Below are 274,144 nucleotides of genomic sequence, written 5' to 3' on the forward strand. Positions count from 1 at the left end.
TGAGTTGACTTGTTGTTTAACTCATTTCTCCTGATAAAACCTGCTAATTGTGGGCTACATATAATGATGGCATATTTATAGTCTGTGTGCATGCCAGATATACAATTAGTTGCTAGAACCATATTTCATTTTTATTTAAATTTACCATCTTTGTAGTCCTAATAGTTAGCAAAGGAAACTAAATTGTTTTATTTGTGAGCCACTGACTGACTCATACTCTATTATTCTAGTTTTAAGTACACCTGTTTGTTAACTTAAAATGAGTATGCCCTGTAGCAAGTAACCCTGTTTATTAATTATCTCAAATTTGATCTATTTCATAAGATTTTTCATTCTTTATATGTAAGGTATTTTCTTAATTTAAGTAATATATTGTGCATAATTACATATAGCATTTTTAGATAGCAGTTTGAATACTTATTTAGATATACAACAGTATACAATGTTGACAGTCTATTTAAATCAATTCAGTCATTTGACAAATGAATGCTACACTGGTTGATTTATGTAGTTAGAGGAAATATTCTGTTTTGTTTACTGATCATCTCAAATTTGATTTGTTTCATAATATTCTATTTTAGGAACTTATATTCAGTTGTTTTGTTAGTATAAGGAAGATAATATAAATCTTGTGCATAAATAACAAAATGTTAAGTTTCATGTTTTGATTTTTTTATGTAGCAGTTTGATAATTTTAATTATACAATATATTATAAAACTTTTAATTTAAATTCACTTGAAAAATAATGTATTTATATTACTTTCATTTAATCATTTGACATAAATGGATCCTAATAACATTTTAACAGAGGTAAATATTTTTTTTTATTAAAATAGTTATTTTCTGACATCTTATTTAGCTAAAAGTAGTGATTTATTTATATTGCTTTCCAGTGACCTCCAATCTTGAATACTTGGTAACAACCTCTTTTTCTATCACTGTAATATCTGCTATTTCATATTCACTTTCAGACTGAATGCACTCCGACCTAGAAGTTGTTGCACCCTTTTGTGTGATGACTGCATTTCCATTGAAGTCACTGATTCATGTGGCTCCTCTCTATATGACTCAACAGAGAATGAGGCATCTTGGCAACCCAAACTGTCTGGAGACACGTAATAACTCCTCAATAGACCTTACACAATGTATCACTTCTCCTGAGCCCATCTCTGTGGTCACTAGTGTCTCTCAAACCATTCTGTTGTAGGGTGGAGTAGATATTTTCCCTCTGATGTAGACTGGTGAGACAGTGATGGTAGAAACAAACAGCAAGTTATATTAAACTGGCTAAGAATCACATTCTTGCCCTAACCATAGTATAACCGTTGAGAGACTTGTGAAGTATTTTATTGTCCCCTTGTGTTCATTCTGAATACTCACAAATCCAAAGCTTCTTTGACATGCTTAGAACAATCACATAACAGAAAGGCATATTATTTACTGACAGAATTCCCAGATCTTAAAAATTATTTTATTTCCTTATAGTTTTATTGGTCTTTCTTGCACTGGTTTATATTGGTTTAGCTTTTCAGTAGTTTTCAACCTTCTCAGTACCAGGATCTCATAGACCTTCAGTGTAAAAAAAAAAGCTAGATTTCCTCAGAAAAACTTAAAAAATTTTTTTATTAAAAACATTAAAGGAATTGTTAACCCAAAGTTGTACATTGAGAATTCAGCATTGCATCACTTTCTCGCCTATGGATCCTCTGCTGTGAATGGGTGCCATCAGAGTCCAGACAGTTGATGAAAACACTAGTATAATCCACAAGTAATCCACACTCATTGAGGCATTTTTTAACTTCAAATTATTTCTTCTGGCTAAATTGTAGCATGATATTGCCTTTTCCAGTAAAAAAATTAATAAAATAAAAAATCATATCTGAAACAGGAGAGAAATATGCACAGATCATGTGTAAGTTAACACAGATAAAAACAATTGTAAACAAATATTTTGATGTGAGAGGACAAGAGGGGATGGAATTTTTTTTATTACTGGAGGAAGCTATAATAAATTATGGACCGATATGTTGCAATTAAAATGTCCGAATGATGGATTTATGTCTTACAAACATGCATCTTTTTGCGTCACATAATGTTAGTTGATGGACTGGAGTCATGTGAATCACTTGTGGATTATTGTGATTTTTTTATCAGCTGATTGCACTCTCATTCTGGCGGCACCCATTCACTGCAGAGGATCCATTGGTGAGCAAGTGACGTTATGGTACATTTCTCCAAATTGGTTCAGATGAAGAAACAAAATCATCTAAATCTTTGATAGCCTGTGGGTGAGTAAATTTTCAGAAAATGTACAATTTTGGGTGAACTAATCCTTTAACGAAATTGGACGATATAAATTAGAAATGTATTTAAAATGTAGGTTTATTATGTGTTTTTAATTTAAACATCTACTGCACCCCATGGAGTACTTTCAGAGATCCCTGGTTGACAGCTCTTGGTTTAGTTGTTTAAGTTTTACATGATGAGCCTCAGTTCTTTCATGCCAAACCAAGTGTGTTTCAATAAAGCTGAATAATGGCAAGCATACTAAAGTTGTACAAAACCACTGACAACTAAGAGCCACTGCTACCTTTCACATGAGAAAAAGCCAACACATTCATCTTAGCTGTTTGTTTCCTGCTCAGAAAGCCACACTATACATATTAAACTAAATAAATGTCACAAACGGTCAGACTTGGACTAGTGGAAAAAGTTACTATAACTGTGTACTTTCTAAGAATGATGCTGCCAACTGTAGAAAGGCATTACACAGTTACAGTTTAAATATTTAGGAAATAATTACTTTTAAATCAGTCAAACAAGTCTCAAAATGGTTATACATGATATACTGAATCCTTCCTAAAACTATTGTTACATAACAGTACACAGAAAAGTAATTTTTTTTTTTTTTGTATCTTTTGGCACCAGCTCTATTGTATTTATACCATTGCAGTTTGGTTTCCTTTCCTACCAGCAGCAACAAACAAGTGCTTGATTCTGAGGGACTCACCTGCTACGTTTCCTCACCAAAGCTCCAAACATCTCTACACAGGCTCCTCATTCTTTTCAGGAACTGGAATTGAGAACAGGAATGTGAGCATGAGTAGCGTGTCATAAGGAAAAGGAAATTTACTGTGAGCTAATCCTACCGTCACAAAACACTCTGACACATTCACTCTCTCTGTGCACTGAGTCATTCTTACAGCAGGCTGGGTAAACTTTCTCCAGCACAGATGCTGTTTATTTCATATGGAAGCCACAAGTGAGGCCATGCTGTGAAATGAAGGACTTGTGTACTGGTGAATGGATATTTCACTTTGTTGCCACAGCATAGTGTAAAACAGGCTGATATTTTATTTTCAGACTTAAGAGTTTTAGTCTGGACTGAAGTATTTGCTCGTGTAGTTTTTTAATATATATGCACTCATTGTCTTTACAAAAGATTGCTGTTAAGAGCTCAGCTTAAACTCAGATTTGGTGGGCAACATATCATTTTGCATTCATGTGGAATATATGGGCTTCATTGTTTCCCTTTATCCTAATAAGCTACAGTGCAGTCTAGGCCTCGTTTTTACAGGCTGATTATTTGCTTAATATTACTAGTAGGTTTTGACATTCAAAGCAGCTTTGGAAGGTGAATGGAGGTGATGCAAAAAAAGGAGAATTTGTTTTATTTCATTTTGTTAAGATTAGTCTAAATCATTGTTCTTATGATTGTCTTTATGAATGAACTCTTGAGCTACAGAACAATAATGCACTGTGATGGCTTAAAACTGAATAAATAATGGAAAGACAGCCCTTTCCTGCCACCTTGTGTTTAGAGTTGCATGGCACAACTGCAGGAAGCCTTCAAATAGATTCTTAAATGTCCTGAGAAATAATATGAAAGAAGCACAGAGAGTAAATGGGTTTTTAGGTAAAAGATTTGCCATGTTAAAAATCATATAACGTAGAAATATTTAATTAAATCACAATAATGTAATAATTCATGTTTTTTTTTTTTAGTTTAATAGATTTTATGAAACTATTATAATTTATTATGAAAAAACGAATATTTTATCATAAATAATATTTTCAGAAAATAAATATGTACAGCGACTTATTAGAATATTGTTTGTGTAAAACCTGGTTATCGTGTTATGCAGCATGATTTGAGATTGATCTAAAATGCATCTTGTGCTTTAATTGAAATGAGAACATTTATTTTCTGTCATAAGATTTCTTTAGTATTACCTTGTTCAAAATCATAAAACTTTCTGTTCATTTCCAAGTTTGCATTCGGTTTTAAATCACTTTTCCCTTTCGTGAACATTTGAACACAAATGTCTTTGTTTTTATACACATTTGCTGATCAGATTTCTGCTTGAGCATTTTTCTGGAATAGTTTACAGCATTTGGCATATGTGATTTCTAACTAACTGCTCTTATTTGTCAGTCATCCTTTATGATCAGATGAAAGGCTGTGTGGTTCTGAAGGTTATACGGCTCGTTTTACACTTCTGGCTGAGAGAGAGAGTCCTGAATTAAATTACCCAGCACTCAGCTGTCTCTCAGTGAAATTCACATTTTTCCTGTGCAGTGTTAGCACAATATGCTGAAGATGCTGATTACTGTCGGTGAGCATGCAGACACTGCTGTGAGCGGGCAGCTTACATCTTCTCTTTTTCGCTAACCTTTTAAAACCTGTAATTTCAAGCTAATCAATACACAATCCCACCGGGCAACCTGCAAATCACTCCCCTCTATAGCAGAGCATGTGTGGCTGACAGCGGGTTTGACAGCCCATAGTAAACTATCAACCCCAGACCCGGAGCAGATAGCTCATAGTAAAAAAGCTTTTGTCTTTCACATTGTGGAGTTCCAGATGCTTTTCGTGATGTGCTAGGAGTGTTTGAATGCATAACATGATGAAACCCAGTTTTAATTTTATTTTTCAATCCTTACTATTGCTTGTTTTCTAGTCAAATACACTATGTACTTGAGAAGCACATTTATCTAGAATTAAAGAAATAACCATTTCTCTTGCTCTTAGCATAAACCTCACTAAATTTAGTTAGATTTTATTAAAAAGAATTCAAACATTAAATTAAAATGCTTACCTAATTTAAAACATAAGTCAAATGATCTTGATGATACATTTTTTGAGAATGTATCTGAAATTAAAATATAAACTTTTATTTTAGCTTTGTTTTTCTTGTTTCAAGCATAAGCCTTAAATAGATTTATGCTTATTTAAATTTTATTACATTTAAATTTATTTACAAACATCACTCATAATGTTGATCAATCTCAAGTCATCTTGATAACACATTTTCACATTTTCTTGTTTTAAACAAATCCCACAAAATGTTGTATTGTATTACATTTAGAATTACATTTAAAAAGATATCACATTTTCACTCAGTTTAAATGATTAAATTAATTACCTAATTTTAAAGACAAGAAAGTACACTATTTATTTTTTATGCTTTATTCCTGTTAAAAGACCTGTATATCGTTCAGCAAAGACAAAGTACTTCCATAATATTCAGAGTCTGTGCTCAGTGCTTCATTGTAAAGATAATTACAAGTGATGGAAGTGCTCACCCAGAGCAGATACCTCAGCCTTAGGCTAAAGCCAGAACATCAGTGCAGCATTGCAGCTGAGAGAGAGCGTGTGAGCGTGCATGCGTAGGGCTAACGGTATATGTTGGATGTAAATCATAGCAGGTTTCGGGCACGTGTGCAGGATGTGTGCTGCAGTAGAGGCATCCCCCTCAGCGTAGATCGTAGCTCATTTGTCAAATTGCCTGCAGGACTTGAATGCTGCATTGCTGCTGAGAAAGAGAGATGCGATCAGCTTTTCTCCATGGTTGGGGGTGGAGGAGCACAGGAAGGCCCAGGGCAGCATGCTTGAGCAGTCTCCTTGCTTTACAATGTGCGGTGGACACAGAATTGGTGGCACTTGTGTGAAGGTCACTGCCAAGCACATAATACTTTGATGCAATTCCATCAATCATTCCTGTTCATTAGTTGTATATTTGGATCTCTTCTACATGTTTCTTCCTTTCTTTTTTGCGTCCGTCTTTTTTGTTTCTTTCTTCCATTCTTTTTTCTATTTTTTTTGCTATTTTTCATCTTTCCCCATGATAACTCCCTATGCCTAATTTGCTCTCTTTTCATCTTTTATCTTTTTATCTTCATATCAGCAGATAGAAGGCTCATATTAAGTGTGTCTTTAGTGCCGTTGCCAGTTAGGATTAGTTTAAGAGCAGCTCTGTGGATACAGTCCAGGTGCAAGTGTGCTGATCAATTCAGCTTTGGTGTTTTCACTTTACAGCAGCTGGAGCAGGTGCCAACTGTGCGGTACATGCACAGTCCTGTTACAAAAAACCACCTCTGCAATGTATGACGATGAACAATAAATAGGTTTTTGTCCTCTGTTAAAAACTAAAAATAGCAATTTTTTTAATCTTCATAAGGTGTGTTGGGGGTACTTTTGCAATTCAAAAGCATTTTTGTTTTTCCATTTAGGCATGAAATGGTTACAAAATTTTAGCAAAATGCATATTCATAACACTGAAATATCTGTGACCTTCACTGTTGCAATAATTCTCCTGGTAAAAAATGACCTCGAAAGGTTCAAAGTGCATGATTAAATGCACTATGAATCTTAATTTTGATTAAAGCCTCTGGTTTTCATACACTAAAAGAGAAACAGACAAAAGACTTCATGAGTTTAGATGAGAATGGTCTATTTATTTAAGGGAATTAAATAATTGAAAGTTGTTTAAGTGAATAAAGAAAAAGAAATCAAAATTGAGACATTTTAGGTCTATTTTTAGCTCTGAATGATTCAAAACGAACTATTTATTTACTGAATACTATTTGATTTTAAAATATGCTCAGAACAGTTTGGATATTCTATAATTTTTCACTTCTGTTTTTCCTCTGTTCAGACTCTTTTGGAGTGTCGTAGCCATCAGAATCGAAATGTGTTGATATTTACAGAATATAATTAAGTTAATCTGTGAAAACAATAGAAACCTTTTCTTTGAAATTGTCTAAGTTAAATAAATGATAAAGATGGAAAAAAGAGATTGCATCTCTGGATACTATTGTTAGTCTTTTAACATTCCTACTGTAAAACTGTAAATGTGTGTGAAATATTAAATGTTTGTTTAGCTACATCTTACCGCTTTGCTGGAATTTGTGCTTGACTCTCATAAACAGTAACATCTGTCTTCTTTGATTTGTCAGTCTAAACCATTTAGACACTGATGAGCACTGTTAGACTGCTAAGGCAGACCAGTCTAAAAATGTAACTTTTTAAACTTTTTGTCATCCTAACAACAATCAGAGTGCTGAGTAATGTGCAACAGAGCAAAGTCAGAAATATAAAAAAAATTGGGAGGGAAATTTGGTCATTTCTATGTACTGCGGGGGCTTGTCACATTGAATGTCTAAAACAGTTATGAGGAAGAAGAAACTGTCAAGAATATATTACTATTTAGCAGTCTTAAGACTCAATGTGACAACAATGCTACTACTATTAATAAATATGAATAATTCTTTATTTTTAAAGGAATAATCAAATTTTTGTTGTCTTTTTAATTTTAACCGTAAACCTCTGTTGTGCAGCACTTTGTTTGCCAAGAAATAAAAGGGTTTTTAATTTGATTAGGATAAATTAAATTGTTTTATGCCTCCATCTGATTACCAGAAAAATTTAAAAGAACATTTTATATGGCCCTAATATTGTTTAAAAAAGGACCCTATACAACAACAACAAAAATACAGGCCTGTGGCTCTTAATTACTTTTTATAAATTCACCATTTGTAAACTGAAATTTGTAGAAATTTTTAAAGCATTTGTGTAAAAACTACATTCACAGAATGTAATAAAAAAACTAAATATATAAAAAAATTGAATCGAGAGCTTGTAAATCAAATCGAAACGGGACATCTGAATTGATACCCAGCCCTCGGCAGCTCCCTATTCTCCTTTAATGAGCTACCTAACTGTGGCACATTTATGCAAATACATTCTGTGCAGGTCATTCCAGGCAATACTGTACTGTCCCTTTAAGCATTGTACTGCAAAATGTTCTCTCTTGATGGTCCGCAAAGCAGCAGAACTGTCCTGAGCTTCCTCGCTGGGGAAAGACAGAATTTGTAAAGGAGCAATTCTTTCCTGCGTGCCCTTGAAATCTATTGACTCTCTCATTTTATGAACATATATTCTCATGGCATAACGGCCTTTAATGTGGATCATGCATTATTATAATGGCATTATGTTTGCATGTGACCTGCTATGTGATTGTGACATGTTTCATCTGTGCAAAGCTGCATCAGCTTAGACCCCTGGAGCACCGGCCCCTTTAAGAGAGGTTAAAAGGGCCCCATCAAAATGCTCTTACCATCTCACGCAGCTCTCCAAGATTAATGATGCCAATCACATTTACAACATTCTTTTAACCTACACAGAAAGAATGTGACTTGCAAGATGATTTTTACTCCCCTTAAGTTATTATAGTTAACTTTATTTTAATTTTGTTTCATTTTATTCTCATTTTAAAAGATGTAATGTTTTTTTTATTATTATTAAATATTAAATTTAATGTTTTTAGTTTAATTTCACGGGAATCAATCTTTTTATTTTTATTTTTATTTATTTTATTTTGTCTAATTTCACTTGTAATCTACTTTTTTATTTTAAATGTATTTATTTATTTGTTAGTTAGTTAATTATTTATTAATTTCACTGTTCATATGATTTTAATTAAATAATTTCATCATATCATTTGTACTCATCCCCAACAGTAGGTCAGTATTGTGCTTATGGGTCAGTTTTCGGATGACCGTTTTTATGGTCATCCTTGAACATATTGTACCTATTGAATCTCTTTGAACTGTAACTCCACTGCTGTCCTGGAGAGGGAGTGATAATGTTGTGTGACTGTTGAACACCATGGCGTGTGATGCAGTTCTCTTTAGCTCAGCAAGTATGCAGTAATCACAGACATTCATGCATCTTATTGAATAACTGGCATAAAGATATATATATTGCATAAATGCGTGCATCAATAAGCTGCATTGTAGACATGTTTTACACTCCCTCCCCATATATATATATGTATACTGCATTAATATATATGTTTACTGAATCTATACTGATTGTACAGAAATGCAATTAAGTGAGAAAAGCTGCTGCTGAGGCTGAATTAGCTAATGACTCCGTGCAAGCATTGACTCCATGAAAAACAGCGACGTGTTTGTCTTCATTTAGCCCCCTTGTGTTTAATACAGCTCATGTGTCAGGCTAATTCGGGCATGTAATATCAACTTTAAAAATCAATGTACTGCCAGATATCATGAGAGGTTTTAAATGACCCATGACTGCTTGTATCATCGAGAGCGCTGTGTTTAATACTCCAAAAACACAAGAAACAAGGGAATGCGGAATATTTTGCTGTCAAAAAATGACCCCGTAACTCGAAAGTTATTCGCTCCGAACATTTCGAAATTGTGATTTGTTCAAATCAGGGATGTAAATGACTCAAGCTTTGACAGCTCATGGGATCAAATGTAATTTTGTGGCAAAAAGAAGCCATATACTTAAGTTAAGCCAGTGCTGGGAGGCTGATTCTTCACCACACACATGACTCTGACAACACAACAATCCAATTAACAATGCAAATGAACATGCTGCATTTATCTTTTCTCTAGGTCAGCGTCTCTCTAGACTTTGAGATAGGGCATGTGTTTCAGACATCTTTGCCGCACACCTTCAGGCGATCACTGACCGGCATTAGTCTGTTTTGTTAATGAACATGGCTTTTTGACTAAACTTGTTCTTCTATGGCATCACTTCCATTTGGAACCTTTATTTTTAGGAGTTTCTAAGATTAATTATTTTTACTTTAGCTCTAATATGCCCACTATATTTCTCAAACTTGCTCATGTAAGCTATGTGAGGGGGTTGAGCGGTTAGCATGCTAGTTTTGCTGCAGTCATAGTCGTAGATCTAGCCTCCTTCAAAAAACAAGGTCAGCTGAGAGGTGGACGCTCATTGAATTCCTGCTCTCTGTCAGTTAGTTAATCCATTCAGCTGGTAGTGAGAGGTAGGGATGGGATGAATGAGAGAGGGAGAGGTGAAGGGGCGCTCTGATGGGGCTGCAGCTAAACTCTTCTGGAGGACAGCTGGCTCTGTCAGGCCAGAGCGCAGAGCGGGAGCTGCAATTGTACACAGATGGGTTTTCAGTTTGAGATCTGAAGATCAATCTCAGTGACCTGGTAGAGAATAGATGTGTTTTGTCTATTTATGTCTCTGTTAGTATTGCTGTTAAGCATTCCAAGCTGAATTTGCATTAGTAACAGTCAAACGACTGCCAAAAACTCCACAGAGCACAAATTATATGTGTTTCTTCAGCTGTAGGCACTTTTGGCTCTGTGCACATTTAGGAAATGAAATTAAAAACATGCTTTTCACACTCTGAGTAGTTTATGAAATTTGTCTATTAACAACATCAACAAGATTCTGAAATGGAACTGACAGTGGCGGAATAAACATTAAGGATAAAATGGCTGTAACTTTTGTGCTGATATGGCTAGGAATTTTATAGCTAGTATTTTACACTACTGGACCAGGCCTGTAAGAATTTTTTTTAATAAGTTAATACTTTTATTTATTAAAGGTTGCATTCAACTGATCAACGGTGACAGTAAATACTTTTACATTGTTAAAACATTGTTCTATTTCAAATAAGTGCTGTATTTTTTTTTTTACTTTCGACAGATTCCACACAAAAAAAAAATGAAGCAACAAAACATTTTCAACATTAATAATATTAAGAAATATTAGTTTATTAGAATGATTTCTGAAGGATTATTTGACAAAATAGGGCTTGACTGGTGATACATGGTACATGATGAAATTAAGTGTTTTACCATTACTGTTTTCTTCACACATCATGTCTTATCACGTTTCATCTCAAGCATACACTTACAGACAGTGTTGTCTCCTTGGTAATCAGGTACACTAATTATTGAGTAAACTTTATTATGGCAGAATTGTTCATTGTGCAGGACATGATGATTTGATGGCTGTAATTTTCACATATTAAAATCAATTGTTTATGTCACAGTGTTTAAATCATCCTGAAGTATCAGTGCATCCAGTGTACTCCTGGCTGTGAACAGTTATTGTATGCTGGTGATGAAGCTGCTCCCGTGGGTTCACAGCCAGCTCTAATCCCAGAGCCGTGCGCAGGCGGAAGGGGACACTCTGACAGCTGACTCAGAGAGCGTCAGGTGAGGGGAAATGTGATCACCAATGTAAAAGGGCCCTTCACTCATGTTTTATTTATCAATGGAGATGCCATTACTGCACCCAGATGAAGGAGATGCTGGTGAAGGCATTTCTATCTGTGTCAAAGTCAGCACAGGATGCTCAGCCGAGAGACGCAGAGCACCAGCAGGACTCAAATGCTGACAGGTGCATGTGTACAAAATAGTTGTGGCCCAATATGAGTAATTTTTATTATTTTTGAATGGACAATGTTAATAGCAGTATGACTGAGTCTGGATATAATGATGATATATTAAACAATTAATACTATATGTGACCATAAAGCCAGTCGTAAGTCGCTGGGGTATATTTTTAGCAATATCCAAAAAAAAAAAACATTGTTTTGGTTCAAAATTATCGATTTTTTTTTAATGCCAAAAATTTTCTACCGTAACTATAACAAATCTTAATTTTTGCTAAGAGCTTCGTTTGGACAACTTTAAAGGTGATTTTCTTATTATTTTTATTTTTTTATATTGTCCCAAATATTGTGCCAAATATTGTCCCATAACAAACCATACATCAATGGAAAGCTTATTTATTCAGCTTTCAGATGATGTATAAATCTCAATTTCAAGAAATGTACGCTTATGATTGGTTTTGTGGTCCAGGGTCACATATATATACATTTAAATAAAATATTTCTTGGTGTTTTTTTTTTAATCAATAAGACATGTTTAAATAATATATAAACATATGTAAATACATTACTATGGCAAGTGTATATACTATTTTTTTTTTTACACAAAATGTACTAATACTTTATCAATAAATATTTGAAATACAAATGTCTAAATTGCCAAATATCACATGTGTAAGCCATACCCATGAGATCTAATTAAACGGAGAAAATTTGTAGTATTACATTTCATATAATTAATATGCCAATTTTTATTGTTTAAACACGTATTTAATGCAATATACATTTTCTCAATAAATATTTAAATAAAACACAAATGTCAAAATGGCGAAATATCAACTTAATTCGATTTTTAAATTAAATGAAATTTTAAATAATAAATAAATAAATATTCTTTGTTTGCTATTTCTCACTTGCATGGCTACTCAAGGCTATTCACTATTCACGTTACTGTTTTCCTAGGATGAATTGCTGACAATGGATTCTCATTGGTAAGTCGGTTTGGATAAATGCATCTGTAAAGAGAAATGTAAATATAAAATATGAATGTGTATCACTTGTCCACAAAAGCATCAGGAGGTGTATTCATCCAGGTTTTGTGTCCATGATGAGCATCTTTATTTGATGTCACAGTTGAGAGAGAGGAAAATAAACACCATAAATCATTGAAACGGCTCAGTGAGGATGTGAACGTTTTAGGATGTTTCATTAATACTTCCCCAACCCCCCCAAAGTATGATTTGAGATTTTTTTTTTTTTTTGGAGGGGGTGGGGGTGGATTTGGAACGGTTGGTCTGAACGATTTGGAAAGCAAACTGGAAAGTGCGCTCACAGCCATGCAGATGTGCGAGATCAGCACAGAGTTTGTGCTCGAAAGCTTTCTGTTCCACTGGGCAAACTCACAGGTCACCAATCAATACAGTTATGATGACATCTGCCATTTGTACCAATCCTCCTCAATGGCTCCCAGTATGCGGCAGCCATTTATATATTCTCCAGAGGTCATGGTCTTGTGAACTCAGCGGACCTGACTCACATTTCACTGCTATATATAATTTTGTATGTGACGAATAAAAATAAGAATCTTGAATCTTCTTGACACCAGTGCACTCAGGGTCATGTATTTCCCATATTTCATAGAACGGGGTAAATGTAACTGTTCAGTGGGCTTTCTGCAGTAGTTTCTGAGGCACTTGTAGTAAAACGCTTTCGGACTCAAACATCAAGCTTTACAGAAAGAGAGCAGGAAAAATCTACTGCAGGGTTGCAGCTCCAGCTTTGCTGATGCAAAGAATTGCAATTGATTTACTGTACATGGTGCAGGTCAACCCTCTTAAGACCCCCGCCTCTGCTAGAAGTTACTGTAATGTCAGATCTCTCAACATGTAAGTCAGGATTTAGAACATATGGCAAATGGAACATGAAGCCTCAATCATCCTGATTGTCAAAATGCTTCGTGGTCTGTCCAATATATTGTTGCACACTGCTGGTAATGTATCTCTCTAACTCCCAGACAGTTGACCTCCTGGTTGCAATGGAAGCAACGATACACCTCAAACACCCCCTGATCTGGTTTCCCAAGATCCTGGTTTTGTATTTCAGTTGTTTGTTTCATCACCATCGGTACAAATATTTTCTCACAGCCAGTCTTTCATTCAACATCCATCATTTTTAAATTCACCTGATGAAATCACCCATGTAGCCTTATTGGGCAGATCTGGGCCACTGTCAGTGGCTAAGATGGATGGTGTCCGCACTACAAGCATAGCACGCTTTAGTTTTAAAAAGGGTCACCCGTTTAATCTGATGGAATTGAGGTAGTTTCTAGCCCCCAACCTCTTAATATTCTCCCCACCCTTTTTTAGGGAATGTCTTGACCAGCTGCTGTGGGGTAAAGTGGGGGCGTTGGGGGGGGGGGGGTGTATGGGGTGGATGATGAGGCGCACACTGACCCTGGAGGTTGCATTCCCCTTTAAAAGTCACGGCACACTCTGATACGCAAGGCTCATGCAGGAGCTGCTGCGGCAGTGGGAGAACACTGCTGAGCTGTGCATTTTGTACTGCCAGTGAGCGCGCAGAGAGGAGGAGGGGGAGCAAGAGATAGAAAAAGAGAGAGAGAGCAGGAGAATGAGGCAGGGAGAGAGAGCGAACAATGTCATTTCATTCAGCAGGCAATGCTGCAGTCAACTTTACTCCACCGGAGGAGAAGACACGGCCGCTTGTGCATCATCCCTGCAAGACCCGGAGGTGAGTGGAGCCTGAGTGCGTATGTGGAAGTTTGTCTTTTTCTACAAGGATAGAGGACGCATGTTGAACTTTTCAACTCTACACGGGGGGTTCAGCTGCATGGGATGTTTCTGTCCGATTGCAGAATTATTAACTCACCTGCTCTTAGGTCTTAAAGGACCAGTTTGCATTGACCTATATGATTAGTGATCTTCTGCAGTCAGGCTACTGATACTTTAGTTGTCATCTCCTTAACCAATACCGGCCGGTTGTATTTATCAACTTAGTACACGCAGGTGCATGCAGAATACCAGCCAGCAAGAGCACTTAGCAAAGGAAGAATAGATGCACTAGATGGAATTAGGATTAATATCAGTACAGAACTGATGCCTGCAGACATAAATAAAAGATGTAGGCCAGACCTTTTCAGCTTCTGGGTGCTTTACTTTTTGTTGTATTGTTTAGCTTAAAGTACTGAAGATGCAGTTGATCTTGCAGCCAGAATGCCAGGAAGCGAAAGAGTTAAAGAGCTTGCAGCAGATGGGAAAGTGGAAGTAATATTTTCGGACGGCCTAGGGAGGACAGAGTGCGGTGTGTGAGTGTGTCAGCTAGCAACTGTCACCGCCATTGACTCTTAGAGCTCTCGGACAGAAGCTTTTGACAGGATGGTTTAGTCAGGTGCATAAGGGTCTCGGCTTCAAGTGTGTTTATGAACGTGTGTTTCACACTCACGGATGGATGTTGCAGCACTCTTATTTCAAGCGTCCCATCTGAGAATGAGAGAGAGTGACTGAAATAAAGTGGTGGGGGGACTCATAACTCTTTCACTGCAGGTCTTTTTCAGCTTCAGCTCACTCTCTACTCAACTATATATTACTAACATGCTTGAACATGGGAAATGCGGCATATTTTTGAGACTGTTGGAATTCTTGTTGGTTACAGTTTGACCACCTACATGCATGAGCATCTAAAGTGTACTGGAACTGGAGCGCAACATTTATGTTTATTCCACCTAGCACTTTGAAATGTAATTGGGTTATGTCATAACACCTTAGTGATTTTTGTAGGTTGCAAGTTGAACGTACCATTCATTACCGGCACATGAACTCAGGTTATGTGCATAGCCCATCCATCCCCATTGAATGTTACAGAACAGCCGCGGTTGCCTATATTGCAAGCTATATGGCAGGATTAGATCTGTATACAGCAGGAATGCAAGGAGTGATATATCACTGTCAGATCTGCTGCCTGACATCATTAGCAGAAACTGCAGTTTCTCATGGCGCTCACCAAAGGGGGGTGGGGGGGGAGGTCGCTGCTGCTCAGCCAAAAAGCGTATTGCCGCACTCACCTGATGTTCTTAACACCCATCCTCCCATCTCCTCTTACTCTTTCTCCTCCATTCTCTCCAGAGATCAGCTTCGAGGTACAGAATGATGTGAACGCACCAACCTTACTGTTTTTTTTCCCCCTCAAAAACGACTACTTTTTCTTCATCACCATTTCCTCATGAAAAGTTACAGATGGAGAGGAACGAGAGGGAGAGCGCATACCCTGCAGTGTCCTGCAGCACAGTTCCTGCAGTACTGCCAAGACGTGGCAGCAGCTGCAGCAGCAAGAAAGACAGGCAGCTACACTGTCACGTGGATGATGAGATAAAGAAACAGAGAAAGCAAGGTAACGGAGAGATGATCTGAGAGGCTATTGCTCTTGTCTAGAGTTTGGCAGCCTGGAGTGTGGATATGCGCTCCTGACAGGATGAGAGAGAGAGAAAAGATAGAACAGCTAGTTTAGCCTGCTTACTCCACCACCTCCCCCCACCGAACCTAACCCCCACCCCCCAACCCAGTGGTGCATTGTCCCGTACTAGTGCTCTAGTTCCGATGATGTAATCAATGCAGCAAGCTTTGATCTTGCTGGAGTAAGGATTCCACGCTTGCAGTCCAACCTCTCGTAGTATTGCAAGTGTACTTGCACATGATGTTCAGGGATTTCCTTTATTTCAATGGCACAGAATTAAGTGCCATCCGCTAAGCTACTTCTCATACTTCAACATTTCAGGTTCATGAAAGGATTTTTCTGATGACTCAAATGAAACGAGGCTCCAATGCAGCAGAGAGTAGGCCAGTGAGCGCCCTCTAACAGCCACTGCAGCATCTGTGTCTAATAGGCATCAGTCAGCTCTGACACACTCACATGCTCTTGTAAAACCAATAGGTACTATACATGTCAAGCATTCAGACAAGGATGGAAAGAACAAAATGGGGCGAAAAAATCAGAAGAGGGATAAATGATAAGGATGAAGGTGAGCCACGGGACTGCGTCAGCTGATAGAAATGGAAACGCTGACATTTATGACTGTTTTTTTTCTTGGTAAGGTCATCAGTCTTGGACTGCTGCAATCCAGTGAAGTGCAGTCCTAGTACTGTAACAGTGGACCAGACTGCAGAGAGAGAAAGGGAGAGAGAGAGAGAGAGAAAGAGAGAGAGAGGCCACAGTGTTACATTTGCTGTGGTGCTGAGCTGTGCTGCTGCACTGCAACTCTGCCTGGTGATGAAGTTTCTCTAGAGCGCTGTGCTGTCTGCGTTACTGCTCTGGTGCCTTACTTTAATTAAGGGATTGTGTTTAATTGCTACATAAATCAGTGATGGCTAATGTCTGAGAAATTATTTTGGGGGATGCGTATTCCACTAAGGATTCGGGTAAGTGTAAATATTTCTGTAAAGGTTCTTTGTGAACATTTGATTCGATTTGATCGAACTAGATTAGCCAAAATATTGCAAATGTAAAAATATTTGAAATGCTATTTTTTTCAATCTTTTTTTATGTTGTCAAACTGGAGGGAAAAAAAGTAATTCATTGAAATTATCATTTTTATTATATACTAAATATTTTAAATACTTCTTTTATATTTATTTTATAATTATGAAAAATAAATAGGTAAAAGCGCATTACCAATTTAAATGTATTATTACAGATAGTATTTTTTTATATTTCTATTTTAATTTATAACTTCTGTTTTTGTTTGGTTAAAAAATAGCTTGAACCTCAATTATTAGTAGAATAGTACAGGCCTTCAGTTTGAACTTTGGTGCAGTAAGAATTGGCCACCAGGGGGAGAAGTGCAGGGCCCTTTAAAATCTCCCTCAGGGAACAAACTGAACTTGCTGCATGTCATTGACAAAAACAGATCCCCTTCACTGTACACGATTAAAAGTTACTGCATTAAGTGAAGACACTCACTGATCTCATGCTGTTTTAAATGAAAACCTAGAGAGTTTTCATAGACGTATTAATCGTACTACAATTATCTTATTTTATCTCTTGAACTAGTTTCCGCTGAAATATATTAATTAAAAAAATGAAACTATTAAAACAGCATAGTGAAATATATATTTTTCCTTTCCTGCTTTATTAAACTTATTTTGAAAATATACGAAACAAGGTGAGCATAGTGAAATATTACCATTCAATTTTTAATGTGGCAAATATTATTCACGTGTAAGCTTATGTTATACTTTGAACTTTAATCCCACTTGTGTGAATGAGTTGAAATGATTGTGTACACAAATAATTGTACTTATGATTGAAATATAGTAGGTTTAACACTGTTTATATAAAGCCATCATGTTACTGGCATAATTGTTTTTTTTCAGTGTGTCTGTATGTAATATATAGTGTCTGAGTCACTTATTCATGTATTGTTGTATTGTGCAGTGAGTGTCTGTACATGCTCCTGCCTGTAAAGACAGTAGGCCTACAGTGACCTCTGAGAGAGAAGTAGGTATCTCAGATTTGTCCTGTCACCTCTGATGAAGTCTTCTCTTCTGTGTTTGCTCCTCCTCCAGTTTTTGCTACTGAAGCAGTAGAGCAGAGGGCGCTGTGCAGAGCAACAAGAACATGTCTTGACTTGTACCAGCTTGTCAAAAGGGAGTTAAGGCTTGTGGTCAGCACCAGTAACTGTATTTGCAATTTCATCCAAATGACCTGCGAGAGACGACAGCAGCATACCATCCACTGTAGAATATATGGATACTAGGACAAACTGAACTGAAGGGTAAGTGTGTCACTTCTCATGTGTAGCTGGTGTAATAATAGTAGTGCTTTTAGTCCAAACGCAGTTTTGCTATAATTACACAGCATACACTTATTTTCTTAATTCTAAAGTATTTAGATTTTTTGTTGTTGATGATTAAATAAAAACACATTAAATAGGAGAAACAAAACTGCATGAGAAAAAAAATGTACTGTGTTTATAGAATATGTCAGAATATATCTTGAATTAAGTTGATTTTTCTTACGCCATTGGCATTTTTTATTGTTTTAAGCATGAATCTAACAAAATGTAAAGTTTATGCTTAAAATGAGTGGATATATATATATATATATATATATATTAAATATGTTTAGATATTTTAACGAAAAGCTGAATATATATAGGTATGTATGTAGAAAATATTTAATCAATATTTTAAATAAAAATACAAAGATTCAGAAATATTTTTGCAGTGTAACTGGCTACAAAATCAGTATATCTGTACAAAATGCATTGAAGTTTTAAAAAACAATTCGCCTGTGAGGTCGATTAAATGTATATTGTTGACTTGTTTAAAAGTACTCATATTTCTACTGGAAAACCAGACAAAATATGGATACAAATATTATAGAGAGAGAGAAAAAGATTGATAAGAATATTTTAATTAAAAATATTTAGCAGTGTAATTGGCAACAAAATAGATTTATTTTGATTCATGAGCTGCAGTGAAGTTGCTATAAAAGTAAGCTTCTCCATCAAACTTTGTCAATGTCAAAGGTCAAACTTTGCCAGTAATTGTTTTCTTTAAGAATCACATTCCTTCCACCTCTGTGTCTAAATGTAAGCTGATTTTCACAGATATTATTGATAAATTGTTCAGTGACCCTGCACTCATCACCAGTGGTGCTCCAACCTCCATCCGTGAACAAATACTGCTGATTGCTTAAAAATACAGAAAATCGAACTAAAGTAATATGTTATTCAAACACATATATGAACTGACTGTATAAAGAGGGTTGTTTTGTCTTTAATTGAACAGTCTCAGCGCTGGATTTCCCTTCTCTGGAAGATCCCTGACTTCACCACGGCTCATTGGTCTACTGATGACATGACCCTGAGAAAAAAGGTGAGAGGTTTTGCCTATTTAGTCTTATGGACTGTCTGGCGTCTGTACATTTATTTGGTGGCAACCAGAGTGATTACTTCCGTGAACCAGTGGTTAACTCACAAGCACCTCTGCTGTTGCCAGAAGCATCAGTGTGCTGATAGTAATGTATTTCACTGGCTGAAAGGTGGGCTGTGTGAATTATTAATGCTTTCTAGCTCTACAAATAGAGCTTGCATTGATCAACAGTCCCTTGAGTAAAGTGATATTGTTCAGGAGTGCAATGTTTGCACTTTGTCTCCCCATATAGCCTTGCAAAGACTTGAGGTTCTAGCTTTTTTTTTCACCTGTCAGCCCCTATGACTTTTTCCAGTTTTCTTCTTTAATTTAAAAATTTTTGCTTTCAGTACTGTTGATAGTGAAATGTGGTGGTCCTCACATGTCTATAAAAATGTTGGCCAATTTTTTGTAATTCTTCTTCTGAAAAAAAAAAAAAAAAAGCTACCAAACCAGTATCAGAACTAAATAAGTTCCAGTGACTTAACCTACCCTTGTTTATTGTAAAAATATTCTATTTTTATAAAACCAAAGTACCAACTACTTACCTAAAATCACAGAGGGGAACTTGATGGCACATAAATAGTTTAATTAGCCAAATAAAGGAATTTTTGAAGTTTTGCTCAGTGACATTCAGCAGTACTTTCCCTTTAAGATGATTAAGTCAGAGGAATGAAATGACTGCAGTTCTATAGACAGAGTGACACAACCGTGGGAGAAAGAGGGCAAGAAAACAACAGCGCAGATGGTGGTATAAAAGTGCTTCTGTTACAGAAACGTATCCAGATGTCCTGGAGAAGATGAGAGACCCTGTGTCAGCAGTGAGGTGAGTGTCTGATGCTAGTTATTCAATATGTTTAACTGTCCTTGTTGATATACATTAATCTTTCTCAGATTAGTTTCAGTTCTAACTTTAGCTGCATTCTGATTCTGACAGTCTGACATTATGAGATTTATCTATTACATATGTTGCCTAAAATATGGAATATGGGGGGGGGGGTGCATATTTAAAGATATAGTTCACCCAAAAATGAAAATTCAAAAAAGTGTGTGACTTTCTTTGGAAGATATTTTGAGAAATGTCTCTGTGTTTTTAGTCTATACACTAAACAGTTTGATTACCAACATTCATTCTTTTTGTGAACGTTTTTAATCCAAACTAGTAAATTATGACATACTGTAATTCTTATTTTGGGGTAAACTATCCCTTTAAGAGATGCTATATACATTAAATGCATAGATATGTGCTCCTCCACTACTGGTTTCACTCCATTTAATAATTTTTTTTTTTTTACATTTTTTAGACATTCAGATCTTTCTGGTTCACTTAAACATGTTACATAGTTGTGCCCTCTCTGTATAAATTCAGGCAAACTTTGTGACCTGTAAGCACATGAATTCGATCTGTTAGTTAATGCAGCACCCTGTGTATTTTGCTTCTGAATTGTGTCAGAGGTGTACAGGCACATGCCAGTGCCAGTTGGCAGAAGTGTGTGTATGCGTGTGTGTTTTTCCCCTGCTTCCTGTAAGCCTGTATTAGAGATTACATCAGGCCCAAAGCAGCCAGGAATTCCTGCCATCATGTGGTCTCAGCAAGCCGTCGGCCTCACGAGACAGACACAGGGACACAACACTGCAATTTAGCAACAGCAGCAGAAACCAGATCACGAGGCGTGTGTTTGTGTATGAGTGTGTGTGTGTGGGCATGTGCTTTTACAAGGCCCTGCATGTGATATAATGATTTTCTTCATCTGTGCTGATTCGGGTGGCACACATTCCGCTTTGCTCTGATTCTAAAGATCATCAGACAGCTGTGTGTTCATCCACGGGTGTGTGTGTTTACGTTTGTCTGTCCAAAGAGGCGATCAGATTTCCTCAAAGCAGCCTTCAGATGTGGTCTAATGATACTTTTGTCTGACAGAATTCAAAGCCTTTAATCTGATAATAAGTACCAGTGTTGGAGATGTCATTTAGCGTGCATTCTGTCATGTTATATCACGCAAAACACCATACGCTATGACGTGATAGACACATCCATAGACACATCCATAGTATCTGAAAATCCAGTCAAGCAGGAATGACAGAATGTCAAGTCAATCAGTTAATCAGTATTTTTGTTTTATGTTTAAATGTTAAATCTTTCAAATAAATTCCTCAAAATAACATTTACTTGAGAAACAAGCCTTTGCATAAGGACCCCCAACCCCCCCCCCCCACCCCCCACCACCACCACCATCACCACTATCACACATATCACTATTCATTTTATGGTTTGTTTCAATTTGGGTGAAATGTCAAAGAAAGGGAAGCTGCTTGAAGTTTCTTCTAGGAAAGTCTCACCCTGTTTCTGTCCCCCTCCCCCTTCAGTATTCATGTGAGGTACTGTAGCAGTCAGCGCAGGGATGTTACTGAAATAGTCTCATAATTACAGGTGTGTTTGCTCAGACTCCGATAACGCCGAGGACAAAACGGAATACTGTATCAGCAGTTGCTGTAAAAAGGCTTCACTGGTGCCTCTCGCTCAGACTGAAGAGCAGGGAACGAAGATAATATCACATTCACTACTTAGCCCTTTCCTGACCTCAACCTGTTTTCGTAGGCAAATGCTTATTTCAAGAGCTAACAAGCATGTGTGCGGATGGCCGGCGCTCCATCATGTGGACTTTTATTACATGCCATAACTTGTCACCAAACAGCACTGCAGTAAAAAAAAAAATAGCTGGGTCACAGTATCCCTTATTGCTTCAGTATGGGATTTCGAGCGTCTGATGACAGTGACTCAGCCTGGTGTGGTGCGCAGCTAATGCTACAAACGCCTCTAGCGCATTTGAAAACCCTGATCTGAATTTACTGTCCCCGGCAGCCACACAACTGTTTTTTCAGCAATCTCTTTCACTTTTTATTTATTTTTAATTGTGCCTCCACTTTTTCTTCCTCACTCTTCCGCTCTCCCCCGCACACGTTAACTCTCCCACTCTCTTCTAAGCCTTCTTGCTAAGCGAGCAGAGGCCCTTCTTCTCTGGCAGAGCCCTTAGGAGAGAAGCTGCCTGCCCAAAATAGCTGCACTGTGGGGAATACCAACAGATAGGGCCTTCACACTGCTTGTGTAGGGAAACAACAAATCAGGGACCGGGCTGACCAACCCCCACCACCACCACCCCCCATCATCTCACTCTGTACAACATATGACAAACACATGCTAACGCCTGTGCTCTTTCACACACATCCATTCTCACAGTTTCTTACAGGCACATATAGGCTGAACCCTTTGAACCTAGATTCCGCGTTTATTTGAGAATAAGTGAGTCACGGCTCTATTTGCGGTGTAGAGGGTGAGCATAGTTCATTTAGTAATAAAGGAAGGTGTGCTTTCCCCTCCCTGAGGTGTGGCAGCCTCTCAAACTCTCTCTCTCTTTCTCTTTTTATTTTTTGTAAGAGTTGAGTCTTTCTTGTTCAGATGTAAGCTTTAGAGGCTTGTTTACATTGGAGGGACAGCATTAGCAAGCTAGCGTTACTGTCGTATACTGTAGTGTAGAGAGAGCTCTACGTCAGTGTATCCTCAGGGTTTGTTTTTATCTTGTGATTATTGAAGGTAAGTGTTGTGGGTTCTGTCATAGGTTACTGCTGAATGCTTACCTGGAAGTCGATGCCTTTGTGTGTCACGCAGTTATGATGAAATTACATCATATGGGACCTGTGGATTTTTGGTACTTTCTATCCTCAGTTATACAGTCATCATTGTCCCTTTGTACTTTGGTTTTCATTTACGGTTTCATTTATCAGTTACACTGCTAAAAATACTTTTGTTTTCTATCTTATTTCTCTATAAATATATATGTGTGTATATGTACGGTATATGTGCATGTGTGTGTACTACCTTTTCCAAGTTTGGGTTCAGTACGTTTTTTTCTGAATAAAAATAATACTTTTATTCATGAAGGACATATTCAATTGATTAAATTTAACAGTAAAGTAATTTTTTATGCTTTATTGTTTTACTTTCTCTCTCTCTCTCTCTCTCTCTCTCTCTCTCTCTCTATATATATATATATATATATATATACATATATAATATTTGTTTTATTTATTATTATAGTAAACAAATATATATTTTATATATTGTAAATTGTATATTTTGACCTAAAAAATGAAAAGAAACAAACACATACTGAAGGAGAATTTTTTCTGAGGCGTGAATGCTGTCATTCCCTGTGTTACGTCACACAGTTCTCTTTTCACTTGCAGCGGTGGTGAGGTGTAATAAACTGGAAGTATGAGATGTTTTCTGTGTTTTCAGGAGACCTCTCACCTACCCTCATCTCTTGGAAAGCAAAAGCAGAACAAAGACTTGTTCTTTAAGGGGAAATCTACCGCTGTCCCCGGCTGTCATACAAGTACTGTGTGTGGACATTCCATGAGCAGAGTATTAAAGTGTCCAGAGCTCACCCGGCCGCAGGAGACAGGAGAGTTATACGAGGAGCCTTTACAGTCACCGACAGCTGATAGTGAGAGATACTGAAGTGATGGAAGAGAAGAGAGCAAGTGAGGGATGAGGGCCGCTGCTGTGAGTGGTTCTTTGGCAGTGTCTTAGCTGGTTGTTGTGTGGAGTGAGAACGAAGCAATCAGCAAGTATACTGCCGCAGAAACTCGTCACCTTGGGAGGCCCATCCAAATGACCCCACTCACGCACTCAGCTGCCCACCCGCGCTCAGAGGCTGGTGAGAGAGACGACTAAAGAGAATTAATTTCTGAACTTCTCTTCCCATTCATTCTTCTTTTAATTGTGAGTGTCAGCTTTTGTTTATTGGCAACGCTGCTTGAGCACTCACAGCGACTTGAGAATTTCACGTGAAAGACTGATTCATGCTTATGGTATGTTGGATCTTATTTTCCGTGACATTGTAGTCATAGTTTAGATCAGTCCATTTGTTTTCTTTCTTTCATTTCCATGAGATCTGGAGTGATTCAGTCAAGTGTTATTGTGAAAATCAGCTGACTAGATTTCGCAGTTTCAGTATTGCCATGACATGGTGTGGCCTGTTTATATTTGGCCTACGTAGCTTGCAGTCCTGTGACATATTCATATTGTGTTATGGTGTGTTTATTTTGAAATTTGCTAATGGACCAAAACATTAATCCTAATTATTAACCAAAAATACTTTTCATTCTGGTTTGGAAAAAAAAATGTAGAAAAAAGTATTGGGAAATGGAATATATAAATATATGTGCGTGTGTGTGTGTGTTTAATAACAATATAAAATGTTTTGTTATATTTGTATAAATTAATGTTTATTTGAAACTTTTTTTTGTAGACTGTATTTTAATAGTAATTAAATATGAATGCATTTTTTTCCAAATAACAGTAAAAACAAAATAAGAGTTTTTCAAATGTTGTCGTTATTGTCATGTTTTATTTCTCTATTTCTAATGCATGTTTAGTCTTTAAAGTGGTTTTAAGTTGAGTTTCATTTTCAGGGAATTTCATTAGTGTTGGGGTTTCAGTTATTAATCATCAAAAGGGCAGTTTGTTCAGGTGAATGAAATGCCTGTAACTCACTTGAGGTTTCGATTTAATAACATCAGTGTGGCAATAAGTTTGAACTTGTCTGTACTCTGAAAAGCTGGAAATCAATTTAGTAAGTTCTTTTACAATGTATTAAAGCACTTTGTTTTAAATAATATCCTAAAAGTGTGATTATAATGCCATGCAGGGTGTAGCCTTCACAAACTTAATGCAAAGGTATGTTGAACACCTTACACACGTATATATTTTAAATGAGCAATTATAGCAAATTAATCCAAATTAACTGTATGAATAATCTCAGATATTTGTCAGTTTAGTCACTTGCCTAGATTGGATCTCAACTGACAATGTCAATTCGTTTTTTTTATGCACAGAATGCATGATAAATGCCTGGGGCAAACTCCCAACAAACATCTCTAGTTGTTTCAGTTGTATGATTTACGCAGACAGTATTTTGCATTTTATTCTAGTTTATCTCTGGAGTCTGGATTGTATTATGTCAGTGGCTCCGGAGTTTAATTTTCATGTATTATCTATGATAACGGATCCAAACTGAACTTAAAATTATCAGTATATAAAATAGATGCTTTTACTTACAGTAGTCCTCCATAAATGTATTATACCTTTAATTACACAACATATAATACAATAAAATGTGTTACACAACATAATAATAAACAATACATTTCAAATATAATGATTCCCTCTGCTGAATGCCTCTTCATTTATGCTCCCTTTGAACAGCCTTTAGGCTGCATCTTCACACTCACTGGCAGAATTTGGGAATTCATTTAATTAATTATGTATGGATGCATGGCAGAAGAATACAGAGTGCTTATGTCAAATTTATGCTGGTGAAGTCTGTCAAACCTAAAGCTATTTTTGAGGGCAAAAAAAGACACCATTGCACTTTTTGTAATCATAACAAACACATTGAGTAATGAAAATAAAAGACACTGAAATTCCTCTAAATATCTAAATACTACTCTGAACGCACAGCTCAAAGTGAGGGGAAGAAAACTTAAAATTAGCTTTTAATGGAGGATCAAGCAAAGCATTTATTTTTCTTTTATCCACTTTCTTCTCTGCCTGAAATAAAACAATGCACTGCATTGGGAAAGAATACTGCAGTTCTACGGGAAACAGTATTCTTAGAAAGCATTATTGCTCTTCTGGTGACATTGTGATAAAAGGAGATGCATTTACCTAAAATTAATCCTGTCCTAAATAATAGACTCACATCACACTGGATGCTGAAATATAGGTTACTTGTGTGTGTGTGTGTGTGTGTGTGTGTGTGTGTGTGTGTGTGTGTGTGTGTGTGTGTGTGTGTGTGTGTGAGAGAGAGACAGAAACACCATCCCTTTCCAAAAACTTTCAGTAAGATATATCATAAGATGAGTGAAATAAAGAGGTTAGAGAAAACAGACCAAGATCTTGAAGCTTTATAAAAGTTCACATTGCGCCATCTAAAGGCGTATTATAGTGATTGCATGTATTTACCTGTCAATAATTGCAGGCACATTTACAATGCCGCATTGCATGCACACATAATTTTGCACAACTCTCAACACAGTTCCATTGGGAATGTTGGAATGCAATAACATATAATAATATTTCCGTCTGAATCAAAGTTATTGACAAGGATTAACGATCTGAAGAAAGAATGTTGTATGCTAATTTTGTATCGTTCGTGAACGGATCGTTGTTTCAGAATCAAATTTTAAAGTTAATCAAATGTTTTGTGATTTAAAAATAAAACAGTTGATCTGATTTACTGTCTTTTGCGAAGTAAAATGTTAAACGTTCCCTCTGGAGTCGATGTCACCATCCGTCTGCGTGACGTTGAAACCAACAGAAACAAAACAGTAACTGCATGAATGATACTGTTGAATCAGTTAACGATTCTGTATGAATCTTTTAGTGATTAATTCAAATGAATCGAATCACTTGATGAATCAGTCCCCAAAACTAGCGAAGTAACCTTCGGAGTTCGTCAGCTTAGATTTCAAGGCTGTGATACGTTTAGTCTTGTTTTATAAAGTCAGTCAGGTATAATGACAAAAATGGTTACAAAATTCAACGTGTTTTGATTTGTTGTGACATTGTTTCACTGCCTCAGCAGTTGAGAAGAAGCTGTTGGCTCGTGTGAAGCTTCTCACACCGCTGGATCTTAAAACCCGTCGAGTTTTTCATGCTTCTTCAAGAGAAAAGGGGGCTGGAAATCTCTTCGGGTTAATGTTACAAGTGGATTCGATACTTCAAATAAGACTTTACCAAACATTGATCAAAGAAGCAATCGAGGCGCAGGTACATTTTAAAGTCTTACAAGGGGAATGGCTGAGACTAACCGGACCGAGGTTCATGTTTACGAACAGGTTGTTATCCTGTCATCATGTGTACTTTCGTTTTTTGGGTCACTTTTAATTATGTGCACATTTGCAAGATGGCCTGATCTGAGGACCACACCAAGAAAACTGCTCGTGTATCTGTCTGTCACTGACCTTCTGTCTGCACTCTCTTACTTTTACGGAGTTTTAAAGAGTTTTAAATCTGATTCTGGGGATTGTATTGCGCAAGGAGCAATTTCCACATTCGCCAACACCAGCTCATTCTTCTGGACTGTGTCTATTGCCATCTACTTATACGTTTTTATTGTTAAGTCCAGCCAGAGACAGGCCAACAACTTGGTGCTTTACTTTCATCTTATCAGGTAAACTCGCTACATTTCTTCACAGCCAGGAAATCCTTAAAGAAACACTTCACCCCAGAAATATTCGCTCGAAACTCTTTAAAAATGTACTGACCACTGTGATCTACCAAACCTGTAATGTACTCTTTTTTTTTTTCTTCTGTGGAAAACAAAAGCAGTCGTTTTAAGAATGACTGAGTCACTGTTCACTTGAATTCGCGGGGAAAAGGCGAAATATCCATTTATAACTTTCAGTGGTTATTGAAAGTGCCAATTAAACTATTTTCTCAACATTCAATTCAACATTCAACAGTCAATTTAATTATAAAATATTTATTAATGTATAGTATTTATTAAATTAGTTTACGTGTAGTTAAAGCAGTTTCTCCTACATAAAATAAAATTCACAAATTTACACAATTCTTTTACATAAGGCCTTCCATTAGGATATGGAATAGGCTATTTTGTACTTTTAAAAATGGAATTAGTCATATTTATATGTATGTAAATTATATAGTCTAAAGTCTTAATGTTGAAGGGTTAAAATCTTGTGCATCTCATGCTTATCTTTTATTTTAATTTACAGGTAGACTGGAGATTATTTCTTATATTACAGAACTTGATGAAAGGAACGGAGATTATTTGTATTCCTTTTATGGTATTTTGCCTTTTGAATCATGTTCTTTCTGTTACACAAAGATAAAGGGTTTAAGAAAGTCCATATTCAATAATTTAATAAATATTTCCTGTGTAATAAGGGAAAGGTTTGGTTTTCATGAACTGGCTTGTGCAGCCTTGTGGATGCCTGTTTGCAGTCTGATCTTGTGATTTGTGGTTTGTGTCAGCTGGGGCGTTCCTTTCGCCATCACTGTGGCAGCCCTGTCCCTGCACAAGATCGGCTATGACGCCTCTGAGGTGTCTGTAGGCTGGTGCTGGGTGAACATCCAGGCCGAAGACCGTGTGCTGTGGATGCTGCTCACTGCGAAGATCTGGGAATTCATTGCCTATGTCACACTGCCAGTCCTGTACATGCTTATTAAAATACACATTCACAGAGCAGTAAGTCCACTGCGGCTCATCACAGACAGTTTAACAGTACAGCTTAGCAGAGGGTTGCATGACATTTTCATAAACTCATAATGTGTGCAACGGCCAAATAATTTCTGGAATAATGTCCAGAGCTAATGTATAAGGGAAATATAATACTATCATTAGATAGTGCTTTCTAGGCCTGGAAATGTCATGAATATTACTAAAATCTTAAAGGTCATGGAAGTTTGGGTCATCAGTAGATTTTACTAGTTATGCTGACCTATAAAATATCAAAATATAAATAAAAAAAAGGCATTTAAAAATCAATTGGATAAATTATGGAAATTCACTTGTAAAAAGTGACGGGAAGTGCATTGCTGAGAAAATTAAATATTATGCAAATAAGACTGGCCCACATTCTTGTCATAGTAACAATTGTATTCTGGAAACCACATGCTGTAGTGATGGGGGTGTGTGACAATGCTGTTTCCTCGCAAACATTTAAAAACAAGTTTTATGCCCCCCAAAGCTTAATTTACAGTAAGAACTGTAATATCATTCAATATTATTAACATTTAAAATAACTGGTTTCTAATTGAGTATATTATCAATAGTAATTTATTCCTATGATGCCATTACTCCAGTTTTCAGTGTTATTCTGATATGCTGATTTGATGCTCTAGAAAAATTTCTCATTATTAATGTTGAAAAGAGCCATTTGCAGTTCTTTGCCTGATAGAAAGCTAAAAAAAAAACTATTACATTTTAAATTTTTTATCTTTAATTTTGTATTAATTCTTGCTCAATAAAAGCATTAATTTTATTCATTGAAAAAATCTCATAGACCACACAGCTTTTTTTAGGTGAGCTTTTTCTATAAGACTAAAGAATGCTGATCTCTATTTTATGCCATTTTTCTCTGCAACGTATTTAAGCATACAGCCCTGTCTGAGTACCGTCCCATCCTGACCAGCAGCCCTGTCTCTCAGTCGCCATCTTCCATGGCAGACATGAAGCTCACCATCATCCCCATCATCTTCATCGTGCTCCGCATGTGGAGCACCATCCGCTTCCTGCTCCTGCTGACTGACTCCCCTGCAGGACACAACCCAGTGCTGGTCACCTTGCATGTGAGTCACCCGCTTCCACTTAGCCAGAAATGATCTAAATTTACTTCCACCTGAAGTCCCATTCATGCAGTTTAATTGTATACTTCATCAAAGTCATTTATCTGTAATGCCCTTTATTGTATTGGGCAACCCAATAATTCTAAATTCATTTTTTTAATAGGGTATTGGAAACACCTTTCAAGGAGCTGCGAACTGCATCATGTTTGTGCTGTTGACTCCCTCAATTCGCTCACGTCTGGTGGCTCAGCTGTGCTGCAGAGGTCAGGACAAACACTGGCGTTCACCATCAGTGTCCCAGAACAGGGCAAGTGCAAATACGCCTTCACACAGGGAGGAAAACACCAGCCCCCAAACCTGGGAGAACAATGAGGCGTAAAAGCTGCTATGATCCTGTATCTGAACGCATTTTGAATGCACAAGGCTGGAGTGAAAGCTCTGACTTTACGGCTCTCTGTTGTGGTTGTTGGAGTAACATCAGAGCCTTACACTCAGCCTTCTTGTTTGACCAAGCGCCTTCATGGATTACAGGGGACTGCGGTCACATGCACAAAGCCCGCAGAGCACGGAACACAAACGCACTTTCTGTAACCGGTTTAGCTCAGCACTTTAGGCGAGTAAAACAGTGCCTTCTGTTTTCATTCTGCTGCCGCAAATATCTCATATTCATTTAAATAGAAATGAGATCGGTAGCTCAGGGGAAGCAAGGATACAGCAGTTTATTATCTAGTGACCAAAATGGCAAATGTACTGTGAAGTGTTTTTACAAGGGATCTTTCTCCTCTTACTCCCAACAAAGCACATGCATTCTTAATGCAATGTGATTACTTTACATTACAATTAATATGCATTTTTAAAGCATGATTTATGTGTATTATATGCTGTATTTATATGTTCAATGTATTGGATTTTTTTTGTGTGTATGAATGTATTATGTCATAATCAGATTCTTCTTTCGTTCACTTTTCTCTGTGTAGAGTCACATATACCTAACAAGGACACAAGCAGCAACATGCACATTTATTGTTATTTCACACAGTGCCTTAAAAATACCTTTTAAAACAATGGGGAAGTGGCTTTTAGTCTTTGTATACGTAGTTATGGATTTGTATTATAGTTATATTTTATCAACTGATTTCAATAAAGTTATTGAACCTGTCAGATTCAGTATTATTTGTATATACTATTATTTGGTTTCATAAATATCTAGCTTTTGTTTTTATATTTTCTGTTTTCATTTTTATTTTTATCAAATTTTTAGTAATTTTGTTGTGTTTTGTCATTTTTATTATGATTTGATTATTGTTTCCAGTGAGGTTTACATTAGTTTTAGTTTTTATATATTTCCAGTAACTGGAAATAACTGTTTCAATTTATTTAAGTTTTTTTATTTTCATATAGTTGAGTTTTTTTCATCTAATATATATAAATGATTGGAGAAGCCCTGCGTTCATCAACAGGAAAAAGTCAGTGGCATTTTGATGAAACATAACAAGGTCAAATATTAGTAGACTGAATTTTCATTTCATGCTGACTTTAAGATAATAAATTCATGAATTTTTGTTTTTATTTTAAAGTATTGCATTTGTGTTAGTGGCTTTATATCTCCAAACATTCAGAGGTCTCTACCATCACTGAACACTCTTTCTTGGCCATAATATGGGTAAGGTTATGGAGAATCTGCTTGGTAATTATCTGTAAATTATTAAATGATTGTGCCGGCACATTCCCTCAATCCTTGACGTTCCGTTGAGTCTCCTTTGACTTTGGCTAATATGTCTTTAGAGTGGAGCTGAGCTGAATCTGAGCTTCTCCAAATATTTGATCATGCATGCTGTATAAGAGAATCAGTCTATGCCAGTTTCACCAAGGTCAGAAGACAGAGCGACTTCTCCATTATCTCAGCTTGATACCAGATCTACTTTTAATGAGACAAGAAGAGGAACTAGTCTGAGGAAAGCCGGGAAAAGGGCACGAGCTGAATACAATGGCAAATGCTGTGCTGATTGGTTATGTGAGCTGAGGGAAGAGGATGTTGGATATACACCAACTCTTGTGGTATTGCTAACCCTGAGGCAGTGTAAGCTGACAAGCCAGTCCTGCGGCTCATAACAACAGTTTATTGACAAAGTGGAAACTGGAATATGGATCAACAGTCATTTTTGAAGCATGTAATATTAATTTTGGCATGAACACAAGTGTAGTGTAATGTTTTACTGGCAAGCTAGGACAAAAAACAAAACAATCACTTAATTTTGGTTATTCGTTTTATGGGCTTGGCACTTCATTAACAAAAGTGTCATTTTAGAAAATAGATTTACCACACTTGGGTTCACACTTCCTTGGGATTTAAGCACTTTATGGAAGTACATAGTTCTGTAATCTATGTATTATTTGACTCTGCTCTAGAGTTTAAAAAGGTGTGTGTGCGTGTGTGTGTGTGAGCTTGTTTATGTGGTTAATGAGGACACAAATTTGTATAATGACATGGGTATGACACAGGTATTACAATGAGGAGGTGGTTTATGAGGACATTTTTAGAAACGCTTATAAATCATACAGAATTAGTTATTTTGAAAATCCAAAAATGCACAAAGTTTCCTGTGAGGGTTAGGTTTAGGTGTAGGGTTGGGGTAGGGCAATAGAAAATACAGTTTGTATAGAATAAAACCCATTACGCCTATGGAGAGTCCCCATAAACCACATTGTGTGTGTGTGTGTGTGTGTGTGTGAATGTAGTTGTTTGTCATTTGAGAATTTTGATTACCAAGTTTTAAGAGTTCATACTTATATATAACCTAATATATTTTTTAGAATTACTTTAGTTTTTTTATTTAATACATAACAGAATGACATTGTTTGGGTAGACCCTTTTAAATTTTTAAAGATACTTTTTTGTATTTTCATATTAAAATATATTTTCTGACTTAAGGCTGTTTTTTGGTAAGTCATTACCAAAAGAATTACCATTTCTTGAACCTTTGTTCACTTCAGAGTCCATTGCTTTTGTGGGTATCTGCAATGACTGCATATCACTGCAGAGGACAACAACCTAAAGAGAGAGCTTTTTTAATCCCGCACAGACCCGAGTGTGAGGACACACACCTCATCACAATCTCTAGTGGGGTGTTCAGCCCTCGACCTGCTGAAATAAACAGCTGAGGATCTCGGTTTAAGTTGATGAGGTCCGATCAGTTTGATTAATGAGTTGCTGTAGCAGGAATGGGAATGAGAGAATCTGCAGTGCTGCACTGCAGGAGGAAGCAGATGCTGGTCAGAGAGAGACCCCTGCTGTCCGTGCCACGCTGGTCAAAGTGTTTGGGGTTGCTGCTTTTTCTCAAAAGTGGCTCTTATAAAATACATTTCATGGAATAGACCTGATCTCTTTGAATCTTTTGAGAATTAATATAATAATTGAGTTATTTGTAGGGTGTTTTTAAAATGTAGAGTTCCATGATATGAAAAAGTCACATCAATAAGTTGCAATTGTTATTAAACAGAAATTAAAATAAAATAAAAATTGCATAATGTGATCTACGTTTTGCAGAATTACGTTTTAACGCCTGCAATGGGTGTCAACAGTCAATAATTAATTTGACATCTAATTTCCAAGTTTTTTTATATTTATATTATTATTATTTTATAGCTGTTCTGTTATCAAGCTGGCAGCATAAGAGGAAATACCCTGGATCATGCCTCTTGCTCGTGTCTCTGAGTTATGTCCCTGGATCATGTCCCTTGACTGTGTGTCTGTGGATGACTGGCCTGAGTGCCAGATATTACTGGCAGCAATGCAAACTTCATTAATTAGCTTCACAGTAGTAAGATGCCTATTTTTTTGCAGTGAAATGGTAAACTAAATGATCCGAATCTGTTCGAGGCTCGGTTCTGAATCATTCAGCTTGTTTTGTGTTTACTAAGGCAATGAGGCGTTTGGAAGGGTACGATACTTCTTAAGGTAGAGAACAAAATTAATGCTGGATGAAGTGGGTTATGATGTCATTTACAAGAGATGAAGATTTTTCAGGGCAACACTAAACAACTCTGTAAAAAGGAGGGAAAGACGTTACAATGAAGCACATAAGCATAGCAAATTTAGGCATGTACTCTTTGGACAACGTGTTTTTCAGCATTTTCAAACCACTGCAATGTAAATACTATGGATATTAATATGGTTATCAAAGATAATTAGATAATTATTGGAAATAAAAGATGGTATGTTGTTGTTGTTGCTGTCATCTATTGATCATCTATTGAAGACTAACAGTCTGTCTCAGAGGTCCACATTCAGATCCTGGACTGGTTCCCTTTTCACACCAAGGCAATACTATCTTCATAGTATTTCGTTTCATGTGGTTATAGTCTATTTAATCTATTTGGCCCACTGTGTTTACGATTTATTATTTCATATACTGCCACCAACATAGACATTTACAATAAATATTCCTGAATTGTACATTATTTAATTGCATAGCTATGCAAGATATTGTCTCCTGAAATAGTTTAAGTTATGATTGTCTGGACCTTTGCTGGGAAGGAAATTTAGACTTTAATTGACCCTGGTTATGCTGACAAAGGGGAAAATATCACATCTGTTTAGCACATAGAATTCAGCATTTTTTTTCTTCTACTTATTTCTTTAACTCAGCAGGAGTGGGGCTGAAAAAATTATAAAAGAATATTCCTTTTCAGAGTGTTAGTGAATTCCTTTTATTTCTGACTACGATGTTTTTCCTTTAGAACATGACATTGAGTAATTATTCAATTACAAACTGCAGAAGTTATTCTGATAAGTCAAGGGATTTATTCTTTTCATAATTTAGGTGTAAACCAGCTATCTTAATTATAAATAGGATCTTAATTAAAATATGCTAATTTGCAGGTTGTGTGTGAAGTATGTAGGCCTGTTAGAGGACAACCATCATTTTTTATTTTATTTTATTTTTTTCAGAGAACTGAAAACACCAATAATTCATTTAAAATGTAAATTTATTTATTTGTATTTTATTTTACTTTTTACATGGGAATAGTTTGAGTTAGGCTACATATTTTAGATGAGACAAAAACTGCTTGTCCTGTACACTTGCATAAACAATTTTCACCTATAAGGGGCGCAAATGTTCTCCAAAGAAGTATGTTATTATTATTTTTTTTTTTTTTGTCTTTTTATTATTAATAAATTAATAAAAAATATTTTGGTCTGCTGGCCTTGAAAATAAATTTAAATAACACTACATGCAAGACAAACTAAATACATTGTTTGCCATAGTCTTTATTCATGCCAGCATTACCTTTTAATTATTGCCCTGAAGGAACCCATAATACACATGAGGAACAGAAAGTCTATTTGTGACATGCATTAGTCTGTACATTCTCCTCTGCTCAATGTTTGCAACAGGATATCCTCTTACCATTTTTTAGCACAACAATCATAGTGTGCATGCAGATATAAACCAAGATATAGACCTCAGAACATCAAAAAACACAAGGGTTAGTCAAGATGAGATCAAAAAATCGACAGGAAATGGCACAGAAACCGGATGTTGACTGTAGTTAGCATAAGTTGGCACAAGAAAGCATGCTTTAAAATATCTTGCTTTTTCAAAAGTAAATGCATATGGTGACATCACTAAAGCAAGATCTTTCTAACTTTCTTTTGTCACTAAATTATATATACACACACACACATATATATGTATAGTGGATTAAAAAAAAATAGAGAGGAGTTTATTGTTTATTTAATGTTTATTTCAAGTTTAAACTCTCAAATTCTGTTTTACCTTTTTTCTTTGCTTGAATAACACAAAGGTAGGAATTTAGTCAAAGAAAAGAAAACACTTGGAAGTACCAGAAGCCCAATGATTAATGGCATGTGTTTTTTTTGTGCTAGGTGTAGATAAGTAGGTAGCTTTCTTTTATCTGCTTATATGAGTGGCTTTAATAGCAAACAACTTTAACCTTGGTTTTAGGGTCGGCTCCAATGTCCAAAGTACCATATAAAGATAGAGCTGTCATTTCTTTTCGCTGGTGTTCTGTCTGACCGTGTTGTAGATTTAAAGCATGAAGGAAAAGATGGACATGGAGAAAAGTGAGAGGAAGGGGGTAAGAACTTTTGACAAAAAGTATATTTCTGCCTCAAAATTGCTTTACACTTATTTTGGTTTGGTAACAGACAGACAACAATCCACACAACAATATTTGTTTGTCTTTTCAAATATACTAAAGCTGCTCTCATATGACTAAAAATGTATTTTTAATATAGAATTTTATTGGCATTTACATATTTCTAAAATGAATGCAATTGAACAGAGAGTGACGCTGATCCTGGCTGCAGCTTCTCTGATCACCGGATTTGGTTCGTCTTTTCAATATGGATACAATGTGGCTGTGATCAACTCACCTGCCCAGGTACCGACTTTATATTATATTATTATATTGTGTTATATTAATTATATTCTTGCAGTTTTAAACATTCATCTCTGATCAACTTAACTCTGATATTCTGATAAAAGGAAATGAAGCTGTTCTACACCCGAATATATGAGGATCGTTACGGTCCAATGACAGACAATCTCCTGACCCTCCTGTGGTCCGTAACTGTGTCCATGTACCCACTGGGAGGGTTTTTTGGATCTCTCATGGTAGCCCCATTGGTGAACAAATTCGGGAGGTAATTTCCTTTGAACTGTATTGGGTTGTAAAAAAAATATCAGTTGTTTTTGTCAAAACATTGCATTGAATCCCAATTATCATTTTTTTTATTGTCTTTTTCTTATAGAAAAGGCACACTCCTGTTCAACAACATCTTCTCTATTGTTCCTGCTATAATGATGGGTGTGAGTGAGATGGCAGGGTCATTTGAAATCATCATTGCTGCACGCTTTATAGTGGGCATCTGTGCAGGTCAGTAGAATATATGTAGGAGTCAGTATGGATCAGCTATTATGTTTAAGCATGGCATTATGTGACTGTGTTTTCCAGGCCTGTCCTCCAATGTGGTGCCCATGTATTTAGGAGAAATCGCACCCAAGAATTACAGGGGGGCCATCGGAATAGTGCCGCAGCTTTTCATCACCGTTGGCATCCTTGTTGCCCAAGTGTTCGGTATTCGTAATATCCTGGGAAATAAGGAAGGTAGTGTACAGTCCGCTGGATAGGGTCACATATGTGACCCAGGACCACAAAACCAGTCATAAGGGTTAAATTGTTTTAAATTGAGATTTATACATCACATGAAAGCTGAATAAATAAGCTTTTAATTGATGTATGTTGTTTTTTAAAGGATATTATATTTGGCTGAGATACAACTATTTGAAAATCTGGAATCTGAGGGTGCAAAAAAATCTAAATACTGACAAAATCTCCTTTCAAATTGTTTATTTGAAGCAAAGCTTTAATATTTTTACAGTAGGAAATTTATCTTCATGGAACATGATCTTTACTATCCTTATGATTTTTGGCATAAAATAAAAATCTATAATTTTGACCCATACAAAGTATTTTTGCCTACTGCTCCAGTTGGAGAAACATGCCCCTGCTGCTCGTGGTGATGTGTGATGTTCTCTCTCTTCAGGCTGGCCCATCATGTTGAGTTTCACAGGGATTCCAGCCGCCATTGAGCTGCTGCTTCTGCCTTACTTCCCTGAGAGCCCACGCTACATGCTCATACAGAAGGGGGATGAAAAAACTGCCAGGAAAGGTACAGAAGGAGTTATTTTAGTCTTCCATGTCACAGCACACAAAGAAAATGTGCGGTTTACAGTTGGATGTTCACCAACGATGAACTCAGCAAGATGGCAGGAGTTTTATGGTGGAGTAGAGCTGGCTTTATCAATTGGACTTATGTAAATCATCTACAACACATTGGACACTTTTCGTCATTTTTTATTTAAGAGAGGACCTTGTTGGATTCTTGTAAGCACCTCAAGTTCTTGTGTACAATGCAAAAAAAAAAAAATTTATCATTCTTAATCAGTGTTTTTATCTTTTTTTCTGAGTAATGTTAATGACGTACATGGGACAGCTTTTAATCATTTTACAATTGCTTTGCATTATGAAGAGATTTAATTTAGGGTTTTAATGTCAGTTTACGAAGCAACCAAAATGTCATGTACTCAACATTAACATCTTGCTCATTGAACTTTTGTATTAAGTGCTGTATCACGCTCGTAATCGGGCTGCTGATCTGAATATCACCATGGGAGATGTTGCTTAAATGAAGACTCTGATGTGTTGTGTTGATTAGGACTGCAGCGGCTGCGTGGCTGGGAGGATGTAGATGAGGAGCTGTGCGAGATGCGTGTGGAGGAACAGTCAGAGCGAGCAGAAGGTCGACTCTCTGTGCTTAACCTCTTCACCTTCCGCTCGCTGCGCTGGCAGCTGCTGTCTGTAATCTTCATGAACATGGGCCAACAACTGTCAGGAGTCAATGCCGTAAGCACCACTTTAAAACATCACACAGATGATTCATTTCACTACTGATTATTTCTGAAAGTGTAAGCATGAGGTTATAAGTTTTAAATGTTTTGCTCAACTGAATCCAAATTTTAACCCAATCTTTAGATTTATTATTATGCTGACAGCATCTATAGCTCAGCAGGAGTGGCTGACGATCACGTTCAGTATGTGACGGCGGGAACAGGAGCAGTTAATGTCTTTATGACAATAGCAGCCGTAAGCCACTTATTGTCTCGTTTTGTTTTTTTGACTTATTAATTCTCTTAATGGGTTGATACACCTTATGAGGAGCTCATTTACTTCACAAAGAATATGACTTTCGGTTTGTGTAGGTGTTCATAGTGGAGAAATCTGGTAGAAGGTTGTTGCTACTGATCGGCTTTGGTGTCTGCTGTGGAGCCTGTGTTCTCCTGACCATAGCACTCTACTTCCAGGTATAACAACACTGTTTTCATTTAAATACAAACTACAGATGATCAAATAAAAGATGGGAATATTACTAGTTTAGAATGATTACGGTAGATATTAGTTTTATAATTAGATATACGTGTATACTGACTGATATTGTACATTCTATTGTGCGTGCTTATTTGCCCTGATTTTACATTATCTTTGCCATCACCTTGATTTCAATTGATGTTAATCGTTAAAAACATTAATGATATAATAATAGTTAACTATAATCTTAAACTAATTTCGAAGTGAATTTCCATATTCATGCTGTACATTTAGACAGAATATTTAACAATTAAAATTTATTTATCCTTTATTTAGCCAGGAAAAAAATCCCATTGAGATATAATAATCTCTTCTTCCAGGGAGACCTGGTCAAAAACGGCAGCACACATATAGTTTCAGACACATAAATAATTAAAACACACAAACAATCCAACAAATCAAAAATAGATCGAAGTTCAAGAAAAACATTTACAAGACTCTTTAAATGTAGAATACAGAATAAATTTACAAATGCTCAAAGATGGCAAAGACTCTAATTTCAATACATTTTGTAGGTCGTTCCAAACCCTAGGGGCATAAAAAGAAAAAGCATGCTTTCCAAATTCAGTGAATACTCTTGGGACTTTTAAACAAAGATGCAGCTGCGATCTGGTACCATAACCATTAGTATAAAAAGTTAAAAATTTTGTAATGTATGATGGTAATTTACCAAGGAGTGCCTTTGCAATAAATACATACATGTGTAAATATCTCCTATGATACAAAGAGGACCATGATAAAGATTCATACAAAATACAATGATGCGTACGGTATTCTGCACCACATACAAAACGTAACGCTGCATGATAGACAGAGTCCAAATTTCTTAGTACAGAGGAAGCTGCATGCATGTAAACAAGATCAAGATAGTCAATTATTGTTAAAAAAGTACTCTCAACCAGTTTCTTTCGGGCCTCATAGGGAAAACAATTTTTAAAACGATAGAAAAACCCTAGTTTTGATTTAAGCTTCTTCAGCAATTGATCAATGTGTACATTAAATGCTAATTTTTCATCTAGCCATATACCTAAATATTTATAGGAACCGACTCTTTCAATTTCTGAACCACATAAAGTTGATATTGTTATGTCTGTATCCTTACGGTGAGTGCGGTTAAAAATCATATATTTTGTCTTCTTTGAATTTAAAACTAATTTTAATTTATCCAACGTACATTTTATAGTATTAAATGCTTTTTGTAAATTCATCAGAGCTTGTTTTATAGATGCTGCTGCTGTATAAATAATTGAGTCATCAGCATATAGATGCACATTAGCAGAATCTACTCCTGAATCCAAATCATTTATAAAAATAGAAAATAGGATAGGAGATAAAATAGATCCTTGTCGAACTCCTTTTTTAACTTGAAGAAAAGGAGAATTATAATTTTCTATATTCACACATTGAGTTCGTTCTGATAGATAATTATCAAACCATTTCATAGCAGCTTCACTAATACCTATAGATCTAAGTTTCTGTAATAATAAATTATGATCAACAGATTCGAAGGCTTTTGAAAGGTCGACAAATAATGCGGCACAGGACTTTTTACAATCTAAAGAGTTTATAAGGTCATTTGTAACTAATAAAGCTGCAGTTAGGGTACTATGACCTGCTCTAAAGCCTGACTGGTAATCGTTAAGAACATTATTATCTGTTAAAAATTGTTTTAATTGATCGTTTAGCAATGATTCAAATAATTTAGCTAAGACTGGTAATCTAGAAATAGGACGGTAGTTGTTAGGATCTGAAGGATCTCCACTTTTAAATAAGGGAATAACTGTTGCCGACTTCCACGCTCTCGCAATAATATTTGAAATTAAACTTAAATTAAAAATAGAAGCAATTGGCTCTGCTAAAATACCAGCAGCTATTTTAAAAAAATAAGGCTCAATTTTAACCACCCCTGCAGATTTTTTGACATTGAGTTTCGCTAAAGCATTATAAACCTGGGATGTTGTAATAGGAGAGAAATTAAACACCTGTCTGGGACAATGTTTATCAGAGACAACTAATTCTGTAGAGACACCTAAATCAGACTCATAACTTGAGCCTGCAGTAAAAAAATTATTAAAAGATTCAGCAATATTCGCTCTACCTCTAACAATATTTTGATTAACAATTAAGTGATCTGGAGTTTTAATTGATAAACTCGTTCCTGAAGTAGATTTTACTAGCTTCCAGAATTTAGTAGGATTATTTAAATTTTCATTTACCATAGAGAGATAATAATCACGTTTTGCACATTTTATTGAATTAGTACATGAATTTCTTAATGCTCTATAAGAACTCCAATCTAATAGATCATTTGATTTTTTTGCCTTCGCCCAAGCAGCATTTCTCTGTCTGATAAGTGTAGAGAGAGTATCAAAATATTATTGTTTTAATGATGTCATAGTCAATAGGTCATTTATTGGTTATTGACATAACATAATGATTAATTGTTTATATGTATTGTAACATAAGTGCAAAAAAATTCTAATATTTGTGTTTTATTTTTTATATATTTAAACAAACTGATAGTATATCTACACAAAGTATTATTTTATATTTAAATTGAAATATTTTTGTCCAAGTAATGTCATGGTAATATTTCAATGTAAGTAATTTATTGGTTATCGGCAAAACATACTAACTAATAGTTATTAAACATATCAATCATACTAACAGTCAAAAAATTAATAATAATTTTTTGATTTCTTGAACCCTATTCAGATTAGAGATGATTATTCTGACTAATCCGATTCACTATAAAGGGGTTTCCCTGTGTGGCCCTTTGTGCTTGAAGTAAATTCTTGTTTACAGACAGACAGGTGTTATAAGCATTGTAAAATATCAAACCCAGCAGAGATTTTCATTGTAGAGCTGTGAATGTGCAGGCCTGATGAATTTGCCTCTTGGGTCTATGTGAAATGCAATGCTATAAATGGTAGAATAAATGCAGCACTTTCCCCCCACAGACTACACTGGACTGGATGCCCTATGTCAGCATCGTCTGTGTCATTATTTATGTCATCGGACATGCTATCGGCCCAAGTGAGTTCACACCAATCCCGTAGGGGCATATTCCAGATGCATGAATTCACTCCCTCCCTTTCATTTGTTGTATTCCTTGGTGGGGAATGACAATAGATTTATGCTGCAGTTTCTGCAATTTTACATTAAAACCTTGGAGTGAATGTGGGAGAAGTGCTTTAAAGTGGCAGTAAAACAGATTGCAAAAGCAGCACAGTGTTTCAAGCAATCTCTTTTCTTACTGCCTATTACAAATCTAATGTGTTGGATGATTTGCTTTCTCCGCATCCCTCCATACAGGTCCTATTCCTAATGTAATCACCACAGAGATGTTCCGGCAGTCTTCTAGACCACCAGCATTTATGGTGGCTGGCACAGTTCACTGGCTCTCAAACTTCACAGTCGGCCTGGTCTTCCCCTTTCTAGAGGTCAGAGGTCAAATACAACTCTTACAAAGAGTCACCGAATTGCACTAATAGATACTTTTGTAAAGTTATCAAAGGAATAGTTCACCCAAAAATTATAATAAAAATTAGCTGGAAATGTGGAAATGAGTTTGTTTCTCCATCCGAAAAACATTTTGAGACATTTAGCATTGCATCACTTGCTAAATGGATCTTCTGCTGTAAATGGGTTCCGTCAGAAAAATTTAAAACAACTGATAAATATCAATAATCAATCATCAAAATATCAGTGACCCCACACGACTTGTGGATTATTGTGAGGTTTTCAACAGCTGTTTGCACTTTCATTCTGTGGCACTCATTCACTGCAGAGCATCTTAGTGATGTAATGCTACATTTCTCCAAATCTGTTATGATGAAGAAACAAGCTAAGTCAATAATTAATTATTTATTCAATGTTTCAATGGAATCAGTGCAAATCCTTTAATTTACAGTTATGAAACTCACTGAATCATCAAAGCAAACATTTAAAGAGGACTTCAGTTAAAAAGAAAAAAATATCCTATTTCTCTCATTTGTGTCCACAGACAGGCCTGGGTGCTTTCAGTTTCATCATTTTTGCCTGCATCTGTCTTGCCACACTTATCTACATCTGGGTGGTCATGCCAGAGACCAAAAACAAGACCTTTCTGGAGACCAGCAAGCTTTTTGCTCATAGAAACAAGGTGGATATTGTGGCAGAGGCTGGGGACTCTGTGATCAAAGAGACCAGCGTGGAAAGAGGCAAAGAGGAAATTAAAAACACATTACTCTGAATGGATAAGGGGTCGTTTACACAGGACATGTTCTTGTGTATGTCTACAATGCTTCGAACTGTTTTAATGCAGTTTATTTTTCAGTGTATGCCAGGGTTTTGAGAGCAAGACCAGGTCATGTATTTTAACATCAAAATATTGTGCCATCTCATTGTCATCTGTATTTAGGGTATTCACATATAAGATTATTCAAGAAAAGAAAAACATGTTTTAAAAATCAGGTTTAAAATGCATGTCCCAAGTTCTTGCATTCATAGTATTTTCATATGATTTTTGAAAACTTTTATACAAAGTTCAACAAAAGATTTAATTTAATGACAACTGATGTAATCATCACGTGTTAAGTAATATATTTTATATATATATTTTTATGATATGAAGTATTGTGTACAAATTTTATTTAGCATGAATAATTCTTTATAATAACTGTCATTGCATATTTTATAATAATGCCATGTCATAAAGGTCAAATGATCTTTTAAGAGACTTTTTGACCTCAAGGGTCTGCAGGTGTCCTTTATTGAATATAATTTTTTGTTTAATGTTTTTTGCATTTTTCTATATGTTTGTTGCATCATATGACTTTGATTTGGACAAAAAAATTTCAGATATTTATCTTTTTTAATGAAGGTGCCTCACAGCTAAATTCCTTTTCTAAGAAGTAATAATTAAAGATTTTATTATTTAAAAATGTTTTTCTTTGTCATAGTGATTTATTTCCCCCCTGTATTTTGTATAAATGAATAGATTTGGACTGTGAAGGTTAAGAATGCAAATATTTTTTATTGAAATTCTTCAGATATGACATTATTCAATTGGGCAAAAATACATTGAAATGCTTTTATTTAAAATACAGATTGAACAGAATATACCTTTTTAACTGCAGTTATTCCCCTGGGTGAGTATACAATTCAGGTTAGCAGAGCCAATATTGCTGATATTGTCATTCGTTTAAAAAAGCTCTTAGCCTGTAGCAGCCTCTTTCTCTCTCAGTAGCAAACCTGCTCAGCCTGCAGCTGAACTCCTCCAAACAGACTGAGCGGAGTGATTCCCCAGCTCAGGACGTTCCCTTTCACCTTGCCTTTATCACACAACATTTGCTCGTTAATCTCTGCCATAGTCAGCACATAATCCCACACATTTACATCGGTCATGTGCCCTTCAAAAGCATCATTGGCTGAGATCCCTAACAGGCCATCCTGGTCCTTCCCCAGAATGAGGGTTCCTCCGGCTGAAATGGTGTATCCTGTCTGGATGTAGCGCTTTTCCCCAACCAGTCCGTTCACCCACAGTTCAGCCCCTCCTGAGTGTGATGCCCAGGTAAAGCAGTAGTTTGTCCATTCCAGGGATTGACGTTCAAATGGTAAATTCACAAACTGATCTCCGATCCAGAGACCCACTTCAGAGCCCAAAGTGACCCTGAGCTCGTTGTCATGTGATGTGGAGTAAGAAAGCACAGTGAGGTCTTGCAAGGCCGGTATACGGACGTTCATGCAGGCTGTGAAGGACTTGAGGTTCATGGGCTGGGATAAGATCACCATTGCATAACTTTCCAAATTCTTTTTTGGGAAGTAGAGGATGAGTGGCGATATATGTTGCAGGCCTTGAGAAGGAAAGATGACATAGGTCGATAAATAATTTTTTTTTCATGAAACAAGTTGAATTCACGTCTGAGCTGCTTTTTCAAAGAATGAAAGTGCATGGTGAACTGGATTTTCCAAAGCTTTTGAACAATGTTGTTTTTGTAAACTAAAACTAAAATGAAAAAATATTTTTAAAAATGTCATTAATTGAAATAAAATAAAATTGCCTTTGCAACTAATTGAAATAAATACAAAAATGACTGAAATTAAAATAAATAAGAAAAAATGAATAGAAAAAAATAAACAGAGAAATAAAACATTTAAAAAAAAAAAGCAAAATTACTACAATTTTAAAATGGTTCTGCAGCCATACGGCAGTTTGTATGAGGAACAGTCACTATTGAAAATTTAGCTCGACAGCTTTTGGGCACCATTCCCTTTCATTGTATGTAAAAAGCAGCGTGTACATTCTTTTACAAATTACTCATTTTCTGTTTCGCAGAAAAAAATTCATACAGGTTTTTTAAAGACAAGAAGAATTTAAATTTTGGGGTGTACTATCCCTTTGAGATTTCCCTGTAATCTTGACATTTCTCATCAAAAGTTATACCTGGAACCATTTTTTTGTCTAGTGACACAATAAGGCTCTCAATCTTTTTCAGCTTAGCTTCAATCTCTTCCTGACGGCAAATTCCTGCAAGAAACCACAGAGAAGAGAATATGTTCAGGCACCGCAGGCCTAACAAAGAGCTTTTTTCATAACTGCTGGAAAGGATGAAGCCCTCCCCTCACCTCCTTTGCTCAGACGTGGGAGGAAAGAGGACTCCACCACTCTTTCATTCAGAGGCTGGGCTATCCGGTAGTCGTTCCACAGGGTCTTATTTTCATAGTCCATTAATGTGCTCTCCAATTTCCTGATCTGAAGGTCACCACATTAAAAGTTAAAAGAAAAGCAAAAAAGATTTACAACTTTTTCATGAGAGCTTTGGGAGGCACCTGATTGTGAGAGAGGGTGATGGGCGAATCAAATACTGTCCACAGAATGCTCTCATGGCACGGCGGCGTGGTGAGAGAGCCCTGGTATCTGAAAAAGTGATTGAGGTTCTCTGGAAGCATGGAGCGTACGTTCAGGTTAGTGATATTCATGGCCTGGCCTGCAAAGAGAGAAAAATAAAGAAAATGAAGTATTCATACGAGGCTGCACAGAATGAAACATCTTTGCAATGGTCATCCAAACTATACTGGATTACCTGCATACTTGATGTTTGCCAGGTTTGCAATGAAATCACTGTAGTACGTGTTCTCAAAATGCCCATCCTAAATACAGAGTATCCATATATTAAATACTAAGGCAAACATTATATTTTACTATAAACATTATATTTTTACTATTACATAAAAGATACATATCATAAAATGTATTAAAAAGTCTGAAAAAAATGATAAATATGACTATACTTTTTTAAAAATATTTACAAAATTACAAATCGTATTCTTTTTTAATAGTGAGTTGAAACTAAAGGAGGTAGTGGCATGATGTTGCTAGTGAACACACTATTAGCCAAGCAATTACAAAGACATTTGCAACTGTACTACATATTGCAGCAGATTAGAATGCCTATGGGTGTGTTACTTAAACAATGACCTCCCCCATACAATGCCATTGGGAGCCTGTGAACTGCACACATGCTTGTGGGAACAGAATATCAGGCAATAGGCCACCACACATTGGTCTGATCAATTAACCCATATAGTTCAGGGAATACAGATGTCTATCTTTACTCGTGCTATGTGCTTCTGGCAATGTGCGGTCATCTGGTGCAGCCCAGCTTTTTTCAAGAGGATTCACATAGACAATAATTAGAGTTTTTCATTTTCATCATTTTTCTTTGAAGATAATTTGCATTGCCTTGTACCCATTAGATGGCAGCACTGCACCACAATGAAAACATAAAAAATTAAATTAACATTCTAATTTCAAACAGGACGAAAAAGATGGTTACAGACAGTCTTACCTCATAAAAAAAGGCTAAAACTGCAAGACCGTCTGGTTTATCTTTGGCCTCGTCGAAGCTGCTGTACTTATCAGAGTTGTAATGAACCACATGCAGCTGTGACGAAAGAAATCGAACAGGAAGGTGCTAGAAATTACACTTCAAATTGAGTAATGTGAACTTCAAGTTCTTCCGAATTGCTAAATTAAAGTTTCTCAGTTTCTCAAAACTCTTGAGCAAACTAAATTCAGGAATGCTATTTACAAAACAATACAATTTATAAAAGAAGAAGAATAACTAAATATTTGTCTGAAATAGAACCTGACATAATGTAGTAAGATTTCAGGCACATGTCCAGCATCACTTGGATGGACAAGTCCTCACACCTACAGTCACTTAACAGCTTTGCTTTATTTACATCTAGGATGTCTCTAAATGTCTTTATGCATTCATGTGTTGGGCTAAAATGAATTATGTAGATACTTCTGCCATGTAGCGGATGCCGTCCAGTGTGTGCTCTGATCCACTGGCCTCCAAGTCCCAGCCTCCCCAGTGCAGATGCATCTGGACAGCAGTGTAGTTGTCTGGAAACCCCTCTGCAATCTTCATAGTCTGTGGCAGATGAATTTCCACTGTCAAAAACAAAACAAAACAAAAATTGTGGGCTACATTCATGGAAAGCTAATGTAAAGATTACACAGACAGAAGTAGTAAAATGGGAAACATGTATTAAATAAAGACAGATGCTATAAAGATACCGTTAGTACAAAATAGATTTTGGCCGCTTTTTAACAAAAGGGGGTTGACATTATAGGCATTATAGAAAACAGCCACATAACAATAGCAGGCAATCTATATTAATAAAAAAAATATGATAATAATAAAGAATTGTCCATTTATTCTGAAATGGTTCTAATATAAGTATCCAAACCAGAATGTCCATTGTTTTTCATGAGAAAGCTGCCGCGCATGTCGTCATATCCCGTCAGCTCGAGCTGGAGCAGCTGCGGATTGTAGCGCACTTTGCGCCGCTGTATGTCAATGGGAGACTGCTGGTTACCGCCGCACTCGGGAAACTTTTCTGCCCAATGCTTCTGATCCATTTCTCCTTCTGTATGAAAAAACGAAAGGCATTTAAGCAGAGCGCCCCAAATTTCAAAGTTAAACTTTGCCGATTATAATATTTGGAGTTGGGGAGGGGGGGGGGGGGGGTTGTGGGGGTACATACACACGTTTTAAAATGCCCAACTTTACAGCAGAAAAAAAAAAACATTTACAGCCTGGTTCAAAACATTTTTGGCCCTATATAGCTAATTTTGACCTTCATGACAACTGGGGGGGGGGGGGGGCGTTTTTATATATATAACTTATCCATTTAAATGATATTAAGCCTTTATCTTCTGCATAATTAATGGCGTGTCACTTGAGTGTCATATGGATTGCTGCTGCTGTCACCAGCTCCCGCCTTTTCGCTAATTTTTTGATAATCCTGGAGAGATGCGCTGCCAAGATTTTTAACTGAATGAAACGTGAGAAATTAAGAGAATCTTAAGGCTTCAAATCCATATTTTGTAAAAAAAAAAAAAAAAAAATCTGAGTTATAACCTAAACATATATATTGTATATTCATACAATTTCATAAATATTATATATATATTTTATTTTTTTTTAATTTTTTTTTTTATATAAAAATGATATAAACTCATTGTTCTCCCTCACATCACTCAAATCTAACTGTGTTAAGTCAAAACATTTTTTTTTATTACGTTAAAAAAATTGTCATATCCCAGCAGAAACATGAAAAATATTATAATGTGTTCTATGAGAGTGTGTGCCACCATGTTTGTGTGAGTGAGTGAATGAGTGTGTGTGTGTAAGTTTTTTTGCACTGGGGATATTCTGTAGTCTCAGCCCTTAATCTGGGCATAAATGTTTTCTGGATCATCTCAGATTTTGTATATCAAAAAATAATAATATTAAAAAATAAAACAAATTAAATGTAATGAAAAATGAAGTTTTCTCCTAAATACCATTAATTACTATGCGGGTCAAAATGACCCGGGAGGGACACATTTATTACTTTTTTATTTCACCCATTTAAACTCCCGAATCTACTAAATTTTATGTGTGTGTGTTTGTGTGTGTGTATTCCCGGTGCAAGTGTGACAAAAGTAAGAAAATTTTTGACCAGTCAATCAACACATGATTTTTATAATAATAATAAAAATAATTTAAAAATCCTAATTTTCAGGTCACAATGACTCGAGGGATGGATGAGGGTTATACAGGATTTAAAGGAAATAGCAGCGAGAATTTTCGTTAACGAAAATGTGCCATCGTGTGAAGAGGTAAGCATAGCAACAGCGGCTTACGTCACATGCATTAATTCCACTGAAAATCATTAAATTCATAATTTTTTACTTAGCCAGATTTTTATTAACCAGGTTAGATCATTATCTTATCTTACATTATTATCTTTCATTGCACGCCAGCCTTATATCTTTTCTATCCTCAATTTTCTTATTTATTTTGATATCCTTTTTCTGATAACTACTCTTTGAACAACTCTGTTCACTGTCATTTGACAAAAAAACTTTGTACAGCTGCTATGGTCTATTAGGATTAATGGTGAATATTTATTTAGAAAAGGATGCACTTGCCTGAATATGTCCATTTATTTCCATCTATTCCAGCTGATGCGAAATTCAGCAATCCGGTGAATAACAGGACTACAAACAGCTGCATTCTCAGTGTGCACAGACTCTCTGAGTGTGATGTATGCTCTAACAGTCTCTTCACTGACAGGATTGTGCAGAGGTGCAGAGAGTGACATTGATTGCAACGGTTGACACCCAGAATTCTAAGGGCGTGTAGTAACATGGTCATTTAGAGAAGTTTTGTCTATTGGCAAATAACTCTTTGAAGCAGCTGTAGTTCTCAGGAATCACTAACAGGCCCGTCTGGTTTTGTTCACTTTTTTTTCTTTCTTTTTTTATGCTCTTTAGGTTGCACTTTTTTAAATAATATTTTGATTGGAATATATAGAGACTTTACTTATCTATAAAGGTGTAATGTTAACATGTCAAACTGTTTAAAATGATGACATGAGATGAAGATTAATGAAAGCTGATTTATTTTAAGTCATAAAACAATTACAATGCTAGTAGCAGGTATTTCAAGGAAATCATTTTCTGCAAATCAATATAACATAACGTGACTATTTCATTTTTTCAAACTATATATATATAGATATATTGTTTATACTGGCTAAATCTAGATCGTATGCTAAATGAAGTGTATAGATGCACTCATGAGTAAAGATGTTTAACAGTTTTAGACATTAACAGTTATGATGGCTGTCACAACATGTTTTTACAAGTTGTTCTATAGAGGAACGGAAATTTGAAGAAGAAACTGGGAGACAAGATAAAGGAGACTGCAGTGACAAACAATACAAAGTCTGTTTATTTTATATGTATTTATATTATTCGTATAGATACTCCTAAAAGTCCAAATGGATTAGCCTATATGCCTTTTGGTATTCTACACATGAAGATGAAGTAAAACAATGCACAAATTAGGAAAAGGGTACAAAAATATCAAAGTGTTTTGATTTCTCAACACTGTTATTTTAATTATTGGATGTGAAATCAACATCAAACAGGCCAGTCACTGATTAAATGAGGTTCTTAGAGTGATGGAGTCTGAAGAAAGAGATCACAAAGGTCAAAGGTTACTTTGAAGACTCCAGAGTCGCTGATAAAGGAGTAAAGGTGCTCCATTTGGTAATTTCAAGAGCTTTGCATAACACTGTCCAGAGCTCTGTGGAAACATGTTTGTAGTTTGCAAAAAAGATAATAGCAGCACAGTTGTAATGAGGAAAAAGATCAAGATGTACCTTTCACATAAATTCAGAGTGATATGAGAACAAATCTACCGGCCCTGCTTTGGGAATGTTTTTAGTCAAGATCAAAAACTTAAAAACTCTCTTAATCTGACATAGTTACTTTTTATGGATTTCAACATCAATGCTATAACTAAATCTAACTGACAGTAGGCTATGTAGTGTATTTTGTGTATATTTGTGGAGTATTTTTTAGATTAAAGCACCAGGGGAACATCAGCCACACTAGGGATATTATACATTATGCATGACATCAAAACTGAAAGTTCCTAAATTAAAATTACAAAACACATTCATCCAAATCTATAAATCTAGCAAGGGCACAGAGAACAGGAAAATAAGGGTACATAGACAGATAAAGATACCTAGATAAAAAAATACTGGAGAACCTAGCGTGCTACCAGTCAAAGACATAAAATAAGAAACTGATACATTTAGAGGTTACTGCCCTTGTACAAGTGATTATGGTCTGACCAATGTGTTTTTTGATGGTTGATTGGTGCAAGTAGAAGGATTTTCTGTATTTTGCAGCACTAATAAGACAACAGGTGTTTTTGTTCTAATTGCCTTAAGCCTTGTCAATCTTCAGTGGTTTGAAATAAAAATCTAATTTCTGTGTAACTAACTGTAATTAGTCACATGCCAAGTCAAGCTATAAAGTCACAGAGTGGAACTCCACAAGATAATGACAAGCATCCAATAGACATACCATTCAAAATGTTATTCATTTTTTTACTCAGCAATGATGCATTCAACTGATCAAAAATTACAGTAAATACATTTTAATGTTACAAAATATTTACATTTCAAATAAAAGTTGTTCTTTTGAACGTTTAAAGAATCCTAAAAATTGCATAATGGTTTTTGACAAAAATATAAGGCATTAACTGTTAACATTGCGCAACACTGATAATAATAAGAAATGTTCCTTAAGCATCAAATCAGCATAATATAATAATTTGTGAAGGATCTTGTGACGCTGAAGGCTGGATGCTGAAATTTCTGCTTTGCCATCGCAGAAATAAATAGCTTTTTAAATTATATAAAATATATATCAGTTATTTTGTCTTGCAATAATATTTCACTATATTACTGTTGTGAGAAATCTCCAGTGGCCTATATTCTGAAAAAAAGACAAATTCAAACAAAACATTTTTTATACATATAAAATGATAACGCTGTAGTTTATAGTCACCAAACTCATAGAACCATAGAAATTATGTTCTGCATGCCTGAGGACTTGAGCCACCAGTATCCTGCTTGTCCTTTCATCATGGCAGGACTTGACGTACCTTACAGCCAGGTTAGAGCTTGTTGAGGTTTCTCCCAGAATGTATGGCATTTTGTCCTTTTGTTGTGTCTTTGTGCTGGATTGTGAATTGGGGGAAGAATGTTTCCCTATTTGTGTATAATTAGGGCATGTTGTTAAAAAGTGCAGTTCTTTTTCCACTTCATGTTGTTTGCAGTGTGGACACAATCTGTCTTCTTTTGTAGACGGGTCTGTCTGTGTCTGTCTGTCTGTCTCTATAGTGGGATTATGGTCACTGAGTCTGTACATGGTCAGGACTTTCCTTAGTTCAGGGTCTGCCACTGTGTTCAGGCATTCTGCCAATTTATACTCTCTGTTTAGAGACCGATAGGATTTTGATTTACTTTGCTGAGCTGTAGCTTCTCTCCAGTGTTTCAGATATTTCTCTTTCTGTGTTTTAATGATTTGATTTAGTCTAGCTGGGGTTTTGGATTGTAAAGTCAGTTCTGAGACCAGTTGGCTGAGGGGGCTTTTCTCTGGGTTCAGTTCTTGATAGTTTAAGGCTTTATGGTGGAGGGTCTCAGTATGACTGCTTTTTAGGTGCGCATGGAGTTTAATGGCTTTTTTTGGGATTTTAATTGTTAGTGGGTACAGCCCTAATTCTGATCTGCAGGCATTGTCTGGAGTTTTCCGTTGTACACGAAGAATATTTTTACTGAATTCTGCCTGCAAAGTCTCTGTTGGTTGTTGGTCCCATTTGGTGAAGTCTTGGTTTGTGAGTGGACCCCAGACCTCACATCCATAGCGTGCGATTGGTTCTATAACTGTTTGGATTATTTTTAGCCAGATTTCAATTGGGATGTCAAATTTGATATTTTTCTTGATTGCATAAAAAGCTCTTTGTGCCCTGTCTCTCAGGTCGTTCACAGGCTTGTTAAAGTTTCCTGTGTTACTGATGTTTATTCTGATGTAATTTTGTGTGTGTTCTAAGGGCATGTTGTTTCATTTAAAACTGTGATGTTGGTTTTCGTAGCTGGCCCTTTTTTGGAATATCATAATTTTAGTCTTTTTAAGGTTGACTGACAAGGCCCATGTCCTGCTGTAGATCCTATTTTGTGGGTGACAGCAGCACTAGATCATCCGCAAACAGAAGATATTTAACTTCATTGTCTAGTAGGGTAAGACTCTGTGCTGGGAACTGTTAAAGGGATCTTGCTGTAGATATTGAATGGTGTAGGGCTTAAAGGGTTAGTTCACCCAGATAGCAAAATTATGTAATTAATAACTTACCTTCATGTTGTTTCAAACCCGTAAAACCTCAGTTTATCTTTGGAACACAGTTTAAGATATTTTAGATTTAGTCCGAGAGCTCTCAGTCCCTCCATTGAAGCTGTGTGTATTGTATACTGTCCATGTCCAGAAAGGTAAGAAAAACATCATCAAAGTAGTCCATGTGACATCAGAGGGTCGGTTAGAATTTGTTGAAGCATCGAAAATACATTTTGGTCCAAAAATAGCAAAAACTACGACTTTATTCAGCATTGTCTTCTCTTCCGTGTCTGTTGTGAGAGAGAGTTCAAAACAAAGCAGTCTGGATATCCGGTTCGCGAACGAATCATTCAGTTCACCAAATCGAACTGAATCATTTTAAACGGTTCGCATCTCTAATAAGCATTAATCAACAAATGACTTAAGCTGTTAACATTTTTAATATGGCTGACACTCCCTCTGAGTTCAAACAAACCAATATCCAAGAGTAATTTATGTACTCAAACAGTACACTGACTGAACTACTGTGTAGAGAGAACTGAATATGAACACCGAGCCGAGCCAGATAACGAACAATAGACTGACTCGTTCACGAGTCAAGAACTGGTTGCATCGGTGTTCGGATTCAATAAACCGGTTGAAGAAAACGGTTCACCGGTTCTTTTGCGCTCGACGTAATGGCGTCATTTGCGATGATTGCCCTTGATTCAAGCCTTCGCATTACCCACGCTCAAAACACTAGCACAGAATCAGTTCAGAATCAATAACCAAAAGAATCAGTTCAGGCGCTCTGTGTGTCAGTTTGCTTCACGCTGAATCACACATGCGCAGTTTCATCAGCTCCTCGATTCTTCTTATCTGGCTCGGCTCAGTGTTCATCTCTCTCTTCACAGCTGTTCAGTCAGTGTACTGTTTGAGTAAATGAATTACTCCGGGATATTGGTTTGTTTGAACTCAGAGGGAGTGTCAGCCACATTAAAAAAGATAACAGCTTAAGTCATTAATACGATTAATACGTATTAGAGATGCGAACCGTTTAAAATGATTCAGTTCGATTTGGTGAACTGAATGATTCGTTCGCGAACCGGATGTCCAGACTGCTTTGTTTTGAACTCTCTCTCACAACAGACATGGAAGAGAAGACAATGCTGAATAAAGTCATCGTTTTTGCTATTTTTGGACCAAAATGTATTTTCGATTCTTCAACAAATTCTTACCGACCCTCTGATGTCACATCGACTACTTTGATGATGTTTTTCTTACCTTTCTGGACATGGACAGTATACCGTACACACAGCTTCAATGGAGGGACTGAGAGCTCTCGGACTAAATCGAAAATATCTTAAAGGGGGGGTGAAATGCTCGTTTTCACTCAATATCCTGTTAATCTTGAGTACATATAGAGTAGTACTGCATCCTTCATAAATCCAAAAAGTCTTTAGTTTTATTATATTCATAAAAGAAAGATAGTCTGTACCGATTTTTGCCGGAAAAACACGACCGACTGGAGGCGTGACGTGTGGGCGGAGCTAAAGAATGACGAGCGCAAATAGGCTTTTGCGTTGAGAGCATGTGGAAGCTGTGACATTACCGTGAGGGAAAACCCATCATCCAAAACAAACCATGGCTTACAGTCAGATTCAGCCGTTTATTTATGATCCAGAATCAGATCCAGAGGCTGAAACTGAACGAAAGCAGCAGCAGCAGCGACTCGCTCCGAGCGGGGCTCGAACCCTGGTCTCCGGCATGGGAGGGGACGCACTAACAAGGAGGCAGAGATATTTGAAGCAGTTTTACTCACCGCCTGCGGTTCCAACACACGATCGTGACCCTTTTTCCTTGGGATTGCATCATCATTAAGAAATAAACGATACGCAAATCCGTCGTCAAACTGGGCCTTGTGAACAAGCATCTTCGAAATGCAGGGAACAAACAAAAACACTTGCACAACTCGGTTGATGCTCTGTAAAAATAAACTCCATCCACTGGTCCCTTAATGCTGTTTTTTTTTTTTTTTTGGTAATCTGTGCAGGGTTGTCTTGCCCTGGCAACCAAAAACACACTTCTTTTATGACTTTTCGCGACGCTCTCGCTCTGATCAGTGAATCGCTCTGATCAGTGAAATGTCTGTGCTGCTCAGCCTCGCTATACGGGAGCGCGTGCTCTTCCGGCAGAAGTGCCTCAGGACCCATATAAGGAAATTCCGCTCCATCTAACGTCACACAGAGCCATACTCTAAAAAAACTTTCCGAAACTTGTGACAAACCGGAAGGAGTATTTTGGGAACAGAAATACTCCTTCAAATGTACAACTTAATTTTTTAAACTTTGTCCATGTTTAGCATGGGAATCCAACTCTTTAACAGTGTAAAAAACTCAGTATGCATGAAATAGCATTTCACCCCCCCTTTAAACTGTGTTCTGAAGATAAACGGAGGTCTTATGGGTTTTGAAACAACATGAGGGTAAGTTATTAATTACATAATTTTGCTATCTGGGTGACCCTTTAAGCTACAGCCCTGTCTCTCGCCACGACTCTGGGGGAGGAAATTTGACTGTTTTTTGCCAATTTTACCTGCAAATGTGTTATTAGTGTACATGGATTTAATGATGTCGTATGGTTTTCTTCCGATGCCGCATTGCATTCATTGAAGTAAAAGTGTTTGTCTAAATTGCCGTTTACACACATTCCACAATAGTTAGGGTCGAATTTGTCTCCACTTTTATGAATTGGGGTGATGAGGCCTTAGTTACAAGTGCTGGGAAATACTCCTGCACTAAGGATGATATTAATTAGTTTAAGAATGGCCAGTTTTTATTTTTGGTCTGTGCATTTAATCATTTCATTCAGAATTCCATCAATACCAGATGCTCTTTGGGATTTAAGTGTTTGTATGTAATCGCACAGTTCTGCTGGTGTAACAGGATAATCTAGGCTGTTCTGGTACTCTTTAATGGTTTAATGGTGTTGTATAGTGAGTTTTGTATGGGTTGAATGGTTAAATGCAGAGCACACATTCCGAGTACGCACCATACTTGGCCACACGTCACGTCACTTTCAGTAAAAACGTTTGAAGTGGCAGTCCTGTGATCAGCCATGAGATGGCGCACCTGTAATCTTGCTCAAGGTCATTCACTGAGTGAGGCTGCCATGGTCGATGCTAGAATGTGCACAGCATCACTTGGTCCATCGTGTGCGTTTGAGAGATGACATTGAGAATACATTTTTAAATGTAAATGATAATGCTTTCATACTGTGAATATTATTCTGATAATGCTTTCTTACTGTAAAACTTGCATATATTATGATATGCTATTGAATACAGAAAAAAAACATCTAAATAGACTTGAAAAAACTTGATTTTCTATTTCATTATGATGAATGCATTGACTAAAAACAAACAAACAAAAAGTTCTCAGCTCTTAAATTGATTAAAGTATCATTTGAAAAACACCAGTTTAATATATTCAAACAATATCACTATAAGAGTTCGAGTAACCTACATATTTCTTATAACAATATACCCTTTGAAACTAGTGTGCAATCGAATGTTCATAATTTTCTAGAGCACTGTGAGCTTAAAATATCAAAATCTGTCCACTCATGTGCACAGTCACTGTGAGTGTCGCATCTTTGGTAGTAGGTGATGCTTTGCACGTACTCCACTATGCACCACTTTCCTGCAGAAAACACGGAATTATAATGTTGGAAGCTTTAAACGAAAGATACTCTATTAATATTTCAGCTAACGTCAATGTCATGCCATAAACAGCCTTCAATTAATATAAATAATATTTTAGTCAATTAATTAAAAGTTCCGCATCCTTGTCGAAGGCGGAGTTTCGATAGTTGAAAACGTGCCTTTTGCCATGCAATCTTATTAGCGTGCCGCGTGAGGCGCGTCTGACCAATCAGAGCACGAGAAACGCGCTGGCGCTTCCTCATGCCCTACACTTACAAGGGCGCGAGAGCAGCAGCCTCCTGCCTTCTCTGCTTTCTGCACCACGGTCAGCTCTCGACTGTCCTTGCGCTGGCTAGGCCAGATACGGTAAGGGGAATATAGGGCGTATGTTGTAGCTTTGATATTTTAGCAGTTAATAATATATGTCATTAAAAATAAGATGTGCTAAATCAGTGGTCGTGATGTTCGACTGAGTTATGCAATACTGATGAAGGTGATGCTGTCGTGACGTACTCAAGAATCTGAGTGTACGGCTACTGTTATCTAATAATTTTAACATTGCAACAGAGAAATGCAGATGTTCTCGTGAGCGAAGTACGTTTATTCAAAAATGAAAAAAAAAAAAAAAAAAAAATAAACGTTAAGTGTACAAAGTAATTGGTCTTAAGTTACAGCTGCTGTAACGTTACATGGCATTTTGTCAGCAAATTTTGTCAGGTATGACACCTGATATTGGAAAGAGCTGTAACCGGAGACTTTGCTGTTATTTATTTTGTAGCTTTTAAATGTTGCAAATAGATTTAGTCTAGACTAAATTAACTATATTTGATTGTCAATGTGACACATTTAATGTGGCCATCACAGATGTAAAATGTAAATATTTTAGTTGAAGCTAATTCTCATGTAATTCTCAATAGAAGTCTGTTAAAATTGAGAGCAACACATTCTCTGTCCACTGCAGACATAAGGCCAGTCACTTGTTCCTGTCTGTCTGAGTTAACCCAACCCACTGTTGTGGCCAGTGGGAAGTTTCCACAGACATTTAAGGCTACAGGATTTTCCATTGGTCCAGATGAAGTGTGTGTGATTTATAATTTTTATTATTTATTTATTTATTTATATATATGTTAGCACACAATGTTGACGGCAGGAAATGGTGATGATGAGGAAATGGGTCTTGTGATATTCATGGGAAAGTTTTTTTTTTGGGGGGGGGGGGGGGGGGTTGATGGTTTCCTATATGAGCAAATAAAATAAATAAATTATAATAGTCCTTTGTTTTATTACACAAAAGCTTCAAAAAACAAATTATACTTAAGAATAAGAAAGTAATACATTCATATGACTGATGAATAAGATAATAATAATATTTATTAATATTCATTATTATTATTAATATTATTATGAATTCTACTAATAAGAACAATATAAAAAATACTGAGGATTAATGAGTTGCTGGGTTCATGAATATTAATCAGGTTGTGTGCGTTCGCTTGAAATGATTTGCTGAAATCAAAACAGGGATGATGGTAGGTGAGCGCCAGCCAATGAAATTGCACATTAGCTCCGCCCACTATGGGAGAAAGCGGGAGTTCTTAAAAGCTGAAGAATTCCAAAGGAACTGTGTTAATTTGATTGAATCAATTGTAAATGACCTTGAACAATTAAATATACAATATCGGTTGATTCAGATAAAATAAAATCAGCTCCTCATGTTTTTGTTCTTTTTTTTTTTTTACGTTTTTTTTTTTCTGTTCAGAAACTGCAACATGTCCATCCTGAAGATCCATGCTCGTGAAATCTTTGACTCCCGTGGAAACCCCACTGTGGAGGTTGATCTCTACACCAAGAAAGGTATGTAATGCTAAAAAAATTTACTTTTAAAATATAATTGTTTTTCTTTGTAATATTAACTTCAAATGTTGTTATACAGAAAATAATCACATTACATGTATACTGATTTGATTATTCTTTCAGAAAGTTTAATCCATTTTGTAATGAGCTAGCAAATAAAAAAAATGGGACCATTTCAGAGATAAAAAGCATCATTCATCACCACTGTCTCTTCAACCGCAGAACAGTCCATTACAAGTTCAACATCAATACAAAGCGACAATAATTGTCATTGTATGTGGTGTTATTGGTGTGTACAGTCCTGAATGCTGTGCCAGTTTCACACGGGTGAGCTTCTGAGCTGCTCTCTGCCTATTCAGGCCCTCATGTCGGTGTCCAATAGCTCAGAGTCGACGTATCAGGTGGTAGGTGATTATAAATAGCCGAAGTAGCACATACTGTACCAGTTGGACTGCATTGCTACAGTTTGGTAGTTTGCACATTAACACAGGCAAGAGAACTGCACTCCGTTCGCCTATTCAGTGGGTTTGGATACTCTACTATTGCTTGGAAGAAATTATTAGTTAGGTACAGACGCACTGTGTAACAGTTGATGAATTTCTGGTTAAGCTTTTAATCCATTTTCATCTGCACACTCTGCAACTCGACTCATTCAGCCGAGCTGATTGAATATGCATGTGCAGATTTGCCACACTCTGAGCTGAAATGTGCCATCATGTAGTCCACGTGTGCCAGTCTCTACCAGGGGGTGTCCCTCTCAGTTGGTTACATCACAAGAGGAAACCCCCTTAATGTCACTTCCTTCATTAAGTTAAGGTGATAAAAAATGCCTTGAGGTACCATGCTTATCAATTTTAATTTTAATTAAATAAATTATTTAAGATACTATATACTATATATTGACGTAGTGTGATGCTGGTCTGCAGAGATTGTATACATTGTGTAATCTCTTCTGCAGTGAGGAGGTGTGTCCTATAATTCCTTATATGGTAGCCCAGCTGTGATTGGGTCTAGCAGGAAATTCTGGAAACAGATTTCTGTAAAATTAGCAGGGTTGTTATTTATACATATTTATAACCATTCACAGGTTTCCTTGTATGAATTGTTCCACAGGTCTCTTCAGAGCTGCAGTGCCCAGTGGCGCTTCTACTGGCATCTATGAAGCCCTTGAACTCCGTGACAATGACAAGACACGTTATCTGGGCAAAGGTTTGTATTTCAGATATTAAGTTTGTCAAATTAATATATAAAAGCATCACTATTCTTTTTGAGATATTAAAGTTTCAAATTATTTAAGAGTTTTATATATTTTTGCCTGACAAATCTAATCAAGTGAAATGTATTGTTTTAGATAAAAATATACACTACTAATCAAATTTTGGTGTTTTGTAAGAATTATTATTATTCTTTTATTTTTATTTTTTTAATTATTTTTAGACGAAAAAAGACATTAAATGGTTTAAAAAGTGACAGGAAAGACATTATATATGTAAGTATTTTTTTAAAACTTAATTTTAATCAAAGGATCATGAAGAAATGTTTTGTGAGCATATGAACATTAGAATAATTTCTGAAGGATCATGTGACACTGAAGACTGGAGTAATGATGCTGAAAATTACATTTTATCTCCCTTCCTTCCTTACATTTTATATTCCTTTTGAATCATGCTTGTTATGTTTTAAAATATACATAACTGCAAATGTATATTTCATATATCATAATAACTTTATTTTTAAACATTAATTGCTTTATTTTTGTCATATCCATAATTTCGTCATTATTTTTCCCCCTATGGTATCCATTTGAACTGAGTTTTTCTTTTCTCCTGTCATCCTCTCTTTCTTCTGCCATCTTTTCTCGTCTGTCAGGGGTGAAAAGAGCTGTTAAATATGTAAATGAATTCTTGGCCCCTGCTTTGTGTAATCAGGTAAATTAGCGTGTGTATTAACTGAAGTGAGGAACTTAACCCCTTTTGAAATAGCACAGAAGCAGCATGAGTCTTTGGGTTTGCTTAGACGACTAACCATAGCAGGTATTAGTAGATGATCACAGATGTTCTCATTGACAATGAAGCGCTCATCTGCTCTGTGATCATCTAGTCATGTCTGCTCTGCATGTTCGCCCACTGCTTGGCCTGGATCAGTGATGGTCTGCTTGTGTCCCTGCAGGTGTCTCAAAAGCTGTTGAGCATATCAATAAATCAATTGCACCTGCTCTGGTTAGCCAGGTAGGAATATTTGTTCTTTGACTAACATGATAATGTATACTGTTGTTGAGTTGTGGTTATTCATAATATACAAGAAAGGTACTGAAAGATTATTTGAGAGAATTAGATAAGTTTGGGACCATTATTTGAAGTGGTAAGTGTCTTGTTGTGAATATTAACTAACATTTGAATTAATATGAGCATTTTGTCATTTCTAAAGACAGTTATAAAGATTAGAAAACTCCCCCCTAATCTCACAACGCTGTGAATGCTATAACGTTGCATTTGTTCTATGCAAAATGAGGTTTTGTGAATATCATTCTCCTTGAAAAATGATTGATATCGTCAGTAATCAGTCTTTTGTGCTTAAACAGAACGTGTCAGTCTTGGAGCAGGAGAAGATCGATAAGCTGATGCTTGATATGGATGGCACTGAAAACAAGTGTAAGCATATTAATATGATGAAGTGTTTTGTTATAGTTACAATTCCTTGAGTTGCCATAACAGAATTTATTAACTGTATGAAGGCATAATTGATCACAGCTCTTCATACAGGTTTGTAAAGACTGAAATATGCATTCATTATGTTAATGAATGTGCTCACTTGAATCCACAGCAAAGTTCGGTGCTAATGCCATCCTTGGTGTTTCCCTGGCCGTGTGCAAGGCTGGTGCTGCAGAGAAGGGCGTCCCCCTCTACCGCCACATCGCAGACCTCGCTGGCAACCCAGAAGTCATTCTCCCCGTCCCTGTACGTGCTCACAATAATAAACCGAATAATCATCAGTCTTTACTGCTGTGTATTAAAGCGTTTGCACTGGTTTCCATCCACCTATTTAATGCAAATTTTGGGATATCACATAAAAATTTACTCAATCAATTCTTCAATGTATATCTTAAAAGTCATGTGACTTAGCCCTGAACAAGTCACGTGACAGAATTCATCGGAGCATTTTATCTGCCCAGTTTTATTTGGTAGTAAGTTATTATTAAATTTAACATGGAAGAAAGTTAATTTTTTTTTTAATTACATTCTAAATATCATAAATACCAGCTAATATGGTGCATACTTACATTTGGTCTGGAATAAATGCCCCATGACATAAACCATAAACATTACTGAAGGATGCAAGCTATGGCACACTATGAATAGACTGTCTGTTTTCCAAGGCCTTCAATGTTATCAACGGCGGCTCCCACGCCGGCAACAAGCTGGCCATGCAGGAGTTCATGATCCTGCCTGTCGGTGCCAGCAACTTCAAAGAGGCCATGCGCATTGGTGCTGAAGTTTATCACAACCTGAAGAATGTCATTAAGCAGAAGTACGGCCAAGATGCCACCAATGTGGGCGATGAAGGTGGCTTCGCACCCAACATCCTTGAGAACAAAGAAGGTGAGAGTCTGGAGTTTCATGAAAACAGGTCTAGATCTAGATCTGCCTCCGTTTTATGGAGCAGATTTTGAAGAATGTAATTACTACAGAATTAGTCACTGTGAATATAAATTATATTCATGGGGAAAACATACTTTGGGAATTAAATGAAAACAATCCGTTTGATTTTAGAAATGATATACATTTAGAACCAAATACATTTTTTTTGCCAAAGCAAACAAGTATAGATAAGCACTGAACAGTACAATATGTCATAAGATATACAGATTGGAGATAGTGTAGACGCTTGGGGTAACTCGAGAAGTCAGATTACGGTTATCTTGATTAGAGATAAGTGAGTTTACAAACATGACCTTTGCACAACAAAATGTTTGAGTTACTATGAATTATTACCTAAACTTCAAAACTCATTTCCATCGAACAACAAATGGTTTTCATTTTAACATCTGGTGAATTGGTGTAATTGAATTGAGCCTAGTGAAGATCTGCAGCTGTGGCTCACTCTCTAGGGAATTCTGGGAATGCGCATGACCTCTGTGCTGCCTGCGAAGCACAGTCATAACATCTGCCCATTTCAGAGGAAATAATGTTGAGTTCTTCACGTCTAACTGGATTAAGTGCTCTCTGAATGTCTGAATATTAATTATCTTCTTTACCCATATTATTTGTTATATTTACATTAGTTAAAATGTCAATAAAAACTATTTAGTTGTCTTAATTAGACTAAAACATTAGAAAGGAATCCAGAAGTTGCTGTAGGTGAAATACTTATGTGGAATAAGCATAGCACCATGAGATATATTCTCTCGATGCACTATTGTTTAAACAAAGTACAAATCAGTGCTTATTATTTAGCTGTAGCCAATAAAAACTGCAGAAATAGTAATAGTTTGTTTTGAGTGCTTACAGATGTATTGAACATTTGGCTTGAAATGCTTTTGGGAAGTTAACATTCAACAGACTACACTGAATGTTTGTACATTTAAAACTGCATGTGAGGATAAGATTTACAGTAGTGTAAAAAAAATCATGTGAAGCCTAAAACATATACTTTACCTTATACTTTAATATACATTTTAACCTAAAATCTTTGTTGATTTAAAAAAAATAAGTTATGCATCAACTTAACTTTTTCAGCTCTGGAGCTGCTGAAGAATGCCATTGGCAAAGCCGGCTACACCGACAAGATTGTGATCGGCATGGATGTGGCTGCCTCGGAGTTCTACAAGGGGGGCAAGTACGACCTGGACTTCAAATCACCTGATGACCCCAGCCGTTATATCAGCCCTGACCAGCTGGCTGACCTCTACAGGAGCTTCGTCAAGGATTATCCTGGTCAGTGTCCCTGATCTTTAGTGTTACTGTGTGTGAGTATGTGATACTCTACTGTGATCCTCAGATGGCTAGTCACAACTACTTAGTGCTAAGGCAGACAAGTTATGTGTAAAATAAACATAAAAAACAAATTCAGTTCATAATAATAGCTATTTGCTAACAAAGGATCATAGTGCATTAACTTACGTTGAACCTTGTTGTAAAGTGTTACCAAAAACACCTTTCCCTTATCTAAGTGTGTTTACCCAAACACAAATTCTTCCCTCATGTGTTGGGTATCTTTAGATCACCTAAAAAAAGACCTGCAGTGAATGAAACCTTGCTGTGGGGGTGAGAGTCTTAACAGGGGGGATTTAACCCCACTGAGCGGTTCACTAGATATCTATAGAATACATTATATATAAATAAACCCTAGTGCCTTAACTGTGGTGTATTTATCAATCTCTTAATAAAAAAGAAACATTTCTAGGGTACACTGTTGTTCAAAATTTTGAGGCCAGTAATTATTTTTCAGCAGCAACATTTATATTTTTACAAAATATTGCTGTTCTTTTGGAAAATCTGTTCATCAGAGAGTCCTTGAAAAATGTCTCACAGTTTCATAAACACTGAAAATAATAAGAAATGTTTCTTGAGCAGCAAAACATAAAAGCATATTCGAATGATTTCTGAAGGATCATGTGACACCCAAGACTGGAGTAATGGCCACCACAGAATATATTCAAATAGATAACAGTTATTTTAAATTGTAATAATTTTTCACAGTATTACTGTTTTTACTGTATGTTTGATTAAAATAAATGCGTGATGATTTTTCAAAATCATTCCAAACTTTTGAGCAGTAGTTTACTCCAACAGTTTAATAATGTCAGCTGTTACATTAGATCTGACCCTGACCCTAATTCCAGTATCAGTAAAATTTCACAGTGCAAGACAACATAAACTAATCTGCAATTATATAAATATTATCAAATTAAAAAACAGTGACGTTAAATTATTTATCATATGCTATCAGAACCATGCTCAGTGAAATGAACATTTCACAGATCTGTTCAGCAGCATTTAAATGAAAACCTAAACAATTATATGTGCATTAATACTTCACCAGATGGATACTTAAAGTTGCTGTATGTAAGTTTTTGACTCTACTAAAGCATAAAAAAAGCATAAAATGTTTGCAGATGTTTAAGAAGTTAACATACTTGTTTATCTGAAAAACAATGCTTCAGTCAGAAATTTTCTTTTGAAAATGTGCGTTCAGGGCAGGAATGTCGATCTTTGTTTTGGTTTGCGAAACCCACCCACTGCCAGTTTACCCAATTGTATTTCGGCACCCTGGGTTGCCAGTTGGCAGAAAACACAGCGTATTTCATTTCATTCTTCTTGAAGTACGCTCGTTCCTGTTTATGTCATCAATATGGCAACCTGCATGTGCCTCCAGTCTGAGGAGGAGGAGCCGGGTGAAAAAAAAACCCTCTGCAGTATTTTGAATTTGGACTGCAATACCTAGTTCAATCCTACATACAGCACCTTTAAACTCCAGCTCAAATCGATAAAGTTTTATCTTTTGCTTCTCAGTGGTCTCCATTGAGGATCCATTTGACCAGGATGACTGGGAAGCCTGGACCAACTTCACTGCCAGCACTGACATCCAGGTGGTGGGTGATGACCTCACAGTGACCAACCCCAAGCGCATCGCTAAAGCCGTGTCTGACAAGGCCTGCAACTGCCTGCTGCTCAAAGTCAACCAGATCGGATCCGTCACCGAGTCCCTTCAGGCGTATGTATTGCTCACACTATGGGCATGATGTGTGCATTTTTCTACAGGAACTAACTAAAATTCAGGTTCGTGTGGTTTTATATGTAATGTGTTTTTGTCCGTTTTTCTTTTTTAGCTGTAAGATGGCCCAGTCTAATGGATGGGGTGTGATGGTCAGTCACCGTTCTGGAGAGACAGAGGACACCTTTATCGCTGACCTTGTGGTCGGACTCTGCACTGGCCAGGTTCAAAGCTTACCAAGCACCATCTTATCTAAGGTTGACCAATGCTGTGTAGGGAATTACAAAGTATATTGTCTTTTTGTCCCTCTCAGATCAAGACTGGTGCTCCCTGCCGGTCTGAGCGCCTGGCCAAGTACAATCAGCTGCTGAGGTGAGCGCTTGCATTTCTACATCATTACATTCTTAAACAAGCTCTCTGTCTGGAATACTTGATTCTGATTGGTCAGTTGTTGGATCATGCAATCAAATTTTGCACAATTTTGCATAAATAAAAAACAACTGTACACTATATTCATTACTATCTCTAGCAACCAAATGCTCACTCATTGCCCTCAACTCTCATTCTTTTTACATAAAATACACTACAGTTTAAAAGGTTGGGGTCTGAATTTTTTTTTATAATAAATCAATATTCAACAAGGATACGTTAAATAGATCAAAAGTGGCATTTAGTGTATAATGTTACAAAAGATTTCTATATCAAATTAATTCAGTTCTTTTAAACATTATTCACTCTTTCCACAAAAATATTACTTGGTTGGCACACTGTTTTCAATAAGAAGAAGAAATGTTAATTGAGCACCAGATCATCATATTAGAATGATTTCTGAAGGATCATGTGACAATCCTACATTTTTGATTTATCAAATATTTTGTGAACATTAGAGACTTTAAAAAAAAAAAACTACTTAACTTACATTTTTACATGGTATTGTAAGTTCGGCTCATTAGTGTTTCGTGCTCATTTATTTCCTGAAGCTCCATTCAAGATGCAACATTTTTTTTTTTCCTGCATAGTTTCGTCTTACTAATCATCAACACTCTGCAACATCTCATTAAGTGCCAGTCTGCACATCTTAAGTTGTTGAAAGTGAGTGAAAGTCCAAGACTGATTTTGGCATTGTTTGACGTCTGTAGGATTGAGGAGGAGCTTGGTGACAAGGCCCGTTTTGCTGGCAAGAACTTCAGGAAGCCCATCTGAAGCGGCAACCCATCATCAGTCTCAGTGTGTTCATTGTGCTTACTCTCCCACACATAACGCCGCGCAACGCCAGCTCCTGTAGAATGGAGACTAGATGGAAACAGTGGATTCAAAGGTCCAGATCTACAGTCAGTGGCACAGAACACTGCTCTCCGTGACAGCCCCTGTCCCCATCCCCATCTATGCTTTAGTATCCAAATAGCATCAGTCTTTTAATTGTGTCTATTGTGTTGTGTGAGAGATCTTTGTTAAGATGCTTGTGAGTTGTAGTGATTCTGGTGCTCCACTGAGTATTTTAGCATAGAGCTTAAGCTGTTCACACTGTGCTGCCATGTGCAGCATGAGGATGTGCATTGTGTTGCTTTTGAGAAGTGTTAGTTCTATATGCGTGGCATAATAAATAAATAAATTATCCCTATCAAAATGGAAGAGTGTGGGTGAAGTTTATATATATATATATATATTAATCTAAGTATTTATTATTATTGATGACATCAATATTATATAATATAATTAAATACCAAAAAATATGAAAATATATAAACATTCCACATATACATTATATATATATATATATATTTAGATTTTTTAATTATATATATACACACACCATAAAAAAATTGTCAAATAAATTGTTGACTAGATTTTTGTTTTTATGCACGTACGTTATTAGTTCATACAGTAAACATAAATTATCAATTTATTCAGATAAAGAAAGTGAACTAAAAAGCCCTTTTAAATATATTAGTAGAGGGTGGAGGTAATCTAATGGTTATGGAGTTGGGCTGGGTAAGGCTACAGTCAGATGTCAGAAATCATTCTCTGGTTTCAGGGAGACCATTTTTGCAATTTAGTGTCCGCTGGGTCCTCCTGCACAGAAAGCATTTCTGACAATCAATCGGGTAACTCTTGAGCTCCTCTATTAAAGGTAAAATCCCTGTTGATTTGGGTTTGACGGAACAGTAAACTGAAGTGGTACTCAAACAAGAGTATGAGTTCCACGAGTCCTGGTTACTGCTCAGTCATGGAAAAGCTAGAAAAGTCAAGGAATTGAATCAAATAAATAAAAGAAGAAGAAGAAAAAAAGAATAGGACAACAGTTGCCCTTTGTGTAAACTCTCAAAACCAAATCTGTTGGTCACAAACAGCTTGAATAATAATGGAAATTACTATAATCTGAAAATGTTATGGAAAAAAGCCATGGAAATGAATCGAAAGATCTTACATGAACCTTAATCTTAATCAAAAATAAAATAAAAATGTTAAAGTATTATGTGGAAATTTTGTCTATGCCAGAAAAAAATCCCTGTTTATTCCAAAATTCATAACAGAAGCCTGAGAAAGACTTGTACATGTAAATCGATCTTTAACAACGACATTAAACTGGTTTTAATTCTATACCCATAATTAGCAAACAGGATATGACTGTAATATGAGACAAACCCTGGAGCAGCAGAGACAGAAGCGCCACCCAGTGGTTAAATCAGTCATTGTTCAGTGTAATCAGTATGATGCAGTCTACAGTCTGACAGACATGGATTTTAGTACTTTAGTTCTCAGATTTACCATCTCCTGTTTTCACGAGTAATTCATTTTGTCCTCAAGCGATTCTGTTTTCTCGTTATATATGTATACTTACATGTTTTGAGAACGAATATCGTGATTTATTCCACACTGCCCTCTGTCGTTGTTTTAGTGTAATGCACAATCTTGGCTAGTATGTCACCTCTTTTCTTGGATGCATGTACCACGTGCCAAAAACAGTTTTTTTTTTTTACTGACTTGTTAAAGCAAACATTTTACTGATTAAGTAACTGCTTCAGTACAGTTGTCATCATTTCATGGTCATAGTATTTTTTCCATACCGTGGAAGTCAATGGATTTAGTAACCAACATTTTTCAAAATATCTTCTTTTGTGTTCAGCAGAAGAAGGAAACTCGTACAGATTTGGATCTAATAATAAATTAATAATAATATTTTGATGTAATATTTCAGTGCATAAAAATATACAAATTTACCAGCAACAAGGTCGCTTAGCTAATTCATATTCAGTTTTGATACACTACATATTTGCAAAAAAGGAAAGTTTTTTATTATTATTTTTTTTAAAATCTGGAATGATGAAAGAACATCATGGCTTTGAATTTAAATGCATCATGATCATAAGGGCTTATTGTATGCGTTTATGATGTATTAATTGAATAATTCTCATCTGCATAGTATGTGCACTTGCATACTTATTTCCTTCAGGTTTTTCGTTGCCATCAGTATTCCTTTGGGAGCATGAATCCACTCACGATTTAATAACAATTCAAATCTCACTGTGCTTTATTGTCTCCTGTAATCCTCATTATATTTCACTCCTCAAAGCTCCAACAACACAAAAACCCATGCCTTCATTCAGTGTCATCAGTCCTTAAAAAAAAAAAAAAAAATATATATATATATATATATATATACATATATATATATATATATATATATATATATATATATATATATATATATATATATATATATATATATATATATATGTGTGTGTGTGTATGGAATTTGTCAGATTAAAGGTGCCATAAAACCTGTGATGTACATTATACCTTGACACACAGTATGTAAGGGATTACTAATAGCAGAGTTTCAGATGAGCTGCCAAGACAAGGTAGCACTGCAGTGGAAATGAGATTCAGGCCATCTGTCTTATGCTGGCATGAATGATCGAGGTATGGTATTCTGTATCAAGAGCTTGCATATTTCAAATGACAAAGGGAAGGGGAGGTGTGTTGTTTCTTTTTCTTGCACAGAACCTGTCTCGTAACCGCACTTGTACGTTTGGCTTTGTCTCTCTGATTACAGACACCTCCTGAATCCACTTTCCTTCCTCGCCATCTCCCGCTGAAATCAATCACGGCGCGCTCCTTCTCCTCCAATCAAGACCCTCGGACAAAAATTCTCTCTCTTCCCCCATTTTTATTGTTCGTTCAGCCTGTCATGTCACAATAGAATAACAAGCCATCCGTTTCCCACACAATATCTTGGCGTGAGCCTCTTGATACCTTTATCATAATGAGAGGAGAAAACAGCCAGCTGTGATCATTACACCGTAACACAAAACAGTTAGACTTCAGTCTGTTTTTTTTTTCTTTTCTCCAACACTATGATGCCACAGTGTGTCCATTTATCATTTTTCCTAGCTTCCTTTTCTTTGTTAGACAATGCTGCACTTGTAATATACTTGTGCTTGGCTCCAGAAATCTAATCTACAAATCAAAAATGATTTTCAGTAAATGGCTTTATATAGGATATAATTGTAAATTAAGTATATTTTTTATGTGTTGACTAAATTATATATTTTTTCTTTGTATATACTTTAATTATTTTAGTTTAATTATAATACTAGATTCTTAAAAAAAGGTCTGTTGACTAAAAAAAAAAGGTATTTATATATAAAGCTAAAAAAATAAATAACTATAATTGTTAAAGCATAATTATTATTGATTAAATCACTTGATGATACGATGTATCTGCAGATTGCCGAAGGAATCACTAAATGAATCAAAATGTATTTTATACTCCGCTCAAGTTATTCTAAATAGTGAAATCTAAATCCTCACCATTATCGTTTATATATCTTTCTTTTCTTTGCATTTCAGTTTAGTTTGAATGCTAATAGAGAATTAGATAAGATCTGGATCCAGTTTATTTCCCTTGAATGTGTGTACTGTAAAAAATGCAAAACAGCAACACATTTTCACCAAACGTCTATAAAAATGCAAAACAGGATTGTGTCAGTTAATCCAAAGCACCATTAATATGTTGTTAAATGCACCAAGTGACTGTACATACTAAAAATACACATGGCTACTGATAAAAATGTTAAATGTAAACCGATATGATATTGTTTTGTGTGATTACATCCATGACAGAACAGCAGAAGGTTAAGTAGAGCATTCAGGGCTCAGCGGTCATGTTCAATGACCCACTGCTGAATGAATCCTCTGGGACTGACTGAACCAGGAGAGGGAGAAACACAAAGTGTGGAAGACTACTGTATAAACCAATCATGTCCACAGCAGGGAGCCGCACACTGCATGTGCTTATAAACCACACTAGAGAGGTATATTATGGAAGAGCATTGCAAGAAAAATTTGGTCCCTCCTTGGCTAGGTGTTTAAAGCTTGAGAATCCTGCAAATACAAGGTCATGATGCTCATAGATAGAAGTGAACAGATTTATGCTTTTGAAATGTGATTTACACTATTCCAATTTTATGCATCTGAAAACATAGCTATGTACGTGAAGATGAATATAGCGTACTAACAACTGGGGGTTTTAGGGCTGAAACGATTAGTCGATATTATTGACAACGTAGACAATAAAAAAATGGTCAACAAATAATTTTGTTGTTGAGTACTCGTTTGATCTCGTTTGACCTAATGTTTGCAATAATGCAGTTTGACCAGTGTGGCGCTGTAGTGCAAGACCATGGTTGCCAGGGTAGCGGTTTTCCCGCACAATTGGGCTATTTTAGAAAAGGAGTTGCGGGAAAAAATACGGAGTTGCGGGTTGCGGTTTTTTGGGCTACATTTATAATGTACCGCGGCCGCAAAAAAATAAATAAAAATAAAATAAAATAATTGTGGACAAAGATAAAAGTGGACCTTTTATTAGTGGGTGTTGATCCCCGGGAATGAATACTTGGCAACAAACGCTGCTTCTCGCGAGATGCGAGTAGGCGCGCGCGCTACATGTGCTTTGACATCACAAATCAAGCATCATCATCACGTCACTCACATTATGAGAGCGTTGTAGTCAGAAGCGTCGGTTTGGTTGTCTGTGGATGAATAAGCAGCATTCTAAAATGTCAGGTAAATGGGGAAAGTATGGAAAGAAGTATCGCAAAGAATGGGAGACAGAGAAAGGATTAAAGGAGTGGATTCGAAGTGTTCCAAATGATGATAGAAAAGCGTTTTGCAAATATTGCAAATGTGAAGTAAGAGCTCACCACGGTGATCTGGTAGCTCATGCTGCAACTGAAAAACATAAAAAAAATGCGGCTCCTTTCTCAAATGCCAGAACATTATTTGACACAGGCAGTTCCTTTCTAAGAAATAATGCACCTGTGAAAGAGGCAGAGTTGAAGCTGGCTGCCCATGTTGCTTGTCACTCAAGCACTTCAACTGTTGACCACTTAGGAATTGTTGTGGAAGAAATTTCGAAAAAAGGCATTAGTTTACATCGAACAAAATGCACAGCACTAATTAATTCAGTGATAGGACCAGTAGTACATGAAGACCTTTTGGAGGATGTAGGAAGTGGACCATACTCTCTAATTGTTGATGAGAGCACTGATGTCACGACCAAAAAACAACTGTGTATAGTCATCAGATATTACAGCAAAAAGCTCTCACGAATCATTAGCACTTTTGCAGGAATGATCAATATAGTAGCTGGTGATTCACTTACCATAGCAAATGCATTATTCAAATTTCTGGATGAAAACAAATTGTCCATACTGAATTGCATCGGTCTTGCAACTGATGGCTGTAACACAATGTGTGGGCAACATAATTCAGTGCTACAGAAATTCCGTGACCGCAATCCTCATATTGTCTACATAAAGTGTGTGTGCCATTCTCTTCAGCTCTGTGCATCAAAAGCCGTCAGTGTCCTCCCCAGAAATGTTGAGTACATGGTTTCTCAGACCTACAGTTGGTTTTCAAATGCCACCCAGCGTCTCCAAAAATATTCTGAACTGTACAAAACCATAAATGTTGGTGAAAGCCCACTGAAGATTCTGCAACTGTCTGACACTAGGTGGCTCGCTATTAGTGAGTGCATCAACCGGATCCTTGCACAGTATGTGGAGCTTAAGTTGCATTTTCAGTTGACAAAAGACAGTGAGAGGAGCTATGCTGCGGAACTGCTGTACCAAATGTATAGTGACAATATTAACCTGATATACCTGAAATTCCTCCAACCAATTGTGTCAGAGTTAAACAGACTTAATAAAATCTTTCAACTTGACAAACCTGATCCTGCAAAACTTCTTACGGAACTTATAACATTTTACCGGTCCCTGCTTGAGCGCATAGGTTTGCCGAAGACATTCCAGAGCTGGCAAGACATCATGGAGTTTAACCTTTCTGATGAGAATCTTTTGCCACTTGATGCCGTAGACTTTGGGGTGCAGTTCCGTCTTGCTTTGTTTGAAGCGAATGGAATAAGTGACCTAGCTGAACAGGACATGAAACGCAGGTGCAGGGACTACATGCTAGAGTTATCTAAGGAAATTAGGAAGAGACTTCCAGATAACATTAAACAGTTAGAGGCTCTCAAATTCCTGTCACCGAGTCATACTCTGTCGTCAAGTAAGCCAAGGATTGATGATCTTCCCTTTTTCCACCTCTTCAAGGGAGATGTAGGAAAAGCAGAGCAACAGTGGAGAGTAATTCACACTCTGGAATGGAACAATGCAGAAGATGGCAAAACAGAGGACTTCTGGGTAGAAGTTTCTGCATACACAGATACTGCAGGTGATAGAAATTTTGAAGATCTTGGGAATTTTGCATTGAGTCTTCTTGCTCTACCATTCAGCAATGCAGCAGTTGAGCGTTCATTTTCCCAAATGTCATTGATAAAGAACAAGCTACGAAACAGGCTAGAGCAGAATTCTTTGCTAAATATAATGAGGATTCGGGCTTACATGCAAAGAAGAAACATATGCTGCCATGAATTTAAACCATCACCACGGATGCTTTCTCTCTTTACTGCTGAAATCTATTCAGCACCACCGGAGAAGGGTGGGGAAGAGAGCACCAATGTCTAAAATAAAACAGCCCTGAGATTGTATATAGTTCTGTTCAAATCTGTAATCAAAATGAGGCTGCGCAGTTAGACCATCTAAGAAGAAAATGTTGTGAAAAGTTCTGATAAAAAAAAAGAAGACAAACAACAACAAAAACAAAGGGACAAGTGTTCAAGTGTTCAAGTTCACCCAGTAAGCATATTTGTAATAATATTGATAAAAGCCAGAGTATTTTAATTTAGTTTAATATTGTTTTCATTTTAATATTGATGCTTGTGTGTAAACAGAACAGCCGCAGATCTGGAGAGAAAAGCATCAGAGAGAAGTGCTGAGAAGAGAAAAAGTAAGTACAAGTTAGTACTTCTGACTAGGGTCAGAAAATATCAGAGAGGATATGTTCTTATTTGACCTTTATTGTATAAGATTGTGTATTAAAAAAAACACAGTGTGTGATATTAAGAATTTGGGTAAGACAAAAGGCGAATACTTTAAACTTAAACTTAAATACATTTATTTTAAGGCCCTCTGTGGGAATCCAGCCGTTGTCTAATCTGATTGGACACTGAAAAATTGGGCTAGTTTTCATTCCATTCGGGCGGGTTTTGAGTTGTCATTGGGCTGGAAATATTTCTGGGACCTGGCAACCCTGTGCAAGACTATAATTCAGCTTTCCTGATGCAATTCAAGAAAAGAAAACACAGCGCTTGAGATCAGAGTTAACGCAGCTGAACCTGAAGCTGCTAAGCAGTGTTTGGATGAATATGTAAATATATGCTGCACGCTTTCCTCCCAATAATGATATAAACACAGCAAAAACTGACAGTGGTGAGAAAGCAGCAGTTAAGAAAGCATCTGATTACAGCAATGTGGATGTTTGCATGAGCTCTGCAGTTCAGTACTCCAGTAAAGTCCAGTAACGTCCCATTTGTTTTATATACTATTTATTTAATAGATAGCCTTAATTCAAGCAGCTTTAGAGTATTATTATACAACAACAAAAAAAATATACATAACAAAGAAATAGAGTTATTGTCACTTTCAGTTAATAACTGCATATATAAGCATTACAACTTTATTTTCTGTTATAAAGCAGCTATCCAGTGTTGAGCTAGCTAATAATAAAATATTAATATTGGGGGGGAAATATTTAATTAAAATTTTATTTTGGTTTGCAGAGATCAAAGCTTGATAAAAGTACATCAGTGGAGGGGAAAATATAATGTGATGGACAGCTATTTGCATGTTTGAACAATAATCCTCAAAGCTATAGACATTAAATAAATAATTCAATTCAAATAATCTGTAGCACATTAACCTGGCTCACTCAATTTAAACTAATCTAAACTAAAAAAACAATAACGACAGCAAAAACAAAAACAGTTCAAGCCCAAATGGCTGCTCATGCATGGGGCGCTGAAAAAGCACCAATAAAAGATTTCCTTTTGGTGCATGTTTAGATTTGATTAAAATTAGAGAAAAATTCAATTAAACGAATAAAAAATGAGAATCTCTTATGTGAATTAAAATTCCCCTCACTACCATCGTACTGGCACTGTTTAGACTGTCCTACACACACAAAACTACTCACACACATACACGCGCGTTTTTAAATCACAAAATAACCAACCCGATTGGTCAGCTTCTTACGCTCTGCTCGCGTTCAACCAATCGCAGCACACGACACTGGAAAGTGGGCAGAGCGTATTCACGCGCATGTTATTCTTCTCGCAGGAAGAGCGGCTTTCAAGCGAGGGGGAGTTTCTTTCTTACAGAAGAGAGAGAGAGAAAGATAACACTGTGTCCCAACACTGACCCGTTACTAACACTTCTCACCACCATAAATATTGATAAGTGACAGCCATATCATTAATATCGGTGTGCCAGTGGTGTAAAACGACCCTAAAACACTTGAGGCGGCACATGACTCTTCTCCGCTAACTGCTGCTCAGTTACTACAACATCTCAAAACACAAAATCTCTGATGTTGTAAAGAAAGATTTCAGGTAAGTTCCGCCTTTAACCGTTTTTTCGGCTGTACGGAAGATGATCGGATTATTTTCTGGCTCGAGTAATTAGCTCCGTTTGTTAATTAACGTTACAGCCGCTGTGAACTGTCGTTGAGGAGGTGTTATGCTTTATTAAAACAAGAGACATTAGCTAGCGGGCTAGCATCATCATCCTCATCTTCAGAGTGTGTGTGAGTGTGCCAACGATCACAGAGATCATCTCTCTTTTATTCATGAGCTGATATAATCATAACACCGCTACATTAAGTCATTCGAAGGCCAGTAACTTAAACCCGGTCATATGGGTTATAAGAGAGTTGGGATAGGTTTGAACTTGATAGTTTGACTCGTGTTTTATTATGTCTTGCACCCGAGTCACGAGCGCTTTGTTGCCAATGCGCGCTTCTTCGCTGTTCAGTTTTTAATTTCTCTTAGCCTTTAATGTTGATCTGCTGAGATAGTGTCACTGCAATATTTATGAGGTCACCCAGAAGCATCAGTCTCGCCTGTCTTGTGATTTCTAAATCAAGCCTGGTTTCTTGACCACATAGTTTTATTGTCAAATGTGTCCTGAGAGGTCATGTGACCGTGTTTACACACCATGTTTGTTTAGTGTCTGGCTTGTCAGACGTGTGCTTTGAAAGATCAATCTCCTGTTTTTATAGTGCTTGTCATGGAGGTTCAGATGGGCATTTGTATGTGTAGCTTGTTGCTAAAACTGGTTATCTAAACAGTTTTCAAAATGATACTAATTTGTTCTTTGACTGATTTAAAAGAGATGAATAGATGAAAACACAAATGAAGTAGACTGACAGTGAAGATTGAAGATGTAAACAGGTGGTTGGCACTGATTGCATTTCTATTATTTGTTGTGACTGTTACTTTGAATGTTTGCAGAAACACAGTGGAGATTATTTAATTGGTACATACTAAAGGGAATAATCCAAAAATGAAAATTTGCTCATCCTTGGGTCACACATTGGAACAGACTTGGAGAAATGTAGCATTACATCACTTGCTCACCAGCGGATCCTCTGCAGTGAATGGGTGCCGTCAGAATGAGAGTTCAAACAGCTGAAAAAAACATCACAATAATCCACAATTAGCCTAATTCACATGACTCCAGTCCATCAATTAATGTCTTGTGAAGTGGAAAGCTCTTCATTTGTAAGATTCAAATCCATTATTAAGATGTTTTTATGAATGGTACAGATTTTTTTTTCCCCACAGGAAGTAGTATTATTATGCGTTATGGAATGATATTTTAGGTGGAAGCTACGTTTGAAAAATAAAACACTGTAATGATGGATTTATTACAAACATGATGGGGTGGAATTGTGTTGATTACTTGTGGATTACTGTGATGTTTCTATTTCAACTGTTTGAACTCTCATTCTAATGGCACCCATTCACTACAGAGGAGCCACTGGTGAGCAAGTGATGTGATGTTAAATATCTCCAAATCTCCAAACAATATGCATATATATATATATATATATATATATATATATATATATATATATATATATATATATACACACACACCATATGCATCACAATATATCTATAATGGTGTATAAAAACAAGCTTTTTGCTTCAGCAGTTGTGGTCCTAGGAAACAAGAATCTAAGTAACTGTAATAATGTTTATTTGTATTACTATTTAATGTAAGATGTGTGATACTGGTTTGTGAGCTGTGTAGTGTGATTATGCTGATGGTGTTTTAACATAAAATTCTTTAGCTTACACATGGGGAATCAATAAACCAGCTAATTAATCAAATGTGAAGCCCAAGTTTTGATCTGCGTTATGCTTTCTTGCCCTTGGAAAACAACAAATGGTTTTCATAGATGCAACTGGTTTTTATTAAGCCAGTTTCCAGTTTGATTTAGGTGAAGTGTGGCAGAGTTATAAAGATTTGTCGCTGCATTTAGAACTAGAGCCGGCTAGTCACACTTAATTGGAAATATACTGAATTAGATCATAATCGTGCACTGTTTTCTTGTCCATTCAGCATGCTGTAAACACAGGTTGAATTGTACAACCACCTGCCACTGTGTTGCACTAAGACCAAATGGCACTCTCAACAGCTTGTGATTGGAATTGGCAGAAGGGTGTTTTTTGTGGTCATTTTTATCCAATGTGATTGATAGTCTCCCATAAAGTGCTCAGCCAAGCTGTTTTGTTTTGCTAAATAGATTTAATGTGTAAAACTGTTATTTCATGCTTCTTGACTGGTTAGTATACATGGCTTTTTGTGCTTGTCAGGGCTCAATAAGGAATGGCCCACTGGACCAAGGCCAGTGCAAGCAGGTTTCAGGCCGGTTTACAGAACGCCTCTTGCCCTTTTGGACCAGTGTTTTGTTCCAAATGAATTTACACCTACTGAGGTTTTACAACCATGTTTATGCTTTGCAAACTGATTTTCTGTGTTGTACAAGTTCTTCTATATTGTCACTGAGATAGTGTTGTCTAGAGATGGTTGAGAAAGTTTTGCTGAAGTTGCAAAAATGACCTGTGATAATCTTAAAAGCATCAAAGTAGTGCTGTAAAACATGACAGTTTTCATTTTAAATAATTTTTTTCTAGCAAAAATATTTCAGTGAATCGATTTACTATTTACTGTAGTTTCTTATTTAAAATCTATTAAAAACAATTATAATGCTGATATTTTATGTAATAATTATATAACTGTTTTTTCTACCTAATACAAAAAATACGAATGCAAGTCGAATACAAATGTTCTCTTGTAAAGTCATAATTTTTTAAAAATGCATATTAAAATATATAAAATATTTTGTAATATTATGTTGTATAGAATTATATTATAATGTATTTTTTCTAGTAAATACAACAATTCTTGGATATAAATGAAAATTGGAGATTCATTTGTGGTGTGGTCTTGCTCTACAGATGCAATTGAGATGTAATTGCCAATTTAATTATTTTGCAGGCTTGCGAAAATAAATGACATTCTCCTCACAAATAGACTTCTCTTTTAATCACAGTGGCTTAGCTTTATGTTTGCTCCATTCAGCACTCCATTTCTTGCAGGCTGAAAGAAAGTAAAATACAATCAAACAGGCTGGGATTATCACATGAGCATTTGGTCGTACACAGTCCTTAACTGATGTCACCCATTTAACAAAACATGATGCCTTTTAATGAAGAATTTATAACACTGACATTACCACAGGTTCTTGTTTGTAGCTAATGTATTTGTCCACATAGCTGTCAGAAACATAGAAGCTGCTAGATTAACTGTCAATTTGCTATTCTCTGATGATCTTGTTATTTCAGCGTCATGCTACAAAAAGAGTGTGTGGGAGTCTTAACCGTGTAGGAGAAAGCTATTAGTAATCATTCTCTGCTGGCCAAAGGGCACGAGAGTACTCTCAAGGGTATCACAGAGCAGCTATGTAAACTGTTGAACAAAATCAGTGTCACACTGACTCACAGCTGTGCTCATTTTTCACCCCAGAAGGAGACAGCCTATTGTATTTGCCATACATATAGGCCTGGCTCAGCTTTTGAAAACAGGTTAAAGCGCAGCACATCCTTCTCGTCGCAAAAGAAGCACTCAATTCAGCCGCATCCTGCCTTTTGAATCTTGATTCCCAAACACAGTGCATGCATTTCCATATTTGAAATGGATGCCTTTAGAAGCCTTTAGTCCAAACAGCTGATAAAAGTATCACAGTACAATCCATGTGACTCCAGTCCTCCAATTATTGCTTTGTGAAGTAAAAAACTGCAAGTCCATCATTAAGAGATTTCCTCTTAGAATCTTCATCTAAGTCCATAATATTGTTTTCTCCAGTGAGAAAGTTCTCTCGTCTGAATCAGGAGAGAAATATGCACAGATCAAACACTGTTTACAAAAGAAAACAGTTCCAAACATATATGTTTTTGGAGTTTGATGTGAGAGGACAACAAGTGATGGACTTTTTCATCAGAGGAAGCATTATAATGGATTATTTTGGCTTACTTTAGATTATTGTAATGTATTTATTGGCTATTTGAACTCTCATCCTGACGGCACCCATTCACTGCAGTGGATCCATTGGTGAGCAAGTGATGTAATGATACATTTCTCTAAATCTGTTCAAGTGAAGAAACAATTTCATCTTGGACAGCCTGAAGGCGAGTTCATTTTCAGCCAATGTTCATCTTTGTCAACATTTGTCATTCAAATGTTCATAGTCTTTTGAAGAACTCAAGATTTTATAGCAGCAGTTAACATAACTGCAGCACATACTTATAAGAAACAGAAAGATAAGGGTCGTTGATGTGGATGGAAGGCAATATAGTAATTATTATAGTTATTATTCTGTGTGAACGGGCCTCAGTTATCCTGTATTAGTACAGTTTAAAGCTGAACATCACTGGTGAAGTGAGACGTAGCCTGCTGCATACACTTGCGTCTCGCTGTATTATCCACATCAGTCAAGCTGTCTTGTGTGGTCCTAGATTCTCGTGCTCTTGTAGGATAGGGGCAGCAATCGGGGGAATTGGTGACAACAGAAGTAGTCTGGTTAGTGTATTTGGCATGGCGTGAATCCATCTTTTTTTTTAGCAAGAGTGTGCTCAGAATTCACCCAAGAGGACAATTTGGGGCAGCTGCTGCCAGGGCCAGTGTGAAGCAATCATAGGGAGAGCAGTAAATAATGGGTTGTAAATGTAAGACATTTCCTATGAAGTGTCAGTCAGGCGACTGGAGGGGAGATCCCATGTGGATGCTGGTGTGCTCTCGCTGCCTCGCTTCTCCGAGCTGATTTGTCAATATTTAGGCAGGGAGAGGCAGCATTTACATAATGATCCATCATACTGACATACTGATCCTTTTGATCCGAGCCTTAATTCATGTCATAGTTGACCAACTCTGTGTGCGGCTTAGCACAGACTTGGATATGTGTCACAATGTCGCGACATACGGTGCTTTGAGAAACGGAGGCAAATATAAAGTGGTAGACGACAAAACTGCAGCATGTGCTTAATAAACAGATTGATTTCATGCGTTTTGTGGATGCTAATATAGTTATTGTTGTAGTTATCTTTCTTGATGTAAATGGACCTTTACAATGGAAGTTAATTGGCCCGTGAAAGGAGTATGGATGTTAATGATTTTAGTATGGAAAATTGCTTGCTGTGTTTTTTTGTGTAAAGTTATATAATTTAAACAGCTTTACAGCTTAAATACAAAAGCTTTAACAGAAAATTTTATGCAAGTGCTTATGTAAATGTATAAGCTTCAGATGTCTGCTTTTAAATTGACCCCTTTCCCTTCCATTATATCTCCATTTTGTTTTTGATGAACATGAGGAACCATTTGAAATTATTTATTGAGGTAATCATCATTATGCCATAAATGCTTTTGACTGGCATTAACTGAAACTGGATCATCACTTTAATGAATTGAGGTAAAAGTTAATTTCTAGATTATCTCATCACTGGTCTAAAGAGGTGTCATTTTATTAATTTGCCTCTTGCCTTTTCCTCATAGTGTGTAAAGTGTGTATAGTCAAGTAGGTCATTTTTATGCGGCTGTTGTTCAACTGTGAGGTCTGCTTTGATTTGCAAAGACAGCGTGACTGCAAATCACCCTTGTTTGTTGGAAATCCATGATTCCTCCTTGAAAGATCTGATGCCCTGGACAATGCTGTCATGCTCCTTCCGAAGAGCTCTTGATGGGCCATTCATATTCTGTGTACTCATTAAATTGAACAGTCTGACAGCACGCATAACAGTCCTGCTCTTTCATTCTTTCTTCTGTGTGTGTATGTGTGAAGCACAAATGCAAAAAGCGGGTATAATTGGTTGCAGCAGTGCTTTCTGCATCTGTTGTTTTAAGATATTAGGCTTAGGCCTGTCACGTTTACAACTTTTTGTTGTGCAATATATCGCCTCAGAAATCATTGCGATAAGCGATATTATTGTTATTTTAAAGACCATTTTATGTCACTGAATATATAATTTACATTTAGTCATTTTGCAAACACTTTTATCCAAAGTGACTTACAACTGGGGGATGCATAAAGCAGTTCTTCTTAAATAGGCAAACAGACACAGGAAGTGCTTGTAATACCAAGTTTTAGGGATTGTTCAAATAAGTACAAGCTAGAAAGAGAAGGAATAAACAAAGAGAAGGACAAAAAAAATTGTCTAATGTAATATATTGTAACAATATATTAATGCAAGAAGGCCTACACACTTCCAAATGACAAAAAACGTTACATTTTTAAGAATATTTAGAACATGGAAATTGAGTATCAAAATATAAGATATCTTAAAAAAACCTGAATAAATAGCAAAAAAATATTTTCTTACAAAAATTGTGAAGCAACTAGTACAAAAAAGAAAAATGCACGAAGAATTGTATGGTGATTTTTCCATCTACAGATTTTTCCTGATCTTCTATTCTCTGTAAATTAAGGGTGCACACACTATTTTTGTGAAAAACACAATCACTACTCAGCAGTCGGATGTCCGTATGCACAAAGGCACAGATCCCTAAACAAGACCATATCTGCAGATGAAACTTTTTTGTAGATGCATTTTTAAAATTTGAACTAGCACTGTATGACTACACCGATGCAACTGGAATGTACAGAACATATAGACATTATTTTTTAAGTAAATATAATGGCCGATATATTGTGTCACAAAAAATGAGGAGGTCATGTACATATAGTCGATATATTTATTATTGCGGCAGGCCTAAATTAGGCTGACACTCAAGGCAGCCTGGAAGAAATGAGACAAGCCTTCTTTCTTCCTCTCTGACGCTCTTCTTGAGCAGATCTGATTTCCTTGTGTTTCTTGACAGTTTTCGAGTCATGCAAATGTATTGTGTGTCCTTTTTCTTGTAGCGTCTAAGAGGAGAGAAAAAAGCAGTAAATTATGCTTAGGTTGTGCTGCAAACTGTGTAGCTTAAAGATACTTTTTTTTGTAGCCTAATCACTTCTGCAAATGTAATAGATATTTGATCATTGCACAGTCAGTGAGTGGAGATGTTATGTATCTTCATTACATGGCTCTCTAGAATACTTAGGAATACAATGAAAACGGATTGGAAGAACTATTAGGAATTGCAAAGACAGCTGGATGACAGACAGTTTAACAAACAAAAAGGAGAAAGTGATGCTAATTTAGTAATTCAATTTAAATAAATATTTAATTGTTCCATTTGTCTATTACCTCTAAATGTCCATAAATACCTTGGGGGAAAAAAGACATTCCAGCCATACCTTTTATGTGATTTGATTTTATTAAACTTTTAATTAATTATAGTAAATATATTGGGATTTTTGTTTTCCTTGGTTTTAAGGACGTTTTAAGATAATATACAAGTGGGATAATAATGAATTAATAATTAAAGATGTGTATTATATTTGAGTTGGAATTTATTTGATATCCCCTTTTTTTTTTTTTTTTTTTTAAATATCAATCAAATTGAGATAATATGAAATCAGATGGTTGTTATTGCATAATAAACCCCTTCATGGTAAAATACAAAATCTCTATGCTTCACATTAGGGTCATGATCAGGGATTTTTTTATTAAAATTTTTGTAATTTTTTTATTGTGATAGCGACTAGCTGTCTTTTGGTTATCCCTTAAATTTATTGATGGATAACAGGCCAGTTCCTTTTAGTATTCACACAGTTATGAAAAGCATATAGTTTAAGTCAGCAGTTTATAATGGCATAAAAAGGGTCAAGAATCAAAAGCAGTCAAGCAGTGACATTTGCCTTTGTAATGTAGTGTGTTTTACCATGGCTGTGTTTTACCATGTAACTGTGACCAGACTCTTATCAGGGCTGCTGATGGAACTTCCTGCCAGTGAACAGCTTAAAGTAGCATGCTCAAGAATAATGGGACCCTTCTCCAGATTGCTCCAAGATGTCCTCCCAGATCAGACAGAAGTGTGCTATGGGAGTCATCATGTAGAACTGGGGAGGGGGGGAGAGACATTCACGATTTTAAAAACCAAGCCAAAAAAGATGTTGGGAATTGAAAGTACCAAAGGCTTACTATAGGAATCCAGGACGTATCCTGAGAGCAGGAGCTTTTAACAAACTGGTGTTTTTATTTTAATGGTGAACCACTTTGGCTGCCTGTCTACTGTTAGTAGAGACGGTGGAAAATAGGATGGCATCTTGTAAGAGAACGGAGTCATATAGCTTGGTCCCTGCTGACTAAACAGTCACACTGCTGATTAGGTAGAAGATTGGCTGCTGTAATAATGTGACATGGAGTGAACACTGCACAAATTGAACATGGTCTCTGCATACCAGTGCTTTTATTGCCTCACTCCTACAGCTGCCTTGAGTAGTACATGAAGTATTGTACAGTCTTTTGCTAATGCTTGTTTTTAGCAAACAGTCATGGGGAGCATATATAACCCCCCCCCCCATACGCATGGATGTAGACAGTCACTGCTTTCCTTGACACTCTGAGTCTGTTTCTAGTCTGGTTTGTCCATTTGTAAGTGCATTAGTGTGAGGAATGAGAGAAGCGGAGAGGAGAGGATGTATTAGCAAAGCCATACAATTTTCTGCGATGCATTAGCACGGTCCAGGTGAAGAGAGCCTGGGCTTCTGCACTGTGTGTTTGACATGTGCCTTTCGGTTACATTCCATATAAACCTGCAGGCCCTTTAAACCAGTGCCTTTAAATATTGATCCAGCTTGTTTAGCAAGTCAGAAGCGTCTGAATCATCTTAACCTTAGCTAAACCCTAGCTATCGATTCTTTATAAAACTACTACTTTTAGTTTGTGTTTATTGGTTTCAGATTTCTGAAATGTGAAATTAAAAATATGATTTAATCTGAAGAATATGGAAGACAATTGGATGTTCTACAGCTACCTATAACAGCAAAATAAAACACCTTTTTTATATAGCTGTAGTGTAACACTATGATGATTGTAAGTTCACAAACACACATTTTTGCTGGAAAATGAATAAATACAGTGACTTTGTACAGTGTTTTGGTGGGGGGGGGGTTGGTTACTGCATGATGATTACTGCATGAGAGTTTGCTAGTGCTGTCATAAAATTCACAACGGTTGTAATGTGATTATATAATAGGCTGTAGTGTGACACGCTTTTTGCATTTGGAAATGCACCATTCGTCATTAGAAATGTTTGTACATTTGTTGTTGTTTACAAAGGAGTTTCAGTGTCACAAACTCCTCCAGAAATAATTATAATATGCTGATTTGCTGCTCAAGAAACATTTCTCATTATTATCAATGTTAAAATCAGTTTTGCTGCTTAATATTTTTGTGGAAACAATGATACCCCTCAAACTTTTGTATAATATTTAAAAAAGATAGAGAAATCAATATTTTTATTCATCATTCATGAAAGTGACAAAAAGTAAGTGAAGACATTTAAAATTATTTCTACTTAATAAATGCATTAACAAATTATAATGATTATATTTTATAAATGCAAATAAACGCTGGGGCGTGGTCAGATTTTCCTTCTTTTTTTTGTCTCTGATTTTTCATAGTTTATATTTTTCAACCCATTGTAACTGATGCCTCAAAGACGATCACAAATCATTCTAGCAGTTTTGACAGCCTTGTTTGTCTATATAATAATAATAATAATAATAATTGTTAACAGTTGATTGCTCCCATAGGCAGTAATGGATGAAAACAATAAATGTGAGGCTGCATGTCCAGGTCATATCAGTCCAACATCATAGGCCCCAGTGTTTCTTCCTTTCTATTTGCCTTAATGCTTTTTTCAGTCTTTCTGGTCTTCGGTTAATTTTCAGATCAGCAGAGGCCACCGTCAGACGCTGATATAAAAACTTGGCATTGTTAATGACTCGGTCATAAAGCAGGTCGTATAGTCATTTATACTGGCACACCAGTGCTGGATTTTTACTGCAGAGTCCTGTTTGATGTTTTAATGGGGAATATGTGAGGATCTGAAGGTGTGAATTATGTGCTTGAGAAAGGGAGGGGGTGGTCTGCTGTCTTTGTGCTCTCTAATCAGTCCTGACTCATCAGAGAGCGCCTCTAAGGCTCTCCACTCCTCCGCCCTTCATTTGCCCTTGCACCACGACCACTTCCTCTTCACAGCACAACCGCTTACAGCATATTGGTGTCTGTTAGACAGCACCTCTTTTTTTTCCTTTCTCTCCAAACCTCTTCTTCGCTCTGGTTTGGTGTAGAGTGGTGCATGACGATGAGTTCTCACCTGTAGTTTTCCTCCTTATTACATGCTGCTATTGTGGCAAAGACAAGCAGGGGAAAAAGGAACGGCGTAAACAATAAACCGCGGCAGCACTATCTAATGGATCAATTTGTAATAAATCTGTTGCCTCGAGCTGTTGAAAGATTCAGCCCTGCAAAGGTGACTGCATTTCTCCATCCCGAGCACAGCAGCTTGGATAAGGTTGACAGGTATATCAATGCATTTAATGAACCCGCTGGTTCGGGAATGCAGGAAAATGTAGTGAAGGCCAGTAACTCACTTATCAAAACAAGATTTCCTCTCTTTTATCATTGAAGCGTTACCCTGGAGCTCTTGCTCTCTCGTTCTGTGCCAGCCCGTATGTTCTTTTCTTCTCTGTTTGCAGCATTTGCATTGAGGGGCTTTGATTGGACTGAGCAGATGAGGCTCTCTTGAAATGGCAAGTAAATACACACATTGCAAATGGATTGATTTTAAAACCATCCACCACTTTGAGCACCTGTAATGATTTCAGACGTCGTCCTGTGTTTCCACAATGAGCTGGCACTTCTATTGGTTTCTATTATGCTGAAAAGCTATCAAATTGATGGTGTCTACTCAAAATTTAGTGCTTGAGATAGTCGCCCTAATATTTCTTCATATAATGGAAGAGTGTAAGTGGCGACAGTGGTTGTTTTGAGTGCGGTGACGGGCTAATTCAACACCCACCTTTTTATTGGATGCTCCAGGGATTTCACACGGCACAGACGTGTCACAGAGCACTGCCTCATGAAAAAAACATCAACGGGAGAAATTAGACAAGAAATGTTTTAAAGTCGAAGTCGACAGAAGTATTGATTTTATTCAAATGGCAGCATTAGCCTCAGTAATAAGTGGAAACGAGTCAGGGGTTAGTTCAGCCAGCACTCATACATCTTTAGGGTGTGAAAGAGCTTGTAGTGTCATTTTTTTGTTGGTTAGAAAAAAATATTTATCCCTATTTTAATAGTGTTAGGTTTTTGTTAAATGTTTAAAAAAATGTTATTAAACAGATCTGTGGATGTGGTAGGGAATTGGTGCCGAGTTACTGTGTAGGAAAATTAGTTTTCTGTATATCAGTGACCATTTGGGACCTGTAGGACACACTCTTCATATCAGCTTTCCTTCTGTTAAGCTGTGGATTATTATTGCATGAACACCTTGATTGGCTTTTGATTTCATCATTGTTTCTTTTCTGCTTTTTTGGCTTTACATGGATGTTTCTTTTCCTTGCATATGTGGCAATGTGAAGCAAAGCTATTAAGCCAAGTATTTTGTCTTCTTTGATTTCTAGGGCGTGTAATTTGAGGTTCTGCCAAATCGAACTGTTAAGCGAGTAATTCTCCGTTCAGACAGATGCACACTTTGCTCAGAGGTGTAACGTTCACACATTGCGCTGACAGTGTGCATTTTTAGCTTTATTTTTCACAACAAACTCTTAAGGGCCCTCTTATCATGTTTACGCACCTCCTTTTTGCTTATTGCAGTTATTACAGTATTCCTCTTTACTTGGAGAGCAGCTCTCCTCCATTCATCCTCCAATTTGAAGAACGACGTGTGTGTTTCTGTGGGCTTTTTAAATGCTCCCGTCACATGCTGTCATCCAGGGGAACGTCACCGTACAAACGGCTGCGGGTGAACGCAGATGAGCGATGGCTCGTGCTCTCACTTGCACTTTCTTGTAATTATTGGAATTGATGCTTTTGCCGAGACACTTCACATCTGCAATAAAGAAGGAGCGAGCGCTGAAGCTGCTAGACGAATAATAAAAGGCAATCAACCTTCCACTTCCCGCCTCTCTCACGCAAAACGAAGCAGCAAAAATCCTAATTAACCGATCGGCCGAAAGCACACGGCGTGTTTTCAGCTGCTACTTCTTGCTCTCTAATGAAGACACACACCCAGCACAGACTGCTACTGCACATTCTCTACCATCTGCCTTCTAATTGTTTCCCAACTCTGATTACCACTATATACTTGTGCATATTTAAATAAGTGGCCGGAACATGACCATGATGCTATTTGGTCAGCAGTCCAGCCAAACGTGATAGTGTGAAGCAAAACACTTTTTCCATCTAGCTACGGTTTAAGTAACTACAACGAACCAGTAGGATAATATTCTGTTGCTTTTTACAATATCAGGAGCTATATATTTAGTGCCTTTAAGTTGCCTTTAAAAGCCTTTAAGGTCTTTAAGTCAAGCTTCCCTTAATAGAGAGGTTGAGGATATTTAGTATAAAACTGAGGTTGTATTGTAAGCCTGGTCTACAAAAACATGTGTATAGTATCACTTTAAGGTTTTTACTTATTTCATGATTTACATTGGAAAAGTACTAAAAATTGAAAATTGTTACATAGTGATGTCATAGTATGATAATATGATAGTATGATGAAATAACATGCATTCTGACCTGATCGCATTGTAAAATATCAAATGCATATCCAGTCAGTTTATTTCCACAGATAACAGCAACCCAAATTTGTATTGACCATCAGATTTAGTGCGTTTTTATATAGTTCAAACTCAAAGACCCGTGTCACGTGATCACACAAAATTTCATGCACACATATGTGGCTGCATTGTGAGCAGCACCTTTGATTAATAGTTGACCGATATGGATTTTTGGATGGCTGATGCCGGTTAATATAAAGTCTAGATCATGTCACATTACTCGAAAATGGTAGAAAACACGCTACAATGAAATTTATGTTTACATAATATATATAATAGATGAATTAGTGTGGAAAAAAAGCCCATTTATAAGTCCATTACCCATTTGTTTTATTATATCTTTATGAACTTTTTGATTATTTTAAACAAATTCAACAAATAATGCTTGGAACAAAAAATTTTTTTGGGTGAACTATCCTTTTAAGGTGAGACCAGAGTAGGGTATTTACTAGTCAACTATAGCCCCTTCACACTGAGATCCTGGATAATACATGGGGAATGCGATCCGGCAATTGTTCAAGGATCGTTACATTTTGGTTCAATCACACTGCCCGTGATTTCCCAGAACACAACCCATAAAGGTCCCGTAATGACACGTGACATCAGGATGTGGCGTGTAATGTACGAGTCGACAACTCTAGGCACGTTAACTTTCACTTAAGCTGGCGAACGATCTCAGCTTTAGCGTGGATAGTGAGGAGCTAACTGAGCTCTGCTTCATTACAGTTTGCACATTTTTTTGTTGTGAATGCTGACCTGCCTTCAAAACAGCTGGTAAAAGAGTCGCACGATCACGTGCTTCATCAGTACACGGCATTATGGCTTTATGGCATTGGTTCTGGCTTTTGTTCACACAGAGCTCGTTCTGGGACTGAAGCCGGCAATGTTACTAGGTCCCCGACCTGGGATCAATCCCGGAATCAATCCCGGGATGTGTTTGTGTTCACACAGATGGCAATTCGGCAATGTTCCAGCAATTTTCCGGGACCAGCGTGCAGTGCGAAAGTTCTTAGGTGGTGTGCAAACCTAGTAAACACTACACATTGTGCCTAACAAGCAACACATTTGTTGACTTTATTCATCATCACATAGCTAAACCTCTCAAACCTTACAGCTTAAATAGAGTATATGTGATGTTTTTCCCCCTGACTGTGTGTCTTTGAAAATGTGTTTGAGAAGGTTACAGTTGTAGGGGAATTTACAGTTAAAACCCAAGGACCAGATATGTCGCAATGAAGACCAGGACTCAGAGATGAGTTCAATTAATAATAATAATTTTACTTGAAGAAAATAGTTTGCAATTTCATCAGCAGAAGTCAGCTTCAACACTCTCAAAGGAGTTCGCAGGCCGCCCCCAGTACAATACAAAATCAACCACAGTTATACCCTGACAGAGGATACTAATTGCGTCAATACATGAGTCAACAAAATTCTGATTGGTTCCAAAACCTAGATAAAACTCTCCAAAGACGTAGATCTGATACGCTGGACACTGGCAGTTGATCGTTTGTCCTGGGACTGTCTGAGCTTCTCCCTGTACAGACAGATACTAAAACACATACACAGAGAACTTATCTAAAATTCAAGGCTTTCTAGCACTGGCAAGTGTCTTATCATTACGGTTGGATACACACACATAATATGTGGACATTAATCTTGAGGAAAAGAAATACAGCACACATAAGGTTACACATTTCACTCTTGCTATAACTTGATTAATAGTCAAACAAGAAATCATGTAATAATATAATATAATATCAGTATGAAGCAGACATGGGGACTTGGTCCCATCTCTGGTATGAAGGATATGGCAACTCGGCATCCACTCCTTCAGTCCCCCGTTTTAGATCAATGTGGGGTCTAATACCCCACATCTGGTCTAATAAATGAGGTCAGGTGTCGTTGTGATGCATGCTAAGAATGCAGACTGTTGGTCAACTTAAACATGTGCATACTTAAAATCTCTGGTACTGGCTGACATTTCTAGTAATAAACACATTATTTTGTACAAAATACTTCCCATATACATTCTTATTTCCCATATACATTAATCTACTTACTTAATCCCACAATATCGGCACTTGCACTAGTCTTTCTTCACATAATGTCTTTTCCAGTGAATCATTCTGTGTGTCCCTCTACCTGGAAAAGTGTCCTCACTTTCATCAACATATCTTTGTAAATACCTCTCTTCCTACTACAGCTACTTCACACTTACCCTCTAAAACCAAACATTTATCCAACAGCCTTAAGACTAAATTTGCATATTCATTAACCAGATTTAACAAATCATTAAAGAAAAACGCATACACTATAACCAATTCAAAAAAAATTTAACCCTTAAGAAGGATATTTGTCTTATTTGTTTTCTTTTAATATGTCTTATACAACTATGATGAATTTTAGTTAATTTGGTCATATAGTAAAATAAACTCATTACAATAAACGTATATATATATATATTATTCTCTGGAAGCCGGGCTAAATGAATAACCACTGTTATTGCATTCCTGACATATGTCAGACCCTCAGTCACCTCACAGATACCAAATACAGACATTGCTTATAACCTAAATCCCAGTAAAGATACCCTTATTTTATGAAAATCTATAATTTTCCCGATCAATGGTACAATTATAGAGATTGAATATCCATTTTACCCTTTCATTCCAAACTTGTCATTGTTAACAACATTTGATCAAAATTACATTTTAAGTATCGAAGTGTCTAACTTCAAAAATACAACTAACCTATCCACTTATTGTCATGCATGTATTTTATACCAGGACATTACTGTTAACCATACTCATTGCCTTATTATTACCCTTTTTTTTTTAAATGTAAGTCTTGTCAATTATCATACCATATTACTGTACTCAGACTATATTAATGACACATTCAGAAGCAAATCCTCAATACCTCGTATTAAGTCAATTTAGTTCTCACTGTTTTGTCAGTTAGAAATGCTTACACATCAGCTACGTGATCAATGTCTTTAAAACCCTCATTCATGTTTGTCATTTGGTTGTGATATTTATTTACTCATAAATTATTATAAACTAAAAAAGAGCACACATATTTCCGAATACTATTACTAAATGAACAATACTATTACTTAGTTCTAAACGCCCAAATATTTATTAAAGAGACATCCTCAGTTTCTGTAAATCTGTATTGAAACAATATACATTATCAAAAAGCCCTGTCAGTGTTCACAATATTAATTTGATTTGACCTGACAGGTGTTCATAAGCAGCTCCATAGAGCATATTACAATTGTTTTGTTCAAACAAAATTTATTATTATTTTTTTTTTTTTTTGCTGTGCTATTTCAATTAATTCAAACCTCTTGTTATGGATTTGCTCCATTAAGGGGCTATCCACACGTTTTTGTTCAACTTATCTCTGTTCTACATAAAGCTTTTGCACTATATTACACAAGCAGGATTCACTCCTTTGTTTTCCCACCAGGCTTCTTTATGTGAGGGTGCTCTCTGGATAATTTGGTTAGTGACGTAGCCAATCTGTCACTGTTTTTCTGCCATCAAGTCTAAAATATTTACCTTCACCATTCAAACAACAAAGTGTTAACTTGTTAAAATTTAGACCCTCATTTAAATTTAGGCATGGATTTTAAACCCATTTTGGACGGCAAACTTAAATTTCACAAATCCAATCATATAAACATTCTTTAACATATTAATCCAGAGAGTGATTTAAATCAGTATTATAAAAGACAAAACAAGTCATTATTACCAGTAGCAGACGGAGCTGGATAACCAATCCTCTTAAAGCTCGTCCCATGTTTGGCATTGTCTTTTCATTAGTTTTACTCAGAATTATCGACTTCTGTAAAGTAATTTCACTTAACACATCTGTAATGATAAAACACTCATTCCAGAGGTTAGTGACTCAATTGAAACAAAACAGGAACAGAATTGTCCCCCAATAATATATATATAGCCATCCTCATGCATGCACATACTTAACACATTTATATTTTAACAGCTCATATTTAAGGTTTTCCTTTTGGTATTAAATCGGAAGGATTTAAACTCAAACATTGTCTGTGCATTTTACCAAGTTTGTACCTAATATCTTATCTAATCTCAAAGTTTGCCTGTTCATTAATGATTTTTATTTTGAGAAAAATCAGCTGGGTTGTTTTGGTCTTAAAATTATTGCTCTGTTTTGGTTACTCTTTCTTAGCAGGCCAATAATAGAAGAAGAGCACTATCCCTGCCTCCACTCAAGCACTCTCTCTCCCTCTCTCTTACTGTGCAAAATATTATTTATTTATTTATTTTGACAATTTTTGCCAAACTTTAACTTAGACTATAATATAAAATTCATTACAACATATAACCCTAAATTATTCAAATAAGTTAAAAATGTCAAAGTTTCTAGATCTAAAATCTCAGTTTAAACTGTTTAAAATACATAATGCTAGGAACATTTCTTTAAAATTATTTTTACCTTACATGCTTAATTCCCTTAACCTTTGTTATCTAAACCATCTCTTGATTAAGCAGAAGCAGTCTTCATTTTTAGCCACCACCATATCTTGTTATCATCTTGTGTCATGCCTAATGACCTGCATGAGTAAAGACTATGATATAGACATATTAGTTCAATATCATTTTAGCCTCATAAGAAATTTTTGTCTCAAAATAATGGCTGTCATCACATGGTCTCAGATGGTTCTTGAAAGCCCATTGCCATTAACTTTTTATAAATAAGCTCCTTGTCCTCAGGGTGTGATCCACTGGCATAGTTGCATCAAGTTGTGGACGCTTGTCACAACAATCAGTCAAGGAATGCGGTTGCTGGTGATCAGGTCTGGAGGAGCTCACATTTTGAGGCAGATTGCTGTAATTCATACAGTTCCCCTCTTAATGATGCTCTAGGCCTATCAAGCATCCGCTCAACTCCACTACCATCTCACATATAACACCACCCTTCAGGGCAGGTGCCCAGTGGCGGTGACCCCCTGCCTTAGGTTGTCCCCTATTGGCCAGAAGAGGATCTTACCCGTCATTGAGAAATCACCTCATGCACACTGGTAACCACTCTTTCCCGTTGCAACATCCTCGACAGTCTTCTTCCAGAATCCAGTATTTCCTGCAGCTTAGGAAAGGTGCACTCAAGAACCATGAGAGCCATTGACAGCACCTACTAGTGTTAAAACATTGAAAAAGGTTAATCAAACTAATATTTAATCGCTAAACTCAATTGGATACCTCCAAACTATCATGCTGAGATTACTCAGTGAATTTATTTTTCACACCCGTCCATTCATTGTAATTTTCTGTTGCTTCTGTAGCTGCAGCCATCAGGCCCTGTATGATGGTGGAGACTAAAAATAAGACAGATAAGTTACTGGTCATAGAACAAATAGCAATACAACTGTTTAACTATTCAAAATTATTACATCTATAGCTCAGGGTCTGTATTATGATTTTAAAGACCTCATGTCTCTTCAACAATTGCTCCTAAATTGTTATTCATTATTTTTATAATCTCTTATTTCTTACATGCATTGGGCAGTTGAACATTTAACTACCAATTGCCCTCTTAATGCATTAAATCTGAACTCTTTTTAGCATGTCCTTTAGCATCTCTGCCTATGATTTGACTGAAACACTGTGCTGTACTATAAATATCTTATCACTTAAACATAAGCTCAGATAACGGCATTTTAGCTTACTTTGAATGAGAGAGAGAGAACTCTGAGGGATTCAGGACTCGTAACAATGCATTTTCATTCATTTTTAACATAATTTCATCGTACTATCATTTTACTCTAGCCCAGTTTAAAATTTGTCAGAAATTATATGCATTTTAAAAATAAACATCTTTATATTTGTATTTTTACTTTATTTTCGCAACTCAAATGTTTCTCAAAGTTCTTTGCAGTCATTGTCATTACTTTTACATCAACTTGTATTTATCCATTCACTTAATTCTGGCCATGGCTTCTGAATTTCAACATTGGTTTTAAATCTGTCAGAGGTTATCTGACCCAGGTATATTACTTTGGGTCTTGCTAGCATGCTGTCTTCAAAGTTACTTTGAAACCCCCGTTTATGTTACTTGTTTACAACTTTATCATCTCATAAACAAAAAATAATTTTCTTTTCTCTTCTTTTTTCTTTTTTTATGATGCTGCGTGACTACAATTTTGCAATCCAACAATAAAATTACTCTTTTGGCCAAACATTAGTAAATATAGGAATTACATTTTTTTTTTTTTTACTCAGAACATGTCTCTGGTACTTTCAAAGCTTAAGCCAGAGTCATGGTGGGGGCCAGCATGAGATAAAACAACGGCTTCATTGTAGTCAAAGTAATTTTATCTTTTTTAACAAAACATAAGCTTCTAAGTTTTTCCAAAATGCCACTGCCAATTTGTGTGCCTACAGTTTTTTTTTTTTTTTTTTCACTAACCCAGAATTCTGTTCAGTATTCCTTGTCAGGACTTTCAACAATTATATAGGAACTGGAACAGGTCTTATGATATCATTCTTTGTCATTTAAACCTTCTATGTACAGAGAATCAGATTAAATCATCACTCAGTTACTTCTGGGATTATTTTTAACAAATCGGCACATACATTTATAAATGTTTATTTCTCAGGTTCTTTCTAAGTTTAAAGCCAATCAAGTTTTTGTTTTAACATTACAATCAGAATTAAAGCTCAGACTGATCATTCTTTAAATGAATTCAGAGAATATATATATTTTTTTAAAGTCAGAGCTTCAGAGCCAAACTGTTTACAACATTTGCTCTCTTCTGTTTCATTATTTCTATCAGGGCTGACCAGGTTACCTAATTTGTCAGTCATATTTCTATCATAAACCAAAAACATATTGAGGCGGCGATCTTACCAACAGCACTTGACTTCTGCGTGATGAAATTGCAAAGTATATTCCAGAATTTCCATATACTGGTCCAATCCAATCAGGGTCATGAAAACTACATTTTAGCTCTTTTGGGGTTGTTCCTGAGGCATCCCAGATCAATCAATACTTTCCCTTTGCATATATCCCTATATTTTTATAGGTGCACATATGAATTATCACTATTTATTTTTAAACACTAATTTTGGATACTCTTTTCCCTAACCACTGACCTGGCCTATTTCTAAGCTCGGGGCGCCCCTGTCTGTAATGGTGGGTGATCGAGAGTTGGAAGAGCGAGATACGACTAGAACCCCCGTCTAGCGTCTTACATTCTTCTCGGGATTTCCCATACCCCTACTTTGGCTTACCCGGCCGTAAATGCACTGCCCTTTATGGCCTCTCGTGCTTTTTGGCTCTCTGTGCTTGACCCAGCACTGCCTATTTACGGCCCTATGTGTCCCTTGTCCCTCGGTGCTTGACCCAGCACTGCCCTTTATGGGTTCACATGCCTGTTAAGAATGCGTTTTTGTCCCCCCCTGGACTGTGCACACCTAGAAACAAATTTTTACGTCTCTCTCTAAGACCTATAAGTGTGCACCTGTTCCCTCTTTAACTGTACACATCTCTAAATATCTTATATCAAGACCTACCGATGTGTACTTGTACCCCTTATACTCACAAGGTTACTTATTTACAGGTATATTGTGACACCAATTTACCTACTCCACCCTGGAGCTGGTGTCTACCCCCTCACGTCTGAGTGAGTCTATCGTTCCTCCTTCTCTCGACCCCCTCCACTTACAGACAGTTCCTAACCAATAATATTAAATCTAAAATCTTTCCTACCTTGGTTTGATGATTGATCAGGGATGTCAACAAAGAACTATTGCCCGCATTCTCCACCATTAACTGTAGGGGAATTTACAGTTAAAACCCAAGGACCAGATATGTCGCAATGAAGACCAGGACTCAGAGATGAGTTCAATTAATAATAATAATTTTACTTGAAGAAAATAGTTTGCAATTTCATCAGCAGAAGTCAGCTTCAACACTCTCAAAGGAGTTCGCAGGCCGCCCCCAGTACAATACAAAATCAACCACAGTTATACCCTGACAGAGGATACTAATTGCGTCAATACATGAGTCAACAAAATTCTGATTGGTTCCAAAACCTAGATAAAACTCTCCAAAGACGTAGATCTGATACGCTGGACACTGGCAGTTGATCGTTTGTCCTGGGACTGTCTGAGCTTCTCCCTGTACAGACAGATACTAAAACACATACACAGAGAACTTATCTAAAATTCAAGGCTTTCTAGCACTGGCAAGTGTCTTATCATTACGGTTGGATACACACACATAATATGTGGACATTAATCTTGAGGAAAAGAAATACAGCACACATAAGGTTACACATTTCACTCTTGCTATAACTTGATTAATAGTCAAACAAGAAATCATGTAATAATATAATATAATATCAGTATGAAGCAGACATGGGGACTTGGTCCCATCTCTGGTATGAAGGATATGGCAACTCGGCATCCACTCCTTCACAGTGATAGCAAAAGAGAGCTGCTCTGCCACCTGAAGGTGTCTCGGGGGGTCCGTGGCAGTAAATCAGCGAGCTGAAGCCTGCCTCCCTGATGGTTATCAGTGCTTATGTAAAGTGCTCCGTTCCCCCGCTGTTCTAGAGAGGGAGGCTGGCGCGCGATTGATCTCACCATTGATTTCCCACATCACTGCCTATTTCTGATGACACTGGAGTTGTCTCTCCTTTTTGTCATCGCAAGTGCTCTTTGAATCCAATCTTGTCTGTTAGCAGAGGTGGAATCGTCTCGTAATTGAAGCAGCTCCGTAACCTTTTTTTCCCTTCTCGGAGGCGAGATTAATTATTGTGTAGTCACATGCAATCATTTTTCACTTCTAAAGCAAATTACACCGGGGTCGTACGTTTGCGCTCCGCAACTGAGTGGCATACATTTCCGAGGGGCTGTGGTTCCTGGCTTTTGGAGAAGGGCTTTAAGACCGTGTGTTTCCAGGCTGCCTCTTCTCTGGGTATTTACCTGTAATCCTGTTTTTATCTGCCTGCGGAGGAAGAGATGAGCCCAGCACCTCCCCGCTACCAGCATTGCTCTTTGTTTTGTGAAAGACTGAAGTAGCTCTAGGGGACAGACAGACTGGAGAGCAGAAGAGGGGCTCTGCCACTTACTTTCCCTTGAGAGCCTTCGCTGCTGTCAACCCAGCGGCTGCTGCCGAACCGCCCACTGTCACCTGACCTGGGTGTAACCTAGAGAGAGACACATGCTCTTCTGAGCAGAATGCTAATTAGCGCGGAATTAAATTTCTCTCAGTCTCATTCATGCTCACTGAGCAGCAGGAGGCCTTTGTATTCTCCTGCACAATCAGTTTATTGTTTGAAAAAAAAGAAATCCTCCTGGAAATGCGTTATATATTTTTTTGTGTGTGTGTGTGTCTTATATCCTTGTTGAATCAGTGTTTAACACTGTTGTAGGCAGGTCAATGACAAATAAGAGTGTCCATGATAAAGACAAGGTTTTTTTTTTTTTTTTGAGAAATTTTATATAAAAATAAATGCTGCTGAAACATCAGGATTTCATTTTCATGCATTTGTAAACACATACAGATATAGTGGACAAAAAAAAACACTTTTATGTTATAGCATTATACGTTGGTTCTAAACTGGGCACTGTTATATTATTAGATGCCCATCTGTTTAAAGGATCTCTCAGTTCTGTGTCGACTGTCAGTACACAAAGCGGGCTTTCTGTCAGTAATTATCATGTACGAGCTCATTGTAAGCATGAATTAATAAAAGGGAGGTGAGGCGCTGTTGCCTCGTTTGCCTCACGTAGAGACGGGCTTGTCTCGGGCAACCGGAGCAGCACGTTGTAATAAAGCCAAATAATGCTCCTGACAGCAGCAGTTTAAATTTCACTCCTCATCCAGGCAGCTTTTTTTCACATTGTAGCCATCAGTCACTCCACAGTGTGCCCTAGAGTAAAAGAGGAAGAGAGGGAGAGAGATAGTTGTGGAACAGCTTTATTCCTTCCTTCAGTGCCTCACCAAGGCTCAGTGTCACAGTCTGCTCTGCTAATCAACGCCATGCGCTGTGAATTACAGAGTAAACAATACACAATGCTTCCTCTCACTTGCACATACAATCTCTCTCTTTTTCTTTTCCTCCTCCCAAGAGCTTTTTGTCTTGCCTCTGCAGCCGTGGAGAGAGAGAGAGAGAAAGAAAAGGGTAATAAATGGCAGTTTTCTTTCATTGTCCCTTCTAACCTATGAGCTTGTGCCAGAGGAGAGCTTGTCTGCCTTGTAAATGGCAGTGTGGTGATAAGAATGATGAAAGGGGGCAGTGAGTGTGACCTTTCCTCTGATAGAAAGATGGTCAGGAACGAGAAATGGAGAGGAGGAGAGAGAAAGAATATGGACGTGTTTTTAAAATCATACAGGCATACTCCACTTATTATATCCACTTTATGATACTATATTGTGCAGAGTATGCATGTCTAGCTATCTATCTGTCTGTCTGTCTGTCTGCCTATCTATACAGAGAGAAAGATGCATGCTTATATTAGCTTAGATGGATTTAGCTGATGGTATGTAGTAATTATTTTAATTATTTATTTATGTCTTTATTCTTGATATCTTATACCTGCAACGTTTACTAGGATTGTACACCAACTAGTTGACTAGTAAAAACACTCCGGTCTCGCCTTAAAGGGATAGTTCATACAAAAACTTAAATTCTGTCATCAGTTATTCTCACCGTCATGTTGTTCCAAACTTTATCTGTTATATTTGCCAGTTTGGCAATGGTGGATTTTACAGTTAATAACTAAATCACTCTGCTAAATTGCAACCCTCAAAATAACCATTTTTAATTCCAATATGAAGGGCTCCACTTGACAAATTAAACAGGCATCGTGATGAAGTCACATGACAACAATGTAGCGTCTGTCTGAAATGCTTATCATGGGAAAAATGGCTACAGCTTCTTACTATTTTTAGGACATAGCAGCCAGTTTATTTTATGTACCACATAGTATTCAGTTAGTAAATGAGAAGATTCCAAACATAGTGTCAGCGAAAAGAGAGAAAAGGTTGTTGTGTGTGAAAACGACCGGCATGCCTTTAATTGTATTGGACTCTTGAAATGAGAAACAATAATAGGGCAGGCTAACAGTTGGCCTGTGAGATTATAATCTCAGGCTGCAGAGAAATGAGAGCGACGGAGGGGGCGAGCCGTGAGAGCAGGGTGTTTTATATTCTCTCCCGGGCTGTGATGGTGATGCTCGCTGTGCTGGCTGTTTTGTGTTGGTGTGAGGCGAGCTCTGCAGCACCACCTGATTTGACTTGGTAATGCGGCATTGATGAGTCTGGAGGGAAATCGGCCAGAGGAGCATAAATGCACTGCAAAACTGCAATGTTAAATATGCTGTCAGTTCTCTCTTAGCCACTGATAAAAAAGAGAGAATGGAGTGAGAGAAAGAAGAGGAGAGCGATATAGCTGTCAAGTGCAAATGCCCGCTGCCGCCCGTCTCACCTGACGCACGTGAAGGTGGCTAAAAGGTGTTGATTGGCACTGTGTCAGCGCTAAACTCATAATGTGTTTCTGAGATGCTACACCTCTGCTGAGGAATGTCATATCAGTAGAAAGGAAACACTTTCACTGTTTAAAATATCGTGGTGGGAGAAAATTGAACATGTTTGGCAGTGATGAAAGCTGAGAGTGTAAATAAGGCCAAGCTATTAATTCCTCTGATGGAGCACAGTTTTATTGGTGCTATGGCCTTTCTTTGCACTCAATGCAACTCACATGCACAGTGGTTTCCTGAGGATGCTGGACGGTGAGACTGTTAGCCTTGATTGAATGTAATTAACTTAAATATTAGGTATATTCAATTCCCAACACTTAGTATATGGGTCAATGACAAATAAGAGTGACCACCATAAAAAAAGGAAGTATCTTTTTAAAATCTTCTTATAAACATGTCAAGTCTTTTTTGTACTCGAAATATAGACTTCATGCGTTTACTTTGGCTTTAACACAAAAGAGAAATTAAATATTTTATTCCACAAGGACACATTAAATTGATTAAAAGCGACAGTCAAGACATTTATAATATTACAATAGGTTTCTGTTTCAGAAATAAGTGTTTTTCTTTTGAATGGTTTCCGCAAAGAATTTAAGCAGCACAGGCATTTTCAGCATTTTATAAGACAAGAAGAAATATTTCTTTTAATTGCACCAAACCAGCATATTAGAATGATTTCTGAATATTCAACTGAAATGATATTCAAATAGAATACGGTTGTTTTAAAATTGTAACAACTTTTCACAACATCACTGTTTTGACCAGCTATATAAATACAAACACACACATTTATTTAAACATCATGAATTAGTAATTCATAAATGGTTAGCCCTAAACGAACCTGAGCTAACCTTGCCTTGTCATAAAAAGGTCAAATAATCTGATATTTTAAAAGCCCTTGACATGAGTCTTGAGTGTCCGAAGGGGATCTCTCTATGGCATCATTTCCTGTTTGTTTCTACATCTTGACTTCATGAACAACATCATGTCATTGACCCTTATAACGGATGCACAACCTAACCTCTTCCTCGCTGCTGTGTTAATACCAGATTCCCTCTGTGCTTCCACAGTGGATGTGGCCACCGTTTACATTAATGCAGTCTGAACCGAAGAATGCCAGCAAAGCTTTATTCCTGCGACTATGTAGAAGCGGCACAATAAAGCCTTGTCTGGATAAGGATCGATACAGGATATGACAGTCTCTAATGCGATGTCTGAGCCTGAGAGCAGGATAAAGATGGAGGAACCACAGTAGCAGCAGCGGCAGTTGTGACGTTACCATCCAACATCTGCATTACTGTTTATTTAGTTGTTTGATAATGATGCTTGACCTTTCCATTCAAGTCTGCCTCCGAGCATTCACACACACCTCTGCAGCAAATCCGAATCTGTGCCTGCAGTCAAAGGCCAAAAAAAGCAGTTTGTTTGTGTTTGTGTCATCAACATCCCTGGCTGTAAGTGTTGATGATCGTCTCGCATCTCTCAGGCCGGTCCCTTCATGCTTTGCCAATCACAGGAGTGGATTGTTTCAAATTAGTATGCATTAGGTGGTTAGTGTGGAGCGTTTCATTATGCAAGATTGCTCTAAACTGTCTATGTTATGATTAGCCAGTTTCCCCTAAATCAAAGTCAGGCACATGCTAGAGACCTTAATCTCTTCCTTTTCTCACAGGGAGCCGCGCTGCGGAGAGAATGAACGATCGAGGGAGGGAGGGACCGAATGAGTGGATGGAAGAAATCAGGGGAAAAAATGGTGTCTGAAGGAGAGCTAGTAAATCATCTGGCATTAGATGAGCTTGGGTAGTCTGTGCGTTTAGTGTTTCACACAGAGATCTGGGGTGTCCTGGCGTTTAATAAAAGAAAACAGGAAGAGGGAAGAAATATGTGACGTTTTGTTCCATTAAGTGAGGCAAATGTTGCACCTGTGTGTCTCTGTGTTTGCACCGAGCCACTTTCCTCCATGAGACGGTTTATTTTTTACCACTTTGGCCAGTGCTGCAGTGCATCCTCACCTGGAGAAGTCCATTATATCAAACCATGAATCATTTACACCAGCCGTGCTCACACGTGCTGCCTGCATTTTAAATGAGAGATTATTGCATTTCATAAACAGAGCTTTAAAAAGTTCTAATCGTATTGATCCGGGTTGAGAAGCGCCCAAGCTCGATTGCATCTTTGGCCATTCACCCATCCCACTCCCTGCTGTTTCTCTCTGGGGTTTGATTGACTCTTCATTTTTTCCGCTTTCTGTCTTCTTCTCATTTAATCAATTAATTCGGTCTACCACGGCTTCATTTTGTGTTTCGGTTGCAGTGTGTTGGCAGGCTCCATCATCAGCCACCCACGTGTAATGGGGGGACATTTTAACAATTAGCGCAGGTGAGAGACGGGGCTCTGTTTAAAATGGTGGCGGCAGCAGCGACATGCCTCTCATGCGGAGGTGTTGTGTTTCTGCGAGGTGTTTGGACAGGCACCGGGGTTAATGTGCTGGAAAAGAGTGATTTAGGTCAATGGTGGTGTCTACATCTGTCACTGAGAGAGAGAATAAGGAGGGAGGAAGGGGAAAAGAAAAGCTAGTGTGAAAGAAAATGATAAGCTGACGCTCACGGCAAGCTGTGACGGTAACAAATAAGCAGTTTCACCTCTTTAGAAGCGAGCAGACTGCTAAAACCTGAGCAAAGACCGAATGTACATCTCTCTCCTGTCTGGTCTCAGGAGTACGTTTCAGGTTCTGTCTAAATATCACACTCGCTGATGAGGAAAAATCACTTGGCTCTGCACAAGGGGATTAGAGCAGCTATTTTATCATTTATTAATGCATGTCTGTGTCTGCCACTGACTCGTACTGTCATGCCACCCTGTTAAAGGAGCTGTGGTATGATGTTATTGTGAGTAATTGGTCTACATGCATTTTGTATCAAATTATTTTTTGTGCTTATTTGTGCACCTAACATCATTAATCGTATTTAAAGGGGTGGTTCACCAAAAAAAGAAGATTCTGTCTGCATTTACTCACCCATGTGTTGTTTCAAAACCATATTATTTTCTTTCTTTTGTGGAGCACAACATTTTTTTTAAAAAATGTTGGAAACCAAAGGATTTGGTTATCATTGACTTCCTCTGTATGCACATAGAAAATATATATATATATATATATATATATATATATATATATATATATATATATATATATATATATATATATATATATATAAGAATATTCAGTATAAGTTAAGCTTAACTGATGATTGAAAAAAAAATATTTTAATTCTCCTTTAAAAAGAGCATAAATATACACCAATATAAGACACATAAAATAGAATAGAAAAAAAAAATCAAATTCTGAAATATTATGTGTGACAATATGTGTGGTAGCATGATTTTAGTTAACATTACACTTTCGTGTAGAAGAATTTAAATACTTTTGAACCCTGAAAATGTTGGGGGTCTAAATGTATGAGAATGCATAAAAAGCAGTTTTATGAATCGCGTGGGCCAGTCATTTAACATGACCCCTCATTTGAAACAATTTACTGCAGCTTGGCATTTAAACAATTACTTGCATGTATAATAAATGCATTTTGGCTTGTTTTACATGGGAAAAAATGAAGCATGCAACAAACACGCTTCCCACTCAACCAAATGATTGCGTATGATAATTATCCTGTGTGATCTGGAGTTCATAAACTGTTGTTGCAATGCTAATAGAAGGCTTTTTGCTGTTTGCTTTTGTTTTGCCTTTTCCACAAAAGTGTCAGCAGCCTTAACTGCAACCTCTTCCGCGCTGATGTTTCGCAGGCTGTCCCTTCAGAGCGGCCAGTTTCTGACCGTGCCAGCAGTGATTAATGGGGGCACAGGCTACGCAGTATAAAACTGGATTTACATGGAAGCTTATGGCACACAAGTGGATTAGCTGGCTTTAGAGGTGAACGGACTTAATTGATTCTGATGTGTTTTTTTGCTAAACAGAGCAGTGGAAAAAACTGAGTTTGACCAGGTGCAGTGACCTCTTCTGCCTTTTTATTTTCAATGTGGCTGCCCACGTCATGTGGTCATGAATGCAGCACATCCCTGAGGGGCAGTGGTTGTCCTGTCTAACCTCTGCATTTGAATTACATTTGTGTGTGTGTGTTTGTTCAGGGTGGGTGGTGAGATGGTTGCATACACGGCTGAATGTGACCGATCCGGACTATGTTAGTGACAGCTGTGTGGGCTCTGAACAAAAAGCTGCCTTCTTTTCTGAGCGTGTGCCCTGCCCCCTTCCTTTACACGCAGTGTCACATCTGTAGCACTGGGGTGGCGAGGCCTTTCAGCTGTCACAACGCCGTTCAGCAGAGACCATCCTCTTGGGGCTCGGAGATTGATGCATTTATTTATCTCTTTATCTTAATCAGAGATATTAAGAAGGGAAGGTAATTAATTGTCTTTGACTCTATTGGACAGGACGTGGTGAGGTGTCTATAGGCGCCCTGGTGACGCGGCATCCTGGGCGGGACAAACCACACTATGTGTGTAAGTAATGGGGGCAGTGATTTTGTTTCCTACATAATCTTGGGATTGTGCTGAATTTAGCGATTCTGGTTCTGATTCCATCAATGATTCTTTTAGTGAAAAAAAAAATAGAAAAAAAATATGAGATGATTTCAAATTTTGACATATAACAAAATCCTTATTTTAAAAAAGGAAAAAAATTATATTACAGTATAAAATTACATAATTTATATATATATATATATATATATATATATATATATATATATATATATACATGTATGTGTGTGTGTGTGTGCGCGCGCATATGATGCATTGTAAAATAAAATAAAATTATCTAAAAATAAAAGTGACAACAGCTTTTGATCCTCAAAAAGGCATAAAGCACAGTAACAATTCTCAATTCTTGAGTAAGACATTACAAAAGTGTGATACAGTGATTCAGTAAGTGAGTTTGATTATTGCAGCAACCACTCTGACTGATTCACGTGTTTTGATTCACTGAGAAGAACCTGACTCTGAGTCATTTTGTTCAGGAATCAGATTGCATTAGATTTTTTGCATTAGATTCAGTAGTGATGCAGGTGTTGAAGATGCTGTTGTAGTGTGAACAAATGCACTTATGAGAGCTATAAATGGAACTGAAAATCATTATCTCTTTTCCATTTTAGTCAATATAAAGCCTCTGTGATTTAAGATAAAAAAACTAATTCTAGCTTCACTCATTTTTTTTATTTTATCAACACATTAATGTTGGCAAGTTTAAGTTAACAAGTTCAAGCAAAAACATCTTGATCCAAAAGCTGAAAAAACTGCATTTTTGTCGAAGACCGAGTCCGGATCAGATACATTACCATGATCAAAACATGAAATGTTTTCTCTCCATTCTTCTCCCTGTCAGTTTATTTCAGCCACGTAGTTGCCTTTGCTGTTTGTTTGATTCCTACAGCAGGCAGGACTGTCGTCACTAATGAAACGCTCTCCTCTAGTTTGCTGCTCAGCATCTGTGTTTACTCGTCTGTCATCCTGTGCACTGCTAGGGAAGAGAGAGCGACAAGAGTTTGAGCAGAGGGCAGGACATCTCCATCTCTCCTGGATTCTCATTAACACAGACGTGGATGACTCAGATGTAGTGCTAGTATATGTATGTAAATGTTACTTTTAATTGCATCACTAGCCACTGAAACATTTATTTACATCACAGCCTTTTGCACGGTTTCTATTTGTTTTCCATTTAATCGTGCAGCACTAGTAGAAGTCAATTTCATATTTATTTCCACTGTTACATTACCTTTTGAAATTTTTTAAAACGCTAATAAAACTGTTAAATTAAATCTTTAGCCAATCTGAAAATTAATATAAATTTTTAATACTGTGCATGATAAGACTGAATTAATTTGTAGTGAATGGTTTTAGCCATTACGGTTTTATTTTTACATTATTTAGACAAATTAGACAAGAATTTTAGCATCAGCCATGTATTATTATCAGCCAAAATATTAAAATAATTATTGGTTTATCTTACCGACAATAATTGAAATATTTTTTGCATCTCTACCAAATAAATAGGGCTTTGCATACAGTTTCACACATCTCTGACTAGTGCAAGCCGAGGAAAACAACCGCAGTTGCAGTGAGGGAGGGGAAGAAAGGTTAAACACTTGCAGTACTTTATTTGTCCGTTGAGACAAACTAATAAGTGTTCTGAAATAGTGCTACAGATGAACCTGTAATTTCAGCAGGTTGTAGGAGAATTCAGATAATGCATTTGGCTTAGCCCTCAAGCTTAATGGAGAAAAATCACTCTCCGCCATTTTTAAGCACAGCAGTTGGTAGAAGTGTAATTTTACACCTGCAGTTTTGAAAAGGAAAGAAAAAAGCCCCTTACATCCAACATGCATTGGACCAGTCTGCCAAAAGGGTGACGGGAGGGTGTAATGTATTCACAACCTCCCCAGAATGAGCATTACTTTACCTGGGCTTAATTGAGGGTAAACTCCCCTGACACGGCCTCTTGTGCACTGAATCCTGACAGAAATGAAGCTCCTAAAGGCCACAGAGGGCACTGGAAAGGAGATGATTAAGTTGGGCATTACACCGTCCGGCTCCTTACATGTTATCTTGATTATCTTTACCTGAGCCTGTTTGGAAACCCAGCCCTGGAGCCGTGCTGAAATAGATGTGTTAGTGCAGCAGTTATCACAGAGAAAGACAGCCAACATCTGAAATGAGAAAGAGAGGGAGGCGTTTGAGGAAATCAGCGGACAGAAGGTTTTGACACCTATTGTTTAGGTGGAAAACAGACCGTGCAGTCCAGGGCAGGAAGGGGCAGAGATCTCATTGGTCCATGGGGTGATGCCGTTCTCTGTGTTTGTCTCCAGCTGTCTGAATTCTGCCTGAAAAAACGGACTGTGAAATATTGATGATCTCTGCTGTGGTATTGATCCTGAATCATGTAGAAAATAAAGACATATCATTTTTTTCTAATGCTAATTACATTTGCTGTAATCACTAGTGTTGTGCAATATTTAGTAGCTATGGGTGATGATGGGAGGCGTCAAGACAGGTGCTATATTCTTCATCCCAACCCCAACTGCTGTGTTTAATCAAGTGGGTCCTGCGGGTTTCTGCCTCAGGCCGCGACTATTCCAGCATCCCACCGGAGAGTAGCAGATTAGATGTCAGCTGCAGGGATATCGAGGTGCTGATGAGAGAGCATAGGGCTTCATGGGATTGATGTGCTCATTTGGCTAACCCCCAAGGAAAGGGTAAATACACACAATAGTTTTTATTCTGTTGTATTGCTCCCTGTATGTGCAGACAAGGAAGTTTTGGCTTCGATAAGCTGATAATTAAGCAGTGAATTATTTCTTCCTGATTATTAAAAGCTGTCATTAGATTGAAATTTCTGTTTTTACTTCACACATGAAGAAAAGTGACAAAAGTAATTTATTTTCTTTATTAATTGGCAATTTAAGGGAAAATGGGAGACAGATTGTTTATTGTTGACAAAAGCAGATTTGTTCTTTATGCTGATTCAGATTTCCCAGTTCAGTCCAGTTCCATTCATTTAATTTAGGATTAATTTTTCAGCTTTGCTTGCATATTGAAACAAAAAAAAATCTAATGTTGTTATTTACAGTGTTTTAGATTTGATAAAATTGATAACTTATCCTTTTAAGCCATTAAAAGAGTCAAGTCAATTGTCATTTGTGTCTGGAATTGGGCTGTACTGGTTGCGCTGTATGTTTTTGATTCTCTTAAAAGAACTTGGTCTTAAGATGACACAGTTGTTTTTGGAACTGGTCTACAATGGTTGCCCTGTTTGTTTTTGGTTCAGTAAAAAGAACAGGTTCAGAAGAATTTATTTGTTCAAAAATGCACTGCATTGATTGCAATGTATGTTTTGATTTACTTAAAATAATCCAGCTGTTAAGAGTAATTTGTTTCGGAATTTGATTTCAAATGATTCAAATCAGTAACCACTGAATGTATAGCTTTTTTGAAATATACATAAGAAGAACATCTTCATAAGATTCATTCATTTTTCTCTAAATTCACTGAACATAACTGGCTCACAAGAGTAGACTAATTTGTTTGTGAATAAGGCTACACTAGTCGCTTTGTATATTTTGGCTTCAGCTTCTGAACACAACTCAATAAAGTGATGTTTCTTTTCCATTATTTTAAGGTGCACAGCTTTTTTATTACATCACATTTAATATAGACTGTTACCCCACTTTCACAAGTCAAGTAAAATATGATTTATTTTTCAGAGGATCTGAATAGTCACTGCTTTTCAGCAGCAGTTCTCCATCACTGCTGAATCTGTGCTGCTAGATCTGAAAATCTTTACAGTAAACACATACAGGGAACCCTCTAATTTGGTACATTACAATATTATTAACTTAAAAAACAAAAACAACAGGGCCTAAACCATGTACTTTCTCAGCGCTGTGGTTTGGATGATTAGTATAATAAGTGGAGACATACGGTACAGGATGTTGTGTTGATTTTAAGTGGGTGATTTATGAAGGAATGTACTTTAGAGGAAAAAGCCAGAGGGTTGAGGTCACAGTGAGGAATTCCTCTCGGCTTTTAGAGCCATTTCATTCATAATCTCTCTCTTTAGCTCTCATCCTCATGCTGGATTATGCAGAACAGGCTTATGGCACACAAAGCATGTTGGAGCCTGTGTTCAGAAAGAATTCCACAGAGCTGACAGGTCCAGTGTTTTGGATATTTAATTGAAGTTTCTGATTGCTTTAATTAGCCAGCTGCAAAATGTTCTCCATCTGTAGTGCTTCACCCTAAGAGATCACGGATGGGGGAGGGAGGAAGGCTAGAGAGAATAAGAGGAGGGAGGTACAAGGGCCAAAGCTGGAAAGTGAAAAGAGAGTGATAGATAGTGACAAAGAAAGAAAGACCCGGCAAAGAAGAGGTGACAAAATGGGAGGAGGTGTAAGATTGAACCATTGTGCCTTCATGCACAACCGTGAACTACAGTCAGATCCGCTTGGAAATGGTCTGTGGTACAGTAAATGTGAACTCGGATAATTTTCTCAATTGGTAATGCATAAATTACCACTGGTAAATGGTGATGTCCCAAGCCGGTGTCAAGGATTGGGATCGGAGCCTATTAAGATTTTTCTTTTTGTGATCGGTATAAGCGCACCTAAGCCCAATCTTTATTTTACATCAGCTGTCATGCTAGTGTCCAGTAGGTGGCGGTATGCATGCACTTTCCAATACGTTTACCAGCCACTATTAAAGTCACCATGAAATCAAGATTGACTTTATTTACTGTACTAGCTCACATTGCTAGTCTTGATGTAAACAATTAATCCGTGCAAGTTAATCCGCAGAAAAAAACACCCCTTCAACAGTTAGGTTATAACACGACTATTCAAAGCTATTCAGTATTCCATTTCAGCTAGAAATACATCACTGAAATAAAGTCGGCAGCAACTTTCACTTCATGCAGACTTTAAAAGGAAAATAATGAAGGAGGTCTGTTTTAGGACCTCACATACTCATTTGAGCTTCCATATTTGATACACACTTTAGTAAAGAATCACTCGAAAGTAATTTATTTACCATTTACTTGTCATAACGCAACTTGGCATTCTGACACTGTGAGCTTTCTAACTTGATCTCCACTTTTTAATTATGCTGCTTATTGTACATATAAAATACAAGAAGTTTATATAAGCAAGGACTATACAGTCTGTTTACAGTGTGTGTGTGTGTGTGTATTTCTGATACATTTGAAGCCCTGTCCTTGAGAAATTCTGTGCATTTCCCTGTAGCTTCTTAATATTCAACGACTGGGATTGGATTATATTATATATTAAATTATGATAATGTGATGCCTAAACTGAAGCGTTGAAGCATTTGATTTTAGTTTTCAGTTTTTTATTTTTAATTTAATTAGACTAAATAGTATTGATTTTTAGTATCATTTATCACCTATTGTCCATAACATAGTATGTATTATTATCTTATCAGTATATCTTGTATTCTGCATTACTGCTTATGTCTGAATAAACGGCCTGCAAAGAGCTCCATATTCTTTGAATCTCACATCGCATCTCGCAAATGTGAAACCAACCTAAATCCCAGTTACTTCTCTTCATCATGCATAAAGATTTATTTTCGTCGTCCTCCGATTTCTTTGTTGCAGATTAACAACCTGCATTATGGGCATCAGAGTTTTTGCTTTATCTGGCTTTCGCTCTGGTCATTAACAGCGTTGGACTGCATTAAGAAACGCTGGCTTTGGTATGAGTAACCAGCGTTGTGTTAAGTAAGCGTTATGTAGCTGAAATGTTATTTCCCAGGGCACTTTGAGTGTTAACCTACCGTGAAGTACTGTGATGACTCCAGAGCTTTACCCACACACATCCAAACACACACCAACTGCTCAGCCAAGCAACCAGCGTGCACACTGCTCCGCATTAATGTGTTTGCTTGTGACATACAAGCAGACTATGGTCCCTCATTGAGTCACTTTAGGTAAAAATCTGCTCAATCCTGTAGCTTTTTAATGTTTAGTTCAAATTCAGACGTGCTGTGGTAGTTTGATCAGATTCAGGTCTATGTGACCTATAGTCTGTTTAGCCCAGTGTTCATTTGCATGCTAACCCTATTTACTTTCATGTAGCGGAGTCAGTAGCTTGAATAAAAGTGCCTGGAGTGGTCTGCGGTCTGTACCATCTCCGTGCAGATGATTTTGTTAGTGTGACTCTTCAGGCCTCGCACGGTGATTGTGATAGAAAATAGCACAGTGAGGAAATGGAGCTGACCTTGGATCAGTCTCCTCTGTAGCCGGGGTGATGTATAGGCTCAGCGTGCAGGCTGGGAGTAAGTGAAAGCTGTGTTTTTATTTTCCTGTAGAGGGCACCGTGTCGAGGTGCATAAGTGGGTTCATTTCTTCCCCCTCCGTCTCTGCTGCCAAGGAATGTTAAATGTCAGCCATTGGGCCCGGGTGCTAGAGCACTGCTATTAGCCTGGACTGAATAAGCATGGGGCAGAGGGATAATTTGTATTTATTTGCAGCGTGAGGCGCTGGTGTAGGAGAGGGTCAGGCTCTGTGGGCTGTGGGCAGGTGTTTGATTGACTTGGAACAATTCTTGTCCGTCTTGTCTTTTGTCTGTTTATTTTAAGGCCAGTTGGTAATTGTCAAATGGAAAATTGGCCGCTATCTGTTGTCGTGATATTAAATGAAATAATTAAGACTGTACATAAGTGCACTCTGTTCTGCTCCACATCTAATAGGAAGAGAATGATTTGAATTTGATGACATATTTGGCCTTCATCTAAGTGTCATTTCGCATAATAAAAGGTCATCCTTTATAGCCAATCAAATTTGTTTATTAGTGGTACTTGCTAAGGCAAGCATCACAGTTGCTATTGCTCATACTTGAACAAACCCCTAACTCCAAGTATTTCATTTGGATCGTAATACATCCCTCACAGTTTGTACTTTGAAGATTAGTGATTCCTTGAATGTGTTCCAGAGTTTATATACACACTACTTGACCTTGAAATATTAAATTGTGAGTGAAGTTCTTGCTGAGGTCACCATTGGCGACTAGGACAATGTATTTACGTGTTATAACCTAAATATTTGCATGTAATGCCTTTTTTCCTGATTCTTTTACGATCACATCTTTTGTTATGTTCGTGTATTAAACTGAGATGATGCCCATCAAATTTTTAGTGGACAAAAGGGTTTCAAACAGTCCTCATGTCTGCCGCGCAGCAGCGCTGACAAACACCTGCTAAACGATGCTCAGCTGTTCAGCACGTTTAGCGCAAATCTCTTCCCCCGCACACAAATTTGTATTATTAAGTTTAAAACATTATTTACATTCACAGCGTGGATTTTTTTATCATATTTTTAGGGGGGACCCAGGGTTCTTCAATAACATCGTGAAGCACCTTTGTTTTTAAGAGTGTATGACAACATTTACAGGATGCATTGAGGAGGATCCCGAACTACACTCAGTGACCAAGTGATGCTTATGGTCCACGATATTGCTACAGGTTCTGTGTAAAGAACATATAAAGAATTCTTTATATGTACGTGTAAGTGTATCTACAAGTTAGATTAAAATGCTGATAAAGTCAAGAAAATATGAGACATAAACACATGACAGTATGGTTGAAATGTTAAAATGTAAAAAAATAAATAAAAGAATAATGATAAAATAAATAAAACACATTTATTCTGTGGCACCTAAAACAATCATTTGTTTTTTTTCTTTTAGGAGCCAGTGGCTCCTTACTCATTTTTGTTGCTGTTAAGAGCCCAGTACAATGTATTTTGGCTATTGCTACAAATATACCCCAGCGACTTTGAGGGTTAGTTTATCCAAAAATGAAAATTATGTCATTAATGACTCCAAAACCTATAAGACCTCTCTTTATCTTTGGAACACAGTTTAAGATATTTTAGATTTAGTCCGAGAGCTCTCAGTCCCTCCATTGAAGCTGTGTGTACGGTATACTGTCCATGTCCAGAAAGGTAAGAAAAACATCTTCAAAGTAGTCCATGTGACATCAGAGGGTCAGTTAGAATTTGTTGAAGTATCGAAAATACATTTTGGTCCAAAAATAACAAAAATGACGACTTGTCTTTTCTTCAGTGTCTGTTGTGAGTGTGACTGCTGTGATTGTTCACGTACGGCACTGCTGACGTGTTTTCTGGTGCGCCCAAATAACAAAGATAACACGTCAACATTGTCTTACATCAGCAGCGTCGTGTACGCGCTCACAACAGACCCGGAAGAGAAGACAATTTTTGTTATTTTTGGACCAAAATTTATTTTCGATGCTTCAACAAATTCAAACTGACTCTCTGATGTCACATGGACTACTTTGATGATGTTTTTCTTTCCTTTTTGGACATGGACAGTATAGCCTACCGTACATATATTTTCAGTGGAGGGACAGAAAGCTCTCGGACTAAAAAATCTTAAACTGTGTTCCGAAGATGAACGGGGGTCTTACGGGCTCGGAACATCTTGAGGGTGAATTATTAATGAAATAATTTTTGGGTGAACTAACCATTTAAGACTTGTTTTGTGGTCCAAGGTCACATATAAATATATTATTATTATTATTATTTTTGTTATACACTGTTATTTGTAGGGGCTGTTTTGAAGTTGGAACACTATGCAAATGGCCAGAACTTCCTAGAATTATTCTAAAAACACTCCAGAAACCTTGCTAACCATAATGCCCTGGAAACCCCCGCACCCACCATAACATCAACATCATGCTGTTGAGTTTTACACTACTGCATTTTAATGTGTCTCTTATCAATTCTGAGTGAGTATTTTCGCTTTGTGAGAAGCTAGCATCTCAAACCTTTTAAAGACCTTTCATTATTTGCATACGTTTTGTTTTTGAAGGATCATTGAGTATTGGCGTGCACAGTTTTGTCTGTCATCAGTGCTTATTTGTGTTTTCAAGTATTGTATTACCGCCTCGTAGCCACCAGCACTCACAATTTTGAATAATCTCCTGTCACCATCTAAAACAGATGAACTGAGTGAACACGACACCTCTTTCTCAGAGAAAAAGAAGAAGAGGGAGGCTGGTGGATGGCAGGACTGTGTGTCATTGTGTGCTGATGGATGTGCAAGGCTCACTGCTCCGAGCACTTTCTTAATAGGGAGCGGGAGGCTTGTTGTGGCACTTTTCTCTCTCAGCTGGCAGTCCATTTCACAAAGGTTAGAGCTGCCCCATAATACAGGCTAATCAGAAGTTTATCTGTGTTCTTTCCGTTAGATTCTCCCAGGTCAAATCCGATGACCGAAGCGCATGCCTCAGAGTGAAATATTGGGAATTCTTATTTTCCAATATAAGTGTTGTTGGGTTAAGTCGTTTTTTTGAATAATGTGTTTTCCTCAAGCATTGAAACTCTATTTTTTTGATCTGACAATCCACCCGAGATGCTTTGCGACCTGTGGCCAAACGGAGACCACTGGCTGTGGTTTAAAAAAGCCGCTAGCAGCTTTTGTCCGAGAGCATTAGCATTAAATCACACTGATCTAGTTAAAGCAGGAGCATTTAAACCTATAATATCACTTTCCTCCTGCTTTTTTTTTTTAAGTACAATCTAGATTTCATGTTTGAATAATGTCGGTTTTCTGACGGCTGCTGAGTTGAAATAAGAGGTAGCATAGACCGTACTGCAGCACTGCTAAGTGCTTGAAAATGTCACTAAAGCAGTGTTACTGGAGTGAATGGATGGCTGATATAATGGTGTTTGACATGAGAGCCTTAGTCATGAGAGCTGTCAGTAGAGTTTGAAATCAGCCAGAGAAGCAGGCGGGGAGGTGAACAATTTCTAAAGCTGATTCTGAAGAGGAAGTAAAAGAGACAGTTTAGAGAGAAAAAGATAGATGAGTTGCATAATGAGATTGAAGCTGCTTTAAAAAGAGGTCAGTTGTTTTCAGCCATTCAGTCATTCACAGATTTGCTGCACTTAGTGAACTGAGCGGCTCAGGTTTAATTCATCAGCGTGTTTTCAGGCATTTATACTCAACCCTTGATGTGTCTCTTAAAGATAACTTCAAATTCAAATTGACAATCGTAGTTCAACCAGAAATGAAACTTCTGTCATCATTTTCACACTGTCATGTAGCTCCAAACCTGTATGACTTTCATTCTGAGCAAAATTTTAAAGACTGCAATTTTAACAAACAAGAGACTGCTGCTTTAAAGCTTCAGAAGCACTGTGAACGTGGTCCATATGACTTGTACTCTTTCTTCAGTCTTTTGAAGTGAAATGATAGCTTTGTGTGAGAAACAGACCAGTTGTTATTCGACATCAGTCACACCTCTTTTTGGCGTGTCGATGGCACAGTGTCTGATTCATAAATGAATAATACTCTGAGTCAGATGTTTCCAGTGAACTAATTCACAAACTCATCTGAAGTTAAAGAGTGAAACATGATCAGTTTAGAAATAAGTTTCAGTTATTTCCTTAAACAAAGCTGTTGGATGGCTCCAGAAAACTTTAATTATATTGCAAAATTCATAATGATTTATGAAACATATGTACTTTTTTGCAGCTGATATGCTTCAGTCTCTATTGTAATTACATAATGAAATAGCAGCACAACCTTTTAAATGTTTTTGTGGCCAAAGGAAGTTAAAGTGAGTGTAAACTATTCCTTTAATAAATCTCTTTGAGCCAGATGATGAAACGCAAGCCAATGAATTTGTGTAAATCAATTGTAACACCATTTTTGCATAAAGTGTCACATTTCATTCAGTGCATCACTGCACGTGAGAATGGTTTTACACTGATTCACTGTATTCAAATATGTCACATCTCAGAGGGTAAATGCATTGCAAATGCTGTTTCATATTTTCTTTGTGTCAAGATCATTATTTTTTTCTGCTCTATCCATGACAAATCGGTGACTGTGGCTGACAAAAACAAACCAGCTCATCAGTAATAAATATACTCTAAAAATGAGACCTACTCAAATCAAGGCTGAAGCGTCCTTTCTATCTGAGCCTGTCTCTAGGTTATTTTTCATCTTTGTGCTCGACAGCCATGCGTCTGTGGATCAATATCAAGTGATGACTGGAGGAAGACAGAGGCTGTGTGCAGAATGGAATACTAGCTTTCTAGTACTAGTTTTTATTGAATAAAAAACACATTTTTAAATATTTTTTTTTTTTTTTTTTTTTTTTTTTTTTTTTTTTTTTAGTTAACAATAACAACTTTACTATCATGCTTCAGAACATGAACAGAAAATGAAAATTGTCATCATTTACTCACCCTCATATCTTCAAAACCTGTATGACTGACTTTCATCCGCGGAAAGAAGATATTTTAAAGAGCAAGTATTATTTAACCAGACAGTTTGGGACCCCATTGACTTCTGTTGTATGAACAAAAACACACATTCTGTGACATTTCTCATACTGTCTTCTTTTGTGATACACAGAGGAAAGTCAGTCAGTTATACCAGTTTTGAAAGACATAAGGGAGAATAAAAAATAACAATATAAATTGTTGGATGAACTATCTAGCATAATGTGTTGTTAAGTTTACATTTACTCCTGCACTGAGAGAGATAAACAGATATTGACAGACATGAACATACAGCTGTTTAGGAGGAAAAAGCCCAGTGTTTTTAATACAGTGATCTAATCCTGGGCGTTAATAACCTTAATCTGTAGTAATGGCAGTGGGTTAAATGCTTTAATTCTGTGGAGCAGATGTCCCAGAGGCTCAGAGGTGGTTCACCAGACCAACGGCCATGTCACAGGGGTGTGTTGGGCAAACGGAGCTGTATTATTATTTTTTGGTTATAAAACTGTACACACACAACAAATCCGAAGCGGAAACAACCAGTAAATGTAGTTTTCCTCCCACTTTTGGTCAAGGGCTTGCTAAATATTACCTTAGCACAATATACACACACTCAGATAAAGGGAACACTGTCTCTCCCGTGTGAAATGTTTGGGATTAGCCCCCCCCCCCACCCCATTGTTTATGACAGCAGTAAATAAATCCTCAGCGTTAATTCCAGGTGATGCATTCATCTTTGGTTTGTTTCCTCGTGTGCATAAAGCTGCGATGGCTAGATGCTGTTTCTTCATTTAATGCTTGCTTTTATTCACTTGCTCGCTCATGCATTCATGATTTATTTCCTTCCTTTCTTTTCTTTTGTCTGTTTTTCTGCTTCTCCCAGATTGTGTACTGTGAATGCCTGTAAAGAGGGCTTCGGGTCCTCGGAGACGCAGTCAAGGTTAGTCACCATTACAGCTGTAAATCCAGCTGTTTCTTTTCTAACATCTCCTTGTTTTATGCCTCTGATGCTTCCCTGAACTCCCTTCTGTTTGACTCAATTAACACACTATTTGTTCACATCCTCTTTTAAAAGCAGTGATTCTCAACAGTTTTTGAAAATTGTATCATAAAAAAATATAAAATTGAATTGAAAAATAAATGTATATGCACTACTGTAATGTGTATGTGTGTGTGTGTGTGTGTGTGTGTGTGTATATATATATATATATAGAGAGAGAGAGAGAGCGAGAGAGAGCGAGAGAGAGCGAGAGCGAGAGAGAGAATCTTTTTTTGCTGATCTTTTTTTTTTTTTTTTTTTTTTTTTTTTTTTTTTATCTCCCTTGATCCTGTTTAGTACCACTGTAGTCCTGGTTGGGAATCACTGCTTTAAACCTCATCATGCTAACAGTCCCTTGTGTGTGTCCTTGTAATAATGTTCGATTGACCCCACCCTGTTTAGCATGACAAACACGACCGTACCGCTTCTGTCCGTTCTCAATGCCCGCCCACACCGCATGCCGACCCAGTATGTGTGATGCATGTGATTGTTTTGATGTGACCCCTCCAGTTAGCTAGTTGAAAAAGTGACAGGCTGCATCAGTGGATGCAAACGATTGTAATAAATCCAGCAATGATATAGAGGCAGTGCATCTTAAAGCACCAGAGCGGTTTTCTTAATGAGTTTGATAATTGGCTTTCTGCTGGCTATGTCTCCCTTTTTTTCGTTACACCTCCCTCTCTTTCTCTCGGTTTCTCCTTCTTCTTAGCTTTTACTGTCCTTCACTGTAGGAATGAGCAACTGAAATTTACCCAAAAATGTATAACTGATTTTTTTTTTTCTGTGAAACACAAAAGAAGATATTTTGAGAAATGTCTCGGTTGTTATTTTTCCATATAATGAAACTCAGTCGAGTCCAGTGTTGTTTTTGACTTAAATCTTATAAACAAAACCTTCTTTAAGATATTTTCTTCAGTTATTATATTAGAAATAAAGTCAGGTTTTCAACAACATTATAAATGGCAGAATTGTCATTTTTGATTGAACTATTATTCCTATAACCGTCTTGTTTTTAAATTCAAGACCGCTTTTGTGTCTTATCTCATACGTCTCTGACGTCACTAAACATGGCCCCATCATACTTTCTTAACGATAGCATGCAGATAGATAAGTGAGAAATCCATTGCGACATGAGGACAGGCTACGGAGACAACTGTCATGATGTCTTTGCTCCAGATTCACGAGTCCACACACATACATGACTGCCCTAAATGCATGCTGACTTCAGCTTTGAGAGCAGTGCTGGAAAGATGTCAGCGTTCAGGATGATTCAGCGCCCCAGCGGAGCGACAGTGACACCGTTTCACTCAGCTAGGCTCGTGTAGCTGGTATTGTGGGATTTGTTTTGCACCATCTGGAGGAATGTACCTGCAGTAAAGGGTGAACAATGCTCCCTCTGTATTTCCTGTGAGCGTTTAAGGGCACTACATCTAAGACGGACCCGTTTTGTTATCATTCTTCTTCACTCTCCTGTGACTGGTGTTACGTGGGTGCACGGAGGGTGAAAACCTGACAGTGAGATCTTAGGACAAGGCGAGGGAAGTATGATAATCACACCTTGCCAAAACTACTATCTCATCTGCATGTGAATGCTTTTCCAGCTGGTAAGCTCAGCCTAGGGCACGACGACTGCTGAAACAACAGTGTGAGATACTGCTGAGAGCATTAACTGTGTGACAACAGCCTTAATGCTTTGCTTTAAGCTTTTCAGCTTTAAGATGGTAATATACCCGATAAATACTTTTCCCCCTTTTTTTCTCCTTTTTGATTTCCAAGCAAATATTTACAATCTAACAGCGAGTGTGCGTTGCTAATTGCTTCGCAGTTTATTGAATTTTTTTGTTCGCTGTATAGTGTGGCAGCGTACAGTATGTAAGTTATAAGTGGTTTGTTAGTCACCCAAAACATCTTGTTCTGTTTTGGGTAGGGCTGATGGTAGCAACTTGGCATTGGCGCCTGAAGTGAGAAGTAAACAATGAATCACCAACAGCAGTTTCAGAATTTCCCACTGCTGTAAAAGTCATCAAACTCCACATTCCAGCACGACATGAATGCACATTACTACTTTTATAACCTCCAGGAGAATTTTTGTGTGTCTCCCATGTTTTTATGAGACAGGATCTGTGGTGCGGTTCCTCATACTGTCCAGTGGGTGGCAGAATGAAAGACTCCAGTCGTGTGGACGTGCCTTCTCACATGGCAGACACTAGCGGCTTGAGCTAATGGATCTGGACAGAGGAGCTGAAAGCACAACCTCAATTCACTTCCTTTTGTTTTACCCTTTAAAATCGGAGAGAGGTGGAGGCATGAATTTGTGAAGGGTTTATTTATTTTTTTGTGTGTCTTAATTTTATACATATTCAAATGGATAAATTCAGGTCTTTTATTTGTGTTAATTTTTAACCTGTTTATTTATTTTCAGTTGGATAATAAAAATAGATTTGTTATTTTTTGCCTTTTATATGTGTATATATATATATATATATATATATATATATATATAATTTTTATATATCTAATATAAGATAATTTTGCTTTTAACTCTTATTTATTTATTCAGCTTTTGCTTATATATTTATTTTAATTATTTAGAATCAGTTGTTTAAACAAGTATTTTACTTTTAATAACTTTTGTTAACTTAGACAAATGCACGTCCTCAGACAGCCTTAGTGAGTGCTCTTAATATATGTACAGTCAGGGAGTGAGTGAAGTAGCACCTGGGGAGGCTTGTGTGTGTGTGTGTGTGTGTGTGTGTGTTGAGCAAGGAGTTAGAGAGAGCAGAAAGGGAGGGCTTTCTGCCCTGATGGACTATTTACCACCGGCAAACAAAGAGAAAATTCAAGGCGTCCACACGGGAGCTTCATATATACTTAAAAATCTGCAAGCGCTCGTGTATGAATCTGGCCAAACGTCTTGTTTTCAGAAGTAACCACTCATTTAGATCTGAGTACGAGTCTACGCATGAAGCTGAAAAGTAGTCAGGTTTGCCACTCGTCTCTCAGCGAGCTCAGCACTGTGTAATTTCGTGAGAAGACAGACACGTAGACCTCCCCTTCACGTTCCCTGATCTAATTTGTTTGCCGGGTGACAGCAACACATGCTTGTTGCTTTTTCCTAATGTGATGGTTTTGAATCTAACTGTCCCTTGAAAGATGGATTTTTATGAGTTTGTGTACCTTGGCAATACGCTAAATAACCTCGGCGGAGTGTCGCAGGGTTTGAGGTTTCACAAGCCTGCCAAATATGGATGAATAGAAAAGTAAACAGCTATGCAGGGCTTGCCACAGGGCAATCTCTCAATGAAATGAAGCGTTCCTGCCTCACATCAGAAGGCTTTTACTTTCTTCTTCTGCTGTTTATAATGTTAAATAATGGTTTGGAAGGCAGTTATCTCTTTAACTACTATTTAACAGAGGATGCTTGTAATGTTTTACTGTGTCAAACAGCACAGATTACTCGGGAATCCCTTGATGAGATGTTATATGAAAATGTTTATTGGCGTGCTACAAACTGATCCAAACCTCTCTAACAATATGTGTAACTCCATTGTGGCTGAAACCCATTACATTTCCTTTGTGAGTCATTGTTGAATTGGTTGAAAGCGTGAAATACATTTAAATTCAGTCGTTTTTATAGTCAAAGAGGGTTTGGTTACAGTCGTTCTGTGATTTCTGCTTGTTTTCACCCCTCATGTCTCAAAACTTGTAAAATAGTGTCATCCGAAAGTAGCAGAGTGCTAAAATGGCATGCAGCAAATTGATGTCAAGGTTTTTTCGTCTGCTAGCAGAGCGAGGCTGTCAGCTGATGGAGTGTGTGTGTGTGTGTCTGAAGGAAAAGTAAATGGGGGTGGAAGTGGCTGGTGTCTGTTGAAGGGAAGCACGAGTGTTTGTTCCCGATGGCAGGCATCAGAGTGTGAATATGACCTCTGGTGGAAAATAAAAAGTGGGTGAGAAAAAGAAAAGGCAATGGCTGCGGAGATCAACCTCCACTTTTAGGCACTCCGAGCTACTGTTATTTTGTATCACTTTGAAATGGCAGTATGGTTTCCTCGAAGACACAGAGAAGAACACATTTTATTATAACTAGTGGAATAAATCCTGTCTATCCCTGAAATGGCGTGAAAGATTATGTTTAATTTCTTCATGCTGTTTTTACTGCTCGATAACTCGCCGAACCTTATACCAGAGAACATTTGCTTTTGAATGTTTCTCTTTTTTTTTCTGTCTCTCTTCTGCTTGTCTGCTGATCCCTGCTGAATGCATTAAATGAAGTTACTAGATATGAGTGCTTAAGGGGCCAGGGCCTCCCAGGCTTGCCAAGGCGCTCAGAAGCTTGGCTCATTCAACCATGTCATCTTTTCTTTCTTGTCGTTTTTTTGTTATTTCAGCTACTGGCTGACTTATTAGTATGGCAGGGCACTTTAAGTCTTCAATAACTAGACTAAAAAACAATCAGGCAGGAGGAGGCATAATAAATCAGATATGTACATCTAATTATTTTGTTCAAATTCATCAAATCTGTAACGAGGAGGGATTTTATTGGGTACAATAAAGCACTTATACCCTTTCCCACCTTTTAATTATCAAATCTGAAATGTTTAGCATCTTATCAAATTATAAAGGCCTGTTCACACTAAGGACAATGATAACAAAAAAATTGTTTTAAATATTGTTCTTAATAAAATAAAAAAATATATAATAATAGCAGTCCACACCACAACTGTAACGATAATGAGACAGAAAGGAGCAATATCACCGTAATCACTTAAAAATGATTTTGCCCAGCTGATGAACGATAAAAACATTGATAGCCAATCAGAATCCATCCTGCTTTGAGGACCTCAAACATTTAAAGTGGCAGAGGACAAAACTTCAGTGTGTGCTTAAAAATGTTATCCTGCTTTGGTGTGGATGCTAATAGAGGTGTCATTATACTTCTCTTTATCGTTATCGTTCTTAGTATGAATGGTCCATAGTTCTTGAAGGAATAATCTGGGTTTTTCAAGTTGGGTTCAACTGTCAGCATTTAATGTTGATTTCCACAGAAAATAATTACAACTCATCCATTGTTTTCAAAATGGGGTCCATTTTTAGAGGATTTAAAAGCAGAAACGTGAATCTTATAATTTCATAAAAAAATTAAAAACATAATTCTTTGTTTTTTTCCACACTAAAATCTTAACCCAAATACTGTTTACATCTTGGGGCAATTCTATTGAACATCCCTATGGATTGACTTCCATTGTAAGTGCCTCACTGTATGTGTTTTTTTTTAAGAAAGTGAAATTTCATTTTTGTGGTCATCAACATCATGCCACAAATGCTTTCGATTGAGCCCGCCTCGTATTATACCTGGCATATTTCTTTAGAGGCACAATATGTACGATTTATTTATTAAATATCCAAAAACCTGTAGAACAGTGTTATATTTTGCTGACCTGTGTATTTACATTATCCCAAATGTTTCAAAGAATGTTTAAATCAAGAGAAATAAGCAATTTGAACTAGTGACACAGGCCGTGTCCATAGTTTCATTGTGTCGCCTGCCAGTGATGTCATAACCCCTCGATTTCTGTTTTTTTGACTAGCAGCGAAATTGTACCTTTAATTCTTGTCATCTCAAGCTAAATCCTTCATTAATACACTGGTGCGAAGGGGTCAGGGTACAGTAGCTGAGGCATTGTGATGGGTATTGAATGCAGAGCAGAACTGAATAGACACAGTCAGCTTCCCAGATACATGCTTAGGCCTGTAGAATGCAGAATGCTTTGCTTGTAAGTTGTAACTGTACCGGTTGTCTTCTTTCATTATTTGTTAATGGTGCCCAACTTGACAGGGCCATGTGATAAACAGAGGAGCTGTGAAATCCTGGAGGTGGAGTTCTCATCTGCCTGTTAATGGGATCTCATCTGCTGTTGCGAATGCCTGCTGAACAGCCATCTGAGTGCATGAAATGCAAAGCATTCACAAATTTGCTGCTCTTTTTCGGTGTACAATTCCTCCTAATGCTCAGCTTGTGTTTTGTATGCCTCTGTCTGAACCCTAAGCAGTTTAGAGTGTGCATTATTTGAGAATTTATTAAAGCCATCAGAGTAGTTTTTATTGTTACTGAGTGCATTTTGTGAAAATGTTTACTTTGCATATAACATTACGATGATTTAATATTCCTCAAACAAATCTATATTCTACAATCTATACATTGTTCATGCATTTTCCGTCGCGATTCCTTTCTGAGCACTAATTAAACCCCATGCCAAATGCATTGTTGTGTATTTTTCTCATGAGCCAGAGTAGCTAATCTCCCATTGGCTGATAGCAATGATTGGTATCTCTTTGAAAACTGCATTCTCTAAATATCTTCCCTGTGCACAGCGTGGATCTCGCATAAGCAAGTGACTCAGGTTTCCTGTTGGGCACATTGTAAGTGCTATCAGGGCGGCTCGGGGAGATAAATATGGATGCACTTGAGTAAATGTAATAAATACGCCTGAATGTGAAGCTCAAACGCTTTCCAAGAGGGGAGGAGGAAAGCCTGCTGGGGTGTGAGTGTTTGTGTGTCTGTGTGTGTGTGTGTGTGTGTGTGTGTGTGTGTGGAAGCGTGCACTTTAGGTGCATGGCAGAGCTAAGGATTGTCAGGAGAAACAGAAGTCACACTGTCTCTGGCTCCCCTGGAGCTGGAAAGCGTTTGCCAGCACTGGGATCACTAGGGACACCTCCTCCTTTTGAAAACCTGACAGGCTACATGGTTTGCAGCACAATAAAGGCCCCTCAGTACACCAAACTCACTTCCTATTGATCTTAGCTGCCTCAGCAAATATAACATTGGCAAGGAGAAAATCATTATTACTGGTTTTTGTTGTTGTTGTTGGTTTATAAGATTTTGGGATATTCTACAATGTAACATTTCATTGGTCTTTCTAATTTCTTTTGTCTGTTGTCTGATTTGTGAAATCAAATACTGCTATGATGAAAAAAAAACAATTAGCCAAATTAAAAAAAATGTTTTTATGTATTTATTTGTTTATTATTTCATAGAGGGCTAAACTAAAAAAAATTCTTGTTGGTGTAACTGAAAAAAGGAAGGATAAAAGTGGGTTAAATGGATAAACAAATATGCAGGAAGCCATTTTTCTGTCATGTGACAAGTCATCCATTAAAGCACGCCTTTAGACCCCCATGACTTGAGGTCACTTGTGTATATATTGTATACATTACACATTACTATGGATACATTATATATTATATATTTATGTAGGCATACACATTGTTTATTTATACAAGATTTTTGTCACATTTATATTTTTATTAAAAGGCCATGTTTTGTTAAAGTTAAATGGCACAGCTCAAAAAAAATTGTTCATGACCTATGAAAGTATTTTTTCTTTACAGATGTGTTTGAAAAGTTGTGTTTAAATGTGTATTCAATGTGCAAGGAAAGTATTTTAGTACATAAGACTTGATTTTCATTTTTCAGAGTCATTAAATGAAATATTTGCAGAAAATGCAATGAAGGGTTTTCGGAAATGTACGAAAAGCTATGTGAATACAAAGATTACCACATTTTTGAAATATTTACCTTTTTTACTTATGACAGAGCTTATGTTAAGTTAATTATTTATATTCTGTATAGAAGCACAAAATCAGTTTTGATTCTTGAAAAGGCTTCAAAGAAGTTCTTTTTAAATGCACATTTATGAATACATGCTGCTTTCATGTTGGGCGGGGGGGAAACGGAGTAATTAATGCATTATGTGAATATGCAAATGACAATGAGAGCGCCAGCGCACAATGTATATGTAATTCTCACTGGTTGTTTTGTTCTCAGACTCAGTCTTTTGGCAGCGAAACACGGCAATAAAAACTGGGCGTTCATTATTGGACACTGAAAATCAATACCCGGATTCTGTGGTTTATTGAAACGGTAGGAGCATGCTCTTTGGCGTGTTTTCTGTGATTATCTATTTGTTATTATCTGTGCTGCTGGAGGTGGAGTCGTCAGCATGCACATTAATATTCCGTACAGCAGCCGTGTGAATCTGGATTCAACGTCTTGCTTACCGATGCAGTTTCTTTACCGACCATATCTCCACGGTTTACGATCAATCACGACTCCAGTCCGATCATTTACAATCGGCAATCATTAGAGTCCAGTCCGTGTTTTTGTTTTGCTCGCTTTTTAGAAGTTATGTGTGTGTGTGGTGGAGAAGGGGGGTAATTCTCCTTCACTAGTGTCTGGATAAAGAAAGACTAGGTCAGCCATGTGGATGCGTCTGTTGAACAGCTGAAGAAGAAGAGGAAGAGGAGGAGGATAGAGAGCGAACGTGCTGTGTGTGCATATGAAAGAAAGCGCGAGGAGAGAGCGAGGGAGCGCGTGAGTGTGAGCGCGCGCGCGCGCGTGTGAAAAAGGAAGCGGAGTCTGTAAACGCCGAACTCACTGATTTCCTACCCTCCACAAACTCAAGCTTTCGGAGTTATCACAAGGCGAAAGGGAGGAGGGGGAAACCGCAGACATTCAGAAAACGATTCCCCGGGCGGTCCGAATGCGAATAAATTAGTAAAGCGAGGTCGTCTTTTGTTGAGGCATTTGCCCCGTTTCTTCTCTGTATGGACAGCGGCTCTCTGCGTGATAGTACTCAGCCCTCGGCTTCGAGGATTTTGGCCCAGGCCGAGAAGTTCGGCAGGGTCATTTTCATCCAACAGACGTGGAATTGTGTTTGAAGTTGTTTGCAGCAGCCCGATAGGAACTTAGATCATCATACTGGCGGGTGAGTAGTGCCTTGGCGACATTGGCTGTGTTCTAAAAGAAGGAAGACTGAGGGAGTTTGGAAGGTTTGAGTGGGTGGGAAGGTAAATGGGGGGATAGAGATGGAATGTTGGCAATTGCTACAGGCTCAGAAGTTGAAAGCAGCAGTCTGTTTTTTTTATAGCATGTTTCACTTTTGCTCTTGTTTTTGAAAGAGGGGAGAACTGTGTAATCTTTTTAGTATGCTTTATGGCTTTCTAGTAAGTAGTCTTATCAAGTTTCAGCTATACAACTTTCATCTTCCGTGAAGAAGTTCTGTGATTGTTTCCATTTTACTAAGTGAGGAACTCAAGCATTAAGTGAATTATTAATGCTCGGGTAGCAGAATTAATGGTGCATTTAGAGTTGGAGGTGCTGAGGATCTTCAACACATTAAGAATGCTGTTTATCTTTGTTTAGCTTTATGAAACACCATCACAGCAGTGCACTTGCAGTGACTGCAACCCTCACATGTTGGAAGAGACCTTTTGTTTACTGAAAACCCTGGGAGCAGGGGAGGAGAGCTTTTGTAGACCTGCCTGACCAGTTGGAGTCTGCTCTGGGACAGCCAAGTCTGCCTAACTTCCCTTTGTTAACTTGAAACACTTGAACCGTGGCCCATGATGGGAACAAACATGGCCGGTTATGGTCCTTCCTAGCATGTAGTGATATGTTGGTGGTGAAGACCACCGAGGCATGCCTGTTTTGTTGGGTTACACTCTATTGTGTTTTTTTTTTGTGTGTGTGATGAACATGTGAATAATCTAAAGAACCATTCCTTCAATTGAAAGGTTTTATGGATATTAAATGTTCTTCATGGAACCATAGTTATTTTTAGGAGCGTTAGTTGGAAAAGACTTGTCTGAAACAGTTTTTGTTTCACAGCCTGCCTTGTCTGATTTCGTTTTCCATGCTGTGCTTGTGGAGGATGCATTTTGTATATCCTCTTTGGTTTATTGGTCATACTTGAATTTCATGTGACTGTTCAGTTCCTGGGCTTACATAAAAAAAAGACGCCATGTTTTTCTCACTTTGCATATGTAAGAGATAGCTATTTGTGTTAAGAAGGGCCTACTCTTTTGTGGCCAGAAGTGATCGTCCCATCCCCCCACACTGGGATGTTTTTCATCTCCAGTTGTGTAACAAGATGGTAATTGATGTATCCAAGGCTTTGAGGTGGTCAATCACACTCTCCTAGAGTTTTGTGGGTTTTCCCAAATTGGCTGTCACACCGAAAACACAAAGATTAGGATTAAACGTCACAAAAAGATAGCATTGACCAGGCTGGAAACATCTAGACATCAGTAATCTGTAATCATAACAACTATGTGCAGAGTATCTGTCCTAATCCTTTGGTTCATAGAAAATGGAGAGCGTGAGAGAGAGAAGAAAAGCTTCTATAAACCCCCGTTACACATGCCATGGCTTTGAGGGTAGCCTGAGGTGAAAGAAATCAAACATTTAGTGAAGCGTCTCCTGCAGAGGAACTAAAGACTACAGCAAGGAACAGAATGTTTTCATAGTCTTTTGTTACACTCAGGGAAACCTGTTTGAGCTAGATTACTTTAAAGTACACAGACGCCAAGTTTAATATTTGAACACGGCCTGTCCATGTTTGTAGCACCCTTTTCGTCACCTATTTAGATTCGAATATGTCTAATTAGGTTGTGTTCGATGTTTCCAAACATCCTCCTTGTCATCTCTAGTGAATGACTGTGCTCTCTTGCTCTTTTTAAATGATTTGTGAAGGCTGTGTGTTTTAATGTTCTCGTTATTATACATCTGAGTGCTGGGCCTTCATTTGCAGAATGTGGGTGTATGATTAACTGTGTCATCCTTCTCCCTTAACAACTGCTTGCCTCTTTGCTTGAGCAGTGGAGAATGGCTGCTAAATGTTTAATGCCTAAGCGCACAGTGACATTTAGCCTTTGTGTTTTCTCTGCAAAAAAAAAAAAAAAAAGGTGGTGTTCGTTCTTTTGCGTTAAATAGAATTAGCCACATCGCAAAGATGCGCTATGTGTGTTATCCTCCACGTTAAAAGCATCAAGCGGGCGACGCTGATCAAAGGCGGTTTGGCAGGGCTGACGGAGGGGTTTCTTCATAGAGTGTGTTGTAGCGGATCAGTTGGTGTGCCGTGGCTGCTGAATGTTTGACGGGGCTTGGGCAGGCATGTTATTTAAGCTGCTCGCATGATGGAACTGGCTGGTGTTATGCCGCACGTCTTTTCTCCTCCGTTTGCCGAGAGAGGCCTTAACGGTGGTACATCCGGGCTGAGCTATGCAATGTTATGCTTTTCAGGTTGGGCTTTGTCCCTGCAAACTTGTAGGTAGACTCTCCTTTGTTTACAAGAATGTGTTGGCACTTTCCCCTTGATAATAGATACAGTAACTACAGGCGCCTGCCTGTAGCCCTAGTGACAAAGAGACCTGACACTGTCAAACTATAAACAGCTCAAGCAGCTGAGTCGTCTGAATGCTTCTGTAGCAGCAAGTACTAAGAGCAGATTGATATCTGTCTGGTAATAGGCTCGTCTTTGTTTGACTCATTCCTCAGACTTCACGGGAACACGGTATGATGTTTCAGCAGCACTCTCTTTGTCTTATTTGTTGTTCATTCCTCTGTTTATTTTGCACATGCCAGAAGGAAGTTGATCTGTAGTTGTTGAAGTTAATCTGATAAACCTGGATCGCTCCATTTATGCATTAAACATTATAAACAAATAAATGTAAACCTGAGGAGCGCGAGACGTTAATGGGTGTAATTGAAACTGATATTTTTTTAATAAGCCCTAAAGCACCTGAGCCCTTTGCTGGAGATGTCTCGCACATGTTAAGTGAGAGGGGACATCTGGACCTGTTAATTCAGCACATGGCCATAAAGTGAGGTTGGGGGTCCCACAGGCCCCACAGTTTTCCTGTTCTGTAAGGGATGTCAGATGTAGTCTTTTATGCCTGCACACCCTTACTAGTATTTGATTTGTCCTTGTCCTTATAGAGAAACGCTCACTATGGTGATAAACGTATTATAAAAATGCAGTCCTCACTCAAGTGCTTTCATCTTGAAAAGCATGCGTTGGATCGAAGCTTTTCTTGCTTAAAAGGATCCAAACTTCTTAGACTGCTGGAATGGAGCACAATTTGTGATGGCTGTTCCTCCAATGATTCCTAAACACATATCTTTGTTAATGGAACTAGTCATTTATTTTATTCATCTTCATGCCATTCCTATACAGTATTGTTTTCTTCTTACATGAAACACAAAAGGCGGCAGAATGTCCTTAGGCAGCTTGTCCATACAATGAAAATAAATGTTGTTTTTTTCTCGATGCCAAGCTCAAATATAAAGTAAAAGTGTCTTAGTAGTCCAGTGGTTCTTGAACTTTAATGTTGTATAGATGTGTGTTTTAGTATTTTGTTTTTGTTGCCGCTTTAGGGAACCACTGTTAGTAGGCCATACAACTAGTGAGCAAAATTTGAAGTCCTTTTAAAGATGTCTGACAACTTTTGACAACATTTAAGCTTTTCCCTTTGCTGTGATGCTTAAATAAAAATTGTAATTGCACCTGGAATAACTATTCTAAATTTGATGTCATCAGTTCTTGTGTCACATGGGTGCTTACAATGTTTTAAAATGGAATTGCAAGCGATATTTCAGAGCAGTGGTGGAGAGGAAGAATATCAGTCAGAAATGACTTTAGTCTTTTCATCACTGAATATTGCTCACCAGTCGTATAGACAGATTTGATGTAACTTTTTTGCATTCATTCTATCTTGTCTATTAAAATAAATCACCCTCTTTCATTTTATGGAAAAGCTGCCTAATAGCACTCTGCTTGAGATCTCTCTTTGTGTTTCTGAATAAAGGAAATATTGTTGAAATAGCTGAGTATTGTTGAGTACCGTAAATGAAAATTTTCAGTTTTGGGCAAACAATTCTTAAAGTAGTTTTTTACTATAGGATGACATCCTAGGCGTTCAATCTAAAACCCAACTCCTCTCTAGGAGAAGCTTTGTAGCCAGTTTATAGCTACTAGGTGAGAGCGTGAGGAGCAGAATCTAATTTCTGACTTCAAAACTATCACAAAGCTGTGACTAATTGTGGTGGGTGGACAAGAATTCAAGATCACCACATTACAGTCATATTACACTGTTAGTAAGGGCCAATTGAACTGAATCTATTCTATAAACTAAACCCACTATTGTTAGCTGAGGAGATACATGGGAAGTCTGGAGAAATAAGCCAAGACAAGTCATCTGTATTCAGAAGGCAGGCATGTTGGTTTTCCTTCAGTAGAATTGTTAATTTAAAAGTATTTAATTTCATAATGGACTAATCAGCTCTTTTGAGGCAGATAGCAATTTCCTTGTAGCTATAGCTGTTCCCGGGGCAGGGGATTGGTTGGATTTCGTTTTTCCAGGTGTGGAGTTGTCTTTTTGTGACACAATATGCATATTGTTCTGTACAAACTAGGCTCCCTGTTGTTGAATAATGCTAGCTTTGATGGATCAAGCTATATCTCTCTGAGATCAAATAAACCTTTAGTGCAATCTTGCTGCTGGCAGAATAAAATGGCACTCTAGACTTTCACTCCTTGACTCTTCCTGATAATGTATAAATAGTTTCATTTTCAAGTAGTTGAATGCAGGCTATTTAAATGTATGTGTCCAGAAACATTTGTGGCTGCAAAAATAATTACCTTATCTAGAGAAAAAAATGAGTGCTTGAGGGAAAACGTTAAGAATCAAGTTATATGCATGTAATGAAACGCCATATGATGACAATCATGCAGCCTTACTTGGTTGGCAGATCATAGGAAAAATGTGGTATTTCAGTGTTACAGAACCATGTTTGTGCCCTATCCCTCAACATCTCACATCCCTTTGGAATGTTCCATGGAAAGTCACCTTGAACACAGCTGACAGAATGGCCGAGGTGTGAACCTGTGAGTACTTTTGAGGGTAGGGTTACGTTCCAGTCGTGCCTAGTTTGATTCTATTCAGATGTCTCTGCTTTGTGCTTTACAGACAAGGCAGCAGAAGCTCTGAAAATTCTCTTCTTGGCTCATGGATGTTGTTCACATGCTTTTGTTGGAGAACCATTGAGCTCATGGGGCCTCCATCAGTGGTGCTTTAGTTGCTCCAGTATATAGATTAATGTTTAAAAGTTTGGAGATTTTTCTTGTTTTAATAGAGATTTTTTTTTTTTAAACTGATTGTTTGTTCCTTTTAATGCAAATGATCTGGTGCTCCCGCCTCCCTTTTCAGAAGAGGGTGGAGCTTCAAGATCTCATGCTCCGGCAAAACAGGATCACTGTTGATTGTGCTGTATAGTAAACACTCGTTTATGAATTAAACAGACAGGATCACGGCGCAATAAAAATAACGACATTGCTGGTCTCATGTTGCCTTCATGTGCTGTTGCATTATGATCTTGACATATTTAAGCGGTCAACTTCACATTGCTTTCTTATGCCATTTTTAACTACCACATTCCTATTTATGATCATTCTGGTAGCACATGAAGGCAGCATAATTGAAAACAGGCAGAGACAATGGTTGCTTTAGTGCCAAGAAGCGCTTTTGGAAAACAAAAATGACATGATGCTCATTTTGTGACCCTTGTTTGTGAGGCAGTCCAGCGTAAAATAAGCACAAACATATAGGACTTTGGTTTAACCTTTTTTTTCTTTTTTCTTTTTTTGTGACATTCTCTACGAAATAGTATCTTGTACATTGTGTTATTGTACATTGTATCTCCAGACTGCTGCTTCTCACATTTAGGGCGGGGTCTATGCTAATAGGGCAGAGAGGGTCACAAATGGGCCCTTTTCCTAGTATGACTTCATAATTGGGAGAAATCTGGAACCACTCATTCGGAGAGACTGTTTATGATTCATTGGGATTAAAAAAAAAAAAAAAAAAGAAAGAAAATTTATTGGATTTTTACCATTATATCCTGGTTGTTTTCACACACTGCGGCCACACAACTGTTCAAACACATCATAAAAGTGATTTTTGCATAATAGGTCACCTTTTAAAGAATCCTGAAATTCACAAAAATATAAATACGGTTGTTTTCAACATTGATAATGATTAGAGGTGTTTCTTGAGTGCAAAATAAGCATTTTAGAATGATTTCTGAAGGATCATGTGACTAAAGCTTTGTCATCACAAGAATTATTTACATTTTAAAATATTCAAATAGAAAAAGATTGTAGTATTTCATAATATAAATGTGTAATGTTGTCAAAAAATGTTGATACCAGCATTTCCCGCTAGCATTTTGAGCAGATTCTAATTTAAAATTTGAGAACTGACTTCAGTACTTCTGACAACACTATCACTGTGTTTTATGGTAAGAGACTTCTTTTATAAATGTTAAGTCTTACCAACCCCAAATGTTGGAATGGTAATGAATGTATTGGATTGCTTTGCAATAATTTGATAACCAGTATGTCTGTCATGCATTTGTGAGCGTGCATCTATACTCCAGTAAAGTGCAAGCAAAGTAAAATAAAAGACACCGCCTAATTAAAACAGATATTATAGCGATCATCTTTGTCCTGTTTTTGACTTAATTACTCAAGGTATTTTACATATTTTTGTTGGCATACCCCTGTCTTTATCTCCAACTTGAAGTAGGCCAGCCTCAGTACAGGGGTCAATAGCGAGGCCTGAAGGGAATTGTGACTGACTTGTTTGACATCAAAAGATCAGTTCCCTGAAGCAGCCTAATTAACCTTTTTACAAGAATTTCTTGTGCTTGTTTTCTATTTATAATGTGTTGTTTGCTAACCTTTCATCTGAAATCTGCCATGCTCCATTACGTTTTGAAAACAGCTGCTGAAAGAACAATAAACAAATGGAATTATTTTCAAAATAGCCTCTGTTTTCTGCCACAATATTATCATATGAAAGAATCATCATTGGAATTGCTTAGGAACAGAAATGAGTAACTTGAACATGGGCCCTTCACTTCTCATTACAGTGTTTGTTTTTGCCGAAAGACAAACGGCCTGTGTTTTAAATTAGGTGATTGAGATGTTGTGCTTAGACATCTTGAGTTTCTTGTTTTGATCTGCGTTTATGTTTCTAGGAGGTGAACAAAGCGGGTCGCGGGTCTTGCCACCTGCAAACCATTTTCACTTTTAGTCACCCAAGATGAAAAAAAGAAACGGGTGACATGCTTGAAACTTTCAAAGGCACTGTTTGACATGCTTGTACTTTCAGATCTTATTTTGGTGAGTAAACATTTAATGCAAGTGTATCACAGCTTTATTTATGCATTAAATCTGCTGTTGGCTCTGAATTATACATTAGCCAATTAATAATGCATCAGCCTCCATTCCTCAATGATTACCGGCCAAGATACTAATGGCAAGTTTGCTTATGATATCCTCGTGGATTGTTCTGGCTAGGTTAGTTTCTACTCCTGAAGATATTTTCTGCTACTATTGTGAATAAATGCAATTTGAGTACTGGACATCTCACTGGGTGTTTTTTTTTGTTTTGTTTATGTTATCTCCTGAGGTTGAATGCCCCATCAATAGAATGGATGTAGGTATGGATTTTCTTGCGTTATCCTAGTGAGGGAGGGCTAGAATTATGAACAGTTTGTCACTTTTAAGAGGCTTCGCACAATTATTGAAGGGTGGCATTTTTCCTTTTAACTTGACCTCTGTTTTAACCTGTGTTACTGGGCCAGTGTCATAAGACACTAGAGATGTTCCGATACCCTTTTTCTCTTCCCGATACCGATTCCGATACCTGGGCTCAGGGTATCGGCCGATACCGAGTACTGATCCGATACCTGGGTGTATATCTGTATATACAGCTGTATATACTACTAGCCCTGTGTAAATTGCTAGAATTTTTTTATGGTGTGCTTCAGACAGATCCCTCAATAAAACATGAACAAATACATGGTGAACTACTGTATTTATTACAGTATTTTTATTATCTAACATGAATTTGACAGTATTATTTATTTTCTTATGCAAAAAAGAACTTCAAATGCAGCCAAAAATCTAACACCGCAAACTAAAAAAGGTATTTAAGTTTTACAATATAACTGTATAAAAAAACTGCAACAAATAAGTCTAGGAATATAAAAAAAGATCTATTAATCAGATAATCTCTAACAAGTAAAAAACAAGTAAAAAACAAGCAACCATCTAGGCATAATTATTATTATTATAGAGATGTATTATTATTACTGTAGGCTACAACAGTAGCTTTATATATTGTCAATTTACTCATGTAAACCAAACATTTATTTTAATGGGCTGCCATGAAGATCTTTGAGTGTCTGTGTTTGATATGACAGTATTCTCAAATGAAACGGTAAATTCTCATGAAGTGACGGTTTATGCGTTCGTGTCCTCATGACACACAGCAGAGACTACAAAACAGCGAGCTCTCGCGCATCTGTGCCAGTCACCCACAGAGATGTAGATTTTGCGGGAGTAATATTTAAATAGTATTTTGCAGTTTAATATTCACAGACACTAGTATATATTCGGCTACTGTCTGGAGCCCTGCGTTTTGACTTACACGGAAGCGACTGAACGCAGCTGCCGGTACTGAATATACTTGAGAGTCTGTAACTACCGGTACTACAGAGACATACTGCTAACCACTGATCTATAATATAGTAGCGGCTTCACTGTCTTTTGGCAGTTTAGAATGTGATGAGTGATCCAGTCATATATAGATAAGGGCTGCTAACGCGTTTTCATTTCTTCTTCGCTGCTCTAAACAGGGGTTGCTTGTGGCAACACAGCACAACTTCCTGTGTTTTCAATGCATTTTGAGCAGCGAAGAAGAACCGTGCAGCGGTTAGGCAAAGCTTGCGGTCATAACTAGGTCTTTTTTAAGAAAATGGTATCGGATCGGTATATGGGTTCATGTACTCGCCGATGCCGATGCCAGAATTTGTTGTGGTATCGGAGATACTTCCGATACTAGTATCGGAATCGGAACAACTCTATAAGACACCTTTGATTTGATCCACTTCATTTGTCATCTCATGCTCAGGAATAATTACAACAGTGGCAGGCTGCGCCCTAGGGAGTGCTCAAGCTTATGACCTTTTTGTTCCCTTAAACATGAGCCAGAGACAAAGGCGCAGAAGAGCGGGAGTTGTGATTAGGAAAATAATGGCTCTGACAAGTTAGAGATTAAATTGTAAACAGGCCCCGAGACATATCAATACTTGCTGAGGTAATTGATTTTGCTACCGCAGTTCCACTGGCCGTGACCGGCTGTTAATGGCGCATTAATAAACGGGGAATTTCAGATCGAGGTTAAAACCTCACCGTACCCTGAGACCTTTGCTGTTTGTTTACCCTTGTCGAAGCGAGCTGTGTATTTGTCATAGGCTTTCACATCATCTTTGATTACAATAAATCGATGAGACCTGAATGGTAACATTTGAAGATGACAAGCTTGTTGTGCTCTGTGTCATTGGAAGGACAAAGAGGAGCGGAGGGGGGTGGAAACACAAACTGTGGTCATAGAATCAGCTCAATGCTCCTGTTCTTCATCAGGGTGAAGTGGTTCCATCAGAGCGGGAGGGAAATTATACTCTATTGTGGCAATACACCACAATCCCACTCCAGTCGCCATTAAGTGGAGCAGAGCTATTGAATATTTGCATTCCCACCTGATAGCCCCACTTTCTCTCAGGGATAGCATGGTGATTGCATCCATTTGGAGATATTTGAAACTCTTATCCTTATCAGATTTTGTTTGGTTGTGTTTACGTGAATCTTTAAGTGTAGATTCTATTGTATTTACTGTAGTGGAAAAAGTCTGTATGGGTGTCTGCACATCAGCGCCACGGGGTCATGCAGAATCATGGCTGCCGCAGGGTCACAGTGCAGTTCACCGCCGGGCTGGTGTTAGTCATCTGTGTGACACATCAGTTAAATACAACATGATCTCTCCATTCATTTCAAAACTGGATTACACTGGTCGGACTGCTCTACAATACACTACAGCCGTTCTTCTGGTTTAACACCGACATTATGAAAGTAATACAATAGTGCTTGCCTAATAGTAGTTTTAGTTCACAGTGCAGTAACTAAGTACACACAGATGCAAATGATGATGTGATGAGAGGATGGGTCGAGCTGTGTGAATGTTTAATGTAATGTTTTTCTATAGTGTTCTAAAATTGTGAGTGTGTGTGTGTGTGTATATATATATATATATATATATATATATATATATATTATTCCACTTTGGAAAAATATTCTATTGTATATAATATTTTGTGTTTTTATATAATTTATTCATTTATTTATACTGGCTAAATAGTTATTACATTATTAATGCAATGCTATATACATTTAAAAGCTGTTTTTCTGTCATCTGGAGTGGATGGAAGTGCAGTTGGCTGTGTCTGAACTTGGATATTCACTTAACGTTTATTAGATCTCTTTTCTTGTGTTGTGAAGAGTTCCCAGTCCATATGTAGTGTCCATTTGGAATAGAGCCTGTCTGATTTGAGCTTCCATTCCTCTGGCAGGCCGTTCCCTACTGAGCTCTAAAAAATATGTTTTTGTTGACCATCCAAGAATACCTGCGAAGTACCATAGGTCAGCCCTAGAAGCTTTTTGAAGCATGCAGAGTCCACTAGAGAGGTATTCACACCCAACATCAACCACCCACAAAGGCTGAGGCATGAAATCTTTTCATCATTATATGCTTTAATATGCCAAATTCAACCCAAGCCAAACACTCACACAAGCAGCAGCAAGCAGAAGTGCTGCTTAAATTTGTTTGATTTGCTACAAACACCATTTCCATATTTGGAAAAGCTAAGTCTCCTATTTTGTTTTAGTCTGAGTTATAATGTGGTGTGTCGGTGATACAAAGAGCTCTGGGATGCTGTAATTCCCCTAGCCCTCCCCCTTTAACCTTCTCCACAAAGGAAGGATTCTTCTTCAAATCAAGTTATTTCATACCTTTGGTTTTTAAAAAAAGATTTCTCTGCTGATAAAACCAGCAGAGCGTCTTTCCTTTGGGAATGTGGGCACTGTTTCGGTCCTGTCTTGTGCCGATTAAAGGAGCACTTGTAGATAATCCATTCAAATACAAATCTCTGTTGCATATTGGGGGAAATAGAGGGTTGGAAATGGGTGGAGGGGTTGAAAAATTTTGATTCCTAAGTGCTTATCACCTCAGTACAATCCGCCACTCCAAAAGGATAAATATTTAATGACTGGGAAGCTGAAATAGAGCCCTATCAAGACTGGGTAGAAATGGATCTGCTATTTATACGTTATACAGCACGTTAGACATCCCAAGGTTATTAGTGTATATGCTGTATGTGTTTGTCTTTCTGAGAATCACCTTGTATATTCTTAAGCACTGGCTTGTAAAATGACTGCAGCCTGAATTTAAGTGTTTTAAGATTATCCTAATATTTTTCTGATTCCTTAAACAATTTGTAGATGAACAAAGCTCAAAGTCTTGAGTGTTTCGGACTAGTGAATACATAATCTTGTGATTTTTCACACTCCCAGTTGCTAGAATAGTTGATGATTAAAGTTGTTGGAGTCTGCAACTGTACAGTTTTGCAACTGTAGCACAGATTCACCAGGGATCTATTAAAGAAACCATGGATACATTCAATTTCCACTTGTATAAAATTCAACTAGTTGAGTCATGGAATTGTATGGAGATCATGAGGAATGTTTTGGAGAGCAGCAGTGTATTGACAGTATCGTCACTATTTTACAGGTCAGTCAAATGTCATTGGAAGTGAAGAGGTGCAGCCGTTGGCTCTTGAGCCAAGTTGTAAAAGGATCTTTCTCACGTTGTTTATACTCGCAATGATTTGGGCCATTTTAGTATAATCGAACAGGTTCCAAAAAAGCTCGCCGTATGAACACAATGGATTACATTGTGGACAGAATGTTTCCATTGTGGAGTGCAACTCTCTCAGGCACTTCTGAACGGCTGGATTAGATTACCAACCCCTTTTCATGGCCGGTTTAGATGACTGCTGATCAATGGTGCTCTTAGCTTCAAATCTAATTTGTTTTTGGGTTCACTTGGTAATGCTGATCACAGATTATTCCTCTGTAAAATTAATCGGGTTACTGATGTATTTTTTCAGATCGTTAAGATTCTCATAGACAATTACTGTGATGCCACATTCATTATTGAATTTTAGATGTGCTGTTGCTGCAGTGGGTTAGAGATGTGCAGCATGCGATGGCTCCACAGATCTTTGCTGAACAGCTCATTAAAGCCCCTTTCACACTGCCATTCCGGCAAATACAGGGGTAAAGTGTTCCTGTAATTGTTCCCTGGTCGCTAGATTTGGCACTTTCACACTGCCAGTGATGACCCGGTATATGTGCGTGCTTTCACACACAACCCTTGAAGATCCCGTAACGACACGTGACATCAGCGCGTGACGTGTAATGTACGAGTCGACAACGCTTGGCACGTTATACTTTCACTGAAGCAAGCAAACGATCTCTGCGTCAGCGCGGAAAGTGAGGAACTAACTGATCTCTGCTTCATTACAGTTTGCACATATGTTTTTGTCGCGAATGTTGATCTTCCTTCAAAACAGCCGGTAAAAAAGCCGCGCGATAACGCGCGTCATCACTTCGATACCGAATTAGATCTGGCTTTTGTTCACACAGCGCTCGTTCCGGATCGATTACCGCAATGTTACTATGTCCCCGACCCGGGTTCGATTCGGTAATCAATTCCGGGACGTGGTTGCTTTCACACAGAAGGCGACCAGGCAATGTTACGGGAATATTGCGGGTCCGACGTGCAGTGTGAAAGGGGCTTAAGATGGTTCTCTTGAGCCCCTTTCACACTGCCATTCCGGCAAATACAGGGGTAAAGTGTTCCTGTAATTGTTCCCTGGTCGCTAAATTTGGCACTTTTACACTGCCAGTGATGACCCGGTATATGTGCGTGCTTTCACACACAACCCTTGAAGATCCTGTAACGACACGTGACATCAGCGCGTGACGTGTAATGTACGAGTCGACAATGCTTGGAACGTTATACTTTAACTGAAGCAAGCAAACGATCTCGGCGTCAGCGCGGAAAGTGAGGAACTAACTGATCTCTGCTTCATTACAGTTTGCATATATGTTTTCGTCGCGAATGTTGATCTTCCTTCAAAACAGCCGGTAAAAGAGTCGCGCGATAACGCGCATCATCACTTCGATACGGAATTAGATCTGGCTTTTGTTCACACAGCGCTCGTTCCGGATCGATTACCGCAATGTTACTATGTCCCCGACCCGGGTTCGATTCGGTAATCAATTCCGGGACGTGGTTGCTTTCACACAGAAGGCGACCAGGCAATGTTACGGGAATATTGCGGGTCCGACGTGCAGTGTGAAAGGGGCTTTGGTAGCAAAGGGTAGATCCTCATCAAATTATGTGTTTTTTGTTGTTTTTCAGAAGATAAGACGGAGTGCAAACAAAAATGGGTATGTTGGACTTTACTAATAATTAGCTGCGGGAAACAACTTTTTTTTGTTGCTTTGTATCAAAAGTGATCTCTGATTTTAAGTCTGAATGTTCCATAGTCCCCACGTTCTCTGTCATACTGTTAGAATGGCTAAGGGGACGCCGGGTAAAAGGGAGACTATTTAATAGGGATGCTTTAATCTGTATCGTACTGCCTATATTTATCAGCCGATTTTATGCACTGAGCTGTATAATGTCTGTTGCATAATCCTAGCACTGCTGTCTGCACTTTAATGCTAATCAAACAACCAAAGACAAAAGATTGCACACTATTCTTGACTAAATAACTTTTGTAACTTTCATAAGTGTAGTTGACCTCATCTGAATGATGACCAAAACTTTACTAATGTTTTAGCAAGTTTATTGCGTCCTTATTGACTCCAAAAAAATCATTACGAGCTAAACAAAACTCAGCATGAGCAGTGCACATTAACCCATTTGCGTGCAAACATCGCTGACGGCCCCAGTTTATTATTGTTTCACTTTCACAGCACATTAAACATCACTGTCTTACTTCATCTGGACAAACTGTGCATCAATGGAAAGTTTAAAGACTCAAGCTTCGATATTTGACCAATATTTTGATAAAACATTGTTGCAGTGACAGATATTTAGTGATTTATGTCAGGAGTGCAAAATAATAAATCCGTATTATGCCACATTTTGAATAGAAATTCACAACTCACTCATATTCAGTCACGTCAAGAGCGGTTTATTTGTGTTCACATAGACTCACTGAACAGCGTCAATAAGGATTTACAGACCAAAGATGCATATCTGCGGAGATATATGGATATATTTACTGATGTTTACTTCATATTTCTTCAGACAGAATCGTCATTTCTATTCATTTTCCACGGATTTACGCGATCAGATGATAAACAGCCTCTCCCAGCGATCTCTGTGTGCGTGCAGTAGTCACAGCTCGTGCGGTGTGTGACTCAGACTCTGATTGGGTCTTTCAAACGTCAATCTTAGAGTTTCATATCTGGACACCGCCCCATCGTGTCACATGCTTCCTGCACACTTCCTGGTAGTTATCTGGCCAAAACAACACTGAAACACCTCTGTACACACAAAATATCCGAATAATAAACCCGCGATTACGATAGTAAAGCTTGGTATGAGAATTTCTTGAGATCTGGGGCGTTTTTATAAAAAAAATCGAAAATGTACATCGGAAATGCTAACTTGTGCAGCGATGAAAAAGGCTACAAATAACATATTTTTACAACAGTAAACGACCAAATTCCACCCCTGATCGCTAAAGGAAGTTATTATAAACACTCGATCGGGGTTTAAAGTGAGTTTTGAGTAAAAGTGTACTAATAATTTCATAAATTGTCAGATGTAGCTTGATGCTAACGTTAGCACCAATGCTACTAATAGCAGATGCTTTTCTTCTTCATAATGCATTTTGTCTCAATAATTCACGTAAGGTCGTAAGAAAATGTTTTGTTGTATTTTTATAGTAAGACTTTTGATAAATAAGGGCTAAATGCAAAGAGAGACTGAAGTGAGATCGCTGCTTTGTTGCTTTGTAAAGCCTGAAAAACCACAATCAAGGCTAATAAAGGTGGAATAAAAACAAAAGAATAATGATAAAAGAATAATGCGGATAATGTGTCATACTTGGCGGAGGTGTGAAAGAACCGTTTGGTGAGAACAATACAATCATGATTCGGGCAGTTTTCAACAGTGAAACATACACAAAGAGCACAGGAAAGTTTACATGTGAGATCTTACAGAGATGACAAGGGCCATAAATCAATCTGATTAGCCTTCTCTAAAAACACACATGACATGGCCTTAGAAAGTATTTCATAAAATTCACAGTTTTACAGATTCGATTATGAAATTTTTTATGAAGTCTTGGAAGACTTGTGGCCTTAGCTACACTGTGTTTTCAAACTCATTTCCTACATCAACATTTTTTTAAATACATTTAAAACATATGTTTTTAATATTTTTATTTTTGTTTTTATGTTTGAGCTTATATATCTCTATTATCATAACAGTCTGAGTGATTCTGATTCCTGAACAGTAAACTTTAAAGTGTCAGCTTTGTGAACAAAGGTTGATTATGTATCTAGTCAGAAAGAATCATGAGCAGAAACCTTTTTATTTTGGGTATGTAATTTCGGTCTCCATGCCAAAAAAGGGGGGTTACTAGTAAGGGGTTAATATCTCTGTTGCATTATAATCAACATGAATCGAATTACACAAAACACTTACTACAAATAACAGTAAACAAATATATACTTGTCTCATGCCTTTTTGGGGTTGCTTAATAAGCTGACAAACTTTAAATCCGAATAACTGCATGCATTCATTACCCATATAGCTCCGTATACTAGAAAAACCCATCAAAATAAGTTGCACCTTAGTAAAGAAGATCTCATCACTGATCTATAATATAGAACTGTATTGCTCATGACGTCAAAAAAGTGAAGCCGCCGCGCCGCCATATTGGTAATCCCTAGTGTGCGAAAAACTTCCATTGAATTAATTGGAATTTGTATGATTTTAATGAGAAAACATCACCTAACAAGTCAGCATTTATAAATATGAAGTATCACTGTACATTATTACAATGCAAACACCCTAGGCATGTAAACGGTTATTTTTTTAAATGTCATGGATTTCCCCTACTTATTAAAAAGCTACGTTCATTACAGTAGCGAGCATCATGAACATGATAAACATCAGACGGACACGACCTCAACACATATAACAAACTACAAAGTGTTCGTTCTGAAATCTGAATTTGTTCAGAGAAAAAACTGACTATATACAGTACGGATTTAAGAATTAAATACAAAGCTTTATTTCCCAGATAGTAAATAAATTTTTTTTCATTTCATTATAGATAAATATTAACAACATAATTGTATAATTCATTGATATAGATTAAAATCAATTTCTGATACTAATACGTTCGTTTAATAATTCCTGAATAACTTTGTTCATAAAGAAATAAGCCATTTTTGTGTTTGATCGCGCAGCAGACACACCCACCTACACAATTTAAATATATCGCTTATCCTGTCCCAAAAGACCGTAAACACTGCAGATAACATCTGAAGTAAACATTACTTTATTACACATAGCATAAAAACGAGTCCCGTTTGACTGATCAGCTTCAAATAGAGTTATTTTAGGACAGCGGTTTGAATGTAACTCAATGGTGCTCTTTGCTGGTAGGGATTAGTAAGATGGCGGATCGAACACTTCCGGTGGCTTCACTGCCTGTTGGCAGTTTAGAGCGCAATGAGCGATCCAGTTATATATAGATCAGTGGATCTCATACATAAATGTTTTTTGTAAGTTTAAATGTATACAAAAACAGATTAGACAGTTTAATCGTAAAGTCTGTTACAATGAATAAGGAGTCATATGTAATTAATTTAGACCGTGAAATGTTGTTTTACATTTGTTTACTTTATTTCTGTACCTGAAAACTGTTAAACTTACCTAAAAAGCACTTTGTTTAATATGTATCTTTGTTCTGTTGTATTTATATAAGCCTGCGGGATGTTAAATGGATCAATTCCATGTTCATTAGAAATTATTTGATGCAGCAATAAAACGGCTAGTATAATTTTTACTTTGCTGATTTAAAACATGATGAAAAATACAATATATTTTGATTGGTATTGACCAATAAGTGTTTGTTAAAATCGGTATCGGCCCCAAATAATCCTATAGGTGCATCCCTACTGGTAAATAGTGTGATACATGAGGGAAACTGGAAATCTGCGTAAAGGAGCGGCTGAAAGAAAGATCGGAAAAGGTCAGGCCACATTTCATTTCAGCCAAGCTTTTTATTAGCTCTGCCCCAGTACGCAGTTTAGACAGTTGCTACAGGAGTCAATGGACTACTCTTTTAGATTGACACGTGTATGCACTTGGATGAATGTGGCTCTGTGCTGAACATGCTTGCTCTGTTTATGAGCTTACCCCCATGCATTTGCAAGCTATTTTAGCTTGGACGCGCACAAACCTTCCCCCTGAGGTTCATTTCTTGCCATGCTGTGGAAGGAATTGTAAAGCTTGCTAAAGAGCACAAAGCCTGTGAATGTGTTGCCGTGATCATTGCACATTGTTAAAAATTGTAAAATGCATTGTAATTTTCAGTCCCTTTATAATATCTGATTTGGCTCTCTTGGTAAATGGAAGCTCTGTGCAAAGAAGTGGCAGGAATTCCTGTTCTCTAATTTGGAAAATTCTTAGTTTTTTTTTATTTATTTTTTTTTACTTCCAGCTCTAATAAAGGGAATTTGTGGCTTTTATTTTCTCAGGATATTTAAAAGTATAGTTCACACAATAACCTGTGTGGCTGACTCTTCTGTGAAACAAAGAAGATATTCTGAAATGTTTTTTTTTTTTTTATATACAATTAAAATCTTCACCTTCATGCCATGTGACCCAATACTATGAACATGCAAATATATCGTTAAATTATTTATATTTATAAACTTAAAATCTCAGGGGATGCTTAAAGTAAATATTTTAGGTCAAAGCACAAAAAAGGTTTGGGATTGGATGCTATCCATCAGCTCTTTACAATAACATAGTATAACCTGGTCCCTATGTGAAATGGTTTTACTTTAAATTCACTTCCTGGATTAGAAAAGCCACATTGCATGAATGGCAGACCCCCACTCCCCTCGCCCACCTCCCACCAGGCTTTGTTGTAAAACACTGGGGAGTTTTAAGAGTCTGCATTGCGTGAACATACCAAAAAGCAGTCAGCGGTAATCTAATATATTACAGTTGTTTTTCAGAAATGATGAAAAATCATCAGGCTTGTGTTTTCTGGAAGCCTTGCAACACTATCAGTTAGGGATAAAGTCTCCATTTCACACATGAATGCGTTACAAGTTAATCTCCCGCCTGCCACTGTACACCGTTTTAAACACAACCCTGAACCCAGAGAGCAGCGGCCTCCTGTTGTTGAGATGCTTAACCTCTGGTAAACACAAGAATATACTTTTTTTTTTCTAAACAGCTGCTTTTTTACGTCACTGTACGTTTAAAATAAAAAGCATCAAGTCTGGTGTGTGTATAGACTGATAAATACGCTCTCTTCCTGGGAGCTGCACGGCACACTAAAACAGCAGAATGGTAATAGTTCTAGTCAATGCATGTTTTATGAGCTGTCCAGAAAGGAGAGGGAAGCTCTGATCCTGCTTGTTTCAGCAGCGTTTTCATTACCCTCGAGTCACTTCCCCTCCTGCCTGCGGCTCCAAGTCACGGAAACAATCTCAAATCACATTTACAGTACTGCACATTTGGACTCCATACTGCACCAGCAGTAGAGAAAGCTGATTTGATATTCCTCCGAACATTCGTCCTGTCTTAAAGTTGTCCAAGAGGACAAAGATTTGACACTATAGGTGCTCTCGGGCATGCTTTTTTTCTGCTTTAAATAGACAGCAGTGTTTTGTGTGGCAAGCAGTTGAAATAGGACTAGAGAATTTATATTTATATTTGAGCTCAGCTGCCTAAAATGGAGAGGTGGAGTAACAAAGGTGTTATTTAGACTAAAGCCTCTTAAAGACAGTCGGGCCGTGGGTTTGGAGAGGTGGCTCTTCCAGAAACAAAAGCTGTTCCTAATTAGGGGTAATACCGTCCTGTGGTATCTGGGGTGGAGGTGCTTTTTGGCAGAACCGTTACGCGTGTTTTTGAATGCCCGGCCTATTCGCGAGACCATCTGCTGCTGGTTGCCAGTGTTTAGAAAAAAATGCACCGGCAGATAACTAAATAATTTAGTCTGGAAATGGTCTGATGCATTGACCTAATGGCATCGCCGCTGCGACCTCATCATCTTTAACCTTATGTTCTCGAAGAGGACTTTGAAATAACGTTGCAGCGAGAATAAGAGGTCCTGAACAATAAGCCTGAGTTGAGATCGGTCCTCCAGGCCTAGTGTTTCATGTGATGATTAGTAGTGGTTATGGCGGGGGGGTTGCAGAGCTGAGCCCCCCTCTCGGTGGGTGTCTGTCGGGACCAGTGCTTCCCTGAGACCTCCCTGCTTTCACTGTGAATGAGGCTCAGGCTGAGCTACCATGAGGCTTTTGAACAACTGACTACATTTAGATGTCGTCTTTTAGGGGCCATTTACACAACACCGTTTTCAGCCAAAAATGGAAAACCTTTTATGTGTTATGTCTGTTCATTTACATCACAACAATGTATTTTTGAAAATGGTTTTCAAAGTAAGGGTGTACTCTCACTAGGCACGGTTGCCATGAACCGGGCCAGAGTACGATTGTCCCCCCTCCCCACTCCCCCTCTGGCCTGCACTCACGTATAGGGTTTCAGCATTCGTGCCGGAGCACGCTTACGTCATTATGGTGCGACGGTTTCGGGATAAACAGGAAGAGCGGCGCTCTCTGAACACAATGGAGTCCATCGCTCTGTTTTCTTTGTGGATAATTTTGTGTCGTTTGGTCCACAGCCCTCTCACAGCCTGTTGTTAAACAGATGTGTCGCCTTAGTGGTGCGAAAAGTTTCACATAATCGTGCTGCTCGTATGAGGATGTTTGCAAGGTACCAGCTGAAGTGCAGTAAGGACTTTGCAGTTTTTAGTTTTTATGCGTTTTGCACCTCTGCCCTAGACCAAAGCGACCCTTTTCCTGCCATGTTGGTTTTGGAGCGTCGCAAAACCGTGACGCAACGCGTCCTTCTCCGTGCTCCGGCACGGTTAGCGCTCACACTGCATGCGAACCGCGCCCGAGTCCAATTGAACCGTGCCCTGTCCCATCTCTTCCAAGCGGGCCAGGGCCGGCTAATCGAGCCGCGCCCGGGCATGGTTTGGAGCACTCACACTAGTCAAACGAACCGCGCTTTGGTGGTCAAACGCACTCGGGCACGGTTCAAACTGGCTAGTGTGAGTACACCCTAAAAGTTTCCGTGTAAACACCCAAAATGGGGAACTTTTGAAAACGGTGATGTCATGCGTGCGTATTGTGTGTTTGGTATGTAGACATGCACAGTACGTGCCAATTTTAAAGGCAAATGTGTACAAAACAATGGCGGAGTACATGGTGTTGTTGCTACTCAATAGTTTGCTAATGCTTCTTCAGCATAGTGTGGATTTACTTCACCAATATTATAACCAACAGCAGAGACGCATCACATATAAGCGTCACTTTCCTACAGGGCCAACCACTGGCCTGGCATACGTAAATACAATGTTTTTTGGTTGTTTTCGAGGATATGTGTAAACATGAATCATTTGGAAAACTGTTATACATGAAACTTAAAAAAACAAAAGCGAAAAGCTTTTCCATTTTTGACTACATCGTTGTTGTGTAAACGTAGCCTTACAGAGATTTTATTTTTTCTCGCAGTGCACCATGCTAACAGTCTTTCTATGTAAGCTATTATGCCGATTGAATTTTGATTGTGGAAGGAAAAAGCCATACAGGCGTTGGTACTACACAATCTGAACCTATTGAAAAAGTGAATGGGCTTTTGTAAACCGCTAAATTCAGACTGAATTCATTGCATTGTGAATCAAAGCAGGTCAGTGAAGGTGGGCAAGTCTAATATTAATATCCTCTATATCCTATAGACAGCTGTGCAAAAAATCAAATGTGATTTTCATGCATAACTCATCAGTAAAGGTGCTTCTGTGATTAGTAGTATATCTGCAGAACGTGAGTTCAGATCAGGGTTGCCAGGTTTTCACAACAAAGCCTGCCCAGTTGCTTCTCAAAACTCGAATTTTTTTTGGCAGGGTTGTCTTGGTAAAATTCGCATTTTAGGGGCTAACTATCACGCTTTTGGGATTGGGGTTGCTTCGACCCGCGGACATAAAAAAACAGCCGCGGACTTGGCAAAACTGGTTCAGGTGGAGCGGCATTTACTACACAGAGCTGCAGTTCACTGACAAGCTACACAATTTTGTGTAGATTATCTGTGAACTACGGCTCTGTGTAGTAAATGCCAACCAGTGTTGCCAAGTCTGCAGTTGTTTTTCATGTCCGCAGCTCGAAGTTACCCCAATCCCAATAGCGCGATAGTTAGCCCCTAAAATGCGAATTTTACCCAAGGTTAATGATTGCATATGCTCAAGTCAATCCAATTCAAGAGCATGTCTGCTGCAGTTCACCAGATTGATGGTTAATGCTATGTTTAGCTCCTTTAAATACATCATCTTCCGAAATGCCTATTGATCGTTATATATGCATACCCTTGTTGACTTTTTATTGAATGAGAAAATACATGATTGTTCTTTTTAATATCAGTAGTCAACATACACTTTAGCCACTGGTAGGATATTTTGCAGATTGTTAAAATAGTTAATGCAAAAAGTCATTGTTGTTCCAACGCTGTTGTCTGTCTTCTGCGGAATACAAAATTATTTTTTTGGCTATACAATGAAATTAATTCTTAAAATATATTTTGTGTTCTGAATATAGAGTGTGAATTAGATTGTGATTCTCATTGCTTAGCATTTTCCAGTCTTGTTCTCATCAAATTTGCACTCCTCTAGTGCTGATACTCCCTTTAGAAGTGCTCATTGATACACAACCAGGGAAAAAGCACAGTGAATGACTATCCAGAACTCCACCCCCACTCTTCCTGCCACACGGTCAAACTAGCCTGGGAGCCCTCAATGTGGTTTGCACTCTGTTTGTGTCTTACAGTGTGAAATGAAGTTACTCTCAGGCACGATGCTGATAATAGACACGAGCTCTGATGGGGAGCCGGCCCCTCTGGGAATTGTGCAGAGGGAATACACACTCGCACACAACCACTTACTCTCACATGCTCTGATTGCTTGGAGCCTAGCCTTCAGCCTCTGGTTTACTGGCTTCTCAGGGCTCAGATTAGCCCACTGATTTTTTTTATATGTAAATCATCAACATTTATGTAGTTACAGAGGCTACAGAGATGCACAGAATTAATGCCCAGCCAGTGTTTGTGCAAGACGACCTCATGAGATCTGAATATTATGGTTTATTTATAAAAGTAGATCAGTAGATGTTGATTACTTTTTTTTTTTTTTACTCGTGCAAAAATGCACTTTAAAACGTAAAGTGCATATTTGAAAATATAATGGCTCTTATTTTAAATAAGGTCTCTGAGACTCTTTAAGCCTCTATGCATATTGATACCTATGTGTGTATATATATCACAAGTTTGCGATTCGATTTCGATTCAGTATCAATTATTATGGAGATATGTCAGGTACAGGAGTTAAAATCTACCTGAAGGTCAATAATTTTGATTTGTATATAAACGCTTTATAAAATATACTCAAAGTTTTTGTAATATTAAGGTTATAAAACTAACTTTAAATTACATACTTATATTTCTACTCTAATTGTAACTGCCGTTAAAGCGGAGGAGATGATCAGTTCAGCTTCATGCTTGCTAATTGGCAATTTGAAATCTGAGACTTATTCAGATCAAAAGTAACAATCACAAATTTATTGCAATTTATTGGATGGGAGGTGCGTTACAATGTTCAGTTCATTATTTGACAGGCTAGACTAATCACTTCTTGGGATTTATGAATGAATATAGTTTCATAAAAATGAAAATGATTAAAATCGAGAAATGACTTTTTTTTTTTTTTTTAAACCGCTCTAATAAATATAAATTTTAGTGCTGGGCAACAATTATTATTTTTTTAATCACAATTAATCGCTTGATTGTCTGTGATTAATCACAATTAATTGCATTATGCACAAAACTAATATTGCATTCAAAAGTAAAGTAGTGTATTGTGCACTTTTTTTATTTAAAAGTTTTGCTATATGAACAAAAGTGCAATTTGGTTTTTCAAACACTTTAAACAAATAAGGTGCTTTTTTACAGCAGTATTCCTTTTACATAGCAGTTAACATATTTCTTATAAAACTTATAACATTTATGTAATTAAATATAAAACAAGCTATTTGTCGCTGCCAGGACATTAATGTTTTTAAAGAAAGTATTTTATAGCTTGTTATAGAAAAACAGTCCAGTCCAGTCCAGAGCCTCGATCATAACAGGCACCTTCCTATTAGAGACGTGCATGATCATGGGACCCATCGCAGCAGTGCGGCGTGGGACAACACTTGACGTGCGGGTAGAGACTTGTGTGTGTGGGATGAGGGAGAATAATTAGGGTTTGCTCACACTAGGCAATCTTAACTCCCAAAGCCTGGTTCGTTTGACTGGTCCGTTTAGCAGTCCCTGGCACGTTTGGAAGAGGTGGGCAAGAGCGAGGTTCAGTTATACATAGATCAGCGAGTGTGTGCGCTAACTGCGCCAGAGTGTAAATCTTCTGATACATGATTGCGTGAATATTTCTGAGCAACAAAAGCGATAGATGTGTAAGGCAATATATTGTGCGAGGGCTGTGTTACTACATCCCAGATGACTCAAAATAATAAACTACAAAGTTAACAAAACGATTCACTCCACTGTGCTGAGCAAGCGCTTCTCTGCTGTCTTCACGTTCTGTTGGAAACTTCCTTTTTCCCTTTTATGAAGTCGTGATTATAAGCTTGTTGCGTTCTTTTGTTCAAACTAACAGTGGACAGTGGTTTGTAAATGCTGATGCTTAGCCTATATAATTTGATCGGGAGCATCCCCATGTGACCCATGTAGGGATGCAAAATATTGATTTATTTCATAATTGATTGTTGTTTAAATTAATGATCAGTTAATCGATTAATCGTTAACCATAATGCTGCAAAATGCATCTATTGCAGGCAGCATTCCCTGGCATGATAGGATATGCAAAAGCCACCCACACACAAGTGCTTTCTCACTTGAATTAATGGGGTTTTAGTCTGAATAAAATGCTAGTAGCAGGAGTATAAAATGAATAGATGTGATTATGATCGTTTGATAAAATGAAGAGAGCCCGCCATACGTTTGAGATCAATTTACTTGGTTGACTTTCCAACCCCGCTCGAAGACTGCTGAACGTACCTCTTTAAATGGTTTTGTGGTGCTCTTTGTTGTATTTTAAAACACAATTGCAATGTTTTCAGCTGACATTATGGCATTTAAAATAAAACGATCCCAAACGTAACTGTGGCGCGCGTGTGGCTGTGCATTAAGTGAACTGCATCCATCGGCGCTGCTGCAGCAAAACACTTTTGCTCTCATTAATTTGATCCTTCTGGATTCTGAATTTTTGCTGAATTAGATTCTGATTTAGAATTTTTGTGTTCTGGTACCTATTTTTTATCAATCCGACATACAGTGCATTAGATCATGACAGCGCGTGGGTGCAGATGAGGACGAGCGAGAGGCTTAAGCTAGATTTATTTGGAGGTTACTGCTCATGTCTCATTCGGCACAAATCCAAATGTTTCCATATTTGCAATGTATTTGAATGTTAAACTATTATTTATAATGTAAACTACTTACACATTCGCACATAGACTGAAAAGATGATACTCTTCATATGAGCAAAAACGTCCTTGGAACAGCATAGAGGACCATTATACTACTGTCTATTAAAACTGACCGGTGTAACCTTTTAAATGTTTAGTTGATTGTATTTTATTTTGATAATCAACAGACTGCGGTGTAAGTTTAAATCGCTAGAATATACGTGTGCTCCAGGCTCCGGCAGGATCGAAACAGCTGGGACAGGAAAAAAAAAAAAAAAAACTTTTTCTCAGGGTTAGGAAAATGTTAGATCGTGGCAATGGCTCTGGATGTCGTTCGAGATATAGCCTTCATTAATGTGGCTTTGTTATTTTATTATGTCACTTTTACTCATATCTCTTACTGTGTGTGGTAAACATGGGAAGGGAAATTAAGATTTCATGAATTAGGAGTTTGTTCGATTTATTAATTTGTTCCCTTATTTCAGTTAAATCATGGGTTATTTGAAACTATTGGAATTGAACAGCTGTGAGTCTTAACTTCACACAATACAGAGTCTGTGTTATGCTTTCATTAGCAGTAACCGAAATCTCTTTGATAACTCACCACCAAGTTTTAGTGATGTTGTTTTTTTGTTGATGTTGGAGTGCTGCTTTGATGTCTGTCTGTTTATTTGTTTATTTATCGAGCTTTCCTCTTTGGCACTCTGTCAAAATAGATTGATTTCAACAAGGCTGTTTTCAGAGTAACTCTCTTGGATGAGCCTCGAACGAGACGTTTGTCTGATAAATCGCAGTTACTCTTATTACAGATAATGTTTTGTTTGATATGATCCAAGGCTAATCTCACTCTCCGAAACATGTATTTCAATACTTCCTTCTAAAGTCATTGTAATCCTTGTCAAACAAACGTCTGCGTTTCATAATGCATAGATTGAAAACACTGTTTAGGGATCACCAAAAATGTACACACCAGCGTGCCACTTGCTAGGTCGGTGTCATCTACTCGTTGACTTTACTTATCCAAAACAATCTGCAACTCTATTTGCAAACGAAGCACCTGGCAGTTCAGTTTTTTGGGGGAAATAGCATTTGTGTTAGCCTGACCCTTTATTGGCCTTCACCTCAAATCAGAGATGAATGCATGGCCTATTGGCAAAATAGGAGAGTGATTTAGGATGAATAAATCATGCAGCATGAAAGAGTAATGTTGAGAAAGGAGTGTGTTTTGTAATAGAGCCCTGCTGCGTTCCCATTGTGAGGTGATGTGTTAATAGTGGGAGAGCAACAGTGTGGTTGGAGGGGTGAGAAGGTCTAATTTATCCGCTGCTCTGAAGGAGAAATGTATTTTTATTTAAAACCTTCTGGCTCACACCCCTTGACTTCATTGCAGTAATGGAAATGGTAAAATAGGTGCTGTTGGCTGGGACCCCTGAAGCTTTTTTTTTTCTCCACTGGCTTTTACAAATGGCTGATTTTTCTCCCTCCCTTTTCCATTAAGACAGCTGGTATCTTTCAAAAGGTCCTGCTCTGGTGATTGATGTGTAATGGCTTCAAGCCTCACCTGCCCCACAGCGCGTTATTCATCTGTGGGTACTGTTGAGGGGAGTACTCGCCATTGCTTAATTGGTCCTGGTCACCATTCAGACGTCACATGAACCGCTGCATTGTTGCTAGTCGTGCTGTGAGCCTCTCTGCAGCTGCTGCTTTTCACTGGTTGCTTATGCTCCTGTTGGTATAAATAAGATGCTCTTTACACGTGAGAAGGTGTGGATTGCTGACCTTTCTGCAGTTGTAAGTTATTCATCAGATGCAGACACGGTTGTATAGTAGTCGTTTCATGGAGTTGATGCAATAAGAGTTGTCATGACACATTGTAATGGAAGTATTTTCTTTTGCCAAATAGTGTCAAGATGCTTCCACCAAATAAAGCCATTTTTTTTCTTGACCTTTTTCCACTGTAGTCCTTGTGGTGGTGTTTTTTATTTTAATTTTTTTGTATATTGTTTTTATTTTTTTTATTTTACTCTTTATATATTTTGCATTATGTTCACATTTGTTAAAATTTTTATAAATAGTATTGTATACTATGTACTGCAATTTAAATCTGTTTTGAAATCTTGTGATATTTTTTTCACATTATTCAACAATTTATTAATGAGACTGACTAGTTTGTCTAGATTATTTTTATTTATTTAACATCTTTAGCAGTGGTGCATAAATTAGTGTTTACACTGTGCTTTAGCTGTTTGCATGGTAAAACCTTCTCAGACATTTATTCCATGTTTTTTGCGATTGTTTCACAATATTCTCATATTTGTTTTTACTGTATGTTCTGCTGTTTTGACAACTATTTTGACGTCTTTTCTCATGTAACAATTTATTAATGAGATTGACATTGTTTCTTGATTATTTTTTTAAAATTATTTTTATGTTTAGTTTGCATCTTGTTTGTTTTTACTTTTTGCATGGTAAAACCTTCACAACTTTCTTTGGATGCTTTTTAACGTTGTGTCAGGTATGTGTGATATTTGTAAGCAAAAAATTGTGAAATGCACCTTGGCCCCTGCATTCTGTTTGATTGTCTTGCTCTCCTGATAGCTGTCATTTTAACACCAAAATCATGAAACATGTCCGATCTGTGCCTGATGAACTCAGAACTGGCTTAATAATAAAAGTAATTTTAACAACCCACCGACTAGTCAAGTTTGAAAATACATAGGTTTGCCATGATTCAAAGTGACTTGAGGAAAAACACACACAAAATGACGAAAAACACTGTATATGGAAACATTTATGATTAGTGCGTGAGTGTGTGTTTTTGTGTGTTCAGACTGGTGGTCAGTGCAGTAACATCATAAGGTGATTAATCTGGCCTGTAATCAGTCTGTAGTGTTGGGGGTTGATGAGGAGAGCAGCTGCCCCGTCAGTTGCCTTATACTCAAGATGACAGGCTGCCATTGACAGCACTGCTTGTCAGCTACACCAGTGTGCCTGTCATAAGCCATTTCTTTTCATTTATATACCTGCTCTATAAACACCTCTCACACTGACAAACAGCCCAATTCTGTCCTGTTGCTGTACTCCCGCAGGCTCCTCACATTTCCAAATTCACTCGCTGTAGCTTTTTGGCAGTTGTCAGGTTTAGCTGCACCAGAGGCTGTAATCTTTACTTTCCCGTTTATCTGAAGGGTGGGAAGCAGTGCAAACCCTTTCAAGTTCACTTCATTTTTATGCAGCCGTTTCATGCATTCATATTGGTGGTCGCGTTTTGTTTTTTTCCGCTTCACGCTTTTTTGCCAATGAAAGATTGATCTTTATTTTTATGAATGTTGGCTCAAAAGAGGCAAGTAGCAGCAAGCTTTGTAAAAACAGGATTTGATCCAAAGCTGTTTTCTGAGTCTTCTGCCAGGTTTTCTTCTCCATGCCTGTCTGTTCTGATTTCCACGGGTGATCGCTGTGCTAGCTGAGGTAGGGCCGCCTCTGGCCAGGCTGTAGTTAGGCTGACCAGCATGCACAGCCAACAAACACTGCGGCCTGGAGGGAGCGCTGGGTCTTATTCCAGTCTAACATATTGCTTGTAAGGAATTCTCAATAGCATGAACTGGCTAGTTGTGCAAAAGTCTGTATAAGCCTAATACCCTGTAAAACGTGCAGCTGAGCCTATTTGATAATGCAGTGGGGAATCCTGTTTAGGTCACTGTGCCGGGAAACATGGTGGTGCTTTTCATCGCCAGGCGAAATTGAGCTGGGAAATAGAGCTGGCAGCTTGAAGTTTGTGCTCTTTTGATATAGCTGTGCTCAGAGCTCTCCTGAGGATGTGCATTGCTGCTGTGGAGAAGACCGCCGGTTGATCTTCCTTTGTTCGCTGGCTGTGATTGATTAAACATATTGCATGAGTATCGTCAGGCCCTTGGTTTTACAAATATCTCACTGCAAGTTTTATTTTTAATTTTATTACTAATTCATAGTTTTGGTAGAGTTGCACCACATGACATTTTACTTTTAAGTCTTGAAAAATCTTGATGATTTTTAATTGTATGATGAATCAAAGGTCATTCTACAAACAAAATTGACAAGCATATATATAGATAGTGTGCCCGTTAATTGACCCCTCTAACAATGTTTTTATTTTTTCTTCCTTCAGCTCTTCTGAAACCCTGGGGTTGTTGGTGTGGCCAAATTTTCCCTGGATTTGATTGGTAAATTCAGAAGACTGAAGCCCAGGCTCACAGTCTACCTTTCACGGAGGCCCAGCCGTGAGAGGACAGAAGAAGGCACGTGGCGAATCATGACTGCCGACAAAGAGAAAGACAAGGAGAGGGAGCGCGACCGGGACAGAGACCGCGAAAAGCGTGACAAAAACCGTGAAAGTGAGAGCTCGCGGCCTCGGCGCAGTTGCACGCTAGAGGGCGGGGCTAAGAACTATGCAGAGAGTGAACACAGTGAAGACGATGGCAATGAGACGCCTGGGGCTACCACCGCCGAGGATGCCTCCAAAAAGGGCAAGAAAAAGCTGCCCAAGAAGAAGTCGCGCTATGAGCGAACAGAAAATGGCGAGATCACTTCCTTCATTACGGAGGACGATATTGTTTACAGAGCTGGCGGTGAGTTTCGGTTGTACAATCATTTTGTCTGACTCTGGAGGAATTTGAGCCGGTTGTCATAAGCATGCTGTTTGGACAGCAAGTATGTATTTGGCAATATCTTGTTAGCTTTGCTGAAAATGGTGCTTTCAGCTTAGCATAAACATGTCATTGCATCCACAACTTGGATGAGAAGAAATGCATTTTCATTGGCTGCTTTGCTTGACTAAATAAATTCACTGCTCCTTGATGAAAATGCGGAAGGAATCCGTGTGATGATATTTGAAACCATCATATTTTTCACACTTTGCTCACCAAAGCGCACACAAGATTCTTGTTTTTCTTTATAGTTTTCATTGAGTGGCAAAAAAAGTGAAATGGTCCACATTAGATCTTTATTAGGCGCTGAGATTGAGCCTAGACCAGAGCAATAACCTTTTCCTGTGCTGTAAACATGGCCTCTCTTTCACCTGCTGTTTAGAAATTGGTTGTACATGAGGCTGGGGGGAAATGTCAACACTCCGGCGGAGGCCAAGGCACGGCTGCGTAGCGCAGCTGCCGTAGTCCTAAATCATCCTCTCTGTGTCTTTCATTTATTTAGCAGCAACAGAAAGGTCAAGCAGTATGCTTAGGTATTTAATGTGAAGACATCAGATTATAGCCGATGTGTAGTTTCCAATCACGTCTTTTCCCTCCGTGTCTTCTGCTTAGAGATGTGTTTGCTCAGGAGGGAATGGCATGGCGTTTTCCCCCCTCCTCCTCTTCCTCCAGCCGTTGGCCCAGTGGAATCGGCTTGGATGCATTATCTGCTGAAGGTCCTTGAAAACAGTTGCTGAAGCTCTCTTTTGGTAATAACCCAGCAGACCCCTTCCCTGCTCTGTTTTGGAGAGTACTTCTGCTCTGTTTTAGATAAGGCTGAATTGAATCACATGTCTGAGGCATGGAAGTTGATTTTGTCAGTGCTGCAGTGGAGAATAGAAAGGGATGTCACCATGTTTTGAAGATGGCTGCTTTGAAGCGCCTTTTGATTAAGGAAAAAAAGGGAAGGAAAATGTCTTAATCCTTAGATCTCGAAAATGAAAAACATCATCTGTTGTGGTGGAATTAAAGTGATCATCGGATGTTACATGCACTTTTACAAGCTTTTAAAACAGTTAGAAATGTGTGTTGGCATTATGTGTACACAAAAACCCTATAATGATAAAGATCCACTCAGTGTTTTTATTTACATTTTTATGTCGTTAAATCATTTCCCTTTTCTCAAATCAAGCCCATCTCAGATGCCTGTCAAGTGTGATGTCACACAGACAGGCCCCGCCCGAGAGTGTTTGATTGACACTAGTGTGTCAACACAGATTGGACTGGCGTCTTACCTTAGACCCGCCCTGAGTGAGTTGCTGAAGACACAGTGGATTACATTTGTTTTTGAAGGGAAGTTACCCCCCCCCCCCCCCCCAATCTACCTAAATATCCAGAAGAAGTGAGTTGTAATATTATATTATGCCCCTTTTTAAAATATGTAATATAAGTCTCTGGTGTCTCCAGAATGTATCTGTGAAATTTCAGATCAAAATACCCTACAGATCATTTATTATATCATTTTGAAAACGCCTATTTTAAGTGGAAGCAGAAACAGCTGTTCAATCATGTGTTTTAAATCATATTAGTTTAAACTTCTGATATATGGTTTTCTGACTGCACACGTATAGAAAGTGACTGTCATAAGGCATGGGAGTACTAAACGAAGTTCTCATTCACACACATGTTTGCATTTTTAAACACAAGTTACAAAAACGGTTGGTTATGTCTGTGAAGGTAAACAGCTGGGAAATAGATTGCATGTTTATTTTAGATCTGTGTGGTAGTAGGAATATTCAGTAAATAAATCAATAAATCCACTGCTCTCTTGACTCCTCTGAGGTCGGGACTCTAAACATTGTTCTGTGCTCGTCTGTGCAGCCAAAGACAGAACAGTTAGCATATTTTGCTCAAACTTTTGCCATGGCATTAGAACTGGGAGACCATTGTCGCTTGTGAAATCAAAATGACAGCGTTCTGGGTTGAAGCTTACAGATTAAGGGGTGGTAATATAATAACGAGATCTCTTTACAATGTCACTTGGTGAGCGAAATCAGACGCTCTCGATTTTCAGACGCTTGCTAAAAAAGGCTTATAAAAGCAAAGTTACTGGGTTAAACTTTTACACAATTCCTTGTTTGGCTGCACCGGGGACCTGATTATAGAAAAGTCTGATTTTCATGATATGTCATCTTTGATGAATCTTCACAAATTGCCTTTCCTAGTAAAGTGCTACACCCAGTCTTAATTTTTGGACAAAAATGTAAAACTAAAAGTATAAAATTAAAACTATATTATTATTTATAATATAGAAAAATAAACATTTACATTATTCATTTATATACATTTGTTGTTGTTACTAAATTAAAATATAAAAAAAATTATTTTTTTACAGTAAATTAAAAAAACAAATCTGTGTACCAGGCCACTCTGAAACACTGAAAACACCACATCATGTAAAAGGTGCTTTTCATATATGTTAAAGATGTGCTTCACTTTGAAACACTCAAAATTTCAGCTTTATTTCATGTAAATTTCTGGGTCTAGGCATATGTGCATGCATTTAGTTTGCGGTCAGTCACTGCAGCCTTATTGCAATCAGATTTGATTTGGAAGGCTTAAGTAGATACAAAGCCTGTGCTGGATTTAACTCTACTAAATGTTAAATCCTTTTATATTTGTCTAGTGACACACAGTATGTAAAACCGGCCACCCTTGGAGTGGGTATTAAAAACGGCGAGAGGCCAATGGAAAAAAGAAAGTGTAATCAAAGTAGAGAACTGAAACAAGACAATAATTGCTTTTGTGACTCGAGAGAGTCGGCTGTGTGCACTTAAGGCACTAGATAAGAGGACGTAATATTGAAAGCCAACATGGAGATCACCCTCATTCTTTTTTGCCTGATAACGTTTTTATAGCAAGCTTAGCATGCATTTATTAGGTTGTCTGAAATAAGCAAATAAGGCACATAGTCTTGTCGTTGGAGAAATGGAATGAGCTTGAGTAAGGTAGGAAGGAAGGAATAGAAAAGAAGATTGGGCAGATTGTGATATGGATGGGGAGGGAGAGATATAGAGGCATTTGTATTGCAGGCAGGGCTGCTCAGATGGAAGGAAGAGTAAAGCAGCTGAATCGATCAGGCCTTTGAGTGGCGTTCTCGTGTCCAGGCTCCCTGTAGCTTTGCGGATATTCGCTACACAAAGGCAGCTTATGGATCCAGCCGGGAGATTATACACACATGAGATCAATACTCAGGCCTCTGCGAGCTGGCCGTGGCTGTTTGCAGTCCGTCTTTACAACACCACCAGTCGCACCAATGTCCTTGTACTGTGACGGCAATTTGTCTCCCTGGCTGCCATTTGGCTTTTAAAATGGAGAGCTCATCAAGCGGGATTGCCTGGATAAGTACCACTCCCACCCGTGTGATGACAATGCTGACAATAAAGAGAGGTGAATGTCCACAGTGGGCTCTGCTGAGGGTTTGGGGTGGGCTTCATGGTGCGCATTATAGAGCCCTTACTAGACCTAGCAGACTGCCTAGCTAGAGAACATTTTAAGTTTTTAAGGCAGCATAGATGCAATTTTGACACAGTTCCAAAAGGATACAGACATGATTATTTGCTCCAATAATTAGTACCCTATGTGTTATTAGGTGATATACACACACACACACATACACACACACACACACACACACCCACGGCTCGACATTAACGCTTGTCCGCGATAAGTGGATTTTGTGAAGGGCCCAATGAAAGAGAACTTAACTTGCCTGACCTGATACATAAATATATATATATATACGCACACACACACACACATATATGTGTATATATATATATACGCACACACACACACACATATATGTGTATATATATATATATGTATGCATATGTATATATATATATATATATATATATATATATATATATATATATATATATATACACCTTTTTGTCATCTAAGGCTCACAGGTTAATCTTTAGAAGTTAAATGTACTTTCACTATTCATTATCATCATAATCATCATTATTATTATTATTACATGGTTATTAATGTAAGTTACATTTTTTCACACTTTAAAACAAAATATTTAAACTTGCATTTTGTATTGATAACAATAAAATAGTAATAATAAATTAAAAAAATTATAAACTAGAAATAATTTTACCAACATTTTATTTCTAATTATTATTAATTATATCATTAACTGTATTATTTATTTTCAGTAAATTATAAGGAAGTATGGTATTGGCTCTTCCTTAACCAATGTCTAAGGCAATCCAAGAATGCATTGTTGTCAGGTACAAAAATGTGCAGTTGCTGTGTCTCTAAAGCATTCCAGTTCACTCACTCGTGAGTTTTCTTAGGCTGCAGGCAGTGTAGGGAGTAGATGACAAATCAGCACACTGTGTTTTGGAATGGAGCTTATGGTTTGGGTTATGATTGAGGGTGGAGGTCTAGATGTTGAATTTATGAAAGGCATGAAAGTTTTTAAATGAGTTGGTCCCTGAAGAAGTCCTCTATTCCTCTATCTCCTGGCTGCCTGTGGGTGTCTGGACAGCTCTCACCTAATTACTGAGACACCCAAAGATTGCAGTCTTTTCCGTAAGGCTGAGATCTCCACCGGAGCTTGAACATGTTGTCCTCACCTCCACACAGAGCTGTTTGGATTCCTTGTCAGCTCGCTAACGTCAGTTTAAGACTGGTTCTTTGTCTGCTCGCATTTTTGCCTTATTAGCACCTCGTTGTACATTTCATGTTTGTCGGTGGATACAGTAGAGGGAGGTTATAGAAACAAGAATAGGCAAGTATATCTTCAGATCTTTCCCTGGATCACAGTCAAGAATGAGCACAATAGATTTGGCGGGGTGAAAATGGACATGCACCACCTTCGCAAAGAGCAAGCAGGTCATTGCCGAAATAAACTTCTCCTCTTCCTCCTCCATTTGTTGTCAGAGGGGAGAAACCAAACTGTCTCTTGGCTTTGAGTCATGTATTATTCAGTGAGGTGAGACTAGCAGCATTTGACCACCTGAGTGAGTCATCAAGCAGCAGTCTTCATCTCCCTGTTGCTCTTCTGAAGAGACAACAACAGTATCACGCCATATCGAGAGACAACTTTTCCATGCATGTCTTCCACTTGTCTGTCTCAAGATTTAGACGGACCGAAAGAGAGATGGGGGATGAAAAGCAAGAGGCGGCAGAGCAGGTGACAAGGAGACCCTCAGGTCCACGTCTCGAAGGGGACAACAGTAGCTTTGCTGTCTAAATCAAATTATTAACTGCCTTCAATTAAAAGGGACACATTTTACACTCATGTAGCATTTCTTTTTCTAAAACTTTAATCTCTATTCATTATCTATCTGCATAACATGGAAAAAGTGACTTGCTGTATCAGCAACAATTTAAATATCTGCTTGTCCCTATATCTGATCTTTCCAATGAGTGTTGTGTTTTTGTGCATTTTTAATAGTTCTGCATGAAAATGAATGATTAGCTAAATCAGTTTCGTGGCAGTGTGAAACAAAATGCACTTAGGTAAAGATATACAAATGGTCATGGTTTTAGATGCATTTGTTTGTTTCTTATTTTTACCCCCCATTTAAGTTTTATTCTTCCCAAAATAAAAGGCTTAAAGTGTCACCAAAATTCTTCCTTCACAATGTTTCAAACAGTGTGCAGAGAAATCCCTACCAAGCCGATAGCTGGAAATAAAAGAACCTGATCTGTTCTGAAATTTCCCTTTGTGTAGCATTGTATGACGGAGAGACTGTAAAGTCTTTTGAGAAATCGAACCACCTGCCAATTACAAATTAAAAAGCTGCTACAGACTAAGTGTACCACACTCGTCAAACGGCTTCTGTTTCCGGCCCAGAGGGAGTCAGCTTTTTTCTGCCTGCTACTCTGAGGGCACAGCCGCACAAGGTTTGATCTAATTCAGACCGGAGGTATTAATCTCTTGCTATGAGAAGAGGCAAAAATTTGCAAGCTTGACATATGAGTGGAGAGCAGAATAAGTGTGTGTGTATGTTTGAAGCTGCAGGTCTCAAGGCGAAGGAAATGAGCAGCAGTGTAAGTTGGATGAGCGGGGTTAAGAACGGCATGTTCCTCCTGACACGGGGCATTGGTGCCAGCTGAAGCACCTGTGCTGAAGCACTTCCCAGTATGATGTGACATTAGCAGTGCAGGTTGAAGATTTGTCGCTTGTTGGTCATGTAGGAAGAGAGGGCTGTGAATGCGACATGTGGAGTGTGAAGTCAGCACCTGGTCTGAACCCCCTATTGTTTAGTTATTGCATTCCTCTGGCTACTTTAATGTCAAGATAAGCATGTTGATGGATGACCACAGTCTGCTTTAAAGGCAAGGACACACCAAGCCTACTTCAAAGAACTAGCAGCAACGAAAGCCGGCGTTGTTGTCGCCTCGCTTCACACTGCACAGATTACAGCCGACTCAAACTAAAGGCTGATTTATACTTCTGTTTTGGACCTACACTGTAGCCTACACATAGACGCACTCCCTTACGCCGTAGCCTTTGTGCACCCCTCCAAAATCTAAAACCCTGTCAAATCTATGCAGACCGCAAGCTCTGTGATTGGTCTGCTAGAACACCTCCCTCTGTATTTACTTGAGTTTTGTGCGTTTGTGCACTTTAATATATTTTAATGTAACACTTTCTCATCTAAAATAAAACAAAGGAAAAACAAGTGTCTTATTGTTTTTATATATAAGTAGTTGTACTCTACAAAAAGCATTGATATGCTGTGGCACATGTCCTTGTGGAGAAGGAAAGAATTCCATCTTCTCCTGTTTCCGTTGTTGTCTCCTTTTGTAGTTTTAAATAATGATCGAATGATTTTGATATTTTGATAATTATTTGATATTGCTGCCATCACGGCTTTAATGCTTCTCCAAAGAGCTGAATCTTCTTAAACTTTTTTTGTGGTACTGCGGGTCACACCAGCCACATGACCTTGGACACTGCAAACTAGCGGTTAGCATGTGTACTGCAAGTCTATGTGGACAAAGCAGTGCTTGCTTACCTTTTGGAATTTCAATAACATTGATAACTTCAATCATTTAAAGCAGCTCACGTTGTTCTAAAAACATTAGCGTATTATGAGTGGGAAAGATTACGTAACATTTAAACAGCCTTCTCTTTACCGGCTTCATTCACATGCTTGTCCTCATCACTTTTGCTTTAATTCTCAGGCACTGACTCGTTCATTAAACTGAACATCCAATCTCTGAGGTCGATTCAGCATGTTGAATCGGGTAAACTGCCACCGATGTGAGCCCGACAAGAGCCGACGAGTGAAACACCAAACAAACTAGCCCGACCGTTGCTCGCCGTAGGCAATGATGCATTTACAATGATGCGCTGAGCCAAGAAGTCTCCTAGCCAAAGGCTTTTCTCAACAGTAACACTGTCCCTCTCTTAAAGTAAACAGCTGGGAGCCTGTGAAATATTAAATTTTTGCTTTAGCTTTTTTGTGTCACAGCGTTCCTCCTTGGAGGCAGAGTGGATTAAAACAGCAACTGGATTGACACGGAAAGCAGGGAAGGCCTCTTTCATTGGTAAAGGTGTGTTTTAAATTAGCCACGCTTCACAACTTTAGAAGAATGGCTAAGTGAACAATAAGCTTCGGCGGAGGAGGACTGAATGAGTGCTACCCCTCTTCCCTTTCCACATGAATATTCATGTTGCTAAGTGATGAGTGACAATACATTAAGAAATATTAGCTGCAAGCAGATCAACTTCCAACATCCGCTCGGGTGTTTTGTCGTTGTATGTGTGAGGGCATCTCTGCGTGTGATGGGCTATTTCTTCACCTCAATAAATCTCAATCTAAGGATGAGGCCAGGCTGCTCCAGCAGAGTGGTCGATAATGGATCTGCTGTTTGCAAAGCCCCCACCCTTCTGTTCTCCTCAGGCCACTAAAGAGAGAACGAGAGAGTCCAGTAAAGAGACTGAGAGAGAGATAGCTGTGGCCTGTGGGAGGCATTTGGGAGGCCACAAAGCCCCTAGAACAGCACACATCCCCTCAAATCCCATACACCCCTCCCCCAGATGCCTCTCTCGCTCTCTTCTTCTCTCAGTCTCTTTCCTTTTTTTCTCTGCCTGCTCAGTCTCTGATGGAGAGGGGCTTCTCTAAGAGCACAAAATGGCTGGAAAGCAGCTGAACAGATTGGAGTCTTAAAGGTCCGCTTTCAAAGAGTACAGCGTAAATTACAGCCTCTCCACTGTCAACAAGCACCATCATTATTGTAAAAAATTAAACGCAGTTTATTTCCTGAGGACCTTTTATTTGTAAGTGAGTTTCTCAGATGAGTGGGAAAAACCTTTGGATTGTTTTAAACCTACATTTCTAGTTTTTGCAGACTTTGTTCATCTAGACTCGAATATAAGCAGTGTTTTTAGTCGCATATTACAGTTGCTTTTTTATGTAGCCAACATTTCATATCTTATTGCATTAGAAGATGACAAAAAATGCAATTAATTACATCTCTGATTTAAACTCAAAAGGCAAATGCAGTGTAACAGTGCAGTCACATAAAGGTTCAGTAGTGTGGTGTTGTGTGAAGCACAGATTATACAATTCAATTCCAAACTAAGCAGCTTTTTGTGTCCAATTTGACACCGGTGCGAAATCTGCAAGGCAAAATCTCTCATCCTGACATGAAATTCTCGATTACACAGATTCTGTTTGAAATTACTGGATTTCACTCACCAATTTTATATTGTAGATTCACACTGAAGGCATCAAAACTATGAATTAACACACGTGGAATTATATGGAATTATAAACATAACAAAAAAGTGTGAAACAACTGAAAATATGTCATATTGTAGGTTCTTCAAAGTAGCCACCTTTTGCTTTGATAACTGCTTTGCACACTCTTGGCATTCTCTTGATGAGCTTCAAGAGTCACCTGAAATGGTCTTCCAACAGTCTTGAAGGAGTTCCCCGAGAGATGCTTAGCACTTGTTGGCCCTTTTGTCTTCTGTCTGCGGTCCAGCTCACCCCTAAACCATCTGGATTGGGTTCAGGTCCGTTGACTGTGGAGGCCAGGTCATCTGGCGCAGCACCCCATCACTCTCCTTCTTGGTCAAATAGCCCTTGATGCCTTCAGTGTGACTTCATAGTCATGAAAATAAAGAAAACTCTTTGAATGAGAAGATGTTTGCAAACTTTTGGTCTGTACTGTGTGTGTGTGTGTGTGTGTCTGTGTGTGTGTGCGCGTGTATATATATATATATTTACACACACACACACGCACACACACACACACACACACACACACACACACACACACACACACACACCTCTAAAGGATTATTAGGAACACCTGTTAAATTTCTCATAAATGCAATTATCTAATCAACCAATCACATGGCAGTTGCTTCAATGCATTTGGGGTGTGGTTCTGGTCAAGACAATCTCATGAACTCCAAACTGAATGTCAGAATGGGGAAGAAAGGTGATTTAAGCAATTTTGAGCGTGGCATGGTTGTTGGTGCAAAGCATTTGTGAAGCCACAACACGCACAACCTTGAGGCGGATGGGCTACAACAGCAGAAGACCCCACAGAGTACCACTCATCTCCACTACAAATAGGAAAGAGGCTACAATTTGCACAAGCTCACCAAAATTGAACAGTTGAAGACTGGAAAAATGTTGGCTGGTCTGATGAGTCTCGATTTCTGTTGAGACATTCAGATGATAGAGTCAGAATTTGGCGTAAACAGAATGAGAACATGGATGCATCATGCCTTGTTACCACTTTGCAGGCTGCTGGTGGTGGTGTAATGGTGTGGGGGATGTTTTCTTGGCACACTTCAGGCCCCTTAGTGGCAATTGGGCATCGTTTAAATGCCACGGCCTACCTGAGCATTGTTTCTGACCATGTCCATCCCTTTATGACCACCATGTACCCATCCTCTGATGCCTACTTCCAGCAGGATAATGCACCATGTCACAAAGCTTGAATCATTTCAAATTGGTTTCTTGAACATGACAATGAGTTCACTGTACTAAAATGGCCCCCACAGTCACCAGGTTTCAACCCAATAGAGCATCTTTGGGATGTGGTGGAATGGGAGCTTCGTGCCCTGGATGTGCATCTCACAAATCTCCATCAACTTCAAGATGCTATCCTATCAATATGGGCCAACATTTCTAAAGAATGATTTCAGCACCTTGTTGAATCAATGCTATGTAGAATTAAGGCAGTTCTGAATGCAAAAGGGGGTCAAACACCGTATTAGTATGGTGTTCCTAATAAATCTTTTAGGTGAGTGTATACAGAGAGAGAGCGAGAAATGCATAAATACTGCAAAATATTGATTTTCCTTTAGCTTTATTGCCTAGAAATTGGCTGAAGTCACATTTACAGCTTAATTTACCTCAGGAAGCATTACACACCATACCTTTGTACCTCTGTATTTTCCTTACGCCTCACAGCACGGATATCTATTTCTTTTTCACTATGTAGGGAATCCATTTCCTCTAAATGAATCTACCAGCCGGGTTAAGAGACTATAAGCCCCAATTCTCAAAGGTAAATCCCTCTCAACACCGCCTGGGACGTTCTGAAACATGTCATCTCATTTCATTGAGATTTGTCTCTTTTGTTCTCCAACCTCCCCTCCCCCTCTGGTGAAGACGGTCAGTAATGGCGCTGATGGATATATTCACTTACATTATCTTGTAAATGAGAGGGTGAGCTCCGGTAGAAACTGACAGGCAGAGCTCAGCCCACCCCACTAACGCAGCCTTAGAAAAACCCTGTGCCGATAACAATCCTTTCCTGTCACACATGCAACCAACTCGAAATGGCCCCCTCTGTATTTTTAACACCCCACCCCCCACCCCGAATGGTTTACACTGTGCTCAGCCTATTAAATATCTTTATTCTGCCTGCTGCATTGATAAACGCAACGGAATCAATAACAGCACCAGGCAAAACAAATAAATAAAACATGATGTGTACTAAGAGGGCTGGAGCGGAGTCACTCTCCTTTGTTAGTAGAAGCTTTTAGCCTTCTCTGCCTATGCTACGTGAATTCATCCCTGGAATACTGAAGCGTTTAGATAAACATTTATCTCCATGCAATTTTAGAGTCACTAAGACTTCTAACATCTCCAAATCTGTGTTTAAAGCAATGGCACACACACACACAGGCATGGACAGGCTGCTATCCTCGCCGTGGTGTGAGAGTGTTTTTGTGCCACACTCCAGGAGCTGTGTGTTCAGATATGGCTGCTGGGTAACTGCGAGGCTCGACCCCCTTCATCAACACACACTGGTGTTGCTTATGGATTTAGTGAGCTGAAGACACGATGGTGAACTTGCCCTTGTTAATGCATAGCTGGTTTTATAACGTGCAGTATGACCTTTGTTTACGTGCCTGGAAGTGTGGATGAATCGTGGATCCAGGAATCTGTTATGACTCTTAATCTGTTTTCTGATAAGCCACTTTTTGCCATTTCCTTGGTAGTGATTTTAGATGTTTTTATTAGTGCTGGGCAACGATAAAAATTTGTAATCAGATTATTAAACTGCATATTTATTGTAGCCTAAATCTCATCTTATAACATTAATGTAATTAAATTAAATATAAAACAAGCTATTTGTCACTGCCATAACATTTTTATAGAAAATATTTTATAGTTATAGAAAAACAAGTTATGCTCAGACTCCAGAGCCTCGGTCATAACATTATAACAGGCATTTTTTTATTTAATGACTTGCAAAAAGCGATAGATGTGTAAAGCAGTATATTGTGAGAGAGATGTGTATATATGACTCAAAATAATAAACCACAAAGTTAACAAAACGATTCACTCCACTGTGTTGAGTGAGAGCGCTGCTTCGCGGTCTTCACATGCTATCGGTAACTTTCTATTTCCAACTTATAAAGGCATGATTACGAGCTTGTTGCAGTCTTTTCTGTTAAAAATAACAGTAGACAGTGGTTTGTGAATGCTGTTGCTTAGCCTATATAATTTTATCGGGAGCATCCCCATTTGACCCATGATTTGTCTATCTGTATTTAGAGCTAGTGAGCAACGAATTTTCATAATAAAAAACTGCATTAACGTGCGATTAAAATAATTGTCGGCATTAATGTGTGAACACGATAATAACACTTTAACTTGCCCAGCCCTAGTTTTTATGATTTTTAAGGCCTGAATGCTTTTTTGATCTGTGCTTTTAAATTTAGGTCAAAGTTAACATGAAATGGCATTTGTTATCAGATTTATTTTTGTAGCAACTTTTTTGACAAACTATTTTCAGTGAGAATTATAAAAAAGGTGAGCCTTGAGAGTTGATTGAATCGTGAAAATGATCCAACCTGAATTTGGTCAGACTTGAATGCAAAATAGCTACTTGGTTATTAGTTAACATTATCTAATAGTGATTTCATCAGAAAATGAATGTAATAACTTGCTCTCCCTCTAAAATCACCTAGGCCTTTAGGCCTTAATTTTTTGTCAGTTAAACCGAACATGGAATGGCATTTGCCAGCCGTTTTTCTTTTGTGCAGTAACTTTCGAGACAATAAGAAAAAAATGAAAGGTAAGACCTGGAAGTTGATTGGATTGTGAAAAGTGGAAGGTCCCAACAAAAATTTAGTCAGACTTAACATTATCTTATAGACCGACTTTCCAAAGGTGATGTCATCAAATAAGGAAAGTCATTTAAGAGGCGGTGCAAGTTCTTGCATTTTGATGAAAGATTATAAGGAGATACTTTTTTTTTTTATTGTTGAATAATGTGAACGAATTAATTTGGCACTATAAATGTCCATATTTACTTTACATTTATGTTGACTTGAAACCACAGCAGCCCTGTCACCTCATCTCAAGCTGAACGGCACAGGTCTTGGTAACACAAATTCTGGTTTGGGTGCTGATGTTAAATAGTTTTGTAGTGTGAAATAGCAGTGTAATGTAATGAGTGTTTTGAATGGAGCAATGGCTGGCACCTTGGAGGGTGATCCAAGCAGCCGAGCACAACCCTCTTTGTGTTCGCAACACATTTGAACTATCAAAGAATGCTTGTCTTCAAACTGGAGGATCATTCATGTATGTAAGATTCTTATCTAGCAAACAACTCTAAACACTCCCTTTCTTTCAAAAGACATCGTTCCCCCCCACATAACTCACAATAATTTTGATGTCGGTGCAGCACGGCACTGAAGTATTTTCCATTTCAAGAGCGCCTCAGATTGTCTCTCCGCGGAGAAGCGGTTGGAACAAGAGGGTGATCTTTTCATCCCCCGCACTCTACAAATGTTTGGCAGATTGACCGCAGAGGAAGGAAGTATGTGTGCGTGTATGTGTGTCTACTTAGCTAAAGCTGCTTTCTCCTGTTTGGAGGGCTGTGCAGTGTGAATGTTTTTGTTAAGAAGATGAAGGTTCATGACCTGGCCATACCACCAGTCACATTTAATTTAAACACAGAGGCCCTCTGCTTAGCCTCACTTCAGAGGAGGAAAAGTTATGTAATTTTTGCATAGTTTAGTATACGTTCTGCCTCATATCAGCTTCACATCGTCTCCTGTGTTCGTTTATTATGTTTCCTTTGCTACACAAACCCCTGCCGTCAAGTAATTGTGCTGGAACAATACTGACCATCTTTCTCAGACTCCCCTTGATGTTTGTTCTGGAAAGGGTGGACTGTCCTGCGTCCAAAAGCCCTTTAATCCTATTACTCACATTTCAGTTGTGTTTTACAAAGGGAAACCGATTTTGTGCAGGTTTGAGAAATTAAGATAATTGAGATCATCCTATCTGACAGTCTAAATGATGATAGTAACACTCTTGTTTATCTTCTTCACAGATTGTGTGTATATAGAGAGCCGACGGCCGAACACGCCCTACTTCATCTGTAGCATTCAGGACTTCAAGCTGGTGAGTTGACGTGGCTTTTTCTTTTCATTCATTTGTCCAAATCAGGGCTCGCTCTCCAACAGCCCTTATTTAACCGTGTTGCCATTGTGTTTCATTCAATATCTTATTCTATGCATCAAAAGCAGGATCAAACACAAGGGTTTGATGTGGGTAATTGCCTGGATCCATATCAGAACAAGGTTGCAATGCAGTTGATGTCCAGGAGCAATGTTGCTACAGTGTTGGAAATTAAGTTTCATACCTTCAGATTTTCCTGTACGCTTGTTTAACCGGGCTTATGGGTGTTTTCTGGAAATGAAATGTGCTGACAGTTGGCTTTTCCTACTTTTAATGCTGGTGTTTTTTACTCTTATAGGAAAGTCAGCCTGCAACACACTGAGATTTACAAGTTTAATTAGCTTGTGTGAAGCGACGCACCAGATATTCCCTACAAAGCCTCGTATTGCTCACACGTTTACGTTGTAGCGCCAGCTTTGTTTTACATGCCATTAATTGATCAATTAAAAAAAAGTTAGAGAAAGCAAAAGACAAACTCCTTTTGCAGATTGTAGTTTTCGCCACTTGATCCTCTCCTCGTTGACACTTTTTATATAGATTATTAATCAGCTACTTAAAAAGCTTGAATCTTCAAAGGACACGTTGATCAGAGAGCAAAACCCCATCTCGCATTCAGTCTGCTTTATTAAGCCAATGTATTTCCCTGATTTATTTCTTCCAGCAGCCACAGACAGCTGCAGGTTTTTTTCTCCATGGGTGCCACATTCAATGCTATGTTGAGATAACGTTATGTCACAAGCAAATAAGCACATTATGGCTTTTCTGATGGCTACTTCCCCTCAGCAGGAGACAATTAGCCGAGAGGTTCTTCAGCAAATCCCCTCCCCCCAGCCCCCATAGAGTGTGTGGAGGAAGACCCATGAGGCTTTGTTAATGGTACTGAACATCCAAGGTGCTGATGGGAGTGGGGAGGGGGTGGGGTGTTCAGGGCTGGTTGGATGAGGGAGAAAGATGTGCAGAGGAAAGGAGTGCATGCCAGAACCCGGGCATCAAAGCAACCTGTAATCGGATTGCTTTAAAGAGTGCTGAGGGCAGCAGAATCTTGCTCTTGCCAAGAATAACATATAGTATGGTTCATGATTATCTTCATGTTAAGTGCAGATCTAGGGGTCTATGTCTGATGGCTGTAAATATCAGAGGAGAAGAAAAGGCTTCAATTGCCTTCCTTTATATCTGGTACCACCTTAATCCATCTACTTGGTCAATGCTCATCCAATATTGTTGGCCGTGAAGTGGACTGGATAGACGTTTGCCATCTAATTTTTATGCATGGCATGGGTCATGACGGACATCGAGTCAGCTGTCAGTTGTCGAATTGTTCAAGTAGGAATAACTGCAGGCTAGAGCAGTGGGTGTGGTGAAAGATCAGGGAGTGCCAAAAGGTAGGGGGCATGGATAAAGGTCTTTCTAAGTGGTTAGGGGATAGTTTCTGTTGTAGCATTCACCTGTCGGCATGCCACCTTTTCCCACACCCATTACTCCAACCTGCAGCTTCCCCTGTCCCTTGTTGTTGGCTAGTCGATTAGTGAAGGCAACTAATATTTTAAGATGTTTTATTAAATATATGTTATGTATATGTAATGTATGTGCATGTGATGTTTATATGATAGATAGATAAAACACTTTTTTTAACTAAAAATAATTATTTTAATTATAGGGCGATTATTTTTACAATTAAACGGTTTATGTGCTTATATTTTAGTTTTGCCCATTTTCCCCCAAGTAAATTATTAATAAAGGGTCTTTATCATTCAACATAGACTTTTTAGAGATTTTAACCATTTTGCATCGTCATATCCTCATCAAAAATACACCTGGAGTTGTGTTTTATTATGCGCTAGTAATCCTTTGTCGAACTCTTCTGCAATCAATACACTGACCCATACTCTAGCAAATTTCACAAGGAGATTTCAAACAATGTTTTCACCATGTCAGTCCTTAGGGCTCCTAAAGTAGTTTAACATCCAAAACAAAGCTTATTAAGGAATCTTTCAGAACATATTTTCAAGAAGTAGAAGAGTAAAACAGAATAAAACTGCAGTACGTTGCATTTTATTTGTTTCCTGTAAACACACAGCTTATACCTGGGAAACGGCTTTATAGCTTATGCTGTGAAATTGTAAACAGTCCTTCGAATAAAGTGCCAGTGGCATGAAACCTGAATGGAACACACATTTTAAAGTAAAATCCATCAGAAGGTTGTCCAGAAAAAAATTGGACGCGTACAAAAAACCTGCTGTGTGAAAAAGAGCAGTGAATACTTGGGGGAAAAAGTGCATTTCAAATACATTTAAACATTTACCTCTCTCATTCAGTCATAATTAGGCTGTAAGACTGAATTATGACATGGTAAACGACAAACTGATCACAGAACATGTTTGTAAAGCTTTAAATGTTAACTGTTAAAAAGCAATGTTATTAGCTTTTACGACTAAACATTTACAAACAACATTCTACTGGATAATCTGCACAGATACAAGACTTAAACAGTTCAGTAGTGCAGAGTTTACAGGTTACTCTTCTTTTTTGAAGGCTCAAAGTACTCCCACACTTTGGATGACTTTGTTCGATTAGTTTTATCTTCCGCTTTTTTCTTTTTCTTTCTCAAGCTTACTCCACTGCCTCCTGCCTCCGCCATCACGCTGAATGCAGCAGACGCAGTTCAGGAAGTACGTGAAATAAAACGAGGCCAGCTATTGGCTATTCGCTACTTTTCTTGCTGTACTGGCTGAGTAAAACCTCCGGTGGCTCATTACTGCCACACTTTGTTCACCGCAGATTTAAAATATCCACGAAATGAGCCGCTTACAGCAAATAAGTTATTTAGCAACTAATCAATGTCTAAATTAGTTGACAACTATTTTAATAATCGATTTTAATCGATTAAATCGATTAATTGTTTCAGCTCTAATTATTTTTATTTATACATTTTTTGAGAACTATTGAGTCAACGAGTTGTTTAGGCAACGCAAATCATCTAGTTTTCATCTAGCACACATGGAATATGAGTGTTTCATAACTGTTGGATTGTTCAGCTCATTTGAAACGAGTGTAATGGGTTTGCTGCTACAGCTCAGATGTTCACCTCTAGATGTTCACCTCTAAATGCTGCTGTCAGCTCTCTCTTTTTAATTGGGAAGCCAGCATCTGTCCATTTGAAATGGTGGAAAAACCTTGAGGTCAATTGCCCTGACCCCACTACACAATCCCCCCACCCTCCATTGATGTCCATTCGTATGTATTCTCACCCTTTCTTAGCTTTTAACGCTGGCTTGATTCATTCACTTGTATTGAGTAGGGCAGAACGGGATAGTGGGCCATAACGGTAAATTAGGATATCGGAAAGGTTCCAGCATTAGTGGATTTACAGAGTGTTTCTACATAATAAAGTGAATTCATTACATGCATAACGATCATGGCTCTCTGGAGGACAGGATTCTGCCGTATTTTGCTAGCGTGCTTTTGAGAGCTTCTGTTTCATGCAGCATCACTTGAGCCTCTCTCTCAGCGACCCTCTTCTGCCGTGAGGTGAGGAAATTGCCTTGCTTTGGGCAAAATAACCTCATTAATATTGTTCTCCTCTAGTCTTAAGGGTTGGACAACATCACCCTGTGTACTTTATTTAATGACCTGGGAATCCAGTTAGCACCACAGAGAAAGCCTGCATGCTGCAATCAATCCCTCTGCCCACTTTGAGCGATGAGATCTTTTTGTGTGTGCGGGTGGCCGGTGTGTATGGCTGGTATGTTGATGCACACACATTCACAGATCTTCACACTGACACAGAGATGTTTCTGCGCTTTACTCAGTCAAATTAGACCGTTAATTGACATCCTTTTCCCCATCAGTTATATTGATATTCTGTATGAGCTTCCTGCTTAAACGAGCTCAAAGATATACAAAGACAGGTGCCTCCACCCTTGTTTGTGAGCGTGCACAGTCACACTATTTCAAACTCCCCTCAGCTTGTGTAAACATTTCTGTGATAAAGACAGTTTAAAAGATAATTAACAGTGGAAAACGGGGGTGGGGAATATAGCAAGTTGATGTCTTCTGTTCATCTCGCCAATTCTTACACACACAAGCTCCACCTTTCAGTTTAAAGAGCATTGCTCACTTTTTTGCTTGTTTGCGCGCACACATGCCTCATTTGTTTATTGAAACATTTATGTTGTTGCAAAGATTTGTCAAAAAGGCTGTTTCATTAAACTTACTGTTCATTAAAGGAAATATCATTTTCCACAAGTATTAAGAAGGACAACTCTTTTCAGTGTATAGATAAAAAGTAAAATATAGAGAAATGAATGGGGAAAATACTTCCAGATCTAACATTGCTTAAAAGGAGTGTGGTCACTGTGATAGCTGGACCAGAATAATATTTTTGTGCAAAATGTATGATACCAGTGTCCGATTTAATTTCTCTTTTAAAATGTGTTCAAACTCAATGCTACATAGTTTTGAAGATTTCTGTCTTTCTCTCAAGTAGAAAGGAGCTGTGCTTGTGTCTCCTACAACACAGGGCTTTGCTTCAGCTCAGGTGTTGTAATAGGCCACTGTTAGCCCAGCACCGTTTTGTGTCTAAAAGCCAGCAGTGCATACGGATTTCAAGGATGTGGACCGCCTCTGTGTGTTTATTTTATGGCCTCAGCCCATTAGTGCTGTGCATAAGACATACGCTGTATTAATGTAACACATTCAGTTAAGTATCTGTTGCTAATAGGAAAAGCAGCTATGCAGCGAGTCTTGTTGACACACTATTGGCTGGAAACAGAGCCTTGAGACGTTGTTGGCTTTGAAGAGAAGAGGTGAGACAGGAAGAGAAAGATCTCTCTCGGGTTGCTTAGACACAAAGACAATTCAGCACCGAATCGATCATAAACAGCAGAAGCCTTTATCCTCGAGTCAATCACAGTCTCCAGCTCTACCCTCTTTGTCTCTGCCTGCCTCCCTCACTTGGTCCTCCTGTTAATTTGGGCCGGCTGCATATGCCTCATGACTGACGTGGTTGTCGGTGTGTTGCCGTGGCACCCTTCCCCCATCCTCGTGGCTAAACTAATTTGCTGATATTGGCCAGCTCAGCTGCAGCACAGCGCTGCCTCTAATGGAGTGATTGCTGCTCGCCTCTGGGGGCTCCGCCGCAGGCAGAAATGCACTGTTCTTCTCGCTGTATTGGTGCTTATGGACATTTAATTAGGTGTGATGTACAATACAATTATCAAAAGAACTCATGATTTCCAATGATGCACAGCAAGAAGAAATGTTCTTTGCTGGGTTCCCATCTGACTTTCTTAAATACAGTTTAGAATTTTTGCTTGTCATTTACTCACCTGCATGTCGTTTCAAACGTGCAAGACTGACTGACTTTTGTGGAACATAAGATATATATATATATATATATATATATATATATATATATATATATATATATATATATATATATATATATATATATATATATATATATATATATATATATATATATATATTTTGAAATCTCTCATCGTGTTTTTGTCCATACAATGAGTCAGTAATTTCCAGTATTTTTCTATTTACCATGCGAGTATGAGATGAATTTGGGGAAGTCTTGACAGTATTCTGGAACATTAGAACCCCCATTTTTCACAGTTCCATACATCACCCACCTTTTGCGTGTTTATTTTTAGCTCATTTGATTAATGTTCAGTTATTGTAGTACTATCAGCTCTGTTTAACATGTTATACCATTTTAAAATCCATTTTACAGATTTTCTGTAACCCATTAAATTTGAAAATGTGAACTCCAGTTTTATGTCAGTTTGCTACAGACCCATTATTCCACACACTGTTTGCCTCTTAAGCCGAGCTATACATAGACACTTAATGATTCACTTGAAACAATAGCTCAGTGGATGGCAAGGATGCTGCAATCTGAACTGGCTGTGCATTGACCCATGCTCCTGCACTAGCTGGGAAATGGCAATTAACAAAACTATTGATTATTGGCAATGCGTATATTGTTGATTAGGGTGTGCGGTTGGAGTGTTTGATAAGCCCACTGCCAGCCTTCCCTAATGCATTGGATCCTGCGTTCATGGGATGCAAATAAACTCCCAGTGTAATTCACTCCTGATGGTTTTTGTGCTCATCTCTGCACCCTCAAAAGTTAGTGACTCAAAGCCTTAATTAAAACCCTTTCAAGAAGATGCAAATATATGTGCATTCACGCATGAATGATCATAAAAGTGGGTTTATGAAGATATGCGTGGGCTCAATGCCCTTGTGCATATTTCTCCAACCCGTAAGGATGCCCACGCACCACAAAAATGAGTGTTAATGAGTCTGGAGAAATATAGAAATATGCATATAGGAAAAAGATTGAACAAGCTGAATTACATTAAAGGTATGGTTCACCTAAAATGGAAGTCATTATTTGCTTGCCCTCATATTGTTCAAAATCTGAGATTTTTTTTTTCCTGCAACACATTTTCAAGTTTTTTTTTAATGCATTAAAGGTCAATGGGGTCCAGAAAAGGGATTCATTGTATGGCCAAAAAAAAAAAAATACCTGGACATTCACACAGTTTTTGAACAATGTGAGGGTGAGTAAATGTTGACTTATGACGGATTACATTTTTTGAGTGAACTGTCTCTTAAAGTATAATGATGGCCTGTGTCTCTGTTAAATGCTCGCTGCAGCTCTGATGAAATCCTTATCCGGCCTGGAGGTGTGTAGGTTGCCTCATCAGTTGCTAAAGCTGCTTCCATGCACACATACTCCCCCATCAGGATCCCCTCCTCACCCCCACCAGAAGCTCCAGCATTTTGAAATGCAATTATGGATCAGTGAGCAGTGCCATCAGTCCCAATTCTTGTTAATATTTATTGAGCTGAGCGGCAGCCGCTGCCATCTTTACATCAGGGAGCCTGCAGTCATTAAGAGATGCTGTGTGGACAGGGATGGCTTTGCGTTTTCTATCTCTTTCACTATTAAACTTGATGCGTTCAACCCTCCCCTTGCCCGTCACTGTGCCTGCTCAGCCGCTGAAAATGATTTGGTGCATTTGCATGTATAAATATGTAAAGGTGCTTTTCTCACAAGTGGCCCCCAGGTTTTTGTTCTGCTGTTATTGTGTGCGACTCTGAAAAAACGCCTCTGGCAGCGGGCTCTATACCGGCAGCTAGAGAGCTGGCGCTGCACCTCTGCTCTGGAGCGAATGATTGAAATATCCTTGCTTGCACTTTGTCTGCAGGGTAGCGTGTTTAGAGTAGGGCAGGAATACAGAGCGGCTACAGGTTTAGCTGTGAGTGTTGGCACTGAGGGAACCATGTAGGAGGGGGGAGCGTTTTTTGCCCAGCAAGCAGGATGACATCACGCACAATGCTAAATTCTGAAGGAGCAACATGCAAAACGTGCGTTTTCACCATTAGCAATTTTTTTTTGCGGGCATGTAATGGTAGTCAAATAGTCTTTCTTTTAATTCCTGCCATATTTTTGAGCAAATTGTTTTTTGTGAATTGGCTTTTCATTGTTCTGATGTTGCAACACCCCCCCCCCCCCCCCCCAAAAAAACTATCTATCAGCGTGGTTTAGTTCGGCAAACGTGACTGTAGAGCACCTTAAGCGTCAGCCCTGTGTAAGTAAATATGCTTTGAAATGCTGCAACTTAATGGGCATTTTGATTAATGTCCTTGAATGAAGTGGGGCTCTTTTTTTTTTCTCCCTCCCTCCTGTATACTTGAAATTCCACTAAAGGAAGCATTAATGCTGCTGGTGGTAATGACATTAGGTACTTAGCACTGTGCAAAAATACACATAGCCCATGCTGCGCTGCTTCCAAATGGGCATCTCTCCAAAGACAATTGAAGCTCTGTTTGTATCTGTTTGTTTTTGGTGCTTTTTTCCAAAATAAAGCCATTTAGGCAAACTGAATTAAAATTAAGATTGATTCTTAATTTAAAGGTTCTGACAATAATAATTTCACTATTTAAAGCAATAACAGAAAATATTAACTTTTCTAGTTACCAATTTCAATACCACAGGAAAAAAGTTATTTACATTTTCTTTTTACATTTTTATATTGATTCAAATTAGTACTAAAAAGACAGATCTATTAGTCGGCGTTAAATGCACAGATCTGACAATTGGTTTATTTCATTTTGTATTATTATTTTTTCTATGTATGCACTATGTATAAAAGCAATGGTATTTTGGTGTGAAGTTGATGCAAAAAAAAATACCAGTGCTTTCTTTACCAGTGCATTCCTAATAATACCCAATTAGGATAAAGCAAGATAGAATAGTGAACCTGTTATCACACAACCCGAAAAGGTTTTTTTCCCCCTTCTAGATCACACCTCCCTTTCTTTCTCTTACTCTTATACCTTTAACAGCTATGTGCTTTCAGTAAATGCTACTATGGAAACAAGCTGTGTGGCCGGGGGGTGGGGGTGAGAAAGAGGGATGGAGGGAGGAGGAAGAAGAGCAAGAACAAGGGGTAAAATCAAAATGGAGGTGTGTGGGGTCAACAGTGGTGTATGGGGTGGTGATTACATTGCCAGATGGAGCTGGGAAGAACCGCGAGGCTGGAAATAACATTTTCATAAGACACCTGAAAGCACAATCAATAGCAGATCCTTGACAGGCGAGACTAAATTATTAAACAGAGCCTTTCTCACCACGTTTCATTACCACGGCTTTCCCTTTCAGGACTACCACTGCTGCTTTGCGGGTGGCAGGGTGGGTATTTGTCAAGTATTTTTATGCATTAGAAATCATTTGGGTCTCAGAGGAACAGCTATGTTAATTTCACTTTCCTCATCTTGTATTGCTGGAATCTGCCGCAGAGACACAATGCCGTTTTTTGGCACATCACAGGAAAATTCCCTCTTCTGATGTCTTCACTAGCTTCTGAAGCTGGGAACGCTGAGCCCTGGCATTCAACCCCACTGTTTCATCTTAAAAAGGGAAAGGCAGGCTTCTCTATCTCATCCTTTTTAATGTCAAAGAGAAAAAAAATGACAAAGATACCAACACGAAGGGAATGTTTACACTTTCCCAATCGCTGTGATAAAACAGCTATTATAATGATATATTCCTCAGCATTTAAATTACACTTGAAAATTGGTCCTAATGTTTTCAAATTTGTTTTTGTTTTTACCCCCTCAAAACATTATAGATGAAATTGAATTGACCCCCCCCCACCCCCACCAAACAACGTTTATTTTTATTCCCCAGTTGGATCTCCTGTTCTTGTTAACTAAAATATTGTAATTGATATTTGCCTCGAAGTAATTTGCTTCATATTGTGTATTAGCCAAATGCGTTACACAGTCTTTGCACGGACAATATTTATTGCAACAATCCTGTTCTCCAAACACATGTGCTTGGCCTGGCTGCCATGTAATTGGATCCTCCCTTCCAGACACGACTAGTCTTCTCTCTCTCTCCGACTCATAGCACCTTACACTGCTTCCTTCTCATCTGTCTCTTTTCCTCTTCCTTTCTTCCCTGCCTTTCTAGAGTGTCTCGGCACTGCTTCTCAGTTCACCGAGTGTAATTTCCAGCTTGTCCGAAGTGTGACATGCCAATAAAAAAAGCAGTGGAAGTGAAGATTTACAGTGGCATCGAGTTCACATGCTTCCATCGGGTGGCTCTCTCCATTAAAGAACACATGTTGCAAATTAGCTCTCGTTGAAGAAGAAGAAAAAAAGCTCTGGAGGGAGAGTGGGAGGGTGCTCTGGCCTGGGGAGGATGGGAAATATAAAGCAATAGAAAATTCCACTGCCTTCAGTCTTCACATTCCCATTTCTTTCTGTCTGCATTAGGTATTCATATGATGAAGAAATCTCGAAGAACTTGCAATCTTGGTGTCACTTTTTACAAGAAAAGTGAATCGTCTGTTGTAATTAAATCTTTAATCAAGACTAAAATGAATGTTTAAAAGGTGGATTCAGTAGTAATTTTATGAAAAGCACAACAACACACGCACTCTTAACAGCACAGCTAAGTGAATGTTCTGGTCCGGCCCTATTAACTACATTAATATACACCGATATAATCAAGTTACTACATGGTTTTATATACATATTTGCCTAAATATACCTTACATGATTTGTAATTAACACAATTAACTTATCTGTCTGTTAATCTGACTTCACAAAAATCAAATAGATTTCAATCTGTCTTAGATAGATAGATAGAATTTTACTTATTTACTTATATTACAAGTACAAGTGGGCTTTAGTTGTTGTAACTGCACATTTCCTAAAGGTGCCCCTTTGCAGACTTTTTGTCCCACAGCTGAACCCACAAGGGCCACATTATCCAGATCAGGTTATTTGTCAAAATTCATTCACAAATCAATTGTGGCAGATTTCAGCAGCAGCAAGATACCGTAGAAGCCACACATGAATTCCTGTCATGAACAGAAAATGTTTTATTAGCAGTTTTTCAGTTTTTCTCTTCACCATCCCGCTCATGCCAGCACGAAGTTCATAAATAGCGCTTGATGCTGCAGCCATGCACTAAGACTAGACTCATCTGCGCTCTGGAAAGAACAATGCAGAGTGCAATGAAGCGCTCTGGCTCTCTCAGCCTCTAACCTTGGGCTATTGAACTTAACATCCCATTTATAGATTGCCGTTATGCCTCAGCCATTTGTTGCAGAATAGCTCTTTATAGCTTTAAGAAAAAGTAATGAGATAGAGAAAGAGCACCAGATCATTTTCTGCACACTTACATGTTGAGAATGTTTGTTTTCTCCTTTTTTTCTCAATTTCACTCTTTGAAAAGACTGCCACTGCCTGGTGGTACTGATAAATGTGTGCCTGTAGGCATGCTCCAAGACGAGGCCATGCTCTCCATTTATAATTTCCTCCATGCACTGGACACACATGTCTGAGGCTGATCCATGCTATTGAGGAGATCTCCTCACTATCACTAAAGATGTAATGGGCTGATTTAATGAGTAGACCTGCCTTGAAGGTGATATGGAAGAGTGTATGTGTGTGAATAGAAGAGACAGTTTAAGACCCCAGTCTGCCTGTTTGTGTTTTTTTTTGTGTGTGTGTGTGTGACACGTAATCTATCCGATGTCCCTATTGCCACTCAGAAATATGTTAGCTGCACAGCAACATCAGATCCTCTGACAGAGTATCTGTCCTCCGTTTGGCTCTCACAGGTGAAGTGTTTTTTTTTCCTGCCTCTCTGGTCTTGAACTGTCTGTTCGTCTTGCCTGATGTATTGGGAGCCAGTAGGTTGAGGACGCTTGGTCACATGTTAGAGAATGCCAGACACAATACAACACCTGGATTGGTTGCAGATATGGAGAAAATCCATGGAAGAGACGTTGTTAATAATATTTAAATATTTATATTTATTTTGCAAAATGGACTGAAAAATGTGTGTTGTCATGTATTGCATTGCAAAATTTGCTAAATAGTCCTGTTAGTTTGCTGGCTCCTTTAGATCTGTGACTCTTCTGTGGCAGTTTATTTATATGACTGTTTAATAAAAGATAAATATTTGCACAAGAGTTCAGTTGCTGAATATCATTCAAAGTGTTCTTCCTTATTATAATAAGATATTATAATGACAAAAATAGCGCAAATACTGAGATGAATTGCATTTATTGGAGGCAACTGTTGTGTCGTCTGAAATGTATATTAATTCATTCAATGACATCTTTATGAGTCGCCTACAGTGGTAAATTGCTGTCGTTTGGATGCAACCGCTTTGAAACATTTTTCAAATCTTGCTGGGTTTTTTTTTTCAATTCCTTTTCCCTTTCCAAGGTCTGATCAGAGTGGCGGAGATGCCTTAGTAACATCTCTGTGCAGCACATCATCCAAGCAGGTTCAGAGCACAGTAAAGGCCTCTATCTGTCTGTGTGTGTGTCACACTAAAGCAAAGGCAGAGCTCATGGTGCTGTATAAAAGCCAATTGATTATAGGCACCGCTGGGGCAGCAGGACAGGCTGATGGTGGAGTGTTTGAAGAACCGAGGCACTGGCCAACATCTCAGAAGCTGGGAAACCCTCGCTGAGGTGTTCTGAGCAGCAGGCCAATTTAGTATTTAAAAGGTGAGCTCTCTTTAAGCGGCATGGGAAGTTGAAAGGGCTGGTGCTGGCGGCCCAGCTTGCTTCGGTGTGGAAAGGCTGGCCGCTACAGCTGCCTGCCTGCTGTAATTAAGTGTAAACTGTTTGCTGCCACAAATGGCATTTAAATGCCAAGTGGTAGCCAGAGCACGTGCAATATCAGGGGTTTATGGCTTCAACCTTGCCTTTTCTCTTTTTTTAAATTCTCTGTTTCCCACCACCGCTGGAAGGAAGGAAGGGATTGAGTGTATCTAAAGGTTTACAGAGGAGGACGAGGATATAGAGAGGAGCGAGTGGAAGTGGTTTGTGCTCTGCAGTCTCTCGTGATCTGGGGCATCGACACACTGTAACAATCTTAAGCCTCCGCTGTCAAATCGCTCTCACCGACCGCCATTAGAGAATTGTGTGTGGGAGGTTGACATTTAAGCATGAAAGTTTAAAGAATTACTGGCAAGATGTGAGAATTATATCATGCAGTCGCACATATTCTTGGCGAATACGGTCTTTGTGTTCTACGACGTGACCGATTTATACACTGTAGCATACAAATCATGCCAGTCTCCATATTTAATATCACGTCATGCATTTCATGCAGTAAAATCAGACTCTGACAGTTCTGGGCATACTTCATTTTTAAGAGATGTTGCCGATATTCCTGGCTGAGCGAGATCTTTTACATCAGAAGGCATTTGGATATATTTGCATTTTAAGTCAAGTCATTTTAGTTCCGTAATGTGATGGATAGTGGAGTAAACATTATTTTGTGAGGAAGCATTAAGAATAGAATTTGAATTTTTATGTTGGAAATTGATTGGATAGTGAAAATAGTCTATAAATAATTGAATGCACATTAAAACTTGGAATGTAGTAAATGCAGTGAATTTTGATAATGTGACTTCATTTTATACTCGAATATAAATATGGTTAAAGGGAAGTATTTGTGTATTTTAAGATTTAAAATTATAGTGAATTTTTTTTTCTTAATGCACATTAACCACCTGTGTGCAGGAGACCGCATGTGAGTGCATGCTGTTTTTTTGCTTTTTTTTCCGTGGAAATTGCACAGAAATGTTGACGTAATTAGAGAGCAGCAGAGCTCTATTGTGGAATTATGGGTAATGGCAGTGCTGGTACATTAGGGTAAAGGGTGTGCTTTCAGATCAGGCTCATTGTAGAGAGACTGTGAGCTGGGTTAGACGAGTGATCAGAATGAACATTTCTGACTCGATGCTGCTTTCTTGATGGCTCCCCAGAATGCAGTCCTTTTAAAAAGGGTCAAATTGTTATAAAAAGTACAATGGGTAATAAGAAAAAGGGCAGAAACCCATGCCCACTCGCTGTCACTGGACCCAAAGAGCACTGGGCTCTGGGCTCTGGGCTTTACGTTATCCTTGTGGAGTGTTTTTCGACGTAGTGCTTGACAGAGTTTAATCACTCACACACACTTCGTGTACATTGTATGCGTGTTTGTTTGCAATTAGGAGAGTGGCTAGTCAATACTTCAGGGCTGCAATCGGGAGGCTCTGCAATCAATATCATCACAGTGTGCTGGAAAATGTCCTCCGTGCACACAGCACTCTACACAGCCAGAGAGAGGGAGAGAAAGAGAGGACGGGAAGATACAGCAAGAAAGAAAACAAATGCAGGGAGGGGCATTGTAAATGGTTGTAAATCTCAGCAGGCTTGCAAACAAACGGTGCTTTTCAGTCATCATACACAAAACGGCTCTGATAGTGCTTTATCACCTCGCGGACGCTCCCTGCTCTGCCACTGGCTGCTCAGGGTTGTCAATCATCCACCCGGAAGCTTGTTGGCTGGTATGTGAGTGGGCCGATCTAGTGCAAAAGGCTGGAGGGATAATTTACTGACTGGTGCACTAATGATGCTGAGCCAGGTTCCATCAGTACCTCAACCCCCCCACCCCAAACACACACACACATTCATAGACCAAAGACCACAATGAGCTGTCAACCTCACTTTGCATCGTTCTTCATCTCAGCAGACGTTAATGCACGAGATGTTTCTTTTCTTCTTGTAATCTAGTCCGGTGGCGCATCTTCTGCACCAGCTCGATTCAACATTAGTTCTGCGATGGAGGCTGATACATCGTTCTGACAATCGAGATATCAGATTACTCCGAGTGTACTATAGTACTTGATGAAAATGTCAAATGGCTGATGTCTCTGCAGCCCTCCCCCGACCATATGCTCACATTTTAGTGCATGGGAAATTGTCTGTGCGGTTACTTCGGTGTGTGTGTGTGTGTGCACCCGCTGCTGCCCATTACATCTAATTAGATTGACCTCAGCTCTTGTCTGGCAGGACTGTGTAGGCACTCTATAACAAAGAACCAACTTGGTAGTTGCTGGTAGAGATGTGTGTGTATTAATGGTTGATATACAGCTTAAAGATGGTATGCTGTGTGTGCAACCATGGGCTGAGTGTCAGACGCGACCCTTGAACTCCAGCTGCCTGTGTCCTCCTCATCCCTGTGAGAGATATTCATCTCCTCTCCTTGCCACAGAGTCAAAGCCAGACTCGACAAGGAGATCTGCATTGTTTCCTGGAAGTTGTGCGCATGCACAGACCCGTGTGTGTTTGTACGTGGTGCGTGTGTGTAATTAAAAAGGCAAAGGGATTGGAGGAGGCAGATGATCTCTCTTCATGCATGTATTGCAGGGCTCCTGTGGCAGATTGACAGTCTGGAGCACAGATAAGCAGCTTCCTGTGGTGCCCCTTTTTATTTCTCCCCCTCCGCCCCACAGGGAGCGGTTTCAGCTGTGCACACGTGCTCATTAAAATCTAAACGTATAGGGTGTGAGTGTACGCCTGTGCCTGTCTGACTACATGAAGAAGTGTGTTGTCATTCTGATGTATATCCAGTATCTGTGTCATGTTTGTATGAATATTTGTCAGTGGTAATTTGTCTTGGCCACCGGGTACAGTGCCACACATCGAGCCAGAGGGCGGGGCTCCAGCTGGCATGTCGCAAGCTGGTTAGATTACCGTCTGTCCACACACACACACAAGCTCCTCGACTCATCCTAAGGACCCCACGCCACGGTCCTTCTAGATCATTGAATGTTTGCCCACCTCAGGACACGTGAGCTGGATTAGTATGTGGATCCGTCCCTTTGCCAGCCTGTGTAATGCTTTGGCACCTTTATGCGAGAGGTATTAGAAACTAAGTGTTTGCAGAGGTTGATGGTTAAGAGGAAACCCAGAGCGGGGGGATGCTGGGTGAAAGGAGTGTGTAAGGAATCACAAGAGAGGGTGGGAATTGTGCTTTTGTCCTGCCTTGATTTTTCTTCTTCCACTAGAGTGTACTTGGTAAAGACTACTTCCTGCTGAGTATCATTGTCAGCCAGTCAGGACTTGTAAGGATCAGCATTTTTCCTCGTCTTCCTCTCTTCCTTTCTTCCTTTCTTTATATCTTCAGTTTTAAAAATGGTAGTTTTGTTTCAAATGTTGCTACACTTATGTTGCTATGGAACCTCATAAACGGAGTTAATATGGTTTTTAATTGTGTTTTTTTTTTATTTTAGTTTCATTTTGTCTTTCCAATTATGCATTTTTCCTTATTTTTACTCTATCAAAATAATAAACTATTTCTATAGTTTATTTCTATGCTGTCTATGTTTTGGATCCGCTGTTATAAAGGGACGTGCTTAAGGTGGCTTAAAGGGATAGTTCACCAATTTATTTTAATTTTTTTTATCATTTACTTACCCACATGTCATTACAAACATGAATATTTATTCTCAAGCAGAGGAATTTAGAAAAAATAGCTTTTACTTTAATTTTACAAAGAGAAAAAAAGTCTTTTAATATTGTTTTGGATCCCACTGACTTTCTATAGATAAAAAACAGTTCTTTAATTCTGAACTTTGGGTGAACTATTCCTTTAAAATGTCATCTTTAGGGATGCACCGAAATGAAAATTCTTGGCCGAAACCGAAAACCGAAAAAGAGAAAACCAAGGCCGAAAACCGAAACCGAAACACCGAAATAAATTATCCCAATTATTAGTACCATTGCATTTATTGCTATGACCGTGTACTAACTTTACTAAAATTAAGACATTGCAATTGCATGAATTAATATTAAAGTTTAAAAGATAATTACAATTACATAACTTATTAAAAAAAAAAACATAAAAATACATAATTACAAATGATGTAAATATTTATTAAGCACATTGCAACAATGCACAGTATAAAATAAAAATCAAACTAAAAATTTATCCCACTCATGTGTATATTTAATAATAATGTACAGGCCTACTGGCCTGCAGAAAGGTTTTAAAATGAACAGTTCTCTCATAAAAACAAAGTGCATTTAGGTGAAGTGCATTTTAAATTTTTCTATGTAGGACTAGAAAGTGCATCACTTCTCCAGTTGGCAAGACTGTTATCACTTCTGGGGATGGGGACTTCAGACAGATAACCATCTAGCTGTTGAGCAGTTGAGCCTGTCATCTGCCTGACATTTGAGAAATATTTGAGAGAGTGTATTTAAATAGGACCAGGGCATAAATAAACATTTTTATCAAATTAAAGCAGAAATCTAGCAGAAAATCTAGCATAAATATGGCTACAATCTGATATTATGTATGTATATATGTTTGTGTGTGTGTATAAGAACAAAATAGCCAACGTATTATTATTATTTGAGGCACTTTCTTGCAGAATTCCACTGAACATATCAGACAACGATGGTGCATGGCACTCATCTGGTGCAGAGACGAGTCTTTTTTTTCTGCGCTCTGATCTGTCTCCAGCGCTTGGCTCTTCTCCGTCTCCACGCGGGTTCTCCGCATCCAGCGCGGCCTGGATCATTTCTCGTGCGCGCTGCCTTATTTCCGCATACAAGTAATGGTCATTATAACGCGGATCAAGCACATTCGCGATGAAGTGCAGAGGATCCGAAAAGATCTCAGTGAGACGTGTGCTAACAGACTTTATAAGACTGTACTTTTCTTTGTTTTCACTTCGTGGTCCGTCTTAATCTCTTTGTTAGGAGACGTTTTAGTGCTGCGAATAAAGGAATACGAAGAGAGAGAATGTTCTCACTGGTGTTAAGTGAATGTCGCGGGGAGCTCGTGGTCTGGGCTATGCAGGTGCACGTGCAGGTCGCGGTTTCTGTTTGCGTCATCACAACATTTCGGCCGTGTTGTTTCGGTGATAAAAGTCTATCGGCCGAAAACCGAAAAGGCCATTTTCGGCCGAAAATTTTCGGTGGCCGAAATTTCGGTGCATCCCTAGTCATCTTGGTAGACACCACTCTAGGTTTTGGAACTGAGCTAGAGTTATTATAAATATTTCCATAAGCTCTCTCATCTCTCTTTATCACAACCCCAAACAGTTTCACTAATGTACAAAACCTGCTCTTGTACTCAATCCGTAAACGCCAAGCCACATGTACATGGCCAATAAAAGGTGAATGCTGTAATCAGCCCAATCAAGTAATCAGAACCCAAGTGAGTCAGCGACGCAATTAGAGCCAGAGCAGAACAAAGAGCATTGTGTCAGAGTACAACAGCACAGAGGAAGGGTTTGCACAGCGTCTGTTAGCACAAGACGCTTTCCCTGCATCAGCTTGGCTCGCTCCAGCCTGAACACACTGATCGATTAGCCATGGCTTAACCAAGACTTCTCATTTTCTGCCTTCCATTACTGCGCTCCATCACACCCGGCACTGCTCAGCGGCCCATGCTGCAACCTCAATGCTGGGATTAACCAGCCAACCAGGCACAGTTCACATGCATCATGTTTTTCTCTCATTTTTCTGTACCCTAACATAAAGGCCCCACAGCATTCATATGTCAATCTCATAAACACACTATTTCTTCATTTAACTCGTGCTGCAACCATTGCCTGCGGTTCAGCTTTTTTCACCCCACCATGATCCTGTCTGTGTCTATCTATAAATGCATGGCTGCTCCCCTCCCCGGCGAGTGAAACGACCCAGTCATTAGGCCACACTAACAAGGCAGTGCATTGTCTGTCTCTCTCTTCTTTCATTCAGGAGGTGCAGAGACATGAGCAGGGACTCAAGGCTAAACCGAGCCCACTACTTGTGCGACTGATCCTCTGTCGCTCTCTCTACAGATTTCAGGACTGGATAAGCTCACAGGCTCATGTGTTTTGCCTTTGTGCTCAAATGTTTTGAGATGTTTCACATTTCTGGGAGGCTGTACGCCAGGCTTGTGCTCTTGTAGTACATTATCTCACCGGCCATGTGACAAGGTTGTGTCAGAGAGCTGTGGAATTATGGAGTAACTCTATACTACGATGGTGACCATTGAGGTCAGGAACATGGATCCGGCGTCCCCTGAGCTCACAGACAGTCACACTGCTTCAGTCCATAAATCTACACTGTCAGCAGCCACTTAGGGCTGGCACAGTCAGGTTTTAGATAAGATGTTACACAAGATGTAGGAAGAGGTCAAATCTAAAACTGCAAGAGGGAATGGATTTAAAATGGCGACAGTAGTCTATGAATTGGTTGCTAAATGATTGAATTTTTTATTATCTAGATAATTGTAATATTATTCTTAACCTAATTTATCATGTTACCCTATTAAATAAATAATTAAATATTTATTACATTATTTTATATTCAAATGTATTTATTTATTGTTTGTTATAAATAATTTATTAAAATAAATAATTATATATATATATATATATATATATATATATATATATATATATATATATGTGTGTATGTATATATGTGTGTATGTGTATATATATATATATATATATATATATATATATATTAGGGCTGTCAAAAATAGCGCGTTAACGACGTTAATTAGTTGTTTGTCGTTAATTACGTCAAATTTTTTAACGCATTTCACGCATGCGCAGTGTGACAAATTATTTAGGTCAGGAAAGTCTTGTCGATCTCTGAATTCTCAAGATAGCAAAAAACAGCGGCGAGCACCGCGACGAAAACACAGAAGAAGCTGAAGGTTTTACCCCGTTTACTCTCAAATACATTCATGCCAAGCTCGATAAACAGAGACGACTTTGGTACGCTGGAACTTCTTCCTGTTATAGCGTCCTGTGTTTCACAGAACGCCTACATGCAATGCAGCGAAAATTACAGCTGTTTGGAAAAGCATATGCATGTTTACTTGGTTTTACTGGCACTTGAAGCCTTCAGAACGTGAAAATATCGATTCTAAAGTATTGTGGCAGAGCAAATTAACACCTCCCAAAAACAAGAGTGCCCAGAGTGCTGCTTATGTGATGGTGGCGCATGTTTGTGTTTCTGAGTTCATTCTTTCGAGTTTCTCTATGCATAATTTCATAGATATGTGGCTATATTTAACCACTGGTTCACCTAAAACTCTTACACTGTCTGTAGTTAAATGGCATGGTTTGATATAGTGCTCAGGTAAATTTGATCTAAGTAAATGTTAAACTTTTGAAATCCAGAAAAAAAGAACCACATATTGATGAATCAATACATGAAAATTATGTCCTGTTATTTATCTTTTGGTATGCATTTCAGAAAAAAAATGGTTAGGATTCAGGTGTAATTGCAAATAGTGATTAATCATGATTAATCCACTGAAAATTCTGATTAATTTGATTAAAAATTTTAATCATTTGACAGCCCTAATATTAGTGATCGACCGATATTGATTTTTTATAACCGATACCGATACCGATTATTTGCATGTTTATGTACCCGATAACCGATATGCAGAACCGATATTTATTTACTGTTATACTTCTGTTTCTGACAATTATTACAACACAAATGAGCTGAAAAAAAAAACATTTTATTTATAACAATCACTCCCTCCTTGCATACAAAAAAAAAAACTTTATATTTATACACAAATAAATAGAGGGGTCTGAGTCCTCTGCACTGTTACTAAGTGTCTTTGTTTTAAAATAAAAGCTTTGATGAGGTAAAAAAAATAAAAACGGGTAAAAAAATAAAGCACAAAAATGATTCTAACATATTGGTGGGGGCGGGAGGGCTATTTAGGAGTGCATAGCTATTTAGTAGTGTAACTTAATACTCCCAGTTAAGCAGAACTAGGTTTTAGTGTATAAAACAGAGTCTTTCAGCATTCTGCCCTGTAAGCCTGCTTCCTTCAAAAATTTTATGCAGTGGCCGTGCTTGAGGCTTCCTGATCATCAACCCAGTCAGGTGCTGAGCAATATGAACGAACTTTTTTTCCCGAGACTATATAAAATTAAACAGCACTTGTCAGTTGGCATTTTATGATCTAGATTCAATCTAACGTTAGATCATGAAATGGCAACTGACAAAGTGCTGTTTGACTATAATTTAATCAACCGCGATCGCGCATGGAGATAATAAATAATTAATTTCCACAAAGCGGTATATGTATATGTGTATTAGCGAAATAATTGTTATGTAGTAAATGATAATATAATCTAGTGTGTTTAAACAAGATAATCTTGTCAAAAGTTTCATTCAGTGGCATTGCTTGAGGCTTCCTGATCATCAACCCAGTCAGGTGCTGAGCAATATGAACGAACTTTTTTTCCCGAGACTATATAAAGTTAAACAGCACTTGTCAGTTGGCATTTTATGATCTAAATTTAATCTAATGTTTAATCATGAAATGCCAACTGACAAAGTGCTGTTTGACTATAACTTAATCAACCGCGATCGCGCATGGAGATAATAAATAATTAATTTCCACAAAGCGGTAGGCTATATTTATATGTGTATTAGCGAAATAATTGTTATATAGTAAATGAAAATATAATCTAGGGTGTTTAAACAAGATAATCTTGTCAAAAGTTTCATTCAGTGGCCGTGCTTAAGCCTCCAGATCATCCGTCAGTTGCTAAGCAATATGAACGAACTTTCTCTTCTAGACTAATGGTGAGCAAATACAACAGATAGAGAATTAAATTCAACGCTTTTCAGAATCAGAATCAGAATCAGAATGAGCTTTATTGCCAGGTATGTTTACACATAGCCTACGAGGAATTTGTTTTCGTGACAGAAGCTCCGCAGTACAACAGAATGACAGCGACAGAACATAAAACACATAACGTTAATAAAAGAATTAAAAAAAAAAAAAAATATTTTCAACATGAACTCGTATTTCATATTTTCAAAACGTCTGTTTTATTTAATTCATGTAAAGATACGTCTTTATTGGAGCAGGACATGACGAACACTACGTAACTCAATGAGTTCGTCTCAATTGTTTAGAAACAAGCTGCATAAATTAACTATATCAGGAATTTATGTCTCAGATCTCATTTGTGCATGTCTGTTATGTTAAATAAAGTTGATTAATTAAAGCAAACCAAGTAGAACATATACTTTACCTGTGCACTGAGTTGTTGTTGACTGATCTCCTCAGACGCCCGGGCTGCAATGGCGGAATTCTCAAAACGGCCACAAGATGGCGCCGTAAATCGGCGAATCCGATATTACAAAACCGATACCCGATTATGGAAAAATGCTTAAATATCGGGAAAAATATCGGTAAACAGATACATCGGTCGATCACTACCTAATATATATATATATATATATATATGTACATTATAGAAAAACTCTTGAATGGTACAGATTATAAATCAGATTATAATTTTATTGACTAAACCAATTCAGTGAACAATTCATTGATTTTAAAGTGTTTGAGCATTTTTGACCACTTCATTAAAAGAACCTGCTCATAAGTGTTAAGGTTGCTGTATTGGCACTGTAAGTGTTAGGTACTGTATGTTTTTTTTTTTTAGTGCTGTCAATGGTGACTACACAATAGAGAGCCATGATGTCTATTTATTGTGTTTGATGTGACTGGATACCGCAAAATAATACAATCACATTCAGTTCAGGCTGCAAATTCACATTGTGGGTAGAATATGATTTATTTTGTCTGGGCGCTGTCAATTGAGCAGTGGCGTTGATAGCTTGTGTTTGTGTGTGTGTGTGTGTGTGTGTACTGCAAAGCTTTCTGATTTGGCCTGTTATTGATAGCTGTATTCAGAGCTCTTCATTTCCTGCTGTTCTCTGGATGGCTCAAAAACAACCACAACTAAAGGAAGAGTAGTCTGTATTTAGCTATTTTAGAAACTATGCAAGTATCTTGTCATTCCCCTCAAATGCTTTACAGATCTTTGATATATTGTTTTGTTTAACCATTTCAGAAGAATGTCTCTGGTTTGGTTTGCATATTTTAATGTCTCCCATAGCAAAACATTACATGAACAATGGACCTGACCATCAGTGTAGTCTCGTGAAGGAAAAAGTGTTTTCCTTCAAAGCAATACAATAACAACCTTTTAAATACTAACGTTATCTTTCCACCCATTGTTTGCCTGGAGACTGCTGTCAATCATGTCTCAGGAAACCCCCCCTCCTTTCATGTCCAGCCCCCAGCATTCAGGCAGTAACTGATGTGTTTGAGTACCGAGTGGGGGGTTGAGTGAGGGAAAGAAACTGTTTTGAAAGAGGAAAAGGGGGGAAGGGATATGAGCCAGTCACACCTGCTGTGTGTAGCAACCCTACAAACGCTGTGATACCCATCACAACCACTGCCTCTTTATATCAAACACACCTGACGAGATCTCACCCAGTGGCCAGCTACAGGAAATAGCCTTCGAGATCAAGAATCAGAGTGAGGAAATAGTGAGAAGGTGATTATGTGAAGTGCAGAGAGTCGAGTGTTTTAAGTGTTACTGTGTTTTTGAGTCTGGTGTTATGGATGCAGCAGTAGCAGGGACATCTTAATTAACATTATTTGTACACCCAGCATGGTGCAAGTCGCCGCTAAATGGACAGAAACATAAAATAATGTCTACGGATCTTTGGCTTCAGGCATGATGGATGGAAACGGTGGTTTCCTTCCAAAACGTATTGATCTGATTTGCTTTCTGTCCCCTACTTATGGAGCTACTTTCTAAGGTGGAAACCACAATTGACCGCATTAGAGTTTAGCATAGTATCCTCATCCTCACTGTCATCAGCCCACATCTCGCCCCTAGTCAGACACCGCTACGTCATGTAACCGCAACCGAAACATAAACACTGACCGATTGTCTTTTTATTAACTAACATCAACACAGATTAATAAATGTATTGTTTCATGTTCATTTGTAGACCGCACACAAGGTTTATGCGCATAGTCCAAGTCTTCTCCCTTTTTAGTGCATGTATAGTAGATTGTTTTGTGTCGGTTTGTGTGGACACAGATATTTAATAAGTGGGGGGGGGGGAGCGGATAGGGAAAGCTCTGGCTTCATGTGGAAATAGCCTGAGGCAGATCATTAGGTTCTGGGGCAGAGCTGTAAAATTTGGCTGAAATTGTGTATTAGTAGGGGTGAGTGATGTAACTGCCTTGTTTTGGGTTGGGAACATGCCTTAAAATGTTACCTAGGCAGACAGCTTCACTAGGTTTTGGACCTGAGCTCACATGAGTGGATTTGTGTCGCAAGGTTCGGGGGGTGTAGATTTATCCTGGTTTTGTGACACTAAAAATGCTCATCAAATCCAATATAGAGAGTGGCTGACAGATGGGCAGACTTTGTTCAACGTGAGTCGAGATTTAATATCTAAACAGCAGAGGGAGAGAGAGAGGCCCCGGTGTTGAGCAGCATAAAGGTCCTATCTGTGCCGGCATCACAGCTGTGACTCTCTCCCTCCCTCCCTCCATTTGTTCTTGTAGACAGGCGGAGGAGTAATCTGTACACAGGCTTTTGCAGGGGAGAAACATGTCATCAACACTTGTTTACCATTATTAGTTTCAGTCTGACAGTGGCAGGGCAGCACAATTGCTCTCCTTCAACGGCTCGAGTTGAAAGGAGTCTATGTGAGGCTCGCTTCTTTTTCTTTACTCATTAAAAAAGGAAAAGCGTGCTACATGTCTTTATTCACGTGGGACGTTTTTGTTCACAGGGCTGTTTTGGGGCTTACAACAAGATGTTTTTCCTCTTTTTGTCACTCAGGCACATGTGAGCTGAGGTCCAGATGGAAGTACTTGTGTGTGTGTGTGTGTGTGTGTGTGTATGGAGAGAGCTGCGTCTGGTCTATGTCTGAGAGGCAGTTAAAGAGAGAGCGAGCGTATGGGCGGAAACTGTCTCGGTGTGCGCATCCATCATGCGTGAGCCCTTCCTGTCTGCCCGCTCCTCGCTAATCATATTAGGTTTTGTAGATCATAGATCTGTCCCCCTCAATGCCACCAGCATGTACATGCACTGGGCAGAACAAGCGCTCGAGCCGCTTGGATTCTTAGCATGCCTGTCAAAGCCCCCAAGAAACCCAAGGAACTGTGAAAACTCCTGCTTTTCTTCAGTTCCTCTGCAGTAGTCTGAGCCCAGTTTGGTTAGGGAAACCGGAACGAACGAGAGAAAATAAACACACATTTTCTGTTAATCTGCTTTAGGTGGGGAGCTTCAGGGTCTGGCTTTGCTTTGCTTTGGGTTGGTTATGTGAGAAGAGCGCATGAGGGCCCAGGTTGTGGTTGTTTGACCATCTCCTGTTAATGTGGGAGCCATGTGACTGCTTCAAGCTGCTTGTTAACAGTTAAGACTTGCCAGCACTGCTGCAGCTGCCGCCATGTTTAATGATTACGCTAAACAAACGAAATGTCAGCTGACGATACGCAGCGTCAGATAACGGGTGGGTGGTTCAGCCACGGCAGCCATATCAGTGTTGGTACCTTCAGCAATAGCATGTAATAAACCGTGACTAACTCAAACGCAATGTGCGCAGGCATTCGCTTCGTGTAATTTTCCTTTCATTACCACCTCGGTTCTTGCGTCCAAGCAATGGCTCAAGTAGCTCTTTAATTCTCATTTTACTTATGAATAGTCCTCAGACATCTTTCTCTGTGTGCCACACATCAGGATATTATTAGTCCAGTAGCTCCCTGTGGAAAGCCCGGCTGGCTGGTGGACCCCTGGTAGACTCCACCCTGCTCTGTTCCCCCTCCAGCCAGACCTCGTAGAGTCCAGCTTCAGCCTCTATAGCACTCTGACACTCACACTGGCTGTGCTGTAATTAGTGCAGCCTGAGCTGTTCATCTCACGCATCACAATATGCATGTTTGGATTGGAGTGTATTATAAACACTCTTATATATACATTTTATAGATGCATTGTGTGTTTCTGTATATGCGTGTATTGTGTGTATTTTTCTGAAGTTTAAATGAATAACTTACTGCTTCATAATTGTTAATAATGAAAACTTAAAATAATGAAATCTGAGTGCTTTCACACAGCCCTATGAGACTCGAAAAACGAATGTATCGGATTCATAATGGGTGGAGAGGTCATTTCTGATTTTTATTACCTTGTGACTGCCAGATTTAGTGCTCAATGATCAGACAAATGAAGCTGCACCATTATAGAGAGAAGAGAAGAGAGCGGACAGACCACCATAACCCCCTCCGTTCTCCTCTGGGATGCCTTGCTCCTCTGAAGGAGTGGAAATCTGTCCCTTTACTGTCTCCATTGCTGACTGAGACCCAGTTTATAAGTGAGCCAGCGGGCCCCTCGAGCAGTCTTAATTCAGTCATGTGTTTGAAGAGGTGGCTTTAAGCTGTGCTGGGATCAGCCGGATGAAGAGCGGCTCAGGGAGGGAGTGCTGTGTGGAATGTCACTAATCAATTCAGCATTGTAATTGTAATGGGCTCCTCGCCGCTGCCTCCATTCGACTGGCTCTCTCCGCCTCAGAGTGCTTATCTTGATAATTTGATTCTGCGCAGTGATCTGTTCAGTGTAACATGCAAACATAATTAGGGTCTGATAATGAAACAGTCATTTCCAGCTCTAGAGCAGTGATAGGAAAGGTTGCACCATTCAGCCACGTAAGGAACTGTTTGGGACCAAAGATATCTTAGCAAACAGTACGTGTTGGTTCTAGAGATCTGGAGGTGTTTATGCATGTTTAAACAATGTTTTATTGGGTTAATGTCCATTTTGAATGTCGTCAATTTAGGGAGGAGGGCTCAGAGCGACCCCCACACTGCTTTTAGTTTCCATCAACCTCCATCCTCAGCTGAACCAAGCTCTGAATCCCCCGGAGGAGCACAGGTTGTCTCCCCATCTGCGGTGTAATAAGCACTGACAACACCACTGATGACACATTCAAGTGGCCCAGTTACAGAGAGTGCCTTTAATCCCATTTAAATTGGGTTTTAACCATCTCAATCATACCAGTAACAGCAGCACACTTTCTATTTTGCCTAGATTCCTCATATTTATAGTCTTTAACACCAAGGATTAGGGATGTAATGATGTACCACGAGCCGGTTGAACATCGCTACAAATATTTCGGTTGAGATGTTAAATTCCCGATACATTTGGGGGAGGGAGAACCCTCAGGGGAACTTTGTTTTAAATTATACAATCCAATTTGGATTAAAAAACTGCTCATGCTGCATGTATAAAGCATCTTTGTTTGGATTGTGATTCAAATGCTTTGGTTAACTCTAATTTTGAACAAAAAGAGCACAGAAGTCTTTGTTTATATCAAGAGATTGTTTTATTTAAAAACTTTCGTTTGTCAGTCATTTGAAAAGATAGCATTCTGTTTGAACATTTCTGAACACTTTTGCTGTTCTTTAGTGGATATTCTACTTCATTTTCTCCCTCCTAGTAGTTTCCAGTGACCTCAGTAAAGGTGGCAGGAGTCTTGAAATATCTCAACAATGAGCTCAGCCCCCATCCACCCCTCTTGAGAAGCCAGGGCTGCATGAAGTGAATCAGGCTTTCAATAAAAAAAAAAAGACCCTTGGCTCTGTGATCCACCCTGGTTTTTTTTTCCACTAGGCTGGAGCAGTGGCACACACTCTGTCTTTTGTGGGGAATGTGGTAATCTGTAGTCATGTTAAAGATGACTGTGATTTCTGGCCGCTGCTCCGGGGGTCTTGTCGCCTGAGTCTGCTGAGCTGTGGTTTCTTTAATGTCCTTTTAAACCATTTGAATGGTCAGTTGGTTTCGTGTGAGAGGATAATAAATATTTCATGTCAGGGAATAAAAACAGTGCTTTGCCCTTTTCTTCCCTCTCTCTGGCCCCTCTTGGAATCGCCTCTGGGAGGTCTGGACACGACTCAGTGCTGCCGCTTGCTGGTCGTTCTGTGCTACTGCAGCGAAGGCGGCTGCATGCAGTCCCATGGACGGACAGCGGGTGGCGGTGTTTCAAGTGCAGCTGCGGTAAAGAGGGGAGTGGCAGCTGATGTTTGCCTAGACAAAGATAGCCTCATTTTTGTTGTTGTTGTTGTTCATTTTTAGTTGCCTGAATATGAACCATGCATGTTTCTTCAGCTCCTTCCCACATATGCCATGAAGCTGTTTGCTTTAATAAAGAATTAAATGCCTTCAATCCCTTTTTAATTGACTTTGTTCCACCCAGGGCTTTTGGCACAGGACGACTACAACTAAAAACCCAGTTGTGGCACTGGTTCACGTTTGCCAAGAGCTCAATTTGCAACGCTGTTAACAAACAAACACTGTCTATTTATTTTAACGCATGTTTATTTTTCTCTTTCAGAGTAAAAGGGACCATCTGTTAATGAATGTGAAATGGTACTACCGTCAATCTGAGGTACCTGACTCCGTCTACCAGCACCTGGTGCAGGACCGCAACAATGAGAACGGTACGTGTGTGTGTGTGTGTGTTAGCTGAAAAACACAGGACACCATTTGAGGGGTCCTTCTTGCCTGCCGTTCTTTATGTACCCACCCCTGCTTATTGGTTTGTGAAGTTTCATAGAGAACGGCCTCTCAAATAAATGTGGATTTGGAAAAAAAGACCCCCCTCCTGCCCTTGTTTCCCTGGTAACGCTCCCTCAAGAGCGACAGCGGGGCCGTGAAGTGCAAATAACTTTCAGAGCAATGTGCCCTCGGAGCTCTCATTCTCCTGACTATCAGCAGAAAATCTGAGCTTGATACACACATCAGGCAGTAATAACAGGCTGGGGGGCTCTGCCACTTTGATTCACACCACTCTCTAATAAAGCATTAAGAAGGCTTGCGTTTCTGCCAGCTTGCCGCCACCTGCTGCACCACTGTCTAGTCTGACATGGCAGCCATTGTTATTTGTGCTGATGCCATCTGAATACGAATGTTCATCCAGTACTGTCTTTATGGATCTTTGTGACATTTGTCATTGAAATATTTGCATGTTTCACCGTAAAAATACAGTTCAATTATTTCATGCAGCCTTTTCAGTTGAATTTATTTTTATATATTTTTTATTGAAACCCATTGCTTAATTCCTTTTGGATTCTATTGTCCATTTCCAAAAGCTGTCGTACTGTTGCTTTCATTGTGTCTATAACAGTCATATTTCATGAGCTGTGCGAGTGTTTGTGCGTCTGTCTGGTTTCTTTTGTGTCTCGGCTGCATTTATTATGTGTGCACATTTTTATTAGCGGCAGTCTGGATGCCCCTCACGCTCCGTGTCTGCTTTCCGTCTCTTTCTTCAGACTCTGGTCGTGAGCTGGTTATTACTGATCCTGTGGTTAAGAGCAGAGAGCTCTTCATCTCAGACTATGTGGACACCTATCATGCTGCTGCCCTCAGGTAACAAACAGAATTACATTTACCTGTGCTTAACAGTTGATTTATTCGTCCATAGCAGTAAAGTGCTTAAGACTTCACCTAAAAGAGAAAAACCTCTCAAAATTCAGTACAACTCAAATACCTCTCAATCCCAATATATTTAGCCTTTTGCGTTAGTTTGTTTATATGTATGTGTATACTGTATATATATTTTTATATATATATAAAGTATATACAAAGAATATTTATTTTTATATTGTATTTATTTATTTGTATTCATGTTAAATGTTGTTTTAATATTATATATTGTTTACATGCACCAGTATAACAATACATAATTATGCAGCATTATTTAATATTAATTGTAATATATATGTATGTATATATATATGTATGTATGTATATATATATATATATATATATATATATATATATATATATATATATATATATATATATGTGTGTGTGTGTATGAAAAATATATTATTGGATAATAATAATAATAAATGTATAAATTAAAGATAGAACAAAATCCAGCTTAGGGCCTTGTTGGTTGATAGCTGCTTTAAGTTTTGAAATGATTAATTTTAATGGACAGTTTGAACTGTTTCTTGGAAATGAATCAAACCTATAATTACTATTTAAATCAGAAGTTATTAAACATGTCTCAGGCTGTTGTTACTCATGGTGGCTCACTGGCAACTTGTGAAACTATTCTGATGAATATGCAAATGCATTATGAATAAAAGCCAGCACTAGCTCCCATGATCTCTAGTCATTAAAGAAACCTCTGGCAGTTACAGATGCTGTGGGATGTAAGAATGAAGTCTTTAAAAGCTGTGAACAGACATTTTGATCCTCTCAGTGGACTACAGGAGTGGTCGTCTCAGTACAGACTACCATTTCACAGCGATTCTGCGTGCAACGCATTACTGAAAGCAATTACGTTCTTTTGCGATGAGGCTCAGGAAAAAGAGTACAGGCATGCTTATTGTCAAGAAACCAGACCTTCTCAGTCTGTCTTTACCCATGTGATGTATTTTCCCCCTCTTTCTCTTCCTTCACTCTCTCTTAACTGAAACCATCTGGAGGCAGCACACTAAGCCACAGCTCTGAACCACTTATTTCAGGGCAAATTAGCTGCAACTTCTGCTGCACAGAGAGCCCTTTGATTTGACTTATTACAGGGCTTTAGATAAACTCAATGAATTCCGCTAGCATGTCGTAATGCCTGCTCCAAGCCTCACGTTCCTTTCATCTTATGAGCAAGGTATTGAACCAGTGCATAAACACTGATGCCTATTATTTTGATATGCCCTGACGTTGGAGATGTATAGTGCAGAAAGGGGGGGGATTGTAAAAATGTCATGATTCGTAAAGGCATTTCGCTCTGCATTGTTTGACTTAACAGGATGAAGGGAAAGAGCATTAATAATTCAACTATACAGCAATACTCTGATCCTGTAACCCCAAAGATTACCCACACAGTATCCCAAAATTATTTTTTTTATACAAAAGGAACAAACTGGCAAAATAAGAGCATGTAATGTGAACGTGAAATAAAATATAAATACAAATAAGAGTGAGTAAATAATAATGGCGAAAACTTTGGGTGAACTATTCCTTTATTCCTATAGAAGTGTAAATCTGGAAATGTTTTTGCACCATGACACTGATTTGTTTGCTCTGTTTCTTTGCAGGGGGAAATGTAACATTTCACACTTTTCTGACATATTTGCTGCCAGGGAGTTCAAAGCACGAATCGACTCTTTCTTCTACATCTTGGGATATAACCCAGAAACCAGGTAAGCATTTACTGACTTCAATAATCGGCCCTCCTCCGGCATGTTCTGTCTTCAGATCCTCTGTCGCAATATTTTACAAATAGAGATTTTATGATTCATATCAGGTGTGCAGTTGCTGGGTTTGCTTTATTCACTCTAAATTGTCCTGTAGTGCATAAAGGCAGTTTGAGAATAGATTAAATCATGAAGGATATAGTTGTCTGTTTTATAGCCTGTCTTTGACAGTGGAAGCCTGCTTTTTGAGTTTTATTTTCCATCTCCACATTTTGGGGAATTTTATCACACCTCAATTTTGCTTTATAAATTGCCTATAAAAATTATGTACGTTCATATTTTTGGGGTTATTGTTTTAAATCTTCTTATGGAGACTGCATTTATTTGATCAAAACACAATTAAAAAAAAAAAAAGCATTGTGAAATTTTGTACAAAATAACAATTTTAAAAAATCCTTCAGAAATCTGTCCTGATTTGATGCTTAAGAAACACTTCTTATCAATGTTGAAAACACTTGTGCTGCTTAATATTTTTATGGGAACTTTTTTTTAGGAATATAAAGTAAAAAAAAAAAATTATTTGATATTAATTTGTAACATTATAAATGTTTTATTGTCACCAAACACACACACACATATATTTATTTATTTATTATTATAATTGTACTGCCCCCAAACATTTCAACAGTAGTATATATACTTTAATATTTGACCATAATATTATATATTAATATACTTTAATATTTGACCACAATATTTGGTTCTTGGAATCAGATTTTAAGCTGTGAAGACTCATTATTAAAAAGTCATTTTCTCACAGATACATGTTATAATTAGGGATATGCCGGTATCACATTTTTTCTGTTGTAATTTCTAAAATTATCATTGTATACTGTATTATCACGTTATTTAAATTCAATTTGAAAAAAGTTGTCACATACAGTATAACGGATTAAATAACTTTTTTCTTATAACAAAAATAACTGAACATTTAAATACAATAAAGCACTTGAGAAAAATATATAAAGTTAAGTTTTACACAGATTAAAGTGCAAAAGAACTATAAAGACCCATAGGTATCACTTTACAGTAAGATCTCTTTAGTTAACCATTAACATTCACAATGAGCAATAGCTACATTTGCTACAGAAGTTATTAATCTTTGTTAAAAAAATACAAGTCTTAGTTCATGTTAGCTTATTAAATTACACAGTTGCAACTTTACATTTTAACAACATGTTATTAAATATTGGAATACCTCAGATTTAATGAATGTTCAGAAGAATGTTTCATTGGCAGTTTAAACAATGTTAACTAATGAAGCCCTAATGTAAAGTGTGAATGAACAATAAAGAACCAAAACTCTAGAGCATGTTGTAGTCCAGATTAAAAAAAAAAAAAAAAGTTTGAATATTAATTGCCTATTGTCTAAATACTTAAGCATTTGGCACTGTAATGAACACCCATAGCAGATACACAAATCTGAATGGCTATTTAAAATTATTTAAATAAGTTATAGAAAGTGGCTCTGCTGCATTATTTATGGGGCTTCCAGGTTAATGGCATTTTCTGCAGTTTAGCGCCATCTACTGTCTGAGAGTGAATGTGCTTTCATTCAGCATGTCTCACATGTTCCCCATGTGCTTCTCATGCCTGATTGTTTACATCAGAGCACACATGTCTTTAAAGCAGCATACAGCTGTGTTGTGCATTTTGACCAGTTGATGGGAATAGTATTCTTAAAATGAATTCCAAATTCGGAATAATTTTTAATATATAATTATTCACGTATTTAGAAGTGCCTACGATAAAATTACTCTGCATATGCATTACTGTGATATATTGCATTACCAAATACAGGCACATTTCTAGTAATAATAAATTAAAATACCAATACATGACAGGAAATGGATGATGCTTGTTTTTTTTACTGCATGGCCAAGTCTGAGATGCTAGTCACACTGTTGTAGCATTAATAATGTAACGTAAAACACCTCTCAAAGCTTATTTCCTACCGTAACAATCATCCAGGCTTCGCTGGAATATCCATTCAATATTTTACAGCTTGTCTCTGTTGTGCACTTGCATTACAGTACAAAGAACAATGATTTGTTTTAAAATGTATGTGTCTTTTTGTTGTTAATGGGCTACTTTTTAAATAAAGAAACTATTTACATATATTTAAATTTAAATTTGATGTAACATTTTTCTGAGATGTATTAAACATGCAGAGGAATTAAATTTTTTAAACAAATTAAACATTAAAGGAATTGGGGGAAAATACTCAAAATGAAAAATGTATATTTACTAATTAATTTACTTAACTTCATTTAGCCCTGTATGAGTTATTTATTGTATGCATACCATAATGTGTACCAGTGTCTTTTTATAGTGATTACAATTTTTTATTTGCAAATGTGTGCATTTTTAAATATATGTAAATGTACAATATTACACGCTCATAATGTGACATCTCTATTAAATGTCCAAGCATATTGGGAAAGAATAGTTAAATCCCCCATTCCTTTGTGTATTACAATCATAGCCTGGATGCTTGTGTCAAGGGGGAAAAAAGCAGGATTACAGTAGGACCCATTACCATAGTCTCGTGATGCTCCAATAATGGGATGCATTAGGAGCCAGAGGAGAGGGGAAGTTTGAGGGGTAATAAGATGCTGCCGCTGATAAACAGAGGAGGAATGGTGTTTAGTCGCTGGTTATTAGCCCCCTTCACTGGTCCCCCACTCAATCACAGACACCCCTCGACTCCCTCCTCCTGCTTGTTTGGTATGCAACAGCATGATGTGTGTGTGTGTGTGTGTGTGTGTGTGTTTGTGTGAGAGAGAGAGCAGGAGAGATGGGCTGTGATTCCTATGCGCGCGCGTGAGTGAGGTCGCGGCACATGCTCAGTGCTGTCTGTCGGTCACAGCACAAGCTCAGTGTAAAAGCTGACTGACTGAATGCGTGATCCTCCATTTTGACTACCTACATAAATAGGTGCGAGAGGACACTTTATTCCTCACTCTGCCAAATAAAACAGCAGCTCTGGCTCCGACATGGACGACCTGTTCAGTCCGCGCAGGTACGTTAGCATGCCCGTCGTCATCTGTTAAGCGATCGACGCGCGTCATACTGTTCGTACAGCCTCGCGCGCCTGTTGTAATCTTATATACGCGTATGACTGGATGAAACCGCTGTCCGTGCTTTAAATCGCGTGATAGCGTTGTCCGGTTGTTTATATGTTGCTGTCAGTAGCTTTAGCATTGCTAATTTAGCACTGCTAATGTCAACGCAGTGTGCTTTCATGCTAGTGTTTTAAATGCGGTCTTCAAGCGGATTGTGGGGATTGTCTGACATAAGCGACTGAACTTTGTTTTTGACAGAATTCATATAATAGAGAGACGGTCGTATTATGGCTTCGCAGTACGCTGGATTGTATTGATAGTCGGGTTGGTATGGCGTAGGATAGTCGGGTGCTTTGTTCTCACCTTAAGATGTGACTTTATAATGAAAGCATCAGGTATTCTGAAGGGTTTAAAAGCGCTGTCAATAAAAGTTGGGGTTTATTTGGTGTGTTATTGGCGTCTCGGAGTCTTACGGTGATTGGAGGATATTGACGGAGGGGGCGTGGCCGGGCTTGATTGCCGTGCGCGTGGTCGAGTCAAAATATGCAGGATGTTGTGCTTGTGTTGACAGCGCCTCGTGTGCTGGAGCTACTGCTGCAATTAAAGTACATGTAGTTTATGATAATTGTATTCTAAGATTTGTTTTTAGTTTATTTCATAAGCTTAAAATATGTATAATCTGTTTGTTTTAATTATGGTGAATCTGTAGTTTGGAAATCCAGCCCTTTTCTGTAATGAGTAACTTTACCAGAGAAAGTACATATTTAAAATGATTGTATTGGTGTGAGTTTTGTAAGCATGAAGGCACTCCAAGATAACATTATATGTGACTCTGGACCACAAAACCAGTCTTAAGTCACTGGGGGTATATTTTTAAACAATAGCCAAAAAAACATAGTATGGGTCAAAATTATTGATTTTTCTTTAATGCCAAAAGCCATTAGGAATACAAATAAAAGATCGTGCTCAATTTAGACATTTTGTAGATTTCCTACCATAAGTATATAAAAACTTTTGTTCTGTAATATGCTTGCTAATAATTCATTTGGTCAACTTTAAAGCTGACTTTCTCAGTATTTTTACTTTTTGCACCCTCAGATTCCAGATTTTCAAATAGTTTTTATGTCGGCCAAATATTGTCCTATCATAACAAACCATACATCAATGGAAATCTCATTTATTCAGCTTTCAAATGATGCATAAATCACAATTTTGAAAAATTGACACTTAAAGGTTTTGTTGTCCAGGGTCACATGTGATCTTACATTTTAAATTGCGATTACATTTTAAAAGCACGTGTCTCAGGAATATCATGCTGGTATTTTTCATTTGCCTGTCCAGTGCAATTTTCTGACCTTTTGATTCAAGGGATGTCAAGCCAGGGAATGTCCCTGGCATAAGTGTTCACACATGTTGTCAGACTCATTAAGATAAAAGTTTGATTTTTTTTTTTTTCTACAAAATTTTTACACAGTGTACAAGTTCATAGTTAAATTGTCAGTTTTAGTTACACCTGTAAAATGGTAATGGGTTCATTAAAATTGATTCTTTATTAATAGTTAAATTAAAGATTAATCTGTTAATATCTGTCGGTACTAATAATAACCTAATAAGAAATTGTATGGAGTCTGTCTGTCTGTGTGTGTGTGTGTGTGTGTGTGTGTGTGTATAGAATTAAAAATATAAATTAATCTGTTTTTATTAATTATTAAATAATTATTTAAATTATTAAATAACATATCTTTGAATTATTCTAATTAAAGAGTTGCTGTATCTCAAACAATAGAACATGGCGCTAACAACACCAGAGTCATGGGATTCCAGAAATGCAATGCAAGTCTGCCAAATGCTTAAATGTTAATATAAATGTAAAAAAAAAAAAATGTTTTAATGTTAATTCAGAAAATTTATCTAAAATATTTAATTACTGAAATTTAAAAGTATTATTGTTAAAACATTATTTCCATGTTGAAGTATATTAGGTTTACGGAGGGCTGGGCAATATGGCCAAAAAATTATCACGATACATTTATTTCATATTAGTTCATATCGATGATTATTATGATACATGTCAAATCTTTTATTTCTCTCAAGTTTAAAGCCAAATTTTTGCTCCAAAGCAAAAGTTGTAGAAACCAGGCCATTATTTTCCTTTAAAAAATATCTAAATAGATTTCTTAATTTTTTTGCATGTTCAAGCGAGTGATTTTGTTTCAAATAAAGAAACCAGTTTGGGTTGCCTGATAATATTAATAATATCACTTTTTTGTGTCTTACGAATGCACATTTCAAAGGAGCTTGAGTTAGGATGCAGAAGTAGATATTTATCAAAATCAGTAACATCCGTAAAAAATTGTAGCAACCTCAGTTTTATAAGGTTCAATTTATTTTGACCAGTTTCAGCCACAATACCATGGTTCAGTGAGGGTTACTACAGTAAATCCATGGTAAATGATGGCGATGTGTAGATTGAGCTTTCTGACCGTCTCATTGCTATGTCAAATCACAGTCATTTGTGTTCTTCGCTCTATTCGTGCTTCACACTGGATCTCTCGCGTGACGGACTAAATGCATCTGCTCTAATGAACTCGCGCTGTGCGGCTGTTCGAACTTTGATCGGAGCAGATAAACAGTCTGCTGTTTTGTTCCACTTTGGGCGCATAAACATTATATCGAACATATATAGAACTCTTCATATCGCTTTATCAAGGAAAATGAATTTGCAATAATTATCGTTATTGAATTATATATTGTTATATTGAATTACCCAGCCCTAGGTTTACAGTAGGTTTCATCTAAATATGTCTCTTTTGTAGCTTCTATTGCAACACAATTTAATCATTTTATAGAAAACGATAGGATTTTATTTTCCTCCACTAGCTGAATTGTTCGCATTTTGCCTTGATGCATGTTGGAGAGATTGTTCTGTATGCGATCTTACTGTGGCAGCCTTGAGATCATACTCCTAGTCTCTTGTGTGCTTTGCTTCCTAATTCAGAGCCTCCAAAAATGCAGAGCCTGCAGAATATTTAGGAACCCGGCCGAGTGATTTTCCCCTCCGCTATCGCCATCATCTCGCAGCAGATTCAGTTTCAGACAAGAGCGCCATAATGCTTGCCTGGCGATTTATTTCATGTGGGTTTGTCTTTCATTATAGGAGTCACGAGCTTTAGAATCAGACTCTTAAAACTTTAAACAGCTCAATGCTGAAAAGCTTTTAATGAAGGCCTGTCTGCTGCTGCTTCATCTGTCTGCCATATTTGTTTCAGTGTGGAATTTCCTCCATCGACTGAGCTTGTGTTTTTAGTGGACCATGCTGGAGGGAGAGAGAGAGCGTTGTTTCTGAAATGTACCCTGATGAAGGGGGATATGATTTGAGGCCCTAACCTCTCCTCACTTTGCAGCCAGGTTCGGGCAGCCAGCCCGGCGGTGGAGTGAGAGCTACTCTGGACGCAAATCATAGTGACAGTTTCTGGGCCCCGCTCCGTGCCTGGCTATTTGGAAATCAGCGCTGTTGCCGTGGCAACGGAGCGGAGAAGGCTTTTCAAAAGGAACATCTTGTCATTTTCTTTAATCCACTGCAGCTGGAGATCGGAGCACTATTATTAAATTGTAGCTGCCATGGTTACTGCCACGGGTTTGTAGCCGCAGCCATTTCAGGACTCCCTGTCTCTCCCCTCCTCTCTGCTTATCATCTGGACTTTTGGGGACGAGAAACGTTGACTGTGCTGTTCGTCACCTTTTGTGCCTTTGTTTGGTCAATAGATTTAAATCCACATCACTTCCTCTTCGGCTCTGTTGTGAATTAATGTGAATCATGCATTAATGTGATTATCGTATTGTGTTGATAAAGCCGTATAATTCCCTAAAAGCACCGTCAGGCTGTTGAAAATGTTTTAGAGAGGTAAAAACCTGTAAATAAACCTGTTGAAAGGCTGTCATAGTCCGAAGGTTAACAATCTGGGCTTTTAATACTAATACAGATTAAGTCCCAAGTAACTATAGATGTCAGTCTCCATTATACGACGCACTATACTTAACTCCAAGAGGTTGAGTCTAATATATACTGCATGATACTTATATACTTAGAAAATAGTGTGACATTTATGGATGACATTCCATAACCAACTTATTTTTTGCTCTTCCTCTCTCTTTTTTTTTCTTCAGGCGCTTAAACAGTACACAAGGGGAGATTCGAGTCGGTCCCAGTCACCAGGTATGTCTCTTTACAAATGCTTAGCATGTTATATGAAACCTTGTATTCCGTGACATTGCTTGTTAAAAGCTTGTGGTGTGGATTGAGCTGCGATATCCAAAGCTCATGTTAAGCAGTTGCTTGATTGACAGGCACAAGAACTGATAGATATTACCTCTGGTCCTCTGTCACCTGCATATTTAACAAGAACATGTCCTCGTCACGCATTCAAGAAGACGGTTGATGGATTCTTCACGCAGTGCAACGTTCAAGTGGAATAGTGTTTTTGGAAATTGGCTGCTCGGAGGGTGTGGGATTTATTAGACACATTCAACAGTGTTTTATGGGAATTAGGAACGGTCACGGCGGTCTGAAATTGAAAAGCCAAAAGGGAGATCGCTAAAGACGATGGCACACGATGAAAAAGACTAAGCACCACTAGCAATTAATGTCAGATGTTTTAGAGTATATCCTCCCAGAGATCTGTTTGAGTTATCATGTGGAGTGAAACCAGCGGCAGGACCTCTGCCCAGGGTTACTTCAAATGACTTTAGATGAAGTTTGCGGTAATAAAGCTCTGCAGGGCCGTCCGGCCATTACAGACTAGCACACCATGGATTCTGATCCAAAGTGGAAAGGATCTGTAAAACTTTAGAACCGAAAGTTAGTTATATGTTTGGAAATAACTTTTGAGGTTTTCTCTTAGGATTTATTTGAGTGCATGATTTTTGTATTTTACCTTGGCAACATTCTGCTGAAGGAGTTTAGACTAGGGTTTCTGGACAAAATTTACAAGAAACATGGGTGAAAGCATACTAATGCTATTCTAAGTCGTTCTGTGCTTTTAACATTAATCATGTTTCTTGATCACCAAATCAGCCTATTAGCATATCTGAAGGATCATGTGACAAAGAAATCTATAAAAAATTAAGTTTTGCCAAGGTAGGAATAAGTTATAAGTTAAAAAAAAATAGGTTTCAAATATATTGAAATAGAAAACAGTAATAATATCTTACAAAAAAAATTGTTTTCCATCAAATAAACCAAGCCTGAGAGATTTTCAAAAACATAAAATCTTACCAAGCCCAAATAAAAACAATGTTGTGAGTTTATTAGTTATGCTTGCTCAAATTTGGGCATTAGGTATCCGATGACGACCTAATAACGGACTAAAAACACCTTAGCAACCACAAAGCAGCTACATAGTAGGGATGCACGATCATGATTTTTCATGGCCAATTCTGATACCGATTTTTTTTTTTTACAAGCAAACTGGCCGATTCCGATACCGATTTCAGTTTTTTTTTTTTTTTTAAGCAACAAACAAGAAAGAAGGAAAGTGTGCATAAACAAGATGTTTATTTGGTATTTAATAGGCCAAACTGGCTTTTGGCTGGTGAAAACGATAACCACAACCATCTGAAATTAACAGCAGTATCTGCACAGTAAGTAGCCTACATTCAATACAAACATAGATGGTACAGACATCAGCATTCAGCTTTTGTATTTGAAGGGGAAGCTGAATAATGTTTAGTTGCCTCAGTAATTCAAATGAGGTATTTTAATCATCCGGGATTGTTCGCGCCCCTCCGTCGGCTTAATGTATGTGGAGATTAAATGAATTTGAAAATTGATATTTAGCACTCATCGCTAGTGCTATTTGTGTAGTGACCGCAGCTGTCTGTCCCCTCTGCTCTTTGCCAAATTAGGCCAAGCTGCCAGAGCTCCAGCCCTTTCCCTCTCCTGGAGGTCAGACCGTGACAGAGAATGAGGAGCTGGTCTGGATGCCTGGGGTCAACGACTGTGACCTGCTCATGTATCTGCGGGCAGCCAGGTAAGCCCCACGTCAACCCACTTTTCAGTAATGTTGTACAGTGTGTCATAGTCAGCTTTGACTTCATTCCCTTTCTGTGGTTGGCAGGAGCATGGCAGCGTTTGCAGGCATGTGTGATGGGGGGTCAACAGAGGACGGCTGCATCGCCGCCTCACGAGACGACACTACACTCAATGCACTAAACACTGTAAGTTGACAACATGACTGACCTTAACTCCAGATTTTAATTTATAGGTGCTGTTTTTGCTAATACTAAAATTAAATTTGAAAAACATAAAACCGAGAATGGAAAGTTATTTTATTATGATAGTGATTAGCTTCTACGCCAAAGCATATAAATTAAAATAATTATGGTTATGTTGCTGCTGTACTGAGTGTTTTTTCAGGCACTGATCTGATCTGCCACTTTTTATAAGTGGTGATTCAGTCTGAGTGTATTTTTGTTGTGCTATTACCAGTATTTATTGTCATTTTACTGTAGAGCTAATTAGTAAAAACACAAAGAGGAATTAGGCACATTAATCACGGTTGAGAAACCCATGAAATGTCATAATGTCAAAACCATAAAGAGGTCCAGGCAGTGGATGGGTTTAACAGAGAGACCACAGGTGTCAGGAAGAGCCATCTTCTCTATAACTAATCATTCAGGCTCAGGAGGAAATCGTTTTAATAGAACCCTGCGTCTGAAAGAGATTATTACATAGGTTTTGTGACTCTGTTTACTTCCCAGTTTTATTAATTGTGTGGTCTGTGGCCGTGACACGGTTTCTTGACCTTCAAAGGAATTGAAGTGACATACAGATCTGTCTGTATATGCCGTCTTTATACAGCAGACTCTTCTGCACATCGAAGTTCCCCCTACTTACATAGTGCAGCAGCTAAAACCCAATTTGTCTTGGCCAATTAAGCGTCCAGCACCAAAGAGACACAGTGAAGTAAGATTGTCAAAAGATGAAAAAAAGAATCCCTCAGCGTTTTCACACGCATTTGTTCACCTTCTCAGCGGTGCACCTCAGGCTGCTGCTCTCTGAACACAGCCTCGCCTCGGGAAAGACACAGGCACCAGGGGCCATCACAACATGCAAGTAAATTGGTGTTGAAGTGCTCCTCAGTGATGTCTGGGATTGTAAGATGTCTGAACAAGAGGGGTGTAATTCATGGCTTCATTAATGCACAGTAGCCCCTGACAGCTGAGCTTTTCGAAAAGCCGTATTTATTAGCCCCCACTGGACAAGTTACCCAGTCAAGTACAGAACGTACAGCCTGATTTGCTAATGATGCCCATGTCGGACAGCCTATGAGCCATTATCAAACCAGTTCCTCTCCTTGTCTTTGCTAGCCTTTAAAAAAAGCATTCGACAAATGAACCTGAAATGTAATAAACATGACATTTCCATTTTGACTGAGAAGTGTATAAGCAGAGAATTAATGTGAGCTGAGGTTCACAGTTTCCCTGACCTTTTTCCACTCATCTGCAATTCCAATCTGCTTTCGGCGTTAACCACCTCATGCCTCAGTCTGGTCCCCGCTTGCCTTTGACAAGCTGCTTTGTTGTAGCCATGTGTGAAATGATTGTTGATGCTGAATTGTGTGATTTAAACTGACCTACGTCTCCAGTGGAGATGCAGGAAAAAGGATTTACCATCAACAGATATTGTTCTGTTCAAGCATTTTTGTAAACAGACTTGATGTGGGAAACTTCAAGCCTTTAAATAGAAACTTGCATCAGTTTGCGATAAAATGCTTCATTGTTAACGGTTAGTATAATAAGCAGCTTGTCTGGAAGTTCTGAGTCATATTGCAGTGTTTTTCGGCGTCATCCTTGAGGCTTGCGTGGCTGCTTTTTTTGGCAGTATATTTTAGGTTATTTGAGTTCACGCTCATTTGCCTGCTCAGTACTTAATGGCTTTCAGATTTCCAGCCCAGCTGTCCAAACTCACCCTGTCTGACACGTTTATAGGGAGCCAATCACTGTTACAGTGTTCAGGCTGTCCTTACACTGGGAAAAATGAGTCGATAGCAATCCGATATGATGATTTCCTCATATTGTAACAGTCAACTGTGGAGTAACTAGCTAAAATAATCCAAACTACAAACTTCTTAGCCACTTTTGCATTAGTGTGATAGCTGTTTTCAAAGTAGTGTCACACTTCTAGTATCAAGTATCCATTATTTTTGTGGCTTGAAAATGTATTGCTGTTTTTCTTGGCCCAGTTTTAATAATGAAATAGTTGATTAAATGCTGACATTAAATTACATTAAATCAGTTATTTTAGTGAGTTAAATTATTTTATTGTTTTAAATTGTCGTTTCTCTAATTCTATTCAGTGTTTTTTTTTTTTTGCTCAACTTAAATTAGAACATTTTCCAATTTGATTGAATTGTACTATTTTTGATTCAAGTTAGGGAAAATTTGTGCATTTTTGATTTGTATTCTTTTTTACTTTATAGTTTTCGTGTAAAATTAGGATTAAATTATTGTTGATTTGTTGTATTTACTGTTTTCAAGAGTTACATTTAGGTGTTCTCTAGTTTTATTCAAATTTGATTCATTATATTTACTTTCTTACTAACGTTAGAGTTAAAATAGCTTTTTTTCCTTTCTTGGATTTATTACTTTCTAGTATTTTCACCTTTTAGTAAGTAAAAAATAATGTATTTCCTAGTTGTTTAGTTTTGTCAACTCACATTATGATTAAATTAGGGTATGTTCTAGTTTTTATTTTTGTTCTGTGATTTTATAAGCATTTGGTAATAACCCATTTAGTAAATATTAAGTTTGTATACTCTCTTCCTAACTTTTTTCCACTCAATTTCTTCAGATGATGATATTGTTGGGTAGTTATACATTTAAACAGTAAGTGGTAGTATATCTGACTACATTTACACACAGAAAACACAATTTTTAAGGTAATTTTCCAAAGCAACTATCATATATGTTGATTTGTGCTCTGTCATCTTTCATACAGCTTCATGAGAGCAGCTATGATGCCGGGAAAGCCCTGCAGCGGCTAGTGAAGAAACCAGTGCCCAAGCTGATTGAGAAGTGCTGGTCAGAAGATGAAGTGGTGAGTAAACAAGTTAACTTTCTTCATTATGTGGTGATTGAAGGCCAGATTTCACTGCATTACTGGCTTTGTGTCGTCCATTGAAAAGCGCTCAGGATTCCAGCTCCTCAAGCAGAACAGGGCAGCTGCATCCTGTTTATGACCTGTGGAATAAATCTTCCCAGTGAGAGAGAAGGAGAAAGAAAGTCTTGGTCAGCTTGTGTTAGAGACTTAAATTTGATGCAAGTACCTGAAAGCTTTTTGTGATTCAGACGTTAAAATTTAAGGAAAACAAAGATAGAAAGATATCTGTGGCATTGATAACAGCCTGAAAAGCGACTGAACAGTCTCTGAAAGGATTGACATGGATCAGATAGAATCGTAGAGAAACCCAGGACAAACCATTGATTTGTATAAACCCCACTTCTTTCATAGTCAAGTGAGCTTGATTTCTAAATAAATATTCAAGAAGTGTCCTAAATGTTCACTACCTCATTTCCCTCCCTAGAGGATTTAATATGCCGCAATCTTTTCCTCCAGTAAAATCAATACTCATGTTTGTGTGAGTATATATGTACACATGTACAGACTCACTAAAAGCAACAAGTCATGTTGATGGTGCCAGCGAGCCCATTAAAAAATCAATTAGCCTGTGCGCATCGATTTGCATCGGCATGCTTAGCTGAGTGTGGACTTGTTTTTTTTTTTTTTCATTTATGCAGGAGAAGCATGTGTGTGAAGTGAACTGTATAACAGTCTGTCTGAGATGAATAATAGAGATGCTGAATAAATGCTGCATGAGCGCAGGCCTCGATTACACCACTGTTGGTGTTTTTCTCGGTGCTGCGCGCACACCCCACAGGAGGCTGTTTGGGGCAGGCAAGCCGGCCCCTCCTCTCCGTCTGTAGCCCATCCAGACCACCGCTCCACTGTCAAGGACACCGCTCCCCTGATCTGATTTCAAGTTGTGCTTTTGCAGTCCTGCAGCCTTGAGGGACAGGTGTAAATGTACCCCTGACCTTGGACACATGCACCAGCCCCGCTGCTCCTAATTTATTTATTACCCCTCGCTTTCTCTCTCTCTATCTCTCAGCCTGCAGGTCCACGGCCTCATTATTCCTGCTCTTTTTCCATCGCTCCTTTTTGAAATGTGAATAAAAGTGACAGTGACTGTCTCAGAAATGACAGAATCATCCCCTCTTCAGGGTCACTTGTCACCCGTCTCCCTCATCCGCTCGAGCCTCTCTTCCGTTCGACTAGCCTGCAGCGCTTTCAGCAGCAGAAAGAAAGAGCATGCCATTTTATTTCTTTTCCCATGCCACAGTTTATCTGGAGATTTCTGTTAGATCCCGCAGTAATGCTCTAAAATGGCATGTCATATGTGACACCCTTTGATCTTGTCAGATATTTTAGTAATGCAGTGTAAGAAAAATTAGTCTGCTGTAAGGGTTTATAGAATTTAGGATTGGATTTAAATAATCCAATACACATACATGAAAACAAATTTTTTGTTGCAACACAGATCTTAATTCAACAACTATTTTATGTAAACATAACAAAAAGGGGCTTCATTTTTTTAGGAAACAGTTATGCTATTTTCTTTTAAATATATTTATTCAAATAGAAAAGCTATTTCAGATTATAATATTTTATTTTATTTTAATTATTTTATTTTATGAATAAATGCAGCATTGCTGATCATGAAAACCCCTTAAAAACCAATCCTTTTGACTCCAAGCTTTTGTAAGGTAGTGCAGTTAATTACCTAACAAGTAGAAGGTAGATAGTTCTCCAAAAAATAAAATGAAACACATGCAGAAAAAGAGCACAGAATGTTTATTTCAGGGTGTCTAAAATATGACCACAGTGAGGGCTGCTATCTGCTCCTCTGCCCTTCTCTATATTATCTTGGGCTTGTCACAGGTTGACAAATAACAGCGTGAAGCTTCAGATTGGAGTGCTGTGTGTGGCAGCAGGCAAGGTGGCAAGACTACAGCCCCCCAGTGGCGAACGAAGAAGCCTGCTCATTTTTTTCCCAATCAAATACCTCCCCTCTTAATATTAATCTCATTGGATATGAATAAAGAGAGGTGGGTCTTTGGAAACTGGAAGAAGATTTAGAAATCTTCAGCTGGAACAGCATACTATGACTTTTTTTCTGTAGACCATGAAATGAACCACCCACTAAGGTTACTTACAACTGGTTTGCTGTAGGACCCAGTATTTACATAAGACATCAAGTGGTGACCCAACACAGTACAAAACGTATTGTACAAAAATGTCCTTAAAATCTAGCTTTAAAATATACCGATGTGATATGAATAAAATGGTATAAATGTATATATATTGAATCAAATTAAGAAAATCTAGCTTTAAAATATATCAATGTGAGAGTGTTCCTGAATGAATCATTTGTTAAATGATTTGGTTCAATCACAGTGACTCACTTATAGACAGTGACTTGCTGCCATCCTCTGTCAGTTTAATTTCACATTTAAAGTTTTTCAAACATTTCAAATATTAGTTTTGTTTACAATATAATATTATTTATGCAAGTGTAACTGCAGGTTAAATGCATTCATGTCCTGCATTAATCAGTGTGTAAATGCATCTAAATGCCATTTCAGATGCAGCTTCTGTGTTTCCTCTGCATTACTAAGATTAATTTTGTTGATTGATACTTTCATTTGCTTGATAACAGCCCGAATATTTTATAATAATTGACTGATTAAATATAAGACACTTTTAGAACAAATTGCTTTAAGGTAAAACTGACAATAAAAGGTAAAAATATTTTTAAACTTATTGGAAAAGATTAATTTCTGTCACAGAGAACTGACCACCACACAGAATATGAAGAATCAAAAAAAAAAAATAATATAGTATCGGCTGTCCACTATAGTCCTCAAGATGTGTAATTATCAATAAAATCCCAGAAAATATCGAGAGAGAATTTTTTTTGTCAATATCGCACTACCCTAGCTGCCAGCCGTTCTGTGCATTTGGCAGAGCTGAATGTAGAATTTAACACCGCATTCACCATCCTAACCCTCGCCAAAGAAGAGCTTAACTTAGGTTGTTTAAAGGAGAAATCTGTCAGTGTAAATGTTATATTATGTGTATGTATATATATATATTATTGAAGTTTACAAATAAAATAATGATTTTAAATAATGTTTAAGGACTGTGAAATGATATATAACCTAGGCGTGTGCACAGTCGAATATTCAAACTGTAATTATTATTCGAAAAATAAAAACATTCAAATTTTATTACGCGTTGCCTTGTTTGGCCATAAATGCAGGGAATCCAGGAATGGAGTGTGTTAAGTTGATTTATTTGATCACAGAATGTTGTCGTCTGCTTCACGAAGTTTGGAATTACTTTGATCAAAAGGATCTTGAAAAATAAGTGCTCTACAGTGCGACCATTTCAGTCACATTAGGGACTGGAAACTACTGCACACGACTGAAAAAATATTTAGGAGCACCTGTCTGACGGACCCGTTTTTAAAGGTTTCTAACGTACTTACAATGTGTTTTTGCAGCATTGAGTAATGTATCACAGACAAATCCTCTCAATATATGTAAAATATGTAGAACGAATGTAAATAAGAGATTCATTGTGCAGTGAAAAGAGCTTCATTGATTTATAATGGAGGTTTGTGAGATTGCGATGAACTAATATGAGTGACAGCTTTTAATGATTAGAAAGGGACTTTAAAAAGTTAGGTTTATTTAATACAACAATTCATTAAACAAGAAGTTAATATTAAGTGGCTTATATTGTCTGACTGCAACACTGTTGCCTTATTTTGCTCTATTTAATCAACGAAAAGTTTAAAACAAAGAACAGCTGTGCATCTCCATTCAAACACAGCATTTCATTTATGAATGAATTGCATTTTTAAGTGAACCTAGTGAGTCAATGATTCAATTACCCATTCATAAAGACAGTCACGTACTTCGTTCCTGAATGAATCAGCCATTCAAAGAATCTATTAAATGAATGATTCAGTGACTTGCCACCACCTGCTGGCAGTTTAATTTTTTAAGTATTATTTCTGTTATTTAAATTATTTAATCTTTCTATATTTAAAATTTTATATTTAAAACATTAACCTTGACATGCATTTAAATTAACAATTATTTGAATTAAAAAAAAAAATTATGAGCCCAAATATTCTAATAAACTATCTTTGAAAAATGCCCATTCTTAATATAAACAGACCTGCAACCCACCAGTTGTCAACCGCTGATTTTGCTGGATATATTTTCTCTTTTGCTGGACTATTTTAGTTATGTGTGAAGTGGAATCAGTTGTGCTCAGAGTTAAAGACTTTTATTGCCACGAGTGTTGCACAGGCAGGAAGAGTGTGTTGGAGTATTTCCTGTCACCTTTGGTTTTACTCCGAACACAAGAAAAGCTGCGGTTTAGCTGGATCTATGTATATTTATAGACTCAAGCACTAAGCAAACGCTTAAGCGGCGGCAACGACGGCCTGATTTAGAAGCTTTTCCAGGCATCTGCTCATATTAATAGGACTAGTACTTCGTCTGAGCATTAGATAGTTTTCCCTCATGTCTCTCTTCTTTTCTGTTGTGGTTTTGATGTTATGTAAGGGTGAGATGGACAGGATGTGGGCTGGCTCTCATCTCTCTTTGTGGCCGCATTGTGTGTGAAAGTGCCATCATCACTGACGTCATATTGAATCATATTTTTGTGATTATAATATGTTACTGTAATTGTATACTCACTCATTCGTGTTCACCCATAAGAGCCTCAGCGAAAGGCCAAGCACACTGATTTCATAAGACCCCCACCCCTGTGATTGTGCCATTGAGCTAAATGTTAGGCATTCCTGGTATTTGAAGACTGCCAGACTGTGAACACTGTGTGAGTGTGTGTGTGTGTGTGTGTGTTGGACACACAAAGTGTGTTTTGTACGGAGTGGTCTGACACCATTTGTTTGTACATGCTCAAATGATCTTAACCAGTTTTACAGCTTTTAACAAGTATGATTTAGGCAGGAAGTGCACACACATCACAATAGCCCTTTCAGCTGTATTCCCTTCTCTCCTCTCTCTTTTACAATAAGTCACTGTCGAGCAGAGAGAGAGAGAGAGAGAGAGAGGCAGAAAGCAGAGCCAGCTCACTGGAACAATTTTTGACAGAAAGAAGCCTGTTGTTTCAACATTGCGGGCGGCTGGTGACTCTGTAGCGCTCACCTCCCCCTCTCACCCCTCCTCCACTCACCCCTCGCTCTCTGGTCCCTCCCGTCATCTGCCCTGTTGCCTAGCAACGGCGGACCGGAGCAATCGTAGCAGAGGCAGAGCAATTCAGGGAGCAGATTGGTGGATGATTTATTAGTTGCGCTCTGAGAGCAGCGAGCCCAGGCAGCTGAAATGGAGCCTTAAAGTGGAGCCGACGCGCAGCGAACGAGACAGCCGTGCACGTATCTATCTGCCTGTGGTGCACTGTAAATATTACAGTAGTGGAAACTTAATTAAGGTGACATAATCAGACTGCTAACACGTGCCACTCTGGCAGGTGTAATTGATTTTTGTCCTGCCGGGTCTGGATCCAGGACCTCGGATAATAAAGTGAGAAAGAACCCTTTTAATGCTTAATGTTTTAAGCAAAATTTGCATGTAAAACATTAGACCTATGGTCACCAGGCTGGGAATTCATTAACTCATGAGGCTGTTAGAAACTCGTCAGTGTGAGATTAAAGCTGTTCTGGTTAAGTGGCTGCTGTTGGCCCGTGGTCACAGTGCCAAATGCTGGTTCGGGTAACCAGACAGATAGAGTTTGTCTCTAATCTTCAAAACCTTTTTTTGTTTTTTTGTTTTTTTTTTGCACTTAATGTATCCCCCTCCACACCCCCAATCCTTTTTATTTTGCTTGCTTTGATGTTACACCCATATAAAACATTGAGTGAAATAATTTAGGTACTTTGAGAGTCTGACATGTTGTAACTCATAACTAGTACTTAAGTCATAGGTACATTTAAATATCATCATACGCTCATTTTGCACATTGCACCACCTACTGGTTAATCATCCGCCTCTTTACCACAGAAGATGAAATGTCGTCTGTGGTGGGTTTTTTCTAACACTTATGGTTAAATATCTCAACCTGTTACAGAGGCCCTGACAAGGTTAGATGTAGTTTTAAAAGCTTGTTGTATTAATTTGCAGGATTAGGATTTTCATTATACACCTAATTTATTGCAGGTTTCTTTTTCAAATCTTGTTAAGGGAAACAAGTAATATTTGCTTCCTCACTCAAGATATTTCTTTAAAACTGTTTAAACAGTTCCCGGTTACATAACCAGTATGCATTTGATAAGTTGGTCAAGAGTGCCAGAGGAACTCCACGACTGGTTTTGCAGTCAACTTTAAAACCTCTACAAAGATTGCCCTGGCCTTTTCTGGCTGGTTTGAGCTCCCTGAAACTGTACAGTTCCCTTGTAAAAACCACCATGAGGGGGTTTGAGTCTGAGTAATGAGAAGAGCAGACGTAGAGTTGATGTACACACACACACACACTCTTAAAGATAGCTCTCGGAACATGCATGTGTGACACAACCGCTTCAATCCACCATGCATCGCACAACTCCGCTCCAGGTTTTCCCGCCAGCCGCAGACCAGAGGCTCTCTAGCAGAAAGATCACATGTAAAGCCTTCCCCTTTGTAGTGGAGGAGCACAGAGTGACAAGCTATCTCTTGCTCGTAAAAAACAAGTGGACATATAGATTTGGGTCATGTGTCGAGTGGACTTTTCATGGGCTTTCCAACAGTTTGTTTGTTGAGGACCATTGACTGAGATTACAGTGGAGTGGGGCTCGCCGCTGGAACAAGAAAGTAAATCTGTTGGTTGTCTGCTTCGCTGGTTATGAATGTTTCTGTCTCCGCTTTTTATGGCTCACAGTCTGTGGCTCTTAAAGGAATAGAAAAACATTCAAGCTACACGGTCTCCTTTTGTATTACTGCAGTCTGTGTAAACACATTTTATTTTGGGAGTTTAGTTTGTGTTGTAAGTTATTTTCTTATGGTTTTATTAAGTGATTGTTCAGTTTATTAACTGTACTTGCTTCGTTTAGAGTTTCAGTCATTTTCAACATTCATAAACCTGGTTATTTAAACACTACCTTAAGTTCTGTTTGTTTGCAGTAACTGTAAGCTAATGGGTTTGTAATTCTAGTACTTTACGCAGGAATCGGGCAGCTGTTTGAAGTGTGAGTGTGAAAATTGTAAGATCAAGAAGAAGTGTGTTGTGATTTGTTGTAACTTATTGAAGTTCAGTTTTGGCTTTGAACTTGAGTGTTGTGCGTCCTCATATGCATATCGCCTTGATGAACTCTCAGACGAACTGCTATCGTGTTTCTACTCCACTGTGGTTTAATCTCGGCTTCTATTCCTGCTTTTGTTGTCATTTCCCCTCTTTTTTTTCACTGTAGCTGAGCTGTGTTAGCACAAGCAGAGATTTTTTAGATTAAGATCACAACATTGTTTTCTTCCCGTTGCGTTTCACAATGTAATGTAGTGCTTCATGTCTGTTGTTACGGGTGACTAAAAATCTAAATTTAACTGTTTTTCTCTCTTCTTTTTCCAACAGAAACGGTTCATAAAAGGTTTAAGGCAGTACGGAAAAAACTTTTTTAGGATTCGGAAAGAATTGCTCCCTAACAAGGAGACGGTAAGACATTTGTTTCCTATTGAGTACATTTGTCATTGTTCTTGGACACGAAAACTCCTTTTCACTGTGGTTTCTCATTTGTTTTGAAATTGAAGCGACATCTTCAGTGGTTTCAAAAACGGACAGGTTAAGGAAATGATTGGAAGCCATAGCTTACACATGGACTTGAGTGCATGAATATTAGATTTAACAGTAAGCATGTTAGGTGCTTGAACAGGGGCCCTGAGACGTGTTTAGTAAAAACAGAATCATGACTGTTTATATAGTATTTGGTTACAGCTCAATACAGCTACACATCTGATAGCTGATGGCTTATTTTAAGCTCGAAGTACTGTTTGTTAAACTTTTGTTTTACTGCACAATGCGAATAATAGAAATTTAAGCGAAGTAAATGTAATTTTATGTTACGTTTTTATTAGACTGATTAGACTATATCAGAATTTTAAATTCCTTGGTTATGTTAAACTGTTAAATGCATATTACTTTGCATTTCATGGTCTCCATAGAAGTTTGTTTTTTGTTTTGTACATGAAAATATTACGGTGATATTAAAAACTTAACTTTTAAACTTTTTTTAAACTATTAAAGCATTTTACAGTAAATACATTAATGTTATTATATTATACTAGGGATGGGCAATATATCAAACACGATGCTCACCCGTATCTAATCACCCGCCTTCGATAATAAACGCAATATTGCATAGCTTGTCAGTGATCTACGGCTCTGTCTATAAAATGCTGCTCCATCTGAAAGCAGGTGATGACGATTTACCGCTAATCAGGGAACCCACTTTAATGAAGAAATTTGCGTGACAATCGCATGCAATATTTCGCAGTATACTATACATTATATACAATAACATATTATAATAAAAAATATTTTGCATATTTTTGTAATTTCCAAATACCAGATATGTATATATGTGTCTATCTATACATGTATTTATGTATGGACTTGTGAGTTTTTGTTTTTGTTACTTACAGTTATGTAAGTTGATTTTTAGCATGCCTAAGTACAGTGTTCTTTGCATACCAGTGTTTTTGTCCATGTTTTATCAGGTCATTTGTTAGCTTTACTGTCCTCAGTGTTGTGTCAGATAGACTGAAACACAAGCTCTGGCTAATAGGTTGGTTATTATCATGTGCATGTTTTATGGTGTATTGACTTAGCTGAATGATTAGTCAGTGAAGAAAAAGGGAAGCTGTGGTTACGGTAGTACAGTCATTGATAGTTTTGTTTTGACTCTTCATGCTGAACCGCAAGTATTCAGTTGGCCATGAATTAATATTTGAAGTGACCCTTTTTAATTATTAGTGAACTGTGTGACCCTGTGAAAAAAACATCAAAGTGATATAAAGCAGGTAATTATTAACTTGGTGTGAGTACACACCCAGATACCTGTTTGGTGAGTGAATAGATGTACTTTCTGTTGAAATGTGTCATTTGCTGGTTTTTGTTTATCTGCAGCATGGAAAGAAGATATGTTGATGTCATCTTTTTAGAATTGAGAGTGCAAGTTTTACTTACTAATTTTAATTATTTTATCACTGGCAGTATTATGTTCAAATAATGGTTTTGCAATTGTCTGCATCATGGAAATATTTTTTTTCACAGTTTATATGGAGACATTTGTTAAGTTTACGTCAGTTTGTACATGCGTACGAAAACAAGCCACCCTCTAGAAACCAGGACAAGAAGAGGGTATGATTGAAAAGGAGAGATGGAGGCACAACAGTCTTGCTGAAGGGCAGAGTTGAGGGGATAGTTCAATATACACTAAGAAAAGCTAGCTTTTTCTAAAAAAGCCCCACTTTGCTTGAGATTGCAGTCGTTTTTGTTCTGTAAGCCAGCTCTCTCTGCAAGTGCCAGTCAATACCCTGCGGAAAGCTTGATTTATTTTCTCTACAGTCCTTTTCCCACTCTCCTCTTTCATTTTGGCATATCTCTCTTTCTTGTTTGTGACTTAGAGCATATTCTGAAACTCCTTCCTTAATTCATCCACCACAAAAACCTTTCCTGCTCCTCATATACCAGTCCTTCTGGTGAAGACTCTTTCCTTTGCATTTCTTTCAGGTAATCTGGTCCAGGCTTTGATATGACTGTAGCGTTTTTAAATGCCCGGTACCACGGAGGGTGATACAGTGCAGCTTTTCTGCCTCTCCTAATTTTTCCCCTCAGCACTTATTAGCTGGGTTTCTTATAAAGAGCTGGTGCCAAGGCTAAGCACCCACTGCTGTGCAAACTCACCAGGCCTGACTAGCTCTCTGGAATCCTTTATATGAAGTCAAATAAGAGAGGAAGCTGGGGAAGTGGGTGTGTCGTCTTACTGTCTCTGCTGTTTTCATTGCCACCATTTCCTCCACTTGAAAGACATGTCATGGAATAATATGTGTACTGGTGCAAGAAATGTTCCTAAACAAACCCAAAATGTGTCTACAGATCACAGATAACACAGCTTTGCAGTTCTGTCCATGTGCTGTCCCAGAAAGATTCTTTCTACTCTTCAGATGCTTTTTAGTGATTTAGACCAATTTGTTTTGATTATTGCATACCAATGACATTAGTAAACAAAGTATAGTCAGATTTAAACTGCACATGATCTAAATAGAAAATAACTATTGCAGATGCATCTTTTTTTTTTTCTAAGGGCACAAAAGTTTTGTCCCTGTTTAATCTGAATGTGACTTTGGTATGATTACAGTGCACTCTGTGTTCTTTAGCCTCTTGGGAATCTGCCCCTAGCTTTTAATTCCAGACAGGCCCTTCTTTCAGGAGGGTGCAGACTAACTGATAATACTCCAAAGCTTCCAAGGAAGGAAGATTATTTGGTTGTAAATTAGAGACAAGTGTGTGACAAGGTGTATAGGTGACAATTTCTGAAAAACAGCCGTATTGTAAAGCAGCCGTGGTGTAATCCAGCTATACTGCTGGCGTTTGCAGGGAGGTAAAGCTGCAGAGGATCCAATTGTGTAAGGAGGCAGCCCTGGCCCTCTGGTCCTGTAATTTTCAAGTGAAGATGGCCAACATGATAGAACTGTTCTCGCACAACTTTGTAACAGATGTTTGCCCTGGTGCAATCTGCATAAATGTCAAATTGAATTCATTGCAAAGACGTTAACCCTGCAGCCAGTGCCCTAGAGAGGCGCTTGTGTGATTAGAGGTATTCGGGCTTGGGCACTAATTAAAATGGCTAAAACTGGCGGCCTGCTCGATTGTCAGCAGCTGCCCAGGCTTGATAAAATAGTCTGCTTGTTTTGGTACAGTAAATGTTGTTTATCTCTCTTCTTGGAGGTTTTTTTTTCTTTTTCTCTTTAGTTTAGACTCTCTTGATAGGCTATCCAAATGAATTATAATTCTTTCTGTATAGTGTGTATGAAAAGTGGGCATAGATAGCCTGTGTATTGTTTGCTCTCTGGCTTTCTGAACAAAGCTGTGGCTGTACAACTTGAGCTTTTGGATTAACAAGATCGACCCCTATCAAAAAGTCTTACTGTGGCATACTTTTGCCTCCACTGGCTAAAAGCGCTTACAGCAGGGAAACACAACTGCTGATTCCTCTTCTTGTGCCTCGTTGACCTGTAAGCGCACACAGCTTATTCTTTCTTTTCCAACTGAAAACTGGCACCGCAGCATGGATCCGCTGTCTATTTAACATCCTTTTACACCCTGCTCTATCAGCCAAGGCCATTGTAGCACACTTTTCTTTTTTCTCTCTCACATTTGCCTGATTTAACCACAAGGTTGGGCAATAGTTTTTGAATAGTAGCCTGTTTTTGCAGTGTGCTACATTGCTTTGTTGACTTTGGAGAAAGGTAACAGTAATATATGTCTCCTCTCAATGTTATTTTTCAGGGCTCTTCTTGGACGATATAGCAGTGGCATTTATTTGGAGTGGGAGAAAAGAAATTGGGGGGAAATGCAGAGCTATCAATGAAATCTTAGTAGCAACTATACACATCATCTGAAGTCTTTTTTTTTTTTTTTTTTTACAACATTTTACATTTTATGTATGCATTTTATATATGCAGTTAATTTAGCCAGAATTTTTTTTGTATTGTTTAAATGTATTATTTAATACATTATATATATTTATGACATGTAAAGTGCTATAAATTAGTCAAACTTCTTTTAACATTGTCCTGTTACAGAGGCTTGAATTTGTAGTTACCGCTGCATGTCACTCACGACTACATTGTACACTGGCACAATCGTTCCCATGCAAGAACCGGAAAGCACACGGGCCGACTCAACTAATTAATGTTTACAGCTGCACATCGCCTGGCTGTACCTAGTGACCAAATGTTCTCGTATCAAAACATTGTTTAACCAAGCAAATGCTCTTGAGGTTTTCTTTAAGCTGGCTTGATTGTCTGTTGCTATCTACCATTTTCTCTCCCCACCTCGCTGCCCTCCTTTGCATTCTCTGCTGCTCTCCTTCCCCTGTGTTTGCCAGCTACAGCCTTAACCGTTTGGCTCACTGTCAAAGCAGGGGCCTTTTGTGGCTTCATCACAAATCTGCCAGGAAAAACAGAAACCATCTGTTCAAGTCCAGGCCTGAGTTTGGATGAGTGTATAAATACAGGAGTTTAGGCCTCACACCCGTCCTACACGCAGACGCACACATGACCAGGAGGTCCAGCAACATTTTCAACTCAATGGTCTGCCACAGTGAAAAGAAGCCTAATCTGTTGGAAATTAGTTTTTGCGCACATCCTCACACATCTTCAGTTTTCTAGCGTCAAAGTCAGTGTGGAAAAGCGTTTCTCTGTGCCATGATAGGAGGTAAGCCCCTTCCTTGTCAGATAATCCACCCTCCAGAAATATTCTGCAGATGGAAGCATTCTGAAATGTCTCATAATTCCAAGCTTACGTTGTCAGTATCTCTCGCTCCCTGGTGCACACTCTTCTCTTCTGCTTAGAGATTCAGCGCTAATAGTGGAAATTCCACATACACGAGTAGCTTTATGCATTTGTCCTGGCTCTGGGGGGGACAAGCTATTAGGTAAAATGTATTTTAGGCTGAGTATTTTGACACATGGGTGAATTTTCATTTTTGGGTGGACTTTTTTTTCTCTCTCATTTTTTTAGGATAATATTTTGCGCACTTGTGTATACAGACAACAAGAAAACGAAGGCTTAAATTTGACATTTGATGCTCTCTACAGATAGTTGAGAGAAATCTGTTTTTTTTTCCCCCAACAAACCTACCTTAACACACAAAGACCTGGCTTTGTTATTCAAGCTGTCAGTCTTAGCATTTGACACACGCTATGTGCATCCAGCTTCACAGGCCTCCACTGCAAACAGAAACTCACAGGAGACATTTCCTCCCCCAGATGTCATCTTTTATTTTGCTTCACGGTAGGACATCTCCTTATATAAAAGACTAATAGCTGCTGCTTTGCCCGTCCTGCGTTTCTGTGCAGCACTTTGAGAAAAATAGATTTTTTTCCCCCCTTATCTGTGCGACAAACAAACCAGCAACATCTTGTCAGAAAGAATGGGCTTCTGAAACAAGTGAGGGATGAGAGAAAAACCCGGAGCCGTGACTTGGCACGGCCCCTCCACGCTGCTAATCAAATCTCAGGTCCTCTTCCATCTCCTCTCTTCCAGCTTGAAAGGGGATTTTTCAATAGCCCTCCATCGTACAGTTATCACCCAAGGAAATTTGTCATCATCACAGATCCTCTCAAAACATTTCATCACTCTTTCATCCTCAATCCCCCACTCCTCTACATATTTCTCCAGCAGATTGCTTTAAACATTCACTGTGTTATCTTCGCCAGTGGATGTCTGCTCTTCTCCAACCTTGACACCTGTCTTGATAGCCTGTGGACTGAATTACTTTTGAATGACCACGGTGATTCCTTTCACAGTGTTATTATGCCAAACCCCAGCAAAATTTTCGTCCGCCTTCCTCTAGGACGTTTAAGAGCTATGGAGCACTCCGGCGAAATGGTTGAGGGCTAAAATGACCTTTTCTTTTTATCTTCTGTAGCATTAAGTTGAGGTTTCATGCTTCAAAGCTCACATCAAATAGAGGGAGGGAAAATAAAAAGCAATGGGCAACCGTGAGGATGGGGAGGGGGATGCTGTGGCGAACAGTCATTAGGCTGTGAAGAAAGCCAGCCGCTGTCCTGCTGAACAGTTTTGATCTGCACATTTCAATTAAATTTCACATCAGGAAGCCTGCCATCTTTTGGCCTGCACCTGTTTCCTTCCCGATCCCTCCAAAAAGCCTTTTGCACTCAAACTTGGGCCCGGGACTTTCACCATTGCACGTTCCACTCATCACAACAGAAAAATAACCTACAGGAGCTGAGCTTATTTTTAAGAGTTATAGCAAGGCATTAGCTCTCAGGTGTTCTTTGCTTTAATATGACTTTCTAAGTACTATTCGATGAACGTGATGCTTTACCATGATTGTTTTTGGGGAAAGGGGCAGTCAAACCCCTAAGAAGCTGTAAGTATGAGACTTGTGTGTTTACCCATGTCAGACATGGTAGCTTAGCAGGCCGGCCTCAGATTTATAGCCTTTCCATCGGACTGCTGCAGCTTTTTTTTTGTGATTTATGTAAATGTAATTCATATACTCAAGTGCAGGCATCTGAAGCGAAGCTGTATGGTTCAGTGAAATTCACTCAAGCAATAAAATAGCCTATAAGTAGTCTGATACGATTTGAAGTACATGTTTTCTGCTTGCTACCAAGAATAGTTTGAAGTGTTTGCCGTAAAGCTGTTAATGTGTTGGGGAGAGCAGCATTTTAATGACCAATTTATGTCAAGAAGAACAGCCGAAGCAAAGAGAAAAAGCAATCAATACGCATTAAAGATACCCAAGCCCCATTCAGCCTGAGTTTAACAGACCCTGTCAAACCTTGTGTCTGTCCTCTTCACTCATTCCTGCAGCATTAAAACAATAAAGCATGTTAAAAGCTCAGCTGTTGACGAGCAACCCATTCCAATGTAATGTCTTGAAATGAATATCCAAAGTCAGGCAAATGATTCAGTTGGAAGGAAACTGAAAGGTACAAGAGGGAAACAAGAGGAACCACCGCAGGAAAGTGCATAATTGCTTCTCCACCAGACAACGGTTTCAGGGCATGTGTATTTTGAGTGTGTCCGGAAAGCGACAGCTAATTTGCGCCGGCTGCCTCAGCAACGCGTCTTCTGATCCATGATTGCACGTGTTAATGTTTCAGTAGGGTATTGATTTCTTGGCTGGCTTTTGTGCTTGGGATTTATATGCCTTACTCCCTGGCAAGCGTACCCTCTGAATGTTTGATTAAAGTTCAATTGACTCTTCTAGCGCAGGGGCTTGGAGCCATTTCACTCCCTATTTGTAGCGCCAAAGCTCTCCCTGACATGTTCCTTTGTTTCCATTCAAGCGCCTGCCACCCAGGCAGCCACCAATGTACTGATCCTAATATCCCAACATTCAGAGAGCTTCACTGCCTAATCCTGGGACAGACACGGCCACGGCACAACAAGCCGGCCTGCTGGTAAACCCGGCATGGATTCTTTGTCCAGGACTCTGTACTTTATTCCTTCTTTTCTGTGTGTCATCAAAACAAAACTGGTTTTATCAACTGATTTTTTTTTCAGTGCAGCTGCCTTATCAGTTTGACATTATCAGTTGGCCTTTTTATTCGCTTGTCAAGTCTTAATCACATCCAACAGATCAGCATTATTTTTTTTATAGTAGTAGAAGACTGTCTTTGTTCAGATTTATACACTGAAACTGAGTGCTTGTAAAAACAGCTAGGTCATGAGGTTTTCGTTTTTTGTGTGTTTTCTGTCTCATAGGGGGAGCTGATCACCTTTTACTATTATTGGAAGAAAACCCCAGAGGCTGCTAGTTGCAGAGCCCACCGCAGGCACCGCAGACAACCCGTCTTCCGGCGGATCAAGACCCGCACCGCCTCCACTCCCGTCAACACTCCCTCCCGCCCACCTTCCAGCGAGTTCTGTAAGTGCAATCTGCCTCTCTTCACCCTACAGACAGAAAACAGACCCTTGTCGCAACTAAACATGACTCCCACGAATATGGCTTTTCAGAGTGTAGATCACCCTTTGTGATTCTTAACAGAAAACTGCTGAAATCTCAAAGAAAAGACGTAACATTGAGGGATAGCTGTTATTATGTGTACTATACTTGTCTCTTCAAAAGCCACTGATAATGTGTTAAGTATAGCAGGCATGTCTTACAGAGACTGTAGTTGTGAAATGATGTTCATTAAGCAGCATGGTTATCTTTTCCAGTGGACTTGAGTTCAGCAAGCGAAGATGACTTTGACAGTGAAGACAGCGAGCAGGAACTGAAGGGATACGCCTGCCGTCACTGTTTCACTACAAGTGAGTGCTTCATTTATCACTACAACTATCACACCATGCTGGTATTTAGACAAACTGTATACCATGCAGCTGGCCAGTAATTGCGAGTTAATATTGAGTAACTTTAATTTTTTAATTTTAGAATATTATATAGGTTTTTTGGTTGGGGTTTTGGACTCAAATTAGAGACCCGACACTAATTGTTGTATAATGGGTCACCCATGTTCTTTTTTGCTGAATGGGTCAAAGTGAGAGAAAAATCATACGATGAGTTTTGTCAGTTGATCAGGTGTGAAATGATGTTGCCCTAATACAGTGATGCCATAAGACAGGTAAAGACTGTATAAGAGTTCCCCTTCAGAAGACTTCAATAATCCCCTCTGTAGGCCTGTAATTAGTCTTAGTTAGAGAGCGCTCTGATGCTCGGCCCTGTCCCTCATCTGGCAGATGGACAACAGAGTGTGTCATTTCTAATTTAATCCAAACTGACACTTACTAATTTGTTTTTTGCCTCATTAAATCATCTGACCTGTTGGATGCAGTTGGCATTCATGTCGCTCTCACTTCTGATACGAAAACATCCTCAGCACAGATGAGTAAGAGTCTTTGACCTTAGCATGTCCATAGGTGTGTGGCTAGGCCTGGAGCACTTCCTGTTAGTGTAATGTTTAATAAGCAGAGCTCAGCTGAACTCAAATTTGTGTTTACAGCCTCCAAGGACTGGCACCACGGGGGTCGCGATAACATCCTGTTGTGCACTGACTGCCGGATCCATTTTAAGAAGTACGGCGAACTACCCCCAATTGAGAAGCCTGTAGACCCGCCACCGTTTATGTTCAAACCTGTCAAAGAGGAAGACGATGGACTCAGCGGGAAGCATAGCATGAAGACTCGACGGAATCGTGGCTCGGTAAGAAACAAAACTTTGTTGCCTTTTAGTGCCGTTTTAACTGCATATAATGTGTGTTAGCATTGTTAGCCATGTTATATCCGATGTTTTGTTATTCGGTTCAGATGTCAACGCTACGAAGTGGCCGCAAGAAGCAAACTGCCAGCCCAGATGGCAGAGCCTCACCAACCAATGAGGATCTGCGGTCCAGCGGGCGAACCTCTCCCAGTGCGGCCAGCACCTCCAGCACTGACAGCAAGATTGACTCGATGAAGAAACCCAGCAAGGTTTGATCTACAGGACACAGACTATAGCAATCAAAATCACACTGAGCATCACAGGACCTTGTTTTCAGAGGAAACATGTTTTCATTTTGTCAAAACAGAAACCAAAGGAAGAGGCACCGTCGCCTATGAAGAGTGCCAAACGTCAGAGAGAGAAAGGAGCCTCGGACACAGAAGAGTCCGAGAGGGCAAGCACCAAGAAGTCTAAAACGCAGGTAAGTAACTCCTACTAAACAAGCAACCTATGTAAGAAAATTATTTTGTGTAAAGAAACAGAAACAGCTTGGACAGATTTTTTCTGTTCTTTTCTATGCTTCTAAATTCATGGTGCTGCATTAAGGATGGTTGTTTGAATACTTCTAAAGAACTAAGTTATAATGTGACTAAATTATTGTTAGCATGGAAATGTGGGATTTTTTTTGGAAGCAGAACGATCAACAAGAGGTTTTTTTGGAAGAACAGTTCTCTATTAATCTAAAAGACATAATATACTTAGACTAAAGTTCACTGAATGGTTCATGGCAGTCTTATTTGAGTCCAGTGAAGACACTAGATTTTACAGATGTTTTGTATTTATTTTGGCCGTTGCCTATGGTAGCAATTTGATTGAACGATGGAGTGATTTCATATTTCATATCCTTTAAATGTCAACCCAAGCCCTGTGATATATATTTGTTCTTGACCGTGACTCCACCCATTATCCGGTCATTATTAATTGCTGCTGATTGACCCTTCCTCCTCCCTTCCATCATCCACAGGAACGGCCAGACTCTCCCTCGGAGTGTGAGGGAGAGGGCGAGGGCGAGGGTGAGAGCTCGGATGGTCGCAGCGTAAATGACGACGGCAGCAGCGATCCCAAGGACATTGACCAGGACAACCGCAGCTCCTCTCCCAGCATCCCCAGCCCACGTGACAATGAGAGTGACTCTGACTCCTCAGCACAGCAGCATATCCTCCAGGGCCAGCACCCTCCAGTCATCCAGTGTCAGACAGGGGCTTTACCCTCCGCCCCGCCTCCTGCTGCTGTTGCAACCTCCACACCACCAACCTCAGTCGCGCCTTTGCTGTCCTCTCAGCCGTCCACATCCATCCCCCCTACATCCCTGCCTCCTCAGCAGATACCTCCAGCAGGTCCCCTGTCTCTTATCCAGTCAGGAGTGCAGAGGTTGCCCTCACCTCATTCCCCACTGCAAGGCCTGCCTCAACCACCTCCAGCCTCTCAAACTGGCCCTCAGTCCCTGCAGCCTCCACTACATGGCCCCATGCTGCCCATGGGCCACCCTCTGCAGGCAGGACCATCACACATGCCTCACCCTCACACTTTACCCACTCAGTCTTTCCCAATGGGTCAGTCTCAGGTCCCCTCATCAGCTCTCACAGGTCAAGCCACCACCCTATCTCAACAACAGCGACCTCATACCCCTCCATCCCAGTCGCAGTCCTCCTCACAGAGCTGCAGCCAGCCTCCCAGAGAGCAGCCTCTCCTGCCCGCACCATTGCCTATGCCCCACATCAAACCTCCACCGACCACCCCTATCCCACAAATGCCAAACCCTCAATCACACAAGCATCCCAGCCACCCCCCATTCCCGCAGATGCCTTCCAACTTGCCCCCTCCGCCCGCCTTGAAGCCCCTCAGCTCTCTATCCACACATCACCCTCCCTCCGCCCATCCGCCACCACTTCAGCTCATGTCTCAAAACCAGCAGCTTCAGCCTCCACCAGTGCAGCCTCCAGTGCTAACCCAGTCCCAAAACCTTCCAGCAACAGGAAGTCAAGTTCCACCGCCAGCACCTCCGCTCCCTTCCTCTTCCTCCGCCTCGCACTCAGCGCCTTCTCAGCCTCCTTTCCCTCCTCATTCCTTCATGCCAGGCAGCTCGCCCGTCCTGTCACCTTTGGCCGTTTCCTCCTCTGTGTCAAGCTCAGTGGCTACGCTGCAGCAGCCACCCTCCTCCATATCCATGCCCCTGCCTGCATCAGTCACTGCACCCTGTCCGGGACCCTCCACTGTGCCACCTATACAAATTAAAGAAGAGCCTCTGGATGAGGCAGAGGAGCCAGAGAGTCCTCCACCACCACAGAGGAGCCCTTCACCTCCACCCACCATCGTCAACACTCCCAGTCATGCCAGCCAGTCAGCACGGTAACAATTTAGAACATATATTAAACATATTCATATTTTTATTATAAAAATATATAAATAATAATGTATTGTTACTATCATTGATATGAAAATTAGTTTTATTTGATTGTATCAAATTATGTTTGATTGCATTTTAGAATGGCATATTGATTTATATTTTGGATTGTAGTAATAAAGCTAAATAAAAAATAAAAATATTTTTTTACATTTATTAAAATTACATGTAACCATGTATAACTATATAATAACAAAAAATACTGTATGTGTGTGTATATATATTTATTATATATATATATATATATATATATATATATATATATATATATATATATATATATATATATATATATATATAATATAAATGAAAAAAATCTAATCAGTCATTTCTCCTTTAATTATAAATAAAATTTATTTATTACAATTGTATATTATTAATTATACACATTAGCGTGCTCTGTGCAAAATGTACTCGTTTAAAAGTTGTGTTAGCACTATTAATGTAGTGTTCTAATTAATCCTGCTTCGGCTCCTCTGCAGTCGTCAAGTGTGGACAGGACACAGATTAATGACTGCTTCATAGCACTGAAAGCCTCCATCAGAACATGAGCATGTCTTTGTAGAGCTGCTGTGGCCTTGTCCCTTGCAGTGAATAGCAATAAGCTCACTAATGCACAGAGAGAACAGCTCATTATGGAACTAGCAATTAAATAGACTGATTGATTGGCTCTTTTGCAGTATAAACGAGAGGACATGTCAGAAGTAATTTATTTGTCACAAAGTAATTGCATTGCTTTTCAAATGGCTGCAGATTCAGCCTGTGAAATGATTTCTGCACTTCCATAGCTTATGAGTCAAATAAGAAGAAGGGTTTCACACAGCAAAATCATTCTGACAGTATTCATTCTTAAAGCTCATGCTGATGGTCTTCCCGTCTATATCCTGTTTTACAGGTTCTATAAGCATCTGGACAGAGGCTACAACACATGTGCCAGAACAGACTTCTACTTCACACCACTGGCCTCATCAAAACTGGCAAAGAAGCGGGAGGAGGTGCTGGAGAAGGCCAAGAGGGAAGCGGAGCAGAAAGCACGAGAAGAGAAAGAAAAGGAGAGGGAACGAGAAAAAGAAAGAGAACGGGAACGGGAGAGAGAGAAGGAGGCTGAGAGAGCTGCTGTAAGTTTTGGTCTAATGTGTTGGATAAAAGTTGAAACAAATTTATTTGATGATTTCTGCTAAAATTGTGCATTATCGATTGCTTGCTCCTAAATATCCTCTCTTTCTTTACAGAAAGCTTCCAGCTCTTCTCATGAGGGCCGAATGGGTGAACCCCCCATGGCAGGATCGGCTCATATGCGGACATCTTTTGATCCACCACCCACCACCATCGCCACTGTGCCCCCTTACATTGGCCCTGACACACCCGCCCTGCGCCAGCTCAGCGAATACGCTCGTCCCCACGTCATGTCTCCCACCAACCGCAACCATCCCTTCTTCGTCTCACTCAATCCCACAGACCCTCTCCTGGCATACCACATGCCTGGCCTGTACAACGCAGACCCCAGCATGCGGGAGCGTGAACTGCGTGAGCGAGAGATGCGAGAAAGAGAGATCCGCGAGAGGGAGATGAGAATGGAGAGGATGAAGCCAGGCTTCGAAGTCAAACCTCCAGAATTGGACGGCCTGCATCCTTCGGCCAACCCCATGGAGCACTTTGCCCGACATGGGCCCATTGGTCTCCCGCACATGGCTGGACCTCATCCATTTGCCTCCTTCCACCCGGGCCTGAATCCACTGGAGCGGGAACGGCTAGCACTGGCCGGGCCACAGCTACGGCCTGAGATGTCCTACCCCGACCGGTTGGCCGAGAGGCTACATGTCGAGAGAATGGTGGCTAACGACCCTATCGCACGGCTCCAGATGTTCAATGTGACGCCACACCACCATCAGCACTCGCACATCCATTCACACCTACACCTGCACCAACAGGACCCGCTGCACCAAGGTGAGGGACCTTTCACTCTATTGTTGTGTGCTGGTTTGTTGTATTAGGCCCACATGAAATCTCATGCATGCGTCTTGTTTCATGAAATATATTGGCTAATTTGTTTATGCGTTCAGCTGCAAATAAAAGTGCAGTACTCTTAGCTATGAGAACATACTTGTTAGAAACCATTAAAGAATTTCACAAATGATCATGCAAAAATAGCACAAAAATTTGAAAAATGCTCACAGGTTCCATCTGGGCCACTGACGATAATCTTAAGAAAAAAAATATATATACAATGGCTTAATTTCCAGGCTAAAAAAAAAATACTTAAATTAGGGATGCATTGATATAAAAATCCTGGCAGGTAATTATTTTCATGTTGTGACCAATAAGTTGCTGATATAAAAAATCTATATATTGTCTAAATTAAAAATAAAACACAGAAAAGTTAATTAAGGTGGATTTAAGCATCACAATATTATAATAAAAAGTATGAAATATATATATATATATTTAGTTTTTATTTTATTTTATTTTTTTAGATTTACTAAATATTATATTTTAAAGGGGCACCACTAATATTAAAATTTTAGCCTATATCAATAAAAATGTGTTAATATAAATGAAAAAAACACTTAAACAATATTATAACGTACAGTATGATACATTATGAATAGATATACATTTTTATATTTGCTAAAATACTGGCTGATACATTTAACAAAAAACATCAGTCGATGACCATATGAGGTTGACTTGTCATGCATCCCTACTATAAAATATTATTGCATGCTAGTCTTAAAAGCATGATGTTTATTTTGAATGTAACTGCTGTGAATAGTGTGTGTGTTTCTATATAATACAGACTGTGTACCATTACAAAAAGTTACTGACACGGCGAAGGTGGTGGTGAATGTCTTGTGTGTCCCCCAGGTTCTGGGGCACATCCGCTAGTAGACCCGCTGGCCGGCGGACCGCACCTTGCCCGGTTTCCCTACCCGCCCGGAGCCATCCCCAACCCCCTGCTCGGACAGCCCCCGCATGAACACGAGATGCTCCGGCACCCTGTGTTCGGTAAGACACATGCATGATCATCTCAAATCGTTCTAGCTTTTTGTCCAGGCATTAACTAATCAATCTTCCCGTGTCATCGGTAGGCTCGCCATATCCCAGAGATCTCCCAGGTGGGCTCCCACCACCCATGTCAGCGGCACACCAGCTGCAGGCCATGCATGCACAGTCTGCAGAGCTACAGAGACTGGCCATGGAGCAGCAGTGGCTACACGGTCATCACCACATGCACGGAGGCCCTCTGCCAGGACAGGAGGACTATTACAGGTCAGTCCTGCGGCATAAACTTGTGCTAGAATGTATATGTGCTTCAGACATCTGTCATAATAACGTACATCTCTCTTCTCTCACTATTTTCCAGCCGGCTGAAGAAGGAAAGTGACAAGCAGCTGTGATCTACCGTGGACTCCCAGAGGATCAGCAGGACACAGGAGGTCACAGCAGAACACTCACACACCGGAGCTCACGTGTCCCACGAACGTTTTTAGTTCAGTGGACTGACGGGGGTTGTCTGAGGAACCTTCTTTCTGTTGTCAGCTTTCTTCACTATTCCGGACTTTTTTTTAAAGACTGTTTTTTTTGGGGGGGGTTATATATCGTTCAAGTAGTGACAGCACCCTCAAGACTGATTGTGACTTTCCTGCATGAACATACTCTGAGAAGCTTCCCTGACGTCTTTTGTAGGTGCTAGAAAACCAGATACTTTGTCACTGTGCTAATTGGGGGGGAAACAAAGGAACAGAACAGTACGGCCATTATATCTGAAAAGTGCTATCTTAAATTCAATGTTTATTTTAATACATTGTAGGAGGTTTTCATAATGTTAAGAAAAGCTGCAGCATGGCGTTTTTTTGAGTCTGTAAATAGTATATAAATATATATATATACATATAGAATTATCACTATTATTATTATAATTATTATTAGGTGTGGATTCCTAACAGAGTCGTTAGACCTCCAATATAATAATTTTCTGAAGTGTCATCCCTTGTTTCAGAGGGGAAGGAGATGGCACTGTTCGAGAAGGTAACCATCTCAGATGGTTCGGTTCATGGAATCGGGGTTCGCTGGACAGAATGGTACCGATTTTAGTCCAGACACCTCTAGAGATCAAAGCTCAGTTGACGCTTTATTTTTGTTTGTTTGTTTTGTTCCATATATATCGACAGTCTACAAAAAACACTCATGACATCATGACCATATTTTTTGCTCTCATGAGTTTTCAACTCAAACCATAAAAACACTTGAAGGAGGAGGATGTGCGGTGCCTCGTAAGTATTGGGGCAAGTAGCCCATTTAGAAAGAATAAATATTGCACTGATTAACCTCAGTTTTTGTTATTAAACTATAATTGGCTTTCTTATTGCTTTTTAAGTGTATTTCAAAAGCCCTTTGCTCTGCTTTCTGTGTACCAAAGTTGAATGGGATTCAGTTTTGCAACTGGCTAGTTCCTCAGTGCTTCGAGATTGCAAAACCAACCGGACTGCTTTTTAAGTAACAAAATGACATCTTGATGCACATTTTTTTACTTCTATATTTACACATTGTCCAAGGGTGCTGAAAAAGATGGCAATCCCCCCGGTTTATCTTCTGAAGTGGTCAGTTTCCCGACCTGCTGTACAGATTCATAGAACGAACCATTCTCACTGTGAAGCCTGGGGGACGAGGGTGGCTTGGATTGGAGTCTGTGTACCTGTGTGTGCATGTGTTGGAGATGATGACCGTGTTTGAGCTTCTCTCTGCATTCCTGACACTGCATTATCTATGATGCATGATGCCTTTTCAGTTGCTCTCCATCAAGTCGAGGCTGTTTGATAGCAATCATCGACTGTTACATGCAGTATTTTTGTTTGTTTTTCTCCAGATCCATCAGAATTCATGTTAATTTTATTTTTTTAAGTGACACGCTACAAGTTCTTTTTTTACCTCTGTTGAGATCGTGTGTGGGCTTTTTTCAAGCTTACAGTTCAAAGTACAGTCAAAGCTTCTAGTACGGTTTTTAATACTCCCCTTCTTGTTAAAAAAAAAAGCCATTGTGCATCCTTTAGAGTATGCATAGAAGCCAGTTTTTAGCAGTATATGCCCAAAGCTGATCACTTACTGTAATTCGAACGTCATATATCTTTTATTCTGTCTCAGATGTATACAGCATTTTCCTTTTGGTTCAAGCATTTTCTCCTTTTGTCCCTCTCTTGTGTCTTAAACCTTTGATGTTGAGTGTTGTCAATGGTTTAGCTTCTTGTTTCAAAGCGGCAATAGCAGAATGTACATTCTGACTGCTAAGATTTATATATACTGGTATCTTGAAGCTTATTGTATATATTAGTAGTCACCATGGGATGACACAGTGTAAACAAAAAAGTAGAGATAATTAAGACCGATTGTGAGTCCTGTGTTCTCCCCATTTGAGTATTTTGTAATTTTTTTGAAAAATTTGTGGAGTTAAAATAAAACTAAGTTACACCACATGAAAACTTGATTTTAGTTGATGTCACTTTTTGTTATATGGCACGGGAAAAGTAAATGTTCATGCTGACAAAGTACTGGGTTGAAGTGTTTTCTGTCTTCAAACTAAGTCCTGGTCTTCAATGAAAGTTGGGTTGAGTGGTGGGTTTATGAGGGAATATAAAGATTATTGCTCACAAGTGTGTCGTGTTGACCATATCATGCATATTGTGCTGCTAAAGTAATGCTGTTCTCCCTCATTTTACAAGCACAATCATTCTGTGAGACAAGCTCATAAAGTGATTTCTGAGAATGGTTCCCTCAGTAACAAAAAATGGGGACCAAAGATGGCTTCTAATCCACAAGAATGCTCCCATTCATATACCATGCATTAAAATGTCTTAACATTGTTTGTATGTACAGTACGAGGTAAAACCAGACTGGATGTTTCAACACGACTCTGTGATCTTGTCTTTTTCTTATTGAGATATATATATATATATATATATATATGTATATATATATATATGTATATATATATATGTATATATATATATGTATATATATATGTATATATATATGTATATATATGTATATATATATATATATATATATATATATATATATATATATATATATATATATATACGCATGTATTTACATTTGACCTTATTCATAGCATTATACTTTATATATACATCACTGAGATTTATACATATGTCAGTTTTTACTTTATTTTTTGGCAGCAGAAATGTTTGTAATTTAAATATAAAATAGGCTGTTTTGCTGCAATATAGGAAGGGAAGTACACATATATAAAGTGTGTCTACATTTCACAGTGCTTTTGTATTCACACAGTGCAGTGAACAGATGCTTACACATCCTCATAAAGTGAACCTAAAGGTCTTGCAGAAAAATTTTCAAATCTGTCAGTGTGTCTGTAATTTGTTCCTGTTTCTCTCTGGATAGCTTGAGGGGACGAGCGATCCGGTGTGAAGAAAAAAACTTGGAAGTGCTTCCCCTTCAAAGAGGCCATCTTGAAGAAGACAGAAACACTCAGTAATGATTTCTGTTCTCTCCCTGCGGTTGGCTGGTCCTCTTTATGTGGCTAGTGTTTAGTCAGTGGGTATTATTAGGCAGCTGTTGTTGCTGTACGTCGCCGAGTGTGGACTAAAAAGCTGCTCCCTCTGCTTAATGATATCCCGCTCTCACATTCCTGTCATAGCAGATCTCTCTTTCCTCGTGTGCTCTGCTGGACTAGATTTGGCCGGTCCTGTGCATTCCACACCCACACTACGCCAGCCGTGTGCACCCGCTCTCTCTCTCTTTTCACCCTCCTCCCTGTGTTTTTCATTTAATCGTCCTTTTTTCTGTCCATGATGCTCTCTGTCTCTCAGCTGGATTACATTGTTATCCTCGGAGATTTATGAAATCTCCATTTCACACTTATCGTCTGTTGCAGCTGTCCACAGTCTCAAACATTTGCTTCGTGATCGTGTCAGTAAGAACTTAAGCCTCTTTGGGCCACCTGCAGGCTCTCATATGTACATTACGAACCTTGTGATCTTGTGTACTGATAGTTAAATGATTTTCATATCTGTAACAAGCAGCAAAGCGCCGCAGTGATATCAGTATATTTGATTGCATTAAGTTGTTAAACCTCTAATATTTTTATATCAATCAAATTACTGCCTATTTGCGGTGTATTTTTTCTTTCTTCAAAACCAAGTAAAGTGTTGCTGCGGTTTGAAGCATTATGCAGTATATTCTCATCATGTTCCTAAAGTTTTCATATTAAGTTTTCAAGAGTACGTTTTCATAGCTCATTTTATTACTATTCTAAATGTGTTTCTCACTTCTAATTCTCTTGATGAAACCGTAATCTTACTAAAAGCCTGTGTCAATTAGCGTTGGGTCATTACTTCAACAAAAGAAAGAGTGATTATCTTCTTATAACAGAGCTGATTGCTCTGAGGTGTGCTGATCATGTTGAGATGCACAGCGATGCAGTTTGAATATGAATATTCTCATGCCCCTAATGAAAGAGATGTTAAACCCATACTGTTAAGATGTTGGCCTGTGGTGGCCCAGAGGGGTTTGGGTGAAACCACATGTGGGAACTAGATGTTCTCTGGGGCCGTAGAGACTAGGAGCACCCTGACCTTGTGTGTAATGAGTGTCCTGTGATAGATCGGCATGCCAGTGCTCTCACTCGCCTCTCTGTGGGGCTGTCTGATTTCCCAGACACAGATAGATTGTTCTTTGTTTTTCTTCACACCTACACAGTGCAATTAATCTTCCCCGAGTCCATCTCCGTGCCTGACTCCGGCATAGCAGATTTCTCTTGCACCGGTAGGTGATAAACTCACACGCCATGGGTAAATATACCACGGTCTGCTGAAATATCAGAAACAAGACGTTAAAATGCATCGCTCGTTTGGCCTCTTGCACTTTTTATTATGAGAATAAAAAAATTTAAAAAGTGTATTATTTATCTGTGCTCCATTGAGTAAGATTTTTTTTTTTTGGTTTAAAAATGTCAAAACTCTACATCAACAGTCATCTTGCATCATCATTTAAAAAATCTGCTGAATTGCCAATTGTATGTTTTGCATTAACAGTGACAACATACTGTGGAACTTGAGGCTTGATTTCTTGCTCCTTTTGAGCCAATGCAAACAAAAGCAGGGTTTCAGTATTTTAAACCAGCAATTTCTGAGCATTAAATTAAAGAGGCAATGGAGAGCTGAGCCGCTGCCTCAAAAATGTATTCAGAATAAACATAACTGAAGTGACAAAGTTCACTTTGCTATCAGTTTGCATATAATGTAAAATATGTAGCATAGCATTACTGTTATTATGATCCCATCCAGTCATCATTTTTGTCATCAAGTATAATTTTTTTTTTAACTGGGTATCATTGATGTATTGTTACTACTATAGTTACTACTAGTGATGGTAATGTTGCAGATTCATATTAATATTATTAATCTTTATATATTATGTCAGTGGAGGAAGAATCCTGCTTTTTTTTAAAGGTTGTATATAATCTGAAAGTTAATGCTCCATAATTAGTTACCATTTAAAAATAAAAATATATATATATATTATTAAAACAATACATGTTTGTCTGTAGTGACAGTATTTTTTGTAAATTAGTTTTAATTAGTATTTTGGGTTAGTATTTTTTTTTTTTTTTTTTTTAGTTTGTAGTGATTTTGTTTATTATTTTTCAATATTACTAATAATTTAATATTACTTTAATTTTGTTTAGTTCAGTTTTAATTTTTAGTTAGTAATTTTGGTGCTTCAGCTTAAACTTGTTTCAGCTAGTTACTAAGGCTGTATTTTTTTTTATATTTGTTTTTATTTTTTTCATCTTTTGTAATATTTATATTTTAAATTTTAACCTAATTTCAGTTCAGTTTTTTTTAGATGTATAAGTTTGGTTTTAATTAAAAATAAGTAGTAAGTTACAGCTTTGACGTTCACCCCACTGAATCCAAACGTTGCATTGTTTTCCGCGCCATCTGGAGGCCGCTGGAGGATCTGTCACGTGTTAATCAATCAATCACCTTCATTAGGGCTCAAGCCTGGAGGGCGAGAGCCCTATTGTTTTCCTTAGGATTATTTTTTATTATTATTATTATTATTATTATTTTTTTCTAACGTTACGGGGGCTTTTGGGGTCCTTAACATGCTCGAAAACTCTTGAAAATTGGCACACAGATTGGAACCTGCGGCCATTAGGGTCGGGCAGAGACTGATACACGGGCGTGGCACAGGGGCTCTACAGCGCCCCCTGGAATACTGAGGGCCATATATCATACATACTTGCACGTAGACACATGAAACTCGGTACACATGTAGATCTCATTAAACCAAACAACTTTCGTACTGCATGTCATAGGCTCCGCCCAACAGGAAGTTGGCTATTTAGGGTTTATTATTCATATTTTTGGTCAAAGTTGTGGGGGCTTTTGGGGTCCCTAACATACTCAAAAACTCTTGAAAATTTGCACACACTTTGGAATCTGTGCCCTTTAGGAGCCTGCAGAGGCTGGGACCCGGGCGTGGCACAGGGGCTCTACGGCGCCCCCTGGAACACAGTTATAAATGTTGATGTATAGCTCACACATACTTGCACATATTCATATGAAATTCAGTACACATATAGATCTCATTGTGCCGAACAATTTTCGTATTGCATGTCATTGGGCTCCGCCCAACAGGAAGTCAGCTATTTAGAGTTATGTAAAAAGCGCATGCTCTGGAATTTGATATACTTGTCATAGGTTTTTTACTCGTTTACCACCAAACTCGGTCAACATGATCTCAAGACATTGGGGATGAAAAATTGCCAGGGGATTTTTGATATCTCGAACGGTTTGCTCGTGGCGAGGCGTTGAAATTATGGCGAGAATTGAGAAACAGGAAGTGTCTAATACCATCCACATACATTTCCTGATTTCAATCAAACTTCATCAGATTATTCATTGTATGATGTCGATCGCATATATGTGACTATTAGGAGTCAAAGTTATAGCGCCACCAACTGGCAGCAGGAAGTGTGTCATTTTCAAAATGCTTTGAATTCAGCATCTTATTTTTATTCGATTTGCTTCTAACTTCATCAGAATAATGTTAAAACACAGCCGATATGAATCTGCTGGGGGAAATTGGATATCTAAAAATATTGTTGCCGTGGCAACATGTCAAACTGGAATACTTCTCAGGTGATTTTGAGGCATATAACATGCTTAGAATTTCATCAAACTCAGAACACATATCAGTATTAGTGACAGCTAGACACTGGCAAAAGTTCATAAGAGGGCGTGGAAGAGGCACTCTATAGCGCCACCTTTTGTCAAAAGTGGGGGGGTTAGTTTTAGCTACAGACACCAAACTCAGTACAAAAATTGTTCTTATCAAGACGGAAAACTTTCTAATTCACAGTCATCAGCTACGACCAACAGGAAGTCGGCTATTTTGATTTGAATGTGGATTGTTTTTTACATTTAGCTGTGAATTAATGCATACTGCTCAGAGGAGAGTAACACAATACACACCAAACTTGGTCTACATGTTGAAAAAACATTGAGGAACTTAAATTGTGAATGGGTTTTGGATAGCTTGGATGGTTTTGCCGTGGTGATTTTTTTAAATGACAGTAAAAATGGAATTATTAATTTTCCTGCATTTTTAAATTCCAAACACTTCAAAACCTTTTTTCATACAGAAAAAAAAGTTATTCTGAGTAAATATGCATAGTTTCATGACTTTACAACACTGTATGGATAACAGAAAATTAAAAAACTGTCAGACATCTCCTCTCACTCTGTATTCTGTTTGAGTGAGTGTGCTTAGACTTCCATTGTCTGAGAGAAATAGCGCCCCTACAGGTGCAGTTACCGGACTTAAAAAGGGAGGAGACTCTCTTTTGGTTTCGCTTTTAAATCGGTTAACATACAAATAAATACTTGGATTTAATTCACACTGACAAGCTAAACCAACATATATGATTATTATCAGGTCAGGGCAAATTAATAATGGATGTGTGGTCAGTGATACGTGAGAAACACCAGAGATGAATCATCGCTCTGAGCAGGAGCGTGTGGAATGATGAGCTCAGAAAAAAACGAATTTATTCTTGTTTTATAGCTATTAAAAATAAAGTATTGCAGCGATATCACACAATTCACCAATCAGAACACACCAAGAGCTAAATTAAGATGTTTTTGAACTGTCTGTGTGAAAATGAAATATTTGCGGCTGCCTATCTGAAATCACTGCCTCCGATCAGCGCGCACAGTGTCACAAGTTCAAAACTAACGAATTTATTCTTGTTTAAGAGCTTTTTAAAATAAATTATTGCCATAAATGCACACAAGACACCCATTATAACACAACACGAGCTAAAATCAGGTGTTTGTGACCCGTTTATGTGCGCAAGACTGTTTGAAAGCGTGACTGGCAGAATAACATTGATCACTCGAGCTGCAGGATTCTGCCTTTCGTCGTAAGAACGAACACATCACGGACAAGATTATTTCAAAATACATAATAGCTTGGCGAATATAAACGAAAACAGCCACGTGAACAAAAACTGTTGAGAAATAAACCTGAAGTGGATCTACTGGATTTTAATATTAAGTGACCGCATATACCAGCTGCTTCTGTCTTCAATTTTAATCTATAAAAAATGAAACTCATTCATCTTGGCTGCTTTTTTAATGTGTGTACATATTTATTTATTTATTTATTTATTTATTATTTTGCTCTAACAAGAATTAATCTATATTTAATTAAATCAATTAAATTTTATTTTACATTTGATTTGTCCATTTCTGCATCTAAACGCATAAAAAAAAACTAAAACATGCTCTATTATACTATTGACTATTATATTTTCTTTATCGTCCAATTTATTTGGTGTACACACTTCCATTTTCATAATAAACTTGTTTTTTCGATTATACAGTTACAGTGGTCTATAATAAATATTAACAGGTTTTATTCAAGCTGTTTAGAATGATTGCAGTAGGCTAATTTTTTTAAATGTAAATCCCCCAAAAAAATTATTGTTATTGTACATTCAATAAATAAAAAACATTGGAAAACAATAACTGTTGTACTTTTTTTATACATTTTGTATAATTTCATAGTTAATGCATTATAGTTATAAAAACAAATACATTTTGCCACTAACATAGTAATTTTAGGCCTTATCCTTTTCTGACAGTTTTAGGGATTTTTAAAAATCCTAAAAAACCTTATTTGTGCTGCAAATAATAATTTAAAACTCAAAAAGTAAATAGTCAGTTCATGCTTTATAAAGCCTTGTCCCAATATTAATAGTCAGTAGTAAGCAGTTTATAAATACAGCTATAAATAGCTTGTTCTTGGTTTATAAGCACATTTATTAAAAAGGAGAGTAAAGGGTCAGTTATCTTCCTATGAAAAATAAAAGATAAAAATAAACAAACAACCACACAGATTGATACAGAACTCAGAAATTTTATTGTGGATTTATGATAAAATCAGCCTGTAAATGAATTCATACTCCTCCTCATACTACTCCATACTCCTTTTTCAACATGATGCCTATATACTGACATGTTAAATTGTGAATGAGTTTAGGATAGCTTAAATGGTGTTGCCATAGAGATTTATTAAAGTAACATAAAAAAATACAATAGTTATTTTACTATATCTTTAAAATTTTTCATTCTTACTCTTCATAATTTTTTATATAAGTAGAAGTCATCATTTGAAGGAAGCACAGTAAGTTTCATAGCTTTATCATTTTCAAGAGCCAGCATAAAATTAAAACTATCATAACATATAAATCAAGCTTGCAATTCTTAGTACCAATAATCGCCACCAGATGGCGCTATATGATTACTTTTAAATAATTATTGTAGAAACAAGTATGATTTAAATCATTTATAGAAATCTTTCAAAGAAAAATAATATGTATTTTACTGATAAAATGACCCTCACTTAATTAGAATAATATGCTGAAGTATTGTGAAATACTGTGAATTAAGAATAATTCTTTATAGGCTTTATGGACAGATAAGCTTGGAGTGACTCTTGAAGGATCAGCATCACATCCTCTTTTACCACTGTTTAAAGAATTTATCTTACAGACAGGGTTGCCAGGTCCCAGAAATATTTCCAGCCCAATGACAACTCAAAACCCGCCCGAATGGAATGAAAACTAGCCCAATTTTTCAGTGTCCAATCAGATTAGACAACGGCTGGATTCCCACAGAGGGCCTTAAAATAAATGTATTTAAGTTTAAGTTTAAAGTATTCGCCTTTTGTCTTACCCAAATTCTTAATATCACACACTGTGTTTTTTTTAATACACAATCTTATACAATAAAGGTCAAATAAGAACATATCCTCTCTGATATTTTCTGACCCTAGTCAGAAGTACTAACTTGTACTTACTTTTTCTCTTCTCAGCACTTCTCTCTGATGCTTTTCTCTCCAGATCTGCGGCTGTTCTGTTTACACACAAGCATCAATATTAAAATGAAAACAATATTAAACTAAATTAAAATACTCTGGCTTTTATCAATATTATTACAAATATGCTTACTGGGTGAACTTGAACACTTGAACACTTGTCCCTTTGTTTTTGTTGTTGTTTGTCTTCTTTTTTTTTATCAGAACTTTTCACAACATTTTCTTCTTAGATGGTCTAACTGCGCAGCCTCATTTTGATTACAGATTTGAACAGAACTATATACAATCTCAGGGCTGTTTTATTTTAGACATTGGTGCTCTCTTCCCCACCCTTCTCCGGTGGTGCTGAATAGATTTCAGCAGTAAAGAGAGAAAGCATCCGTGGTGATGGTTTAAATTCATGGCAGCATATGTTTCTTCTTTGCATGTAAGCCCGAATCCTCATTATATTTAGCAAAGAATTCTGCTCTAGCCTGTTTCGTAGCTTGTTCTTTATCAATGACATTTGGGAAAATGAACGCTCAACTGCTGCATTGCTGAATGGTAGAGCAAGAAGACTCAATGCAAAATTCCCAAGATCTTCAAAATTTCTATCACCTGCAGTATCTGTGTATGCAGAAACTTCTACCCAGAAGTCCTCTGTTTTGCCATCTTCTGCATTGTTCCATTCCAGAGTGTGAATTACTCTCCACTGTTGCTCTGCTTTTCCTACATCTCCCTTGAAGAGGTGGAAAAAGGGAAGATCATCAATCCTTGGCTTACTTGACGACAGAGTATGACTCGGTGACAGGAATTTGAGAGCCTCTAACTGTTTAATGTTATCTGGAAGTCTCTTCCTAATTTCCTTAGATAACTCTAGCATGTAGTCCCTGCACCTGCGTTTCATGTCCTGTTCAGCTAGGTCACTTATTCCATTCGCTTCAAACAAAGCAAGACGGAACTGCACCCCAAAGTCTACGGCATCAAGTGGCAAAAGATTCTCATCAGAAAGGTTAAACTCCATGATGTCTTGCCAGCTCTGGAATGTCTTCGGCAAACCTATGCGCTCAAGCAGGGACCGGTAAAATGTTATAAGTTCCGTAAGAAGTTTTGCAGGATCAGGTTTGTCAAGTTGAAAGATTTTATTAAGTCTGTTTAACTCTGACACAATTGGTTGGAGGAATTTCAGGTATATCAGGTTAATATTGTCACTATACATTTGGTACAGCAGTTCCGCAGCATAGCTCCTCTCACTGTCTTTTGTCAACTGAAAATGCAACTTAAGCTCCACATACTGTGCAAGGATCCGGTTGATGCACTCACTAATAGCGAGCCACCTAGTGTCAGACAGTTGCAGAATCTTCAGTGGGCTTTCACCAACATTTATGGTTTTGTACAGTTCAGAATATTTTTGGAGACGCTGGGTGGCATTTGAAAACCAACTGTAGGTCTGAGAAACCATGTACTCAACATTTCTGGGGAGGACACTGACGGCTTTTGATGCACAGAGCTGAAGAGAATGGCACACACACTTTATGTAGACAATATGAGGATTGCGGTCACGGAATTTCTGTAGCACTGAATTATGTTGCCCACACATTGTGTTACAGCCATCAGTTGCAAGACCGATGCAATTCAGTATGGACAATTTGTTTTCATCCAGAAATTTGAATAATGCATTTGCTATGGTAAGTGAATCACCAGCTACTATATTGATCATTCCTGCAAAAGTGCTAATGATTCGTGAGAGCTTTTTGCTGTAATATCTGATGACTATACACAGTTGTTTTTTGGTCGTGACATCAGTGCTCTCATCAACAATTAGAGAGTATGGTCCACTTCCTACATCCTCCAAAAGGTCTTCATGTACTACTGGTCCTATCACTGAATTAATTAGTGCTGTGCATTTTGTTCGATGTAAACTAATGCCTTTTTTCGAAATTTCTTCCACAACAATTCCTAAGTGGTCAACAGTTGAAGTGCTTGAGTGACAAGCAACATGGGCAGCCAGCTTCAACTCTGCCTCTTTCACAGGTGCATTATTTCTTAGAAAGGAACTGCCTGTGTCAAATAATGTTCTGGCATTTGAGAAAGGAGCCGCATTTTTTTTATGTTTTTCAGTTGCAGCATGAGCTACCAGATCACCGTGGTGAGCTCTTACTTCACATTTGCAATATTTGCAAAACGCTTTTCTATCATCATTTGGAACACTTCGAATCCACTCCTTTAATCCTTTCTCTGTCTCCCATTCTTTGCGATACTTCTTTCCATACTTTCCCCATTTACCTGACATTTTAGAATGCTGCTTATTCATCCACAGACAACCAAACCGACGCTTCTGACTACAACGCTCTCATAATGTGAGTGACGTGATGATGATGCTTGATTTGTGATGTCAAAGCACATGTAGCGCGCGCGCCTACTCGCATCTCGCGAGAAGCAGCGTTTGTTGCCAAGTATTCATTCCCGGGGATCAACACCCACTAATAAAAGGTCCACTTTTATCTTTGTCCACAATTATTTTATTTTATTTTTATTTATTTTTTTGCGGCCGCGGTACATTATAAATGTAGCCCAAAAAACCGCAACCCGCAACTCCGTATTTTTTCCCGCAACTCCTTTTCTAAAATAGCCCAATTGTGCGGGAAAACCGCTACCCTGGCAACCATGCTTACAGAACAGGTGCGAATTTATTTTGGATAGCTTGAATGGTTTTGTCATGGTGATTTTTTGAAATAACAGTAAAAAAGGAACCAGTAAATGTCTTTTATTTTTTTAAGTGCAGCTTCTAAACACTTCAACAAAATGTACACATAGAAGACAAGTCATGCTGAGGAAATATGCATCGTTTGATGACTATACAACACTATATGGATGATAGAAAATTAAAAAAACTACCATACATCTGATGTCACTGTCCCTCTGGGTAATGTGTGTGTGTGTGTGTGTATGTTTGTGTGTTAAGTGTGTGTGTGTTAAGTGTGTGTGCTGAGTTTGTGTGAATGTGTGGGAGAGGGGATGGGCTTGGTGTCAGAGAGAGAGAGAGAGAGAGAGAGAGAGGGAGGGAGACCAGCAGAAAAAAAAGCAATTTGGTGTTGTTGTTGTTTTTTCATCATTACAGCTTAAGAAATATCTTAGGCCTCAACATCAACTGTTGCTAGCCTACTCCCAAAATCAATAGTCATTAGTAAGCATTTTATAAATACAGCTATAATTAAATTGTTCATGGTTTATATGCACATTTATTTTGAGGAGATTAAAGGCTGTAATCTTCCTAAAAAAAATAAAAATAAAAAAAATAAACAAACACAGAACTCAGAAACATTTATTTCAAGATGCAATAAAAGAAAACTGTACACTATATATATATATATATATATATATATATATATATATATATATATATATATATATTATATATATATATATATATATATATATATATATATATATATATATATATATATATATTATATATACAATTGCATAAGTTAATATTTAATTTTTTTTATCAAGTGTACAGCTAATAATAATAATAATAATAATAATAATAATAATAATAATAATAATAATAATGCATTTTATTTAAGGCGCCTTTCAAACCACTCAAGGTCACCGTACAACAAGTAACAACAGTAACAATATTAAAACAAAAAATAACAGCAAAAAACAATGTCAATAAAAAACCACAATAATATTAGAATAGCACAACATATTGTGGAATACTATATTAAGACTTTATATATAGGCTTTATGAACAGATAGGTTTTGAGAGATTCTTGAAGTACTAGCATCACCTCCTCTTGTACGACGGTTTGAGGAATATATCTTCCAGATAGTACCGCCACTCCCTATATGCAGAATACGCAGTCTTCATAGGGCACCAACTCCCAGAGGGGGCACCATCCCAGTAGCTCAAAAAAAATAAAACATGCGCCATTCTCCCATCCGCGCTCTCGACCGCTCGGACATTTGCGGATGAATGTTCGTAATTGATGGATGGACATCTATGCCCGGGTAAAAGACATCAGCAATCCGGCACAGAGAAAAGAAAAATAAAGTAAAAAACAAAACAAAAACAGGCATAAAGTTGGCTTGACATTGGACATTCGAGAGTCTCAAATTTAGGGAAAAGTCTAGTCTAGACGGGTCGGATTAACCCTTTAACTGCCATATCCCTTAAAATTTGATTGCCAGAGGGTTACTGTAAATGCTTATGCCCGCTGGGCACAGTTTTCCCGATGCCACCGGGGTGGTGTTGCACTGACGGCTTGAGCCCGCCATCGCTGCTTGCAGCTATATTTTATATAGTGCTTTAAACAAAATACATTGCGTCAAAGCACTGAACAACATTCATTTGGAAAACAGTGTCTCAATAATGCAAAATGATAGTTAAGGCAGTTCATCATTGAATTCAGTGATGTCATCTCTGTTCAGTTAAATAGTGTCTGTGCATTTATTTGCAATCAAGTCAATGATATCGCTGTAGATGAAGTGAAGTTAACATATTAACATGATTTCTTCTTTCTCTTAACGACTGACTGGAATGTGGACTATACCACATCCTGACAGAAAACTTTACATAATAGCACTATTCAATCTAGAAAAATGAAATCGCATAAATGCTGCTATTTGGTTATGCCCCCTTTTCAAATACAAGAAGAAAGAGCCTCCAAGTGAAGCGTAGCAGGGATGTGTTTCCAATTTTCCATTCTTTAAACGTCACGTGACTGTCTTGAAATTGGGCTGAGCGCGCCCTCTGGTGGATAACAACACAACTGGTATGAGCTGATTATTTGAACAGTTTATCTGCTGAATTTGCAGCATGGATTAAAACCGTAGCTAGTTTTATTGGTAGTCTATGCTGGTTTGCTGGTCCGTTAGTGTTAAAAGGTCATTTAGGCATTTTTCAATCTGGGAGACTCAATTGTCATGTATCTTTTTTTTTTTTTTTTTATCTTATTTAATTCCATAATTGTATTCCACTTTAATTATTTTTATTTTATTTTACTAGCTTTAACTTTATTTAATGTAACTTTTTATTATTTCTTTTCTAATTGTATTGTTTTTCACTTACATTTTTAATTCAAACTTTATTTTTTTTTTTTGCAGTTATTCTTCTCTTAATTTATCTTCTCAGAGCACAGATGTTTTTAAGCACCTTTATCTGTGTGTGTGTGTGTGTGTGTGTTTGTAAAGACCCGGATCAGAATGCACTTTTCATGATTTAGTATGTAGACGTTAGCGCTGTCTAAACCGTGTTAATCCAGCTCAGTCACATCCAACCAAGGCAGGTGTGTCAATATTGAATGAATAGAGAGCTGCAGAGGAATTTTCTTTAGCTGTTTTCTCCCTGTATCATAGGAACTGCAGACAATAGATTTCCACTCAACAAATACCTTTTTTTTTCTCTAGTTCTGTTACAAACAACCACTGTCATTTGCAAGCAAAAATACTATGCACTTACAAACACTTTAAACCTGTGATATAGGTGGACGAGTGAAGCTCATGTTGCTGAATCAGTCAGTTAAAAGCTGCCTGTGCAAACACTGATAATGGCTCCTCGGTTGACTAGACTTTGAGTAAACAGAGTGGAGGAGTGTGTACTCTGTGGTCAGTCATCATTTACCTCTGCTCAGCAATGCACTATGTGAGATACAAGACAGTCCTCCATTTTAAATGAGATTCTTCCTTTCCAGACGAAAGAAAAGATGCACATATTCCCTTGCTTTCCTTAATGTATTTGGGTTAAACTGTATGTGATCTGATTTTGTTTTATATGTATGCATATCTCTGTGCCGCACTCTGTGTGTTGATTTTGTATCTCAGCCAGTGAAAAGAAGATAGGACGTGCTTCACATGCTGTATGCGGTAGTGTGGGAGTGTATGACGTGTGTGTGTTTTTACTGGGTTATTTTCCCTGGCTGGCTGATTTGATTTGATATTGGAGCATTTGTGCTGTGTGAGCAGAGTGCTTGGGGGGAGGATAGGGTTTGTAATGAGAAAGTGGTAAGGGTCGGCTCTGTAAAACTGCTCCTGATGGGTCTCCTCAACACATTTAATGAGGCCTGGGCTCTCTGTGTTCCCTAGATGACACGACTCCCTGCAAAACCTGGAGAGGAACAGTGTCCTGCTGTGCCAGGCTGTTTTAAAGCCCGTACTGACCGTTCATCCAGATGCATGGTTATGGTCCTGCCTGCAGAGGGACATAGGTTTTATGATTTTTTGGGGTCAGTGTACAGGGATGTTTCACTTATATTTGGTTATATAAATATGTGTGGAATGAGGATCTTGTTCTGTTTTTTCTCTGTATAAACAAACAGACAGTGTCGCTTTTGGGCCATTGGCTAATGGCAGATCATTTTTTCCACAGATGATCCGCTGTGAGACTATACGACACTCATATACACTAACACTGCATGGAAGACTACTCTTGACTGTTGAATTCAGGTGCCAACGGTGTAAATCAACCCATGCAATCTGCATGCACAGACAATTGTGGAAAAAAAATGGGTAGTTGTCATTGAATTCAAGTAGAGTGATGTAATAAGATGCTTAGGATTTTTTTTTTTTTTTCATTTAAATTTTTCTGGATTTTTTTTTTTTCTGTTTAAATTTTTCTAGATTTTTCTAGGTTAAAAAAGCATGTCTAGTTAATTGAAACCATTAAATTTACACAACGTAACAGTAATTTATTAAAAAAAACAAAACCATATATTTTAAGGCCCTTTATATATACGTTTTTTTCTTTCCTAAATTCTCATTTTCCATAAATTTTCTAGATTCCATTCTTAATTACATTTTAATAATCATCTCTCTCTCTCTCTCTCTCTCTCTCTCTCTATATATATAAACTAATGTAGGCATATTAATATTGTATTTCATTTTTTTCCCAGAAATATTGTGGATTATCATTTTTCCCTATCACCTTTTCATTTAAGTGTACTGCTGACCTACTTTTGATTTATTCATCCAGAATTAGTTAAATTGCATGACATTCTGCGTTACACAGTAAATTATTATTATTTTTACTGGATTCCGCGATTGCTTCTGCATTCTCCACATTGCAGAAATCACAGGGCCCTAAAATTATTTAGTCTGTGAAATTTCATCCCTGCTTGATATTCAATGATCAACTGTAATTGGTTTTGTTGGAAAGTGGAAGCATTTATGAACAGCAGCCCCTCAGCCATGAAGAAGAACTGAATACCACGAGTCACAGAACGAGGTCATCCAGTTCTGAGGCACAGCTAAAGAGATCCAAGTTACCACTGACATTAATATCAGCATCACAGGAGCCACAGCTTAATGCAATGTGTTACCATGATCGAGTGACTGCATGCAAGCTTCACATCACCGGGGACAGTGCAAGCATCAGATGGAGTGGTGTAAAGCACACCACCACTGGACTGTGGTTTGAGGAATCACACTTCTGTTTGGCTGATGGGTGAGTCTGTGTTTAACAGATGTCAGGAATACATTGGACGCATGACTGCATTGTGCCAACTGTATACCAAGACATTTTGGACAATACCATGTTTCCAACTTCTGAAAGAAAGGCCCTTCTGTTCCTGCATGACTGTGCCCCAGAGCACCAGTCAAGATCCATGAAGACATTGGATGTGTCTGGTGTGGAAGAACTTGACTGGCCCTCAAAGAGCTTCAACCCCGTCAAACACCTTTGGGATGAACTGGAACAGAGATTGTGAGCCAGGATTTCAGAACCCAAATCAGTACCTGATTTCACAAATGTACAACTGGATTTATTTTTAGGCCTACATATGAATAAGGACACATTTATACATTGTTTAATAAAAACATGCACAAAAAAAAAAAAAAGAAGAGAAGAAAAAAAGATAATCACTACTGGTCAAAACGTTATGTGAACAGTATTAGTATTTCTGGGGCTATAGAAGAGTTTTGCACGTGTGTATTGTTTTTCCTCTCATTTCAGTGACAGATGTTTTAGAAACAAGGCCTATGTCGACGCTGGATTTACAGATCATTTTATACTAAAAGATCCCGGTCATCCCAGAGCTAGAACCGCAGGCGATAAGTAATAAAACTGCATCAAATTTCTGTTTTGATTTGGGAGAGAATTGTAAAGCAGTGTCTTTTTTTTATAAATCTGATAAAACCTGTTTTTATACAGTCTGTGGATAAAACGAAAGAATCTTCGGAGATGCATCTAAGCATGCGATACTACTCTATAAGTAGCTACTCAAGATTAACATGACATTGGCCAAAACTGTGCTTTATGTCCCCTTTAAAAATAACTAAATTCACAGTTCACAGTCGCATAAAATAATTATGCTTTAATTTCAAGATTTGCAACCAGAAATAATGAAAAAGTAATATCAAATATAGTAAATTACATTGTTTTTTGTTGTTGATGTTTTTTTCACTGACTTCTCTCGCTATATATGAATTACGCAATTATGTAATGTATTAAATAGTAGAATTAGAATACTATTTCAAAATAACTGCCTAGCTTTTAAAAAGCTTTTATTGTGGCATTTCTGATCTGTTAGATCCTCTGTCAGCGAGACATCTTTGTGCTGTGTGGGTTAGGGTTAGACCAGAGTTCACCAAATCAGAACTTTCGAAGTTAAGGACAAAATTCTTTGCATAAGCTATTGTGTGTTCTTTCCCAATCTCCTGTGTTCACACGCTTATGAATAGAATTGAAATTATGTGATATTGTTCATCTTTTCATAGCAACCCGTCTTTTCTTTCAAAGTTGCATTTGAAGGTTTTTTTTGTTTTTGTTTTTGTTTTTTGTTTTGTTCTGCAAGTAGGTTGATTGTCTTCCAGTTTTGTTTTACTGTTATACCCCAGTACAGCCACCAGGAGGCATCATATCCAAAGAGTAGCAGAGGAAATCTCTATCAGAGGTGTTCACCTCACTTGATGTGCCCACACAGAGCTGCAGCTTCTGATCAACACAAACTGCTGCTGTCCTCATCTGCACTCTGACCTGCTCTCACTCTCTGCTTCCTCTCGCTTCTCTTACAGAGAGCAGCATCTCTAGTGTATGTGGAATACAGAGAACTGTTAATTATTGCTTATTATATTACATTTTATTAATACTTTTAGTGTAACTATATATATATATATATATATATATATATATATATATATATATATATATATATATATATATATATACAGTTTTTTTCCTCACTTTTAATTAAGATATATTTTTTAAAGCAAACATGATTTCATGTGGGTAAATAGATTTAGTTCGAAAAATGTCCAACATGTGTGGAAAACTTATTTTTTTATGACTAGTTTTGTTCTATCCCATATTTGGCTTGACTTTGAATAGTTCCTATCTTTATCACTAGGTGGTGCTAGAGACGCATGCAGAGTCTGCCAGTCTAGCGTGAGTCTGGCAATATAAATATAAAACAGGCCTACAAGAAAAATATTGTATTATTGTCTTAAGAGTCCATTAACTGATCGTCTTTTCCCCCTAATATGTTAATATTCTTATACAGTCCCAAAGCGCACGCTAAGAATGTGCGTTTTTATGGTAAATCACGCATCAAGGACGCATGTTTTGATGTTAAATCGCACACTTTTGACGTGTCAGTGTGCAATCAGACGCCCGAGCAGGCGTTTATGAATACTTTGGCTTGCCATAAGTAAGCTTCATCAATGTGACATCATCTTTTCTCTGATTGCAACAGTTAGTGCTCATTTAACTCATTAGCTACAGCTGACAATTTGCTAGACATCAGTACAGTCATTATGTGTCCATTTATTGTTATGTTCATGCAGAAATTTGTTCTAGCGATGCTGATATAGTCTCAGCCTCAGACGTCATGTCCACAGCCCATTGGCTGAGCGTCTGATGCATATGGCACACAAATTTACAAACACTATCAGATTTGTTGAACTATATAGGATTTCTGGGAGATGTGTGTGGTGCGTTCTTTAACATTCCGCCTGGAAACAAAGATGCAGTGATGCCAAACCCCCTCATAGAAGAAAAAAGCCGTTGTGTTTACCACTGTGAAGAATGAGTGCTTATCAGGATCAACTTAATGCTGGATTTTCAAAAGTATATGAAATATTTAAAGTTTGGCAGGATAAAGGCCTAATCTTTAAAATAAGTACAAGAGTTTTACAGACCTGTTTGTTACTGACCATTCCAAGCAGCCAAGGTTCCCATGCTAGACTAATGCTGATATAGAGGTGAAGACTTCATTGGTCACTCCACATGCCCAACAGGTGCAGTCCATATCTAAATAATGACAAGCTGGCAGGTTTCTTAAATTTTGTGTTCAAATCAGCAACTATGATATAATGTAATACAATTTTGAGTGGACTAATACTACTACAAGTACAACAAATAAGTGAAAGGTTTATTAGGACATATACAAAAACTCCAAGTTGCCACTGCTGGAGTTGCATAAGATGCCTTATTAAAATAAATGCATTTTAATCATCATCATCATATTATTGGAAGCAGTAGTGATAATAATAATTTATTAAACCTTGAGCTCAAATGTTTATTTATGCAGCTTCATTAAAAACAAATACATTTCATGAATAATTTAATAAGCAGTTGTTTATTGTTGATAATAATAATAAGGCATGAGGTCAAATGTTAATTGAATCAGGTTCATTAAAATAATATTTATTATTATTATTATTATTTATTATTTATTATTATTATAAAACTGCATCAAATTTCTGTTTTGATTTGGGAGAGAATTGTAAAGCAGTGTCTTTTTTTTATAAATCTGATAAAACCTGTTTTTATACAGTCTGTGGATAAAACGAAAGAATCTTCGGAGATGCATCTAAGCATGCGATACTACTCTATAAGTAGCTACTCAAGATTAACATGACATTGGCCAAAACTGTGCTTTATGTCCCCTTTAAAAATAACTAAATTCACAGTTCACAGTCGCATAAAATAATTATGCTTTAATTTCAAGATTTGCAACCAGAAATAATGAAAAAGTAATATCAAATATAGTAAATTACATTGTTTTTTGTTGTTGATGTTTTTTTCACTGACTTCTCTCGCTATATATGAATTACGCAATTATGTAATGTATTAAATAGTAGAATTAGAATACTATTTCAAAATAACTGCCTAGCTTTTAAAAAGCTTTTATTGTGGCATTTCTGATCTGTTAGATCCTCTGTCAGCGAGACATCTTTGTGCTGTGTGGGTTAGGGTTAGACCAGAGTTCACCAAATCAGAACTTTCGAAGTTAAGGACAAAATTCTTTGCATAAGCTATTGTGTGTTCTTTCCCAATCTCCTGTGTTCACACGCTTATGAATAGAATTGAAATTATGTGATATTGTTCATCTTTTCATAGCAACCCGTCTTTTCTTTCAAAGTTGCATTTGAAGGTTTTTTTTGTTTTTGTTTTTGTTTTTTGTTTTGTTCTGCAAGTAGGTTGATTGTCTTCCAGTTTTGTTTTACTGTTATACCCCAGTACAGCCACCAGGAGGCATCATATCCAAAGAGTAGCAGAGGAAATCTCTATCAGAGGTGTTCACCTCACTTGATGTGCCCACACAGAGCTGCAGCTTCTGATCAACACAAACTGCTGCTGTCCTCATCTGCACTCTGACCTGCTCTCACTCTCTGCTTCCTCTCGCTTCTCTTACAGAGAGCAGCATCTCTAGTGTATGTGGAATACAGAGAACTGTTAATTATTGCTTATTATATTACATTTTATTAATACTTTTAGTGTAACTATATATATATATATATATATATATATATATATATATATATATATATATATATATATATATATATATATATATACAGTTTTTTTCCTCACTTTTAATTAAGATATATTTTTTAAAGCAAACATGATTTCATGTGGGTAAATAGATTTAGTTCGAAAAATGTCCAACATGTGTGGAAAACTTATTTTTTTATGACTAGTTTTGTTCTATCCCATATTTGGCTTGACTTTGAATAGTTCCTATCTTTATCACTAGGTGGTGCTAGAGACGCATGCAGAGTCTGCCAGTCTAGCGTGAGTCTGGCAATATAAATATAAAACAGGCCTACAAGAAAAATATTGTATTATTGTCTTAAGAGTCCATTAACTGATCGTCTTTTCCCCCTAATATGTTAATATTCTTATACAGTCCCAAAGCGCACGCTAAGAATGTGCGTTTTTATGGTAAATCACGCATCAAGGACGCATGTTTTGATGTTAAATCGCACACTTTTGACGTGTCAGTGTGCAATCAGACGCCCGAGCAGGCGTTTATGAATACTTTGGCTTGCCATAAGTAAGCTTCATCAATGTGACATCATCTTTTCTCTGATTGCAACAGTTAGTGCTCATTTAACTCATTAGCTACAGCTGACAATTTGCTAGACATCAGTACAGTCATTATGTGTCCATTTATTGTTATGTTCATGCAGAAATTTGTTCTAGCGATGCTGATATAGTCTCAGCCTCAGACGTCATGTCCACAGCCCATTGGCTGAGCGTCTGATGCATATGGCACACAAATTTACAAACACTATCAGATTTGTTGAACTATATAGGATTTCTGGGAGATGTGTGTGGTGCGTTCTTTAACATTCCGCCTGGAAACAAAGATGCAGTGATGCCAAACCCCCTCATAGAAGAAAAAAGCCGTTGTGTTTACCACTGTGAAGAATGAGTGCTTATCAGGATCAACTTAATGCTGGATTTTCAAAAGTATATGAAATATTTAAAGTTTGGCAGGATAAAGGCCTAATCTTTAAAATAAGTACAAGAGTTTTACAGACCTGTTTGTTACTGACCATTCCAAGCAGCCAAGGTTCCCATGCTAGACTAATGCTGATATAGAGGTGAAGACTTCATTGGTCACTCCACATGCCCAACAGGTGCAGTCCATATCTAAATAATGACAAGCTGGCAGGTTTCTTAAATTTTGTGTTCAAATCAGCAACTATGATATAATGTAATACAATTTTGAGTGGACTAATACTACTACAAGTACAACAAATAAGTGAAAGGTTTATTAGGACATATACAAAAACTCCAAGTTGCCACTGCTGGAGTTGCATAAGATGCCTTATTAAAATAAATGCATTTTAATCATCATCATCATATTATTGGAAGCAGTAGTGATAATAATAATTTATTAAACCTTGAGCTCAAATGTTTATTTATGCAGCTTCATTAAAAACAAATACATTTCATGAATAATTTAATAAGCAGTTGTTTATTGTTGATAATAATAATAAGGCATGAGGTCAAATGTTAATTGAATCAGGTTCATTAAAATAATATTTATTATTATTATTATTATTTAGACCATCTGCTCCTGCATGTTTTTTTTTTTTTTATGAACCCGTTATGTGTACTCAAATCTCCAGGATGAATTTTGCAGCCTTTTTTTTTGTCAAGTTTGGGGATTTTGAAATGAGTCTGTGGCTCAGCAAAGTTTGAGAAATCACCTAAACATCATATCCTTACTAAATAGTTATTAAATGATGTCGTTCTGATGAGGATCTATGAATTTCTGAAAAGAACCTAACTTTCAGTTGATGTCTGATTCAGCTCTGCAAATGATTTGATTTCCTGAAGTTGAGAGTTGAAGACCTGATGAAGATGAGTAAAAGAAAACATGAAGTGAGGACGGAAAATAAAATGAGTGTTTTGGTTGGTGGGTGTGTGTGGGTAGGCTGGATAAATGAGGGCTGGAACACAGGTGTGGGGGTGTGATTAGGCTCCCAGGGCAGATTCTCTCTCTCTCTCTTTTTTTCCATCTTCCTCTCTCTCCCTCAAACAGCCTCGTGTTGTTCTTCTTTTCGCTTGTGTGGAAGTTGTGAGGGCACCCTCTGGATTGCCTCACTGCCGGAGCATGCCGGACCCTGTTATCTGGCTATCCATCTGTGCTATTGATTGTAGGTTTTTTTTCTTTTTTTCATCTTTCCCCTCCCTGGGCTGGTGTTTGAGCGCTGAGATAGGGAGCCGGAGGAGGCGGGGGGAGATCTCAGCATGTTTGCAGGGAGTTGAGGGTGCTGAGGCTCACAAGGTCTGCCTATAGCCTGAACCAGTCTCTTAGAGCAAGTATGTGTGTGCATGTATAGGCCTATGTATGTGTCTATTCCCTTTCCTCTCTTACTCCCTCTCCCTCCAGGGATCGCTTCCCCACACACACTCCTGGCGGCTCTTCCCTCCTCCCCCTCACCCCTGGCTCTCTCCCGCCCGCCTGCCTGCCTGCCGTCTCCGCTCCCGGGGGGCATCAGCAGCGCTGCCGGCTCCCCCTGTGATTTGCAGAGATTTGTCTAAGTGAGAAGCAATTAGTGTGGAAGGCTATTAATGTATGCGCACTCAGGCCGACCTCCGGCCAGCTCAGGGAGAACCAGGGTGGCATGACCGCAGGGCTCCATGATGCTCTCCCCTTCGTTTTGTTGGCAGGAACATACTGAGACACCGATGTTCCCCGCTGCCACTTGTCCCCTTTGATTTCAATTAATGAGATAAACGCAGCGTCTCATGCTCTAAACTGTCATCTTTCTTTATGCATTCACATGAGTCTTTTTGTTGAAGTGTTGACTAATTGCTTTGTGTGCAGTCTTTAGTGTGTTTCAGGTTTAGACTACCTGGCACAATGGTTGAAGGGTTTCCTGCAAGCCCCCACACACTTTCCATTGCAGATGATTATCAGCAGTTTGCAAAAGCATGGAAAAGCAGTAGGTGTGGACTGTGCATGGGCCGTGGGAGGGTTCCCTCTGAGATTTGCTGTGGTGGGTAAGGGCCAGGGGCATTTTCTCAGAGGAGGCATTGCTTGCTTAAACAATTCAGTAAGATTAGGAAATCATAGGCAGTACATAAATCAAACATAGCAAATAATACAAAATATTCATGCTTAAATATTTTTTATCACATAATGTTGCAAAGGTGAAACCAGGGGATAAAGAAAGAGAGTCTTATGCCCACAAAGAGCTCATTGTTTTTTCACTGAGGTGCGAGTATAAAGTGAATAGAGGAGAAAAGTCACATTAACAAGGCAGTACCTCCACTTCACTGTGTATAGCTGATTACCCTGTAATACCCTGTGCATCTACTTCACAAATTAACAAAGCGACTAAAACTGGTGAACATTTTTTGATTCGAAATTATAAGTTACTTAAAGGAACTGTTAATCCAAGTTGAAAATTCTGTCATGTACTCACTTAAATTTGGGTATTTGGGCAGTTTTTTTGTTTGTTTAGGTTGGTGTGTTCACAGGTGATAAATCAGTTATAGTAAAGTTTTTCAGCATAACCTTCTAGCTGCCTCTCGATATTAGCATTTTACATATTGCTACTCTAGCATCATTTTTGGTCAATGTAAAGAGTGTCCACAATGCTTATGCAACATTTATCTATTGCAGCTTGCTGTGCGCACAAAATTGACGCCTCGTCTGAGAAACACTAACTGTTTCGACCCTCCAACAAGTTTTGGTGAATCACTAATGGGAAGCAAAACTCTCTTCCTACCAACAAACTTCAAAACACCACCTTCTGCGCAGAAGAAACAGGAAAAGTTTTGGAAAGACCTGAAGGTGATTTTTGGGTGAACTTTCCTTTTTAAAATATCAAATTAAGCAATGTATTTTAAGGAATAATAGACAAAAATAACTAATTCTGAACGTTTCCTCTTCATTTCAGAAGTCCAGTTTGTTCTGGTCTTGGTAACTTACCTCAGCAGAATAAGAGGCTTGAATCAATTTTTCTGTTATATTTAGTGAACTGAAGGCCTCCTCCTGAAGTCAGGCATTGTATCTGTGAGGAGCGGGCAGCTCCTGGGTGGCTGGGCTGACTAGTTGGTTAATTAAAGCTAGAGTAATTAGAGACCGTTATTACAGCAGCTTTTAGGAGCTTGATAAGAAGCTAATCCTCTGAAGTAAGGCTGAGATCGAACCGGTCCCTGATGAGGTTTTCTCCTGATGCTCAACTGGAAGTACAATCTCTCCTCCAAAACCTGGGATAACATGAGAGGAGAGTGACTGTGTTCTTAAAGGTTTACGGTGTATTTATTTTCCATGTTGACAATTCTCCATTTCCATGACTATTCTCTATTTATAGCAGTTTCATGACCTGCATGTTTTTATTCATGGCACTCTATGTGTTTTCGTTAAAGGCACATCAGATTAAAGCCTTACCCGGAATACGGAATTGGAAAATGATGTGCATATAAACACGTCTCCTCTAAGTGCCATAACAAGCAGCATTTTGTACATCTAATTCATGGGAGTCTGCCCATATGCTTGATAATCTATAATTCAGTAGTGGCAGATGTCTCTGTTAATCATTCATACGTGTATGTTATGTGCCAGTCTATGCCATCATTTGTTGTTGTTTTGTCATCTACTTGCAGTGGCTCATCTGCCAGTGACTCCAAAGTTGACCGTACACTTACACATCCTTTACATACAGTAGTAAGCCAGTTGGCCATACACAGCAATATTTTGCAGGTTGTTGACCTAAGTGTTGATGGGGTAAGAAATTAGAGGTGATAGAAGACAGGCTAGACCAGTAATGACATGTAATTGCCCTACAGGTGTATATCACAGGTGTTTCTGCACCTCGCTGGGCTTTTAAACCCTGCTGTACCTGAGGTTGCTCGTTTCTGGGCATGGTGGGAGATGAGACATTCCTCAGCATGCAGATAATGCCGTCGCTCCTCACCGCCAGTCTGCTCCGGCACCAGCTATAATGCAGCAGCGGCAACATGACACCTCCACTGCGAGAGGGATTTAATATAGTCCGCCACACACTCACACACACGAGAGAAACCTGAGATATAAGTATATGCTACCAGCGTCTCGCAGTAAGGTGATCTGAGCATGCCGTGTCTGTACATATACACCCTTACCACGTTTACTTCGAACACACGCATGTGTGAAATTCAGTTCATGTATCACTTAAGACAAGGAATCATCATTATACCATGTACAGTACCATAAACACCACCATTTACAAGTTCATGATAGGTATGATTTTTATTTTTATATTTGAAAGAAGCCTTATATAGTCACCAAGGCTGCATTATTTGATCAAATATACATTAAAAACAGTAATATTTAGAAATAATATAACAATGTAAAATAAATGTTTACTATTATGATATACAGATATACAGCTTGATTATTGAAGATGCAGGACAACCACCTAGAAGTGCATTACAATAGTCCAGTCTAGAGGTCATGAATGCATAAACTAGCTTTTCTGCATCAGAAGACAAGTTGCTGTCCAATATAACACCCAGATTTTTGACGGAAGTAACAGTACATCCTTCTAGTTGCAAACTGTAGTCTCCTAGATTCTGTGTACTGTTTATTGGTCCAATAGGTAATATCTCTGTCTTATCCGAATTTAATAGAAGAAAATTATTAGTCATACAATCTTTTACATTTTTAACACATTCTGTTAGCATATATTGTTGAAATTTAGAAGTTTAATCTGGTCTCATTGAGATAAATGGTTGAGTGTCATCAGCATAACAGTGGAAACTAATCCCGTATTTTCTAATAATATTACCAAGGGGCAACATGTATATTTAAAATAGCAGAGGGCCTAGGACAAATCCTTGTTGCACTCCATATTTTACTGATGATAAATGAGATGATTCCCAATTTAAATAAACAATATGGTAGCGATCAGACAGGTAGGATATAAACCATCTTAGAGCCTGCCCTTCAATACCTGTATAGTTTTGTAATCGATCTATGATTATGTCATGATCTATGGGGCCGAACGCAGCACTAAGATCTAGTAAAACTAGCAATGAGATGCAGCCTTGATCTGACACAAGAAGCAAGTCATTTCTGTGCTATGGTGGGGCCTGAAACCTGACTGAAATTCTTCATACAGATCATTTTTTGCAGGAAGGAGCACAATTGAACAGACACAACTTTTTCTCAAATTTTAGACATAAATGGAAGATTTGAAATGGGCCTATAATTTGCCAGTTCACTAGGATCTAGTTGTGGTTTCTTACTAAGAGGCTTATTAAGAACCGCCTGCTTATTCAGCTACAGGTAATAACTCTTTCAGTAATTTAGTGGGTACAGGGTCGAATAAACATGTTGTTGGTTTAGATGCAGTGATAAGATTATGTAACTCTTTCTGTCCTATAGTTGTAAAGCAAATAACACACAAATCCACTATTTATCCGGCTGGTCATGTGACTTTCATTCCCATTGCTTCAGTGTCCAGCAATTTCTTGCATTTGATTTTCTATGAACAGGCCTTTTCCTCCTTACATGAATATGATGTCTTATCAGATCATGAAATGCCTAAATAAACACACATAAAATCAGTCTAATTAATAAATTATAATTATTTATAATATATAAATATATATTCAGAGAATGCATTAAGCCATGTCTCTCATACTGTGCTGAAGGTCACGTGCATGTGGAGTTGGAGCTGCAGTGCTGTCCCAGCCAGTGAGGAGGTTAACTGATCTGCTGAGGGGAGGAGAGCCGTCCTGCCACACCACACGATATTGACAGGTTAGAACCCGAGGGCTCCTGCAGGATATGAACATCGCTGGAGGGGGGTTACCACCATGCACCATTCCTGCTTGTAGGTGTATCTATCAGAGGGAAAAGAGTTAGAGAAGCAGCACAGAGGAAAGTAAGGCTTATGCGGTTAACTTGATGGCTGACACGTTATATTTGGGTTATTGGATGTTAATGTGTCGGAGCAGAATGCATTGCAGAGAGAAGTGGTTTTACAGCCGGAGATCAGACAGAGCGCCGTAAGGCTGCAGTCTGGGTGAGGATTAGGGTCCTACGCAGCACAGCTTGCAGCGTTCTGCAGTGTTCTGCTTGCTGATGTTCAAATGGGCTTGACCTTTCCCTGACTCCCCGCACCAATCAATAACCCCAGCTTCAATTTTCATGGGTCCCCATTTGGCTGTTTTCTGCCTTATTTACGGAAAAAACGGAAAGCAAGGTGCAAGGAAACTTTATCTATTTTAATCTTCGTAACTAATACTGGCAAAAAAAAAGACGTAATTCAAATTATTTGTTGATGCTTGTACATCTGCTGCCACGTGAAAAACATTTTTGAAACAGTCACTTGTGATGTTGGCACATAAATGTTTTTTCATGTTAAGAAGCAGCTGGGTATATTATTCTTTTATGTACTGCAAATATGTTAAAATGAAAAATTCAGATTTGCCATCACAGGAATAAATTATATTTTAAAATATACAAAATAGTAAGCAGTTAAGTATTATTTTTTTTTTATAATATTACAGTATTTTTGATCAAATAAATGCCAACTTTGTAAGAATAAAAGACATCTACTTTAAAAACATTTTAGAACTGACTTTTAAACAGTAGTGTCCACTAGCAGGTGCTAACTTTGCCATGCTAAAAATGAAATCTTGTCTTCGGAAATGTCTTCACACATCATCATCATCATCTGAGGGTGTCTGTACAGTATATACGCTGGTAAGATCAAGTTGATGCTGTGTCTCTGTACTTATATGTATATGTTAACACAGATAAAGACTTTATATTTTAGGACATTGATTAACAGACTGTAAGGTTGTATGTTTTAATATTTATATAGTACACACAGATTTTACTATCAGCTATCTTGTGTTTATTATTATTATTATTATTATTATATTTTTAAATGTTATCAAAATATTTAATTTATAATGATATTATTAATTTATTTATTTATTAAATCCACATGATATCCAGTATTATAAACAGCATAGCAGAATCTCTACTGGTTGATTAAGAAGATGTAATTACACCATGCCCTTTATCAACATAGTAAGATGATGTGTGTGGTATTGCAGTTTCTGGTTGCCATGATGATGACACCATCACATGAGCCACGGAAATAAGGTTTGAGGGTCGTATGCAACCCACAGAGTACTTATTGAATAGCAGTCTATGGCACATAAAACAAAAAAATATTGATTGTGGAAATCTGTGGATCTGTGGGAAGCTCATACAGTGTGAAAGTGGTCTGCGTAGCCATTGAGTCATTTCTGAGTGTTTGTATTCTTTGTTTTGTCCTTTTGCGAGGTAGGTGTGGGTTGCAACCTGATCTTTCCATGCACTGATGAAGATCTCTGGTTGTATGATAAAACGACTCCTCGCTTCAGCTGCAGGCCTCAGTGAGCTGTGGGGCAGACAAACTGGCTCCTGAGCGATCAAAGGTGAGTGCAGCGCATACGTGGGGGCGTTTTGCGTCGCCACCGACGCAGGCAAGCCCTTCTGTGGTCGGCTCGTGTTCTATATCTGTACTCCTGGCATTTTCACTTTTACGCTCACCGCTCCTCCTCATTCTCACTTTCGTTACCCACAAGCCCCAGCATGTATGTGTGTATGCATGTTTTTGTGTCTGTAAATGCACCCACGTACTAGGGTTTCCCTCCAGAGTGTGTGTAGGTGCAGTGCACATTTTGCATTCCACGCCCCACGTTCTCGAGGGTCACACTTTTCCATTGCTTATTGCTCGGGTACCTCTTTATTCAGCAGCATGATTGCTCAATGATGACAGCTGCAGTTGCAACATCCGCAGTCCAAATGCAGTTACGAATGTCTTTAGATATAAAGAGGGATGTGGAAAGTGGCTTCAGATTCACTACTATTAAAATGCATATGAGAACAGCCATTTTACTTTAGTGTAAAACGTGTATAATTCTTGTGCCACAAAATATAAAATGTATTAGTTGCCCAAGACTGACTGACCAAACCAATTTATTTATTTAATTAGTTAGTAGTTGCCCAATTCTTGGTTATCCCCAAGTCAATTAAAATAGTTATTTACTTATTTAATAGTTGCTCAGGCCGTCTTCATTCAAGATACTATTTATTTATTGTTTGTTTTCTTTATTTATTGTGGCCAAATTCTTGTTTATGCCAAGATAATTGTATTTATTTATTTAGCTCCCCACTTGTTCATTTACCAGGATACTTAAAATGATTTAATTGATGTATTTATTTAATAGTTGCCCAATTCTTGTTTATTTACAGTACAAGATAATGGAAATTATTTTATTTACTGAATTATTTTTTTTCAAATAATTAGATGTTTGCCCAATATTTGTTTATGAACAAGAACATTTTATTAGTATATTAATTTATATTAGTATATCAGTACTTACAAAAACAATAATAAACAAGAAGTATCTTCACAGGTGGTTCAGGATTCATGAACACACACATGCAGATAATATTGGAGTAACTGTGTGTGTGTGTGTGTGTGTGTGTGTGTGTGTTTTTCTCTTCAGTCTTCAGTGTGGTGTTTGAGTTGTGAACCGTGGCCCAGGCAGGCAGGAAACGCATCATGGTGCTAACTGGAACCAGATGTCAGAGGCTGCTGGGGATTCTCACAATGGAACATGCTCGTCAAAAGGAAACTTTTCTCTCCTCCTCTCTCTCGTTCTCTGTTTCTTTTCTTTTTTTTCCCTGCAAGCATCAAAGACCCTGATTGTTTGGGTGCTGATTGATTGCTAGAATGTGACAGTCACCACCAAATCTAGTTTCAGCAGGATGGAGAGCGATAAAGCAAGATGGGTTAAAGGAGGACCAACCCAGGAACATGGTGTTCAAGTACCTTAACTCTGTTGCCTAGGAAACGAGACAATTTGGGGGGGGGGGGGGGGGGGGGTAATCTGGCTTCTGAAGGACCATGGGCACCAAGCACCTGACACTTGATTTGAATTATGTACTTGTATAATTTGTTGACACACCAGGCAGGAGAAGGTGAAATACACCAGACATGATTTATTATTTTTTAACAGGGACATTGCAATCAATAAACACGTACTTGTACAAGTTTATCCTCCCAACTTTTCAAGCATTAATCATTATATTTAATAAGTGCTTCTGCAAGAGTGTAAAGTCTGAACAAACTAAATGTAGTCAGCTGTGTCGCATATTTTTAAGACAAGACAAGAGCTTTGTTCAACCCGTCGTATTGACAGTCAATAAAATTATAAACCTTATCAGCCTGACTCTTGAATATTAAATCGGGTGACGTAAAGTTTGTATGATAAGTTCATAAAATGGCTAGCACACACTTACCTATGAATGCTTCTGCGCCTAATTAAACCCTTGTGCGGTCTTCGGTCATTTCCGACCGGAATATTTTACGTTTTGAAATGTTAAAAATCACAGCTTCATCGGAATGATATGAAATGCGGTGACTTTCATGGCATTTGGGGTGTGAACATACAAAAAAATTGAGGGCATGATTCGAACAGTCTAAGTGGGCGTAAAAAAAATAGTAACACTCATGGTCTTCGGTCAAAAATGACCGTCCATAGGAAATGAATGGGAAATAGACAAAAATACAACAATTCAGAGAATATTTGTGTACACAATCTACAAATCGATCACAAAACTGAAAAAAAGTGCACAGCAGTGAAGGGATAACACTATAAAACATCAAGAGTGTGATATTGACACATCCAATCACACACAGATGCACACACACACACACAAACACACACACACACACATACTTACACATAGACACCTATGAACTACTGTGTCTGTAACACAGAGCAAAGTTTTGAGAATGTGAAATCCATTCAATAATTCAGTCATAATGCAGAGAAAATCTAACAGCAGTGAAGGTATGACACTCTAAATAATCACATACACACACACACGCGCGCGCGCACACACGCACACACTTATGACCTGCTGTCTGTAAAACAGCGATGAGAAGCAAGCGCTGCCTCTTGGGTTTGTCAGTGCACTTAGAAACTCAGACTTGGTCCTTTGCACCATTCTGAGGATTCTTATTTTTTATTTTTTTGCAGGAGCTCTGTGCCACTGAACAATATGTTCAGGTTTGATTGCAATCATAATGCAAAAACTTTAATGCAAATAATGCATGAAATCATTATTTATAACAGAAGAAATGTAAAAAAATATACAAAAAGTACTCTTTAGAATGTATTAATATATATTCAAGTCCACTACTTAATATGAGTAAGCAATTATGTCTAAAAACAATAAGGGAATTCACAAGCCTCTCTATAGATTCCTATACTGGTAATAAGTGGTTGCACCATGCACTTACATGTTTTTCTTTCTTTGCTCTGACCAGGTGGCGCTAAAAAATCTTCAAAAAAAATGTATTTGAAAGGCCTAGTCTCTGGTTTAATCTGAAATACAACATTAATTCGAAAATAATTTAGAAAAATTAAAAAAAAAAAATTATGTACTATTTTCTATGAGAAAAATTGTTCAGAATTATTGCATAAATATGAATTAATACCTTAAAATTTTCTCAAAATACAAAAGAAAAAAGAAAAAATATTATTGAATAAAAATATATTCCACTGATTTTACTGGGGGGCAAAAAAGTTACATTTTAGGTGTCCGGTCACTTATGACCCCTGAAGACCCTGAGTGTGACTCCCAAATGAGGGCCGCACAAGGGTAATATTCATGACATATGCTGATAAGGTTTATAGTTTGAACTCCACCCACACACACACTTTTTAGAGCATTTCTGATTTTTAAAGGTAATACTTTGTTGTCGTTGTTACTTCCTGGAATCAGTTTGCTGAACATTACCATTTCTCCTATTGTCATTTTTGGATGTTTCTACATTTTCTTAAAGTTTTAATTCCTTTATCACTTTCTGTCTCTGTGGACCCGGCTAGTCGAGCAGTGAATTGGCCTCTTCTCAATGCCCCAAGGCATGGCCTGCCTCCACTCTGCCTGACTGCACACACAGCCGAGCGCAGGCATGCTGCCAACTGTGTCCTTGGTTTCAGCTTCTCCATGCTGCCAACCTCCCTTAGCTTCTCTCATGTCCTTCAGTGCAGTTTCCCAGAATTAGGGCCACCAGGAAACTTTGCATTTAGGCGCACCTATGATTATATGTTGAGGGAATATGTGAAATTCTACTTTAGACAAGAAGCATGTCGGGCAAATTTTAATAAGTTATTGCTTTGAAATCTTCAATTAAGCTAATCTTACAAGAATTAGGTACTATGTTTGTAACCCCTTGAATCAAAGTGTTCTGGCCCCAATACCACTTTTTTTCATTAAAGCCATAAAGTCATTAACTCTTTAAAGATTAGAAAGGGGCAAATCATGACTGTGATAGAAAAAGCTTGTTTGATATTATAAACCTTTATAAAAAAATGAAAGGTTTTTATATAATTTAGGGAAGTCTAATATTACTTTGCTATAACAATAGAAACGGCAACTCTTTGATGTTTTGGGATAGAATATGGTATGTTTATTTGTTTTTAAAACATTTTATATAAAGTTTGTTTGTTTTTAGACACCATCATAAATAAATTAATAAAAACACTTTTTATATTTAAGGAAATCTAATATCAATTTGGTTTAAATAATAGAAACAGCCTTAACTATTTTGTATTTTGGGGTAAGATATGGTCAGTAAAAATATTTGTATTTATTAATTATTATTAATATTAATAGCAAAACCATTTCTAAAACCACTATTTTAACAATTTTCTTTTCTTTTTTTTCTAAGGGTATTCCTAAGGACTCAATCCTCTACTGTAAATAATTATACAGTCATTTGTGCATTGAGTGTTTGATTGTGGGCGGTGTGTACAGCTTTACGGTGTACTGTTAGTGTATAGTATCTTTTTGGTAAGCGAGTGGCTAACCCTAGAGTTTCTTGAGGCGTTAAAAGTTCATTGTGTTTGAACTGTGCTCTCTCTAGCCCATGACCTCTATTTCCTCTGCCCAAGGCTGATCTGTGGATAGTCCCTGTTCCCTCTAGATCGATATTCATCTGCCTACCATGTGCTATGCTCGACCTGTAAGTGACCTTACCGTGTGTCGAAGCTGTATCCATTACACGGATGGTGCAAAACCATCTTTGTTGGCTGAGGTCAGTTTACAAATACGTGTTTGTGTGGGTAAAAGTGCACTAATTCTGACTGGTTGAGTATGGTTGCCTACAGAGCTCTGCATGTTATTGTGCTAAGCCAAAAAAAGGTTGGAAACCGCTTTGACAGAACAAAGCACCAGTGATGTGAGCGGATGAGTGTTTCTACCATGTTTGTGTGTTTGCAGTGGGCCTCTAGTGTGATGTGGTGATTTAGACTCACCCTGTTTCCTGCTACAGGCTCGTGGTGCGAGCTGCTGTCACTGCTAATCAAACCCCCGTAGGTGAAGTAAGTATGGAGGGATGCAGTAGAAGGAAAGAAAAAGGGGGTGAGGGGGAAGCTTGGGTGAGCCTGTAGTGCCCCTGGGGGTTTGGTCCCTGCAAGCCTGCTCTCCTTGGTCTAAATATCTGGCTTGACGCTCTGGGGCTACCCTCTGTCTTATATGCTGATAATTGGGTGCTGTAGCTACACAGCACATTTATGAAATATAGATTTCTTCTATATCTGTGCAGAAAGTGCACACAAAAACCTCCCGGAACTATTAGTCTGAGGTTTATGTTAGAAACCAAGCAACCTTGCATTATGCACTCATAATTCTGCTAAACAAAAGGGCAAGATTGCAAAACCGAAACAATACTACTTTATTGTAAAGTAGCGTCAGGGTTGTAAAGTGGTAACTTTAGATGGTGGCTGATCTCACATTGTGTTCAGCTGGGTGTTCCTCCTGCACGGGCCCCTCCAGCCGAGATATTCCTCGGAGCCTCTCTGTAGACCAGGGATCTGAATTGCCACCGGCTCTCTTCAAATTACTGTATAATATAATATACAGTGTAAAGTGCTGGTAAAGCAAACCAACCAGAAGCCAATAAAGTTTGCTTGCAAAGGCTCCTGCAGGATACCAAACACACACAGATCTGTGTTTAGTAGTCATAATCAAGGAAAAGGTTCATTATATATATATATATATATATATATGTGTGTGTGTGTGCGTGTGTGCGTGCAGAAAAATGAAATGTAGAAAACATTTTTGAAATCAGCAGTATTAGTGATAGTGATTCTTTATCTTAAATTACAATTTATACACATTAATGTCAAATTAATTGAAAAAGAAATTTGTATGTAGTTCTTTGAAAAATATACAGTATGTTTTTTTGTTTTTTATCCATGTATAGAGAAAATAGAACTATAGAGAATAGATGGTGTCTAATTTAGCATTTCAAAGTAATTAATGAGATGCAACAAAGTGACTAACTGTGACAGAAAAGACATTTAGAATGTTGCAAAAGATTCCTGAAAATAATGATAATAATTATCACGGTTTCTACAAAATATATAAATCAGCACCACTATTTTCAACATTGCTGATAATAGGAAATGTTACTTGAGCACCAAGTTAGCATATTAGAATGATTTCTGACTGATCATGTGAAGAGGAATAAATTACATTTTTAAAGTTATTTTAAATTGTAATCATATTTCAAAATACTACAGTTTTTACTGTATTTTTGATCAAATAAATGCATGATGATCATAACATCATAAGATCTACTATCTTAGATTGGTATCTAGATATGATACCAACCCCAAACTTTTGAAAAGCAAGAGTATATTTTATATCTAAATATAAAAAAGTTACTAATTATTGAATCTAAAGCATCTTATGTGATGCACTGACCTGAAAGTTTTCAGATGTATCAGGCCTAGACTGATAACGACGCATCCCTAAAGTGTGTATTTGGTAATATACATTTCAGTTTATACCAGCAGTATAACAGCATTTATTTATACCTATCATTCTTTTACAATAGTACTTTTCTACTGCGAGAAGATAAAAAACAACTTATTTGAAACATTTTGTTGACTGTTGACTTTAAGATAATTTTAATATGGCACTTTTCCCCATAAATCTACAGCATACCTTTGAGCATACAAAGGCTCATTAGCATCTGACACCCACACCGGGCTTAGCTTGCTCCATCCTCTCGTTGGCCCACAGTGAGATGATTGTGTCATACAGTGATGTATAGACCTTACAGTGGATCGTCTGAATACATTTTCTCAATTTCATTTTCTATGGACCACCAGGGCTTTGGTCAATATCAATTGCAATGCCTGGCTCCAGGCAGACAAATTCATTTCAATTACAATTACCATCGTCGCGACGTTGATTTATAGCGTTGTTTTCTTTCCAGCGCCTTCCCGCTCCCATTAATCACCACTTGCCGGTCCGTATGATCTGCAGTTCATCTACCTGCCAAGCGGGATTGCTCCGCCGAGCATTCCTCCACCTCACCCCCCGCCGGAGACCACAGGGAATATTAGTGTCCTTAATTCACACTCCATCTTTCCACATTTACTCTCAACAATGCTAACTTACGGGAATGCTAACGTGACGCGGTTCTCAGCTTCTCTCGTTTCTCACTCAGTCAGTATATCCTGCTGATCTGATGAAGCCAATAGGAAAAAAATGAATAGCTACTATTTACAAGAAAAAATGTCACTTTTTTTTCTAAGATATCATTTCCTGCCTGAACTGCATTTTTTATGTATTACAAGGACAAAAAAATGTGTTATGTCATTGACAAAAACAATAGTTACTGCTCCAAATGGTCATGTACATGCTCATTCACAAATGTCTCCTTTCATGAGACACTCACACAATATTCCCATTCCCTATTCAACAGCTATCCAGTAAACAGCCTCATTACATATTTATGAGGTTTGGCCATTTTCGTAGCCTCATAAATACTGTAGATCATGCTATTGTGGAGATACACGACAGCGAGCTGCGACGTTCTCTTAATTCACCATTTGGTTGTAATCAGTCTGGTACGAGCTGTACCTATTTTGGATCGTCTGGAAATGTTAAAGACGCTGTCTCGTTTTGTCGGTGCTTCCTCCTCTGTATTTCATTGTGAGTCAGAGGCTTAGATGTCGTCTAAATTTGTGAACTGGTGCCATTCCAGGGTGAGCTGCCGCTGACATGACTGCGTTTGCAGAGTTCAAATTTGTCCCCACGGCTTGGCAGCTGCCGCCGGATCCTGCCGTGCTCTCCCGCGGTCAGCCTGTCTCAAACGTCACGTGAAGAGTGGAAACTGCGTACACGTTTGCCGGCGCCCGACAGTTTCCAGAAAAGGCTGTGATTCAGGCCTCCAATAAAACGTAGTGCTGTGGTTCAGCCTGAACAGATTAAAAGTCTGTTTAGACAACATTTTGATTGTCCTGTTTTGGGTGTTGTGGGAAACGCATTGGGGTTTCAACCAACACTGGAAACTAAACATTAAAAGTGTAACCGGAGTAATTTGTCACTGGACAGATTTACTCCGGATAAGATTATGGGAATCCTTAAAGGTTAATTTGAGTGTGCTAACATTTACCTATTTGCCGCCAGGAGAAAGAGAGGCTTATTAAATTTATGGTTACAAAGACTTTGGATCATCTTCCAAAATGGAGTTAAATGGTAAATATTCAAAAGAATTTCTTCCTGGAAGGCTCCGTTAACTAACTTGCCAAACTGCCTCCTCTTTTCAGATATATTGCTTCCTTGTCATCTTAAATCAACAAAATTCAGTGAACTTTGTGCTATGGACACCTGGTTTTTCTTACTTTGGCTAAAGATCATGAACACTATACAAGTGGATCAGGTATCACCTGAATGAGGCTTTAGAAGCGAATAAGATATGTTGAAATGGGATGAACCTCCAAAACAACGAAGGTTGTGAGGTAAAGATAATCATTCAGTATTTTTAGAACATCATCATGTCTCTTCATCCTTGATGATTGTCTCAGTCTCCTGTGCTGTTTTTATTTAATGTGAGAAGCTAATGCAGAGTGAAATGATGCATTATTATTTCATCAAAGCTGTATCTAATAAACAACAAATTGCTGATATATTTATTAAAATGGTCAAAAATAAAAATATATGATCTTTTTAAATACCACAAGCAAATTTAGGCATCACAACATTATCATGCACAGTATGAAATATATGTAATCATTTAGAGATTATCTGAAAATTACATAATTATTTTCATATATGCCGATGACATAAATGGCTGATATTATAATTATATAATATTATTTCTAAATAAATAAAAAATGCTCATAAAACTAAAATCAATTATTTTAGAAGATACGAGTGAATTTAGGCATTACAAGATTGTAATTGTACAGTATAAAAAAAAATGTATATTCATTTTGAGATGATCTGAAGATTACATTAATTGAAGGGTTATTAAATGATAGCAGTAAGCCGATAATAATTTTCATATTATTTCTTTAAAAAGGTCCCATATTAAATTTCTAGAATATTTTGTTTAAATAAATTAAAAATAAAGCCTAAAAAACTAAAGTCAATCATTTTAAAGACTACAAGTGAATTTAGGAGTTATTAAATTATTATTGATTTTAAAGATAACAGATAATCAAAATGTAAAATAAACGAAATGTGATTGCGCAATTAAATATTTGATACTGATCATTACAATAAATAAATAAAAAATTGTATATACTGATCATTACTGATAAATAATACAAAAAGTGTATATATTGTGCATCTCTGAGTATTTAGCGCAGTTTCTCTAACATACTTAGCTGTGCTGCTCGCGCAGGCAACTCAAATTCAGATCAGCAGCATTTCCTCATGTTGTGCCGTTAACCCTCTGCATCTATTAAAACAGTCAAAAAAGCAGACTGCCACTAATGAGTGAAGTCTGGCGAGCTGTCAGCCTGTCGGTGAGAGAACCAAACCCAGCTCTCTCAGGGCTGGGGTGGTGTTTCTTCAGGAAGTGCAGCTTCTCCACAATGCTGGTCTGATGAAAGCAGAAGAGCACTATCGATCGGGTTCTGGGTGGAGAACGGCCTGTGGTGGAAGTGAGGCAGAGCTGCTGAAGAGAGAGAGGAGAGCTGGAGGGGTTCTTAGGACCTCTAAGGGTAGATGAGGAGGGATCTGGGGGAACTCAACCCCCACTTCTCTCTCTCTCTCTCTCTCTCTACTGCTCTAGTCTCCTTCCACAGGGCTTCAGAATGTGCAGTGTAGTGTTGCTGATGAGAACTGTCGGAGCGGAGCATGGTGGCTGAAGGATAGAAAAATGGCTGACTTTAGGGCTGTTGTGCCCACACACTCCAAACACACACTAGAACCAAACCTGAGTAAGAGTCTAGAATTATGATTGACTTTATTTCACAAGTTCACAAGCAAGAGTAGTTAAATATGCCAAAATACGTGATGGACCGTTGAGCTGAAGCTGAAGATATTATTATATATTATTATAGAATTTCACTTGTCTCCACAGGT

At 38.1% G+C, this 274,144-nt stretch overlaps 5 protein-coding genes and 2 long non-coding RNA genes across 14 annotated transcripts; 6 read left to right on the forward strand and 1 right to left on the reverse strand.

Annotated features, from left to right (window-relative positions):
- The first annotated feature begins 18,077 nt into the window (after positions 1-18,077).
- Positions 18,078-25,618, forward strand: LOC127944287 (uncharacterized). 2 transcript variants are annotated; one of them, XR_008150326.1, is made up of 5 exons: positions 18,078-18,253; positions 19,272-19,358; positions 20,169-20,220; positions 21,826-22,986; positions 23,692-25,618. It is a non-coding gene; the product is annotated as an uncharacterized LOC127944287 (long non-coding RNA). The 2 variants fall into 2 exon arrangements; XR_008150325.1 differs by lacking the exon at positions 21,826-22,986.
- Positions 25,619-26,875: 1,257 nt separating this feature from the next.
- On the forward strand, positions 26,876-30,930 carry LOC127944166 (G-protein coupled receptor 157). Its single transcript, XM_052539979.1, has 4 exons — positions 26,876-27,631; positions 28,456-28,669; positions 29,578-29,772; positions 29,933-30,930. Exons 1-4 carry the CDS (start codon positions 27,255-27,257, stop codon positions 30,146-30,148), a joined length of 1,002 nt encoding a protein of 333 aa, XP_052395939.1. The 5' UTR covers positions 26,876-27,254; the 3' UTR covers positions 30,149-30,930.
- Positions 30,931-35,744: 4,814 nt separating this feature from the next.
- LOC127945067 (solute carrier family 2, facilitated glucose transporter member 5) lies at positions 35,745-43,653 on the forward strand. Its single transcript, XM_052541604.1, has 12 exons — positions 35,745-35,871; positions 36,079-36,177; positions 36,282-36,439; positions 36,548-36,672; positions 36,751-36,903; positions 37,343-37,468; positions 38,015-38,202; positions 38,332-38,442; positions 38,559-38,660; positions 41,685-41,760; positions 42,040-42,167; positions 42,731-43,653. Exons 1-12 carry the CDS (start codon positions 35,830-35,832, stop codon positions 42,956-42,958), a joined length of 1,536 nt encoding a protein of 511 aa, XP_052397564.1. The 5' UTR covers positions 35,745-35,829; the 3' UTR covers positions 42,959-43,653.
- A 68-nt stretch (positions 43,654-43,721) lies between these two features.
- Positions 43,722-49,361, reverse strand: LOC127945065 (carbonic anhydrase 6). Its single transcript, XM_052541603.1, has 9 exons — positions 49,196-49,361; positions 47,467-47,646; positions 47,019-47,167; positions 46,557-46,652; positions 45,792-45,858; positions 45,538-45,695; positions 45,334-45,460; positions 45,152-45,235; positions 43,722-44,561 (listed from the first exon to the last, which is right to left on the reverse strand). Exons 1-9 carry the CDS (start codon positions 49,278-49,280, stop codon positions 43,948-43,950), a joined length of 1,560 nt encoding a protein of 519 aa, XP_052397563.1. The 5' UTR covers positions 49,281-49,361; the 3' UTR covers positions 43,722-43,947.
- A 7,493-nt stretch (positions 49,362-56,854) lies between these two features.
- Positions 56,855-66,834, forward strand: LOC127944855 (alpha-enolase). Of its 2 annotated transcripts, none has more exons than XM_052541189.1 (12): positions 56,855-57,005; positions 58,399-58,493; positions 59,607-59,702; positions 60,363-60,421; positions 61,075-61,144; positions 61,317-61,450; positions 61,870-62,092; positions 63,230-63,427; positions 65,006-65,207; positions 65,323-65,431; positions 65,521-65,579; positions 66,347-66,834. In XM_052541189.1, exons 2-12 carry the CDS (start codon positions 58,409-58,411, stop codon positions 66,408-66,410), a joined length of 1,299 nt encoding a protein of 432 aa, XP_052397149.1. In that variant the 5' UTR covers positions 56,855-57,005; positions 58,399-58,408; the 3' UTR covers positions 66,411-66,834. The 2 variants fall into 2 exon arrangements, with proteins under 2 accessions (XP_052397149.1, XP_052397148.1); XM_052541188.1 differs by lacking the exon at positions 60,363-60,421 and adding an exon at positions 60,663-60,721.
- An 8,114-nt stretch (positions 66,835-74,948) lies between these two features.
- On the forward strand, positions 74,949-236,080 carry LOC127945058 (arginine-glutamic acid dipeptide repeats protein). 6 transcript variants are annotated; one of them, XM_052541585.1, is made up of 23 exons: positions 74,967-75,219; positions 116,149-116,205; positions 154,096-154,555; positions 168,467-168,537; positions 196,179-196,284; positions 197,116-197,212; positions 198,892-198,996; positions 206,283-206,331; positions 208,020-208,144; positions 208,232-208,331; positions 211,114-211,212; positions 218,812-218,892; positions 226,702-226,864; positions 227,158-227,250; positions 227,940-228,139; positions 228,244-228,405; positions 228,504-228,617; positions 229,161-230,545; positions 231,496-231,718; positions 231,833-232,547; positions 233,436-233,606; positions 233,690-233,870; positions 233,965-236,080. In XM_052541585.1, exons 3-23 carry the CDS (start codon positions 154,240-154,242, stop codon positions 233,996-233,998), a joined length of 4,590 nt encoding a protein of 1,529 aa, XP_052397545.1. In that variant the 5' UTR covers positions 74,967-75,219; positions 116,149-116,205; positions 154,096-154,239; the 3' UTR covers positions 233,999-236,080. The 6 variants fall into 6 exon arrangements, with proteins under 6 accessions (XP_052397544.1, XP_052397545.1, XP_052397546.1 ...); XM_052541584.1 differs by lacking the exon at positions 116,149-116,205 and having other exon boundaries at positions 74,949-75,219; XM_052541586.1 differs by lacking the exons at positions 74,967-75,219; positions 116,149-116,205 and adding an exon at positions 124,502-125,069 and having other exon boundaries at positions 233,466-233,606.
- A 26,086-nt stretch (positions 236,081-262,166) lies between these two features.
- LOC127944448 (uncharacterized) lies at positions 262,167-265,613 on the forward strand. Its single transcript, XR_008150361.1, has 3 exons — positions 262,167-262,498; positions 264,042-264,171; positions 265,249-265,613. It is a non-coding gene; the product is annotated as an uncharacterized LOC127944448 (long non-coding RNA).
- Positions 265,614-274,144: the final 8,531 nt, after the last annotated feature.

This window comes from Carassius gibelio, chromosome A23 (assembly GCF_023724105.1).
Source record: "Carassius gibelio isolate Cgi1373 ecotype wild population from Czech Republic chromosome A23, carGib1.2-hapl.c, whole genome shotgun sequence".
NCBI classification, from domain to species: Eukaryota; Metazoa; Chordata; class Actinopteri; order Cypriniformes; family Cyprinidae; genus Carassius; species Carassius gibelio.

What these genes read in the sequence shown, in the direction of transcription:
- LOC127944166 (XM_052539979.1), top strand. Translation starts at nt 27,255, where the DNA reads ATGGCTGAGACTAACCGGACCGAGGTTCATGTTTACGAACAGGTTGTT. An exon ending in CTTTACTTTCATCTTATCAG is followed by an intron (nt 27,632 to 28,455) that starts GTAAACTCGCTA and finishes GGTTTGTGTCAG; the next exon opens with CTGGGGCGTTCCTTTCGCCA. An exon ending in CAGTGCTGGTCACCTTGCAT is followed by an intron (nt 29,773 to 29,932) that starts GTGAGTCACCCG and finishes TTTTTTTAATAG; the next exon opens with GGTATTGGAAACACCTTTCA.
- LOC127945067 (XM_052541604.1), top strand. Translation starts at nt 35,830, where the DNA reads ATGAAGGAAAAGATGGACATGGAGAAAAGTGAGAGGAAGGGG. An exon ending in TGATCAACTCACCTGCCCAG is followed by an intron (nt 36,178 to 36,281) that starts GTACCGACTTTA and finishes TTCTGATAAAAG; the next exon opens with GAAATGAAGCTGTTCTACAC. An exon ending in CCATAGCACTCTACTTCCAG is followed by an intron (nt 38,661 to 41,684) that starts GTATAACAACAC and finishes TTCCCCCCACAG; the next exon opens with ACTACACTGGACTGGATGCC.
- LOC127945065 (XM_052541603.1), bottom strand. Translation starts at nt 49,280, where the DNA reads ATGCAGCTGTTTGTAGTCCTGTTATTCACCGGATTGCTGAATTTCGCA. An exon ending in TCACCCTCTCTCACAATCAG is followed by an intron (nt 45,461 to 45,537) that starts GTGCCTCCCAAA and finishes GGTGACCTTCAG; the next exon opens with ATCAGGAAATTGGAGAGCAC. An exon ending in AGACAAAAAAATGGTTCCAG is followed by an intron (nt 44,562 to 45,151) that starts GTATAACTTTTG and finishes TTCCTTCTCAAG; the next exon opens with GCCTGCAACATATATCGCCA.
- LOC127944855 (XM_052541189.1), top strand. Translation starts at nt 58,409, where the DNA reads ATGTCCATCCTGAAGATCCATGCTCGTGAAATCTTTGACTCCCGTGGA. An exon ending in AAGTCATTCTCCCCGTCCCT is followed by an intron (nt 61,451 to 61,869) that starts GTACGTGCTCAC and finishes CTGTTTTCCAAG; the next exon opens with GCCTTCAATGTTATCAACGG. An exon ending in CATCCTTGAGAACAAAGAAG is followed by an intron (nt 62,093 to 63,229) that starts GTGAGAGTCTGG and finishes TAACTTTTTCAG; the next exon opens with CTCTGGAGCTGCTGAAGAAT.
- LOC127945058 (XM_052541584.1), top strand. Translation starts at nt 154,240, where the DNA reads ATGACTGCCGACAAAGAGAAAGACAAGGAGAGGGAGCGCGACCGGGAC. An exon ending in TATTGTTTACAGAGCTGGCG is followed by an intron (nt 154,556 to 168,466) that starts GTGAGTTTCGGT and finishes TCTTCTTCACAG; the next exon opens with ATTGTGTGTATATAGAGAGC. An exon ending in GGACAGGAGGACTATTACAG is followed by an intron (nt 233,871 to 233,964) that starts GTCAGTCCTGCG and finishes ACTATTTTCCAG; the next exon opens with CCGGCTGAAGAAGGAAAGTG.